Source organism: Acinonyx jubatus, chromosome B1, assembly GCF_027475565.1.
Source record: "Acinonyx jubatus isolate Ajub_Pintada_27869175 chromosome B1, VMU_Ajub_asm_v1.0, whole genome shotgun sequence".
NCBI classification, from domain to species: Eukaryota; Metazoa; Chordata; class Mammalia; order Carnivora; family Felidae; genus Acinonyx; species Acinonyx jubatus.
Window position 1 is genome coordinate 161,403,769 of NC_069382.1, and position 260,729 is coordinate 161,664,497.

Genomic DNA, 260,729 nt, shown 5'->3' on the forward strand with positions numbered 1-260,729 from the left:
TCTTAGGGTTTATTGAATGCTTGAAGGAGAGTCCCAGATAAGCATGAGCTTGTAACTATTAATGTACTTGCCTTCCCTTAGCTTCATCTTCAGGGTTGACTGCCTGTCCCCTTGTTCAGTGCCCAGCTCCACTGTCACCTTCCCAGAGGAGTCTCCAGGACGACCAGGTGGAAAGTAGCCTTCCTCTCCCCCTCACTCTCAATGCCACCACCCTGCTGTATGACTATAGTCAACACATCTCATATGTGCAGTGGTTTCATTTTGAACTTGCTTCTTGTCTTTTCTCCCATCAAACTAGAATACAAGCTCCTTTGAGGGCAGAGCCCTCCTGTTTTCCCCGGGCCTGTAACAGTTCCCTGCACACGGTGGACACTCAGATTCTGGTGTCAGGATGGCAGTGGTTTAGAGGGCAGACTCCAGAGGAGGACGATCTGGATTTAGATTCCAGCTTTTCAGCTTACTATGCTGAGCGACATGAGGTTGGTTATGTAACTTCTCTGTGCCTCACTTTCACCACATGTAAAATGGGGGATTCTGATATAGCATATACTTTATAGAAATGGTAATACACGTAAAGTACCAAAACAGAGCCTGGCACACCGTAAGTCTTACATAGGTGCTGTTTTCTACTTTTCAGTGAGTGAGGCAAGTGTTAATACATTAACAGTCAATGCACGTGACCTTGTAAGTGTATCAGATGTGCTCCGATGCCTCAGGTTTGACAGAAAAAGACTTACTCTTTTCATAAAACTCTTGCTTCGCTCTACTGCACCGTGCCATCCACCTGGCCCGCCACCGCTTAGCGGAAGGGGAGGTGCGGTTCCTAGTTCCGACAGAGTCCCCAGTCACCCACAGGTGGCACTGCTCGGGGTTCTCCCGGGGCCGGGGATGTCCCAAACCTCGCGGGGCGTTTCTCCCGGGGTAGGAAGTCTGGGCCTAGGGAAGCCCAGAGCGGCGCTGGGGACACAAGGGACGCTCCTCCGACTTACCTGAAACTCCAGCTGGGTCTCAGGAGCCAGGACGCGCGTCCAACGCACTCCCGCCTCCAGTCTCAAAACCGCCCCAGGGCTCTTGGGAACCGGTTGCTGCGGGCAGAAGCGAGCGGGGGCGGAGCGAGCGGGGCGGGGCGGGGCGGGGGTGGGGCCTGCGGGCTCCGGGCTCCGAACTCCGCGGCGCCCGCGGGACTTCACTCTGTCGGCGGCTCCGCGCACCCCGCGGGCTCCAGCCAGGTAAGGACGCCGCGCGCGCGGGTTGGCCGGGCCGGCCCCGGGACTGCGGGGATCCGGGCAGGAAAGGGTCGGGACCGGCGCGAGGCGAGAGGTGGCTTCCATGAGCCCAAAGACTGGCCTTCCTGGGATGAGGAAGATTTTATCCCTAACGCGGCGTGGTGAGCGCGGGCCCGCCACGCCAGGTGAGGGACCCGGTCCCCTTGGGTCCGGGAAGAAGGGACAGGTGCGCGCTCCCGCGGAGTCGCACCTTCCCGGCGGCCCGCGCCTCCCGGCCTCTCGAGTTCAGGCGCTGGCCTCTCCGGAGGAGCCCCCGCCCCCTTTCTTTTCGGGTCCCAGGGCTCAGGCCGCCCCGCGGCAAGTTCAGCGTTGGGTTCGCTTCCCAGCTGCGCAGCCAGGTTGGTTCGTCCTCTCTGGGTGGCAGCACAGCCTCCATTGAAAGTTGGCACCATCGACGGAGACATTCCACAGTTGTACGTGTCCGAGTGCCTCACCCCACCAAATTCACTTTTTTTTTTTTTTTAATCTGGGAAATTGTTTGAATCTTGAAAACAGGGGTTCGGTGACTACAAGTATTGGAAAAACTAGGATCTTAACCTGGGAGTGTGCGCTTTTCTTGGATCCTAAATTTCCTTTTGATCTGAAATTTTTTTTCAAGGAAGAATAATAATGTGTTTCTGTGTACCAGGTTCAGAAACAGTCTCATCTGTTGCCATTCTTTGGAAACTGGAATATTTGATTAGAAGAGTTGACCTCAGTGTCAACTGGGAACAGGATGGGCTGGTGGCTGAGTTTGAAGGTTATCCAAAATAGTTGAGCGTTTTGAGCATATACCCTGTATTTTTCCAGTGAGTGCCCATTTTCCTTTTAGGAAATTCTGAGAATTTAATCTCTTTGAGATGAGTCTCCCCTAAAGACCTGAGGTGGAAAAAACAACCTCAACAAACCAGTGGGTTTCCCAATTAAGTTTAGGATGTAACAGGTTGGTTTGTGGCCCTGGTAGTTCCTTAGTCGGCAAGAATCACATGTGGAATGGAATATCATGATTTATATGGAGAAAAGAAAGTATGTTGTAATTTTTTCATCATGTACGGGAAAGTATTTTTTAGTTCAGTTACATTTTCAGTGTTTAGGAAAGACCTATACTTTCCCCATGCCTCAATTAATCTGATCAATATATCACTATTGTTGGCAATTCATGATGCTTACTGCAGTGTATTTATGTTAGTGAGTTTGAGTCTTTTCATAAGGGTGTGTATGTTTGCTTTTTGGAACTGTCTAGGGCAAGTGTTGGAAACACATGCAAATCAGTGCTGTGCTCTAGTTGGCAAAACCTTTGCTCCACATAGGTCTTTGAACTAAAATTTTCACAACTCCCCAAATAGAAACGACTATAGAATACTCATGTATGCTCTAGCACGTTTAACCTGTTTACTTATTCTGTACTAAGCCAGTCATCATGTTATTTCAGCAGATGGTTACTCAAGGGCAGGGGCTATGTTTGATCAAATCATGGTCAAGCTCAGAGAATGGTAACCTTTGCTCTGTAAAGTTAACCCTTGACAGGGTGGTTGGAAGGGTTATGCTTGGGGAAGAATTGTTGGTCTCCCTGCCTTCCTCTGCATATCCAGAGTGCTAGGAGACTGAGCCTTGGGTCTCTAAGCACACCTCTGCTTACAGGTTCCTCCAGGTTGGCTGGGTTGGTGCCTCCTCTCCCTGCCTGGCTCTTCCGGTTTTATGCTTCCACCCCACTCCACCCCTCCCTGGATTCCTACCCTTAGGGAGAATTACCTTATTGTTCAGGGCAGAGAGACTAGGTCCACATAGTTTGCACAGGGGTGTTGACCCTCAGCCTAGTGCAGGGTCCCCCGAGGATGTTTAGTAAATATCTGTTGAGGACAACGTCACTTGTTTTAGAGTCCTTATTCTCTCTTGTTATTTAGTCTACAGAGGTGAAAAGGAGTGAGGTTGAACGCAGATCAATCATTTTAGGGGCCAGTTGCCTTGGTCAGATTAGTGTAGTAAAGGGGACATTGGAGTCTGTTAGTGAAATTAGCTCATGGTTGTTGGCAATTGTAAGATTATCCTGTACTATGTGATTATGCCATGAGAATAGCTTTGTTGAAAAGAATCCCAGAAGAGAGGGGCTTATTAGTTATCTCCACCTGGACTTGCCTTTTTGTCTCTGCCCTAGATCAACCACTCCTTCCTTGGTTGGATTATAACTGTTACCTTTCCCACCGCATTTGGTTGCTCAGAGCTCAGATGACCACAGCTATTGTGGCCTAGATGTAGAAAATTACATTTTCTATTGTTTGGGAAAAACAAGGATGGCATTTTGCCAAATTCCATGTATATATATGGAATATATATGGAATATATATATATATGTGTATGTATGTATGTATATATACATATACATACATATACATATATACATACACATATACATATACATACATATATACACACATATACATATATACATATATGTATACATGTGTACATATGTATACATATATGTATACATACGTATATATATGTATATACATTTAAGCTTTTTTAAAATGTTTATTAGTTTTGAGAGAGAGAGACAGAGAGAGCGAGCAAGCATGAGTGGGGGAGGGGCAGAGAGAATCCCAAGCAGGTGCCATGCTGTCAGTGCAGAGCCTGATGCAGGCTCGAACCACGAAGTGAGATCATGAGCTGAGCTGAAATCAAGAGTCGGATGCTTAACCGGACTGAGCCACCCAGGCACCCCAGTTTTAAACTTTTAATCTAAATTAGATTTCTCTCTTTCTAGAAACAACCACATGTAATTTTTGAGCTGGTTATTTTGGTATTTGTTGCTTATAGTTGCTACTTCTTGAGTTTTGCAGTTTGAGGCTTTATCTGTTGACTTCCCACTATGGAAGAGGATGACATGGCTCCCTTTTTTCCTCTCACCCCCCCACCCCCACCCAACCACAGCTTCCCTAATTTTCCATCATTGCAGTGGTTAAACAGTAATTTTGGTTAGATCAATGTACATAGCTAAGCAGAAAACAGCTCTTTGTTTTCTTTGGAGTTCATCATTGCTTTGTTTGTTCATTTACTTAGTTTCTTACATCTTCATCGTTAATTCTCTGGCCAAGAAATCTCTTGGCCAGATTTCTGAAACTTGCCTCAGATGCATCAGGTATTCTGCCAATTTCATTTTCCTGAAGTTGTCCCTGAGCCTCCTGGCTTGCCCTAATATGGACCAGTTCACCTCTACACATGGGACACAGTTGTCACCCTGAGGACTTCCTTTCGTCATCATCCTGGGGATCCCCATCATTTCTCTCCTCTTAACCTGTAGTGCATGTCCTCTCTGTCTTGGTAGAGTCCTTTGTTTTGATAGAGCACGTTCTCAAGGAGCTTCTTGGAAAAGATGGATGGATATGTATTTTTTTTCTTGATGGTGAATGCCTCTAAATAGCTGTTTTCTACTGACAATTGATAGTTTAGAATTTTAGGATGGAAAATTTGAAAGCATTGTTTCATTGCCTTCTAGGTTGTGGTGTTGCTATTGAGAAATTCGGAACTGTTCTGATTCCTTAATTTTTGCTGTAATTTGCTGTACAGTTTACAAACCTACTGAGTCCTTCATGGAAGTTCATAGAATTTTCTCTTGGCCTCCATAATCCTGAAATTTCATGATGCTCCTGCTTAGTATGGGTCTGCTTTCATCCCTTGTGCTGGGCTCTTTGAATCCTGAAACTTATACCCTTCAATTTGGGAAGTTTTCTTGAATTAACTCATTGATAATTTCCTCCTCTCCATTTTCTGAGATGTGTCTTTCAAAAACTCTTATTGTTTATATATTAGATATTTTGGACTAGGCCTCTAATTTTCTTTCCTAATATGTGTCTTTTAATTTCTTGGTTCTGCTTTTGGGGTGATTTTTTTTTTTTCAATTTTATCATCTCATCCTTCCACTGAGTTTTTAATAAGTATAATCATATTTTTAATATTTTAAATTAAAAGCTCTTTGTTTTCTGAGGGTGTGTGTGTGTGTGTGTGTGTGTGTGTGTGGTACATTGAAAGGAAGGAAAAATTCTTCTCTACCCTCAAGATCTTCTAGCTGGACTAAGAATTAAATTTAAATCAGACAGATTAACAAGAGAAAAAAAAACCAGTTTTATTCCATATGCACAGAGGCCCAATTATGAAATTGAGACCTGAAGAGATGATGAGGCAGGCAGGCAAGCAGGCAGGTTTTTTATATTTTTTAGACATAGAGACAATAAATCTTTGAGGAATTGACAGGACAAAGAAAATTTGGGAACTCCAATTAGTAAAGAATTCTAAACAGAATTTGGGCTGTGGTAGTAAATGAGTAAAAAGTAACCAGAGTTGTTTATAGAACCTTCTGGGCTCTAAATTTCCCATCTCTGGAATTAAGGTATTCTTTTTACCTCCTGATGCAGGGAGAGTACCTTTCACTTGGGAGATTTATTTCCCGCTTTCAAGGGACAGAGGAGGGTCTGGTGTTCTTGCTGCATAGGCTGTCTCCTAAGTAACTTTTATTTAAAATAATCAACATGCCAAAGTGGCATATTTGGAGGTGCCCTGCCCTTGGCCCCTTCCATATCTATTTCTTGCTTTTATTTTATGGTCTCAGTGTCTTATCTGTCTTATCTCTCTGCGGAGTTTACTTTTTTTGAAAGTTTTTTCCTTCCTTCACAGACTCAGTTTCCCCATGTTGCTTTTGTCTGTTGATTTGTTTAGGTCTCTGTCTTTCCTGTTAGAGACTTTCCTCATGTTCCTCATACCCTTTTGTTGTCTGCTCACATTTGAGTGGGGGATTAGGAGCTGAAGTTGTGTGTGGGCTTGTTGACCGGGAATTTCACTGTCAGGTGATCTGGCTGGGGTTTTATTTGGCGAAACTGATGTCATTACCTCTTGGGCCACTGAGAGTCCTCAGAAAAGGCTCTTCCACTCTTTTCCTGGACAGTGATGGAGAGCTTGGCTGCCAGTGATCTGGGAACTAGGTGGAGAAGAAGGCTGGAAGTCTCAGCATCCACATGTTCATATAACCCCTCCTTGGTGTTTCCAGAACATCTGAGCCATGCCTGATGCACCCCATTCCAGAGACCCCCTCCCTCTTTTACCCTCTCTGGGAGAGGAGGTGGGGAAGACACTGCAGGTGTTTTTGCAAGGGTAGGCAGGCGGAGATCACCTAACTGCTCAGAAAGGCTGAAGGGATATGGGACATCCAACTGCTTTTTAAAGTTCAGTTGTCTTTATTTTAGCCCACCTCTCTCCCCGCAGAGGGTCTAACTGCCTTGCATTATGTAGCATTTTGAAGATTCTGTCGTACATTCGGGTTGTTTCTTGACTTCCCTTCACCCCACCAAAATGTTTTATTATTTTCTCTTCTGTTCCCTCCATCTTTGTGGGTTTATGCATTAAAGAAAAAAAAAATCATTTTTTTTTTTTTTGGTCATTTTATTGAGTTTTCAGGAGGGAGAGAAGGTGGAAGGTCTTGTTCAATCTGCCATTGGTGCCTTCAGCAATCTCCACTGAGAGACTAGTGTGGTTCAGCCATGACGTTATGCTGCTGTTTTCCTGCCTTTACCAACAGTAAACGTTCCTTGACCAGTCCAGTTATATTCTTTCACTGAACCCCGTTTAGACCTCAGATTTCTTCTTCTGCCACTCTCAGCATCCACCACCAACTAATCACAGTTGTCATGGGAGGCAAAATCTCCCTCTAGACCTAGCTTGGGTGATATATAGTGTACTGGTCACAAAGCCCTTGTTTCCATTTCTCCAGTTCACTTTGTTGAGGACTCATTCTATCCCCTTGGCCTCTGATTACCTTTCAGTGAAACTCCTCTTCAGATGTTTTAATCTGAAAGGCAGGCCTGGTGTCATCGGTGGCCATGTGGCCTCGATGGAAGTTATCATCATTTCCTTCTGGAGGCCAGTTTATCACACAGTTGCCTTACTAGCAGAAGCATCCTCACTTCCTCTTTCAAAGCTCATGTCTTTCTTGGAATGTTTCTGGCTAGTTCCTGTTTCTGGCTAGGCTGATCAGAGATGACTGATCTGTCCAGTGCCTCATGGATGGTCACAACTTCCCTAACCCCCTTTTACCAACTGAGTCATTCCTTAGGCTTTAATTCAGTGTGCAGCCTTCTGTCCCAGTAGCTTGACAGCATCAGCATGACTTTATGCTTAACACAGAGGAACGATGACAAGTCAACTTCCACTAAAGGAGGAAGAGCATCGTTCCCAGACCATCTTATCTGTGCAGAAAAAGCAAAGCTCTGTACTCCCAAGATGGCGTCTCTGCACTGGGAATACAGAAAACACCAGTGCTTGCAATTGCTAATTGGAGTGGGTACAGGAGTGATTTGCTCTCTGGGGGATGACAGTAAAGGATAAGATGGTTAGAAAACACCATTCACCTGGAGCCCACCAGGTACCATTGTGAATGAAAACTTGGCCAGTGGAAATAGCTACAGTGCTCATTCTTCCATCTGTGCTTCCACAGCCATCCTTCCCTTTTCTAAGTAGAACCTTGGAAGCCATTGCAACCGCTCTTCCCGCGCAGTAGTTTTTCTCTAATGTGTTAAGTGCTTCTCTGAATTTCTTTTCGTCTTCTTAGCTAGTTTGTAAACTCTCCTAGGGAAGAGTGCAATGCCTAACAAATACTTGATGAATATACCAAATGAATTTTTTTTCCAGATAATTGTGGACACTTGGCAGTTAGGGGAGAAAAAAAGATGTTTGGTCATAATTATTCAAGTTGGACCCAATAACCTAAATTCATTAACAAAAAAAATTTTTTTTTTAATATTTATTTATTTTTGAGAGACAGAGCATGAATAGGGGAGGGGCAGAGAGGGAGACACAGAATCCAAAGCAGAATCCAAGCTCCTAGCTGTCAGCATAGAGCCCAGTGTGGGGCTGGAACCCATCAATTGTGAGATCATGACCTGGGCTGAAGTCAGACATTTAACCGACTGAGCCACTCAGACGCCCCATTAAATTCTTGATTAGACTCTCACTTCACTCTGTCTGTCTAGACTGAAACATAGAGCATTCCATTTAAGTTTCCCCAAGTGTATTGTTTTTTGTATTATTTAGAAATATTTCTCATTGGAAACATTTTTTAAAAATTTAAATGTTTATTTAATTTTGAGAGACACGTAACTACATGGCATTTGTTTTTGAAAGTTAAAGCTTTTTGTTTTTAAGTTTATTTATTTGTTTTGAGGGGGAGAGCAAGGGAGGGACAGAGAGAGAGAGAGAGAGAGAGAGAGAGGGAGAGAATCCCAAGAAGGCTCCCCACTTGTCAGTGCAGAACCTGACATGGAGCTCGAACTCACAAACCATGAGACCATGACCTGGGTCAAAATCAAGAGTCAGATGCTTAACTAACCGAACCACCCAGGTGCCCCTTGAAGGTTAAAAGCTTTTGAAATGATTAGCTATAGATTATCAAAGTGACAGACTTTAAATTGTCTTCTACTGTATGAGATACTTCTAATGAACTGTCAAATATCCTACTCCCTTTATCTTTAATTTTTGTGAAACCCTAGCCTGATTGCATAGGAAAAGATTTTAGCTTCTTCTCTTTATCCTGAATAGAGTTCCAACAATGTCTTCCTGTTACTATTTCCTTGGAAACTCTATGTCCTCATGTATCCCCCAATATTATGTTTCAACCACAACATGTGGAATCTTCACATGACTGCCCCCAAAATGAAATTGTGGCTTTTCTTTTCCCTACAAAGGAGTGATTTAAACGTTTATTTTTCTGCAGATATAATTTAAGTGTGCAGTAAAGTTAGTTTTGACCATTGGGGTTATTTTGGGTCCAAAGAAGGCAGTTGGCTTTCTTTTTATTTTCCTGCCTTGACAAAAATGCCTGATCCTTTAACCATGCAGATAAACAGAAATACAATTTAACTGAGTTATGAATGTAGTTAGGCATATAAATTTAAGTATGAATGCTTTTTAATTTTTTTAAAAGATTGTCAACTTATTTGTCACATATTTAGATCAGTTATAGGAGTCTTGCATTAAAGAATTCTTGGGGCGCCTGGGTGGCACAGTCGGTTAAGCGTCCGACTTCAGCCAGGTCACGATCTCGCGGTCCGTAAGCTCGAGCCCCGCATCAGGCTCTGGGCTGATGGCTCGGAGCCTGGAGCCTGTTTCTGATTCTGTGTCTCCCTCTCTCTCTGCCCCTCCCCCGTTCATGCTCTGTCTCTCTCTGTCCCAAAAATAAATAAACGTTGAAAAAAAAAATTAAAAAAAAAATTCTTATTCATAGGGTCTGGGGTTGTAGCTGAAAGAGCTTTTTGAGCTCAGCTGGTGATGCGTCCTCCTGCCTCACGTAGACTAAGGATAAATCTCTGGATGCCACAGGGATTCCTCAACTCCCAGTATGCTCTTTGGATTCTCCCTGCCATCATTAAACATTTTTTTTGTTTGTTTGTTTTATAGAGTTTCATATATTCATTGTTAAAAAATATAAACAATGCTGAAGCTTATAAAGAAATTAAAAATGACCCCAAACCATTCCAGACAGAATTTGGTGAACACCCCTTCGTCATCTCTATCATCATTTGACTTTTTAAAGATCTTCAGCAACTTTCTAGAAAATAATTAACTTAAGGAGCATTGTGTGCAACTGTTTATGTAACTCTAAATTCTATAATTTTTATATATGTGTGTGTATGTATATGCATATATACATACACATACATACATGTATATACACACATGTATATACATACACACATACATACAATTATTTATGAGGTTATAATTAGTTCAGGCATAAAGTTCTTTGGGTAACATTATTTCATATAGGTATTTTTGTAGGAATAATTATCATTTTTAGTAAGTAGGTGATAGTCTGTCCTATGAATATACAACGGTATTTTGAAGCACTTCCCAATTGTACAATTGGGGTTGTTTTCTTTTTTTTTTTCTAAGTAGTGTTGCTATACTATCCCCTTTTGGGGATTATTTTCTTGGGGAGTATTTCTCGAAATTTCATCTGGGATTGAGGATTTCTAGCTTCTGTTAATCATTGTCAGAAGGACACAAAATGATCATGTGAAAAAGTTCACTAGCTGTATCAAGTTATCCAAAGTTTCCGTTATCCTCTATTTTGAACTTTTAGATCAACAGTATCTACTTTGTGTGAAGACACGAGGTTTAGCTGGAGTTATTGAGGCCGTGTTATGTACTAGGTTGTAGGTCAGATAACAAAGCCAGAGTAACCCAACGGGTCCATTTGCAGAGGCTGTGTTCTGGGTGGTAATGTCTATGGCCTCCTTTGATCTTGTTGGATGTGGTAGGAAAAGTGTCTAGGGATCAGTAACAAAAGGTGGAGAGGTTGTTATGGTATCTGTGAAACAACATTTGTCCTCAGTACCTGGTCTAGGGTGCATGAACCTTTGTGTAAGCAGGGGAAGGCATCACACACCTATAAGGAGCTCCAACCCTCCCACCCATTTCCCCATTCTTGGACTGCAAGAGGAAGTAGGAGGGGCAGGGCAATGAGCAACATTAAGGAATTTTGCATTAATATCTTTCTGGGTAAAGAACTCGGGGTAGAGGACAATCCTATTCAGGTTTTTCCCTTGACATCTTCCTGTCTAATGTCTAAAGCCTGGGCTAGAATTGTAAGTCAGCTATTAACTGGCGTTATGTTCCCAGGCCTCAGGTTTTCCACCTATTAAGCAAAGCATAATGACACATAATTAACAGTCTGCTTCAGAAAGATTCATGGCCCAATGCTTATAAAGGACTTTGAGCTTTTCAGAGTGTTTTATACACATTCATGTATGATGACATGGCTTGCTCTGTGTAGCAAAGGGCATCTATATTATGCCTGTTTTAAAGATGAGAAAAGTGAGCCTCGTAGAGGATAATAGCTTGCTGAGAATCGGAGGGTAAATTTAAGGTACCTTCTACAGAATTTTTCTTGGATTTTGTGGAACTAGTGGAGTCTAAAATAAATTCTACATGAGCATGTATGTGTTGGAAAAGTGGGTATTACAATTTTTAAGCAAATACAACCTTTGTGGGGGTAGGCATAGGCTACTCCTTTGTAAGGGGGAATTGTGTTTGACATTCAGTGGAGTTCTTGAAGGGCATGAAATAATTACGGAAGCTAGGGATAAACTGTGATTTTCAAAGTAATGTGGAAAAGTCTCCACACACAGTCTGTTAAATAAATTGAGTCAGGGGGAGTTTGGGAGAAATGCTTTGTCCCCAAAACAGGTGGGGTCGGTAAAAACAGAATAAAGGCTTGGCGTAGATGAACATTTCCTAGAACGCAAATGTGAGTAAACTAGTCTAATTATTATTTTTTTTTTCAACGTTTATTTATTTTTGGGACAGAGAGAGACAGAGCATGAACGGGGGAGGGGCAGAGAGAGAGGGAGACACAGAATCAGAAACAGGCTCCAGGCTCTGAGCCATCAGCCCAGAGCCTGACACGGGGCTCGAACTCACGGACCGCGAGATGGTGACCTGGCTGAAGTCGGACGCTTAACCGACTGCGCCACCCAGGCGCCCCTAATTATTATTTTTTTAAAAAATAAATGATGTAGAAGAGGGAGTGCACAGTGTAAACTCCAAATTTACAGTCAACATGAACATATTGGGACATTAAAAGGCCGAACTGCTGGTCTCAGGTCTATGCAGTGGTGATGAGTGCATTTAGGTAAAATGAGTCCATGTGTATATGCAGATGGACATTCCAGTTTTTTTACTCAAGAAAGATTCAGAACTCAGGACCCCTGAGATCAGGAGTTGCATGCTGTTCCGACAGAGCCAGCCAGGTGCCCCTGTAAACTCTTAACTGAAGAGATTCACTAAGTGTACAACTTGGAACAAAAAAGCTAACTAAATCTTAGGTGTTGTTACAGATAATTCAGAAATGTCATTTTACCCATTTTCATGTTTCAGCATCTAAGATAGTTTCATCAGTGTACCTTAAAGACATAAGACCTAGAGAAAAGCAAATGTATCTATCGGTGGCACGGACTATTGAGTAAAATATCCCCATTGATTTCTTCGGTTGAAAAAGATAAAAGCTGAGGAGATGTGTGGACAAGGGTATGCCCTCTTATAGCTCGGTGATACAGGGAGGCCATTCATTTGCACCTTCTTTATTCCCAAATAATACCCCACCTGCTCCCAATAGTTAATGTTTTTGATCACAGATGATGTGCCAGGCTCCATGTAGAGCTCTTTACATGTCTTGGCTCATTTAACCCAGGCTACAACCCAATGAGTGGGCAAGGTCATTCCCAACATTCTTCAGATGAAGAGCCTGGAGCTCAGAGGTTCAGGGAGATGTGGTTTTAGCGGTGGAACCAGACATGAGAACAATGCAGTCTGACTCCAGAGGGTACTTTTATAGCTCTACTGAGTATAAACGCTGAGCTACGCTCCTCTCCTCTTGTTACTTTCTGTCCTGGTAAAGAGAAATGGACAACCTAGAAGAAACCATGAAGGCCTGCTTCAAACGAAATGAAAGCAACCAGTTCTTCTGGGTATCACTCCAAGCCCCTGAATCCTGAATATCCTAAGATGTCTTTATAGCAGCGCCATTGGATGGAAATATTCTGTGAGCCAGATAATTTGAAAGTTCCTGTTGGCTACATTAAACAAGTGAAACACACTAGGTGAAATTTATTTTAATAGTATATTTTATGTGGCCCAATCTATAAGAAACATTATAATTTCACCATGTAATCACATAATGATTGTTATTTATTAATAAGGTACCAGAAATAACTCAGGAGCTTGATTAAGAGCAATAACATGCAGGACGCTGCAATGCAATACAGTATCTTTTTTTTTTAATTTTTAAAAAAATATTTGTTTATTTTTGAGAGAGACGGAGACAGAGTGCAAGTGGGTTAGGGGCAGAGAGAGAAGAAGATACAGAATCCAAAGCAGGCTCCGGGCTCCGAGCTGTCAGCACAGAGCCCGACGCGGGGCTTGAACTCATGGGCCGTGAGATCATGACCTGAGCCAAAGTCGGACCCTCAACCGACTGAGCCACAGGCGCCCCGGTGCAATACAATATCTTATGTAGTGCAGTAGATAAAGTAAAATGTCCTACCAAACAATCAAGTTTTGGCTAATGGAGAAACATTTTATACTGCTTCCGTTTTACATTTTGAATTAAAATTAAATAAAATTAAAGATTTAGTTCCTCACTTGCAGTAGCCACATTTCAAGGGCTCAACGGCTATTTGTGGCAAATGGCTACCATACTGAGTGGTGCAGCAAAAGTTATTCTCTGTCTCCAAAGGCCCAGGGACTCCCGGATCCTCCATCTCCACCCCTAGATCCTGACCCCTCCCAGCCCCCAGTTCAGCTTCCTTGCCTCTGCCCAGGGCCGTCATGTACAGTTGTGCAGTTATGCACTGTACAATCTGGGATGGCATTCACATTGTAGATGTGGTGGGCTTCTTTTATTTACTGTAACAGGGTTTTGGAAGGTGGAAGTAAAGTTAAAAAAAATTTTTTTTAATGTTTATTTTTGAGAAAGAGGGCGAAAGAGGGAGAGAGAGAGAGAGAGAGAGAGAGAGAGAGAGAGAGAGCCAGCAGGGGAGTGGCAGAGAGAGAGGGAGACACAGAATCTGAAGCAGGCTCCAGGCTCCAAGCTGTCAGCACAGAGCCTGACGTGGGGCTCGAACTCCTGAACCTGCGAGATCATGACCTGAGCCGAAGTCGGATGCTTAGCTGACTGAACCACCCAGGTGCCCCTGGGTGGAAGTAAAGTTTTTAAAGGCAGAGACACTTTTTCTTTTCATGCAAAGGCATTTTTGGGGCGGTGATTATAGTTCTGTTCCTTCTTAGCGTTCTAACAGTTGGGCCCAGGCGTCGTTCTCTTGTATGCTCAGCGCCTTCCCAGTGCCCACACCCTGTGGCTGAAAGTAATGAAGCGGCTTCAGTCAACCTCTCCAGCCCCCAAATAATGCCACAAAGCTATCGTCACTCTTCATGGTAGTTTACCTTGGAGCTATATGTGCCTCATTCATGATTGTATCTGCCGTGCCTCGCTGCATGCAGCAGGTGCCCAAGACATTTATTGATTTTAACTGTTTTCTCAGTGTTCACTTAGGCCCCTGTGTTGTGTCCTGAGTTGCCCTTAATGAACCTTGACCCAGGGCTGCTTTATCCAAGTGCTGACATGGCTCTCTCTTTCACTGAGTCACAGCTCACCATTCATGTGGTCATGTTCTAAGTAATAATAATTGTCATCATTGTTATTATTACTAATAAGCTACCATTTATTGATCACTTTGTGTCAAGCTTTGTGTCTAGCCGTTTATGTGCCTTATTTCATTTACCCTTTCCACACATCTCTAGGAGGTGGGTGCTATCATTATCTCCATTTTATAAGGAGGAACTGAGGCACTGAGAAGTTAAGTAATTTACCTGAGGTCACACAGCTAGTAAGTGTCCAAGCTGAAATTTAAAACCAGTTCTGTCTGACTTCAAAGCCCTTCTATGCTGTAAGCATAGGGCTTCTCTTTTGGTACCTGGGGCCTGACAAGTGGCTACATTATAATCGGCTTACTACTTATTTGCCCAAATTTCCTTCCTTTGGGGAAGGAAGCTCGTGTGGTTTGGGTGGGATGGACACTAACCCCAGGGACGGTCATGTGACTTAGCTTTGGCCAATCTGAGAAGTGTCTCCACCTGACCAAGTGATTGGTTCAGAGCTTAACGCAGTTTGCCCTGTCAGGCTCCTTTTCTGCTCCAGGTAGGAAAGGAGGCATTCTTGTTCCCTGGGACTTGTTTGGTTTTTTTTGTTTTTTTTTTTTCCTCTGCTAGTGTAATGTAACCTGGAACTGCTGATGACCATCTTTTCCTGCTATATATGGAGGAAGCTGTTTGAAGTAGGAGAGAATGAACGAGGCCAGCATGCTGAGACATAGCATTGAGCGGTGATGGGAGCACAGACAGCACCATTTAAACCCCAGGATTCAGATGTGCCTGAAGCAGCCCAAGACTGTTTGGTTTTATGAGCCAGTCCATTCCTTTCGTTGTTGTTGTCAGCTTAAATCAAGTTATTTGCAGTTGAAAGAGCCCTGCCTGATATCCAGACTTTCCAGAAAGTGAATATTTTTGTTTTGGATTCCTCATTACCATTCTGTATCTACCCTTTGGATGAGCCCACTACTTCTTGGGCCTTGGTGCCTACTGTTACCTGCATCTTGCCTGGAAACCTTTGCTCCCTGGAGACTCTGTACATATTCAGCTTGCTTGTTCTCTTTTAGGTCTCTGAGCCCTGCCCTTAGGAAGGGAGATGCCACACCCAACCCCTCCTCCCCACTCGCCCCATCTCTTCCCCCATGGCAGAGCCCACACACAGGGATAAGTATTATGCTATGAGTACAGAATTGGAGAAATCTGTTCTTCGTAGACATTACAAAATTACTCATCAACCTACTTTTGAATGCTGATCAAAGATTGTTGAGTGGTTAACTCATCTGGCCTCTGACACTATCTGGGATCTCAGCCAGCTTAGGCTTAGGCTTTGCCTGTTATCCCCAGTTTCTTGGCTCCTAGCCTTTCTGATCAGCTCTCTCCTAAATACTCTCAACTCCCCTATGATTCTGAACCTCCATTCTTCTGCTGGCTTCCTTCCCAATCTTTCCGGCGGTCCTCTGAGGGCATTGTTCCATTGTGAATCAACACTCCCACACCCCAGCCTCCTCACATGATGAGAACATTCCCTTCTCTGTAGCTCTCTCGGCTGTAGCCTTCTGGCTTCCCTTTGCTGTTTCCTCCTCTGGAGGTAAAGCCCTCCATGCAAATACCCTGCTGGTCTCTTCTTTTGCCACCAACCTCTTGGTCATTCCCCCTGATAGATTCAGCTGGTTCACCGTCTTCTCTCCAGACTTGCCACGTCTGCATCCGTATACACAACTAACTTGATAGATCTGCGATGAGTTATCCAATTGCCTTGGGCTGGTTAAAGGGAGTAGTTAATTGTGGCAGGAGTAGAAAATAAGGGAGGCTTCATGAAAGATATGACCTGTGATTGGGACCTTAAAAAAGTTAATAGCATTTCAACAGGTGCTCTTTTAGGCAGAGAGAACAACTCAAGCCAAGGCGTGGAGATATGAAAAGGTGTATCTACTTTCTTAAGCACTGGGAAATAAACGGTAGGAAGGGAAGGAGGAACCCAGATTGGATCTTACGTGATTATATTTACTTGAGATTAGGGAATGGCTTTAAAGAGAGTCCAGTGTAGAGAGCGTAAGAGAAGGAACAGCCTTGACTATAAAAGGAAGAAGAAGTATTTTGAAAAGTGGCAGGAGTGGTATGATACTGTGAATTACCAGGCTGAGATGTTGGGCTGGTTGGAGAAAGGGAAGAGGAGTAATTAAAGCAGTTGAAGAAAGTTCATGAGAAGACTAGGCATGTAGAGAGAAGAGATAGTAGAAGAAAAACTGGAAGGATTTGCAGCGCAGACTGGTTATGAGGAGACAGGGAGCAGGGCAGAGAAACCACGCAAGACGTGTGCCGCATGACAGGACAGCGGAGGCCCTGCCTGGTGGTGCGAGATTTGAAGGTGGAGGGAAACAGACCAGATATGAATCAAATTAGTTGGCCTTTCATTACACTAATGTGTAAAGAGTAAGAGAACTTGGCTCTTTTATGACGGTGAAAATGACTGAAATTATCTAAGCTTAACATGTTTCGCAAACTGTTTTATAGACTTCTCCAACTCTGGGAGATGTTAAGGTTTAAGAGACATAGAGTGAGGTCTATGATCAAATAAGGCTGGGAAGGCCAGCGTTCTGTATGATTCACAGAGCCTGTTCGTGTAGAAAGGGCTCTGAAGAACGCACATAAGAAACCAGTTTGATATTGTGTAATACAGTCTTCCCCAAATATATTCGTTCGTTCGTTCATTCATTCATTCATTCATTCAACAAGCCTGTGGTAAGCACGTCTTAAGATAGTACGTTCTGTTTTGTTTTTGGTTTAAATACATGTATTTTTATGTTTTATTTAACTAAAGTGTAGGTGACACACAGTGTTACATTAGTTTCAGGGGTACAGTGTAGTGATTTGACAACTCTGTATGTTATGCTCTGCTCACTACAGGTATAGCTATCATCTGTCACCATATGACACTATTACCATTGACCATGTCCCCTGTGCTGTACCTTTCATCCCCGTGACTTATTCGTTCCATACCCGGAAGCCTGTACCTCCCACTCCCCTTCACCCATTTTGCCCATTTTCCCACCCCTGTCCTATCTGACAACCACTAGTTTGTTCTCTGTATTTATGGATCTGTTTCTCTTTTTTTTTTTTTTAATTTTTTTACATGTTTTATTTATTTTTGAGAGAGAGACCTGACAGAGAAAGAGAGAGACACAGAATGTGAAGCAGACTCAGATGTGGGGTTTGAACCCACAAACTGTGAGATCATGACCTGAGCCAAAGTCAGATGCTTAACCGACTGAGCCACCCAGTGCCCTATCTTCTCCTGTGTAAAAACATGATCTCAGAAAGGATCTGATCATTCATTTTTTTCTGTAAGTCAGATAGCATTCATCACATATTTAATGAGTACCTACTATGTGAAGGAATTGTCTTAGATGCTGAGGGTCCAGTAGTGAATACACAGACTAGGTTCCTGCTTGTATGGAACTTATAATCAGTGGGGAGAGCACACAATTTTAAAAAATCAAGAAAAGAATGTCATGTGGTGATGTTTTATTTATTTTTTCACTCAGTCGTTCATTTGAGCACAGTCGACATGGTAAGAATCATTTAAATCATTAAAATAGAGACCTGAGAGTGACTGGTTATCTACTTTAGATTGAGTGGTCAAGGGAAGGCCTTTCTGCAAAAAGTGACATACAGGCTGAAATTGGAGTTATAAGACGTCGTTGACTAGGGAGAGAGTAACAGAGAACAGGTGGAATGATTTTCTAGGTAGAGGGAACATCACGTGCAAAGACCCCACCACACCACGATTTTGCTGTGTTTGAGGAACAGGAACAAGGCTCGTGTGGTTGAATAATAGTGGGTCAGGGGGAAGTGGTACCAGTGCAGTTGGACAAGTAGGTGGTAAGCTAGGTTAAAGAGATGGGTTTTTCGTTTAAGGGTGGGGAAGCCATTGGAGCGTTTTAAGTAGGACTGAGGACATGAACTGATTTACGTCTTTATTTTTTAATTTAATTTTTTATTATTTTTTAAAAGTTCGTGTGGATTGGTAAATGGAGAAAGGATTATAAGAAGATATGGAAGGAAGTAGGAGGATATTGCAGCACCCTTGACAAGGGGTGGTGGTGGCTGTATCGGTTATTGCCACAGTAACGCCATGTAACAAACATCCCATACGCTCAGTGGCATACAGGAATACGGTTTTATTTTTGCTCATGAGGTGATTTGGATAGCTGGGTAGTTCTGATGTGGGTCAGGCTCAGCCGATCTGTGATCAGCTGAGTCACCTAGGCAACTCTGCAGTGTGACCTTGCTTCTCTGATGTGTTTGGAAGGGCCAGCTGACTGTCGGCTGTCTGGGATGGCCTCAGCAGAGATGGCTGGAACAACTCTGCTCTCCCCTGTGTTCATATTATGTCCCTCTACTAGGCTCGCCTGGGCTTATTCTCAGGCTGGCCCTGTCATAATCTCATAGTGGTTGCAAAGAAACGGAAGGGAGTAGAAACAAGCAAGCAGATTTTTATGCTTTAGCTTGTGCCAAGTTTGCTACTGTCCCACTGGTCAAGGCAACTTCCACGGGTACACCCACAGTTAGTCTGGGAGGACATTGCCAAAGGGCAGGGATACAGAGGGGTGTGAAAAGGTACAGAGAGGTATGAAAAATAGGGGCCATTAGTACAATAGATTGCGCCAATGAGAGAAGGATAAAGACTTGAATATTCAGATTTAGGATATTTTGGAGGTACAGTCCAAAGAACATGGTTCTGGATTAATTTTGACGTATGAGACAGAGGAATGAATCAAAGATAACTCTTAGATTTTTGACTGAGCATCTGGGGAGATGGTGAAGCCATTTTCTTAGATAGTAAAGACTATCTTACTATATTACTATTTTAGGTGGTAAAGACTAGGTAAAGAGTAAGTTTTAGGGGAGTATCTCGAGTTCTGTTTTAGTTATGTTATGTTTGAGATACCTGTTAGATATTCAAATAAGGACGTCAGGTTTGCAGTTGGCTAAGTAAGTCTGAGGTCCCTGGGGATAGGCTTGAAGATGTAGATTCTGGAGTTAGCAACATGTAGATGATCTTTCAGGTACGCAGCTGGATGAGGCCACCTCTGTTGAGAACATATGGAGGGAGAAGGAAGCAAGCTCTGGTATATACCAGTGTCTAGAAGTAAAATGGAAAAATAGAAGCCAGTAAAGGATACTGACAAGGTACAGCCTCTAAGATTGAAGAAAAAAGTCCAGGAAACTTTGGTGTTACAGAGAACCAAGAGAAACTAAGCATTTCAAGGAGAGAATGGTCAGCTGTGTTGCACACTGCTGGGAAGTAAGATAAGAAGTGAGACGTGACCACTGGGTGTGGTAGCAAGGAGGTCCTTGGTGATCTTGACAAATGCAGTCTTAGTGGAATGATGGAGACAGAAGCCCAACTACAGTGGTTTGAGGTAAGTGCACGATGTGAGAGCAACCCTAATACCATCTTTGAAGAACTTCTGCTGTAAAGGGACTTAGAAGTGATGCGGTGGTTGGAGGTGAATGTGGGTCTTGGGAATGGCTTATGTTTGGGAACATAAATGATGCCACAGGGCCGAAGGGGGTGATCCACAGAGGGGATCAGGTTGACTGCAGAGACGGGTAACTGCAGCCCAGAAATGTTGAAGATGGCAAGAGAAGATACGATTAAGAATTATAATAAACTTTAGTCCATGTGTTAAGCTTCTTCAGGGGTATTTGGGTTCTGTATTTTATTTCTGATATGGAATGGAAAGGTATATCTACTATTGGAAAAGTTTCAGCTATCAGCCAGGGTAGGGAAGTATGAGTTTTGTTGTTACCCCGGGCGGATCAAATGCTTCTGTATTAGACTCACTCAGCTACCATTGTAGAGGAGAGACCTCTTTGGAATTATTCTGTCTCTGTAGGTGGTGCTCAGTGTTTCTTATAATGATGGTGAAGCTGATCAATTCACTTCCTTAGATTTTGAGATGGGTAGCAAGTTAAGCAGGTCCTGGGCAGAGCTAAGAAGGGAATGTGACTTAATGTGTCACTTCCTCATCCAGGTTCTTCTACCAGTATGACTTGATGTTCTGATCAATATAAAGAACCATTTACACCCAGCAATATAGGTCTTACCATTTTTGCATAAACCAGCAGACTTTAGGGCGATTGGCTAATGCAGTTCAGTTGATCATAGACAAGGCATGCATCCTGGAATCTAGCTGAATGATAGAAATTTTGCTTTTTATGCTTTTTAAGCCAGTGTAGTTTCAACTTTAAAGTGTAATGTAAAGCAAATGTACTAAATAAATGGCAATTTGAAATGTATTTTGTGTAAGTGCAAGACTACGTTTGGTGGTATTTAAGCAACTATTTTCAGCAGCAACAGAGTATGTGCTCTGTGTGTAGAGGGTGAGGATGGTGGTGTGAAAAAGAGCACTGCCCTGTCTTAGAGTGCTTTAACAGCTTTGGAAGACTTTTGTTCAGTTGCTTGAAATCTGCTTTGCTATTTCACTCATTTGAAATATTAGTATCAACTTGTGAAATTCATATTGTGAACTGCAAACCACATCTGTTGCCTCTCTGCCTTTTAGAGCTTTCTGACTTGGCAGAAATACTGAAAAGGACACCTGCCAGGGTCTTAATAATTCTTATATATAGCAATCTGAGGAATGTTAGCGTTCACAGAAATATCCTGGAATCAAGAAGGAGCGCTTAAATCAGATACAGTTGGAATCTCAAAATGTAAATGAGCCCAGTGTGAAGCTATGTCTTTGGGACTGTTGGTGTTTTCTGTTATAGTGAGTCATTCGGGACGGTACATCTGAAAATACTTGGCCTATCAGCAAGATATATATTAATCTTAAAAACATTTTACAACAAATATATTGTTTCTCTTCTATTCTATTCTTGACATAATACTTGAATTCCTATCAGATAATAGAGAATAGATTTTAAACTGAACTTCATTCAACTTTTGCTAAAAATGAGCTGAAGATAATATTTAACAGATACGGACCAAGGGTCATATTACTTATTTACCTGTTTCTATACTTTATTTTTATTTCTTGAGTTAACAAGGAAGTAACCTTGTTAGCTCACCCCACAAAGAAATGTTTTTACAAGGATTTATTTACTAAGCTATTGTCAAGTGTTAATATTAGAAATGGTCAGGTGAGGAATGTTTTTATAATTTCTGTCCAAACTTCTATTGAAGATATGTCATATCTTTCATTATCCTTTATGATGCTGTAAACTAGTGTCTTTTTGGAATTGAATGACAGGAAAAGTTTTTCTTTTAGTAGATTGGTGTATCTCTTGTAAAAAATTACTCTTCCATGAGGCATTATGTTATTCTTTGCATCCTAGATTTTGAAAAGCTCCTAATTTAATGCACAATTGCATAAATGTCTCAGGGTTCTGGTTACCAGTGGTAGAAGTGTAGCATATGTGCATTTGACTTAGGAGAATTCAACTTTCTGTGAGCCAACAAAGGAAAGAGAGAAAAGAAGCAATTTGAAGAAGGTGGATGATTCTATTCTCTTCAGTGAGCTTTGCAAGATGTGTGCACTAATGGTTCTCTCCTCTGTCTTAGTTTGCAAAGGTTTTTCCATGAGTAATTTGTGGTGCTGAAGGTGATTTCAGTAATTCGAGATAAGTACTTTTTCACCCAACCTGTCCCCTTTTTCACACAAACCAGCTAATTTATCCAATGCTAAACTCCAAGCCCCCAAATCTATTTTTCTTTGTGCTAGATTGTTTGCAAAAAGGCCTCTATAACTCCCCTTCTCGTGTGTACTCCATCTTGTGTAGTCACCTGTAACACTGACTCTGGACTTGGCCATGTGACTTGCTTTGGCTGATGAGACAATAGCAAAGGCAAAGCATTCAGAGACGTGAAATGTGTTGTGTACTGGGGCTTGCTTTCTCTTACTGCTCATGGAATCCTGAGAACCGTACGAATAACCCACGTTGTCTCGTCGAAAAGCCGCATGAATGGGAAGTGAGGTGCCCTGGCTGATAGCTTGTAAGTGCCAGAAATGTGCCATCCTAGGTGGCATCCTAGGCACCTGGGTTAGAATTGCCTACCCAACCTACAGAATCATGAGAAATAATACATTTTTATTGTTTTGGTGCTACTAATTATGGAGTTGGGTTTTTGGGCTGTTGTTGTTTTTCTATAAAAAAGCAATTGATACAACTTCCAGGGCTGGTAGACATTTCTACTGATGCTGTAGGACATCTCCAGAGACAGTGGGTCAGTCTCCAGTGTGGCTATGTCTTCCGTGGAATAGTCAAGGCCAATTTTGACAATATTCAGTTATTGCCATATGTGCTTATGTGAGAATCAACACCTACATAAGCTTTGCTTCTACTCTGGTTTTTTCCTGCCTTTTGTTTTTTTTGTTTTTAAATTTTTTAATGTTTATTTATTAAGCAGAGAGAGAGAGAGAGAGGGAGCAGGGGAGGGGCAGAGAGAGAGGGAGACACAGAATCTGAAACAGGCTCCAGGCTCTGAGCTGTTAGCACAGAGCCCGATGTAGGGCTTGAACTCTTGAACTGTGAGATCATGACCTGAGCTGAAGTGGGACGCTTAACCCACTGAGCCACCCAGGCACCCCTTTTCCTGCTTTTTTGTTTCTGATTTCTCCTTTTACTTTTAATTCTTATCTGTATATAACTTGCATGTTGTACATGTGTTTCTTCTTAAATTTCTTTTGTTAAGAATAAAATTCACCACATAAACCAGTTTTAAAGAGTACAACACAGCGGTTTTTAGTATATTTACAATGTTGTGCAACCATCACCGCAAATTCCAGAAGATTTCTGTCACTCTTAAAAGAAACTCCATATACCCAGTTGTCCCCTCATCCCATCCAAACAGTTCTCTACTTTGTGTCTGTATGGATTTGCCTATTCTGCACATTTTAGGTATATGGAATTAACACTACATGTGGCCTTTTGTATCTGGCTTCTTTTACTTAGTATAAAGTTTTCGAAGTTCATCCACAGTGTAGCATGTACCAGTACCTCATTCCCTTTTATGGTGGAATAACATTCCATTGTATGGATATATGTATCCATTCATCAGTTGGTGGACATCTTGGTTATTTTCACTTTTTGGCTAGAATGAGTAATGCCACTGTGAGCATTCATGTGTGAGTTTTTGTGTGACTATGTTTTCAGGTGTCTTGGGTATATACTTAGGAGTGGAAATGCTGGGTTATATGTCAACTTTTGAGTACCTGCCAAATTATTCTTCACAGTGGCTATACATTTTATTTTATTTCATTTTAATTTTTTTTAACATTTACTCATTTTTGAAAGAGAGAGAGAGACAGAGCGCGAATGGGGGAGGGGCAGAGAGAGAGGGAGACACAGAATCTGAAGCAGGCTTCAGGCTCCGAGCTGTCAGCACAGAGCCCGAGGCGGGGCTTGAACTCACAGACCGCAAGATCATGACCCCAGCCGAAGTTGGCCGCCCAACCTACGGAGCCACCCACGCGCCCCTGGCTATGCCATTTTACATTCTCACCAGCAATATATGAGGGTTATGATTTCTCCACATTCTTGCCAATACTTATTTTCCCTTTACAAAAAAAAAAAATTCTAGCCATTCTAGTATGTGTGAAGTGGTATCTCATGTGGTTTTGATTTACATTTTCCTAATGACTAATGATATTAAGCGTCTTTTCACGTGTTTATCGGCCATTTGTACATCTTCTTTGGAGAAATGTCTATTTAAGTTCTTTCCCATTTTTAAATTGGATTATTTTTTGTTGTTCAGTTGTAAATGTTCTTTATGTATTCTGGATATTAGACCCTTACAAACATATCATTTGCAAATGTTTTCTCCCATTCTGTGGGTTATCTGTTCACTTCTTTGATAGTGTCCTTTAACATACAAAGGTTTTTAAGTTGATGGAGTCCAACTTATCTGTTTTCTTTTGTTGTTTATGCTCTTGATGCCATATGTAAGAAACCATTCCCTAATCTAAGGTCACGAAAATTTACAGCTATGTTTCCTTCTAAGGGTTTTGTAATTTTAGTTCTTACATTAGGTCTTTGATCCATTTTGAGATCATTTTTGTGTATGGTGTGAAGTAGGGGTCCAAAATCATTCATATCCAATCGTCCCAGCAGCATTTGTTGAAAGGCTATTCTTTCCTCATTGAATGGTCTTGGCACCATTATCAAAAATCAGCTGAGCATAGACATATGGGTTTATTCCTGGACTCTCAATTCTGTATTCTTGGTCTATATGTCCAGCCTTATGCAGCATCATGTAGGACTCACTGTAATATTGTAGTAAGTTTTGAAATTGGGAGTGTGAGTCCTCCAATTTTGTTCTTTTTTTTTTTTCAAGATTGATTTGGCTATTTATCATTACTGTATGAATTTTGGGATCAGCTTGTCCATTTCTACAGAAAAAAGTCAGTTGGGATTTTGATAGAGATTGTGTTGAATCTGTAGATCCATTTGGAAAAGATTGACATTTAAAAATTTTTTTTTCAACGTTTATTTATTTTTGGGACAGAGAGAGACAGAGCATGAACGGGCGAGGGGCAGAGAGAGAGGGAGACACAGAATCAGAAACAGGCTCCAGGCTCTGAGCCATCAGCCCAGAGCCCAACGCGGGGCTCGAACTCCCGGACCACGAGATCGTGACCTGGCTGAAGTCGGATGCTTAACTGACTGCACCACCCAGGCGCCCCAAGATTGACATTTTAGCAATGCTAGATCTTTCAATCCATGAACATGGATATCTTTCTGTCTGTTTAGGTCTTTAATTTCTTTCAACAATGTTTTGCAGTTTTCAATGCACAAATCTTACACTTTCTTGGGTAAATTTTGTTCATGTATTTTTTTATTTTAATATGTTTCAGTTTCTCTTTGGATGTATACAAAGTACGATTATATATTGATAAAAATAATTAAAAATTTTTTAACGTTTATTTATTTATTTTAAGAGAGAGAGAGAGAGAGAGAGCAAGCAGAGGAGGGGCAAAGAGAGGGAAAGAGAGAATCCCAAGTGGGGTCTGCACTGTCAGCATGAAGCCTAAGGCAGGGCTTGAACTTATGAACTGTGAGATCATAACCTGAGCTGAAATCAGGAGTCATATGCTTAACCAACTGAGATACCTAGGCACCCCCCAAAAATGTTTTTAATGTAATTCTTCAGGTATTTAATGTAGCCTTACTTTTATTCCAGAAGTCTGGGAGTAAGGATATTAGATTTCTAGTCTCAAATGTATTATTATTGTTATTTTGGTTACATTCTCTTTGCTTTATTTACTCATTTCTAACATGGTACCCACCAAGGGAGCATATGCTGCTTCACATTTTAATTCCTTAGTGATTAATAGAGACACTCTGGAAATTAAAATAATAAGGCTGATAGCAAATACTTACATGCACTTGTGTACCAGGTACTGTTCTGTGTGTTTTATGTTTATTAACTGATTTAGTAAAATTAAATACTGAGTGGGGCATAGTTTTAAAAGTTAAAGGATTGTGCGATTGTGTGTGTATGTGAAATCTTACCTTTTGAGTGACATTTTGGAGAAAAAACATAATTTTCTTTTCTTTTATTATTTTATTCATTTATTAAAATTTTTTTTAATGTTTATTTAATTTTGAGAGAGAGACAGAGTGTGAGCAGGGGAGGGGCAGAGAGAGAGGGAGACACAGAATCCGAAGCAGGTTCCAGGCTGTCAGCACAGAGCCCAATGTGGGGCTTGAACCCACAAACCATGAGATCATGACGTGAGCTGAAGTCGGGCACATAACCAACTGAGCCATCCAGGCACCGCCCCCCCACAAAAAAAACCCAATAATTTTAACCTATAGTTCTCAAAAAATAGCTACAGTGAACAGTTAATTTTTTAAAAGTAAGATATTGATAATAGTACTAATGAACAAAGAGAGGGAGGTAATATTTGTCAAGTCAGTTTTTTTGGGCTTTAATTTTTCCATCTCTCAACCAAGAGGTTTGGAGCCAGTGATCTCTAATTGCTAGAGTGCCCAGCCCTCATTTTCTGTAATCACATTACCCAGATTCGATACATTCCCCTGTCCTCTGTGTGGTGGATGGGAAGAAGCATGTTTCAGGGGAAGGTTCTTCAAGGCATCAGATCGAAACCCCACTGGAATGTACGCGTCATGAAGGCAGAGCCTGTGTTTTCCGTTGCACTGTTGTATCTCTGTCACAGTGCCTGGTATCGAGTAGATTATAAATAAACGACTGAAAAATGAAAGAATGAGTAAACACAAGGCTGGAACTGAAGAATTTTGGTGTCTTAATTCTTTTTAATAGTGAAAATAGCATTCTCTCTTTTCAGAGTATGTGTGTGGATTTGGGTGGGTGTGGGAAAGGGGATGGATTATTGAAGTCACGTACACTTAAATTAATAGAAGCTGTTTTTACTGTTTGTCCTCAAATTCACCTTGCATTTTGTGAATGAGCCATTGGTCTGTGATGTGCCCTTGCCCCGCCATCTTCCATGCGTGACAGCTACCTCAGCCTTTTAGCCCAACTCAGACATCATCTTCTGATTACTTTTCCATCTTCTGTCTCCAGGCAGAGTTGAAGCTTTATCCATATACGGTATAGGATTTGTCACATGGTAATGAAATTGTTAGCTTCTGTCATATCTGCCCCTTCTCCTAGACTGAGAGCACCTTCCTGGCTGCGTCTTATGCTTTATGCTGTGTCCCAGAGCCTGATAGCATATCTAGCACTTAGCAGATTCTCAGTTAACAGTTCTTGAATGCGTAAATGTGTATCAGCTCAGAACAAAGGTAGGGAACAACCAACTGACCAGCTGTTTCCTGAGTGTTTTCTATGTGTAGGAAATTTTATGTGCATTTTCTGATTTATGCCTCATGATACTCCTTTAAGGTTGCTATTATTGTCTTTATTTTACAGATAAAGAAGTAGTCTCAGGGAGTTAAGCACTTTGCATAACATTAAACAGCTAATAAATGGCAAAGCTACAGTTTAGAGCCAGGCCAGTCAGACTGTAGGTTCAGGTTCCTTCTATTAAATCATGCTGCTTAACCAGGAGTTCCAATGTTAAGTAATTGGTGAAATAAGATCGTGGAGGTTGACATAGGGAAAGAAATCTTTAGGTTAATGTTGAAAGAACCGTTATTTATGTCTTTTGCAGCTCCGTCAGGAGACAGATTACAGTTTTCGTAGTTTAATGTATCAAAAGGTATGGGCCTGCTTTCTAAATGGTTGAATTTTCTGTTTTTCAGACAGTAATATGGGGAACAAGTGGGTTTCTAGAACGTGAAGCTACTAGAATTTTAGGGTTACGGATTACGTTACAGATATCAGCTTCAGTGTATTAATCTTACAGACGAACGTTGCAGGGCCCTCAGTGTGTGAGGTTGATCACAGTTCCGTTTTTGGTTAGGGCAGAGAAACTTCCTCTATGCTATGAGGCTCACTCGTGTATTTTAACGGGATTCAGGATAGGGATGGACAAAGACCTGTCACGTGAAAGAGACGAGAGCAGGAGAGCTTGCTGGAAACACTGTCACTTCACACATGACAGATGGATGAGACTCTGGCCCGGGCCTCCATGGTGTGTGAGCTCTAAGCTGTCAGCCCCTGCAGAAAAAAAAAAAGAACCTCTTGCATTGGGACAGAATTAATCCTCACGAGCGTCTCAGAGCAAAAAAGGATCCTGTTGGTTGTATGATGATTTGTGATTCTAAGACCCTGCTGATTTAAAATGCAGATGAATGTACTTTTGATATAAGAGGTTTTTCTTTCAAGTCTATCCAGTGACAGTAAGGGCGACTAAAAACAGTGAAGGTCTGAAGTAGATCCTTTCATTGCCTTTGAGGTTTGGCTTCTGAAGTCAATACCATTAAGGCTTAAATTAAGTGAAATCATTAAGTCCTCTAATACATGTTGAATACGATACAATACGTGATTGCTGGATCTTGCCAAATATTGTATTTTCTTGTGCTTGATTTGTGTAAGAGTATTCAGAGGGGAAAAAAACTTGGAAATAGGTTTTTGAGAAATTTCTGTTAAACAGAATGATACATATGTATATACACCTTGTATGTACATACTTATACCTGCATGTTAGCTAATTGTGTTGTGGGGCTATCTAAATATCTGTATTGCTTATTGAAGAAAACTGGATTTGCAGAGTTTCATATAGCACTGGAAAAAAATCAGGCATTGATTTTTTTTTCTATATATAGGCTTGATCTCCCAAGTAATGGAATTTCCAGGCTCACTGAAATATATGATCATCTGTTGACAAAACATGATATTGAGATTAATTGCTAAGTATCACTCCTAAAGAAGTATCTAGCTTGAAAAACGTGTGGTTAGGGGTTGTTTATGAGTGAGAAACATTTCTTTGTTCTGGAGAATGTGATGGACAGTGTAGGATCATAGTGAAGTGAAATTCCTATAAAATACTAAATTTCAGTTTAAACCTCAGACAAATACTGGAGGTTCTCTGAAACCATTCCTCAATTCTCTAACACTTAGCATGGCCTGGATTCCGATATCATTCACTCTTTTCTTTCCAAAGGTTTGTACCATGTGTACTGAATACATATTTTTTTTCCCCATGGAAATGCTCTTTAATTTCGAATACAAATAGAAAAATAATTCTAGTTAAACTTTATTTTAATCTTTAAGCCATATATTTGGAATGCATCTGGTCTATGAAGTGAAGAATATGTGTAATTAAAAGAGTCATTCCTTATTCATCCATTAAAAAGGATGAGATTCTGCCATTTGAATTAACATGGATGGGCCTAGACGGTATTATACTAAGTGAAATAAGTCAGGCTGAGAAAGACAAATACCCTACGATTTCACTCATAAGTGGAGCCTAAAACAAAACAAAACAAAACACCCCCAAAAAACCAATGTGGTAGCCTGGCTGGCTCAGTTGGTGGAACATATGACTCTTGATCTCAGGTTTGTGAGTTCAAGCCCCACACTGGATATTGAAATTAGTTTAAAAAAATAAAGCAAAATCCCTAAAAAATCATGGAAAGAGCCTAAATGTCCATCTGTTGACGAATGGATAAAGAAATTGTGGTTTATATACACAATGGAATACTACGTGGCAATGAGAAAGAATGAAATATGGCCCTTTGTAGCAACATGGATGGAACTGGAGAGTGTTATGCTAAGTGAAATAAGCCATACAGAGAAAGACAGATACCATATGTTTTCACTCTTATGTGGATCCTGAGACACTTAACAGAAGACCGTGGGGGAGGGGAAGGAAAAAAAAAAAAGTTGGAGAGAGCCAAAGCATAAGAGACTCTTAAAAACTGAGAACAAACTGAGGGTTGATGGGGGTTGGGAGGGAGGGGAGGTGGTGATGGGCATTGAGGAGGGCACCTGTTGGGATGAGCACTGGATGTTGTATAGAAACCAATTTGACAATAAATTTCATATTAAAAAAATAAAAAAATAAAAAGCAGTGATAAATGTAAAAAAAAAAGCAAAATCCCTAAAAAATAAAAAAAAATTGAATAAACAAGCAAAAAAACAAATCAGACTTGTAAATACAGAGAACAATCTGATGGTTGCCAGAGGGGAGAGAAGTAGGGGGTTGGGCATACTGGGTGAAAGGGGGTGGGAGATACAGGCTTCTACTTATGGAGTGAATTAGTCACAGGAATAAAAGGCTCAGTGTAAGGAATATAATCAGTGATATTGTCATAGTGATGTATGGTGACAGATGGTAGCTATACTTATGGTGAATTTAGCATAATGTAGAAACTTGTCAAATCACTATGCTGTATATGTTGTATACCTGAAACTAATGTAACATTGTGTTCCAATTATACCCAGAAAGAAAGTCATTCTTCTATAACTAAGGCTATTTTCTGGTCTAACTTCTTTTTTACACTAATGAAATACTGAAAATTAAAACTCATGGTGGAGAGCCACTATAAAACTTGAAAATGACATATTGAACACATGCCATTTTTAACTTTTATTTTCTGTTTACAATTCTGATTAAAATCAAACAACTTAAAAAAAATTTTTTTAAAGTAATCTCTACACCCAATGTGGGGCTTGAACCTACAATCCCAAGATCGAGTCACCATGCTTTACTGACCGAGCAAGCCAGGTGCCCTTAATGTCAAGCAACTTTTAAGAAAGAATTTTCATATGCTTTATATGTGGAAGTCATTATAAATTTTGTTTTAATTTTTTTTTAGTGTTTATTTTTTAGAAAGAGAGAGACAGAGCATGAGTGTGGGAGGGGCAGAGAGAGAGGGAGACACAGAATCCGAAGCAGGCTCCAGGCTCTGAGCCGTCAGCCCAGAGCCTGACGCGGGGCTCAAACTCACGGACCGCGAGATCATGACCTGAGCCGAAGTCGGACGCTTAACCGACTGAGCCACCCAGGCGCCCCTATGTGGAAGTCATTATAAAGGCCAGAACATTAATGCCAACTTTTATAAATATGTTGGTATATCTCTAAGCCATCTGTCAAATTCCATTCATATGTCATTTCTTCACTGAAGTAGTCCACAACACTTTGAAGAGAGGTAATTATTTCCTCTTTAGTGGTCACGTATTAGCAGTTTCTAGAGGCTACTAGTGTTCCAAAACACTTTGCCCATACCACTTTTATGGCCTCTTAATAGATTATATTGTGGCTCTTTGTTTTTAAGTTACTTGTTCCCATGCCTCCCTAGAGCAAAGATCATATCCTGTTCATCTTTGTGATACATAGTTCCTCATACATTATGGCTATGTAATAAATGTCAGAGCACATTGTTACATGAATGTCTGAAGCTGATCCTGTGGGCAAATTAGCTCATGAACTGAAAATGGTGAAAAGATGGATGAGTGCAGAAGAGGAAACATTGAAGGGAAGGAAAAAGGTTGGCAGAGATTAGAGATGAATGAAATGAAAAAGGGGTGGTCAAGAATGATATAGGATATTATATGTTCCAGTTACTATTGGTATGTAACAAACCCCCTTAAATGTACAGGCATTGGGTCCTCCTTAATCTCTCTGTTTTTGTTCTTGAAGCTTTTTTTGAAGAAACTTTCTCAGTCTGTAAAAAAAAAAAAACAAAAAAAAAACCGAATGCAATGATGAATTGGATTCTTTATTCCTATTTTAAAACAATAAAAAAAAGAATATGTGGACCTAGATGAAGGCTTCATATTAAAAACAATTTAGAATACTGTAGCCTAGGAACACATATTGGTATTTGATTATTTTGTATATAATTTCCAAATTGCTTTTTAAAAAATTCTCATGTTTTCTCCTAGCAAAAGATGAGAAATTGTTTACCCACTTGAGAAGCTTGTTATTCACGTCTTGCTTTCGCTAGTTATTATTTCCCTCCGAAGGAGCAAGAAGCAGAAAGGGAAATACTTGCTGGACATCCGCACATCCCTCGTGGGAGAAGAATTACTGCCAGAATATTATCACTTAAAGTGAATCTACTTACATTTCATAGTGAGTAGTGAAAGGAAAAAAAAAAAGCAAACAACCTGATTCAGACATTTTCCTGAAAAATGAAGTGAAAACATGTTTATTCTATCTCATATATAGCACCATTTAGATTATAATTGCTAACTCTTAAAGTATGAACCAAATATTAGTTGTTTCCTTGAGATAAGTTTTCTGATGAAAATGCATGGCAAAAAAATTGACCGCCTTTACTCTATATTTGAACTTGTTAGCACAGTTCTAAAGAGGGTTCCCCCCCTCCCGCCCCCCGCCAAAGGATTAGAAAGCTTTTATCAGTTTCTACAAAGGTGTATCTGTTTGGTAGGATAAAGGCTAAACCACTACAACACAGAAACCATTATATGAAGTTTCTGAAATAAAACAGAAGTATATTCCTCTCTCATCAAGTAGGTTAGTGAGTCTAGGTTGGTGAGGCAGCTCTGTTCCATGAAGTCTTCAGGGGCCATGGTGATACCTTGAATGCATAAGGAAAGTTGAGTCTGTTGTGTGTACTTCCCAGCTGGTACAGGTGAAAAATGCCCCAAATCCAGGGAAAGTAGCTTGTCTTTAAATTGAAGACGGTCCACATATTACTTCTCCACACATCCCTTTGGCTTTAACTTAGATGGCTGCGCCTAACTACAGGGAAGGCTGGGAAACATGTCTAGCTCATATGTCCAGGAAGAAGGATAGCATGATGGGGCAGGTCAGGGGGCAGGGAGGAAGCAAAAAACAGTCAGCCACAGTGTATCTTAGCATCTTAGTTGTAAATCGTGTTTTGATACTTCTTTTGGGTTATTTTATTGTTTTTGCAAACTGCAAGGTCCTCATTTACCAGTGGCACTGAGTATGACTGAAGCAATTCTCTAACATTACTCTCGTTCCTGACTTCCTGAAGACCCTCATGTCTTGAATGTTTCATATTATTGACTGTTGCATCGCCTCGTTCAGCAATAGGGAATGACCAGCAAAGAAGCAGAACCCAGTAATGTGGAAGGAATATTTGATTGAGGCTTATGTGATCAGTGATTAAGGAATATTTGCATGTTCCAACAACTTTTGCTTCTCTCTAGAACCACTGAACTATGAATGTCCTTATGAATCTCCCGGATAGTAATTATATTTGTCAGTGCTTAGAGGTATTGCATATGGTTGGTTGCTTTTCTCAAAACTTTTCTCCATTCATTTCTCTCTCTCTCTCTCTCTCTCTCTCTCTCTCTCTCTCTCTCTTTAACCAGTGGGGAGACCCCACCCTCAATCACAGCCAAAGACCACAGGGGGTCCTGCAGTGTGATACTGAAACCTGTCTTAAAGAGTACATGTTAAATCAATGCACATGGCTGTGTTCCATGGACAAACAGAAACAAGTGTCCTTAGTGCAGCCCTGCTCAGTCTATTTCTAGGTTCCCTTGCCCCCAGTCCAGTGCCTTAATCATCCACCATATGACAGTGGGCTCGGATAGGGCGTACATGACCAGGAGAGATGAGGCAAGTCAGCTGGCCTCTGTAACTTTTGCCCTTTGACCCAGGAAGTCTTCTCTTCTTCCTTTCCCTTCCCTCTGCTCCCCTCCCCTCCCCTCCCCTCCCCTCCCCTTCCCTTCTCTTCCGATATTATTAGTAGTAAGTGACTATGGCTTTACTAGGTATCTTGATGGTTGGATTCCTCATTGGTTCAGCTTCAATAGGTCAGCAGGAAAGTACTCAAAACTTAGAGTACCATTAATCTGGTACTCAGATTTGCAACACTGGACAGAGAATGTAGCTTCTTAGTGGTTTGGGTTTCTCATTTGTGAAACAGTGACAGTTTCCGTTACCTACTTCAGAATATTGGTGTTCAAAGACTAATGTGTTAAGTTTTCCAAACTTTATTTATTTATTTAAGTTTTATTTATTTTGAGATAGAGAGAGAACACAAGTGGGAGAGAGGCAGAGAGAGCATCCCAAGCAGGCTCTGCCCTGCCAGGGTGGAGCCTGATGTGTGGCTCGAACCCGTGAACCGTGAGATCATTGAGTTACATTCTATCTTCAGCTGGAAGTCTACGTGAGGAGAATTTTCCTTTGTTTGTATCTCTGTGGAACTTTAGTAGTTTTCTTTGGCCAAGCTTTCCCATTAACCAACGAAGTATTGAAACAACAGAGAACTTTTAATTGTATGGTGTGGAATGGTGGAGGGAGCCCTTCACTAGGAGTCAGGATACTTCTTCTAGTCTTGGCTTGTGTGCCTTCGGGCAAATCATTAAACTTTTCTGAACCTCAGCTTCTTAATTTGTAAAATGAGTGAGATAGATGATGACTAGCATTTCTTTTCTTTTCTTTCTTTCTTTCTTTCTTTCTTTCTTTCTATATGAAATGTCAGATTGGTTTCCATACAACACCCAGTGCTCATCCCAACAGGTGCCCTCCTCAATGCCCATCACCCACTTTCCCTTCCCTCCCACGCCCAGCTAGCATTTATTTCAACTCAAATGGTATGTTTCTGTGTAAGGCTATTAATACCTCCCATAAATCATATAAATCTATAAAACATCTCCCTTATAAATCCTATAAAATGCATTTAACATATTTTCTACTGCCCCCCATGTTGAGACCTTTTGTGTTCAGAACTACAGGTGAGCCACACCCCATTCATCCATCCTTCTGGGCCTTCCGAAAATCTACCTTCCAGTCGGTAACTATGTTATTACTCACTAGCCTGGGAACTATACGTTTGCATATGGCCTGTTTTCCAGGGCATAGCCTGCTTTTCCCTTACAATCCATTGTTTAAGTTGTCATTTTCTTTCTTTTTTTCACGTTTGTTTATTTATTTTGAGAGAGTGCACGCGCATGTACGCTCATGACTGGGGGAAGGGCAGAGAGAGAGAGAGAGAGAATCTCAAGCAGGGTCCATGCTGTCAGTGCAGAACCCAACTTGGGGCTCAGTCTCACAAACTGTGAGGTCATGACCAGAGCCGAAATCAAGAGTTGGACACTTAACTGACTGAACCACCCAGGCACCCCTAAGTTGTCATTTTTACCCTGCATTGAAAATGTGTTGCACAACGATGAAGAGATGGTTTCTGAAGAAGTGCTATTGACATGTCAACAGTTTCTAAGGGAAAAAAACAAGAGTACTAAAATTTTACTTTAGAAGAAGGAGGACCAACTGAGATGCAAAAGGAGCGAGAGCTTTTTCTTTGACTTCTTAACTTAGAATAACTAATGGGTTAATTGGATCCATCACCCAGCTGTTTTTTGAGAGGCTGCCGTAAACACCAAGAGTGCTGTAGTTAGTGTAAGAGCCCAATCTCTTCCTTTAGGATAGTGACTCTCAAATCTACCTGCATGTTAAATCATGAAGCCCTGGGCCCTACCTCAGACCAATTGAATAAAAATATTTGGGTGTAGGGCCCAGACATTTAAAAACATCTTCCTATGCATTAAAAAAAAAAAATGTTTATTATTTATTTTGAGGAGGGAGGAGGGGCAGAGAGAGAGGGAAAGAGAGAATCCCAGGCAGGTTCCATGCTGTCAGCGCAGAGCCTGACTCAGGGCTCGAGCCCACAAACCATGAGATCATGACCTGAGCCGAAATCAAGAGTTGGACGCTTAACCAAATGAGCCATCCAGGCACCACCCCCCCAGCCCCAGGTGATTTTAATGTGTGCTTAAGGTTGAGAACTATTTCCTTAGGAGCTTGAAATCCAGGCGAAAGTTAAAAACTATACATTAATTGCTATAGAACACGGAAGTCTATGATGAGTGATACAGAGATCATGGGCGCATGAATTGGAAGGCATTTAATTAACTGGAGTCATCAGGGAGGCATTGAAGAGCTGAGCTTTGAGCCAGTGGAGTTTTCATACCAACTACTTTGACGGGGTGTGGACTATTTGAAGAGCAGTGGGAAGGACAGATTGGATGTTAGGTTGTAGCCAGGTTGTGATTGTCCGGTGTCCATATGGGGATTTTGACTTTATCCTGCAGGTGGTAGGAAGGCTTTTGAGGAGTCACTGAGGACTTCTGGTGTATAAAAAAGGCATGAGAACTTGGTGTCTTTGAAGATGGATCCGATGGCAGTGAGGGGTATGGCATTTGAACAAAGTGAGACAAGAGCCCGTGGAAAGAAAGACCAGTTGGAAAGCTGCTATCATCGTCCAGATTATAATGCTCTGAGCTAGGAAAAAGGCAGTGGAATTTAAAAAATAATGATAGTAAACATTTGTATGGAGTTTTCATAATCAGCAAGTTTGTTCTCACGTCTCATTAAAATTCACAATAACCTTGGTGTATTTTGTAAATATTTTGTAAATGAAGGAACTGGTATACAGAGGTTAAATTGTGGTAAGGTAACCTTACTGAAATGCGGGTCCTAACTGGATGACGACAGAGAAGTAATAGGGGGTTGCAAGGGCTCTTCCGGGGCATCATGTTGGATGTGGACGTAGTAGAATTCCTAGTGGCTAACTCAGTGTCAAGGCTCTGGCTGTGCTCTCAGGTACCTCCTTATGTTCTTCACATTGACTTCCGTTGCCTCTGTGGTTTGATGTGCAATGACTTTTTATAAATGTGTGGTGAAGGGAAGGGAATAAAAGGCTGTTGTCCATTCAACTTCTATCAAATAAGAATTTTAATGTATTTTCTGAGTATTTTTGGTTTTCAGATAGTTAAATTTTATTGAATTTTAGAAGGCTTAGTCTCGGTGTGGGGGATCCACATACAGGGCTGACCTTATCCAGATGTAGGTTAGCTGTGACCAGGTAGATTTCCTTTTCTCTTGTGGTTGAGATAGGAGCCATAGGGAAGAGAACTGTGGGTCCTGGTGTAAACATTGGAGAACATCCTCACGGCTGGGGTAACTAGGATGTTTAATCAGGATTACATCCTTATCAGAGCTGGAGATTGACTCCTATCCATCACTGTGGTAATTCATTTTGTTCGCAAATCCACCAGAGCTGTGTACTCATCTGTTTTGTACACCAGGATCCCGAGGCAACTTAAATACCAGCCTAAATCATCCGTGCATGTGATGAAATGCACTTTTTCATCTGAGATATTTGTTTCTCTGCAATCAGATAGCAGAAGAATGTGCCAGAAACCTATGGGATGCTGGGGAGGTACAAAAGGAATGAATCATCATCATGGCAAATCTTGATTAGATTTTCTTATGAAATGCTGGGAGGAGGCGGGGGAAGAAGAGGAGGTTGAGCTTTTGTGCCCTGGGTAGTTTCAGTCCAGGTGCATAGACTAACGTTCACCGGCTGCAGCCATGGTGAGGGTAAGTGCTATTTTGGTAATTTGGAATGAGAACATCTTTGGAAAATTAAGATGTCCCCTTTTATGTCAACTGTTTATCTTCTCATTTTAGAATCCTGGGATCTTCAATGGCAGGAGACAGAGTGATCAGAAGCCCGAGATGAATTTTAACACTATTCTAGAAGAGATTCTTATTAAAAGGTCACAGCAGAAAAAGAAGACATCGCCCTTAAACTACAAAGAGAGACTTTTTGTGCTAACGAAGTCCATGTTAACCTACTATGAGGGTCGAGCAGAGGTAGGAGACAATAAAAATTCATTCTGCTTTCTGCATTGATAATATTTTATAATATTATTTCCCCCCACCCCAAAATCGTATGGAATACATTTTAGGTTAGTGAAGTTTAAGTAATAATTTTTTATCATTTGGATCTGAATATAAAGTTTAGAATATGGTGAGAAAGTCTCTTAATTATGGTTTCGTGTATATGGATATACTTTTCATATCAGCCTACTGTATTAATCCTTTCAAGAAAACATTTCTACGATGGTTTTATATATATATATTTTTAAGTTTATTTATTTATTTTGAGACAGAGAGAGAATGCATGCAAGCACATGTGCAGGGGAAGGGCAGGGAGAGAGGAAGAGAGAGAATCCCAAGCAGGCTCTGTGCTGTCAGTGTGGAGCCTGATGCGGAGCTTGATCCCACATACTGTGAGATTGTGACCTGGAAATCAAGAGTCAGAGGCTCAACCCACTCAGCCACTCAGGCACCCCACCACATTATTCCTTATGAAATCTATTAAGTATATTGTATTCATGGATCCATCCCATAACCTACTGTATTGTGTATCAAAATCTGCTTTAGCTCGTATACACTGTGTCTTTGCCCCTTGCCTTATATGAATAGTTCTTCGTTATTAAGTGCAAATTATTTAAAGCTCGTTAGTGATTTCGTGGATCCGGCATATTGCTGAAGTTGACCTAAAGCAGAACTGCTCAACTTTTTTTTTTTTGTGATAAGCAGCTACTGCAAAGTGCCTTTCATGAGAGGAAGGAGAAGCGGCTTGCTAAAAACCTAGTCAGTGAGCATGTGGCATAGTGAGGTCTTATCAGCTGCTTTAGCCTCTGGGTTTACCACCAGATGAGGCATGTGAATGTATCGTTGCCTCTGGCCGACCATTTTTCTCCTGGCATCTTGGGAATGCGTTATCTAGTACTGCCAGTCCAGCCATGCTCCTCTAGTAGAAGCACTCTTGGATTCCAGGAAATGGATGGAGACCGTATTGCCCTTGTTGACCACATCTGTTATCTAGTTGGTTATAGTAGTTTGCTGGTGATCTTGTTTGGTTTTATTTAATTTAATTTAATTTTATTTATTTATTTATTTATTTTATTTATTTTATTTAATTTTATTTTATTTAATTCTTCTTTTTCACCTAGAGTGCCTCTCTTAGATTGATTGATTTACTGTTTTTGGTTGTTTGTCTTGTGTGTTTTTGTTTGTTTGTTTGTTTGTTTACTCCCACTGATGTCTCTGTGTTTTTGTTCCCCTAATTCAGAGAGAACGGCATTGTTTCTTACTGGTTGACCTTAACTCTGTTAATTTCTGTTGTGGCTTGTCATGGCGACTTGTGGAATTCTTCTGCAGGTTCATGTAATATAGGACTAAAGTCCTTTATCCACCTTCTTAAATCCCTGAAATGCTCAAGACCCAACTTGAAAAACTCTTTTAGTGGTAAAACTTGGCCTGAGATGAAGTTATTTTTAGTCTTTGTTTGTCCTAGTTAGTCAGTGTCATTTTTTTTTTTGCATGTGTGTGTGCAGAAATATTAATGTTTTTATTTTTGTATGGTATACGTGCTATATTTCATTTATTAAATCTGAAAAATTTAAAATTCCAAAGGGTTTCAAGTAAGACCAGAAATAAGAATTTTTATTTTATTTTATTTTATTTTTATATTTAAAGCTTATTTATTTATCTTGAGACAAAGAAAGTATGCATACATGCCCAAGCACAAGTGGGAGACGGGCAGAGAGAGAGGAAGGAAGAATCCCAAGCAGCCTCTGTGCTGTCAGAGCAGAGCCTGATGCAGGCTCAAACTCATGAACAGTGAGATCATGACCTGAGCTGAAATCAAGAATCAGTCACTTTAACTGAGCCACCCAGGTGCCCTGAAAAAAAAAAAATTAGAATCTACAATAGATTTTTTAAATATACCTTTTTTATTTTATTTATTTATTTTTTATTTAAAAAAACATTTTTTTTAACGTTTATTTATTTTTGAGACAGAGAGAGACAGAGCATGAATGGGGGAGGGGCAGAGAGAGAGGGAGACACAGAATCTGAAGCAGGCTCCAGGCTCTGAGCTTTCAGCCCAAAACCCGACGCGAGGCTCAAACTCACGGACCGCGAGATCGTGACCTGAGCTGAAGTCGGACGCTTAACTGACTGAGCCACCCAGGCGCCCCTAAATATACCTTTTTTAAAAGTTTATTTACACGGGGTGTTGTATGGAAACCAATTTGACAATAAACTTCATATATTGAAAAAAAAAAGTTTATTTATATTGAGAGAGTGAGCAGAGGAGGGGCAGAGAGAGAGGGAGAGAGAGAAATCCAAGCAGGCCCCGCACTCTCAGTGCAGAGCCTGACACGGGGCTGGAACCCACGAACTGTGAGATCATGACCTGAGCTGAAATCGAGAGTCCCACCGCTTAACCGACTGAGCCACCCAGGTGCCCCTAAAATAGATTTTAAGGGAAAACAACAAATTTTTGCTGTATAGTAATTACTTGTTATAATTTGAACGTAATGTAATAAGTCTACAAAAAGAACAGAAATAGAACTGTGAGAGTGGTAAAACATGGTAGTTTCTTAAACAAAAAAAAAAGCCTCAGAGCCAGTATTATCTGCTTAGAAATATGGACTGATACAATTGAAATATGTTGCAATTATTAAGTCACTTTGAAGATGATAAATATACAAGGTTAAAAGTGCCCTAATTATTTTAGATTAAGTGGAGTAAAGAGAAGAGTGGAACCCTTTTTATTTCAGAACCTGGCCCATGTCTTGTCTGGGAGCAGTCTCAGCCACTGTGAGAACCAGAAAGGACAGAATGAGGAGGTTGTCACAACACTTAAATACTCAGCTTTGGGCATTCAGCATCAGGGTCCACCTCCTTTCTGGCTGCTAACTGGTCCAGGGAGCCTAGTCCTGCTTTAACCTCCACTCTGATGAGCTGGGCATGTTAATCCCTCCTGGATTCTTTTTCTCAGGGACAGACGTTCACTAGCATATGTAGGACTTTCAGCTTGAAACATGGTTGCAGATTTGTTTGCCTCTCACAGTTAAAAATAAATCATTGTCCATATTAAAAAGCTGGGAATTTTAAGAGAAGAATCTGAATTTTTGTAAAAATAAAAGTCTGACAATACTGGGCTGAGTTTCTGCATGACAACTCTCTGCCTGGTTTCTAGGTAAGCCTCAGAGTGCCCCACTTTTGTGTTTCTTCCCTGTTTCGGTTAATGTGCTCAGTTCTCTGTTTTCTATGGATAAATATTCCAGTTTCCATCTCCCCAGTCCTAGAAGCACTGATCCAAAAATGTCTGTGACTTGGGTAACTCATAAGAATCAATAGGTATCAATATTATATATTTAAATATATATATATGTTTAATACCTATTGATTATATCGATATAATTATATTATAATATATATAATTTATTATATAGTAATCATATATTGATTGTATATGTATATATATACATATATATACATATACGTATATATATATATATATATATATATATATATATATATATATATATAGTCAAAATCTAAGACTAGAGGTGAATTAGAAAAACCATAGGGACCATTCAGGGGTTAGGATAAATAGCCCTAGAGATATTTATTTTAGTGATTCATAATTCTGTTTTTAAAAGAAAAACAGTGGGTAGGCTTTTGATTGACCTAGTCACTATGATTCCTAGTGTCTTCATGTCAGTTAAAGGCCATTAATGTTTTATTAAAATCATCAGTTAATCATAATGTGACTCAGATGTCCATCTTCCCCTGGGTCTGTGAACCCCAGCTCCTCCAACATGAAGGCAACAAGCTTTTCTTCCTATTAAATATAGTTTATTGTGCTTTTTGAAGTATGCTAAGAAATTCTGTTCTAGAATGATGAGAAATTCAGTCCTGCTGTTTCTTCCAAGTCTGATATTGGCAGAGTTGGATTTCAGTTTCTGCTGTGGGCTATTCCTTGGTTTGTCCTCCCTTGTTCTCATTGCCCTCAGTTAGCTCGTGTTTCTGTGCATTCTAGTGAACTGAGAAGAGATCTTCTTGGCAATTTATATTCTTTGCTCTTATTCATAATGACATAAAACATAGGTCCTTGGGGTTTTCATAAGTGATCTTGTTCTCTGGTCACGGAACCAAATGACACATGGGTTAGACTCCCTGACATGCCAGGGGAGCCTCCATGTGGAATTGAGATGGGATTCAAGGAAGAGCAGGGCTGGAGCTTGAACAGGAAATAGGTCTCTGGTGAGAAAAGGAGAGGAGAGATCTCTAGATGTTGAGATTTGGAATAACAAGAAAAATTCAAGTAGTATCTAAATCTACAGTTATCATTAGCTAAGACATCAGGAACTTGTTACAATTGGACCTTGGTACCAAGGTACTAATTTGGCTGGTTTGTTGTCTGTAATACTGTTCCAGTATGGAAACTGGTAAATAGTTTATAAAGTCAAAGAGTAGGGTCACTGGTTGTGTCAGGGATCCCCAAGGCTGTCCCCAGGTTTGGTGATTCACTAGGAGAACACAGTACTTGGCACATAGTTGTCCTTATTTAAAGATTTAAAAAAAAATTTTTTTTAATGTATGTATTTGAGAGATAGAGACAGGGTGTGAGTGGGGGAGGGGCAGAGAGAGACCTACACAGAACGTGGCACAGGCTCCAGGCTCTGAGCTGTCAGCACAGAGCCCGAGGTGGGGCTCGAACTCATGAGCTGTGAGATCATGATCTGAGTCAAAGTTGACGCTTAATTTGCTGAGCCACCCAGGCACCGCTTTATGGCTATGATTTTTGACCGTGGAAGGAGACAGAGCTAAATTATCAAAGGGAAAAGACACTTGGGGCAAATCTATAGGAAACCAGGCACAAGTTTGCAAGAGTCTTTTCTCAGTGGAGTCTTCAAAGTGTGTGCATAATTCTTCTAGCACTCACTTGTGGCCATAATGAAATGTTGTCTACCAGGGAAGCGCATTGGAGACTTAGCACCTTTTCATTGGAAGCTGGTTACATAGGCACCCTTTGTCTAGCGTGTACCAAAATTCCAGACTCTGCAAGGCAAGTAGGTGCTCAGCATTAAACCATGTTGTTTTTTCAAACAGTTTAGGCACAATGAGCTATTTTTATCAGTGCTGGGAATGGTAGGACCCTCTCAGAGTCCAGGTTCCCAGATGCCAGCCAAGGGCCAACCTGGTAAAGACGCCTTTCTCTAAGCCGCTAGGTCTCTAGGACTATTGTGTTAACTCTTTTCTGCACATTAGTAGTAATAGTGACACAAATTATTGAGTACCACATACAGACGAGGCACGGTGCTGGGTACTTTACATACATTATTTCCTTTATTCCTCAAAATAGATGTTTTATTAGTTCCCCCTACTTAAAAAATGAGTGAGGCTTAGAAAGCTTAAAAACTTGTACAAGGTCATACACTAATGAGTTGCAGGGCTGTTTTCTTTAAAGCCTATTTTTGAAAGAACCTTGATAGTCTGGGTAAAATTAGAAAAAAAATCTATTAAATCTCTCTGTAACACAGATGAAATTTTATGTTAAAGCTTTTTGACACTATTTTTGTTTACTACTTTCAGTTATGATTTTTTTTTTTAAATCATCTTTTTGGTAGAAGAAAGTCAGCACTAGTCAGGGTTTTTGTCCTGGCTCTGCCACTATCTAATTGGACTTCATGAAACAACATTCTTCAACCCATGTATCTCTTTACGCTCTCAACTCCTCTTTTGTCATCTCTATTTCAACCCAACACGCATTCGATCTTTTACCAAATGCTATGAATTCTCCTTGCCTTCATCACAACCTTATTGCAGTTCCCAACTCCATTCTCTTGGTGGATTTACTGCCCTATTTGATTCTATTCTTGGTCCTTAATCTTTTATTTATGCGGCCATCATAGGGATATTTAAAACCTGTAGCTTTGTATCTTCTTTAGGATCAAGTAAAAACTCCTGAGCTTGGAATACAAGGTCCTTGATGCCATTTTTCCTTGTCTTCCCTCTTTCCTCCTTCCACCTCCTGCTGAGTCTTCTACCTACTCTTTCACATTATGCCTTTCTTAATTTTTTTCAGTCTACTTGGAGTGATACGTTCCTCTGTCAGCCTGTGAGGATCCGTCTGTCCATCCCGCCTTCTATATTATCCATCAAAAATGTGTTGAGTGCCTAGCAAATGCTCATCTTTTCTAACTCACCCCAATGCCTACCTTCTCTGAAGTCTTCCCTGTATCCCTCCCACCAAAGGTAGAATCCCCCCCACCCCACCCCAGCCTTCTGTGCTCTGTGCATGTCTTTGTTGGTGGCACCTTGGTTACCCAGCTTTAACTGCATAAATGTGTCCCCCAGTGGACTTTAAGCTCTTTGAGGGCAGGGCTCATAGCTTTTCCATCTTTGTATTTCCAAAAGTCTAGTGCAGAGTTGAAGATTCAGTACATGTTGGATGGCTGCATGGATCAAAGGAGAGATGGGCAGACCTCAAACTTCAGAAGCAGGCAGGACAGGTTTATCTTAAACATACATCGTAAAGAACCAGAGAGGTTGTCACACTGCTCATATGTAGAAGAGTCAGGATTTGAGTCCCTCCTATAATGCCACAGGTGCTTTCCTTATTTTATTCCAACATTCTTTGTGATGAGATGTTTGATATTATAATCTTTTACCCAGGTTAATTGTCAGGATGGTGAAGCAATCAGTTCTTAAGTATAATGGCGCATGTTTCTTGAATACTCTGGGTAGCCTCCCATATTTCTCTAGGGTCTTCTGGGTCTTATAGGGTTGTTCTCTTGATCACCCCTGGGAACCTGGAGACTCTTAGTGATATAGACATAAGAGCCTATTAAGGTTCTGAGATGATGTGATGTTTGTCTTTTAGTTGTATCTTTAGACTAGGTAGACCTCCCAGTGGGAAGCATAGGTTCACAAGGCCCTGCTAATCACTACCTGAACACGTATAATTTTCAGCACTTGTTAGGATTCTGGGGAATGGATATGGACTGGAAAAAACTGTTGCTTTTACAAGTCAATTGGAAGCATTTACATCAGACTCTAGAGGTTACTGTGTAGTTCACCAGCTTGTAAAAAGTAAGATAGTGAGACAGCTCTAAATACTCCACAGACAGAACAGTGGTTAGTGTCCTAGGGGTTTTATTTGTTTGTTTTGCTCTGACAGGTCTCAACTATGTTAACCCATGAAAACTCATTTTCTAGTTGGCAGTTGAGTTTCCTTCTTTTGGAAATTAGATTGTGTCAGTTTCTTGTCTTGTGTCGCAGTTTCCTTTCTTGTGCCTCTTCTCCCACTTTTCATTCATATCTGTTTTCTTATTCTACTGTCCTGGATCTGACTTTCCTCATCATTAGACACTTTAAAGGGCCAAGATCCGGGTCTGAAGTCCTATGATCTGATTTATTCCCTTAATTTGCCAAGTTAATCTATTTTCATTTAATGATATTCATTTTTTTTTTTTCCCTAGGAAGCAGAAACCTATTTAAGACAGAAGAGGGGGAGAATACCATTCCTAAAATTTGGGGGGTAACTTTTTATTTTGGTGTAGTTTCAACTTACAGAAAAGTTGGAAGAATAGTACAAGGGACTCTCAAGTAACCTTTATTCAGATTCACAAATTGTTTCTAGTTGTCCCATTTGCTCTATAATTCTCTTGGTCGCTGTCTTTCTCTTTATTTTTTAATTTTATTTTATTTTTAATGTTTATTTATTTTTAAGGGGGGGGGGCAGAGAGAGAGGGAGACATAATATCCAAAACAGGCTCCAGGCTCTGAGCTGTCAGTAGCCCAACGAGAGGCTCGAACTCATGGACCATGAGATCATGGCCTGAGCCAAAGTTTGACGTTTAACTGACTGAGCCACCCTGGTGTCCCTCTGTCTTTCTCTTTAAATGCATGTTGTTCTCTGAACCATTTGAGAGAAAGTTGTAGACATTGCCCCTTTTACCACTTAAAAGGTCTTTGTGTATTGTCTAGGAACTAGGTCCATTCTGTTTTATAACCACAGCGTAACGATCAAAGTCCAGACATTTAACACTGATACAGTACTATCATCAAATCCAGAGTCCGTGGTCAAATTCATTCATCATGCCACGGATGACTTCATTGCTACTTCTCCACTTCCTCCTCTTGCCAAGTCCTGGATAGAATCCTGGGTTACATGTTGCATTTTGTTGGTCAAGATGTAAAGTTTTTAAGTGTCCATGGTGAGAAGAGGAGAAATGTATAGAAGAGATGCTGTTTTTTTTTTTTTTTTTTTGGTTACAGCCTATAACATGCCAGCTATCATATGAATACTCAGTGATTGTGTGTGAATGCCTACAAACGTGAAATCAGATTTAAAAACCTTTGCAGTCTATTCCCTTTCTCTCATTCTCATGGTCATCATTAGGAGTGGGGAGATCCCCCTCCTCCCAAAGAAATTATTGTAGCCTGGTCCACTAGGATGAGTAAAAATCACTTATTCCAGTTTACATGTCCTCCCACCTTCAGTTTTAACTTTTATTCTCCCATGTTAAACAGTTGCTAAGGATCTGGCTATGATAGCTGTGATTCATTCCCTTGAGTATTTGTATTACAATGAGACAAGAAGTATAAGGAAAATCAATATTTTTGTTCAGAAATGGTTACCCAGTTTATCTTATTCATAAGACTTAGCTCTCAGCAATTTTTAGTGATATCAAAAAGTCAAATTTCTCTCAAAGTTTTATTTAACAGTTTTGCCACTGAATATATTCAAAAGACTGTGCCATAGGCACTGAAAGCAATTATGAAAGGAACAATCCCCACAATGTTTGGAAATGGCATTATAGTTGAAATAAATATAGTGTTTCTCCCCACCTCTCTTTTCCCACCTGCCTATCTTGAAAGAAACTTCTCTTAATTGGAAATGTGTGTAACTTGTTGCAGTTTTTTTTTTTTTTTTTTTTTTTAAAGAACTGTGTTTGACAATCATGATTTTTGTAACATGAGTTTTATTTTTCCCCGTTGCATCATGACCTACTGGGTTGGGGATTCTTAGAAATCTTTGAAGCTACTTTTGTAATTAGTAGTTTCTAGTAAGTGTTTGTTGATGAAGATAGGTATGATAGCACTTATCCTGAGGGACTGTTAAAGAAGAGATCAAATTACATGAGCAGAGGAAGATTTGGTGGCAAAAGTATAGATTCTGTGGATTTTGGGGGGTGGTGGAGGTTGGAGGGGTTGGAGACATCCACTTGGCCAAGGGTTGGAGTAGGAGCAACGTGGGTCAGGGAGTGCCCCTTCCGTACAGAGGGGACAGCACATGCAGATACCATGGGCATGGAAGGGGGTTTGCTATATTTGTGGAACCGTTCTGTTCTAGACCTATATAGGCTTTAAAAAAAAAAATTTAATTTTGAGATGGGGGAGGGGCAGAGAGAGAAGAAGAGAGAGAGAAACCCACTCTCAGAGTGAAGCCCAACTCAGGGCTTGATCTCACGACCCTGAGATCATGACCTGAACCAGAATCAAGAGTTGGATGCTTAACCAACTAGACCTGTATAGATTTCTATAACTGATAATTACCGGTACACGTGGATAATTGATTTGTTAGTAAGAAAGAATAATTATACAATTTTAGAGCTGGGAGGCATTTTTAAAATTTTTATTTATTTATTTATTTATTTATTTATTATTTATTTGTTTGTTTATTTATTTATGAGAGCATGGGTGGGTGAGGGTGAGGTGGGCAGAGACAGAGAGGGAGAGAGAATCCCACCATGTGCAGAGAGGGAGAGGGAGAGGGAGAGAGAGTGCGGAGCCCAGAGTGGGGCTTGAGCTCACCTGAAGCAGGGCTGGAACTCATGAACCATGAGATCATGACCTGAGCCAAAGGTGGACGCTCAGCTGACTGGGCCACCCATGTGCCCCTAGAGGTGTTTTAAAAAATGACCCCCCAATTTTTCACTTGTGGGAACTGAGGGTAAGGAAATGATCTGCTTGAGTTCACCTAGTAAGCTAGTTGCTAAGCCTGGACCAAAACTCAGACCTGAATGTTCCTGTGTTAGCCTCTGATTGTATAATCTTAGTTCTGGGAAGGATGTAGTATTTGGGGTGCTCAGGTAGGTTGCTTGAGAGTACTTACGAGCTTGTACACAGAATGGGCACTATCTAGTGACTCTTAGGATACCTTTGCTTAAAAATACTAATCACTTCTCTGCCTTTGAAGTTTTGCTCTTTTTGCACCTAATAGTTCCTTTTCTTTATCTCTAGTCCTCCCCTGCCCTCAAAGGTTATAAATGCCTTGCCCTTTTAAAATTACTGTTATTATAATAATAATCAGTAGTAGTATTATAGCCTTTTCCCTCACAAACTACATAATAATCTCCTTGAGGGCAAAGAAGAAACCTATCACACAATGCCCATTAGGATCTCAAAAAAAGGTTTTGTTGACAATAATTACGATGGTGATAGTGTTTTGGGGGGAGCAGAAAGGTCTTTAGAGACATTGCGGTAATTATTTCTCTTGCAATTTTGTTTCATTTTATTTTTTTAGGAGATACATTATTTAAGTTTAGAAACAAAGCTGCATTTCTCCAAACTAAAATGTGGACATTATTTTCAACTACAGGAGTCTGAACTGTCAGAAGTCATACAGCAGTTTGAGAAAGTGAAACTCCATTTTGAGTTGTTTCTAGGTTGTTTAGGACATGCTGCATCTTAGCATGGTTGAAACTGGTCAGGCACACACAAGGAATTATCTATAAAAGGGAGCGTAGAAACACCTGTGTTGTTCAGCAATTCATTCTGTGACTCTTAGAACTCCTGCCATTAATGGCCTTTGAATTTTGTGAATATACTGTACTTCTGAGATAAAATATTAAACTTTGACGATTACTACTTCAGATAATTGAAAACGGTGTAGTCTTATTACTAAAGCTCATTTACCTTTTTAAGTTTTGAAAAAAATGTTTTATGTTTATTTATTTTGGAGAGAGAGAGAGAGAGAGAGAGAGAACCAGCGTGCGACCAAGGGAGGGACAGAGAAGGGGAGACACAGGATCTGAAGCAGGCTCCAGGCTCTGAGCTGTCAGCACAGAGTCCAACGTGGGGCTCAAACCCACAAACCACGAGATCATGACCTGAGCCGAAGTCGGACGCTTAACTGACTGAGCCACCCAGGTGCCTTTAAAATTTTTAATCATGGAGAATTGTCCATAATACTTGCACCCTTCCACATTACTGAACACCTAAAATGAAAAATTGCACCCAAAATAGTTGTTTGTTGAATAAAACTAAATGAATAAGAGACTTAAATGAAATCTCTCAGTGATTTTTAATAGATTTTGGGAAGGGAATTCCCCCTTCCCCCAATTATCCTAGTTGTATGAGAAAACTTTTTTCCATTCTATCTTTATTCCACATAATCACATAGGTGTAGCTGTTCCTTAATTTTATTTGCCACAGCAAAAAGGAACATGAAAGTTATAATTCCCTGATCGTGAGATTGTAACATGTGAATTTTTTTTCATTTTAGAGGAACACATATATTATATATAATTGTTTATTTAGAAATGGTATATATAGAATTATATATTTATAAGTTATAGAATGTGTAAATATTAAAGTATTATATATATTTACTAAATCTATATTAATATGTTAATTAATTTCCTGGCAGAAGAGAGGCCATAAGCCCGTACACTTAAAAAAAATTTTTTTTAGTGTTTATTTATTTTTGAGAGAGAGAGAGCACAAGCAGGGGAGGGGCAGAGAGAGAGGGAAACACAGAATCTGAAGCAGGCTCCAGGCTCCCAGCTGTCAGCACAGAGCCCGACGCGGGGCTAGAACCCACGGACCTCGAGGTCATGACCTGAGCCGAAGTTGGACACTCAGCCGACTGAGCTACCCAGGCGCCCCAGTCCATACACTTTTATTTGTTACACGGGCCTCACGTCATTTGTCTTACTCATTATTTGAAGGATTTCGAGTACGTACAGTGTGCTAGGGATGGAGGGATTAAAGGGTGCAGGACTCTGGCTCCGTTAAGCTTACAGGCTGCTTAAGTTATAGTTCTGCTTTCGCAGGCTCGTAGTGACAGACTTTATTCCACTGCATCCACCGGGCTGTGAAGCTGGAGTTCCCATCCTCACACCCCACTGTTTGCCCTCGCCTGTGTATTTCTGGAGTATCTGGGACTCTTACACTTCACTTGCCCTTGGGTTTCCAGGGGTGATAGGGGGTGGTTGCACAGACAGGATTTCAAGGTTTCCTTCTGTTGTTAAATTTTAGTTGGCTTAGATTTCACAAAAGTGCAAGTGTTTTGCATACATATTGCGATACTGTGTACTCGCTAGCATCTCCGTGAAGTGTATCTGCAGATAACCAACAGATTTCTGCACTGTTTACTTTTTAAGTGAAGAAACTAGGGGACAAAGCCAGGTCACCTTCTCTGAATTGACATCCCATCTGACTAGATGAACCAAGATGTCTTATCTTTCTGGCTAATGTGCTGTCTGTTAAACCACATTGTGCTAATGACCGCAAAGGGGGCCTGACTTCCTTAAATGTAACTTCACTGACCACCTGTATACATAGTTTCCTTCCTCCTTCCCTGCTTTGGCTCTGTGTATCAGACCTTCAAAAGACAGTTCTTTTAACCTTGATGGTTTGTGTTTCTTTTTTTCCTAACTGCCCCCCTGTGAGGTGGGAGTCCTATGCATACAAGTAAATTAGAGTTTGTGGAAGAGACACCTACAGAGAGAAAAGATTTCTGTGAATGGTTGTGTGAAAGAGGTTGAAAAGGGTTATGCTTAGATGGTAACCCTTAAGAACTTTAAGGTGGGTTTGGTTAAATAGTTCATTTTGTAAATACTCGATTCTTCACAGAAAAAACTCACAAGTAACTCAATTAAATGTGAATTTAATCACTCATAGTCAATCCCAACAGGAGAGAACAGTGTCACAGCTGGAAAGGACCCCCTATAAATCTACCATAATATATTAAGTTTGTTTAACATTTTTTATGAGTTAAGCAAATGGAGTTTTAGGTCGATTCAGTCCCGACTAGGATTGATTACAGTACAACATCAAAATAAATGGTACAGATTTGAATTGTCGTGGAAAAAGGTGAGTAGCTTTATGCTAAAGATCAAATATGTAATTCAGAATTTTTCTTTTTTTAAAGAAAATGTTTATTTCTGAGAGAGAGAGGATCCCAAGCAGGCACCACACTGTCAGCACAGAGCCCAATGCAGGGCTTGATCTCGTGAGCCGTGTGATCATGATCTGAGCTGCAATCAAGAGTCAGACACTTAACCGACTGAGCCACCCAGGCACCCCAGAATTTTATTTTTAAGTTTTATTTATTTAAGTAATCTCTACACCCAACATGGGGCTTGAACTCATGACCCGAGATCAAGAGACGCATGCTCTTCTGACTGAGCCAGCCAGGTGCCCCATTTTATTTTTATTTTTTATTTTTTTACTGGGTCATTTCTTTATTTTCAGATGTCCCATTTGATCACTTTTTAAAAATTTTTTTTTATTTTTAACGTTTTTTAAATTTTTTTAATTTTTTTTTTTTTTTTATTTTTGAGACAGAGAGAGACAGAGCATGAACGGGGGAGGGGCAGAGAGAGGGAGACACAGAATCGGAAGCAGGCTCCAGGCTCTGAGCCATCAGCCCAGAGCCCGACGTGGGGCTCGAACCCACAGACCGTGAGATCGTGACCTGAGCCGAAGTCGGACGCCCAACCGACTGAGCCACCCAGGCGCCCCATTATTTGATCACTTTTTAAGCACGGATGTGATGACTGAAACATCTGTAGGAAACAAAACCCAAATCCACTGGATGAGATAGTGTATTTCATGAGGTTCTCGAATCAATTTATCAGCAGTTGTCTGCTCTCCCTTAATTATAGGGAACTGCAGTTGTGGTCTAAGGCTCATTTCTAAATTAATAGGGTTTCTGTGCATTAGAGCGTGAGAGATTAACACTGTGGACTCTGGAGCCAGATTACCTGGGTTCAGATCCTAAATTTGTTACTTTTTGCTGTGTGACCTTGGACAAGCTACTTAATCTCTACACCTCATTTTTTCATCTTCAAACTGGGGAGAAAGCAGGACTACCCTTCTAGATTCTGGTAAGGAGTAAATGGGTCGCTGTATGTGAAGGGACCAGGGCAGTTCCTGGCATAGAGCAGGTACCATATAAGCACCGGCAGTTTCTGTTCTAGCTCTACACATGAGATATGTTGCACTCTCACCCACTTTTGTCTTTGTTATATATGTATTTCAAGGTTTTTGCTCTTGAGTCTGGCTTTTCTCAGATCTAGGCGTTTTTGCGCTAAGCATAACTGGGTCATTCTCCTAGGATCGCAGGGGATCACTCTTTGAATTCATCTCTGTTGCTTGCAGTCAGCTGCATTTGGGGGTTCTGGTAACCGGTGGAAATGCATGCCTCAGAGTAAGGCTAGTTCACATCCCGGCATCTCTGAGCCTGTGTTGGTAGAGCTCTCACTGGGACTGTCTGCTCTGAATGTTTTCCTCTGGATGTTTGTGAGTGGAGAGCGTGATGGGATCCTGGCTGTGATAAATGTGCTGCTTCAGTGTGACACTTTCATACACCAGAGGTGGGTCTGCCCTGAAGTTAAAGAAAAGCAAGCATTAGAGACTTTTCATTCCAGAGCCCTTTCTAAGGTTCCGGGAGGCACCCTAGCAGTTTTGTATTCATAATTTTGCACTTAAAAAAAAAAGTCTTCTTCTTAAAGCGTATAAGCTTCAGGCCACTCAAAACCTTGATCTGTTTCTACAGAGCGTAAAGACTTTATTTGTCCTAATACCTGACACTATCTATAAATTCTGCCAGTGAAATACTCCCAAGCACCTCCATTGTAAACCATCGCATCTATAATTGGTTTCTGTCCTTAGAAGTCTTCCTTTCAAGAACAAAGTGTTATATGTCTACTTTAATCTGTTAAATTTATCATTAATGCTTTCAGAGTTGTTTTTTAAAGTACCATACATTCTTTTTAAGTTTGTTTATTTATTTTGAGAGAGAGAGAGAGAAAATGTGCTAGTGGGGGAGGGGCAGAGGGAGAGAGAGAATCCCAAGTAGGCTCCTTGCTGTCAGTACAGAGCCTGACACGGGGCTCAAACTCACGAACCGTGGGATCATCACCTGAGCCAAAATCAAGAGTCAGATGCTTAACTGACTGAGCCATCCAGGTGCCCCGAAGTACCATACTTTTCTTGTTAAATGAATTCCTGAGCGTGTTATGGTTATAGTTCCTCTTGTGAATAAGTTATTTTTCATTGTATGTTTGTTGTAATTAGGTGCTGTTAATATATAATCAAGCTCTTGATCATTATAAATCTATTTTGTAACTTACCAGTATACCATGCTATTTCTAAATATTACATGGAGGCACAATTTTCTATACCAGCTTTGCTATAAAAAGGATTATTTTCTATTAAATTTAATCCAAATAATGGATAAATTTGCTAATTTTTTAAGTTAGCAAAAATAAAAGCATTTTCAGTTCTAAGTAGGAATACTCAAAAGGGTAGGATTAAATATTTCTTTGCTGAGCAAATTTTAAACTGTGTGCTGGAGGGAAGTATTGATGGTGGCGGAATGTACATAACTAATAACAGCAAACTTTCTGAATTGACTGAAATATAAAATTTAAAAGCAGGGAAGTCTGAGTTTGTAATTCATAATCACTACCAATTGGTGAAGTAAGGAGATTCAAATGTAGGCCATTTGACTTAGAAGTTCCCCAGACATCTCTACCTTAATTTTCTAGCCAAATAAGCAAACAAACAAACAAAAACAAACAAAAAAACCATGCCTCTTTTTACCTGAATCAATTACAGAATTACTACAAATTATTTTGTGGTGGATAATGTTCCAAGCTCTGAGGACACAAAAACATATACAAAGCAAATGTCCTGCTGTCATGGAACTTACATTCTAGAGGAGAAAGGCAGCATACAGATAAACCAATAAATATCTCCCACCTTGAAAAAAAGCAAAGCAGGATGGGAGGGGTGGGGACTTGCATGCTTGTGGGTTTTCTTTCTTTTCTTTTCTTTTCTTTTCTTTTCTTTTCTTTTCTTTTCTTTTCTTTCTTTCTTTCTTTGGTCAGTGGTCAGGGAATAGAGATCTTAAGAAAAGACAGGCGGGGGGAGGGGAAGTCCTTGGGGAGGGGAACCGGGACTGCAAGGCGTCAGGAAAGGCAGGTGGTGCTTCCGTGCTCAGGGAACAGCAGAGAGGCTAAGGGGCTGAAATGGAATGGAGTGGGGTGTAGTGGTGGGGGAGGCCAGAGATCTTTGGGGGCCATGGAGAAGACTTTGGATTTTTTGTTTTTTAATGTGATGGGAGATTTTGGAGGGTTATGAGTGGGGAGTGACAAAATTTGGCCCTTCTGTTCGTGTACTTCAAGGCACTGGGGCACAGTGGAACATGAATTGGCAGAGAGAATTGGCTGTGCCAGCCAGTTTGACCCTGGGGAGGTCATTTACCCAGTCAGTGCCCCAGTTTCTACTCTAAAATGAAGAAACTGGATTATATGAGTAATTCACTAGAATCGTTTTCATGGCCAATTATGATTCTCAGATCTTAAAATAGTTATTAAACATCCACATGTATTGGCAGCAGTTGTTGACTATGGGGAAGAGGAGACCCTCCCCTTCCCACTTTCTGCTCAGACTTTGGAACTTCCCTGTCTCCGCCCTGAGCCTTTCCCCTGAGCCTCACCCCTGCCTCTGAGTAGGTGTGTGTATAGTGGTGTTTCACTGTCTTTTCAACCTGCATTTCTCGGGTTACTACAGTAGATGAGCAAGTCTGTGTATTTACATTGTCCATTGGCATTTACTCTCTGTTGAAGTGCCTGTTTGGATATTTTTCCTTCTTTTCTCAATTAGAAAAATTTCTTACTTATTTTTAAAAGATACATATATTCTGAATCAAACTCATTGTCCCTGTATGCTTTGCAGATACTTGTTTGTACTTGGTGGCTTGTCTTTTTTTTTTTTTTTTTTTTTATGGTGGTGGTAAAATACACATAAAATTTACCATTGTAACCATTTTAAATTGTATGGATCAGTGGCAGTAAGTACATTCGTCATGTTGTGCAACAATTACCACTGTCTGGTTCCAAAGCTTTTCATCACCCCTAACAGGAACCTTGAGAAAGTTCTGTGTGCACTTAGGAAGAATGTGTATCCTGGTGCTTTTGGATGGAATGTTCTGTAAATATCTGTTAAGTTTATTTGGTCTATTTAAGGCTGATGTTCTCTTATTGATTTTCTGTCTGGATGCAAGTAGGGTATTAAAGACCCCTATTATTATTGTATATTTCTATCTTTAGGTCTGTTAATATTTGCCTTCTATATTTAGGTGCTTCTATGTTGGGTGCATGAATATTTACAAATGTTATATCCTTTTGTTGGAATGACCCCTTTGTCATGATGTAATGCCCTTTTTTGATTCTTATTACAGTTTTTGTTTTAAACTCTGTTTTTTCTGGGGCACCTGGGTGGCTCCATCGATTGAACGACTGACTTTGGCTCAAGTCATGATGTCACAGTTCTCGATTTCAGGCCCCACATCGGGCTCGCTGCTATCAACACAGAGCCTGCTTTGGATCCTCTGTCCCCATCTCCCTGCCCTGCCCTGCTTGCACTCTCTCTCTCAAAAATAAATAAACATTTTTAAAAAGTCCATTTTTTCTGATGTGTGTATAGCTACCCCAACATTCTTTTGGTTTCCATTTGCATGGAAGATCTTTTTCTATTCCTTCACTTTTAGTCTGTTTGTGCCTTTTACATCTAAAGGAGTCTCAGGGCACCTGGGTAGTTGAGCATCTGACTCTTGATTTCTGTTCAGGTCATGGTCTCATGGTTTGTGGGATCGAGCCCTAAATTGGGCTCTGCACTGACAGCAAGGAGCCTGCTTGGGATTCTCTCTCTCCCTCTCTCTCTGCCCCTCCCCTGTTCTCTCTCTCTTTCTCTCAAAATAAATAAGTAAACAACAAAAAAATGAATCTTTTGGCCTTAGTCACTGACCCACCTCTGAGGACTCAGCAGCACCACCCTTGAGCCCCCTTGCTTCCCAGTGCTCTGTCCCGCATGCCAACCTTCTCTCACCACCACCTTCCGTGGGCCGTTTCCACCAAGGGAAAGGGATTGTATCTTATGTCTGCTATCTGGAATCTCCACTCTTTTGGCCCCTTTGCTGATGCAAGTAAGGGTGATAATCTGTTTCCTGCTAAAGATTATATCCATAAGCATTCATCGGAGAATAGCAGCAGAAAAATCCAGGGGATTGCTGATGCTTATGATAAAAAGAAACTAGTGAAGGTCTTTAAGAAGAAATTTGCCTGTAACAGTACTATAATTGAGCATCCAGAACATGGAGAAGTAATTCAGCTACAGGGTGACCAGCACGAGGACGTATGCCAATTCATAGAGATTGGACTGGCTGAGGACGACCAGCTGAAGGTTCATGGCTGTAAGTGCTTTTGGCTCACTGAAGCTTTAGTGAGGATTTCCTCACAATGAGTAGAATTTGCCTTCTGTCCCTTGTCACCAGTTTAAAAATCTCACAGCTTATGTAATGTACCCATTTTGGATCCACTTTTAACTTGGACTAGTGTTACTCCTTCATGCAATGAACTGAAAAGAGCCAAAAAGAAAAAAAAAAAAAAGACTGTATCTCTTATAGGCAGCATATAAATGGGTCTTTTTTTTTTTTTTTTTCCTTATCCATATAGCCACTCTGGGTCTTTTGATTGGAGAGTTTAGTTCATTTATACGTAAAGTAATCATTGATAGATACATGAGTTTAGTTCATTTATACGTAAAGTAATCATTGATAGATACATACTTACTGCCATTTTGTTAATTGTTTTCTGGCTGTTTTTGTAGTTCCTTTCTGTTCCTTCTTTCTTCTCTTGCTCTTTGTGATTTGATGACTTTAATGGCATATTTACATTCTTTTCTCTTTATCTTTTATGTATTTACTATAGGTTTTTGCATTGTGATTATCATGAAGCTTACATGTTACAGCTTATAACAGCCTGTTTGAAGTTGATAACAACTTAAGTTTGATCACATTCTAAAACTCTGCATTTTTACTCTCCCCCCATGCTTTATGTTTTTGATGTCACATTTTACTCTTAATCTTGTATATCCTCTACTAATAATTGTAATCATAGTCACTTTCACTACTCTTGTCTTTTAATCTATACACCACCTTTGTTAAGTGATAAACCCACTTTATGGGAAAACCCCATATTTTCCTTTCCAGTGAGATTTATTCTTTCATATGTTTTCTTGTTCCTAATTAGTGTCCTTTCTTTTCAGCTTAAAGAAGATCGTTTAACATTTCTAGGGCCAGTTAGTGGTGGTGAAATCCTTTGGCTTTTGCTTATCTGGAAAACTCTCTCTCTCCTTTAATTGTAAATGATAACTTTGTTGGCTAGAATATTCTTGGTTGGAAATTTTTTTTTCTTTCAGCTCTTTGATTTTATTGTGCCACTTCCTTATGGCCTGTAAAGTTTCTGCTGAAACAAAAAAAATTTTTTTGCTGCTTTTAAGATTCTTTCCCTGTCTTTAACTTTTGATATTTTAATTATAGTATGTCTTGGTGTTAGTCTCTTTGGATTCATCTTATTAAACTCTGGTCTTCCTGGCTCTGGATTTCTGTTTCACTTCCCATATTAGGGAAGTTTTCAGTTGTTATTTCTTTAAGTAAGATTTCTGCCCCTTTTTCCCTTTCTTTTCCTTCTGGGATTCCTATAATGTGAATGATAGTCCGTTTGATGTTGTCCCATAAGTCCCTTGAGCTATCTTCACTTTTTTAAGATTCTTTTTTCTTTTAGCTGCTCTGATAGGGTGACTTCCACTTTTTTGTCTTTGAATTCACTGATCTTTTCTTCTGCTTCATCTAGTCTGCTGTTGAACCCCTCCAGTGTATTTCTCAGTTCAGTTATTGTATTCTTCAACTCTGTGACTTCCAGCTTCTTATTTCTTTGTTGAGGTTCTCACTGGGTTCATCCATTCTGTTCCCAGTTCAGTGAGCATCTTTATGACCATTACTCTGAACTCTTTATCAGGTAAATTACTTATCTCCATTTCATTAAGGCTTTTTTCTTAGGTTTTATCTTGTTCTTCAATTGGGAACAAATTCCTCTGTTTCTTCATTTTTTTGCGGTCTCTGTTTTGGTTTCTATGCAGTAGGTGAACCCCTCTGCCCCCAATTCTGAAGGAGTGGCCTCACATAGGACATGAACCTTGTCATTCAACTCTGCCCCAAATCTTGTTTGTGCTTCTCCAAGCAGCCTATTATATTTTTCATAGCTCCCAGTAGTTGAGATTATGCCAAGACCTGTCAGTATCTCAAAGGGGGAGAAGATCTTAGCACCTAGATTCAGGCTGATTGGAAGCCAGACCCATAGACAACAACTTTTAAAAGTATGCAAATATATACAGTTCTTTTGGACCACAAGCATAAACCCCACTGGCCACCAGAGCCAGGCTATCTGGAGGCTTCCTTTGGGCAGAAGTTGCAAAAATTGGGGCTCCAGATGAGTATATAAGCTATTTTCTTGGAGGAGTTTTCTTCTGGGATAGATCATATGGTAGAAACAAGTCTGAATAAATTTAAGAGAATTAAAATTGTATCAAGCACCTTTTCTGACCACAGTGGTATGAAAGTAGTAATCAGTTATGTGAAGAAAATGGGAAAATTCACAAATATAAGGAGATTAAACAACATGCTACTGGACATCCAATGGGTCAAAAGAGAAATTAAAAAACACCTTTAGACAAGTGAAAATAAAAATACAACAAATTCCAAAATCTGTGGAATGCAGCAAAAACAGTTCTGAGAGGGAATACATAGTGATAAATGCATACTTCAAGAAACAAGAAAGGTCTGAAATAAACAACCTGACTTTATACCTCAAAGAACTAGAAAAAGAAGAACAAATGAAGCCCAAAGTTAGAAGAAGGAAGGAAGTAGCAAAGATTAAACCAGAAGTAAAAGAAATAGAAACTAAAAAACAATAGAAAAGATCAATGAAGTTAAGAGCTGTTTCTTTGAAAACATAAATGAAATCAGCAAAGCTTTAACTAAACTCATTAAGAAAAAAGAAGACTCAAATAAAATCAGAAATAAAAGGGCTGTTAAAACTGAGATCACAGAAATACAGGGGGTCATAAGAAATTACTATGAACAATTATACACTAACAAATTGAGCAACTTAGAAGAAATTAATAAATTCTTAGAAGCATACAACCTACCAGGACTGAATCATGATGAAATAAAAAATCTGAACAGACCGATTACTAGCAAGAAGATTGAATTGGAACCAAAAACCTGCCAACAGGGGCGCCTGGTGGCTCAGTCGGTCGAGTGTCCAACTTCAGCTCAGGTCACGGTCTCTCAGTTCGTGAGTTTGAGCCCCACATCGGGCTCTGTGCTAACAAACAGCTCAGAGCCTGGAGCCTGCTTCGGATTCTGTGTCTCCTCCCCACCCCCTTCCTCTGCTCATGCTCTGTCTCTCTCTGTCTCTCAAAAGTAAATAAATGTTAAAAAAAAAAATTAAAAACAAAAACAAAAAAACAAACAAACAAAAAACCCTGCCAACAAACAAAAACCCAGGACCAGATGCCTTTAATGGTGAATTCTACCAGATGCTCAAAGAAGAATTAATACCAATCCTTCTCAAACTCTTACAAATATAGAAGAGGAAGGAATTCTTCCAAACTCATTTTGTGAGACCAGCATTACCCTGATACCAAAACCAGACAAGAATGTCACAAGAAAAGAAAATTACAGGGCAATATCCCTATGAAAATAGATGCAAAAATCCTAAACAAAATAGCAGTACACTAAATTTAATAATACATTAAATTTTTATACACCATGATCAAGTGGAATGTATTCTAGGGATTCAGAGATGGTTCAACATTTGAGAAGCAGTTGATGTGATACACTACATTAGCAAAATGATGGATAAAAATCATATGATCATCTCAATATATACAGAAAAAGCATTTGAAAGAATTCAACATCCATTTATGATAAAAACTTCTCAACAAAGCAAATATATGGGGAATGTACCTAACATAATAAAAGCTATATATGACAAGCCCACAGCTAACATCATACTCAGTAGTGAAAAGCTGAAAGCTTTCCATCTAAGATCAGGAACAAGGGAAGGATGTCCACTCTCACCACTATTACATAGTATTGGAATTCCTAGCCTGATCAGTTAAGCAAGAAAAAGAAATAAAAGGCATGCAAATTGGAAAGGAAGAAATAAAACTCACTATTTGCAGATGACATGACATTATATGTCGAAAACTCTAAAGAGACCATGAAAAAACTGTTAGAACTAATAAATGAATTCGGTAAAATTGTAGGACACAAAATCACACACACACACACACACACACACACACAAAATCTGTTATATTTCTACAGACTAATAGCAAACTGTCAGAGACATTAAGAAAACAATCTCATTTAAATTACATCAAAAAGAATAAACATTCCTAGGAATCAATGTCACCAAGGAGGTAAAGGATCTGTAAAGGTAAAGACCTTTACTAAAAACTACAAGACATTAATGAAAGAAATTGAGGAAGACACAAATGGAAAGATATCCCATGCTCATGAATTGGAGGAATTGATATTGTTAAAATGTCTGTTCTACCCAAAATGATCTACAGATTCAGTGCAATTCCTATAAAAATTCTGATGACATTCTTCACAGAAATGGACCAATCCTAAAATTTGTGTGGAAACCCAAAAGACTCCAAATAGCCAAAGCAATCTTGAGAAAGAACAAAGTTGGAGACATCACACTCCCTGATTCCAAACTTATTACAAAGCTATAGTAATCAAAACAGTATGGTATTAGTATAAAAACAGACATATAGATTGATAGAGCAGAATAGGAGCCCCAAAATAAACCTATGCTTCTATGGCCAATTAATTTATGAAAAGGAACCAAGAATGCACAATGGGGAAAGGACAGTCTCTTTAATGGTGTTTGGAAAACTGGACAGCCACATGCAAAAGAATGAAATTGGACCACTATCTTACACCGTACACAAAAATTAACTCAAAATGGACGAAAGACTTGAACATAAGACCTGAAACTATAAAAATCCTAGAAGGAAACGTAGGCAGCAATCTCCTTGATATAGGGTTGGTGACGATTTTTTGGATATGACACCACGAGTGAATGCAACAAAAGCAAAAATAAAGGAGACTACATCAAACTAAAGAACTTTTGTTCATCAAAGGGAGCCATCAACAAAATGAAAAGGCAAGCTACTGAATGGGAGAAAATATTTGCAAATCATATATTTAATGAGGGGTTAATATCCAAAAATATATAAATAATTCATACAAGTCAATAGCAAAAAAACAATCTGATTAAAAAAGGACAGGATACAAATTATGGAAAGAGTCCAAATGTCCACTGACTGGTGAATGGATAAAGAAGATGTCATATATATATATATATATATATATATATATATATATATATATATATATAAATTGAATACTACTTGGTGATCAAAAAAGAATGGAATCTTGCCATTTACACCAATGTAGATGTAACTAGAGTGTATTATGCTAAGTGAAATAAGTCAGTTGGAGAAAGACAAATATATGATTTCACTCATATGTGGAATTTAAGAAACACAGCAGATGAACATAGAGGAAGGGAAGGAAAAAGAAGATAAAAACAGAGAGGGAGGCAAACCATAAGAGACTCTTAAATGCAGAGACCAAACTGAGGGTTGCTGGAAGGGAGTTGGTTAGGGGTTGGGCTAAATCGGTGATGGGCATTAAGATAGGCACTTGTTGGGATGAGCACTGGGTGTTATATGTAAGTGATGAATCACTGGGTTTTACTCCTGAAACCAATGTTACACTGTATGTTAACTAACTTGGATTTAAATAAATAAATTAAAAAAAAAAGGACAGAATATCTGAATAGACATTTTTCCAAAGAAGACATACAGATGGCCAACAGGTAAATGAAAAGATGCTCAACATCACTAATATTCAGGGAGATGCAAACCAAAATCACAATGAGATACTGCTTCACACCTGTTAGAATGGCTGTTATCAAAGAGACAAGAAGAACAGGCATTGCTGAGGATGTGGGGTGCTTTGTTGGTGGGAATGTCAATTGGTACAAACACTACGGAAAATAATATGGAGGTTCCTTACAACATTAAAAGTAGAACTACCATATGATCCAGCAATTCCAGGGTATTTATCTCAAGGAAACAAAAACACTAACTCAAAGAGGTATATGCGTCCCTATGTTTGTTGCAGCATTATTAACAATAGTTAAGATAAGGAAACAACCTAAGTATTCATCAATGGATGAATGAATAAAGAGGACTGTATGTATGTACAGTGAAATATTATTGAGCCATAAAAAAAGAATGAAATCTTGCCATTTGTGACAGCATGGATGGACCTCAAGGGCATTATGCTAAGTGAAATAAATCAGTCACAGCAAGACAAATACTGCTTGAGCTCTCTTCTATGTGGAATGTAAAGAGCAAACAAAAACAACAGAAACAAAACAAACCTCCCCCCGCCCCAACAACAACAATACAAGAACACCAAGCTTATGGACATAGAGAACAGATTAGTGGTTGCCAGAATTGGGGTGGGAGAAAAGGTGAAGGGAGGCAGAGGCTAAAATATTTAAAATAGTTTAAAACTAAAGTAATCAGCAAAAAAAAAAAAAAATCACAACAAAACTTAGACTTCATAGTTTCCCGTATTTTACATAAAAAACTCTTTAAAGCATCTTTTGAAAGTAAAAATGAGCTGCTTCCTATACATTCTGAGATAATCCATTGGTTCCTAAATTGCAATCACATTTTCTCAGCATTAAGGTTCAAAACATTACATGCAAGTAAATGAGGCTTCCTTAGCATGTCAACACGTAGTTTTCTTGGACACCTAAACATCGATAGAAATATTGTTTTGTTTGTTTTTATTTAGAAAGAAGTTCAATTAGATTCTTTGTTAATAGTTTCTAGTCCATAAATTTAAATTACTAAACTCTACACATTAACATTCTGCACTTCTGTCTTTCGCTTTTGATGGTCTCTATTGATGTGGGAAACAAAGGCAAAAGAAAAAATTAAATTTCCTTACAACTTAACAGCCCATAGATAAGTCCAGAGGGACCTTCCCCTAGGAGCTCGGCTGCCTCTGTGATGACACTTTGCTAAGGGCAAAAGACAATCTTAGCCCAATCCCTCCAGGCTACCGAAAATTCCTTTGGAAACTTCCTTTATCTCTACTCCCCCAAGATATATGTTGGCAATCATACTCCAAGCATATGGCCCACTGATATACATCTGAAGGGTCTCAGGACTGAGCCTTTACTAAACAGTAATAAATGACCTTTTCCTGACAGCAGCTAGCCCCCTCAAGGTCTTGGAAACCTTGCTTCCAAAATTCCTTAGAGACTTACATGGCTTTAAGCTATCCCTAACCCCCTCCCAATGTGAAGGTATTTTAATCAGTCACTTGTTACAACCTCAGTGCAGATTTTTCTGCCCTTAGGCCCGTCCCAAGGTTTTAATAAAACCACCTTTTTGCATCAGAGATGTCACAGGAATTCTTTCTTGGCTATCGGCTGTGAACCCCAACATTTTCTACACCATCTATGACTATCGAATGTAGGAATAAGGAGTCGGCAAACCTAGGGTCTAGTGCTGGTTTGGTCTTTGGGACCAGGGAGTCATGTAATTACTCTGAACCTTACCAATCTTGTGCCTAAAGGGCAGGGGCAGGGGGTGGGTGGGGGTGGGGAGTAGTATCTGCCTTACCTATTTCATACAGTTGTGAAAATCTTATTAAAAAATGGTAGTGAAAACATTCTGCATCTTAAAAAAAATAGTTATTGTTATTACTTAATGCTCATTTGATTGCCTTTATCGATCATCTGAAAAGTCAGAAAGTATTAGATCATATAAATCCAGATGGCACTGAAGCACCTGGGTGGCTCAGTCGGTTAAGCATCTGGCTCTTGGTTTTGGCTCAGGTCATGATCTCACGGTTTTTGAGTTCAAGCCCCGCATCAGGTTCTCTGCCGACAGCTTGGAGCCTGCTTGGCATTCTATCTCCCTCTCTCTCTGCCCCTCCCCTGCTTGTTGTCTATCTCTCTCTCCAAATAAATAAAAACAAATTAAAAAAAAATAAATCCAGATGGCACAAAACTACATAATTAACACTTGAAAAACTGTATATAGCTTTGATCATTCCTCAAAACAAAAAGAAGGGGAAAAAAGCAGCTGGAAGGTATCAAAAGGGTCACTAAAATATTCAAAGGGAAGGGCTGTCAGTGTAAACAACTAGACTAAACATAGAACCCTAAAGACTGATACAAGGAAGGCCATGAGAGGAAAGCAATGGATCTTAAGGAAGGAAGGAAGGAAGGAAGGAAGGAAGGAAGGAAGGAAGGAAGGAAGGAAGGAAGGAAGAAAAAGAAAAAAGAAAGAAAGAAAGAAAGAAAGAAAGAAAGAAAGAAAGAAAGAAAGATAGATCATACCCATTAAGCAGTCAATCCCGATTCCTCCCTCCCAGCCCCACCTTCCCACCCCCACCCCTAGCCCCTGGCAACCAGTAACCTGCCTTCTGTCTCTATGGATTTACCTATTCTGGGTATTTCATATAAATAGAATCATATGTTACTTTTTGTGTCTGGCTTCTTTCACTTAGCGTAATGTTTTCTAGGTTCATTCATATCGCAGCACGTATCAGTACCTCATTCGTTTTTATATCTAAATAATATTCTATTATATGGATATACCACATTTTGTTTATTCATTCATCTGGTCATGGATATTTAGGTTGTTTTCACCTTTTGGCTACTGTGAATAGAGCTGCTCTGCATATTCACGTACAAGTTTTTGTGTAGACCTACATTTTCATTTCTCTTGCTGGGTCATAGGGTAACTCTGTTTAACATTTTTAGGAACTGCTAGCTGATTTTCCAAAGGGGCTGCAATTTTTTTGTATCACCTCCCCCCCCCAGGCATGTATGGGGATTCTAATTTCTCTACATCCTCACTAAGCCACTTGTTATTATCTGTGTTGTTGATTCTAGCCATCCTGCTTAGTGTGAAGAGGTAACTCATTGTGGTTTTGATTTGCATTTCCTTTATGGCTAATAGTGTCGAACATCTTTTCATGTAGCCTATTTCTTTTTAAAATGCAGATGTGCTTGCTGTTTTTGGTTAGGCAGAAAAACCTGTTTGACAGGAACTCCATCTTTTTTTTGTCTTTTTTTTTTTTTTTGGTCTTTTTTTTTTTATGAAGTAGACACTGGGGTCCTAGTAAATGTTTAGCAATTGGGAGGCGAGGGAGAAGCCCTGCTTTTCAGCACTTGCCAGTTTCTGTCATGTAAGTACTCCCACCAAGGCAGATTTCCAGCCACCAAGGTGCCGCTGAAAGTGGAGCAGGGAAACGGTGTGCACAGTAGGCTCTCTTGAACTGCCATGGGCTGACTCTGTGGCATCAATGGAAGGAGAGAGTGGGCAAAGGGAGCCTCATTTAGGGCTGCCTGGCATCGTGCAACGTGGCTGCTGTACGGCTGGAGGGCTGCCGTTCACCTGTTAGCCTGAGGAGGAAAGAATATAATGTTATTGAGGGTCTAGCACCTATCGAATGTTCACCACAGTCTTCTGAGGCAGGTGTTACTATCTTATTTTCAGAGAAATCCAAGGTTTAGAGAACATAGGAAGGAACTCAGTGATTCACAGCTAATGAATGTCAAAGTGTTGACATTTGAGTACAAAGCATATTACTGTACTCATTACTATCATTTGTCACAGCAAAAGGGTACAAAGCAAAATCAGCAGAAGGAAAAGGCACATGGGGTAAAGTCCAGAGGAGACCAGGCACAAGCTTGCAAGACCCCTTTTCTCAGTGGAGTCCCACAGGACCTGCTTAAAAACTCCCATCAGTGAGTTGTCTACCAGGAAGCTCATTAGAGACCCAGTGCCCAAGCTTTTTTTGTTTTTTTTTTGTTTTTGTTTTTTTTTTTTTATTGGGGACTGGTTGGGGATATAGGCACCCTCTGTCTAGCATGCACCACATTGCAGACTCCAGAAGGCAAAGCAGGTGCTCAGCATAAACCATATTGTTTGTACCAATAGTTCAGGCACAAAGAGCTATTCTTACCAGTGCTGGGAATGGTGGGATCTTCCCAAAGTCCAAGTTCCCAGAAGTCAGCCAGTGGCCGACTGTAGAAAGGCAAGTAGACCTTTCTAAGAATAGCAATCTCGAGGGGCGCCTGGGTAGCTCAGTTGGTTAAGGGTCCGACTTCAGCTCAGGTCACGATCTCGCGGTCCGTGAGTTTGAGCCCCGCGTTGGGCTCTGGGCTGATGGCTCAGAGCCTGGAGCCTGCTTCCAGTTCTGTGTCTCCCTCTCTCTCTGCCCCTCCCCCGTTCATGCTCTGTCCCTCTCTGTCTCAAAAATAAATACACATTAAAAAAAATTAAAAAAAAAAAAAAAGAATAGCAGTCTCGAGCCTGCTCTGTTAACTCTTTTCCACACACTAACTAAATGCAAAAATAGGAGAGAAAATTGAGAAAGTCCAGAGACTATGCTTGCTTGTATCTTATTATATCTGCCTTTGCCTCCTAGCGCTTGTATAGAATTGATATATGGTAGGTTTCTAATAATGGCTCACTGAGTTGTGCACATCCTCATTTTGATACGCGGCTTCTGTGTGTGTGTGTGTGTGCGTGTGCGTGTGTGCTGTCTGTAAAGCCTCGGTGCTTAAAAGGTTCTGCGTTGACCTAAATCATGATTAATTATGACCGCTTAGCCCAGACATCTCACTGTAGCTCATCACCCTACTCTGAATTCTCGGTGGCTTTTCTCTCCTGAAAGACCTTCATTTGAAATACCGAGGTTTGCCATTCGTGTCTCGAGTGGAAATATTGTTTCTTTTGTTCCAGTGGCCCCAGACTTCAGACTCACTTTTACATCAGTGAACTTTGACTAAAAATGGAACAGTTTCCTCCACCTGATCTCCTCTGTGTCTGGGTCCTGTGTTGGGGTCACACCTTGCTTTGTTCTCACGAGCAGGGGCTGACTGAATTTTCTGCGTGCTATCCAGTTGTATCAAGCACATTAAAAGGGGCTTTGCCGAAGAGGAACAGTTCTGGGAAAGAGCTGGGCAGGATACCGTGAGCTGACTAAAACCCAGGTTCCTTTTTTTCTGGGTTACCAGACAGACCAGTTAAAGAAAAGAAAGCTTACCTTCTCTTTGGCCTGCTCTCTCAGTTTTCAAGTGAAGTTGAAATTATTTTCCTGCCCATGGTTTTGCATAATTATTTTTCCACTAATTATGTTAATGTCATGACTGGAAATGTTCTTTATTTAGAGTTAAGAAAAGCAAATTTTCTGAATAAAACAAGAAGCATTGGTTATGATGTTAGACGGCTAGTGTCCAAATCCCAGATTCTGTTACTCACCAGTTTATATGGTGCTAGATTAAAGTGAACCTACCCACTTCGCACCTCAGTTTTGTCATCTGTAAAACGGGGACGATAGTAGTTACTACCTCATAGGCTTGTAGTGAGACTCAATTGAGATATGCATCTAAAACTTGCACTAAACGAATTTAAAGCAAAGTCTGCCATATAGTGAGCCTTGAAGAAAAGTTCGTAATATTGCCCTTACTGTTAAACCCTCAGTGTATGTAAAACTCTGTTCTCTCTTTTTGACTGTTTATGCTGCTTTGAGTAAATTAAATTCCTTACCCTCTACCCCGTACTCCTTTAAAACTTTATTTAATTAACAATGGAAATTTTAAGATAACTGTTTGAAACAAGTTCCAGTATGGAGAATAAAAGCCTGTTCACCATAAAACAAGCCTGGAATATGCTGGAATCAGATAACCCAGGAATGCGCCTGTGACTCTGACTTTGAGAGCTGACAAACCACTGACTGGGCTCTTGGTTTTTCTGGGGGGAAAGGAGACTACTTCTCTTCTTCCCTTGGAATGTAGCCCCGTCCAAGTCTCGAGTCTCACAGCCTCCTTCTGCCAGGCCGGATTCTGAGAACATTCTGGTTCCCCTGTTCCTTTCTCCTCTTTCCTTTTCCTTCTTGTGGCCTGCTTGTGTCTCTTAGATCCTGCTGACTTGTTCTTACATCACCAGCTAGAAATGACCTCCCTGCCCCTGTGATAACCTCCAAGCCCTTCTTGTTCATGCAGTGAATAATTGGCATTTATTTCCTCATGTGAACTTCCTTTCTGGCTGCTCGTTCTTGTCCCCTTCAAGAGTTGGTACTCCTTGAGGTTCTATTCTAGGGCCTTTTTTCCCATTCTGTACTTGCCCTAAAAGGCATTGTCCATTCCAGTGGCTTCAGTTAGCATCTGTGTGCTTCCTGATGACTTATCCAATCTATATTTCCCAGCCTGATGTCTATCTTGTGGTCTAAGAGTTTCCTCAGGCATCTCAACTCCAAAATGTATGAAAAGATGTTCAGGATGTCCCCATCACTCTAACTCAGTAATTGCACCATGGTCTACCCAGTTGCTGGTGCCAGAAACCTGGGAGTTGGTCTGAAGTTACCCCTCTCCCTCACCCTCTCTCATGTCTGGACTCCCAACAGGGTTTGCTAATTCTGCTTTCTAAATATATCTCAGTCTTGCCCTTTTCCCTCTCTCTATACCACCAGGATCCAAGCTGTCACTGCCTCTTCTTGGACAAATACAGTAGCCCTTGTATCAGCTAGAATTAACTTAGGCCATATATCACATAGGACACCTAAGTAATAGTAGCTTAAACAAAACAGAACTTTTTTTTTCAATGTGGGGGTGGAAGCAGGCTGTCCTGAATGGGTGTGGTGGATCCAACCCAGGCACGTTGGATCCTGGCTTTCCCTTCCATTGTCTTAGCTTATATCTTTCATTTTGGCCCAAGATGACTGCTGGAGTTCCAGCCATCTTGACTGCATTGCAGGCTGGAAGAAGGAAGAAAGACAGAGAAGCAAGAAAGGACTTTTCCTATCCGAGTTAAGTCCCTTTAACAGTTTTCCCTTATGCTCCACATAGGATTTCCACCTAGATCTCATTGACTAGAATGCAGCCGCATGGCCATACCTGGCTGCAGAGGGTGCTGAGAAATAGTCTTTTAGACTCAGTATCAATGTACCCAAGTAAAAGTCAGGGTTCTGTTACTGATGAGAAATGGATACGGTGGGCAGACAACTAGGGATCTCTGCCATGTTCTACTATACTCCTCTTTTCGTGTTGTGCCCTCTCCAGTCTGTTGTACCTGAAGGCCATAGTGGTCTTTAAAAACACAAATATAGCCATGTCCCTCTCCTGCTTCAAGCCCTTCAGGAGCTTCTTGTTTCCCCAATTCAAATCTTAAAAATCCTCAGTATGGCCTATGGTCCAGCAGCCTGCCTGCCTGTCTACACTAATCTGCAATTCCTTCTGTTCCTCACTCTAGCATTCCAGCTCACCAGTCTTTCTGTTCCTTGAAGGCACCCAGCTCCTTTCCACCTTTACAGCTTATACGTTTGCTGTGTCCTCTGTCTAGAATCCATATTTTCCCTCCCTTAACTGGCTAACATCTCCTTCAGCTTTCAGCTTAAATATCACTTACTCAGTACAAACTCTCTGATCCCCCAGGTTAGATTAATTTTCCCTGTATAATATCATCTTTCACTTTTACCTTTTTTAAAGTTTATTTATTTATTTTGAGTCAGAGAGAGAGAGAGAGAGAGAGGAAGAGGAGGGGCAGAGAGAGAGGGAGAGAGAATCCCAAGCAGGCCCACACTATTAGCACGAAGCCAGACTTGGGACTCGAACCCATGAACTTCAAGATCGTGACCTGAACCTTAGCCAAGAGTCAGATGCTTAACGGACTGAGCCACCCAAGTGCCCCTTTCACTTTTACTTTGTATCTCCTATCTCTATGTAATAAATTATTGGTGCAATTATTTTTTCAGTCTTTCTCTAATCTCTAAACTTCACAAGGCAGGTGAAGGCATTGCTTAGCGACCTGTGGCAAATAATAAATGATTAGTAAATGAGTGAATGGGATCCAGGTTCAAGGATGTATATGATGGATTTATTCCAAATCATGTTAAAGAGAGATATAAAAGAAAGACATAAAGACAGGTATCTCGCTATGTAGTCAGATACTCAGGATCAGGTGTGAGTAAGAAGTTGGGATTAGTAAGAAGTAAATCTGAAATCATCAGATGTAGTCCAGTTAGGACTGTTTATCTTCTAGGGAGGCGGCTTCCTAAGGGACCGTGTAGTGGGCTTTGAAGCCAGATAGATCTGCTCTGAATCCTGATCTGTCATTTACCAGCTGTGACATCAGGCAATTAATAAAACTCTGAGTCACATTTTCTTTCTCTGGAAATGGAGGAAATACCTACCCTGCCAGGCTATTTGTTTATGAGTATCTGGCAAATGGAATATTACAAATTATTGTATCTGATGGGTCAAAAAACACCTTAAGAAGGAAGCTAATTTCTACTTTAAAAGCAGAGACAATGGAGAACATTCTTCTTGTCACTTCCAGGTCATTCTGGGTACACATCTTTTTGCATAATGAAAATAAAGATTGCTTTTTGGTCTCGGGAACAGAAGGGCTTTGGAACCTTTTGTAAGCCTTCCCCCCCCCCCCCGATTATTTATTTAAAATGTTTATTTTTGAGAGAGACAGAGCACGAGTGGGCGAGGGACAGAGAGGGGGACACAGAATCTGAAGCAGGCTCCAGGCTCCAAGCTGTCAGCACAGAGCTTGACGTGGGGCTTGAACCCACAAACCGCATGATTATGACCTGAGCTGAAGTAGGACGCTTAACTGACTGAACCACTCAGGTGCCCCCCCCCTTTTTTAAATTTACTAAACTTCCATAGTGCTTACCTTATATTATGCAAAGTCTTACATGCTTCATAATCATTAACTTTAATCCTCTTAACTTTGTAAGGAAGATACCGTGTTTTCATTCCCGTTTTACAGCTTGCTCAAGGTTACAGAGCCAGCCATGGCAAAGCCAGGATCCCAGCCCAGACTGTCTGATTCTCAAGCTCTGAACCATTACGCTGCACTGCTTCTGGGTAATTTTGTGAGACTTTCTGGCTGGCTAAATGGTGTGTTAACCTAAGGATCAGACCCCTATTTGATCTTTGTATTAACCAGACCATGAATTAGCCTTTAAGAAAGCCTGACAGACTGGTAAAAGTGTGTTCTTTGTAACATTTCTCTTCTGCCCTGAAAGAAAAGAGACTTTGACCAAATTTTGACCAAGTGTGCTCTCTGCTACTGTGTGTGAAGGCTGTGAGTTGCCAGAGATTAACTGTTTCTAACGTAAAAAGGAAGTGCTAATATAGTTGCTTGCTGATTCAGTATTGGTTTCATACTATAAGACAGAACTAAAATAACAGCCTCAAAGAATAAAAATAGTACAGTCACATGAAGCGTCAACCGTCCTTTTTAAAAACAGAATTTAAAAACATGGGTTGTAAAACCCATGAAGTAAAGGTTAATCTCTTTTTTTTCTGGTTGGAGAGAGTAGATATGGGTAGACACTCGTCTGTTCTATTGTGTCCCTCTGTAATTTTAGGGTATTGATGCTGTTAAGACCCAAGGAAGAATCTCATTCATGCCAGTTTATTTTATAAGTCAAATTTGGCATCATTCTCTGGAGTCTAGAAGGTAGGTAGGAGGGACTTTTCTTAAAAAGAGCTAGTGGCTTTTGCTTTTATTTTCCCTAAGGGGTAATATGGTTTTGAAAAAGAACATTAATAGCTAAACTTATTGAGCACTTACCACTTGTCAGTTTTATTCCAAGAGCTTCATATGATTTGACTTTTTTTTTTTTTTAACGTTTATTTATTATTGAGAGACAGAGAGAGACAGAGCATGGGCATTGGAGGGGCAGAGAGAGAGAGGGAGACACAGAATCCGAAGCAGGCTCCAGGCTCCAAGCTGCCAGCACAGAGCCCGACGTGGGGCTCGAGCTCACGAACTGTGAGCCGAAGTTGGAGGCTTAACCGACCGAGCCACCCAGGCGGCCCAATATGACTTGACTTTTTAAGTTTACAGCAACCGTATGAAGTCGTTTGCTAGTACTCATCCCGTTGTATACCTAGAGAAACTGAAGCACAGAGAAGTTAAGTGACTTGTTCAAGGGGATACAGCAAGTAAGTGGCAGAGCCGGGATCCAAACTCAGGCAGTCTGGCTGCAGCATCTTTGCTCTTGAGCAGTAAGAACTTTGTTGTGGAATTCTGCTGGCTCTTAGTCTAAGGGGATAAAGCAAAGGATAGTGGCTCATCCTTTTATTTGTCAAAAAGCTACCCACTTTTTCTTTCCCCGAAGAACAGTCCCACCAAGTGACAGAACCAGGCTCAGCTTTCTGTCTTCAGCGGCGGGGACCCTTGCATGTTAAAATATAATCCCTTGAGGCCACAGTTCCTCCTTGCCTGGAAGATTAATGACGCAACTCCTCAGCACTCCATGCAGAGCCATTCATAACCTGATCCTGACTCACCTTCCCAATCTCGTCTCCTGCCTCTTCCGCCCGTCCCTCCATTCGTTGGAAAATACTACACACAACCAGGCTTGCCCTGCCATGTTCTTTTGTAGTGACCGACCTTCGCTTGTGAGGTTTCCTATGTAAAATCATCTCTCCTTTCTTTGCTGGGAAAGCTCTCATTCGCGATTCAAGGCTCTGCTCGAAGAGGCAGCTCATCTGTGCAGCCTTCTCAGACTCTTTTTCTGGAAGAATTAACCTCTTCTTCCTTTATGTCCCACTGCGTTTTGCTCAGTGAAGAACTTTCCGTATTGCCTTATGAGTAATCATTTCTTGCCACTCAGGTGGAAATTCCTGGGGAGGAGAGCAGACACTGCAGAAATATTGACTAAAAGAGTGAAGGGCTGAGGTGGCGTGAGAGAGATGATAGAAAGGCGTGAGGATATTTCAGTTAATTCCTAGCCTTGTCTGTTATCTTGTCTGTGGACTCTATAAGACTTTTTGATTTGGGGACGTAAACTATTCAGTGTGACCTGCTTTCTTTCATAACCAGGAATGAAAAATTTCCAAATTGTGACGTTCACAAGGAAACCTCTGTCAACAAGAAAACAGCTATCAGGTTAGCGATCAAAATAGTGTATGATTTAAAAGAGCTGCTGTTATTCTAGATTAACTGTCTGATTTTTTTTTTTTTTTTTTTTTTTTTTGAGAGAGAGAGAGTGCAAGCAGGGGAGGGGCAAAGGGAGATAGAGAGAGAATCCCACGGAGGCTCCATGCTTTGCATGGGGCTCGATCTCACAACTATGAGATCATGACCTGAGCTGAAAGGAAGAGTCAGACACTTAACCCGACTGAGCCACCCACGTGTCCCAACTGTCAGATTTTTAAAATTTGGTTAAGTTAAATACAAATTCCAACAGTTTCTGGGTCGTCAATACCATTCGTTGACTGGGTTCTGACCATGCTGGGTGCTGTTGGTAATCACACCAGAGAATGGGCACCGTTCCCATTCTCACGCAATGTTCAGTCTGTTTCAGGCATCGGCTATGTAACAAGAGCCTCACAAATCATAACTGTGGTTATAATTAAGCAGAAGTTAGGAAAAGTACAAATGGTTTGTATTTCAGAGTATGAAGTGTGTGAGTAGGATGAAAGTGCACTAAATATACAAAATGTATTGAGTTGATCAGAAATCACCAATATTTGATCATTTTGGACTTACAATTTCTTATGGTTTGACATGATATTACCTTAGTGATTGATGAAAAAAGCCACCTCTCTTTCGGAATCCAGTTTAAAGCCTGTGCATGGTAATATGGAGGTTTCAGATGTAGTCACTGTACTTACTACAATAACTCCTACATGTTCCTCGAAAGCCTTCCAAGGCTGGTTGCTGTCTAGGTGGAGTGAAGCATCACAGCCTCCAGAAGGGAGGTGAGGGAATGAGGAAGAGAAAACCAAACAGACCTTGTCCCCATTGCAAGTGCTGGTGGGCTCACAGGGAGTGGCCTTGCTCTCTGGGCCATGGGGATTTTGTATTTGGCATTGGGGGCATCTCTTAGAATGTATTCTGCAACACGGATTAACTTTTGCCAGAGTATTAAAAAGTTAATTGCATTAGTGATCGTAAACTAAGAGGGGATGAATAGTTTCACTATGGCCCTCAGCTGTGATAGCCAATAAAGAGCATAGCAGTACAGCCTGGACTTCTGTATCTTCGTTTACCCTTGGTCAGTTGTTTGACCTCAGTGCTCCATTTACTCAATTATAAAATGCAGATGCTAAATAACTCATTACTTCAACAGGGTCAGCGGTTCTGTAATTAATTACTGAGCACTTTGAGATTGACGGATGCAAGAAGCTGTGTGAATGTGACCACTAAGAGCAGTTGTGTTAACATCTGGGATCGTTTCTTCTTCTGAATCTGGTGGAGACATTACCACAAGTATAACCAAAGCTTTATTAGTGGCAATTAAATAAAGTGATCAAATCTACTTTTTTTCCAATTTGTAATGGACACTTCTTATATTCTCACAAAAATTTTTTTATAAGTAGATCCTATAACTTTGATCAAGATTTTGAAAAATGTGATGGAGAGGGGCACCTGGTTGGCTCATTCAGTTAAGCATCTGACTTCAGCTCAGATCATGATCTCATGGTTTGTGACTTCGAGCTCCACATTGGGCTCTCTGCTGTCAGTGTGGAGCCTGCTTCAGATCCTCTGTCCCTGTCTCTCTCTGCCCCTCCCCTGTAGTTCTCTCTCTCTCTCTCTCTCTCTCTCTCTCTCTCTCTCTCTCTCTCTCCCCTCCCCCTCTCAAAAATATATAGACATTAGGGGCGCCTGGGTGACTCAGTTAGTTGAGCATCCGACTCTTGGTGTTGGCTCAGGTCATGATCTTAGGGTTTCGTGAGTTCGAGCCCTGTGTGGGGCTCTGCACTGGTAACGTGGAACCTGCTTAGGACTCTCTTCCTCTGCCCCTTCCACACTTGGCTGTCTCTGTCTCTCTCAAAATAAATAAACTTAAAAAAAAAATAAACAAACATTAAAAAAATGTGATGGAGAGAAGTATTTTTTAGCCTTTATTACAGAAAGTTCAAACATACTCAAGAGTAGACAGGGTAGTCAGGTGACCTCCATGTACCCAGCACCCAGCTACCTAACCCTGACTCACGCTTCCCTCCACCTCCGTGGTCATGTAGCAAATCCCTCCCACTCCCGTTACCCAGTAGAAGTCCTGTCCTTTCCTCTACAGTTGCTTTAGTGTCCATCTGCAGAAGACAGGGAGTACTCATCTTACGTAGAGCCTTAATGCTCTCACCCCTAAACATATCAAGAGAGCTTCCATGATGTCATCAAGCATCCAGTCAGTAGAAGAAATTGTTTTGTTTTGTTGTAATATTTATTTATTTATTTTGAGAGAGAGAGAGAGAAAGAACAAACAGGGGAGAGGCAGAGAGAGAGAGAGAGAGAGAGAGAGAGAGAAAGAGAAAGAGAAAGAGAGGGAGAGAGAGAATTCCAAGCAGGCTCCATGCTCTGCACAGAGCCTGATGTGGGGCTTGATCTCACAAACCATGAGATCATGACCTGAGCTGAAATCAAGAGTCAGAGGCTTAACCGACTGAGCCACCCAGGCACACTTGGAAGAAATTGTTTTGTTTTTTTAAAAATTAAAAAAATATATATTTATTTATTTTTGAGAGAGACAGAAAGAGAGAGAGACAGAATCTGAAGCAGGCTCCAGGCTCTGAGCTATCAGCACAGAGCCCAACGCGGGGCTGGAACCCATGAACCGTGAGATCGTGACCTGAGCCGAAGTCGGACCTTAACCAACTGAGCTACCCAGGTGCCCCAGAAGAAATTGTTTTTAAAATCATTTTATCTATAGAAGTTTCCCAGTTGACAGGTTTTATTACAAAAGTTTTCTGTTGATTATTTGCAACACAAAGTGGCTATTCCCATAGAAACCATAGTAAAGGAATGATTAGTACCCATCAGACCCACAGAAACCCATGGAACACATATGAGGCCATCTGTGTGTTTTTCTTTGAATATCTTTCTGAGGGGAGAGTTCCTCTTTTGAAGGGTGATTCCTCTTCTCTTACTAGACATCTTGCGTTAAGACTCACATTTTGTCTTTCTTGCCAGTGTTCTCGCGGTGATTCCTTCTCCCTCCCCCTTCCCCATCTTCCTTGATCTCTTCACCCTCTCTCACTCCCTTTCCCACCCCCAGGCTTGAACAGAAGCAAAAGGAAGGCATTGTTCCCAGCACTGCTGGCTGATTGTCTTCACTGGGGAAGAAGAAAAAGGAGGGGATGTTGCTTCCCTAGAGGCAGCATGCTGGTCTGGAGAAGCTTACATTATTTGCAGCTTAATATTTTGGAGGTATTGAGAAAACAGACTGCAGTGTGATCCTCTTAACACTAGAGAGAACTGGAGAAATATATAGGGGTCCTGCAGACAGTTATGTAAAGACCAAGTGAATGTTCGCTTTTGCAGTATCCTAGCGAAGCTCCATTCATTGTTAGAAAATACAGATTTACAGTTTATACTTGCACGCATGCATCTTTGCCCTCCACTCACGTCACATAAGCAGAGAGAGGGGTTTTTCTTAGTGGAGGAACTGGTCAGGTGTGGGCTAGGTGGAGGTAAGGTTCTTGAGGGCCCGTGAGCCCCGCAACTTTTCGCCTGTCCAGAAACTCGGTCCTGCCTCCAGGTCACAGGCTGGCCTCCTGGGGGAGCCTGTGGGGTGGTGGCCACAGGGGCTTCCCTCTCCCAGGGCTGCTGTTTTTCTACAATACCACTTCATCAGTCCATTTGGCCATGGTGGCGTTCCTGGGGGTGGGGTGGGAATTGTACCCCCAGTGCTGAAGTTGTAGGTCCCTTGCGCAGGCCACTGTGTGCTCACCCATGACACTGCCCCCCACCACCCATCCTGGAAATTGCACTTTCTGTCCTGCTCTGTTAGCTGTCTGTAACTCTCACCCACCCCGAAACTCACAAAGTTTATGTCTCCCAAGTTCCTCTTGTTTGTGTGATTCTAGGTATTTCAGCTTTCTTGAAGATAAAGTGGCACTAAAAAAAACCCTGCACACATGACGTGTCCACTGGAGAGCCTCGGACATACATGCACGCACACACACGTACACGTGGCTGTCAGAATCCCTGGTACCGTAGCAGAGCGCTACTAGTCGGTGTTAACCATAGAGATGCAAGAACTGAAACCTTGGTCAGAGGGCCTTCCTTCTCTTTGGCTGCTTAAAAAAACCAGAAGGTAAACAGATTTGCAGGGTCAGACCCAATGATTCCCATCTGTGGTTGAGGAGGGATCCCCTGGCAGTAGTTCAGAGTATCTCGGAGGCTCGTAACATGACCATTACTCTGTGAGTTGGGTGTTCACATGTGGCAGGACACTTCAGTTGAACAGGGGACCGAGGAAGCAGGGCCTCTTGGATCCGGAGAGTTCCTCTTGGATCCTGGCAGTTCTTGGCATGCCTGGACCCACCGTTGTGGCAGGTATCTGAGAGACCAATGGCAAAAATGAAAGCAGCCAACTTCTTCTCTGAAATAGTCACATGGTGGCTCTGACTGGATAATGTGAAATTAAACCTAAGGAAGGCCTCCTGTCCACTTAGCCGAAGCCCCTCCTATTCACGCATGTCCTCATCCATTCATTGACTTACTCAACCAAGTCATTGAGCACCTGCCCTGTGCCAGGCTATGACATGCCAGCACTGTTGTAGGTGCTGGAGAGGCAGTACGTCTGTGCTCACTGAGCTTCCAGTAGGTGGCCTTCATCATGCTTGCCTTGAGAAAGGGAGTAATGAGACCGGAAGAAAGAAGAGGGTAGGAGCAGGTACCAACTTTAGGGGAAGGTGTAAAATTAATTTTATTTCTCTACCAGAAATTAATTTAATGCTGGATGAATTGGATGGATGGATGAGTTGTTTCTAAATTGGGACAAATACTAAGGTATAACCTTCACTGAAATGAGAGCTGATTGATTACCTACTTCCGGCCCTTTGTAAAGTGAAGTTGTTTTGCTTAATTTAAATATCTATCTATCTATCTATCTATCTATCTATCTATCTATCAGAGAGGGCATAAGAGCGCATGTGCATGCCAGCATGGGAAAGGGGCAGAGAGAGAGGGAGACAGAATCCCAAGGAGGCTCCGTGCTGTCAGCGCAGAGCCAGATGCAGGACTCAGACTCACAAACTGTGAGATCATGACCTGAGCCAAAATCAAGAGTCAGATGCTTAACCAACTGAACCACTCAGGTGCCATTTTGCTTAATCTTTACACCTATTTTTCTCTTTTGTTGGATTTGTTGGTTTTTCTTTTTTAAGTCTATGATTTAGAACACAAAATTATTAGCAAAGAATTTCATAGTTTCCAAGTCTAATCAATTTCAAGTTCCATGAGGGCAGGGGCCATATTTTCTTTAGTTTTATTGAGGTATAATCAATACACAATAAACTGCATACATTTAAATTGTATTATTTGATGAGTTTTGATATATGTACACACCAGTGAAACCATCACTACGATAAAATGAACACATCCATCACCCCCAAAATCTTCCTCGTGCCCTTTTGTAATTCATACCTCCCTTTTCATTCCCACCATCCCTAGTTATCACTGATCTGATTTTTGACACTATAGATTAGTTTGCATGTTTACTAGTATTCTAGAATAAACTCATATAGCATGTCTTTTTTTTAAACTAGCTTCTTTCACTTAGCATATTATTTTTAAATACATCTATTTGGTTGTATCAATATTGTATTTTTTTATTACTGAATAGTATTCCACTGTATGGATATATCACTATTTGTGTATCCATTCACCTGTTGATGGACATTTGGGTTGTTTCCAGTTTTCAGCTATTAGAAAGAAGCTGCTATGAATATTCTTGTACATGTCTTTGTATGATCAAATACCTTTCATTTATCTTGGGTAAATACAATGACGTATTTTTAAATCTCCGTATCTCTTGTGCTTCGCACATTATCTAGCATGTAGTAAGTAAATGCTCAGCAAATATTATCCTAAGTAGTTGCTGGACTTTTTCTACATTTTTATAGTAATTGATTTGTAAGACTAACTTACTTTTTTTGAATATTTACTTTTTAATTTTGAGAAAATGCAAGTGGAGGAGGGGCAGGGAGGGGGGATAGAGGATCTCAGCAGGCTCTGCACTGACAGGCTGACAGCAGTGAGCCCGATGTGGGGCTCGAACTCATGAACCGTGAGATCATGACCCGAGCTGAGAAGTCAAGACAGTCAACCTACTGAGCCACCCAGGTGCCCCCAAGACTAACTTACTTTTAAAATTACTTAAAATATTATTTTGCTTAAGGCAAAAAAGTATTTCTGCTATTATCCTCTTTTCCTAGTGTGCTTTGTGATATTTTATGCACTGTGGTCAAGCTTAATTGCATACTCCTCTATTTTTTGAGTTCTTGGAATATTTATGGATTCCTCAACGGAGAAAGTGAAGAAATACTGGTATGTTACCTAAAGAAATAATATAAAATATTCAAAAGATTTCTGTTAAGTCTTTTTTCTTATTGAATTCTATAACAAAATTAGAGACTATATGTGGGGGAGAAAATTTTAAATGTTGAAAAATTGTAGAAATCTTATTCTTAATGGCAAAAATAATTATGCTAAAATAACATATTGGTGATGGCGATGGGCCAGATATTGTGCTGAGTGCTTTATGAGCATATCAAAATTAATCCTCATGATAATCTAGGTTAGGTTATTTTAATATCCCCATTTTACAGATGAGGAAATGGAGACTAAAAGAGGTCAGTTAATTTGCACAGGACCATGGATCTGGCATTTAAACACAGGCCTGCCTGACACTGAAACTGTCTGTGCTCTCCACTGTTATGATGCATCGACTGTGCTATGTTAAAACATTAAAACAGGACTCAAAATATTGTGGCATGTTCAGTAAGTTAATAAAGAGATTCTAGCAATATTGTTAATTGTTGCACGTATAATTCACATATATTTTTCTGGAAGTTGATCAACTTGCAAGTTTCTTCCCTAAAAATTTCTGACTTTATATTTAAAGTCACTTTAAAAAAGTGTTTATTTTTGAGAGAGAGAGAGAGAGAGAGAGAGAGAGAGAGAGAGAGATCGCAAACGGGGGAGGGGCAGAGAGAAGGGGATTCAGAGGATCCGAAGTGGGCTCCTTGCTGACCGCAGACAGCCCAATAGAGGGCTTGAACTCACAAACCACTAGATCATTACCTGACCTGAAGTCAGATGCTTAACCAGTTGAGCCACCCACGTACTCCTATATTTAAAGTCAGTTTTTAGCCTCTTCTCATCACTGTCATTGGTCAGTCTGTTTCTGATCTCACCTTCTTTTAGGCAGAGTTCTCAGGTAGACAGAAATATCCAGCCCTTTTCTCTAGCAGTGGATCCGCCACATTGTCTCTGGACTTGTGACTGCTTGGCACCCTGGAGACCCAGCAGACCCAAGATAATGCTTTCTCTGTGATTACTCTTCTATTTCTTGCCCCAAATTTAAAATAAGTATTGGCTGGGAACCCTCGTTAGTCCTGTTAGGCAACAAAGGGTGTGTGTGTGTGTGTGTGTGTGTGTGTGTGTGTGTGTGTGTGTGTCTTATTTACTCCCTAGATTATAGGTCTCAGCAGGTAGGAAGTATAGCCCATATTTCTAAATTCTTGCTAAAGAGGCATCTGACATCACTCTAGCTGGAAATCCTGGAGTTACAGAGAAATTTGTCTCCCAGTAAGATTTCACGTGAACCTGGGAAGACTGTAGTAAATGTGTGAGGATTAAGACAGCTTTGTTAAACCTGGGATTGGGGTGCCTGAGTGGCTCAGTCAGTTGGGTGTCCAACTTCAGCTCAGGTCATGATCTTGCAGTTTGTGAGTTCAAGCCCCACATGGGGCCCTGTGCTGATAGCTCAGAGCCTGGAGCCTGCTTTGGATTCTATGTCTCCCTCTCTCTCTGTCCCCCCGTCCCCCATGCTCTGTCTTTCTCTCTCTCTCTCTCTCTCTCTCTCAAATAAATAAATAAATAAATATAAAAAAAATATAAAAACCTGGGGTGATAAAGTTACAAAGTTAATCAGAATCTAGTGTAGAAGGTGATTTTGTGGGCTTCTGTCTCTTTCAAAGGAGGCTCCATGAAAGATGAATGTTTAGGTATAGCAATTAATAGAATTAATTTATGTTTTAAGAACTCTATAATTTGTGCTTACAATCTGATAAACACCTGTTGTTTTAGATGATACAAACCAAGCTCCAGGTATCAACATACATACTCAAATTGTAATAGTCAAGAGAAATGAAGTATTTCCACGATATTGAGCTTATAAACATAAATATTAAGGAAGAGTGATTGTGACCACCCAGAAACCGATGATATCTAACTCAGCATGCTGAGCATGTGGCATTACCTATACTACATCCTGGCCATGGGCTGTCCTCCCTGACAGATCTGCCACGTGAGGGCCCTTTCTGCCACTGAGACCCCGTTGCAGATTTTCCAGTGTTTTTGCTCTTGACATTTTTGGAGAGATGGAGTCATATAATGGTTATTAGAAGGCTTAAGTGAGTCAGTTTATGTAAACTCATGGGATAGTACCCGGCACATGGTGCTGTGTAAGTGTTAACCTATTATTGTGTTTATTATTCAAATATGGACTAAATCAGATGCTCTGATTTAGTATATTTAAATTCACCCAGGGAGTCTCATCATTTTGTACCTACGCCGCCAGATTCAGAGCCCAAATCCGAACACCAAGTTTCATATAACTACTTATTTTTCAGTAAAACATTTACCTATACGGCGCCTTCAGCAGGAAATGTGTCCAAGTGAAAGTCAGGCCCAGAATTCAAATGTTGCTTTAAAAACCCATTCTCTGTTTGTGCATCTTCTGTAGCTTATCAGTAAGGAATATTGAAACTTGGTGAACTAGGAACAAGTAGGCATTTGGGAATAGTGCAGGAATGCATGTCTCTGAGGAGAGAGGTAGCCGAGAATTATGGTGTGTCACATTCATGGTGTTTTAGCCGAATGTACACCTGTGGATTGAATCTTGTCACACGCATGTCAGTAACCCCAGTGTACTCTTAACTCATGGAATGGGAGGTATACCGGGCAGGCCAGGTATTGGAGGAATACAGTGACAAGTACAAAATAACAAAAATCGAGGAACGTTAACATTGGACATGAAGAGGTCATTTAACCCAGTGTTGCCCAAACTTCAGCCATTGTGCCTGCTACTTACGTGATTTTGGCATATATATGTGACATCTGTATAGTGCTGTTATTGACTTAATGTTTCCTCTAAATACTTCCGTGTTCTTTTTCCTTAAATACACTTAACTCTGAAAGGCAGCTGTATCACTCAGTAAACGGAAAACCATTAATAAATGGTAACCATGAAACTAAAAACAATAAAAACAAATGTTTGTCCAAGTTCTACCTAAAACCACCTCAGTTACCAACATACCATACTTTGGGAAACACTGACTTGGTTCACTTGTTTCCTTTATAGATGCGGAATCTGAAGTATTAAGTAGCTGAGATGTGAGATCTTCTTATTCTAGAAAGTACTGTAAAAGGTAGCTAACTGCTATAACACGCAGTCCCCCAAAACCCAATGCCTAGGCACAACAGAAATTTTATTTCTTTCTTACATTATAACAACTACCCTCCACTTGGTGATTCAGGGATTCATGTGTCTTCCATGTAGTGACTCCATTGTGTCTTTTTTGTTCATTTTGGAGAACAGCTTTATTGAGATATAATGCACATACCATATAGTTCACCCACTTAAATTGTGTAATTCAGTGATTTTTAATATGTTCACAGAGTTGTTAAACTATCACTGCAATCAATTATAGAACATATTCATCACCCCACAAAAGAAACCTTATACCCATTACACTCCATTGTCTTGTGGTCCTTAGAATCTTCCACTGGATTTTCTCATCTTACGGGGGCACAAAGGAGGAGATGGAACATGGAGGATGGTATGAAAGGTTTTAGAGGGCAGGAAGTGGTCTTACATCACTGCTGCCTACACTGTCTTAGCCAGAGCTCAGTCCTATGCCCTCATCTAAATGCATGAAGATGAGACAATGCAGTTTAGTTGGGCACCCAGGAAGAAGAAGAAAATGTGGCAATCTGAGATCACTGGCATCTTCTCTGCTCCAGGGGATTTTCACCATTTGGATTGAATTTATTAGGTTTGGAATTGCTTGAATTTGGAAGTCTGTTTACATGAAATTTATGAAGTAAAGGATCCGATACATTTATCTCTACCTCACTCATTCTAATTTTTACCAATTTTAAGAATTAAACTAAGTAAATCACTTTTAGACTTATTTGAAAACACATGTTAGTAAGTTTTGCTTTCAACTATAATAAAAATACTTGGTCACAGTTTTTAGAAGTGCTCTTGGACCACAAAGAGGATTTGGGGAGAAAATTGCCAGAAGTATAGAAAAGTTCTAAGAGGGAATGACTACTCAAGAAAGAAACCTTTTTAAATACAGTGAAAAAGTACCTCTAGAAACCTTATAATTGCCTACATCAGCATTATCTTATATGAAGATTACTCTGTATTCAGAAATGGAACTTTCTGCCTTCAAATCCCTTATAATTTATAGCAGTCTTTCACCATCTTGTTTTTATGCTGGATGTTATGTTCAAAACCATAATTAAACCATGCTTATGTATGTAATGACTGGCTGCTTTAGGTAAAAGTGCTGGGGTGTTGTTGTTGTTGTTGTTGATGATGGCTCTTTTTGTGTGTAAAATCACTCTATAAAATGTAAAGCACCTACGTCAGTTATTACTATAAGTTGGTTAAAAGGGAGGAAAGAATGTTAAGATGCCAAGTTTTTGTTTTTACTTCCTTTCATTTTTCACTAGAATTCAGTCTGTGGTAAAGAGGGGACATTTTATCATAGGATTATAAAATGGGAAATGACTTTAAAATTCTATTTGTTCTACTTCTGATGCCAGAATGGTCTACATCAGTATTGCTCTCGGTATCCATCCTGATGTTTTTCTTGTTTCTTGTGAATAACATGGCCTGCTGCACTTAGGCCCATTCTTTGAACTCTGTCCTGAGTGGAAAGGGGAAGGAACTATCCACATGAATAGAACAGGCCTTTTGACTCATTGGAGATTTTTAGTAGAATGCGTCATTTTCTCTTTCCTTTTCAAGAGTTGACTGCAACTCTTTAGCTGTGTAGTATTGACCCATCTGAACTTTCGTTATAAACAATTACTGTTCTTCTCCTTAACCTTAGCAAATGTCTGGTTGTAAACTGCTTAAGACTAAGAAATTTCGTACTTGCTTATCTCCATCATGGTGTTTCTTTGGTATCTGTGTCTTGTCGGTGGTAGGAGGAAGCTGGAGTCCATCTTTAATGACTGGCTGAATGAAGGAATCATCCTGATGGAATGCAGTGAATATGAACAGTAAATTTTGATGTGACCCGTCTGCCAAGGACTGTGTGTTCTAGGAATTTTAAATGTGTTCTTAATTCCATGGCAATATTTTATACAACTCTCCCAGCAATATAACATGTGTGCACATACATGTATATGATATTACACGCATACATATATGTATATAAAATATACTTTTTGTCTGCATGTTTTGGGTGGTTCCCTTGTCAATTGAACGTGCCTTGCCAGCAGCCCATCTTTGAGTTTATATCTATGATGATGTTTTAATTGTTGTGGCCTATTGAGAAAGAACAGTGGCTGATCAAACACTAAGCAATTTAGTAGTGCCCAATGGAGGCCTAATGCTAGGATGGCAGCGAGCGTACATGCAGAGGTTCCCTGTAGTTGGAATTGAGAGAAAAGCTGGAACTGGTTGTCATAAGGCCCAAAGGAATGCAAGCCTGTGATGCTGAAAGAACTGGCTTTGGGAGAGACATCCAACTCCAGTGAACACCCATCCATCACATTCAAGTAGTATTAATTTAAATTGTACTTTTGGTATAGTTTTGTTTCTATTTAATTTGTGAACTAGCTTTGGTCTCAGAGGGGTTATGAGCTATAAGCATAAGAAATTTCCACTTATTTCATGTTTGGGCTTAGTCAAACGATATCAAGTTAGTCAGGTATGTGTAGCACTTAAGAAGTCAAGATTGGAATTAGACAAGGGTTCAGATCCTGGTTTATTGTGTGACGTGTGGCAATTAATTATACCCTTTAAGCCTTGATTTCTTCATCTGTTATATGGGATGACAACAGTTCTCATATAATGCTGTGAAGAGTCATTGAGTCATCCATGTGAAGAGGTTAACACGGTTCCTGATTCATAGTGAGTGCTCTACAGTTGTTCAATTTTGATAATTTTATTTTTTATAATAAGACTGTAAAAATATCCAGTTTGAGAGACCTGGAGTCAGGTAAACGCTTTAGTGTTTTTGACAACTCTGGGTTCAATTGTGGCTCAGCCTCTTAGCCAATCTTGTAACCGCTCAGATGCTCAGTTTCATAACAACTTCCCAGTGTTGTTGTGAAAACTAATTGATGGGAAATGCTGTGTTTAGGGAGTGACTTTGTATGCCAGACCCTGTGCTAGGCCCCTATGTGCATTATCTTTATTCCTGCTAAAAGCCTATTCCTATAGATAAGGGAACTGAGAGGGGGCAGAGCTAACCCTAGGCCATACGACTTCTAAGTGGCAAAGCAGAGGGGTGACTCAGGGTCTCCCGGTCTCCACAGCACATACCCTCTACCTGAGATCCTATTGCAATGCAAGGGTGATTCATCCAGCAAATTTCTTTTGCAGCATGCTGCTGGGAATAGCCACATTAGGAATAAAAGCCGTGATGGGGGAAAAGGAAGGGATCATTTGTGATATTGGAGGAAAATTCTGCCAGATCTTTCACAGTGCTTAATGGAGACTCAGGATGCCTGGGAAGTAGGGTCAGAAGGAGGAGATAGTCTCCTGAAGATAAATGGCTGACTTTCCAAATTTACCTGTGGCCGGCCTGGATGCTTGTATACGTTAAAATTTTTTTTTTATTTCGTTAATTTATGATTGATATTGATATTTTTAAAATACTGAGTATTCTGGAAATTAAAGGAAAACAGGGTAGCTTGTAAGACTTGCTGGGGGACAGGATCTCTTGCGTCTACCTCCCAGTTCTGCCATTCAGTTGATGTGTGGTTTTAAGCAAGTATCATTCATCTCTAGGTCTAGTTTCCCCATTTATGCTGGTTTGAAAATGTGTAAAATGGCTTTTGCCTAACTCATTTTCAAGTTCAGTAAAGTATATAGACGATGTGCAAGAGAAGAGATATATATATCCTGTGTATACATACACATACACACACACACCGTGTCACACATACTTCTTTGCAGACCGGCTCAGCACACTGTTTAATAAACGTCTGCTAAGTGCCAGGCAGATTTTTCAGCTTGGATGATTCAAAATTGTCTCAGCTTTTTCGTGATTTTCAGTCTGGTGGGCAGGGTGAAGGCCATATAAATAAAAGGGCAGCTTCACATGAGAAATGGAATGACCTTGGATATTTCTTCTTGGGCCACAATAGTAACAATAATGGATAGCATACTTCAGTAGTCATGAAGTAATTTTTTTATTGAAGAAATGATAAGTAGTCTGAATGGAGAAAAAAACTGTATGTGCCTTCTCTGTGTTGACTCTGTTCACCAGAGTGCAAAGACCAGGTGTTAGGAGGGCACATGGCTCTTTCAGTAACTCTTAGGGATCCCTATAGCAAGTCTTTTAATCCTTCCAAACCTTTTCTTCCTCAACCTTGCCTAATCTCCTGGGGTGTGTTTAGAATAAGGTTCTACTATATATCCCATATACGTGTTGAGAAAAGCAGAATTCTCTTTACTATAAAGAAAGCGATAAGCATTGATGAGTACGAGCCTCGTATTTTCTTTTTTTAAATGTTCATTTATTTTTGAGAGAGAGAGAGAGAGAGAGGCAGAATGAGAGCAGGGGAGGGCAGAGAGAGGAAGACACAAAATCTGAAGCAGGCTCTAGGCTCCCAGCTGATGGCACAGAGCCCAACGCAGGGCTTGAACTCACAAACCGCGAGATCATGACCTGAGCCGAAGTTGGACGCTTAACCGACTGAGCCACCCAGGTGCTGCTGAGCCTCATATTTTCAATTCCCTCTAAACATTTCCAGTGGGTTGTTCAATAGTCAACTCAAACAACATTTCCCAACATTGCCTTTTCAACCCTGATTCTCCTGTGTTCCTTATGGCAGTTCATGCTATTGGTGTCTACTCGTCACTCAGACTCAAAACTGCTGAGGCTTCCTAACTCCTTCCTCTCTCTTAATCCCCACATCTAATTGATGCCAGCGTTACGTGGACTTTATCTTCTAATGCTCCAGTGTCCCTGCTTTCCTCACATGATGTACTGCCATTGACTGGTTCATGACCTTGCCATCCCTCACCTGAACTACCGTAACAGGCTCCTGGCTAGCCTCCCTGTGTCTATCCATTTGTCACCCTGCCGTTAATAATCAGTATTTCAAAAACAAACCTCAACATAACACTCTTCATTCCAAACTCTTAAGCCTGGCATATAGGCATCTTCCTAATTTGGTCCCAAATAACCTTTTTGATGTCATTTCCTGTACTTCCCCTGAACCACTCTGAGCCACAGTGAATTTCTTTCTGTTCCCTAAATGAGTACTTTGCTGCTTGGAACTTTTTTCTCTACTTTCTCTATAGGAAAACTCCTACTTATCCTTTAGAAACCAAATCAAAGCCGTACTTCCTGCCTGAAACTTCCTCACTCCTCCTGGCCCAGTCACTGCCCCATTCCATAATACACCATGCGTTCACTTGACTTCTTCATTATTTGATTATGAATCACCCTCCTCTTCTCTTTTCACCCAAGATAGTATTGTGAACTCCTCTCGGGGAGACCCTTACCCCCCTCCATAACTTTGCAGCTGCAGCACACAATGTGTGCTTGGTGTCTGATCCATGTTTTCTGGTGGGATAGATAAAATCATGTGTGAGCAACTTAAATTCGAACCTTTATCTGCAAACCCAAATATTAATATGGTACGTGAGTAGATTGTAGATCGCAAATATATATAATCTATATAATCTATATATTATTATGTATCACAGAGTATGAGTTGAGGGGGTATAAGTCAACCCAGTATACAAGCCATCCTAAATTTTCCTGCATAGATTGACCTGCATTTAATAGCTGTATTTAGTAGCAGGGGCAGGTGGTGGGTGGAGATGGGTGTCTTGGAAACAGACCACATATAGCCTATCGCTCAAGGGCTGAGAGAGCTGGCAGGTGATAAATGACCCCTGTGAGCAATGTCAGTGATTTTTCTGCAGCGTTGGGAGATTAAGGGTCATTTGACTCTCTCTGTGCTATTAGCATTTACTACAGTTTCTACATTGAGCATGTGTGACTTATTAAAAGGAGGCTGATACCGTGGCAATTTCTTCCTCCTATCGACTGGCCCAGGCCCCAGGAGGAGGATGGGTGGCTGTGTCTGACCAGACCTCTTGACACTTGTGCACTGGGTTCTATATACAAGCTGGCCCCCGCTCACCTTTCTCTCCTGTCTCAAGCACCCTGTGCTTCTGCCGCATTGATCTTTTTTTGTTACTTATTTATTTTATGTAGCAGACACTTCCAGATATCATATCATAGGCCAGACACTATTCTAAGCACTTTGAAATACCTACTCCTTTGATTCTCACAGCCGTTATTTTTCCCATTTCACATGTGAAACGACTGAGCCCATTCTGGATTATGTTTTTCTTTGTGGGTGCTGTTTACTCCTTCCCTATCATGTATCAGAATTTCTCTTCCAGAATTGTCATTGAATTTAAGCCTCAGCTCCTGTGTGTCCCTGAGCATCTTTTTTATTACAAAAGATAATCTTTTGTAATAATTATTACAGCATTGTATAATAAATACCGTGTCTGTCTCTCCTACAGGCAAACTTGGGCAAGTCACGTAATTTTAGTTTCCTCCCTCCGTAAAATGTGTCTAGTAAGATTTACCGCACAGAGTAGCTGTGAGGATTAAATGGCACAGGGTTTGAGCTATCTGCTCAGGGAGTGAGCTTCGCTGATCTTGACTGTGTACTTCTTGACATAGTTGCTGACACAGGACAGGTGTTGTTTTGGAGGATGCTGAAGGGCAGGGAGAGAAGGAAAAACCAGGACGGCCCAAAGTCAAGGCTGCTCAGAGAGAAGAGAGTGTTGGCACTTGCAAATGCCTTACGAAGGGCTGAGTGGATGGCAGTTGAGCACGGACTGTTGGGTTTGGTGATGTTTTTGAGACCTGCTGAGCAGGCTGTGGTGAGGTGGGAGGTAGACTGCAAGTGGCTAAGCAGGAGGAGTGGGTGGGAAGGAAATGGGGGCCGAGGGGGTAGTCATCATCTCTTTCAGGAAGGGAAAAGTGAGGTCAGTAGCAGGGGCCAGAAAAGGGTTCTTGGTGTGGATGGGAGAGGTCCGAATGTGTCTATCTGTAGAAGTAAGACCCTCAGAAAAGCACGACCGAGGAGAATGTCCTCTCTCTACCCTGGCGAAAGCTCAGTCCATGCTCAGAATCCTTGTTGCCCCCCCTGGGGACTTGGCTTCATCAACGCTGTTACTTGTTTGCAACTGTGGGGTATCCCAGGGTCTAGTGGGCTTTGGGGTCTTTGGGTAATTGATATATTTAACTTGTCTGAGCTGTACTTTCCTCATCGTCTCCCAGAGACGGAAGAAAAGAGAAGAAAAAAGGACAAATCTTAGAGTGCCTTTGATCTACAAAGGGAGGAAGTTGGAAGGTATACTCATGGGATAGCTGCTGTCTTCTCCATAAAGCAGTCTCCCAGGACCAAGGGAGTGGGAAGGGTTTGTAGTTCTGATAGGACCGGTGGTCATCATGGAGCCCACCAGGTTCTCTCCATTAGAGACACAGAGGAATGAAGGAGCAGCAGTGAAGGCCTGGGCAGGCATGGAGAGGAAAATCAGGATTATTGTTAACCTTCTGCAGCCAGGTAGAAAGGAATAGGGAGGGTGTGGATAGAACTGGGGGCTGATAAAAATGCCAAAGGATATATGGCATGTGTGCGGGGGTTGGGGGAGAGAGGAAAGAGAGAAAGAGGCTACTATGATGAAATGACCTCCACAAGAGTCTAGTCATCTATCAGATGGGAGCTGGTGGTCTGGGACAGTGGGTAGGTCTTAAAAGTCTTATGGTGACAGTAAAAATGCAGAGCAGATTCCTTGGAGGAGGATAGAGGGCCCAAAGGTTGTGACCAGAGGGCAATTCCAGAATATTGAATGAAGCAGTTTAGAATGACCAGTGCCAGGGAGTGGTGAGGTCGCCCCAAATATTACAGCGTTCTTCATTTCTCTACTTTTTCTTCTATTCCTCATCATACGAATATCTACCCTCCTCTTCCCAAAGGTAACTTTTAGTCTTTATACAGCTTTTTCTATGGAGTATATCAATTATTAATATCATTCAGGAAGCATTTTTTTATTTCTACATTGAGTTTGTAGTGGTTTTTCATGGGTGTATTGTATCAACTTATGTTCGCATACACTACTTTGTACTCTTTCTTTTTTCCCCCTTTGACAAATTCTCAGGTGTGAGGTTACTAAACATAAGGGTGGAGGGAGGTCTTGAAATGTCCTTACCTGATTGCTGCAGCCAGAATTGCAGTGAGCAGAGAGAGGGCAGTAGAGAAGCTAAATAGCCCATCCAACAATAGAATGAGAATGGAAGCTTTTGTGAATACCTTAAATCCACCTCCCACCCTCCTGGTTCTGTGTGCTGCCCCGGAAAATGGAACTGGCTGGAGTTTTGCATCTGTGATCAGCTCCCTGGAGTTTTGCTTGATTTGGTCTTTGATGCTATTCTGGCAGGGTGAGGGTGTGGGGGTGGAGTGCTGACCTCAAGATGCTGAAGAAATTGAAAAGATCTAAGTCTGAGAGGGGAGGGTGACAAAAAAAAAAAAAGGTGGGGGGAGTCCATTTATGTGTTCTAGAGTGTTGGGGGCAAGGATAAGAAAACTTCATCTTTAGAAGTAAATGGAAATAATTACCTTTTATTACAATTCTCACAGTGTTAGTAGTTTGAAATGTTTTGACAATAAATGGAAACCTGATTTAGGTTAATTATTAAGGAAGTAGTAATATTTTGAATCCGTGATTTCATTAACAGATATTACTATTAACCTCTTGTCTTGTGTCTTATAATTGTAATGGTTCTCCCCCCCCCACCCTCCTTTTTATCTTTCAACAGAAAAAATACAGAAAGGGATTTATTGATGTTTCAAAAATCAAGTGTGTGGAAATAGTGAAGAATGATGATGATGTTGTTCCCTGCCAAAACAAATATCCATTCCAGGTGAGTTGCCATGTGTTTGCCAAAGTGTAATTCTGGGTTTTTAGTCATGCTTACTACTACAGTTTCCTGGCATTGCTGTGGTCGTTGATTAAAAAAATTTTTTTCAGCTTTTTTAAGGGACAATTGACACATAGGAGTTGTGTATATTTAAGGGGTACAACTTGATGTTTTGGTGTCTGTGTACATTGTGAAATGATCACAAACTAATTAACATCCATCATTTGACATAGTTAGCATTTTCTTCCTTTCCTTTCCTTTCCTTTCCTTTCCTTTCCTTTCCTTTCCTTTCCTTTCCTTTCCTTTCCTTTCCTTTCCTTTCCTTTCCTTTCCTTTCCTTTCCTTTCCTTTCCTTTCCTTTCCTTTCCTTTCCTTTCCTTTCACTTCCCTCCCCCTCCTCCCCTCCCCTCCACTTCCCTTCTCTCCCCTTTGTTTCCCTCCATTTCCCTTCCTTTCTTTACCTTCCCTCTCTTCCCTTCCCTCTCTTTTCTCTTTTCTTTTCTCTTTTTTTTTCTTTTGTATGTGAGCACTTAAGACCTGCCCTCTTAGCAAACTTCAGGTAAACCATCCAGTAGTATTAACTGTAATTACCATGCTGTATGTTAGATTTCCAGAACATTCATCTTGCTTAACTGAAACTTTGTACCCTTTGACCAACATCTCCCCATGTCCCCCTCCTCCCTGTCCCTGGCAACTACTCCTCTACTCTCTGCTTCTATGAATTTGACTATTTTAGATTTTGCATAGAGTGAGATCATGTGGCATTTGTCTTTGTGTGTCGGAAGGGAGATTTCTAGCCTTGTATTTATTTGTAGCCCATCAAGATGTTTTTGCCTTGTGACTGTGATCAAGGGTAAAGTGACAACAGACCAAAGACAAAATTCTTGGGTTAGTTTCCCAGGCTGAATTTTATTACTATATTAAAAATATTAAGAATAAGACTTTTAATTGCTCACCAGGAGTTACCTGTAAAAGAGGCACTGTGGTTCAAGGTTTGGACTCTGAAGTCAGATCCTGATTTTCTGGATGATTAGCCAAATGGCAATGGGTAGGTTAAGGAGCACAACACTGGGGGGACACCATGTGCAGCATGTTCTATATGAATGGTGCTTCCTGGAGTTACATAGGAATGGAGGGTCTGGAGATCAGCCCTTTAGTCTCCTCCTCTATAAAATGTAAATACTGATGCCTTGATGGTCAGATTAATTGAGTTAATGTCTGTAAAGCACATAGTATAGAGTTGGGGTAGTATTTAATAAAGTTAGCTACTGCTGTTATTCATAGTGGCAAAAGGAAGGTATAGGAGTGAAGCTGAGAGAGTAGTCCATTCATGTAAAATATTATTCAGAAAAATACTAGATTAGAATAATCCCCGAGACACCAAATTTACTTCAGGATCTTCAGTTAATTAGATTGTGAGAAATAAGATTAGTGAAGCATCTTGGCCTCCGTATATTTTTTCTTCTATGAAAACACAGTCCTTTGCAAAATATGTGTCCCACTTGATGTCGACATGAAGAAATAGATATGCTTTTGTAAGAAAGGAATGTGGGTTCTTTGGATCCGAAGTGATTGACTTTTATTTGATCATTTCAGAATCATTCATTGGCGCCTGTGGTACCAAAGGCTCTGTGCTAGGCAGAAGTGCTGTGCCTAAGTATTTCTCACCTCATCCACATTTTGTTTTATTTTAGGTTGTTCATGATGCTAACACACTTTACATTTTTGCACCTAGTGCACAAAGCAGGGACCGGTGGGTGAAGAAGTTAAAAGAAGGTAAAACTCATGTCATATTAGCTCTAAATAATTTTAGGATGTTATCACTAAAAAAGAAATACAGCTAATGTATCTTGCATTTATAATCTTTTAAGCTACAGTAAGTGTTTCTCCAAGGACATTCTGTTACTGTGATTCATGCTGAAGAGAGCTTCCTTTTTTATAATCTGATTCCTTCTAGTGGTGTATACATAGTGTGTGTGTGTGTATATACACACACTTTCATTTAATGCCTAATGCATTTAAAGATGATAAAGCATCTGGGCTTTTAGGATAACAGGATTTGATTTGCTAAGAAATTGCCTATTTAGTCAACATTTGGTATGGATGAACTGACTTGTGAATAAGTATTTAAATGGGTGATTTACACTGGACAGTCCTCATCCCTTCTTTTGGTTGTGGGCTGACTTTTGTGTTTATCCATCATGGTGTAGCAGAGGTCACTTCTGCTAACAAGGGTGCTTCACCAAAAAAAAGGTGAAAGAGAACCATATGGATTTTCTGAATGCTGGGTTGTATGATGCTGTGAAGGTGTTTTTATAGTAAACATAGTATCTGAGAAATAAAGAATGATCAACAGTGTTATTTACAAAACATTCTATCATCTCTGCTTTATTTCACTGATCATTTAATGTGTCTATGAATTACAGAAATAAAGAACAACAATAATATTATGATTAAATATCATCCTAAATTTTGGGCAGATGGAAGTTACCAGTGTTGTAGACAAACTGAAAAACTAGCACCCGGATGTGAAAAATACAATCTTTTTGAGAGTAGTAAGTATTTATTTTATTTTATAATTATATTGTATGTAGGATGTACATGCTATTGGGATAGTGAAACAGTGACTTGATTTTGATTTTTGATTTTGATTTTGGAAAGGCCATCTTGAATGGCCTTTACATTTTCTAGCACAGTGTATTTTGTAAGAATAATTATATTTAGTTAGCAGGGAGGCCATATCATGGAATCAAAAGGTCTATTTTTGAGAACTTTTATCATAATAAGGAAGCCTACTTAAAATGACTCTATTAAAAGCATAAGCCTAATGTGGCACCATCAGCAGCTTTTCTTTCTTTTTTTTTTTTTTTTAATGTTTATTTATTTTTGAGAGACGGACAGAATGTGAGTGGGTTAGGGGCAGAGAGAGAGGGAGACACAGAATCCGAAGCAGGCTCCAGGCTTCGAGCTGTCAGCACAGAGCCCGATGTGGGGCTCAAACTCATGAGCTATGAGATCATGACTTGAGCCAAAGTCGGTCGCTCAACCGACTGAGCCACCCAGGCGCCCCTCTTGTTTCTTTTTTCTTTCCTTTTCTTTCCTCTTTTCTTTTCTTTTCTTTTCTTTTCTTTTCTTTTGGGAGAGAAAGAGAACATGATCAGGGGTGGGGCAGAGGGAGAAGGAGAGAGAGAATCTTAAGCAGGCTCCACACCCAGCATGGAATTTGTCCAGGGGCTATGGTCTGAGCTGAAATCAAGGGTCAGAAGCTTAACTGACTGAACCACCCAGGTGCCCCAAGTTTTTTTCCTTCAACTTTATTGAGGTATAATTGGCAAATAAAATTGTAAGATATTCAAAGCATACAGTGTGATGATTTGATGTACTTCTGCATTATGAATAGATCCTTCCCATCGAGTTAATTAAGACATTTATTACCTTACATGTATACCTTTTTATGTGTATGTGTGAGAGTATTTAAGTTGCACATACTCTCAGTACATTTCAGTTCTACATTACGGTGTTATCAGGTGTAGTCCCTATGTTATATATTAGACACTCAGACCTTATTTATCTTCTAAGTGAAAATATGTGCCCTCTACCAATATCTCTATCTCCTTCCCCCCAACCCTCATCCCCTGGCAACCACTTTTTCTACTCTCTGTTACCACGAGTTTGACTTTTTTTTAAAAAATTTTGCATATAAGTGATACCACATGATATTTGTCTTTTTTTCCTGTCTGGACTTACTTCACTTAGTATAACGCCCTCCAGGTTCATCTATGTTGTCGCAAAAGGCAAGATTCCCTTCTTTGTAAAAGCTGAATAAGATTCCATTGTGTACGTACATACATACACAGCACATTTTTTTTTTAAAATCCATTCATCTGTTGCTGGACATTTAGGTTGTTTTCATACCTTGGCTACTGTGAATAACACTGCTATGAATATGGGAATGCAGCTATCTCTTCAAGGTACTGATTTCCTTCCCTTTGTGTATGTACCCAGAAGTGGGATTGCTGGGTCATATGCTAGTTCTGTTTTTAATTTCTTGAGGAACCTCCATGCTGTTTTCCAGAGTGGCTGTGCCAGTTTGCATTCCCACCGACAGTGCACGAGGGTTTCCTTTTCTCTACACCCTCACCAGCATTTGTTCTCTCTTGTGTTTTTGATAATAGTCGTTCTAACAGATGTGAGATGTACCTGTTGGCCTGTATGTCTTCTGTATGTCTTCTTTAGACAAATGTTTATTCAGGTCCTTTGTAGCGTCTTTAATTGAATTTTTTCGCTATGGCGTTCTAGGAGCTCCTTGTATATTTTAGATATTAACCCTTTATCTGATATGTGGTTTGCAAACATTGTCTCCCCTTCTGTAGGCTGCCTTTCATTCTGTTGATGGTCTCCCTTGCTGAGCAGAAGCTTCTTAACTTGTCATATTCCTACTTGTTTACAAAGAATAAGTCATGGCCCCGATCCCTACGGCATGTCTGTAGTTTGTTCAGGAAGGCAAAAAAACAAACCAGCTTTGATAGCATTTTAAGGTCTTTTCGGAAATAGTGATACAAGCCGCATGCACCAGAGTGAGAGAGTCCAGGTAGATTTCTGGTCTCTGTTCATCTTTTTGTTAAAACTATCAATCGTTGGTAAATGGCATTTGGACCTATTTTTGTTGTTGTCATTTGCAGGTATAAAAAAAGCACTACCTCCAGCACCAGAAACAAAGAAGGTAGGTGGACTTTGCCTTTTGGAAGCATGTGCAGTTTGTTAAGTAAGTTTATATTCATTCACGTGATTCTGCCCCTTTGCCCCCCCTCCCCCACCACCCAGTATGATATCACAAACAGATATACTATGGATTTTTGAATTTTTTTGGTGTCAAATAACATTAATTTAATTATATCAGATATTATCATTAATTTAATTATATCAGATATTATCACCGGGGACCCTTCCTCATGTGGCATTTTGCTTTTATTTTGGCCTGAAGATTTGTATAAGGGCTGTGGGACGTTAAAGGACTATTTCAGTCTTAAGACCACAGTACTATGCCGAGGAAGTGACTTCAGTGATTTAATGATATGCTTTTGAAGAGTGGGTGAGGTGATTTAATGATATGCTTTTGAAGAGTGGGTGAGGTGGAAAACACCATACAGGATACTTTGGACCCAGATGGTACCTGACCCAATGTGAATCTGGTATGAGTGACTTTGGGTGGATTCCTTAAACCATGTTTCCTCAGTTGTAAAATGGGAGTTTTATACTCTTATTTCATGGGATCAGTATTAAGAATAAAGGAGAAAAAGTGTGTTAGGTACTAAGTGCGTGCTTTGCACATAGTAGGGACGAAGAAGTGCAAATTCCTCTGACTGAGAGGATACCTGGTAAAAGACTCGCTCCCTAGTGTGCCTTTTCCCCATTGCAGCCCATTTGAATGGTGAGTCCACCGTTAGTCCTTTGGTTTCTACTCCCATATTATCCTTAGCTCTCCCTGGAAGGCCAGCCTTGACACCGAGCAGAGGCTGTTTGATGTTTAAAGAGGGGTTTTGCTCGTGTCCTATATTCTGAAACTCATGAGAGGTCCAGTAGCATCAATACCACTAAACTCACGGGAAGGTTCCCCGGGTTGTATTATGTAGACTTGAGGTTTCTGCTTTATCCTCTGGTGCTGTGTGGATCACTTAGTGTTTGATTTCGTACCCAGTTTCAAGCAGAATGATTAAATTTTCAGATGTTGTCTCCTCTTCTTAGCGAAGGCCTCCCCCACCAATTCCACCTGAGGAAGAAGATAATAGTGAAGAAATCGTTGTAGCCATGTATGATTTCCAAGCGACAGAAGCACATGATCTCAGATTAGAGAGAGGCCAAGAGTATATTATATTAGAAAAGAATGATGTTCATTGGTGGAGAGCAAGAGATAAATACGGGTAAGTGCTTCCTCTCTGTGCATGACACACAGAGCGGGGGGTCGGGGTGGGGGTGTGAAGTGCTGAGCAAGAAGAGAATCGTCTATAACAATCATGTAATGAGACTGGTTCAGCCAGCAAGTAATGGAAGTACACATCATTACTTTGCAGTAACAAAATGTAGTCTCAGTAATGACTCAATAAATGTAAATGGATCAACCACTTCTTTCCAGAAATTAGAATGTATCACATTGGTCTCTTTCTCATTCATTAGATGTTTAATTAGATAACTTTTATCTTGGGGGAATGATATTTTAGGCTTTTCTCCCCTGAGGTAAGTAATCTTACATTTTTCTAAGAGGGAGAATGTGTGTGTGTGCTTGTGCGTGCGTGCATGTGTGTATGTATAAAATACATGTATACACATATATGCAAGAAATTTAAAAACAAGCATTATTTATACAAGATAATTTTGGATTTAAAGGAACCGTCCTTTCAACTTTATTATTGGTAAGTAATGAATAGATCTGGATAAATGTAGAGGATGAGCATCCTTTAGGCTTCATTAAGGAAACTCTATCCTTTGCTTGCCTCTGAAATATAATCCTGTTTATATTCTGAGTTCTTGTGGATAAAAAGAGGAGGACTTTTTGCCCTGGACAGAGCATACCCTCCCTCCAAATCTACTTTCTCACCTCCTTGCCCCATTCTCAATTCCAGTTCTCTATTCCTCTCTTCACTTGTGGACTGATTTACCGATCTTCCCAGTTGTTTTTTACCAGAGTATTTAAAAGTAAATTCAAGGGGCGCCTGGGTGGCGCAGTCGGTTAAGCGTCTGACTTCAGCCAGGTCACGATCTCGCGGTCCGGGAGTTCGAGCCCCGCGTCAGGCTCTGGGCTGATGGCTCAGAGCCTGGAGCCTGTTTCCGATTCTGTGTCTCCCTCTCTCTCTGCCCCTCCCCCGTTCATGCTCTGTCTCTCTCTGTCCCAAAAATAAATAAACGTTGAAAAAAAAAAATTAAAAAAAAAAAAAGTAAATTCAAATCATTTTGTCAATTTCATCCCTAAGTCTAACTGCTAAAGATGTTTTTGAACAACTACCATGTCGTTATCATACTTCATGATAATTTAAAAAAATACCATCTGTAGACTTTCCCCTAGCATTTTCAGGACTGAAAGAAGAGTACAAATGAAAGCCCATATATCATGTATCTAAGTATTTTGAAGTTATAAGTCAAGCCGACAAACTGGTCAATAAAATATCATTTATCCTCTAACCTGACAAACGTACCTTCAAAATGGCAAGGAGGCAAGGTTTGAATTAAGAGTCCCATGCCAGAAGGTGACAGTGCATGGAGGGCTGACTCCCTGGGGTACCTTCCTTTCCTCTTCCCTTCTACCTCAGTTCTGTCTCACGTGTACCATATGGATCTCCCAGCCATACGTCTAAGCTCTGTCCACATAGTTTACAAGAGCCACTCCCCAACTTGGCCACCCTTGGACCTGGGCTGAAGGAGTTGCACATAACTAGCATAATTTACTTTTCAGAGTCTGCAAGGTGAAAGGTCTGTGTTGGCCTTAGCAATGGACAGAGAGTTTGGGGGTCCTAGTTACCCAGATGATGGTCTAGAGGAGGACTGAGGGAACATGGACTTTAGCATGCTCTTAGAAGTGTGAGACCACGACAGGGACCTCTCAGATCAAGGTCTAAGGATAGTACCCATTATGTAATTCCATTTTTCCCTGAGTAGCTCTAATATGTATTTATACAGTTTAAGTAAGACTAAAACAAGCTCCACATACTGCATTTGGGCTGATAGGTCTCTCTTTTGTTCTACAACAGCCCCCATCCTTTTTTTTTTTTTTTTTTTTTGATTTATTGATGAAACCAGGTCATTTACCCTATGAAATGAGCCACAATCTAGGTTAAACTAAATGCTTTCACATGGCATCATCTAATATATCTCTGTGTCCTGTATTTCCTGCAAATTGTAATCTAGAGGCTTGATCACATTAGAAGTTGATATCTGGTTGTCCCACTTCTAATGATGTGAAGATTACTCAGTGGTTCAGGTGATGAAAAAACTCATCACGATTGCACCTAATGATTTTGGCATTCATTAGTGATTACTGCTTAGATCCATTATTTCATTAGGGATTGTAAAATGATAATTTTCTGACTCTTCATTCCGTCTACATTTATTAATTCTCTAAAGAAGAACTGCCTCATCAGCCAGTTCATTTAGTTTGTGCAGCAAAGGCAAGAGAAATGTTTGATTCTTTCCTTTTACCAATTTTAGTGCGTTGATAACTGAGCTTCCTCTAGTGATAACAATGGTACCCAATTATTTTTTTTAAGTATTATTATGGATGCATATTGCAACCATTGCAGTCATTATTCTTTTTGCTTGAATTGTCCCATCATAGGTGAGTGGTAGCTGTTTTTGGTTGGGATCACTTAAAAAAATTTTTTTTATGTTTTTTTTTATATTTGAGAGAGAGGGGGGGGAGGGGCAGAGAGAGAGGGAGACACAGAATCCTAAGCAGGCTCCAGGCTCTGAGCTGTCAGCACAGAGCCCGACATGGGGCTCAAACTACTGAACTGTGAGATCATGACCTGAGCCGAAGTCGGATTCTCAACCGACTGAGCCACCCAGGTGCTCCTGGTTGGGATCACTTTAATCTTTCTTAGATTCCTTGCTTTCTGGGTAAAATAAAACAGCTCAAGTTCATCTTGTATTTTTCCTGGCCAAACCTGCAATTTGTCATTTTCCCGAGGAATGCTGCCTCTTAGGGAGTTAATCTTTGGACAATAATCAGAATGCTAGGATTCTAATTACTACTTGATTGTCATTGTTTCTAGGCCTTTTCAGTGCAACAGAGCTACGTGTGTGTGTGTGTGTGTGTGTGTGTGTGTGTGTGTGTATTATGAGTTCTTACTAATAGTTCAAATTCAAAAAAAAATTTTTTTTTTTTAACGTTTATTTATTTTGAGACAGAACAGAGCATGAACAGGGGAGGGGCATAGAGAGAGGGAGACATAGAATCTGAAACAGGCTCCGGGCTCTGAGCTGTCAGCACAGAGTCCGACTCAGGGCTCGAACTCATGGACCGTGAGATCATGACCTGAGCCGAAGTCGGACGCTTAACCGACCGAGCCACCCAGGCACCCCCAAATTCAAATTTAAGATTACTAGGGTTTTACTCAATTTTTAAAATTGTATACATGTATGCCTTTTATCTTACACTGATAATCTGGGCTCCTACCAAGAGTGTACCTATTATGAGTGGGTTTTTTTTGGCTAAAAATTTTTTTAATTAAATTTTTTAAATTAAAAAAAATTTTCCCAGTTTTATTGAAGTATGATTGATAAGTGAAAATTACATATATTTAAGGTGTACAACACAATGTTGTAATATATGTATGCATTGTGAAGTGATTTCCACAATCAAATTAGAAGACCCATCATCTCACATAGTTACCTCTTCGTGAGCATTTGAGATTTTCTCTAACAGATTTCAGGTGTGAGGTCTTCTTCAGCTGTAATGTGTGAGAGTTATGAGGGGTAAAACTGAAATTTCCTTGGCCTCACATAGGCCTTCTCATTCAGTTCCCTTGGGGTATGACCCAAGAATTTGCCTTTGTAACAAGTGGCCCAGGTGATGTTGATATAGAGGTCAGGGACTACTGTGAAACAATGCTCTCCACAGATGTTTGGGACTATTGACAAGATGGGTGTTTTTATCCAACATTTTCACTTTTCTCAAATAGAGATTTCTTTAAAACATCCCAAGAATTCAAGGGAAGTATCGTGAAATGTTAGGAAGGGCTCTGAACCTAGTCACAAGTTCAGATTTTAAGTTCTGACCCTGTTACTGACTAGCTTTGGGACCTGAAGAAAATCCCTTAATCTTTCTAAGCTTCATTTTCTCCACCAGGAAGTGGGTATAGTAGTGCCTGCTTACCTCACAATTTTAGGGAAGGCCAAACGAGGAAGTACTTTGTAAAGCATCAAATGCTATAGGTATATTGAATTATTGGGGGTTAGCTAGTTTTTCTTGAAGCTTTAGGCAATATAATGCTTTAATGATTTCATAAAGGCAATAATCTTTCTTTTAATAACTTCTCAGTAAAATAATTTCAGTTTACTTAAAAGTATTTTCCTTCCTTCCAGGAGTGAAGGATACATCCCAAGTAATTATGTAACGGGAAAGAAATCGAACAACTTAGACCAATATGAGTAAGTAAATGGTTTTTTTGTGAATGTGGAGAACCAGAAAATGTTTTCATTTTCCTAGTTATGTAAGGCATTTTGGAGATGAATAGATATCTTTCCTGAAGTCAGTTGTACAGAGTGGATGTTGTGAGAATTAGTTTCTCTAAATAGGCTTTACCCGAAGGTACTATGTATGAATGCAGTTACACGGGCAAATATAATTGAATTTATTTTGAACAAATCACAGCTTAGCTGACTTTGAAATACAGATCATTGTTCATTCATTCAGGAAATCAGAATACAGTTTCCAAGAGTGGCCTTAAAAAAAAAAAAAACATGTTTGTTTCTTTTCTCTTGCTATGATAGCAATATGATCATAGCAATATGATAGCAATATGTTTAAAATACGAAAAATGTTAATAAAAATTACTCATAAATCAACTAGAGTTGGCCCGTGTTAACATTAGCATATTTCCGTTCAGTTTTTTTTTTTTAACTGTTATTTAAGGAGCAGAATCATGCTGTGTATGTTTTGTATCCTTTTTGTTCTACTTCACAGTATATTATGAATTGAATTTTCCTCATGCCATTGGGTATTCTTCAAAAACATTTTCATAACTGCATTATGTTTCATTCAGTCACAAATTCATCAGATATTTACTGAGATCCTAGCATGTATGAGGCACTGTGCTAGGCCTTAGCGCATACAACGAGGCACATGCCACATAGATGTGTGATATTTTATATAACCATTGCCTTATTTGTAAGGCACTGTGCTGTGTAGCATCTTTGCTCCGTAACGTTAACTGGGATAACCTCTTTTTGCTTGTTGTCTTCAACGAGGTCTCTAAAAATTTACATACTGGTCTAAAGGGTAGTGATGAACTTGTTAGGACTCCTAATGCATGCTGTCAAACTGCTTTCCAGAGAAGGCAATGGGCATACTATTTATAAGCCCACTAGCAGTGCGTGGCCAGGTTTTAATGAGAAGCTCATATATACCAGATACTCTTCTGTGGTCATTCTGAGGGGGTCATTCTGATGCTTCATTCACTTATTTAAAAACACCACCATCACCACCACCAACAAAAAGCTGTCTCCTCTGTCCGTATCAGTGCCCGTAAGGTGGATGTACCTTAAAATCTAGAAAAGGATTAATAGCCCTCGGTGGTGTGATCCCCCAAAGTTGTTTTAGAAGTAGATAAGGTATAAAAAATATGTAAAATAAATAGTGTTTCTGTTCTTAAATAAATTCTAGGAAAAAATACCAAAATCTTTAGAATTAGGGAAGGTACTAAACAGTGAAAACTTGGACCTTATTTTCTTTTCTTTTTTTTTAAATTTATTTATTTATTTTGATAGAACATACGCACAAGTGGGGGAGGGGCAGAGAGAGAGGGAGAACGAGAATCCCAAGCAGGCTCTGCGCTAACAATGCAGAGCCCAATGCAGGACCTCATCCCACCAATTGTGAGATCATGACTTGAGCCGAAATCAATAGTTGGCTGCTTAACCGACTGAGCCACCCAGGCGCCCTTGGACCCTACTGTAAAGTGATCTGACTGACAGTCAGCGAAAGACAGATAACATATGTTTTCCCTCATATGTGGAACTCGAGAAACTTAACAGAAGACCATGGGGGAAGGGAAAGGGAAAAATAGTTACAAGCAGAGAGGGAGGGAGGCAAACCAAAAGAGACTCTTAAATACAGAGAACAAACTGAGGGCTGATAGAGGGTGGGGGAGAGGGGAAAGTGGGTGATGGGCATTGAGGAGGGCACTGGGTGTGATATGTAAGCGATGCACCACAGGAATCTACCCCCGAAACCAAGAGCACACTGTATATAGTTGACAATAAATTATATTTAGAAAAATGAATAAACAAAGTGATCTGACTGAGACATAACTGATGATTTGAAGAGGGTTATGCTTGGAAGCCAGATAGTCCTTGTCTAATTGTGAGAACTCCCCTGATTCTTGGGATTACAAATAAGGATTTTATGAAGGTTGTGATTCATTGCCATGAATATTTTGGATTTATCTTAGTTTGGAAATGCCCTCTCTTCTAAGGGACTCTCCTCCTACTCTGTGTGACTAAATGAATTTGCCATGTACGGTCTCTGGTGTGGGAATCCCCTCAGCCCTCTGCCCAGGGTCAAGGATTCCACATGGCATGTGCCATGCCTCGCTCAACAAGAACAAAACCTGTTTTCAGTGTAGACAATCAGAGATCCCCCCTCTTCTCCCTTTATTTTCCCATGCCAAGATTTGTGTTGTTCTCTGCTACAGCCCATGCTGTAACACATCTCAAATGTTCCCAGGGTTTAAAAAAGCCTTTTGCCAGCTATTGAATCAAGAGTTCTTCTGCTGTTTTTTGGGGCCCAGGAGTCCCAGGCAACAGACAGTCCATGGGGCTGGACTCAGGATTGCCAGGCCCGAGGCTCCCAGGGCCAGCAGAACCTAGTTCTGACCTCCACATCCAGGTAACAGTTTGAAGAGGAGAGAGTCAAAGGAGCTGCTGCAGGAAAGAAAGTGGGTTCATGGTGATGGTCATGACAAGTTCTTGGTGGAAGGATGTTAAAGGAAGAAGGTGATAGAAATGAAAGGGCCCTTCGAATAGGGCAAAGTCTAGGATAAAAGGCTTTGAGTGGGTGGCTCAGGGGAAAGGGGTCAAATTACAGAACCAGCAAAGAATCATAGCTGGTTGTTTGGTTTGTTTCTGGTTTTCCATCATTTATACTGGTTGTCTTTTTTCTTTTTGTTAAGTTTGTTTATTTACTTTTTGAGAGAGAGAGGGAGAGAGAGAAACCACAAGTGGGAGAGCAGCAGAAAGAGACGGAGAGAGAGAAGCCCGAGCAGGCTCCATGCTGACATGGGGCTCCATCTCACAAACCGTGAAATCTTGACCTGAGCTGAAATCGAGAGTTGGATGCTTAACCAGCTGAGCCAACTAGGCACCTCCCTTTCACAGAGACATTTGTGTGACCGGCTAGGACAGATGTACGTGGGCCAGCATCTGCCCCAGCACTTTTGCTCACCATGTGGGCTCCTTCACGTTTACCCGTGTGCAGAGTTCCTCTTGCCAGGATGAGTTCAGCAGAGCCATCAGTGGCCTTCCTGTCTCGCCTGGTGATAAGCATCATAGAAGAGAGAGAGAAGCTACAATGGGCCATTGGGAAATACCACTAATTGATTCATCAGTTTGTTCCTCACTCCTTCCTCCTTTCCTTCCTTCAACATATTCTTAAAGGTCTGAGTTTACATCCTAGGGAGGAGAAATGTCCTTTCTGGGGAATCCGCAAATGCCAGAAAAAGCACTGCTTAGGGCAGGATTCCAAAAAGCCTGCCTGCCCTTTGTACCATGGATTCCTTTTCTTTCTTATTTCCTTTTTCCCTTCCCAGGAGTTGAATGTGCTAGATGAAGAAAGGACTCTTTCTTTCTCTGTTTCCTCCTGAGAGCCACAAGTTAGCCTTAACTGTTTTCTTGCATCTGAACGTGAGACTAACTCTCCATTGCTTACTCTTGCTGTGAAGATGTGGGTTTGAATCTTTGTTATTTACAAAGAAATTTTTTTTTCCAATCTTTCAGGTTCTGCTCGTTTATAATATATGCCATGAGAACTCCAGTTGCCTTTCCTTAATTAATTTTTGACTTTTTTGGCATTCTGATGAATGTTTCTTGTATCAGTGGAAAAGCTCAGGGACAGAATCCATTATGTTCTCCTCATTTATTGTATCTCTCTATTGCTTTACGGAAGTTGATTGATTACAACTGCAATTTCGTTAAACTTGGTCTCAGTTCATAAAATGGGGTCCACGGCAATGAGATCTTAATGCCCATAATTCTGGTTAATCACCCCAGGCTCCAAATAAAATCAGAGCCATCAGCTTGTACTGAGATTGTAGTTAGGCTGCTACGAGTGCATAAAAGCATCCAGACCAAAAAAAGGATCTTGTATTATATTTTGGTCTCTGTATTTTTCCCTTTATGTTCACTTGTCTCAGGGTACTTCCTGCGTCAAAAGCAGGTGCTGGTTCTTTTATAATCAAGCTGAACCAGCGGTAGAAAATCCAGATGTCCAGAGGGGCCTGTCTGGTTTCATAACATTAGAAGCCTCAGGAAATAAGACTGTGGTGGAGGGTTCTCTGCTCACTGAAGGGCATCTAAAACAAACAGATCAAAACAAACAACAGAAGTTTAAAAACGAACGCCAAAGGAAATGGTCTGAGTTCATGTTCTTTGGCCTCTCTCATGGAGAGATTGGGCTGGGGGAAGCAGGGAGAGGAGAGAGTATCTCAGAGGATGAGATGGGAGATGGCAGTTTCCATCTTTCCTTGGGAAAGATTCCCCAGGGGTTAAGAAGGGGCACTGATCTGCAGGGGTTTGGGGTCATTGCACAGAGTGGTGACAGAACCTGGTGGGAGGGCTGGCGTCGCTGCTTGGCAATAGCAGTATTCCTACGGCAGAGACTTAGGTGACCGCCAGGGTGTGGGGCTGTGCTACAACTAGTAAGTCTAGAAAACTCAGGAAGCCTATTCTTCTGTTTTGCTGTCTTTCTTTTGACACTTGGGGCCTTTGTGAAATTCAGTGGGAGAGCCTCCATTATGACTTGCAATGAAATCTACTACCTATTGGTGGGATAGGGGCTTGGGGTAACTTTTAATTTGAATTAAATACAGTAGTGAAAGTAGGATGATGTTCCCTGCATGTTTGAATCTGTGGAGTAAAATTCATTCTTGTAATTATTACAGAAAAATTGGAAATGATTTTTATGTTAAATAATGAAGAATAGTTTAAATAAATTACGGCATAGCCATACCACGGTGCCTAGAACTATATTGCTTTGCAAAGATGTCTGTCCATACACTATTATATAAAAAGTTCTGGTTATGATATAGCAAGTATAGCTTGATCCCACTTTAATAACAAAATGTGAATGTTGGCATATGTACATATCGTCGTAATAACATGAGTAGGGAAAGTCTGAAGGTATATATACCCAAATGTTATTAGTGATTGTCTGTATCATTGAGATTATGAGTAATGTCTTGTTGTCACTTATTGTATTTATTATTGATGAGCAGTGTTACCTGGTTAAGCCTAGAGAGAACAATCCTAGAGAATTGTAAAAACCTGAGGCCCTAAATGTACTTTCTTTTCTGTTCAGATGGTATTGCAGAAATACGAATAGAAGCAAAGCAGAGCAACTCCTTAGAAGTGAAGTAAGTTTTTGTACTTGTTTTGTGAGTTCGGTTTCAGCGCAAATTAATTGTAACAAATCTCTGAGAAGTGATTTCACGTATCTGTTTCTAAAGGCTAAAAAATACTGTGATGTAAGTAGTCCTTTTTAATCATTTAAAATTGAGTATTTGTGTACTGTTAGTTTCTTGGGGCCACCAAAACAAGGTACCACAGACTGAGCGGTTTAAACAACAGAAATGCATTGTTGCATGATTCTAGAGGTTAGATGGAAGTCTGGAATCCAGAGGCCAGCAGGGTTGGCTCCTTCTGAGGGCTGTGAGGGAGGGATCTGTTTCAGGCCTTCCACCTTTTTTCCCCTCTGTTCCATCCTTCATGCATATCCGTCTCTGTGTCCAAATTTCCCTTTCTTTTTCTTTTTTTTTTTTTTTTAACATTTATTTATTTTTGACAGAGAGAGAGATTGAGTGGGAGAGAGGCAGAGAGAGGGGGAGACGCAGAATTCGAAGCAGGCTCCAGGCTCTGAGCTGTCAGCACAGAGCCTGACGTGGGGCTCAAACTCCTAAGCCATGAGATCATGACCTGAGCCAAAGTCAGACACGTAACCAACTAAGCCACCCAGGTGCCCCCCAGATTTCCCTTTCATATAAAGACTCCATCATATTGTATTAGGGCCCAGTCTATTGATCTCATTTCAATTCAGTTCCCTCTGTAAATCTCTAAATATGGTTAGGACTCCAACGTATCTTTTTTGAGTAGGAGACAATTAAATCCATACCAATAGGTAACAACTAGTACATGGGTAACATTTTCTTTACTTCCTTTCTCACTAATTTATTATTTGCTACCTTGATTTTAGTACTTAAATGTGTTTTTCCTTTTTGCTTGAAGTTATTTGTTTTAAAATAATTTATATCAGTATTACATGATATCTATTATAAATGAAGTTTTTATTTATTTATTTTTATTTTTTTTAATGTTTATTTTTGAGAGAGAGAGAGAGAGGTGGGGGGAGGGCAGAGAGAGAGAGGGAGACACAGAATCTGAAGCAGCCTCCAGGCTCTGAGCTGTCAGCACAGAGCCCGATGCGGGGCTGGAACCCATGAACCACGAGATCATGACCTGAGCTGAAGTCGGATGCTTAACCGACTGAGCCACCCAGGCACCCCATAAATGAAGTTTGATTAAGTATTTAGTTGCCTTTAGAAATAAATAAGCCAAATAATAGTAAGTAATAAGTGTGCTAAAATTCTTACACTTTAAAAAGCAATAAAACAAAAGGGTAAAATGTAGTATAGAGGGAACTGCAGTAGACCAAGTAAGGAGACCTGAGTCTAGCTGTAACTTCTCTCGTCTGTTTTGCACATCTGTAAGATAAGAAGGTTGGATTAGAAGATGATCTGTACAATTCTCCACATTTATGATCCAGTTATTCTATTTTGTAATGGTTCTCCATTTTTTTAAAGTTGTATTTATTTTTGAAAGAAAGAGACAGCGTGTGTGCATGCGGGGGTAGGGGCAGAGAGAAAAGGAGAGAGAGAATCCCAAGCAGGCTCTGTGCTAATATCACAGAGCCTGTTTTTTGACTATTAAACACACTCTCATCTTAAAGCTAGAGACTGGGGGGTTATCGGCGGAGAGGTATTTGACATTCCTAGCTTCTGTTTCTTGCTGTTCCACTGAAAACTTGAGAACTTATTTTTTAGTCATTCTGTATTGTTTTGCTTTTTGGTTTTCTCTGCCTGATTTACTTGTGCTTGCAGCTCTCCTTTTGTGAACAGTGATATTTTTTTTTAATTTTTTTTTTTAACATTTATTTATTTTTGAGACAGAGAGAGACAGAGCATGAACGGGGGGAGGGCCAGAGAGAGAGGGAGACACAGAATCGGAAGCAGGCTCCAGGCTCTGAGCTGTCAGCGCAGAGCCTGATGCGTGGCTCGAACTCACGGACTGCGAGATCGTGACCTGAGCGAAGTCGGACGCTCAACCGACTGAGCCACCCAGGCACCCCTGTGAACAGTGATATTTAACATCAATTTCCCGGGGAATTAGGGATCTTAAAGAATGTTCTTATAAAGAGCACTGAGATATTTACAGGAAAAATGCTGTGTGGATAGAAGATGATATTGAGTCAGGATTCAAAGCTTCTAGCAAATATGAGAAGTGTATGCTATGAAACCCAATTAGTAAGAAACACGTTTTTCAGTAACTGTTTCCCCACATGTCTAGCACTTCTAGAAATTGCGAAACCTTGTGTATCGGTTCTGAAAGGACACTTCGAGATATCTTGTGGAAATATCTCATGCTGTTGTGTGTGGTGATTTGTGATTGAGGGAATTGTAAGTGTACTTTCTTCAACTAATCTCATAGCCCAGTAATGTGAAGGGGAAAGTCATGTAGTTACACCCTGATTTTTTAAGTTGTGCTTCTCCAAAGCAGATTTTCTAAGCAAAGGATAACAAACATGAAATTACAAGATGGGTTTCTTGATTCTTCTCTATGGCATTGATACTTGCTATTAGATTGGAAACATTTTCTTAACTTGGATTTTAGGATAAAGAAGGTGGTTTTATGGTAAGAGATTCCAGTCAGCCAGGCATGTACACGGTCTCCCTTTATACAAAGTTTGGAGGGTAAGTAATCAATCGATCAAGCTCTCTCTCTCTTTAAGAGTTTTGATATGAAGTTCCTGTGTAGTTTTTATGGATTCCTAATGTTCAAACAATATGCTGCATTTCAGCATGAAACAAGAAAATCTGCACTTGATTTCTAAAATCTATCCTATTTTTTGTGTTCATATTTCTTTATATCCATATTTCCTGTACTTGGTAATCTTCCTTATGGTTTTCCATATATATCCACTGAGAATGTCTATGGAAACGTTAGCAACATTCAAGAAATGAGTACCGTGCACTGCACTAAGCACTAAGGCTGGCACAGCGAACAAAGTAGACACAGACCCTGCCTTCCTATAGCTTAGTGGGGGATTCAGACAAGCAACCAGGCAGTTGTGGTAGCATGTGAGTAAGTATTATGCTCGGAGAGCAATGTGTGTATGTGTGGGGGGGTAGTACATGTCCCAGACACATCCAAGTTAGTCACCAGTGTTTTCTAGGGACATCTAGACAGACCTGGTGGGTAATGCAGGCAGAAGGTGGGGGGAAGGGAAAGAGTGTTTCTGACTTAGGAAACTGGACCCAGAATTGAGGGAGGATATGATGAATTCCAGGAACTGACAAAAGAGTATTTTAGCCAGAATGGAAGGGGGCGGTGAAGGGAGGAAAGAGAACCCTAAGAGATAAAAGTAGAGGTCAGGTCACGCCAGTGTCAAGGAGCTTTATTTTAAGAGCAGAGGGAATTCTCTTGAAAGAATTTTTAGCAAGACATGACTCAAGAAGATCTGTGTTCTAGAAAGATATCTAAAATAGAATTTATACATTTTTTAGAAGTGGGTTGGTTCACTTTTAGAAGTATAAGTCTTGTAGACATTTGCACATTTACATTAATAGCAGGGACAAAAAACAGTAGCCAGCTAAGAGGTATTTTAAGACTTTTACGTGTTGGTAAATGGAGTTGGTAAATTTTCTCTTTCACAATCTCATGCAAGGGCCAAGTACATTACCAGTGACCACTTTAAAAACTTCCACCTGTTAATGTGACAGGTGAAGCTAAGAAGAACGTGGGGAAAAAATAAAAGTTGTGCAGAGACTAGAAGGGGCCATATGTAGGGACCTGTGGTTTCTTGGTGGAAAACATCTTAAGAGTGATGTTACGTTATTACAATTTGGTGCTAACACAATTTGATTTTTGTTTCAGAGAAGGCTCGTCGGGTTTCAGGCATTATCATATAAAGGAAACAACAACATCCCCAAAGAAGTATTATCTCGCAGAAAAACATGCATTTGGTTCAATTCCTGAGATTATTGAATATCATAAGCACAATGCAGCAGGTAAATGATCTGTTAAAACATTTTTCAAATATAGGGTAGGGATTACGGTGGTCAGACATTGTCAGGCGAACGTGATAACCACTCCACTACGGAGACCCCACGGCTACATGGTCAGACATTGTGATGAATTCTTCCTTGAACAGTTTCAGTTTGTAGTTAATTGTAGAGTGTGATTGATTTAAAATTATTGCAGGGGGCGCCTGGGTGGCGCAGTCAATTAAGTGTCCGACTTCAGCCAGGTCACGATCTCGCGGTCCGTGAGTTCGAGCCCCGCGTCAGGCTCTGGGCTGATGGCTCAGAGCCTGGAGCCTGTTTCCGATTCTGTGTCTCCCTCTCTCTCTGCCCCTACCCCGTTCATGCTCTGTCTCTCTCTGTCCCAAAAATAAATAAACGTTGAAAAAAAAATAAAATTATTGCATATTAAGGATGTGATATATACAAAGAAAAATGGGAAATAATATTAAGTCTCATAAAAGGCTGTCTTGGGGCGTCTGGGTGGCTCAGTTGGTTCAGTATCTGACTGTTGGTTCCGCTTAGGTCATGATCTCACAGTTCATGGGATCGAGCCCCATGTTGGGCTCTGCACTGAAAGCCTGGAGCCTGCTTGGGATTCTCTCTCTCCTCTCTCTGCCCCTCCCCTGCTCTCCCACTCTCTCTCTCTTAGAATAAATAAACCTTAAGTTTTTTTAAAAAAAAGCTGATTTGACCTCAGCTCATGAGTTACTCTTATTGTATATGATGAATGTTCACATTTCTGTCGCTTATACCCTTGGTATTAACAAAGACTCCTTGCTTGACTAAGCATTAGTCAGGCTCCTAAACCATCTTTTAGACCCATTTATTTATGCACTTTCTTGTAAGATCCAGTTTTAGCAAGAACCCTGCTAAGTCAGTTTTACCGGAACTCCCACGCTTGATATCCACTCGCACTCAGTATCTGATCAGGTTCCTTATTTCCCACCGGGTGATGTTCGGTCACCCTGGCTTATATTCAGCAAGATCCTGTTAGATTGGCGTATCCCAACCCCCTCCCTGCCTAGAGTTCCTCTTAGTAATTTTCCATCCACTGACTGCCCCCCTGATCCTTGGCTGTAAATTCCCGCTTGTCCATGCTATATTTGGAGTTGAACCCAGTCTCTGTCGAACTCTAAAATCATATTGCGGTGGTTCCTATACCCATCACAATGGTCCTGAATAAAGTCTACCTTAGCACCTTTAGAAGTGTCATTGGATAGTTTCTTTTTTAACAGTATTAAACTAAATCCTAAGATATGTCTATGTCAGGGCTGTCACAGAAGCCGTCAGACAAGCCCAGGGTTTAGGGCTATGCTAGGGGCTTCTAAAGACTAGAGTAGTTGTGTCCTGAATGAGTTTTCCATCTTGCTGAATCTCTGCTATACTTACCACCGGAGTGGGAACAAACCAAACACCAGAACCAGAAACTACATTGATGCCCGTTTTCTCAGATAATGATAGGAACAGTTATTGAGAGATAATTTAAATAGCATAAAATTCGCCCATTTAAGTATACAGGTGAGTGGTCATTAGTGTGTTTTGAGCGGTGCCGACTATCACTGTAATCTAACAACATTTCATCATCCTCAGAAGAAATATTGTGCCCATCACCTGTCTCTCCCCCCAGTTCCCCTGCCCCTCTTTTACCAGTCCAGCCCTTGGCAACCACTAATCTACTTTCTGTCTCCACAGATTGCCTATTCTGGACATTTTATATAAATGGAATCATACAATAGGTGGTCAGTTATGACTGGCTTCTTTGACTTAGCATAATGTGTTTGACATGTGTCCATGTTGTAGCCTGTATAAGTGTCCCGTTCCTTTTTATTGACAAATCATAATCCACTGTGTTAATTTGGTTTGTCCATTTTGTTGTCATTCATCAGGGGTGGACATCTGGCTTGTTTCCACATTTTGGCTTTTACGAATAATGCTGCTGTGAACATTTGTATACAAGTTTTTGCACGGAAATAAGTTTCATTTCTCTTGGTTACTTACCTAGGAGTGAATTTGCTGGGTTGTATGTTAAGTCTGTGTCTAACACGTGAGGAGCTATTTTCATTATCGATTTATCCCCCAAGAACTTTTTCGTATCTCTTATTCTGTTACTTTCTTTTTCAGGGATCACATTCCCTATTTCTTTCATCTCCTTGTATAACAACCGTTACCTCAATTCAGTCAGTTAGCAAACATGTATTAAGTGTCTGTTACGTGCCAGGCATTGTGCCTGGTTCTAGGGAGTCTGTGGTGGACTAGAGATAGTCATTGACCCTGTGTCTCTCCGAACTTACTGTCTGGTGGGGGAGACAGAGAAGTATGTAACACTTTAAAGTTACTATGAGATACACTGTAACTGAAGAAATACAGAGGAAAATGGGTGCTTATAGGAGAGATACCTGTGCCATTTCTTCTCATTTAGTGCTGGAAGCAACTTACGTTAAAGGGTTTACCCCACCTCACTGACTTCCAGTAGTTTCTCTTCCAGTTGTTGATATTTTAGAGCCTCTATTTATGCTAAGGTTACTTGTATTGAGTTAGCAAGGTGAATCACTTTAATTTTTAATAGACTACCTTAAATCCCTTTCATAGTTCAGATCTCATTGGAAAACAACATGAAATAATAAGCGATAGTAACTGTTAGAAACCTTTTAACATTTTCAAAAATGTTTGAGAAGCAAATATGCTAGCAGAGAGCTTGATAAACCCTGTAATATTTATTTATTTATTTATTTATTTATTTATTTATTTATTTATTTATTTAAATTTATTTATTTATTTCTGAGAGAAAGTAAGGCAGGGAGGGGCAGAGAGAGAGGAAGAGAGATAGAATCCCAAGCAGGCTCCATACTGTCAGCACAGAGCCCGACCCGGTACTCGAACTCATGAACCGTGAGATCATGACCTGAGCCAAAATCAAGAGTTGGACACTTAACCAACTGAGCCACCCAGGTGCCCCAGAACACGGTAATATTTAAAAGGCAGTGTTTGTTGAGTGAATAAAAGCATTTCTATCTTTAAAAGTTTTTTTATGTTCTGTAAAAATATGAAATGGTCAACTCAAAGTATAGGATTATCTTCTTCCTGCCTGCCTTCCTCTGGTTTTATTTTTCGCTAGCATATAGCAGGGTACTGTATGTACCCACAGAGGATGAGCACTTAGTGGAAAATGAATGGACTTTGTACAGGAGTTTCTAAGGTTTGTGCTTTACCATGCGGAGTGATTAAGAATGAATTCAACTGCACTGCTCTCTCTGACCTCCAGGACTCGTCACAAGGCTGCGGTACCCAGTTAACGTGAGGGAGAAGAATGCACCGACCACTGCAGGATTCAGCTATGGTAACTCATTTCATAGTTGCACTGGCTAACTTTCCTTGAAAAAAATCCATCACCCCAAGACCAGTTTAGATGTTTAGGATTCCACATAGTAGAACTGTTTTTATAGTTTTATAGTATGGGTTTTTAGATGATTGTACTCATAGCTATGGTAACCCTCGATTTTCTGCTTTCATCATTATTCATAATTCAGAAAACTTCCTGTTGGTGAAAAATAAGCACTGCCATGTTATTTCTAAAATAAACCAAATCCTTTCCTGGTTCTCACTAGCCTTGTTGGTTACTCACAGGAAGTTAAGGATGGGGGTAATAAAGAAGGCATCCACTTGAGGTCTTTGTTGCTTCCAGCAAAAGCCTTTTAAACAGAAGATTAAATTCTTTCCAACCTGATGTAATTGGGGAAAAAAAACAAAAAACGAAACTGAGGGGGAAGAATGCTAAAGGAGGAAGCGTTTGATTTTGTTTCTTTTTTTTTTTCCTAAGCACTTTTAAGCTCTATTATTATTAGCATATTGTTCATCATCTTCTTGCTTTCTGCAGTTCACGTTGCTTGTATTGTGACGGCTCGGAAGGCAGTCCATCATCCCCCAGAGGGGGGAAAGCCACCTTTTGTAGTTCAGATGCACATTGCAAGTCTGCTGTATGTTTTACTGGCAGTTGTACGAGCCTGTAACTTTGACATTGACCTTGGTTGTAGTTTCTTTGTTTCCCGCGGATTCATGCTGTGTTCTCCTTATTAAATGTTATCACTTTCTCCCTCTGTCTCACAGAAAAATGGGAGATCAACCCTTCAGAGCTGACCTTTATGAGGGAACTGGGGAGCGGACTGTTTGGAGTCGTGAGGCTTGGCAAGTGGAGAGCTCAATACAAAGTTGCAATCAAAGCTATTAGGGAAGGTGCCATGTGTGAGGAAGACTTTATAGAAGAAGCTAAAGTGATGATGTAAGTTACTCTGTTCTTTCCCATTGCTCTTTTAGCCTGACTCCAGCTAATAGCCCTGCTGGTTCCTTTTCCTATAGTAACCATATGTATGCATGACTTCCCTCCCAGGAAGCTCACACACCCGAAGCTGGTACAGCTTTATGGCGTATGCACCCAGCAGAAACCAATTTACATTGTTACGGAGTTCATGGAAAGGGGCTGTCTTCTGAATTTCCTCCGGCAGAGACAAGGTCATTTTAGTAGAGATATGCTGCTGAGCATGTGTCAAGATGTGTGTGAAGGGATGGAGTACCTGGAGAGAAACAGCTTCATCCACAGAGATCTGGTAATCAGAAACCACCTGTGTTCCCATTCGGTGGCCCAGTTCCTTTGTGACACTGGGGCAGCACATGAGCAATGATGTATTAATACCCACTTTCTGTTCTCAACAGTGTCCCATCATTATCTTTAAACTTGGTCAGTTTGACTTGCCTCATAATTTTAACAGAAAGATCTTTACTAAATCTAATACATCTAATACATAATTACGTGGACAATTGTATAAATAATATGTAATTACATAGGTAATTATTTCTAAGCAACTTACTTACTCAAGTATTAAGTACTTGAGCCCCGTTAAGAACCTCAGGTGACAGCTAGTCTTTCTGATCGTCATTGATACGTAACAAAATTAGCTTGAGAGACAGGAAATGACTTGCATAAGGTGATAACGCGGGGAAGTTAAGGGCTGACTGTCACTAAATCCCCAGCTCTTTCCCACTGCATACACTGTAAGCTAGAACAGAAGCTACAACAGAAACCCTTGGCTTATTTTCCTTATTTCTCAAATCACTGGGAAAAGATGGAAGCCCATGTTAACTCCTCAAAATACTAGAAAAAGGAATCTATTACTGGTTCTAAATTATTGTGATGGAGATACTTCTTAATTTCTCCTCTCTCTCTCCCTACCTCCTCCATTTTTTCTTTCGTTTTTTCTTGTCTGCCTATTCTTCTCAAATGTATCTATTTTCAGCTTGTTGATGGACCTATCAGTTCCTGTGAAACCTTAAAGGTGATTCTTTCATCAAAAAGAATGTGATTTTCCACCTGGGACTTTTTTCCATATTTTAGTTGTTGTTGTTTTTAAGTAGTGCTGGCTTCATGCCCAGCACAGAGCCCAATGTGGGGTTTGAACTCAATACCCTGAGATCAGGACTTGAACTGAGATCAGGAGTTGGAAACTTAACCAACTGAGCCAGTCAAGGGCCCCTTCACATATTAGTTTTAACTTTTTTGTCATAAAGCATGGATGCATTTCTTCCAGAGTAACAGTAAAGCGTTTACAAAAATTTAACAATCACCTTAAACAGGCATTGCTGTAATAGGTATTTAACACATGTTGACTCATTTAATCATTATAACAACTCTAAGAAGTAGGTACTATTATTATTCTCACTTTACAGATGAGGAAACTGAGGCGCAAATAGGATAAAGTAACTTACCAATGATCAAGGAAACTGTGCAGTTGGGATTTGAACCCGGGGAGTTTGGCTCTGGAGTCCATACTGTGGCCACTGTGCAATGCCATCTGTAGTCTTAGGATATAATAAAGAGCTGAAGATTTGTATATGGAAGACTTAGATTCTGTTTCTACATCTGTAAATTGTGGGTGGGTTAGAATACTGGTTTGCTCACAAGACTGCTTCCACCCCCACCCCAGCTTTACTGAAGTATAATTGACAAAATTGTATAAATTTAAAGTATAGAGCATAATGACTTGATATGTGTACACATTGTGAAATGATTATCACAGTCAAGTTAATTATATCCATATCGCACATGTGGTTAAGAATGCTTAATATTTATTCTTTTAGTAAATTGCGATTAAATAATACAGTGTTATTAATTATAGTTATTGTGCTATACATGAGATCCTCGGAACATAATGAGTTTCACATTTTTTCTTAAGATTCCTTACATAAATAATGTCATACAGTATTTGTCTTTCTGTCTGGCTCATTTCACTTCGGATAATGCCCTCTATGTTCATCTCTGTTGCCACAATAACAAGATCTTTTTTTATGGCATATTCCTCTGTGTGTGTGTGTGTATGTGTGTGCATACACCCCACATCAACTTTATTCACTCGCCATTGATGAACAGTTAGATTGTTTCATATCTTAGCTATTGTAATGCTCCTGTGCATATGGGGGTACAGACATCTCTTTGAAGTACTGATTTCATTTCCTTTTGTATATATTTAGAAATGGAATTCCTGGATCATATGGTAGTTCTACTTATAATTTTTTGAGTAGACTCCAATACTGTTTTCCATAATGGCCGTACCAATTTACATTCCCACGAATCATATACAGGGGTTCCACTTTCTCCTCTGTTTCCTCCTTGCCAACTTTTGTTATCTCTCGTGTTTTTGATACTAGCCATCCTGATAGATGTGGAATGATATCTTACTGTGCTTTTGATTTGCATTTCCCTGATGATTGATGATGTTGAGCCCCCTTTCATATACCTGTTGGCCGTTTGTATGGGTTTTTTTTTTTTTTTTGAAAAAAATGTGTATTCAGGTTCTTTGCCCCTTTAAAAAATTGGATTATTTCCTTTTATTTGGTACTGAGTTGTATGATTTCTTTATATATTTTATATAAACCTCTATTGGTTATATGGTTTTGCAAATACTTTCTCCCAGTCTGTAGTTTTCCTTTCTATTTTGTTGACTATTTCCCTTGCTATGCAAAGGTTTTTAGTTTGATGTAGCCTAGTTATTTATTTCTGCTTTTGTTGCTTGTGCTTTTGGTGCCATATCCAAACATTCATTGCCAAGATCATGTCAAGGGGCTTTCCCCTGTTTTCTTCTAGACCTGGATTCAGGACTTACATTTAAGTCTTTAATCTATTTCAGGTCAGTTTTTGTGTATGGTGTAAGATAGAGGTCCAATTTCATTATTTTGCATATAGATACCCAATTTTGCCAGCACCATTTATTAAAGAGACTGTGTTTTCCCCACTGTGTGTTCTTGGCCCCTTTGCCAAAGATTAGTTGACCATATATGTATGGATTTATTTCTGGACTCTATATCCTTTTCTGTTGGTCTATATATTTGTTTTTGTGCTAGTATCATACTGTTTTGATTACTATAGCTTTGTAATATAGCTTTAAATCAGAACATGTGGTGCCTCTAGTTTTGTTCTTCTTTCTCAAGGGTGTTTTGGCTATTTTATGTCTTTTGTAGTTACATATGAATTTTAGGATTGTTTTTCTATTTCTGTGAATTGTACCAACAGAATTTTGAAAGGGATTACATCAAATGTAGATTGCTTTGGGTAGTATGGACTTTTAAACAATATTAATTCTTGCAACCCATGGACGGGGGTAGCATTCCATTTGTTTGTATTTTTTTTTTTCATCAAAAGTTTATGAGTTTTTGGGTTTTTGCCTTTTTGGTTAAATTTATTTATTTATTCCTAACTATGTTATTGTATTTGGTGTTATTATAAATGCATTTGTTTTCTTAATTTCTTTCAGATGTTTCATTGTTAGTGTATAGAAATGCAACTGATTTTTGTGTATTGATTTTGTATGATACAACTTTATTGAAATTATTTATTAGTGCTAATATGTTTTTGTTTTTTTTAGAATTTTCTACATATAAGATCATGTCAACCGCAAACAAAGACAATTTTAATTTTGCTTTCCAATTTGAATGCCTTTTCTTTTTCTTGCTTAATTACCCTGGCTAGGTCTTTTAGTACTATGTTGAATAGATGTGGTGAGTGGACATCATTGTCTGTTCCTGATTGTAGAGGAAAAGCTTTTAGCTTTTCATTGTTGAGTATGATATTAGCTGTGGGTTGGTCATATATGACCTTTATTATGTTGAGGTATATTCCTTTTATACTAACTTGTTGAGAGTTTTTATCATAAAACTCTTTATGATAAATGGATATTAACTTTTGACAAATGCTTTTTCTGCATCTGTTGAGATAGTCATATGATTTTTATCCTTCATTCTGATAATGTGATATGTACATATACATATACCACATTTATTGATTTGCATATGTTGAACCATCCCTGCATCCTGGGGATGAATCCCTTTTGATCATGGCGTATGATCCTTTTAATGTATTGTTGAGTTCTGTTTGCTAATATTTTGTTGATGATCTTTTAAATATCTGTGTTCATCAGGGATATTGACCTATAATTTTCTCTTCTTATAGTGTCCTTGTCTGGCTCTGGTGTCAGGGAAATGCTTACGTCATAAAATGAGTTTGGAAGTATTCTCTCCTCTTCAATATTTTGGAAGAGTTTGAGAAGGATATGTGTTAGTTTTTCTTCACATGTTTTGTAAAATTCGGGGCGCCTGGGTGGCTCAGTCGGCTGAGCGTCCGACTTCAGCTCAGGTCATGATCTCGCGGTCTGTGAGTTCGAGCCCCGCGTGCTGACAGCTCAGAGCCTGGAGCCTGCTTCCCATTCTGTGTCTCCCTCTCTCTCTCTAGCCCTCTCCCGCTCATGCTCTGTCTCTCTCTGTCTCTCAAAAAGAAATAAACATTAAAAAAAATGTTTTGTAAAATTCACCAGTGAAGCCTTCTGGTCCTGGGCTTTTCTTTTACAAGACTGTTTTCAAGATTACAACATATGATTGGGGCAAAGGACTCCGTAAAATAGAAGATGTGATATGTATATATAGATATAGATATAGATGTTATATATATCTATATATATAAAACATTCCTTGTTCGGGGCGCCTGGGTGGCTCAGTCAGTTAAGCATCCGACTTCAGCTCAGGTCACGATCTTGCAATCTCACGGTCTGTGAGTTCGAGCCCCGCGTCGGGCTCTGGGCTGATGGCTCAGAGCCTGGAGCCTGCTTCCGATTCTGTGTCTCCCTCTCTCTCTGCTCCTCCCCCGTTCATGCTCTCTCTCTCTCTGTCTCAAAAATAAATAAACGTTAAAAAAAAATTAAAAAAAAAACATTCCTTGTTCTTATTATGCTTAGCAATGATAAAGAACTTCTCTTTGTCATATTGAAAGTTGTGAATTAAGCACCTTCCTCTTTTTTTGTACTTTCAAAACTGATGAAAATTGAATGCCTACAGGAGTATGGCAGACTACATCTGTCCACACAGGCCATATCTTGATGAAAGCAATTTTGATAATTTTGTGCTTATGATATTGACATCACTGTGGTAGTTTTGTGTCACCCCTGAAGGGAAGATTCTGATGCTCCTGTCTTTTGAGCAAAGAATGCTGTTGACCATGAAGTGAAGGCATTAGAAGGCATCTCCGTAGGAAAAGGGGGAAATCTGGGGAACTTTAGAAGAGACTCTTAAAATGCATTCAGCAGGAATAATTTCATATAAGTGGCTGCCACATACAGAGAATAAAATGCTAGAAGTATCAGGAATAAAAATGCACCTGGGCGCACCTGGGTGGCTCAATCAGTTAAGGATTGGACTTTGGCTCAGGTCATGATTTCATGGTTTGCTCACCATCAGGTGAGCTCAAGCCCCACATAGGTGAGCTTGAGCCCCGCGTCTCTCTCTCTCTCCCTCTCTCTGTCTCTGCTCTCATGGGATTCTGTCTCTCTCCCTCTCTCTCTGCCCCTCGCTCACTTGTCCCCTTTCTCTCAAAAAAGAAAATGCATCTTAGCCCACAGGTTATGGCATTAAAAATATTGTTACCATGTTTTCCTTCGGAGAAGTACTATCTTTTTACAAAACTGTTTTCTTGAAATTTAAAGAATGGGCAAGAGAATACAAATTAAATAATCCAGAATTGTTTTTGACCAATTTCATGTATCATACTACAATATACTGGAAACATTATGAATGACAAGGCAAACTATGTTGCACATGGCTGGGGTTTTTTTGTTTTTGTTTTTTGACTGAGAACAGGACAACCAGTCATTGAGCAAAACTATTGGGTAAAAGGTTAATTACCTATCAGTTACCTTTGTTGTTTGTCATTAAGCTCACCTAGTGAGAACCTAGATTAAGGACTTCGAGAGATGTCATTATCAGGGCACCTGGGTGGCTCAGTCGGTTAGGTGTCTGACTCTTAGTTTCGGCTCAGGTCATGATCTCACGGTTCATGAGATGGAGCCCCGCCTAGGGTGCTGACAGTGCAGAGCCTGCTTAGGTTTCTCACTCTCTGTCCCTCCCCCATTCATGTGCGTGTGCACGCTTGCGCTCTCTCAATGTCTCTCTCTCTCTCTCAAAATAAATAAACTTAAAAAAAGAGAGATGTTATCAGTAAGAAAATCTCACAGTTTAATAAAAATAGGAATGGGAGGGGGGGAAGTAGGTTGATCTGGTTGGTCCTCATTTGGGTCTGACAGTTGGTGACGTCATGTAATAATGCCCTATTGCACATATGACCTGCTGACCTGTCTTTCTACCCATTTTTTCAAATATATGTTGGAGACAATTCCACGGGGATAAAAACAATTTGTAAAGAGACATTTCCACCTTCTGTAAATGTTGACTGGGCTATATTAAGTTTAATATAAACAGAATTTATATTTTTTTACTTTGTAGAACTTTGTAACTATTATACCATTGAAATGTTATTTTCTAGGCTGCCAGAAATTGTCTAGTAAATGAGGCGGGAGTTGTGAAAGTATCTGATTTTGGAATGGCCAGGTAAGGCTGAGTCTATGTGAACGTTTTCTATCAGTTTTGGATTAAATTAATATGAGACGGTGACCTTTGAAGGTACAGAAAGCCTGGCTTTTTCTTTGCAGTTTGACTGTGTCAGCTTCTTTCTCTGAGGCCTATTTAAGAGCTGTTTTTAAACCACATCTTTTGTTCTATTAGCAAAATATCTGTGGTACTCATCATTTTCATAGGCAGACTAATTGTTTTTTATGCTTTTTAGTGCGTTTTGATATAAGGAAATAAAATAAATTGGATTATCTGTATTTTGAAAAATTTCTTTGCTGAATGTATCCATTTTACTGCTACCTTGGGCTTTTTCTCAGGTCAACAAATTGTTGAGAAATTATGACTTCTTCATGCTTTATTATGTGGCTTCAGGTGATAGTCACATTAGCTTGTAGAAGTAATAAGCATGGGAATAATCTGCACTGACGAAGGAGAAAGGAAATCTTGTTCACTGTTCTGTGATAAATGAATTCATTGAAAAAGTGTACATTGCAATGTTAATAATTCTCTCCACTAGGTGGTAGTATAGCATGTTAAATATGTTACTTTCATTTTTTCCTTGGTTTGGGTTAGTTTCTAGAATCTTTTGTTTTCACAGAAAATGTATTTAGGGGTCAAGTTCTTAGAATACCCAAATCTGTTGTGTTTTTATTCTCATAATTTTTGTAACTTTAATGGTGTGTTAGAAAAGATCTTGAAAACATACTGTTTGTCCTTTTCCTCCTCTCTGTCCATTCACTCATCCGTACATCCATCCGTAAAGAAATTAGGTGCCTACTGTGTACCAGGGTGTTAGGCTGAACCAGAGCAGAGAATAAGGCATATGGGTCCTTGCCCGCATGCGGCTTATATTCAGGAGGAGAGAGAGACATAGACCTGAGACAATCATGAAGAAGGGAAAACACAGTGGTGTGACAGAGCAGGGATCAGCACACCATGGCCTCTGGCCCAGATGTGACCCAACACCTCTTTATTCAGCTTGTGAGCCAACAGTGGTTTTCCAATTTTAAATGATTGGCAAAACTTAAAAGAAGTTCGTGACACGTGAAAATTATCTGAAATTCAAATGTCAGTGTGCGTAAATACTTACGTGTTGTCTGTGGCTGCTTTCACACTACAAAGGCAGAGTTGGATAGTGGTGGCAGAGGCTGTATCACCTGAAAAATCTGAAATATTTATCACGTGACCCATTACAGAAGAAGTTTGCTCATCCCTAAGATAGAGGTCACTTGGGGCTAGTGGGGGGAGTGATGGTGTGGGGCGGGGTCATAGTAGCTGTGGTGCTTTGGAAGACAGACCTCTTTGTGTTTTTTTCTTTTTGTTTTTTGTTTGTTTTCTTCTCACATTTGTATTTCCATTCTGGTTAACATACAGCACAATATTAGTTTCAGGAACAGAATTCAGTGATTCATCATTTACATACAATACCCAGCGCTCTTCACAAGTATCCTCCTTAATCCCCATCACGTATCTAGCCCATCTCCCACCCACCTCCCTCTATCAACCCTGTTTGTTCTCTGTCATTAAGAGTGTCTTATGGTTTGTTTCCCTGTCTCCACCTCCCCCATATGTTCATCCGTTTTGTTTCTTAAGCCATATGAGTGAGATCATATGGTATTTGTCTTTTTCTGACCGACTTACTTTGCTTAGCATAATATACTCCAGCTCCATCCACATCATTGCAAATGGCAAGATTTCATTCTTTTTGATGCCCGAGTAATGTTCCATTGTATATATGTACCACGTCTTCTTTATCCATTTATCAGTCAATGGACGCTTGGGCTGTCTCCTTAGTTGGGCTATTGTTGATAGTTCTGCTATGCTGGGGTGCACGTACCCCTTTGAATCTGTATTTTTGTATCCTTTACTAAATACCTAGCAGTGCAACTGCTGGATCATAGGGTAGTTCTGTTTTCAGTTTTTTGAGGAACCTCCACCCTGTTTCCCAGAGCAGCTACACCAGTTTGCATTGCCACCAACAGTGCAAGAGGGTTGCCCCTTCTCTGCATCCTCACCAACACCTGTTGTTTCTTGTGTTGTTGTTTTTTGTGTTGTTGATTTCAGCCATTCTGATGTGAGGTGTGAGGTTGTATCTCAGTGTGGTTTTGATTTGCATTTCCCTGATGATGAGCGATGTTGAGCATCTTTTCATGTGTCTGTTAGCCCTCTGAATGTCTTCTTTGGAAAATGCCTACTCATGTCGCAAGACCTCTTTGAGACCAGGATATTTGAACTGAGACCAAACAGGCAGAAATAGCCAATTAGGTGGAAATCTGAGGATAAAATATTCCAGGTGGAAGAAACAGCAAATATAAAAGCTTGAAATCTGGGACAAGCTTGGCCTGCTGAAGGAATCAAAACAGGGCCAGGGTGGTTAGCCCAGGGCCAGCACAAGGAACAGGTATAAAGCCACAGAAGGAACAGGTCATACAGGCCATGTTTAGTTCCTAATGAGAACAGGACTGCTGCCTGCCAGGGCAGTACTTACCCCTGCTCTTTATATGCTTTTTATGAAGATTTTCTCTGAGGGGCAGTCCTCCAGTTTCACATGCTTGATTTTCACAGGTTTGGCTTTCAGAAAATGTGTGCTTTCGCATCAGCCCCTCTAAAACCCTCATTAAACACTGAATTCAGACTCCCCTGATTGACAATTTGATCCAGCCCATGGTGGCATTACCATCTTTGTCCATGCAGCAAAAGAATTTTGTGCAATTATGTGAATGTTTTCTCATGGAGCTTTTAGAAATTAACTTGATATGTTCATGTGATACATAAATGCATTCCTTGTGTAAATACATACAGAACACATAACAGAAAGGGCTGAAGTCCCCATATTCACCTCCCCGATCAAAGGTCCTCCCCCCAGGTAGCCAGAGTTACCAGTTTGTGTGTGTCTATCCAGAAGAACATAAGTAAGCTTGCATAGCAAAAATTACATAGTATTGTTTTGAGTGTGTAATTGTGTGTGTGTGGGGGGGACAGATGTCATGGCATATAAATATATACTCCACCATTTACATATGTCATTTTGCAATTTGCTGTTTTCATTTGCTGGAGGTTTAAATTGCACTCTGTGGAATTGTAGGGGCTAAAAGCACATGCGTCTCCAAATGCTCTGCACCACTTCCTTTAGAGCAGCTCTGCTTTAGATGTTTTACATGTGGGCCCTTCGGGTTAAATATTGTTTAAAGAACAAAGTTGCTAACCCCCCAAAAAAGTTTGCTAACTCTTTTATTGTGTTCTGCCTCTATTATAAAAAACAAACACAACACAGAAACACAAACGGGCAGGTACTAATGTTACAACGTGCCCATCTCAAGCACATAAATGAAGCTCAGAGGAAGATGGAAATCACCAGGCGTGGCCACTGAGGCAAACATTTAGCTTCAACCGGATGCTTGTTGGACTTCAGTCAACTGTGTTTTTGATTCTAAGAGGAAAGAAAAAAAAAATTGAAGAGCATGTACAAAATGTAGATCATAGCTCAGAGGCGTAAACCTATGGCGTGTCTTACTTTAGGTATGTTTTGGATGATCAGTACACAAGTTCTTCTGGTGCAAAATTTCCAGTGAAGTGGTGTCCACCGGAGGTGTTTAATTACAGCCGCTTTAGCAGCAAATCAGACGTCTGGTCATTTGGTAAGAACATGGTCTGTTTTTCCTCGGCTCTGCTCTGAAGAGGAAGTGGGCGCATCCGTGGGTGATCCTTCTCTTTCTTTTTCCAGGTGTTTTAATGTGGGAAATATTCACCGAAGGCAGAATGCCGTTTGAGAAAAACACCAACTATGAAGTGGTAACCATGGTTACCCGTGGCCACCGACTCTATAGGCCAAAGTTGGCATCCAAATACGTGTACGAGATGATGCTGAGGTGTTGGCAGGAGGTAACGATTTTTTGTGTGCTTTCTTCCTGAATCCTGAAAACATGTAGGGATCTGGGCTTGGTAGATTAGTAACATATAGTCTTCACAGCCTAGTGAGTCAGTGCACGTTTTGTATGATTCCAAACTCTAGGTGGAAAGCCAGCCCTCTCAAATCAGGTCTGAGTAACGGGAAGAAGAATGTGAAGACATGGAAGATGAAAATAAGATAATAAATGCAGGCTGCTACCCCACTCCCAAGTAGAAATCCTGTCCCAGTTGCCTGAGTTAGGGACTCAGGGAATAATCCTGGAGAAGTAGCTCTTCTTTCTGCGGACTTCTTGTACTGTTGAACTATTACTCTTTCACAAGAGAGGGTTTCTTTCTCCAAACCTCGACTTCCCCAGATCTCTTTACTCATAGTCTTTGGAAGTGTTCCTTCCCCATGTATTAAAATGTCACCTCATAGAAGAGATTAGGCACTAAAATGACTTTTGAAAGATAATATTAACTCACATATATTGTGTGCTAGGCACGGTACCAAGTGTTTTAGATTTAGTTCTCAAAATAACCTTTTGAGGTACATAGACTTTTACTGTGACCACTTTGTGGATGAGAAGACCAGGGCCCATGAAGTTGACACTTGTCCAAGGCCACTTTGCTACAGAGAGGCGGAACCTATGCTCGTGGTCACTTACTATGATGCCTCCAAAGAGCACTGATTGGCATGGGAGTGCCTGGGCAGGAAGGGCTGCTGGGGGTGGGAGAGGACAGCATGAGCAAAGGTAAGGTGGTGGTAATGAGTGTGGTGTGTGTACCTGAGGATAGAGATTGGTCTGATAGAGTAGAAAGCCCATGTGAGAGTTTTTGTGGGAAATGAAACTGGGTAGCAAGAGGGTGGGGGAGGGGAAGGGTATAGAGGGCACTGCGAATTAGCAGGACTTGATTTTGCAGGCAATAAAGAGCTCTTTTAGCTTCTTGAGTGGAAACACAAAAGCAGTGTAGGAGAAAGGTTTGTCTAGCAATAGTATATGTAGACTAGAGAAGTCCCATTTGGAGATGCCTGCATGTTCTAGTACCAGACGATCAGTATCTTGCAGTTATGTGAGTTTGAGCAGTGAGAAATTAGTTTTGGAATGGATTCTGGAACCCACAGCTTCTCTTTGATTTTTCATTGTAGAAACCAGAGGGAAGGCCTTCCTTTGAAGATTTGCTGCGCACGATAGATGAACTAGTCGAATGTGAAGAAACTTTTGGAAGATAAGTGATGGTGTGATCTGTGACTTCCAGATTCCAAAGCATGAGGAAGAAATGGCACTTTGTGGCTAACTTTTAATTTATTTAGCACTCGGATGTGTAGATTGTTTTACTTATAAAGTGGAAACACCTAAAGCATTTGCTTCTAGACCAGCCTGAGCTCTGGCACTGAACCTTTCAGATTATGGAAATGCTGCCTTAGAGATGGCGATGGAAAGCACTCACTTTTATCCATTCCACAGGTACTTGAGTGCCTACCATGTGCGAGGTACCATGCCCAGACCCCAAGGTTTGCCCTTTTTAGGGGTGTATATGGGGCCATGTTAGCTGGTGCCAGTGAAGGTCAGGATATCTGGGAAGAGATAGGGAAATAGAGCCTTGTTCCAGCAACCCTTCTCTTTCCTTTGACGTCTATGGAAATCTGGGCCTGAGGCATTGTCTGGAATGTGGGTTCTGGAAGAATCAGGAACCCATCTTGGATAAGTACCCTTCTTTTGTTTTGAAAACCTCTGTTTTCAAGACTGTGATTAGTATTACATTAAAAATATTTGTATGCTGTATATATTGTAAATATATAATATATAAAGATATATATTTATAAGAAACATGAGTTGTCTTTTAATTAGCACGTTCAATTCTGTAACACATGAGCTTTCCTTTTTAGGACTAGGGACTGTGCCTTGTAGCTGTCAATTTCTTTTCCCCCAGGGATCAAATATTCCTTGTCGAAGAGAAAAAAGTCTGGACCCTTCTGCCATTAATATTCCCTCTCCATTTAGGCAGACATGTTTGGGGGTGCCTGTCTAATTTAAGCCCCTAACCAGGCCCATGTTTGGGCTGATTGACCCTGCCCATGGTATCTATCACTAAAAGGGGTTAGGTAAAAGTTGAACTAGGGGTAATCAATCACTTTTTATGGCTTAAGAATCTGCCCCAGGACATAGATGCTGTAAGTGGAGGTGCTGGGCTCTGGGGGAGAATGATGAGAATGTGATGTTCACAACAAAGCCTGCCCCCACCGCAAGCAAGACCCAGGAGCAAGTTCAGCTTCTGGCGGAGAAACCAGGAAAAATGGAGAGAATGGTGTATTGAGCCATCTCCCAGATGGTTTTCAGGAGACCTGGTTGGACTTGGATTCCTGGATCAGTGAGATTGTCTCAGTGAGACAATTATCTCAGTGAGATAGCCTCATGGTAGACCCTGTGATCAAGTTTGAGTGGGTTTTTGACTGTTAACAATGTCTGACTAAGACACCAGCTGAGGTGGAAACTTCATTTTCGCTCATGAGCCCAGGGAAGAGAAACAGTTTCTTATCAGTAGCAGAGGCCATGTATTGCCCCATACATTTTTCTTGGTTTTATGGGGGTAGAAAGCTGAGAAACACCCAATACACAGGGCCTTTCTTTAAGGAGTTCTGATCACTCTGGGGACTGCCATGGCGTCCCCTGTGCCACAGGTGTTGTGTGAACACAGAACTGTTGCTGGCTGTCTTGAGTAGTGCCTCCCTAAGACCCTGGGGGGCCATCTCTTTCCCTTTGGGTCTGTCCATCCACTGAGAGCTGTCCTTCCGTACCCTCCTTATAATGGAAAAAAAATGATCTTAAGTCTTGTCACTGTCTGTTTGCCACCTTCCTCCTCATCTTCCTGTTTACCTGTACCCCCATCACAAACACATATGTACCTTTTAACTGAATTGTAGCTCATTCAAGGAGTTGACCATATTCGTTATACTCGGGTTTGAGTATGGTTTTTCTGTCTTTCTCCTTCCTTTCTCCTTCACCTTGACCCCTCCCACCCCTCCCTGTCCCTTCCCACACTTCCCTGTTCACCTGGAGGAGCTATGTTCAAAGTGCTGGATGGTGTTGAAGAAAGTGAGGACAGAGTATAATCCTTGTGCTAATCGTTACGTATACTGTTGATGTGGAAAACAAGAGGGGTAACACCTGACAACATTTGGGAACCTTTTCTTCAACAATCTTCAAAATTTTCACCGGAACTTAAAAGAAGTTTTTGTATAAAAGCATAAGTAAAGCAAAAAGTGAAGTAAAAATAGAAGAATCCACCCAGAATGCTTAACGAGATCTTAATCTATAAAGCAGGAAATAGGAAAGGCAATGTGAATATGCTGTGCCTTCATTAGAATCGTTCCTTTTAGTTTTAATTCTTGGTTATATTTTCCAAGGGGATGAAGTAGAATTCCTAAGTGCATTTCTTAGTGACATCATTTTTATATTTCTCAGCCATGGCTCAGTCACCTTTTAGGTACCTTATTGAATTGGCTTTCCATCCCCACAAAAAAATGAAGTTTCGTAATATGGGCCTTGAGGTGTCAGTACTGAGTGGGAGGACAGAACATTCTAGACTTTATACTTCGATACCTAGAATCTAATTCTCTTTCTACCACTGTGTCCCTTGTCCTATCTGTGCATCCATCTCCTTCTGTGTCCAGAGAAGGCAGCTTGATTTGATGCTTTTTAAGGTCTCTTTTACAAAAATGTTGTTGACTTCTTGAAAATGTTGTTTTCTGGAATCGCCCACACAGTTGGGAATGAGGAACCCATTGCAGCTACCCTCAGAGATCTGGATGCAGATTATTGAACTTTCGTATATAGGCCATTCGGTTGTCATTCACACACTTTTCTCTGAGGTTTTTAGAACAGGAAAATAGGTGGGGTTAACTTTGCTCGTGAGAAACCTCTTGGGTGAGCTATGATTTCAGTTAAAAGATGTGTTTTTGTGACCGAACCACCGCTGAAGAACTGAATGCTGCTTTGTATACTCCCTGCAGAAGTACAACCATGATTCTTTCCACCTGTAAGTACGATGGCTTTGCAGTCATCAGCAGGGCTTGTACTGGGCGTGTTACTTATTCTCGAACTCTGGTAGACGGCATAAAGCTTGTGAAATTTGGAGGATCGTGTCCCCAGATGTTGTGATGGGGTTTTGTGCGTTATTTAAATAACCATCGTAGTGATGTAACTTCAGTAAAGGTCGCTCATTGAGACTGCAAAGGGAAACCGACTACTGGCCTTGAATCTACATGCATATATGGAAATGCAGTTTGAAAAGTGGTTTTTTTTTCTTTAAGTTTTTCCAATGTTTATTTATTTTTGAGACAGAGCGAGAGACAGAGAGCATGAGCAGGGGAAGGGCAAAGAGTAGAGAGGGAGACGCAGAATCTGAAGCAGGCTCCAGACTCCGAGCTGACAGCACAGCGCCCAAAGCAGGGCTCAAACCCACAAACCATGAGGTCGTGACCCGCGCCGAAGCCGGACGCTTAACTGATTGAGCCACCCAGGCGCCCCTGAAAAGTGTTTGCTTTTAGAGTGATGTGTCGTGTCAAGAACTCAGAGCTGAAGACCAGGAGACCAAGTTGTAGCGTCCGGATTTGCTGCAGCTTTGCTGGGTCATCCTTGGCAACTTCTTAGGTTGGGTCCCTGTCTGTAAAATGGTACCCTCCTTCTGCCCACCTCGCCACAAGATTTCATAAACAGCAGCTAAAAATAACAGGGCCTTCGTGATCTTAATTTTGGGGTTGCTTTGGAAGACTGTGGTGCATTTTGAAAATGCTTATGAATTTAGCTCCACAAGGGCCTTCTCATGCAAATAATTTAAAAAGTAAGGAAGGCAAATACTATCTTTGATTTTCATTCGGAATGACTATAGAACCTAGTCTTAACAAAGCTCAGTCCTACCAGAGGAAAGCAATCAAAGAGCAGCTAACGAAGTTTTGACATCTCTGATTCTTAAGTGGCACTGGGAAAAATTGATTGATTGCAGTTTTTACATGTCATCTGTTGCAACCAGATCACCTCATAGGACCCAACACCTTTGGGGAGAATTTGTAAAAAGCAAACGAGGCTATTCCAGTTGGGCTGACCCCAATATAACTTACCATCTTGATCCACTCCTAGACAAAACGGGGCTTGCTTGTTATCAGAAATGCACATGAACCGGAGCGAAGCAGAAAGAGCTGAGAGGCAACGATTTATGTCCCCGCCTCCCCCAACGGTAGGACAAAGATGAGCAGTGACTTAACCTTTTTATTAAAAGCTATGTGAGCATCTGTTGTTCATTTCTCCTGAGGTCAGAACTAGCGAAAAGGCTATAAATGATAACAGGAAAGATTTAGTGACATATAAAATAAATAATGCTGAGGGTTGAGACAGGATTAGGTGTTGGTGGTGCTATTTTGTGGATCATCCTGGCTGGCCTGGAAGGGCATGGATTTGACGAACGTTCACCGTCTCTTCCAGCTTCTGGTGATTTGTTTGATGGTAAAAATCGCCTATTTATTTCTGCCACAAACCACGTGTAGACATGGCTGTATGTGCTTCTGGGTAAAACAAGCGTTTTCTGTTGATAAGAGGAAGCCAAGAGATGCCTCCAGGTGTGTTACTGCTAATCAAAAAATATGCGTATGTGTTTGCGAGGCCAGAAGCATTTGCCAAATACGTTTGTTGTCTTAAGAGCTGTCTTAGAAGTCTGGCCTGATAGGCTGCTGTAGGGCAGGAGGAAATAATTGTAGAAGGTGAGATATTGGTCATACTGAATGGTGGGGAGAGGCTGAGTGGGGTATCAGGGCACTGCTGGAGTGCAACTCATTTGGTGAAACATAACTGGGTATTGCTGAGGTTTCTACCCACAAGCAGTGGCTCCGAGGACAGACCCAGCCTAGTAAAGTCACTTAGAGGACAAAGCCCAGGGAGAAGAGCCAAGGAAGGGTTTGAAAAAGTCAACTCTTCCCTTCCCCTCCACCTCACTTTAACCTAATTTCTCTGGCTTTCTTTCTTCCCAACTTCGACAGTAGAAGGGAAAAATATAATGACGTATACGAGTGATTCTTAAGTCTTAGTGGGCCTGAAGTATGCACGGGATACTGTTAAAATGTCGATTTCCAGACTTACCTCCATAGTTAGATCTGGGGGTGAGTTAAGGACACTTGATTACATTGCCTTTCTGGGGCTTCTATTTTTTTTTTTTAATTTAAAAACCAGTTTATTTATTTTGAGAGAGAGAGAGAGAGAGAAAGTGTGAGTGGGGGAAGGGCAGAGAGAGGGAGAGAGAGAATCCCAAGCAGGTTCTATGCCGTCAACACAGAGCCCGGCGCGGGGCTCCATCCCATGACCATGAGATCATGACGTGAGCCAAAACCAAGAGTAGGATGCTTAACTGACTGAGCCACCCAGGCGTAGGGCCTCTATTTTTAAAGCCCTCTCTCAAACCTTGTTGTTTTCGATTTCCACACCAAACCCTATCAAGTTAATATCTTCTATCATTACTGTTATTATTAATATAAAGATAAAGTGGGTAGCTGCATAGCCACCTCTCAGATGGCCCCCAATGGCCTCCACCTCCTGACATTCACACCCTTGTGCAATCTCTCTCCTTGAGTCTGAATTGGACCCAGTAACTCACTTCTCATGAGCAGAATATGATAAAAGCAGTAGTGTTATCTCTGAGATTAGGTTGTAAAAAGACTGGGGCTTCTGACTTAGGGCACTTGGGTTCTTTGTCTCTTGGATTACCGGCTGTGATGCCGTGAGCATTCTCAGGTGGCCCATGGAGAATCCCTATCATGAGGCACTAACGCACCAAGGCCTGCCGACAGCCGTGGAAGTGAACGTGGAAGTGGATCAACGCAACCTGACAACATTTTCATGAGCTTCGCGAACTTGTTGACCTCTAGCTGCAGGCACCCAGCTGAGCTGTGCCTGGACTCCCGCCCCACAGAAGCTGTGAGATGCTAAAGTTTTTAAGCTTCCAGGCATGGAGATGATTTGTTTCCAACAACACATAATGAATTCAGTGGCAGAAGGCACTGGGAGAACCATGGACCAAAATCAAACTTGGCCACTTCCGCCATTAGTTTGCCTCAGGCTGGAGTTGGTCCTCTTTATCAAAAATAGAGTATTTCTTAATATGGACACTAGGAGATGCGTCTTTGGTTTTTACGTCAGTTCACTTTGCTCCCCCTCTGACTTCCCAGACTCTGTCACAATAATGATGACTGCAACTGCCATTTGTAGCGCTGCCCAGGAGGCTTGTTGTTCCTCAGTGAAGCCCACCTGGCCGGCACCACCTGTGCACTTCCTGCCCACCGAGGGCCAGTGGACGCGGCTTCCAGCACACCGTCAGCCCTGCCAGCAGGTCTTGTGGCCACACACTTCGCGTCACAGGCTGGCTCAATGTCTTGGGTGTGATCTTTGTGAGCTCATCATGAATTTTGAGGTCACAGACCTCAGTCTTCTCGGAAACACTGCTCTGAGACCTGGCGGCAGAGAGGAATGGTGTGCAAGGTGACTGCCCTGTCCAACTCACCAAAGCTCATTACTGGGAAGAAATCAGCATTCCTGCGTAGAGCAAACAATGGCTTCAGGAATGTCTGGTGCCTGGGGGTGCGCCCTGGCCAGGGCTGTGATGGGCAGTCTTCAGGGAGCCTGTGTTCCCTCACAGCATCCTTTACTCCCCGGACACTATCTCCCCTGGTGCCCAGCACCCCATCCAGCTACTCAGGCTTCTAGAACCTCTTCACTCCTTCCCCACAGCTGGCATCCCTTCAGGCTCCAGCCAGGCCAAGCGCCATTTTTGTCCTCCACCAAATTTATCAGTTTCCTGTCACATGAGCTAGATACCTGTTAGTATCTATTAGTTAGATATCTGTTAGTGGCCAACGCATCCCCTAAAGTTGTTAATTCACTTAGTTTAAGGTAAGACCAAGATGATGTCAAGAAACCAGTTTGGGATTTATCACGGTTGTTTATGTCTTTTGTCAATCCATTCAAAAAGACTGACCTCTCTGGTGGCTACCATTTCTTAGATGCATGGACATTTTACCATCAAGAGGAAACACACACTGGAGTGTTCTCGTAGCATTCCTCTCAGAAGGAGTGTCTTTTTAATATCAAAAGAAGGCCTATACACAAAACGGTAAGTTAACACCTCAAATACATAAAGAGCATAAACTCAGAATAAAGGAGAGCTTTCTAAATTGAATACACATCTCTGTGAAAAATCAGTGCGTTACTTCTTCCCTCCCTCTCTGCCTCCCTTCCTCATTCGGGTCTGCCCCTACCTCCCTCTTTCCCTCTGTACCCCCTTCCTTCTCCTTCTCTTACCCTCATTGGTGAGAGCCTTTTCTGATGCCTGATCAGAGGTCGAATTTCATGCTAAAGTAAAGCTAGCTATGTGTCGCACCTCCCAGATAACATCCGTTAAGTCAGTTACAACGTGCCTGTCTTCAAAAGGCCCTTAAGAAATAGATCTAGTGGCAGGAATTTATGATAGTCATTTGGCCTTTCTGGGAATTTCTGGAAAAAATTAGGCATATCTTGTAGTGAATGCAGAGACTCACTAATCAATCCAGCACCCAGGTTTTCAGGGTTTGCCTCCACACCCTTCAGCTGCACATGCAGCTGGCACCAGAATTCCTTGCCTTAAAACCACAACCTGGAAAGGGTGAGTTGGGAGATCAGCCTGGTCTTTGGTTCAAGGCAGCTCTTGAAACGGAGCCAGTTACTCATGTTTTCAAGTACACATCAGCAAGCCCTCTGCCAGTTATTATGACCAAATTCAGGAGGAATGAATTTCACCTGAGGCTCTGATTCAAAATGAAACACTGATATCAGAAATGTCAGGGGATGATTGCGAGGTTATGCTGATGTAAACCTCAAAACAGGAGAAAAGGAGGGAAGGGCACCAGCTTTGCTTCCCAGACAGCTGGGGCCACCGCTTTTCACCTGACAAGTGTTTGTGTGCAGGAAGGTGGCCTCGGAGGTGCTCCGAGAAGTGGTGCTTCTTACATTCACTCCCTTCCAGTGCCCCCTGGGGAAACCTGTTCCCCCGCAGCCCTGCTGTGGCCACCCACACGCGTCTGGGGGCTCCAGGCGCCTTGCGCGGGTGACAGAAAGGGGAGAAGGCGTTCCCAGGGAAGAACATGAACACCAAATAAAAATGAGAGGTTCAACCTTCCCCCTGAGAGACGTGCCATGGCTAAAGGTCATGGAGATGACGCTGGGATACGGTGCCTTTTTCCTGATTTGCTGGTGCCTGATATATAATTAAAAATACTTGCTGGGGAATAGGAAGCAGGTGAAAAGATCAGCCTGGGAGAGGAAGCTCCTTCCTGAGATAATCCTCAACCCTGCCAGCAGGCAAATAGTCATGGCCCATCTCTGGGGCATTTTAAGTCTCTCTGGCAAAGGCCTTTGATATGCACGAGCTTCTGCCTAAGCTGGGAATTTTCCAAAGGCACAGGAGAACTTTCTCTCTGCAGGTTAATCAGCGAATATATAGTTTCTATAATCACAGAATGCAGGTGGGAGCGACTCTCCATCTGTTCATTCGCTGGAAGTCCTGTAATGCTGTAAATTGAAAATGACCACAAATCTCATCATCATTGATATCTGCTTTGGAGGGAATCAGTATTTCAGTCTATAAATAAAGATGCCTGGTGTCTGGGGAAGTCATGCCAAACAAGGGAACACCAGCGGACTGCTGCTCGGCGATCACAAGTTGTTTTTCATTTGCTCAACAATTATTTCTCGGGCAGCGGCACCAGGCAGAAGGGATGGAACCATAAACAAGCCGGAAACGGGCCTGCCTGCCCGTGGCTTCTCTTCAGGGGAGAAGAAAAACTTTATTACACTTGAGGCAGTGGTGGCATAGGTCGTACCTTTTTTTGAAGGCAATTGTCTTTGCTATTGACTCAGGGAAAATAAGTATCTTTGAAAATACTTCCTCCTAAATCCCAGTCTTCAGGAGACATCAAAGGTAACCCAGGGGGTATTGCCAGGTTTATAATCCACTGTGCTGGCATGTAGTCCTTCAAGTGAGTAGCAGAAGGCCTTTTCCTAGTGTCCAGATATCTTTCCCGCCTGCTGATACCGGAATTCCTCTGGAAAAGGTATTTGAATTTAAGGTATTATGATAGGTACTTTTATGGGTCAACTTGGCTGGGTCATGTAGCCCAGATGTTTGGTTAAATATTATTCTGGATATTTCTGTGAAGGTATTTGGGGGATGAGGATTTAAATCAAGATTTAAATCGGTGGTCTTTGGGGTACCTGGATGGCTCAGTCGGTTAAGCCACCAACTGTGTCCTACTAAGTCTGACTTTGGCTCGGGTCATGATCTCGCAGTTCGTGAGTTCAAGCCCCATGTCGGGCTCTGTGCTGACAGCCCAGAACACGGAACCTGCTTTGGAGATTCTGTGTCTCCCTCTCCCTCTGCCCCTCCCCTGCTCATGCTCTCTCTCTCTCTCTCTCTTAAAAGGAAATAAATGTTTTAAAAAAAATTTAAACACAATAAATCAGTGATCTTTGAGTAAAACAGATGACTGTCCACAATGCAGGTGGGCTTTATCTAATCAGTTGAAGTCCATTCTGCCAGCAGACTGCCTTTGGACTTGAACACAGCTCTTCTCTGAGTTTCCAGCCTGCCAGCCCACCCCATTAGATTTTGGACATGCCAGTCCCCACAGTCATGTGAACCAATTCCTTAAAAATTAATCTGTCTGTTCACCTTAATATAGGTGGAATGCTTACAAATAAGGAAATGCCTTTGAAAGAAGCATTGCAAAAAAAAAAGGGGGGGGGAGTGCCTGGGTGGCTCAGTTGGTTAAGTGTCTGACTTCAGCTCAGGTCATGATCCCATGAACCCCACGTCGGGCTCTGTGCTGACAGCTCGGAGCCTGGAGCCTGCTTTGGATTCTGTATCTCCCTCTCCCTCTGCCCCTCCCCCACTCACACTCTGTCTCTCTCAAAAATAAATAAACATTAAAAAAAAAAAAGCACTGCAGTACTACATGTTTACTATTATATCTGTTTATTACACCATTTATACCAAAAATAAGTTTCAGAGCCTCTCCCGAGAGCTGTTTTGATAATAGGGAGAGAACCCCTTAGAGTCCGGAATGGAGGGAACATTTGCCTTTGAGTCAGGAGCAGAGAATGGGCTCAGGACAAGGGACTTGGGGGACTGAAGATCAGGTTTGCTTGCTTGGCTTTATTCCCCTGTTTTGTCTTCAGAGGGAGAATCACATCTGCTTACATCTGTTTACCTTAGACATAGTCTGTGAGTACCTAGAAAATACTTGCTGAGTTAGTTCTAGGGAACTGGGTGAGGGAGAAAGTTGGGAATACAAATGAGTAATTGTTTTATGTTCTCGGTGCTTCACCTCTGCTATTGTATTTAATCTTATCCGTAACGATAGTCTTGTTTTGCTCCTGGACTCTGAGCCAAACTCTCTAGGCTCAAATGCTGACTCAGTGGCTTTTTAATTCTGTGGCTTTGGACAAATGACTGAACCTCTCTGTTAGTGTTTTTACTCTGTAAAATGGGGTACTGACAGGACCTATTTCAATGTTTAGGGAGTAAGTTAATATAGTAAGATGTTAGTAGAGTGTCTGTTACCAGTAAGGGCTGTGTCAGTAGGAGGGGGGAACTGCCTTTCCTAGAAGATAGGTTTCATTTCTGTATTTTCCAGATAAGGCTGCTGAATGTCCAGAATCTCATTGTCGCCACAAGAAAACGGAGCCGTGGTTTGACTGCAGGCTGGTCTGACACTAAAACCTTCCCAACCCCCATATGCCGTCCTAATATGGATAAAACATTTGAACACCAGAGAGATTTTAACTATTTCATTTAGCATCTCATGCATTTATGCTTGATTTTGGACACGTGACTTCTTTTTTTTTAATGTATCTGGAACAGAAGGTTAGACTTACGACCTACAAATACTAGCCGAAGGTCCGGAAGCTATTTTCTTCAACTTTGCTGTTCTACTTATGCAAAAGGTTGTGGTCAACCTAGCTTTCTGTGCAGCCAACATTGAGGTGTGAGATATCACGCAGTAGAACAAATTACAGAAAAGTAGAGCCCAGGTGTATTGTGAGGGTGTAGGTATGGGTGAGGCCCATTTATTGAGTTCTCGCTGTGTGCCAGGCACCGACACTGGGTGCTCTGAAGAAGACAACAAGTTGCAAAACACAGTCCCTGAAATTGAAGAGTTTACAACGTAGCTCAGTGGTTCTCAAAACCAAGCGATTTTGTGTCTCCCGGTGGCGCGTGGGTGGGCAGGGAGGGATATTTGACAACGCCTGGAAGGTTTTTTGGTTTTCCTGACCCAGAAGGGGAGATGTATGTGAGGGGTGAGGGGTTTCTGCTGACACCTAGTGCACAGACATGCTGCTAAAAATGTCCTACAATGCACAGGACAGTGCCCCCATCCCCCCAAGAATCACCCGATCTAAAATGTCAATTGTGGTATGACAGAGAAGCCCTTTGAGAGATGGAACCTACACAAAGGTTGTCATGCACACGGCCATCTAACATGGTGCCCAGTTACGAGCCATGAGGCAGGACAGATCCCTTGTGCTCTGGGAGCCCGGAGGACCACCGGATGGGGGTGGATTGCAGTGGAAGTCCTTCTCAGGCTGGAGGCAGAAATGTTCAGGATGTTTGTGACATCAGAGCAAGTGGAGGAAGCTGGTGTAATACGAGTGGTGAACCTGGAGAGTTGGCATGGAGTTGGCCAGGTTATGGAAGGCAATGAACAGAGGGAGGGTATAATCTTGATGCCATCTGTGGCTGAGAGTCTTTTTAGGAGCTGAGGATGGAGAGCAGTTGGCTGAGATGGACTTTTAGGGAAATAAACTTTGAGGATGGATTGAAGGAGAGAACAGAGGCAGGGACGTGGGCCAGTTCATTCAATCACTGAGCGAACACGGTCCCCAGAGGTTGAGAGCAGAGACTCTGGAGTCGCTCTGCCCGTGTTCTAATCCTGGCTCTCAACTTAAAGGCCCTCTGACTCTCAGCAGGGAGGACCCCCTCTATGGTTCAGATTCTTCACCTGTGAAGTGGCACCTACTTCATAGGGTGGTTGTGAGGAATACAGGAGTTATTGTAGGCATATAGGTGTGGGCTGATGAGGGCTTGGACTATATTGGTAGCAAGGGAAATAAGAAGTAAAAAGCTAAACAATTTGAACAGATTAATGGCAGATTGGATACAAAGGACAGGGCTCAGGAAGAATCCAAGATGTCTGTGGTGGAATCATCCACAGACAAGGAAAAATTAGAGAGGGGAACCGATAGGATAGTTTTTCTTTCTTTCTTTCTTTCTTTCTTTCTTTCTTTCTTTCTTTCTTTCTTTCTTTCTTTCTTTCTTTCTTCCTTCCTTCCTTCCTTCCTTCCTTCCTTCCTTCCTTCCTTCCTTTCTTTCTTTCTTTCTTTCTTTCTCTTTCTTTCTTTCTTATTAATACAGTATTTATTTGTCTTCCTTCTGTCAAACCCTGAGCCAACCACTTTCCTCAGGCTGCCTGGGGAGGTATGGGAAAAAGAACATACAGGACAGGCGAGACATGGGAGAAAGACCCGTGGGACGTCGAGACGGTTCTGTCACCTGGTGAAGAGGATGAGAAAGGCCGCCATCAGGCAAAAGAGCCCCATGGCCTCCAAGAGGGCAAAGGCCAGAATGGCACAGGCGAAGAGCTGTTGCTTCGTTGGCCTAGCCAATGTTGAGGCTCCCAGACACAGTCCCAATTCCAGCCCCAGGGCCAGCCACCCCTACCATGGCAGTCCCAGCCCCACAGTGACCTTGGCTGCTGCGTTGGATGTCCTTTGAAATGACACCGGTTTGGAAGCTGCAGCTAAAAATAAGCGAGGTCAGGGGACATGGGGCTGCCCAGCTGCTGAGGCTCTCATCTGTCAGTGTCTCCGGTTGTTTTAGTGACACTGCAGACCGTGATCTGCTCAACAGCTGAGCGGTGCTCCTGACCAGGAAGGGGGTGGAGATGAGCTTTGCACAGGCATAAATTTTCAGGGGGTGAGGGCCTGTGGCAGAAGATCTGCACCCAGTGCAGAGAAGACAGGTTGGGGCTCGTGAGGAAGACGAAAATTCTGGTTAGGCAAAAGGGAAGTCAGAGGCTGAATCAGAGAAATAAAAAGCCTTTTGCAACTCTCACTAAAAATCAGGTACATGTAAAAAGTTGTCAGTCCGAGAATAGGCACTTAACTAGCTAACCACAGGTCTACCTGATTTTCTGGGGGTTTCCTTTTTTTTAATCTATAACTTCTAGTTTTGATGTGTTTCCAGCATTTGGAAAAATATAGAGAATAATATAACATGCTAGTGATCATTCAAGGAGTAAAGAGACCATTATAGACACTTCTTGGCCTCGACAATATTAAATGGTTTTAGTTTATATTAAAACATGAGGCCGGGGGCGCCTGGGTGGCTCAGTAGGTTAAGCGTCCGACTTCGGCTCAGGTCATGATCTCGCGGTCCGTGAGTTCGAGCCCTGCGTCAGGCTCTGTGCTGACAGCTCAGAGCCTGGAGCCTGTTTCCGATTCTGTGTCTCCCTCTCTCTCTGACCCTCCCCCGTTCATGCTCTGTCTCTCTCTGTCTCAAAAATAAATAAACGTTAAAATAAAAATTAAAAAACAAACAAACATGAGGCCATAGATGGTCATTGCTCACCTTGCTGGACCATCTTACAAAGGTTTGTAGACTAAGTACAGAGTTTGCTCTGGCCTGTGACCAAATTGTTCTCATCTTTGGTATCTAATAAGACCTCCTACTACATAGACACTCAAGGTCTTATCTTCCTTTATTTCAAGGACTTTCATAATCTATTCCTATGTCACCACTCTCATTGTTCACTGCTTCCTATTGTACCTGCTTATTCTGTCCTCAAATACAGCTTTTGTTTTCCCATTAGGACTGAATAAAGACAGGTGGGTGTTCTGGAAAGGTTTATAATTTGATGCTTCTTCAAACTAATTTATTCATGTACCATCCACTCAACAAATATTTACTGAGTGGATATTATATGTCAACAACTGTTCTAGCCTCTTGAGATATAACTGAACAGAAAAGACAAAGATCCCTGTTTACATTCGAGTAGAGGAGACAGACATTAAAAAATAATAATAAAATCAGTCAATCACATAGTATGTTAGAGGGTGAGACATGCCATAAAAAAAAAAAAGAAAGAAAGAAAGAAAAGAAAAGAAAAAAATAAAGTAAGAAATACCCAAGTCAGGGAGTGCAGGTGGCAGCAATAATTAGTCAAGCTACTCTTCATTGGGAGGGTTAAGATTTTGAACAAAGACTTTAAGGATTGGGGACAGTTAAGAAGGTTGGATGTTAATTTCATTTTTTAAATTTTTTGAGAAGCCTCCATACTGTTTTCCACAACAGCTGCACGAATTCACATTCCCACCAACAGGGCACAAGCGGTCCCTTTTCTCAACATCCTCGCCAACACTTGTTATTTCTTGTCTTTTTTGATATTAACCATTCTGACAGGTGTGATATGATATGTCATTGTAGTTTTGATTTGCATTTCCATGGTGATTAGTGATGCTGAGCAACTTTCCATGTGTCTTTGGAAAAATGCCTATCCATGTCCTCTGCCAATTTTTAAATTGGATTATGTGGGGTTTTTTTTTTTTTATATTGAGTATATGAATTCTTAGTATATTTTGGATATTAACCCCTTATCCAATATATTATTAACAAATAATCTTCTCTCAAAAGGTAGATCGCCTTTTCATTTTGTTAATGGTTTCCTTTGCTGTGAAAAAACTTTTTAGTTTGATACAGTTCCAGTGATCTACTTTTTTTTCTTTTTTTGGTCATTTCCTTAGACCATATGACCCAGTAATTCCACTTCTGGGTACTTACCTGATAGAAAACAAAACCACTGATTTGAAAAGATATATGCACCCCTATGTTTACTGCAGCATTATTTACAACAGCCAAGATATGGAAGCAACCTAAGTGTCCATTGATAGGTGACTGGATAAAGAAGATGTGGTGTGTGTGTGTGTGTGTGTGTGTGTGTGTGTGTGTGTGTGTATTATATATATTATATATAATATATTTCTATATTATATATAATATATATATATATATAATACACACAAAATGGAATATTGCTCAGCCATGAGAAAGAATGAAATCTTTGTGTTCACAATAACATGGGTGACCTAGAAGGTGGACCTAAGTGATATAAGTCAGACAGAAAAGACAAATACCATCTGATTTCACTTACAGGTAGAATCTAAAAAACAAATGAACAAACAAAAACAGAAACAGACTCATAAATACAGAGAACAAACTACTAGTTGCCAGAAGGGAGGGAGATTGGGGGGGGGGGGGATGGGCAAAGCAGGTGAACGGGATTAAGAGGTATAAACTTCCAGTTATAAAAGAAATATAAGTCACAGGGATGAAAAGTACACCATAGGGAATATAGTCAATAATATTGTAATAATTTTGTATGGTGATGGATGGTAACTACACTTATTGTGGTGAACATTACATAATGCGTGTCATTGTGGAATCACTATGTTGTATACCCGAAACTAATATAATATTTTATGTCAACTATACTTCAATTTTAAAATTATTTGAAAAAAGAATGTTGACACCTGGAGGGGAGAGTGAAACAAAAGCATAGAAGCTACGGAGAGAGCAGGCCTGGTGCGCTTCAGAAACAGTGAGGAGGGCAATGTGGCTGGGTGACATGAGTAAAAGCATATTGGACAGAAGTGAGAGGCAATAAGGAGGCCAGATCTTGGAGGGTTTTATAGGCTAGTGTGAGAAATTTGGCTATCACTGTTGGTGAAATGGGGAGCCATTGTGGGGTTTGGAGACAAGGAGCAAAATGATCCAACTCAGGTTTTATTTTATTTATTAAAAATGTTTTTGGGGCGCCTGGGTGGCTCAGTCGGACAAGCGTCCAACTTCAGCTCAGGTCATGATCTCACGGTTTGTGAGTTCAAGCCCCGTGTCAGGCTCTGTGCTGACAGCTCAGAGCCTGGAGCCTGCTTCGGATTCTGTGTCTCCCTCTCTCTCCGCCCCTCCCCTGCTCGTGCTCTATCTCTGTCTCTCAAAAATGAATAAACATTAAAAAAAATTTTTTTTAATTTTTTAATGTTTACTTATTTTTGAGAGAGAGGGAGAGACAGCATGCAAGTGGGGAAAGGGCAAAGAAAGAGGGAGACACAGAATCTGAAGCAGGCTCCAGGCTCTGGGCTGTCAACACAGAGCCTGATGTGGGGCTCAAACTCACCAACCGTGAGATCAGGACTTGAGTTGAAGTTGGATGCTTAACTGACTGAGCCACCCAAGTGCCCCCAACTCAGGTTTTAAATTAATTACTCTGGCTGCTATGCTGAGAAGAAACTATAGGGAGTTTAGGGTAGAAGCAGGAAGAAGTCAGAAGGCTGTTGATATAATCCAGATGAATGCTGGTGGCTTAGTCCATGGTAGGAACAGAAGGGTGGGGGAAAGCAATAAGATTCTGTGTGTGTGTGTGTGTGTGTGTGTGTGTGTGTGTGTGTCTGAGTGAGTTTTTAACCATCGTGAAATATACATAAGATAAAATTTACCAGTTTAACTGTAAGTGTACAGTCCAGTGGCATTAAGTGCATTTGAATTCTCGTACAACCATCCCTCCCCACTGTCCATCTCCAGCACATTTTCATCATCCCAAACTGAAACTCTTGGATACATGTTTAAGGCAGAGTCAGAATGCTTTCTGACAAATTGGACTGGGATGTGAGAGAAAGAGAAGAATCAAAGACAACTCCAAGATCATTGACCTGAGCAGCTGGAAAAATGGAATTGCTATTGACAAGATGGAGAGGATGAGTGTAGCACGTCTGGGGAGGAAGGAAGAGAAGGAGGTCAGATTTCCTCATGTGAATTGGAAGTGTCCACTAGGCATCCAAATGGAGAATTTGAGAATGCATTTGGGTATGCAAGTCTGGAATTCTCACTGGAACTGGGTGGAGGTATACATTTGGATGTCATCAGCAGATAGATGGTTTTTAAGACACAGAAAGGAATGAGACAATCAATCAAATGATTGGATGAGACCGAGAAAAGAAGAGATCAAACGCTTTGGGGTAGGCTATACTTGGCCCCAGGCTAAGAGGTTGGAGAGGGAGAGAAGAAAACTGTGAAATAGAGAAGAAAGAAAAGCCAGAGAAGAGTATTGAATGCTGTGGAGAGGCCAAGTAAGAGGATATAGAATTAACCATGGGATACAGGGGTGTGCACCTGTATCCCATGACCCTAACAAGAGAAGGTTTGGGGAGGTGGTGGGGACAAAAGCTTGGTTGGAATGGTTAAGAGAAAATGAGAGGAGAAGAATTGAGAGCAGTAAGTAAAGACTACTCATGTCTAGATTATACTGTAAATGGGGAGCAAAGCTGGTCAAGGAAAGAAGATCAAGGGTAATTTCTTTTGTTTTTAATGGGGAAAATAATGGTATATTTGTATGCTAATGGCAGTGATCCAGTGGAGAGGGGAAACAGGTGATGCAGGTGAGGGAAGGAGCATTTTAAAAATTTTGAAAACGAATACCTCTACGTGGGACCACAGTTTTTGCCACTTTCTAAACCATACTCCGACCTATTCACCCATTTGTATAACCTACATTTGACTTTTCATCTCTTGGCCTGGATAGATATAGACCTACGTGGGGCTCTAAAACAACACTGGAATCAATTGGCAAGGATGTAAATTAGACCTAGTCCTGCCAGCAGACAGATAGATAGCCCCCACGTGCTAAAGTAAGTACCTTCTTTCTCAGGAGTGTTTTTGGCCATTTGTTCATGCAGACACTGACAGAAAATTGACAGTCAGAAGCAGTTGAAATGCAAAATCCTATTAATACACAATATAATGCAGATTTGGGGGACTCACTAATTTATTTTATTGTAGTGTCTAGAAGTGAACATTGGAATGGCCCCTTGGAAAATGGATGGTTTCTGGGTGCAGGCAAAGGAAGAGAGAAAGTTATTAAGTTGGGAGTGAGTGATAAAATAGCAGTGGGAGCAAAGATGAGTTTTTGCCTGGGCTTGGACTGGAACTATGTCACCATGGTGAAATGAAATGGTTACCACTGGACCACAAAGTGTCAGGAGCCCAAAGACTGAGTAATGGTAATGTCCAAATCAGAGAAAGGCGAACAACTAATGCATGAATCTAGGTTTGGAAGGTCAAATTCTGTGAAAGGAAAGGGACTAATATATACCTATTACTGTACTGAATATCTTTATTCTTATCTACCTTATTACCCTGGAAGGATGATCTCTAGGGATTAAATATGGTGGCCAGCCTTTATGATGGCTCAGGGAGCCCAACTTCTTGGTATTCATTCTTCACCTTGCACTTTATCCTGGAAACGTATTCTGTAGAGGTTGGATCAATATGCTTCCAAGCCCCAGTTTCTGGTTGCATTACACTAATGGAAGGAAGTTGTGGTGAGGTTGCTTTGAGCTGGATATGTTCCTCAACAGCAGATCATTGTCCCAGTCAAAGAGGTCTCTGTTGTACTTAAATCTCTCTCACTTTTCCTGGTCCTTTTGCACCTAGGGTTGGTGACAGTTCCAGTACTGTTGGACCCAGTTTCCTGTACATCCTTTATAGTTCCCTTACTCCCATCCACACCTTTGTAATTAGTGACTTTGTGAATGAACACTTCTAAAATTATTCTAATTTAAATATGTCATGTTTCATATTGGAACCCTGACTAATACAGTAATAGATATGAGAAGTGGCTCCAGGAAAGAGTCAAAATTGGATCTGAGATTTATTTGGTCATATGTTTAGAGGTCCACGGATAGCCTTATAGCTGGGGGAAATAACTCAATTATCAGCTACTTGAATTATCATTGGCAGTAGCCTGGAATGCAGTGCAAAATGCTAGCTATATGGAGCTTCTGTAAAGTCTCAGGATGAAAATCAGCAATCCCCCAGGGGTTTGGAGCAATGCCTTGACACTGTGCTGATTTTTAATTTGAAAATAGCTGCTGACTAGGGGCGCCTGGGTGCCTCAGTCGGTTAAGCTTCCGACTTCAGCTCTGGTCATGATCTCGTGGTCTGTGGGTTCAAGCCCCATGTCGGGCTCTGTGCTGACAGCTCAAAGCCTGGAGCCTGCTTCAGATTCTGTGTCTCCCTCTTTCTCTGCACCTCCCCCTTGCACTCTGTCTCTCTTTCTCTCAAAAATAAATAAACATAAAAAATTTTTGTTAAAAAAGAGAGAAAATAGCTGCTGGCTTGCTCCTGGTGAAGACTGAACAGTCAACCATGGATCATGAGATATTTAGGTGATTCAAACTGCCTATCATGAGCTTAGTGTTACCTGATTCATTGAACCATAAAGTTAGGCATCAATAGCCTAACATTCCATCATAATATGGAAGTGATATATTGCAAGTGGGCCCCAGTAGATCCAGAAGGCTCAAGATAGCTTCATGAGCAGATGACTTATATTTACATAGTACCTGTTCTTTCTGCTTCTCCTTCAATCACATGAGAGGCCCCTAGAGGAGGTAGTCATCAAGACTTACTTCTAGATACATCTGCATCCTAAGCATATATGAAAGGGGAAATAAACAGCCGTTGTGCTCTACCCACGTTCAGAGGACTCCTGAAAGATAGTGCTGAAATAAAATCCTCCCAGCACTTCAAAAAGTACATCCATTTGTTTACTTCATTAGGAAGAGATCGTATGAGACACTGATCTGCAATAACTAATGGGCAATGGCAGAAAACTAGTCAGGAACATGGAAAGAACAAGGTCAGGAGATTTGTGACAAGATCTGGGGGAGAGGATTATGGCTGAAACTCTTGGAATGAGGACAGAATGGAAAGATAAAATCAGAGGTCCAGAAAATGATCCATGTCTAACATACTCTGCTGCCTTTTGTCAGTTTCGTTTGCATTTGTTCAGTGGTGCTCTGCATACTCTTAAGCGTCATGTCCCATGATTCAGAAGCAGCTGGCTTATGGGACAGAGGAATGGCCTACTAAAGGGCCAGTTACTCTGACATCTGGAAGATAACATCTTACAGTGTTGGAGTGGTATCCTATAGGGTGCAATAAATGTCTTAAATCACAACAAATGTGTAGCCAGGATGCATGAGTCAGGGAAGTAAGGAGGGGGGTATGAGTGGCCCTTTTCACCATTTTACCTAATAACCCACTGGAATATTGTTCTCTTTATCTGTGATCTTGAGTTGGTGGGTTTGGAGATTTCAGTGCCCAAGAGAAGCATCTCTTTCTTAGGGAACCCTGAAAGTTGAGACTGCTCTCTGGCACTTTTGGATTCCTCGTGTCACGGAATTGATAGGCACAGAAAGGGGTCAATGTAGCTGAGATGAATATCCTGACTACCAGGAAGAAATTGGGTTGGTGCTTCACAGAGAAGACAGAGGACTTCAAAACTCAAGGAATTTACTAGTGTCATTTCTCAATATTCATAGTCATTGGACTATATTCCTGGTCATTAGAGAATTATAACAGCCCATAAAGACAAGACCAACTAAGGACCCAAGTCCCACAGGAATGAACATTTGGGTTATTCCATCAGATAAAGTACCTATTTCAGCCAAAGTGTTGACTGAGGCAAAGGGAAACATGGAATGGATGGTGATAGGGGGTATCTACGATCAACTTAGGACAGCACAACTATGGATGTGGGAATTGTAGCAGCTGTGTTTTATGTTACTCTTCTTCTCTCCTTATTTTGTTCCCTACCTCACTTAAAGAGTCCTAATGGTTGAGGCACCTGGGTAGCTCAGTTGGTTAAGTGTCCAACTTTAGCTCAGGTCATGATCTCATGGTTTATGGGTTTGAGCCCCCTGTCGTGCTGTGTGCTGACAGCTCGGAGCTTGGAGCCTTCTTCAGATACTGTGTCTCCCTCTCTCTGCCCCTCCCCCACCCATGTTCTCTGTCTCTCTCTCAAAAATAAACATTAAAAAAAATTAAAAAAGAAAAAGAATCCTAATGGTTAGCATGCTAAGTTTCGGGTGGAAATATGACCACGCTGACATCACCTGGTGATAACATGATGACTTATGGGACCCCATTGCATCCCCTGTTCTGGGGGCACAGAGCAGATGCTGGGGGGTAGACTATACTGGGTGTCTTCTGTTTGTACCCCTTGTCTATTTTCCCAGGATGATGGCTACTTTAATCTTCTCAACAACCCTAAGTAATAATAGATCTTCTCGATTACCCTCTTCCTATATACCTGGCATTGTTCCAGGTGCTTTCCATGAATTGATCCAATTCAATCAATTCAATTAATGGATTCAATTAATCCTCACAGTAGGTTTTTCATGCTGAGTATCCTATTACTCCCATCTTGCAGATGAGGAAACTTAAGCAAAGAACGGTTCAGTAACTTCCCCAAACCCACAGTTAGAGATTAACCTCTGTCTTGTAAGCTTTCTCAAAGGGGTTAGATATGATTATCTTGCTTTTGCAGACAGGAAAGCAAAGACTTAGAAGAGTAAACAAAGGGACTCATCCAGATATAATCAGCCCCACAGTGAGGGTTCAAACCCAGGTCTGTCTAACCCCAAAACTCATGTCTAACATATTCTGCTCTTTAATACTTCATTTTAAGGTGTCACTATGAGAAGGAGATGACTGGGAAATTTAGGTTCCATGGACATAAGATATTAAATAATAAACTATTAAAAACTATTTTTAAAAGAAACGTGATGGATCTGATTGAAAAATCCCTGCTAATATTTTCTAGGAGAACACTGCTTTTTGAATCATTCTTTTTTACACTTATTAGCTGTCATTAGCCTGATCAAGTAGAATACAGTGGTCACTTATCATTCACAGACTGAGGAAATGCATAAACCAGAACGGGGAGAAGAGCCTGAGAAGGGAAACCACACTGGCCAGGGTGCCACTAACTTCTTTTTTGCTTTAGTGACAGTTTCTCACCCTTCCACTAGTAAAGGAGGGCATAGTCAAGACTTAGCACATGCTTTATAAGAATTCATATCCCTCCTGCCCTTGGGAATTTCCTCCACCTGACTCATCTAATCAATATCATGGACTAAGGGCTCTCTCACAATGATCTGCTTTTCAGATAATACCATCCAGTCGATTTTCTGTTGCTGTTGCTGCTGTTCCGTGCAGAAGCGGTAAGTCTACTTCTGGGAGCAACTTCTTGGAAATTAACTCATTCTGTTTCTTTATTGTCTATTAAGCATCCTTGTCTCTTTGTATCTGCTGTTCCCTTTGCCTGGGAAACCCCTCTCCCATTTCCTCCCCGTTGAGTGCCCACCAATTTAAAGGCACAACTCCAATTTTGGGTCTTCCATGATCTGTCCTGGATCCCTTTGACTTTAGTGGCTCCTTCCCTTGCGTTCCCACAGCATGCCTTGGTTCCATACTGAATATTTATTTCGTGTATGCTGTTTACATACCTGTGTTCCACTCTGTAATTTTTACACATTAAGGACAAGAATCTTGTCTTATTTATTTGACTATCTCCCCAAAATGATCAGGGTGTCTTACGCTTTGATGCCCAGCAAATGATTGTATAGAATAAACCTAAGGTAGCTTAATAATAGTAATAGCTAGCATTTAACGGGAGGTCCTCTATGTGAGACTGTGCTAAGAGGTTTGCATTTATTAGCTCAAGTAACTCTCCAAAACACCTATAGTTTTTACAATCTCCGTTTTACAGATGAGGGAATTGAGGCTTAGAGAGATTCTGTTGCTTCCCCAAGGCCACACTATGAAATGGTAAAGCTGGGATCCAAACTCCTGTTCTTAATCATAGCACCGTGTCCATTTAGAACAATGCATACCATTAAATGAGGTAATGCGTGTAAAATGATAAACACTGTGCCTGATGCGGAGTAAGTTTTTCATTATCACGATTATCTTTTTATGTCCTTAATATGCACCAGACTCTGCTTTCTTCAGTTTTATTCTATAGCAACTCTTTTTGCTTTTAGCGTCTCTAGCTCAATAAGGAAAATGCGGTTCTGAGAGGTAGTCACTCGCCCATGGAAATGGAGCTGGGAAGTCTCCTAAGTAAGAAAAAAGTTGCAAAAAGACCTGGAGTTTCCTACTAATTTTGAGAAAAATCTAGTGAATATCACCTGAATGCAAACAATCATTTGTAACTTGGTTGTTTCTCAATCTCAGACAAGTAAGAACACAAATAAGCCTAAGCAAAGATGAAGAGTTTTCGGAAAGATACACTCCGCGTCGCAGGCTGTGGTTCAGCGAATTGCCAAGTAAGAAGCGAGTGAGTATCATCTTGTTGAGGGAGAAAGAAGAGAGGAAGCTTGCGTTTCGGGGTCCATGGTCCTCAAGACACTGTTTGCTGCCATGCCCAGAATCTAGTATAGTGCTCAGCACATAACAAGTGCTTCATGAGTGAATGTCTTAGAAGAAAGCCAAAGGAAAAAAGACCAGTTAAAATAGCCTACGCAGCTATGTTTCGGCAGGGCTTGAAACTGGACGGTGAATGGGGAAAAACATGTTCTGGCTATTGCCGTTTGTGAACCCAGGATTAATTTTTCGTTCGGTGTTGGGGGAAATAGCGTTCTTGTGCAGTGTGACAAATCCAAACACAAGGTTATAGCATGTGAAAGGGAAGGGCTGTTTTTCTTGTTTTCAAGAGAGAAAAACCCATAAACAAAGTGGAACTATTGGGGTGGAATTCAAATTTTAAGAATTGTGGCTTAAAAAATGTCCAGGGGTGCCTGGCTGGTTCGGTCCACAGGGCACACGACTCTTGATTTCAGGGTCGTGAATTCGAGCCCCATGTTGAGCATAGGAGGTAATTTTTTAAAAAAGAAAAATATCCAATGCAATTCTGGCAAGAGAACTTATGATCTTGAACATTTACAAAAGGGTGAGTGTGTTGCCGGATTTAAAGGTTGTCTTATAATCATTTCCTATGTTTACCCCACCCCGGTTTTTGCTTTGATGCAACCGGATGGGAGAATTGGGGCAGCACACAAAAGTATTATAGCCCTATTCTTTTTTAGTACACATGACTAAAACAAGAGTACAACAAATCACTCCTTGGTTTTTGCAGGCCAACAGAGGCCACATGCAACCATCAAAACGCAAGCCACTGCCTCCCCTCCCGCCCTCTGAGGTTACTGAAGAGAAGATCCAAGTAAAAGCCCTGTATGATTTTGTGCCCAGAGAGCCATGTGATTTAGCCTTAAAGAGAGCAGAGGAGTACGTGATACTGGAGAAGTATAATCCTCACTGGTGGAAGGCAAGAGACCGTTTGGGGTAAGACTGATGCCATGGTCCTTACCAAATTCTTCTTTTATCCTCTGAAGACTCCTGAAACATAAAAACTGTTTTGTGGCTCATTTTCTTTAGGTTTATTTCCTTCTGCATGAAGTAGAACATGTCCCCACACCTCTTATCTGTATGAGAGAGCATTACAGCACTGGGATTTCAGGCAGTCACAGCGCTTCATACGCCTGGCTTCACATCCCGACGCTGTCACTTACTATTGTGTGTCCTTTGGCAATCACTTACTCTCTCTGAGTTTCCCTCTCTGAGTTTTCCTTCCTTCCTTCCTTCCTTCCTTCCTTCCTTCCTTCCTTCCTTCCTTCCTTCCTTCCTTACTTTTTAAATTAAGGTATCACTGACATATAACATTATATTGGTTTTAGGTGTACAGCATAATTCAACATTTATTTGTGGAATGATCACAATATGTGTAGTTAACATCTGTCATCATATATAGTGACAAATTTTTTTTTCTGGTGGTGAGAACTTTTAAGATTTACTCTCTTAGCGACTTTCAAATATGCAATATAGTATTATTAACTATAGTCACTATGTGGTTTAATACATCCCTATGGCTTATTTATCTTATAACTGAAACTTTGTATCTTTTGACCCCCTTCACCTACTTCACCCACCTGCCTCTGGCAACCACCAATCTGTTCTCTGTATCTATGAGGTTTTTTTTTTTTAACTAAATTTTTTTTTTAGATTCCACATATAAGTGAGACTATACAGTATTTGCCTTTTTTCCATCTGATTTATTCTACTTAGCATAATGCTCTTGAGGTCCATCATGTTGTTGCAAATAGCAAGATTTTCTCCTATTTTATGACTGAATAATATTTTCTTTTATCCATTCATCCGTCATTGGACACTTAGGTTGTTTCCATATCTTGACTATGATACATAATGCTGCAGTGAACATGGGGGGTTCATAGATTGCTCATGCCTGACTGGAGCCTGAGGTACACAATTCTGAGGGGTATCTGGGCTGCCTGGGAGAGAGTGCTGGCTTTGAATTCTATTCTTTGTCATGATTTGGAGACCATAAGTATATAAGTATTAGAAATATCTATATTATATACCTCTGCTCTAATTGTATTTTCCTGATGATTTGGCTCTTACCAGTTTTTAGTTTAGACTCAACATGTGATGGAGACTTTTCAGTGGGAAAAAAGGTATGAGTAGGTTCAGGACAGTGTAGTTAGCCCTCCAGCAGGTGGACATTGGCATGACTCACTCATATGTGGATCTTGAGAAACTTAACAGAAGACCATAGGGGAGGGGAGGGGGGAAAAAGTTACAGAGAGGGAGGGAGGCAAACCATAAGAGACTCTTAAGGACTGAAAACAAACTAAGGGTAGATGGGGGTGGGGGAGAGGGGAAAGTGGGTGATGGGCAGGGAGGAGGGCACTTGTTGGGATGAGCACTGGGTGTTGTATGAAAACCAATGTGACAATGAATTATATTAAAAAAATAAATAAAAATAAAAATGAACTAATTAATTTTTAATTTCAAACTTAATAAGTGAATATTGTTTTTTATAATATGCATCCATGATAAATAATGGCAAATTCCTGCTTTGCCACACCTCCAAACCCAAGCACCATTATTAACTCAGTGAGTGCCCTTCCAGATGATTGCAGGGCACTTTCATGCCCATATTGAAACATATGTTATTATTTGCAGACTTAGTTTACCTAATTCCTTACCCTGCTTTATTCGTTGTTCTACACATTGCTTGTGTTTCTCAATAATGTCACGGAGATCTTTTTGTAATTTTATAATTTCAAATTTTTTTGGTGAAGGTATAGAAAAAGAGAAACCCGTGCCCTCCTGATGGGTGTGTAAATTGGTATATTTTCTTTCAACAGCAGTTTGCTGTATCTACTGGGAGATGCACGTACATGGTGACTCAGCAGTTTCCCTGCTTGGTATCTGTCTTAGACAAATACTTTTAGGGGTGCACAAGAAGTCATGTGTATGTGTTTCTGTACAGCATTGTTGTGATACAGACATGGCTAAACTGGAATATCCATTCTATCTATTCTGCAGCAATTAAAAAGAATTAAGTTGATATCTTTGTAATTGCTGTGTTTTATTTATTTTAAAAAAATTTTTTTTAACATTTATTTATTTCTGAGACAGAGAGAGACAGAGAATGAACAGGGAAGGGGCAGAGAGAGAGAGAGACACAGAATCTGAAACAGGCTCCAGGCTCTGAGCTGTCAGCCCAGAGCCCGACGCAGGGCTCAAACTCACGGACCGTGAGATCATGACCTGAGCTGAAGTCGGACGCTTAACCAACCAAGCCACCCAGGCGCCCCTGTAATTGCTGTGTTTTAAATCGAGTCATATGACATCCCAGTGGTCGCATAAGTGCCGCTTTTCCTCTTTGAAGAATTTTTGTGTCATAAAACACCTGACTACTTACATTGTAAGTCAGAATCCTCGTATTTATCATACAGAGATTTTGGTTGAATGTGGAAATGAAAACCCCTTTTTTTTTCTGTTAGCAATTTAATCAGTAAAACAAGTTTGATTTCCCCCTATGTCCTTGAGGTTTTGAAAGGATTGTCGTCACATAATGCCACACACGTGCCAAGCATTTTGATGGTTGCCTTGTCTTTTGTTGTAGGAATGAAGGCTTAATCCCAAGCAACTATGTGACTGAAAACAAACCAACCAATTTAGAAATATATGAGTAAGTCTCCTCCAAAATGTGCGCTATGGTTAATCTACGAAAATCAGGTACATTTGGGCAGTTTACGAGTATCGATGCTGATTTTGGTCTACAAAAGTTAAAGAACACATCTGGCTGCTTTTAGCTTGAGAGATCTTTGATGCTTTTTTTTTTTTTTTTTTTTTTAGTTTTTTTCATGTTTATTCATTTTTTGAGAGAGACAGAGTGTGAGTGGGGGGAGGGGCAGAGAGACTGAGACACAGAATCCAAAGCAGGCTCCAAGCTCTGAGCTGTCAGCACAGAGCCGGATGCAACTGCAAGATCATGACCTGAGCTGAAGTCGGTCACTTAACGGATTGAGCCACCCAGTTGCATGATGTTCGATCCTTTTAATGGTTGATTCAGAAACTTATTTTGCCTAAATTTCTTTTTCAGTTTTGTTTTGTATGACCACTTTTTTTGGTTTGTTTTAACAGTGACAGCATGGAAAGCAAGCACTCATCTCGTTCTTATTATATGTCCTAAATGGAAAAATAATGATCTCAAAAATGACATTCATTGTTTAATGAGTGGTAAATTGAACCTAACTTAGAGACACATAACTACATTTTGGCTCATGTTGGGAAACATTTTAGAAATAGCTGAAGACGAGAAGTAGGCTAATGCTGTAGTTTGGGGGGAAGCTTTTGGCGTGTTCGCTAGGGTTCTGCTTAGAAATCTATTTTTGTTGCAATGATAGATTTGGAAGATGGAGATCTTAGGAATCACTTTTCTAGCCCCTCATTCTGCAGATCAGAAACTGAGGTTGCAAAAGTAATTTACAGGTAGAGAGTGGTGGGCTTAGTAGTAGTGTTGGTCTTTTATAAATTCAGGTTTGCATTTTACCCTTGACTGCCCTCCCCACAACCGAGATACTCGCTTTATAATTAGCACATGCTTCCAGCAGGTGGCGGTAGGGGATGTGAGTTGAGACATTGAGGCTGGTGCTTCTCCAAGAATGGGGCAGCAAATATAAATTGAACGACAGCCCCCACCCCAGCTCCTAGGGTGTCTGCCTTGCTACTAATTTAAACCCACCTGGAGGCCCGACCCAGCATCTCTCTCTCCCCTAAAGCAAATCCAACTCTAAAAACATTGGTGAACAACGTAGACTTCATTAGAGGGAGAAAGGGATGACTACAGGACACATGACTCATCCATGTGACTTGACCAGGCCTCTCTATTAGCTACTTCTATTCTCTCTCGCAAGTCAGCCTCCTTACTGCCATCACAGATCTCTCTTCTCCGTCCTTCACTCAGCTTGTCATGCCCCCTCTCTTGACCTGAGTCATGTAGCTCTGCACAGAAATTCTAGTCTCCACTCGGTAGGACAGAGCCCTCAGGTGGCTGAACACCTGTCCTAGGAAAACAGTTCCACAGCAGTCTACTGTGAGTCCAGCCTACCCCTCAGGGGGCAGCGTCCCAACACATTAGGTCTCTTGAAAGGCCAGGTCAGGGGAAGTTCTGTTTGTAAATGTCCTGTCAAGAAAAATTAGAAAAAATAAGATTTTCTTTCCATATTGTAAACTCAGTTCAGACCTTCCAGGAGATTAAAGGAGTTATGTGTGGAGGTACTTAACACAGTGACGGATAGTTAGTGAATGGACAGTCAGTAACCAACAATGTGACTTTCCTTCCTTTTATGATTAACAAATGTGCTTGCTGCTTCCTTAGTTTACACAAGGCTTGGAGTCTGCAGCTTGTTTATGCTATAGATATTGGGTAATTTGAATTAAACCACTCTGAACTTAGAATAGTCATCTCATTTTCTTGGCTTTGATTCATGTGTCTTTAAAAGTCTTGTTCTCTACTCCAATTGTGAGAAAATTAATTTTATTTGTTTCTTTTTTTTTTAATTTTTTTTAATGTTTATTTATTTTTGAGACAGAGAGAGACAGAGCATGAACAGGGGAGGGGCAGAGAGAGAGGGAGACACAGAATCTGAAACAGGCTCCAGGCTCTGAGCTGTCAGCACAGAGCCCGATGCGGGGCTCGAACGCACAGACCGCGAGATCATGACCTGAGCCGAAGTCGGACGCTTAACCAACTGAGCCACCCAGGCGCCCCTATTTGTTTCTTTTTAAAGGAGTTTATTAAAATGTAGATATAATAATTATCAACATAAGTCATTAAAATATATCAACTACTTACTAAGGGCCAAGCACTGTTCTAATAACTGTGTAGAAATTACTGCTTTAGTTTGAAATAATGTAGTGTGGGTTTAGAAATTGGAGAAATCTATGGGGCACCTGGGTGGCTCAGTCTGTTGAGTGTCCAACTTCAGCTCAGGTCATGATCTCATGGTTCGTGGGTTTGAGCCTGGTGTTGGGCTGGGCTCTGTGCAGACAGCTCAGAGCCTGGAGCCTGCTTCAGAGTTTGTGTCTCCCTCTCTCTCTGCCCCTCCCCTGCTTGCTTGCAAAAATGAAATGTTAAAAGAAATTAAATTGGGGAAATTCCGGCTCAAATACTGACATCACCACTAACTAGTGCTTGGCCTCTGGGCAAAGTTACTGAACATCTATAAACCTCTACATGATATGAAAACTGGGGACCATAATGCCTATCTCATATAGGAATAGTAAATATTTGAAACATTCTAGAACTGTGAAGCCAACAGGAAGTGAATTTTCAGGTTGCCGGCTATCACAGATGTACTACATTTTGTAGTTACTTTAGGCCCTGAATCACTTCACCCTATTCAATCTTTCCTGATTGTACACTTCTGATGTACCAGATGTTAGCTGTTCTAGGCCCAGGGAAGACGGAGAAGCAGTCCATGTGTTCACAGAACGTACAGCTTTATGGGGGAAATAGACATTAACCAATCTCAGATTCACAAATAAGTATAAAATTTTAAATTGTGGCCTTAGTAAGGAACAGTATGGACACTGGGAGAAATCAGTGGTAAAGGGGATATAATTTAGATGAGAGTGTGGGGTTGGAAAAACCTTATAAGGAAGTGACTTGAGGTCCAAAGGTAGTAGGAGGTACTTAGGGGTGGAGGGGAGAAGGAATGCTCATGTTAGTGTGGGTTTTTGACATCTCAGGAATCTTTATACTTTGAAATATTTATGGCTGCTTTGTTTTTAACTTAATATCCAAATTATCAACATTACAATGTGAAAACCTGGTTTTCAGTAAGCCCTCGAATTTAACTTGCAGGTCTTGATAGACTGTTTACAGATCTAAAACAATAAGAACAATCACTTTAATTCAAACTCAACACACAGTGTCCTTAAACAATCAGCCCTTTTATAAGTTCAGTTAATGAAATTTCCCGAAACATTTCACTTGCATTAATAGACTAAAATTTTCTGATTAAATATTTTACATGCCAGACAGGGCAAATTTGCAATTTTTAATAGCCCTTTGTAAGTCCATATACGACCCTGGAAATCTAATAAATTAAACTTAAATGTGGTAAGCCAAGTTCTCTTAACCATACAAACATCATTTAAAAAGTCAAATTCCCATAAATTTCAAATTGTAAGTTTAAAATTAATTATGCTTTTAAAACTAGAGGCAAAAACCTAATAATGTCAGATTCTCTTAAAATTATAGATACTTTAAATTTTTTTAATGTTTATTTATTTACTTTGAGAGAGGCAGAGTCGTGTGTGTGTGTGTGTATGTGCGAGTGGGGGAGGTGCAGACAGACAGAGGGAGAGAGAGAATTCCAAGAAGGCTTCGGGCTATCAGTGTGAAGCCTGACAAAGTGGGGCTCGAACTCATGAACTGTGAGATCATGACCTGGGCTGAAATCAAGTGTTGGATGCTTAACCAACTGAGCCACCCCAGGTGCCCCTTAAAATTATAGGTACTTTAAATACCAAACATATTGCTTATCCTGAATTTTACAGAAGTATGAGTCTGATTTATCTCATCATCTCTAACCTGAATGTTTACTCTCCTCAGGGTTAAAAAATCACTAAAGAGAAGCAGGTTTCCCTTCTTAGGTCTAATAGGGTTTCTAGGTTGAAAACTCAAGACTACAACACTGTTACTTGTTGATTCAGAGATTGGAATGGGGTACATGAGGCTTACATGTATACAAGATGTTTGTAATCAGCAACAGTTGGACATGCTGGATGGCTTTTATTTTTTTATTTTTGGATGGGTTTTGTATGTTGGTAGAAGCCCCACCCCAAGCTCTCTGTCCACATCATTCAGTATGAGTTTTACAATCAGTGTCGTCTTGGTATATGAGTTGCAAACTTACCTATTAAAAACACTCCACAAAACTCTTGTTTCACTGTCTGATTTAACCAGATGAAATTCTGAAATACCATGCCCCTGCTTCTCCTATGTCACATCCATCTAATCTCTTTTCTGACAGATAAAATTCTGCATTATTTTAAAGGATCTTAAATTCATCATATACTTCTATCTGGCTCTTCTATTACTACTTCGAAGTCATTCTTTTTTTTTTAATTAAAATTTAATGTTTATTTTATTATTGAGAGAGAGAGAGAGCGTGAGTAGGGGAGGGACAAAGAGAGAGGGAGACACAGAATCTGCGCTGTCAGCGCAGAGCCTGATGCAGGGCTTTAACTCATGAACCACAAGATCATGACCTGAGCTGAAGTCAGATGCTTAACCAACTGAGCCACCCATGTGCCCCTCTTTGAAGTCATTCTTTTTTTTTTTTTTAATTTTTATTGGGTTTATTTATTTTTGATAGAGACAGAGCACAAGCGGGGGAGGGTCAGAGAGAGGGAGACACAGAATCTGAAGCAGGCTCCAGGCTCCGAGCTGTCAGCACAGAGCCCGACGCAGGGCTGGAACTCACAAACCACAAGATCATGACCTGAGCTGAAGTTGTACGCTCAATCGACTGAGCCACCCAGGCACCCTGAAGTCATTCTAATGACATCCACACATGGATGGATTTTTAATTTATATTTAAGCAAAATTAACATATTTGCTTATATTTCTCACTATAATGAATAAGTATGAAACAACAAAATTAACACCAATGTGATAGCAGGTGAGAAACATGTAGAAAAAAATAATTTCTATAAAATTTTCCCTTTTGGAGTGTCATTACACAGTCTTGGCTTTTCATAGCCTCAATGTATTTTAGTGAGCGATAATCATTATTTTCCGTTTAGCACCCAAACTTCATGAATTAGCAAATGGGAGCACCTTTAAACTAGTCCCCTGTGTCTTTAACTCTGTCTCATTTATTTTGAGAGAATTTCTTCTTTCTACAAAAAGAGGGCTGAGACTCATCCTGAAATTCCCTCCCCTAATATGAATATTCATTGAAAAGTACTGAATGATATTCACAGTTTAACATCACAATTACCTTTTGTTCCCACTGGTGATAAGTAGCCCAATTACTTTGTCTAGAATCACCTGTAATCATCCTCTATTCTCTATGCTTCATCTTTTTTAAAGTTCATTTTCAACTTAAGGCTGTTAGTATTTTTAATGCCTGACCATTCTAATTTAGTGGCAGCTTTTTATTACTGCAGGTTAGGGGAAGTCCCACGATATGGTAGGTTCCATCCTCAAAGTCAGATATAGGAGTTTCATGTGGCCACCATTTGGCCTAGCCACTGTGACTCAATGTATACTCTTACTTAATTATGTTCCTGTGAGTGGTTCTTATATATTTAGTGGTAGTGTTTCATACAGAGGAAACAGCAAGACAGGAGGCAGAAAGGGGCTTGGTGAGGAAGGCAAGAATCCCAGTGTGGCCGAATCTTTGTATGAGAGGGGAACAAGAGGGTGTGTGAAATAGGGCAACATACTAGTTGTTCTGTTTACGTTATTAAACCACTAACTTCACTACGAGTTAACATACAGTTAACATAACAACTGGGTCAGAGTTAGTTTTAATTTGGGAAAGGGAACACAGCACATATAAAAGCGTGCAAATAGGAAGTTCCTGAGAACAAAGAAAGAAATGGGTATTTTTTAGTTTGTCTATCAAAGCTCAGTAAATGTTTATTGAAGATGATGCCTTCTTAATCACACACTTTTCATGGAAGTTTTCAGGAGATTAAATCACTCAAAACCATACACCCCTCAGAAAGTGGAATTAAGATGTGATAGAAGAAATTAGATTTTGGCTTACAATTAGTAGAACTATATTACCTTAAATCAATGACACATAACAGTACATTGTTGTTTATTGGAATTAACTCTCTAAAACCAGTTCTGGAGTAAAGTTCTTAGTAATGAAGGAAATGAAGGGATTTTTTTTTTCGGTAAAAAAAATGGAATATAAAAATTTTAAAGTATTTTTATCGCTTTTACAGGTGGTACCATAGAAACATCACCAGAAATCAGGCAGAACGTATTTTGAGACAAGAGGTAACTCAATTTATTAACAAATAACTTGTGAATATTTTCAGAATTTCTGAGAGATGGGCATTATGAAGACGTGACCCAACTAGAAAGTTTTTTCTTCCTGTTCTTTATAGCTCTAAAATATTATTACAACTTTATGTCTACTGCACATTTTCTGATAAGTTGTAAAGCAGATGTATTTGTATCAGATCATGTTTTTCATGGACTTTCACTGTCATTTGAGAAATGTTTTTTTCCTGAAATGATTTCAATTCCACCGTACTGAAACTGCTCATTCACTTCAAAGTGCATTCTGCGAGAAGAGTCTATATTTGAATTGCCTATATGCCTCTGCATATCAGGCAGTAAAATATACACTGTCTTTATGAGCTTAGCTAAGGCTTCTTAAAAACACAAATATAGAAAAATACACAGTGCTGCACTTTCTTTGTTCTTTGGGAACAAAAGGAAGAGTGGGGGAACCAAAATATCAAACTCAGATCAAAACTGCACTTTTAGGTCAAAACAAAACAGAACTGCATGCAGTTTCCAACGGACGGTAAGTGTGAACTGTGGGTAAAAGTAGTCAAACCTAGAAACTAGGGAAGATGTGTGTGTCGTTTTATACTGCTGTCGGATGTTGAGGAAATCTAGAAATGTGAGTGAGAAAGAATCAGTTCTGTAACTAAAAAGTCAATGCCAGGAATGGCTCAGGACACAGAGAAGGTCCAATTACTAGCAGGGGGATAGAGTTTGCGGGACACAGACCCAGTCTCAGCTGGTGATGGGGACAGAGGTTGGAGGTCAGGCCTGGCTTCTCTAGCTAGGAGGAAGTGGGGTGTGGCAGCAAATGTAGTATTTATCCGGCATGGTGACAGCAGGTGGACTTCTGTAAAGAGATGTTAGTAGGTCTGGAATAGACACGTAGGCAGAACTGGAGCAGGCAAGGTCTCAAACAGGCCCATGGCAAGCAAGTTAGTCACAGGCGATATGGCCACAAGATCACATGGGCTGTGCAGGGTCAGCCTGAGAGGTTCTGCAGCTGAGAGGAAGTCACAACAGAGCCAGGGGCTCACCGCCCTACGAAGACTAGAAGAGCAAATTGCACAAACCCCCCTGTACCTAAAACCCAGATATCACAAATAGCAACATTTGGCAGGAACATTCTTTAACAAAATAAAACACAGCAGATACAATTGAAACCTATCCCTTCTCTCATCTGTTTCATGCCGCCCATTCTCCAGAGGCAATCACAATAGAAGGGTGTGATCCCATTGTGTCCATGTGCTTATATTTTTATCATATATATGTGCATATATATGTGCACATTATATTTTATCATATATATGTGCATTTTATGTGTTTTAACATTTCACATATGGAGATCATGTGTATGTTGATTAAAACAATTTTTTTAACGTTTATTTATTTGTTTTTTTGAGAGACAGAGACAGAGCATGAGTGGGGGAGGGGCAGAGAGAGAGGAGACAGAATCTGAAGCAGGCTCCAGGCTCTGAGCTGTCAGCACAGTGCCTGATGTGGGGCTTGAACTCACAAACTGAGGTCATGACCTGAGCTGAAGTCAGATGCTTAACCCACTGAGCCACCCAGGAGCCCCATATTTTTAAGGAAACATTGTATTTCAGTTTTATTCACATGGGTACATAAAGATCAAGCACATTCCTTTAACTGCTGTATACTATTTCATTATGAGTATACCAAAATGTATTGATAAACATTCAAATTGTTTCTAACTTCTTAGTATTACCAACAGCCTGCCAAGAACTTTCTTGTACGGGTCATCTTGTACCCAAGGGCAAGGATTTTTCTTGTTATGCCCAGAAATGACCTGATTAGGATCTACGTGTGGATTTAACATTAAATATATTTTGGAATCATGATTCAAAGTGCTTGTCCTAAGTTACGCTCTCACAACAAATGAGAAAACTGGCCCCTTACATTCTTGCCAACAGTTGGTAACTTCATACTTTTTTTCAATTCATTGAGAAATTGTGTATATGTTTTATTTTCCTAATACAATTTTTTAAAAAGTCTGTTTATTTTTGAGAGAGAGAGAGACAGACAGAGACAGAGAGACAGAGTGCAAATGGGAGAGGAGCAGAGAGAGAGGGGGAGACACAGAATCTGAAGCAGGCTCCAGCTGTGCTGACAGCTCAGAGCCAGACGTGGGGCTCGAACTCACAAGCTGTGCGCGATCATGACCCGAGCTGAAGTTGGACGCTTAACCGACTGAGCCACCCAGGGGCCCCCTGTGCATGTATTTTAAAATGTGCATTTCCTTGATCAACAGTTCAATTGAATGACTTTTTATGTGTGTGTTGGCGAGTTGGGCTTCCTCTGCTGTTACGTGACTGCTAATATCCATTGCTCATTTTTCTATATTGCCGTGCTGTTTGCCTTTTTAACTGATTAATATGTATTTTAAAAGTATATTCTGAAAACCTGTCTTTTAGGTTACCACCATCTTCTTCTAATTTCTGGCTTAAAATTTTTTCATGCTCTTATTTTTACACTTTAAAAGATGTTAATGTCAAATTTTTCAGTTTTTATGATCTCTCTCCTTTTTTTCCTTTTTTAGTATAATAAATCCTTCTCTCTTCTGAAGTAATAAAGGAAGTTTATATTTTCTTTTAAATGCTTTAAAGATTTGCTGTTCGTTCTTAGGTCTTAATCTAAAATGTGTGTGTATGTGTGCTATGTGTGTAGATATTTTAAAATATATACACGTTTTTCCATGTATCTTAAAATATTTTTGTAATTTACATATTTTCTATGAAAAAATTTTTTTTAACATTTATTTATTTTTGAGACACAGAGAGAGACAGAGAATGAGCAGGGGAAGGACAGAGAGAGAGGGGGATACAGAATCTGAAGCAGGCTCCAGGCTCTAAGCTGTCAGCACCGAGCCCCGTGAGATCATGACCTCAGCAAAAGTCAGTTGCCTAACCAACTGAGCCACCCAGGCGCCCCTTTATTTTCTGTTTTTTTAAAGTACCTGGATTAAAACCTAACGGTCATGAGGCATTTAAATTTTTTTATGTTTATTTATTTTGAGAGAGACAGAGCCAGGGTGAGCAGGGGAGGGGCAGAGATAGAGGCAGAGAGAGAGAGAGAGAGATAGAGAGAGAGGGAGGGAGAGAGAGAATCCCAAGTAGTCTTTGCACCATCAGCACGCGGCCTAACATGGAGCTCAAAGTCGCGAAGCGAGAGACGGATGCTTGATTGAGCCACCGAGGTGCTCCGGTCACGAGGCATTTAAAAAATATATATGTGGCAGGATTCTCACACAGAGAGTCGTGACACTGAGGCTTTTCTTTCCTGGAAACAACTTTATTCCTGCCGGCACCGCTCCGTTGGGTTCGTACCGGAAGAACTGAGCCCCGAGCACCACGTGGCGTAGTTTTTTAATGAATTTTTAAAAATTCTTTGTCTCCTACATATGGCAACATAGAAACATGCAGTCTGATCAAGTGGCCTCATGATACAAGGTCGTGAGGGATGTTGACATGTATGCATATAGCCAGGTTGAGGTTTTTTTTCCTTTCCTTAGGAAGGGGACCCTACCACATTTATATTTCTGGTTTGGGTTTCCTAATACTTTATTTAGCATTTGTCCTGTTATGTTCACAAGGGAGCCTGGCTTCCAATTTCCCACTCTCTTTGCCTAGTTTCAGTATAAAGGCTATGCTAGCATCATAAAATGAAGTAGGACATGAGGTTTTTGTCTCTTTTTCCAGTCTTGAAAATAGTGTATATTGAATGCAGGTTATTTGTTCTTGAAGTTGCATATATCTCTCATGAAATAGTTTGGACATGCTGCTTTTTCAGATATTCGACTACTGATTTAATTTCCTTTTCTTTTTTGAGATGTTTGATAATTTATAGTTATGTGGAGAATTGCCTATTTTATATTTATTTTCAAATTTATTGCATACATTTTTATAGAGGTATCTTATAATTTTATTTATGTCATATTTCAATAGTCGGTATGTTCATATGGTTTAAAAATCAAAAGACTCTAAAGTTTTCTTCCATCCTGTCCCCAGGCCACCAATTCCCTTCTCCATAGACAAACTTCTATTATTAGTTTATTCTGTGCTTTTTCAGAAATATTTAATACATACACAAATAGAAACATGTTTTCTTATAGTGTTATTTTTACACAAATAGTAATATATATACTCTTGTGTACATTACTTGTTTCATTTAACAATATATATTGGGAAGGAATCTTTTCACATCAGCACACAAAAAGTGTCCTCATTCATTCTACACATGCATAGTATTTCTTACTTTGGATGTATCACAAGTTATTTAAAATTTTTAACGGAAATCTAAGTACTATACTACTTTTATGAGTATATATGTAGGATAAATCACCCAAGATAGAAATTCTGGGTCAAAGGGAATGTACATTTCTAATTTTGGTAGACATTAAATTACCCTCTATAGTTGTACAATTAATATTTCTACTAGAAATGTAAGAGAGTGCTTATTTGCCCCACAACCTTCCCAGCAAGTGTTTAATGAAACATAGGGATCTTTGCTCTCTGACATCTCATATCAGTGTAGGTTTCAGCTACATTTCTCTTTTTAAAAACTTATTTTTATTAAAAAACTATTTTTAACATCTATTTATTTTTGAGAGAGAGACAGAGCATGAGCAGGGGAAGGGCAGAGAGAGAGAGGGAGACACAGAATTGGAAGCAGGCTCTGGGCCCTGAGCTGTCAGCACAGAGCCGGACGACATGGGGCTCAAACCCGTCAACCATGGGATCATGACCTGAGTGAAAGTCAGACGCTTGACTGATTGAGCCACTCAGGAGCCCCTCAGCTACATTTCTCTTATCCTGGGAATGTTAAGCATCTCTGTATATATGAAATTTATATATTTGTCTCTCCTTTTCTGGAAGCTGTCTGTTCATGCTGTCTCCTTTGCAAAATTTTCAGTTGGCTTTTTAAAAAATGCTTTCCTTACAATTTGTAGGACCTCTGCAGCTATATTAAGGAAATTAGCTCTTTGTGATATGTGGCAATACTCTTCCCAATTTTTCAGTTCTAATACTACCTTTTTCCATGAATGGTACTTGAATTTTTTGTGTTTGAGTTTATCAGACGATTTTTTGCGAAGCTTTAGTGTCAAGTTAGAATTGTCTTATAAAAAATATTATAAAAATATTGTAAAAATTTTCCCCATGTTTCTTGATTGCCTTAGTGGTCTTATTTTTAATGTATGCATGTTTGAATAATTTGTGTTATTCCTGACACAGAGTGAGGTATGGATCCGATTTTATTGTTTTTCTAGATGGTTACCAAGTGTCTATCTTTTCTGCATTGATTTGAGATGCCACTTTCCTTAGAAACACAACTCCTATGTTGCAGTACATCTGGACTTACTACTTGCTTTCGTTGATCCTCTTGTCTATTTATGTGATGCCTTTATCTGTTTTAAATACTGAGGCTTTCTTTAGTGTGGCTCACCTCCCTTATTATTCTTTTTCAGAAATATTCTGAAGATACATTTTATACGTATGAACTTCACAATTACTTTGCCCAGTTTATAAAAGCTTCCTACTGGTGCACTAAATTTACAGAGTAATTTAGGGAAAATTGTTTGGGCATTACAAATCAGTGCAGTTTGGGGACCAATTTGTTCTGGGACCCACATATTAATTATTCATATAGAAAAAATTTAAAACTAGGTCCCTACTTAAGCAAAAATAAATCTTGGATGGATTGAAAACCTAATGAGAGGAGGAAACATCTTTGTATTCTTTAGGAGCATTTAAAATTTTTCTTCATTGGGGTGCCTGGGTGGCTCAGTCGGTTGGGCATCCGACTTCAGCGCAGGTCATGATCTCACACTCTGTGGGTTCGAGCCCCGCGTCGGACTCCGTGCTGATAGCTCAGAGCCTGGAGCCTACTTCGGATTCTGCGTCTCCCTCTCTCTCTGACCCTCCCCTGCTCATGCTCTGTCTCTCTCTGTCTTAAAAATAAATAAAAATATTTAAAAAATTAAATAAAATACAATTTTTCTTCATTTAGCTCTTGCAAATTTTTAAGTTTATTTTAAGGTATTTTTTGTTGTTGTTGCTACTGTAAATGGGTGTATTTTTTTTTTTTTACCTGTGAAAAAACTTGAGTTTTGTGTTAATTTTGTAACTGATGACTTTGGTGAATTCAAAAAAAAGGTTTGTAGTAGTTTTTTAGTTGATTCTCCCGGGTTTCAGGTAGAGAATCTTATCAACAGCAAACAGTGATAATTTCAAACCCTCTTGTACAATTTACTTTAATTAAAACAATTTTTTTGAGAGAGAGAGAGAGAGAAAGCATGTGTGAGCGAGCAGGGGAGGGGAAGAAGGAGAGAGAGAGGATCTTAAGCAGGCTACACGCTCGGGTCCGAGCCTGACACAAGGCTTGATCCCATGATTCTGGGATTACGACCTGAGCTGAAATCAAGAGGCGGACGCTCAACCAAATGAGCCACCTATGTGCCCTTCCTCTTTTACAATTTAATCCAGTATATCTTGTCTGGTTTGGTTTTTTTTGTTTTTGTTTTTGTTTTTTGTCTCTCATTTAATCGCATTAGCTGGTATCTCAGAGCAACATTAAACACCAGTGCTGACAGTGGGGTGTTTCTTTTTCCTGATTTTAGTTGGAATGATTTGCACAGAAAGCTTAATGCTGGACTTGGGACTAATGTAAATAAGGGCTATGGTAAGGAAGTACATATATATTACTATTTTACTGAGAATTTAAAGACAGCTGAGGGGCGCCTGGGTGGCTCAGTCGGTTGGGGGGCCGACTTCGGCTCAGGTCATGATCTCGCGGTCCGTGAGTTCGAGCCCCGCGTCGGGCTCTGTGCTGACAGCTCAGAGCCTGGAGCCTGTTTCGGATTCTGTGTCTCCCTCTCTCTGACCCTCCCCCATTCATGCTCTGTCTCTCTCTATCTCAAAAATAAATAAACGTTAAAAAAAATTAAAAATAAAATAAAATAAAATAAAGACAGCTGATACTAGAAATGGAAATTTTTCAAATGCCCTTTCAACATCTACGGTGATGTTTATGGGATTTTTATCCTCAGATCTATTAATAGCCTGAATTATATGAATAAAATCCCTGATATTCAAGTACTCTTGTATTCCTGTATGCAATCCCTCTTGGTCATGGTATGTTATTCTTTCCCCGTGTGATTGGATTCAGTTTCTTAGTATTCGGCTAGGATTTTTGTGTGGACACGAGTGAGACTTGTTAGTAATTTTCCCTTTTTGTGCACAGTCTTTGCTGTGTTGTTGGTGTTGATAGTAAACCCACTTTATATAAAAATTTAGAAGTCTTTCTTTCCACGTGCTCTGGGATCGTGTAATATTACAATGTGTCACTGTGATGTTTTTAATATTGCAGCTCTTTTAAAACCTCATCTGTTTTCCCGTTCAGTACGTCTATTAACATTTCTAGATAGTCTGAAATCAATTTTGATAAATTTTATGTTTTGCTACTTAATTACTCATTTCGTTCAAGTTCAAATGTGTGGAGTCAAGATGATTCTTTTCTTTTTTTTTCTGGATCCTTGTGGCTTAGTTTTTGATAGATTTTCCCCATTATTTATTGGTTGGGTTGGTTAACAATTTATGTATTTCATTGTTTTCTCCTATATAACCAGATTTTGTATTTAATTACTATCTTAATTACACTGTTGCCTTTATAATTTGTTCCTTTCTGCTCTTGTCTTTATTCACTTTCTTCTTTTACTTTACTTGGTTCTTATCCTAAATTCTTAAATTAAATTAATTTTTGTATTTCCTTCATTTATTGATATAAATAATTAGACTGAGTACTGTTTGAATAGCAGAGGTTCCGATATGTGGCGTTCCCTTATTATTTTTCCCTTATCTATTTTCTAGATGTTTTCATTTTTATTTGGATTTCGTTGAGTTATATCAAAGAGAACTTTACCTAGTAGTAGCTTTCTCCTTTGGAGCTTGTTATGAATTCCTACTTTTATTGCTTTGTTGCCATGGTTGCTGTTTGTTCTCTTTCCACTTTGAAGAAGAGGTCACTACATATACAACTTTATTATATGCGTGTTATATATGTATATATATGCTGTACATACAACTTTGCTTTTTACCTCTTAGTCTTTTCCATTTGTGTCCCCTATGGTATGGAACACAATCCTTGGACATGGTAGGAATTCAATAAAAGCTAGATTTTTATTATTTAAAAACTTTTTAAATGTTTATTTATTTTTGAGAGAGAGAGAGAGAGAGAGACAGAGCATGAGTGCCCAGAGAGAGAAGGAGACACAGAATCTGAAGCAGGCTCCAGGCTCTGAGCTGTCAGCCCAGAGCCCGACGCGGGCCTCAAACTCACAAACCATAAGATCATGACTTGAGCTGAAGTTGGACACTTAACTGACTGAGCCACCCAGGCGCCCCTAGATTTTGATTATTTTAAATGGTTATGAGAGTTTTTGGTTTGAAACTTTTGGCCAGAAAATGAGCCTTGTTCCTTGGTAAGCATCTGGAAGGAAGAGGAGACTCTGTTTGATGTATTGTGTTCACCTTGGGGGTCACACCATTGTGTTTGGTTTGGGCAGGTCTCAAGCAACATATTGACACTTCATAAGTGTAAACTTTCACAGGTTTGGCAAGCTTCTGAGATATTTCCCCCTCCGCCAGGGTAACACTCGGTAAAGGTGAAAACTCTTTACGATATCAAACAAACAGCCCAAACCAAACAGTGCAACATTCAAAGTCACTGAAAACCAATTTACAGCTGTATTGGAGTTTCCCCGAGGATGTCTGTCAGGTGGAATCCAATTCATAACCTAACATCAACCTTACGATAGTCTTCTCTCCTGCTGATTCTCTTCTCGTCTCTCCCATGAGAGTTGCTTCTCTCTGGCAGCAACTAAAATGGCTCCCCTGCCCTTCTTTCCAGACTCCCTCAAAGTTTATTCTCTTTCCGTCCCTATCATGAATTCTGCTCGCTTTGCCCATTCCCTGCCTTTCCAGATGTATTTCTCCCTGCTTCCTTCACCCCATCAGCCATGGTGTTCTTTTTCTTCCAAAATACCACCTGTCAATCTGTCTTTGAGTGCTTCCTATTCATCAGCTATTTTTATCTATTATCTTGACCAATATAACAAAAAATAACTAAATGGTGGGGTACAAGGTTGTCAAATGCAGAATTTTTCTCAGAGCAATCAGGAGCAAACTTGTATAAATACTCATACTTTACAAATTCTTGTCCCAATTATATAGGGGTGATGTATTTGTATACAATATAAATTATTTTATAGGTGTGACTTCTTCACATATAAGGGAGATAAGATTGCATATATTTGTGAAAACAATCTCATCCACTTATAGTAAGTCGGTACAGTTTGGATTTTGTTCCTGAGATGTACATTTGTCTTTCTTCTTAGTGAGGAATAAATTTGTACACACAATGTCTTGTTTTGCAGTCTAAAGAAGGTGCATTTATTGTCAGAGATTCGAGACATTTGGGATCCTACACGATTTCTGTGTTTATAAGAGACAGAAGGTAAGCAATTTTTGTTTGATGTTGAATTATTTATTTTGAGAGAGAGGGGGGAGAGTGCATACACATGCATGTGTGCGGGGGATGGGGCAGAGAGAGAGGGAGAGAGAGAATGCCAAGAAGGTTCCGTGCTATCAATACAGAGCCTGATGTGGGGCTCAAACTTACAAACTCTGATATCATGATCTGAGCCAAAATCAAGAGTCAGATGCTTAACCAACTGAGCCACCCAGGCGCCCTAGAGCTGGAAGGGAAGCAAGTGTGCTTTTGTTCACTTTAGAGATAACAGTCCTTGGGACACTCTGTCTTATGGAGACACTGTCACATGGAGAAGGTGAAATCTTGGTATAGAAGCTTGCTGGCTTGGAAGTTAGTACAACCAATCTATTCAAGTTGCATCCCTAACCAGCTCTGTGTATGACATTGGATAAGTTATGTGACTTCTCCCATCTCTTTTTCTCAACTGTGAGGGAGTTGGCTTAGTTGTAGCAGACACTGGTGATGCTTTCCTCATATCCACTGGTTTACCTTGCGTTTACCTGTAGAGGGTTCTGCACTCAGCTCGCCTCCCATGCCTTTCTGCCTGAAGATGTTCTCTGGCTGTGGGAACTCGTAGTCCCCATGGGTACACAGGAAGTGCCTGAGAGTTAGCATCCTAAGAGTGCCCCTCTATCAATGAGGAATGGAAGATTAGCTCCTCAGCTGCTTTGCACTTTAGTGGGGCAACTCTCAGATGTGTTCCACAGTCTCTCATAGCTTTCCAGAGCCCTAGGAGCTCATCGTAAACTTGCTCATCAATACACCCTCTATCGGCTTTCCCCCTTTCTTTGTTTCCTATATCCTTGCATCCCTCACAGTGTGTTCATTCATTTATTGAACTGATACTTGATATTCAGCAAATGCGTATAAGTGTCCCTAGTGGGCTCTACTTTTTCGGACATTGGAGTTGTCAGTCAGACAACTTTGGCTGAAGTTATGTTCGAATTTAAGGCCCCAATAAGATAGCTAAGGCATTTACCCAGGGGTAGTGAGGCATCTGTTGAATCCAACCCACTCTGCAGCGTATAGTGTTTGTAAGATAAAAGTTTTACAGGCGGAGTCCCTGTTGCTTACTGAACTGACTTCGTTCCAAAAGGATCTTTTGCTTATTTACTAATTCACATTTTATTGATTGTAGAAATATGGAGGCTACCATCAAACATTATCAGATTAAAAAGAACGACTCAGGACAGTGGTACGTGGCTGAAAGACACCTCTTTCAGTCAATCCCCGAGTTGATCTGGTATCACCAACACAATGCAGCAGGTAAGTCGGGGGCAACAGGCTGGGAGAGTCAGCGAGCCAGGCCCCAGACAGGCAATGCATCTGTGGTCTCAGACACTTAACAGGAGCAAATGCCCCTGCAGAAATATGTGAGAGCCTGAAATACAACCGGTATTCTGAACACTTCTCCTTATTGATGCTTCTTTGTTTTTATAGTCAGGCGACAAGAGGTAAGTTGATTCTTTACATTTTTGCCAGGTTAGAAAAATGATAGATGGCAGAGAAGCAAAAGGCAATTTAATTATCAGTGCATTTGTTTCTGAAATTTACACACGGCTAAATGTAATAGAATTTCAAATATCCTAAATAATCATGCTTCCTTCTCTTTGCTCCCATAAGTTTGCTCTCTACTTCAGTTGTATAGACAATTACCCTTAAATATCTCATTCTCTGTTCTTTCTTATTTGGAGAACAGAAAAAATTATATAGGATGCAGCCTTTAAGTTACAACGTGGCTTAAATAGGCAGAAGCATCATGGAACCCCCGTCCCCAGGTGTTCTTTGCAGTAGTTGCTATTTTTGCAAATGTATCATCAATGGAAAGATACAGGATTCCAGTAAGTTCCACCACAATTTCAATCACAGCTCTGGCCTTCAGCCCTCACTCAACCTGTATTGGACCACTTTGAACTCATAGGGGAATCTTCTTACCTCAACGTTATGGAATATGGAACCCACTGTAACTTTTCATGTTTTTTTGACTTCTGGTCATACAATACTTCTTAAGATTTCTCTCATGAAAAGTTGTGTTGACAAAAAAAAAAAAATCCCTTTTGGAAAGTGGCCACTTTTCCTTGACACTAGTTCTAAATATCAAGAATAAGTCCAAGGAAATTTTTATCCACTTATGAGATGAGTCTGCATGGATATTCCAGATGGTCATTGGGGGTTTGGTTAGAGAGGAAGTAGCAGTGAGTCTGAGTGGGGCGAGGGAGGACATATTTGTGTCTAGAGATGGAAACCCTTAGAATAAGGAGATCAGTTCTGAGTTTTTTTCTTCATACCCCTCTTTCCCTTCCCTTCAAAGACAAAATTTGAGAAACAGAGTGGTTATGGTGGTGAGGTTAAAAGAAAGATACTAAGGTAGCTCAGGATGTGCTGACATGAGAAGATGTTAGTGATAAGTTGTTTAGTAAAGAGAAAAAAAAGTGCAAAGCAGTATATGAGAATATAGTGCCGCTTTTGTAACAGAAGATTTAAAAATATGTATGCATAGAAAAATTCTGTTAAATTTTATGTAATAATTTTCAAACTAACAAGATTTTAACAGACTACAAACTTAATGCTTACCTCTGGGGAATGACACTGGGGGTAAGGGAAGCTTTGATTTTCTGCCATATAGATTGCTTTAAGGTTTGGTATTTTCGTTTGAATGGACATAAATTATTCTTATAATGTATCAAATACCACACAGATCATGTTTAAAAGATCAAGCGAAACATCAAGAAAAGCAAAACTTACAACTATGGCTGCTGCTTATTAGAGAGAAAAGAAAGCAAAAAAGATATAAGAAAACAAGAAAAGAAGGATGATAAGAGGAGAGCCCTGGGAACGCAGAAATAGCTGGCATTTACTGAAGACTTAATTTGGACCCGACCCTGTTCCGAGTGCTTTCATGTGTATTTATTTATTTAATCTTCAGAACAACCCTATGAAGTAGGTTCTGTTAGTATCTCGATCTTACAGATGAGGAAACGGAGGGATGAGTTGTACTCAAGATTGCATAGTTAATAATTGTGCTGAGATTTGAACTCAAAAAAAAATCTTTGAAACAGTTGGAACCATCGAACCCCCTGGCTCCACAGTCTGCACTAAATGACTGCTGTATCCTCCAGAAAGAGACGAACCATACCATTGGAGGGTACTTTGGAGGGCCAGTTTCAGAAAAGGCTGTGAATCAGAGCCCATGACTATCCTGTCTACTTGTTGACTTCTGGTCAATTTGGTTCGTGACAATCCGTCTCTTTGCCAGAAGCAGGGACAATGCCACGGGAGTGACAGACTTCTTGCTGTCAAAGAGAGAGACTATCATTAAACCACTGGTAGTAAATCACAGAATAAAAATGTTTAGCAAATAAGAATCTTGAAATTAGAGGGAAGTGTTAGGATCGCAAAGAAATTCCTCATTATGTTCCTTATTTGGACAATGTGTTATAGAGTCCCAGCTTGATGAGGGCTCTGACCTAACTTCTCCCTTTAGCCTGGAAACGTGCTTAAGGCTTTATTATTCAAAAGGCAAAAAACCCAAAGCCCTCCCTTGGTCCTTTCTTCTTCTTTTAGACATTACTCTTCTAAGTCATGTTTTTTGGAAAAATATGTCCACATCTACCGTCTCCACTTGCTCATTTCCATTTGCTTTTTTTTTTTTTTTTTTTTTTTTGAGAGAGAGAGATTGAGAAAGAGAGCGAGTGCAAGAGTGTGAGCAGGGGAGGGGCCGAAGGCAGAGGGAGAGAGAGAATGTGAAGTGGGCTCCACACCCAGGGTGGAGTCCCACGTGGGGCTCAATCTCATGAGCAGAGATCATGACCTGAACCGAAATCAAGAGTTGGACGCTCAACAGACTGAGCCACCCAGGTGCCCCTCCATTTGCTTTTTAAACACGTGTAATGTAGCTTCTGCTTCCGTTGCCCTATGTTTTACCAGTGATCCCCATATTGACCTATAGGGTGATGCTTTTTAGTTCTTGTATTTTCAAGCCCTCTCTGCTATATTTGGCAGTGTCACCCCTTGAAACTCCCTACTTACCAGATACTTTGACCCTGCGCTTTCTTTTCTTGAACTCAGATATTCCTTATAGGTCTTCCCAATGAGTCTTAATTCTACTCTTCTTTAAACATTGGTGTCTGCAGGGATCTGTCCCCAATCACTTCTCTTCTCACCCTAGACATTTCCCTTGGCAGAATTCTTCTGCCTGGTAGTCCTAGGTACTTGCAATCCCACAGGCCCTGAACTTCAGTGATGAGATGGAACTCGTCATCTTAATCACTGCTTTCCCTCCAAACCTGCTCCCCTTCCTGTTGTCTGTCTCAGATGATGCTGTCATCATTCTGTCCGTTACAGAGGCTGGAAACATAGGAGTCTCAAGAGATGCTTGCATTCTCCTTGATAGATAGCTCTTTCTCCTCCTCCTCCTCCTCCCCTTCCTCCTCCTTCTCCTCCTTCTCTTTCTTCTCAGTCATTAGAAAGCTTGTTTTATTGAAGTGTGGTTGCCATACAATAGTATATTTGATTATGTAACATAGTGATTGAACATTTGTATAAATAACAAAGTGATCACCACAATAAATCTAGCTACCATCTGTCTTTGAGATCGACCTAGAAGAGTGTCTTGCACACAGTAGGCACTGAGTGATGCTTCTTTCTGTTCTTATACTGGCCAAGTTCGTTTCTTTTAGCTTTTGCACGTGCTGTTCCATCTGCCTGGAATGCTTTTCCTCCTAATCTTTGTAAGATGGTTCCTTGTCAATGAATGTCAGCATAGCTGCCATCTTGTCGGAAGGGCCTTCCCTGAGCACCCATTCGATAGAAGCTCTGTTGCAGGTACTCTGCGTGTACTCATCTTGTGCTTTCTCTTGTGCGTGCATGCATTTGTTTATTTTCTCTTCCCCCACTACAATGTAGGCTCTGTGGGAGCAAAGAACATCACTGTCTTAGTCACTGCTGTCTCCTACCAGTTAGTTAATGCTTGGTGCAAAGCAGGCCCCAAAGAAATATTAGTTAAAGAAGTAAATAATTAATGCTTGTTGAACTAAATGAAATTGATGATACAGAATACTACATATGGACCCAATCAAAAGAAGTCTCATTTACTCTACCATTTTTTTTTTTTTTTTAGAAAAAAACAATTCTTGAAAAGTAGGGTTGGGAAATGGGTCCACTTCAATACTACTGGTAGTTGAATGAATTAGTGCATTTTTTTTTATACATGCTTTGATCAAGAAGTCACATTTTCAGGAATTTATTCTAAGACGATAATTTGAGAGGTACATAAAAATTTATGTTCAAAACATACAGCGTCTTTTACAATAGTGAAATTTTAGAAATAACTTTAAGCTCTGTTTATCGTTATTAATATATATCAACGACATATTGAGTGTAAAAAGCTTATAGCAAAACATTCACTTTTCTGTGAAACATTGGGTGCATATATGCTTTCAAATACAAATTTGGAGGTTTTTGCAAAGGTGTTCACCAGAATGATAATGATGTAGCTCTGGTATATCATGTATAATGTGTGTCCAAATATTATTTTATGAAAATGGGGAAAATAAACAAATAGATCGATGTAAAATACTGTTTTTTTTTTATTTTGGCCTAATTTATTTGAAGAATGGCACTGTCTTCTACTATATTTGCTTTCTTTTTTACTTTTATATTAGTAACTAGACTTGAAATACTAATTCCTCTTCCTCCCCAGGTCTCATGACCCGTCTCCGCTACCCGGTTGGACTGATGGGCAGCTGTTTGCCAGCCACAGCGGGTTTCAGCTATGGTAACGTATGCACGTGGACTCAAGTGCAGCCTCAAATCTGGGAAAGAATCTCCCCCAAGTTCCCTCGGCGTTCTTTAAATTCTTAGCTTTTCTGAGATACCTAGATAGGTTTCTTCTCAAAGTTGGAATCCTCCTTCTGAGATAGTGAAGTATATGCATCTCCTAAGAGCAACTTGAACTTTGGCAAGAACCATTTCGATTTTACTTCAAATTTCACTGTACATTAGCAGGCGCTCTTTTGGTACATTAGAATTCTTTTTATTTGGGTGTTCGAGTTATAGCTCTCTGGGTACAAGCGTGGCTGGGAAATGACTGCTCCCCAAGAGAACCTGCTAAAAAGACCTGCTAAATGTCTCCTCTTCCCCTTTTAAAAATAGAACTTGTAGAAAGTTTGATTCGAACCATTTTCTAGCAAATGAGTATTTGCAAATCTGTTGAGAATAAATAAGAGCCAAAGAATTCTGTTTTGTAATTTGGTGACCCTTTGTTCCCTTACATTCCTCTCATTAGTGTGAATCAGAATGTACTGAGAAGCCGGTAAGATAATTATATCACGTAACGGGTAACCAGGACACAGGGTCTCTATTTTAATTGGGATGGGAGAGTGATTTCAGGGTATTAGGGATGCCTAGGTTATTCTCTGTCCCTAAATGCAATGTACATAATAAAAGTTCTGTGCCATTAGCAATTTATTTAAGTTAAGCATTAAGTTAAGTTTTAATTTTTAAAAAATAAACTTCTCAAATTTTTTTTAACATATAGAACAGTGCACAACTCATAACTCTATAGCTCACTTAGCTTTGCCTGTTTTGATTACTTTATCTAAATGGAATAAGACACCATACACAGTAATACACAATACCGTGTATTGTGTCTGGTTTCTTCCTCTTCACCCATGGTGTTGGGTGTGGTTGGCTCATCTCCGTGGTGGTGTGGTATGACATTGAGTGACTATACCACAGTGGATTTACCCATCCTTCTTTAGATGACCATTTGGCTTGTAACCAATTTTTACCACATAAATAATATCATTATGAACATTCTTTTGATGAGGTTCAGTAGTCATGTAAGCTCCACCAATGTTGGATATATACTTAAGAGTGGAATTACTGGGTCATAGAGCGTGTACCCATTCAGATTTAGTTAGTTTTCCAAACAGCTTATACCAAACTACACTTCAATCAATAGCGTATGGGAGTTCCAGGTGCTCCACACCTTTGCCCTTGCTAATGTTTAGTCATTCCTGTGGATTGTTTTCTTTGGTTTTCACGTTACCCAATCTGGCATGTGTAGTAATCGTATCTCATTGTGGCTTAAATTTGCATTTCCCTGAGGACTAATTATTTTGATCAATTTAGTGGCCATTTGGGTATACCCTTTTGTGAAAGAATACTCTATTCAAGTTTTTTAACTGTTAGAAATATAATTATCTGCCTTTTTCTGATTTTTTTTCATATTCTGAATACGAATTCCTTACTGGTTACACATTTTAGAAATATCTTCTCCCAGTATGTGGCTTTCCTTTTCACTCTCTTTTTGAAAAATTTTTAAAATACTTATTTATTTTTAAGAGAGAGAGGGGCAGGGGCAGGGGCAGAGAGAGAGAGGGAGACACAGAATCCGAAGTCGGCTCCAGGCTCTGAGCTGTCAGCACAGAGCCCGATGAGGGGCTTGAGCTCAGGAACTGAGAGATCATGACCTGAGCTGAAGTTGGATGCTCAACCGACTGAGCCACCCAGGTGCCCCATTCCTTTTCACTCTCTTAATGGGGTGTATTTGATAGAATTTTTATGAAGTGTAATTTGTCAATATTTTCCTTTATGGTTATATTATGTTGAATAAATTCTTGCCAATATCAAGGTCATAAATATATTCTCCAATGTTGCTTTTATTTATTTATTAAAAAAATTTTTTTTTCTCATGTTACTTTTAAAACACCTGCTATCCGGAGGGAGAGCACTTTGCAAAGTTGGCCTTTACAACTCTTTAAACTGCATTATTCTAAAGTTCCAGCAGATGGCGGTGTTGCAATATAAAAGGAGATACTAAAACAGATTGTCAAGAGGGTTATTTTATTTTTATTTTTTGTTAATTGATAACGAAATTTGTGTGTGTGTGTGTGTGTGTGTGTGTGTTTTCTTCACTTTATTTTTTTATTTTTTTGAGATTATTTTTATTTTTATTTATTTTTTTAAGTATAATTTATTGTCAAATTGGCTTACATACAACACCCAGTGCTCATCCCAACAAGTGCCCTCCTCAATGCCCATCACCCATAAGTGGGTTAATTTAAAAACAGTTCTTTTTTCTTCATTTACTTCTATGGAAGTCAAATATACCATACCACAAATTTCACTTCAAACATAGATACATGTGAGTTAGAATCCTAAACATTGGCCTTATTTATTAGATGAATTTGTTAGACTTTTTCCTAAGGAGAAAACACCAAGGCAGAAAAGCCCTTTGGGGGTGGGAGTGGGCAGAGGAACAACAGAATGAGGTGAAATGGGGGGGACTGGGGGGGACCAAATGTTATGTGCCTCACAAGTTTACTCAGCAGGACAAAACCAGATGGGGACATACATATTTTAGGGCCCAGGTGTAGTTTTGGTAGGTTTGTTTTAGAAAGGCAAAGTGTTGCATTTCATCCTGTGTCCCTCTGGAAAGAGAACGTATGTTTTGATATCCATAATTCCTCTTTAAGTAAGTCAAGTTTATATCTTTAAGCTTGAATTCTGGAATTACACATGAAAACCACAGTGAGGGTATTAAAAATGGTTACTGTTCTGTTCCACTCATTTATAACATTTTTAACCTCTTTGTAAAAGAATAGAATAGGTCTAGATAATTCCTAAATCTTTTCCAGCTCTAAAAATTTCCCCTACTTGTAACATGGATGTTTTACTTTTCTAGAAAAGTGGGAGATAGATCCCGCTGAGTTGGCGTTTGTGAAGGAGATTGGAAGCGGTCAGTTTGGGGTAGTCCATTTAGGGCAATGGCGAGCACACATCCAGGTAGCTATCAAGGCCATCAGCGAAGGCTCCATGTCTGAAGAAGACTTCATTGAAGAGGCTAAAGTGATGACGTAAGTACAAGCAACACCCAGATCAATTTCATGCAACATTCCGGTGTTATGGAAACAACACGGAGTTTGGAGCAGTTACACCTGGATTTGTGTCACAACTCTGCCCAAGCTAGTTGTGTGACCTCAGCAAATTATTTGATCTCTGTGTGACCTGAGTGAGTTATTTCACCTTTCCGAGCCTCAGTTTCTTCACCTGTAAAATGGGGATAACAATACCTTCGTTACTGCATCAACATGTGAATTAAGTGAGATAATCCATGAAAGTGACAAGTCTTTACAGGACTTTCTTTTTTGCTTTTCCTGGAAGCAAAAATGTTGATTTTGTCTAAATGGTAATATAAGGGTAAAGTATTTGCTTTCAGAGAATTTAAGAATCCTGAGCTCTAACAGAAGTGACTCTTTGTGGCCCCCTGGACACTGTTCCTGACTTCTGTGATTTCTCAGATCAGCATTTTGACTTAGTTGAATATGTGTCTTACATCTGTAATCTGGGTTGGATCAGGACAAGCCGATAATTTGGTATAAAGAAAGTATTTGTTCAACAATGGGGAGTAGCATTGTGGTGAAAAATGAAAACCCCAGATGGTGTCACCTCGATTCTGTTCTCCAAAGCAATTACGTTCTGTTCTAAACTTGCAGACCTCAATGGAAAGCAAGCAAACAAACAAAGAAACCAGAATCGATAACTGGACCCATTCTCCTTTAAAGACAGAGCAATGCTGCCTCTTGGAGCTCTCAACCCATACCCCAAGTGTCCTATCGAAATATTCTTCCCATCCACTTATAGTAAAATTAATTTCAGGAGAAGTTATATTAAACACATTTTCCAGTCATAGCAGCTTCCCAAAGATGATTTCGTGCCCCTAGACTACCCCAGGCAGCTATCTGTCTGGAATGTGTTCCCTGATACCATTGGCATCAGACCCTCGTTTTCCTGTATCTAAAGGAGAGACAAAACATTATATTCCTCTGTGTTGATTAGATAGGTGTGATAAGAAAAGAAAGACTGGGAGACATGTGGTTCAGGGGAAGTCGAAGCCTATACTGGAATTCCTAGGAAATGTAAGAATTAGAGATGTCCAATGTCACGTTGAGAGGATTCTTGAAAGGTTCAAGCCCTACTGGGCATTTGGGGTTAAGGTTGTTGGGGAAGATGTTTTGAAGACAGTGGAAGATCCATGGAGTGGGGGAAATAACGATAGCTCCAGGAAGTTTACAGAGGCAGGAATGAAGCTAAGGGCTTATTTTTAAGTCAGTTCAGGTGAACATAATGTACTGTTGGGTTTGAACAGTCTGTTTTTTCCTGATGTTTTTAAAGTGAGGCAGAAAAATTTCCTTCTAACATCCTGTTGCAAATACAGTCATCTTTAAAAACGTATATACTGACACGCATTGAACTCTATCTGTGAAGCATACACATCTTGGTAATATAGTAGTACCTCCTTTTTGTAAGTGTGTAGTTTAAATGTCACCTCCTCCACGATGTCTCCTCTGCCATGTTTGATTGGCTTTCTACTATATCACCTGTGTTAGTTCATCAATGTATTTGTTGCTGCTCCAGTGATCTTGCTAAACAAACATAGCGAAATGTTTCAATTCTCAGATGTTTGTATGTGGGTATCAGTGTGGTGGTTTTCTCATGGCAAGTCAATATTCCATTTTAAGAACGACTTTCCCCCCATTATTCTGCATACATGTAAATTGCATCCCTTAACTGAAAGTACGCTTTATGAATTAGAAAGATAAATCAGACAAAATATACGTATTTAAGATACATATCTACAGATGAAAATCATGTATAGATTTTCTGAATGCCTTTTTTCTACTGACTGGAAGTGTTTTTGCATGCTACTTATATGGTAAGATGTCAATTAATCACTCACATACATTATTTTAAGGTAAATAATCCTCCCGAGTCATTGATTTTATTTTACCTTTATAAATGAAAAGAGGTAACATTTCAAGTTACTTCTGAGTGACAGAGAAATTGGCTTGTTACACATCTTCTAAAATTATAAACATTAACTTGAACATTATTTTCCATGATTGAATGCTACATACTCCAGAAGAAACAGTAAACTTTTGAAGTTTAGATAACTAAAGAATTCTGTATTTTATTTTATCTGTATGTATTTTAATAGGTAACTTTCAAGGGTGTGTGTGTGTGTGTGTGTGTGGTGATTGGATTGCTGAATACAGAGAAGGGTTTCATGTTGGTAGGTATTTTTCAGTCTCAACTTTGTTTGAAATTTTCTTTTTTTTTAAATGCCTTTATTCTTTATCATTTAATTTTCTCTTTTTTCCTTTCTTTCCCTTCTTCCTTTTCTTTCTTTCCTTCTTTCTTTCCTTCCTTCCTTCCTTCCTTCTTTCCTTCTTTCCTCCCCTTTCTTTTCTTTCTTTCTTTCTTTTCTTTCTTCCTTTCTTCCTTTCTTTCTTTCTTTCTTAGGCATCAATCACTGTTTCCTCCCTTCTGTCTATATGGAAATTTTGCCTGAGCAGCCGCAGTTAGAAAAGTTGAAACCTCAGGAACAGGAACTCTTGCGAAGACCTGAGCAAGGAAAAGTAGCAACGAGGAGGCAAGGGACTTACAGGATGGAAAGCAGAAAAAAAAAGATATGGGAGCACGTAATATTCTGTAGGGACTTGGGAAGTACCGCTTGAACTCTTGACCCCACTTAGCCAGCGCGCACGGTGGAAAGGAAACTTCCACGTTCTCTGGGGCTGGGTTTTTCGCGTATCTCGTTGTTGACAATAATGCAGAGTTGGTACATTTCACTAACGGAGTCTAAGCGCTTCGAATCGCCGACACGAATCCGCTCACGGGCGCGTGTGTGCTCTTCCTCATCAGGAAATTATCGCACTCAAGGCTGGTCCAGCTGTACGGAGTGTGCGTTCAGCAGAAGCCCCTCTACATCGTGACAGAGTTCATGGAGAACGGCTGCCTGCTGAGCTATCTCCGAGAGAGGAGGGGAGAGCTGCGGAAGGAAATGCTGCTGAGCATGTGCCAGGATGTCTGTGAGGGAATGGAGTATCTGGAGAGGAGCCGCTTTATTCATCGGGATTTAGTAAGTACCCCGCAAACTCGCTGATGTTTTACGTGTTGCCTTTCGGAAGATCAGGACACTTGAGGACTTTCAATATTTAATTTTACTTATTTATCTTTAAATATGTATTTATTTATTTTGAGAGAGAGAGAGAGAGAGAGAACATTGGGGGGGGGGCAGAGAGAGAGAGGGAGACAGAGAATCCCAAGTAGCCCCCGCACTGTCAGCACAGAGAGCCCCTGCGGGGCTTGAGCCCATGAACCCTGAGATCATGACCTGAGCCCGAAATCAAAAGTTGGATGCTTAAACAACTGAGCCACCCAGGCGCCCCAAGGACTTTGAATATTTTCAGTAAAATACCTTTGGCTTCATTTCTAAACGCTTTCCTATTCATGTAATTCTCTGGGACATGTGGCTTTCTTTTTAATTACTCATTAATGCTGCAGCCAAGTAAGGTGTTACTCTAAATATGCCTGGAACTGATGAACTCCCACACTGACCAACCAACCAAAGCGAATTTACTTTTCTTTCCTGTCGCCTTCCCTGTCTTCTTCCATTGCTTCCACTTTTCTTCCTTTCAACCAATGATCAAATACGGATTGAATGGCAGTATATGCCAGGCCCGCGGCCGGGCACTGGAGAATAGCCAGGGATGAAACTGCCTCCATGTGGAGGTGCTTTGGTTGTCACAGTATCGCAGTGGCATTGCCGGCACGACTGAGGAGGATGAGAAATGCCAAATCATTCTGTTCTGTGATACTCGGAACATTATGTCCTAAAAAAACAAACAAACAAAAAATTAAAACTTGTCTTGCCCCAAATGCTAATGGCTCTGCTTTCCTGCCTTGCTACCTTGCCTGGAAAAACATTTTGTATCCACTCCATATTTATTCATGATGTTCACACTATTCCTTCTCTGCCTTTCCATGTCTCATTTCTAAGTCCAAAAATTAACCCCAACGAGAACTTGAGAATCTGTGAGATGTCACTGGTATCATCACCGAGGGGGTCATCCTGTACTTCCTCCCGTGACCAAGGGGACTTTATTATCTCTCATTCAGGCTAGAGCATTCTGGGGAGAGAAAGGACGCATAATTTCATTGGCCTTAGCACACTTATTGCTGGACGTACAGGTGACAAAGAATTCTCATGGCATTTATTATTTACCACTTCCTATAATAGTTAATTGTTCACATTGTTTATACAACTATTAGACTCTAACTTCCCTGATATCAATGCCTAGACTTCTGAGCTGTGATGAGAACACAGATTACAGAGCAATTTTCTCAGATTTAGCTGTGCCTTAGAATCACCTGGGAACTTCTAAAACATCACGATACTCAGGCCATGCCCCAGACCAATTAAATCAGACCCTCTGGGGGTAGAATCTAGCCATAAATATTTTTTGAAAATTTCCCTGGTGAGCTCAGTGCGTAGCCAAGATTCACAACCAGTGCTCTAGAGCTAGACTGCCTGGGTTAATATCTCACCTTTGTTTCTTACTAGCTGTGTGAGGTTGGGCAAACTCGTTAACTAGTACAGTGGTATTAATTATAGCAGCTTCCTCCTATGGGCTTGTTGGGGGAATTACATGCATTAATATGTGTAGGCCCTTACACCTGCTCCTGGCATAGAGCAAGCTCAGCAATGCTAACTATTGCTATTCCAGAGCTACATTATCATTCTGTATCCCTCATGGCGCATTTCCCCATCTTCAGTACGTAGTAGCTATCGAGCAAATTTTGGAATGGATGGATATGGCATGAATTCCACCTAGCTTACTTTCCTAGTCTCTGCAGGTTGGTCTTTTCTGACAGGGATTAGAATTCAAAACTCAGTCACTCTGTTCCAAAGTGGCTTCTCTCAGGTCCTCCTATCCTTGGTTTCTTCCTGGATTGCTTTCTTTTGTGTTCTATTCCACTTACCTTCATGCCAGTTAAAATGGATCAGTTAACCAGGAGTCTTTTCCCTGTCAAGGGCTTGCCTTGTGGTTTGGCTTTGAGATCCTTGCTGGTATTTGTGAAACTCTTCCAAATTGACTCCTCCTAGCTTGCCATTTTTAGTTCCTTGCCTTTGTTTTTGGACTAGCTGACCCACATATGAGCTTAGAAGAGGAAAAAAAAAAGATCAAACAGTGATTGATTTACATGAGGCTAAATACCAAATCAGTGATTTTCTTCGACCAAGCTCTCTGAAAATGGATTATTTTGGCATCAAATACATTGTCTCTGCATTATTTAAAAATACACATTAATTTTAATGCCAGGATTCATAGTTTAACATCTCTTTGATTTAGTCTTCCCATTTATCAAAGATACTTCTTGCGAATAATTAAAACCTTTTAGAAGAAAAAGTATTAAAATTTCTTTTTCTTTTTCTTTTTGTTATTTCTTTGAAGCATCATTAAAATCCATCACGTAAGGGCAGATATATTGAGTCATATGTGGCATTGACAGGTGTCACCATAAAAATAAAATGGCTGCTCATACAGGAAAGTAGTGTGGGGGTCCAAATAAACTAAGAAAAAGGAGAGTAGAAACTCTTGAAAGAAAAAACTATCTTCAAACTTGGATTCCTTTCTTCTTTTTATAGGCAGCAAGGAATTGTTTGGTCAGTGCTGCAAGTATAGTAAAAATATCAGACTTTGGAATGACGAGGTACGTGATATATATATATTTTTTGTTTGTGTGTTTACTCATAAGAGGGAATCTTATATCTGTCTACTGACAAACGAAAATGTTAATAGCATTTTTTTTTTCCTGTGAGGAAAGTATTGATGTGGTTGTTAGGCCTGTTGCCCTGCTTTGAATTTTAGGACATAAACCAATTTTAGCTGTGAGTTAAATGGATATTTTGGACTATTTTTATATTTTTTCAGGTCATTTTCAGGCATATCTTAAAATTTATAATATTTCTCAATCTACTCATCATCATAAAAAGGTTAAAAAAAAAGCTTTTCTGGGGCGCCTGGGTGGCTCAGTCGGTTGAGTGGCCGACTTCAGCTCAGGTCATGATCTTGCGGTCCGTGGGTTCGAGCCCCGCGTCGGGCTCTGGGCTGATGGCTCAGAGCCTGGAGCCTGCTTCCGATTCTGTGTCTCCCTCTCTCTCTGCCCCTCCCCCATTCATGCTCTGTCTCTCTCTGTCTCAAAAATAAATAAAACGTTAAAAAAAATTAAAAAAAAAAGCTTTTCTGATATATGTATATTTCTGAAAGAAAAAAAGAATAAATTTGTTTAGCTCTGATTTTTCTGTGTCATCATCATGCATTTCTTTTTGTTGTTGTTGTTAGTTTATTTATTTTTCCAGAGAGACAGCAGGCGAGGGACAGAGAGAGAGAGGAAGAGAGAGAGAGACAGAGGGAGAGAGAGAATCCCAAGCAGGCTCTGCACTGTCAGCACAGAGCCTGATGTGGGGCTTGAACTCATGAACTCTGAGATCATGACCTGCGCCGAAATCAAGAGCCAGGCGCTTAACTCATTGAGCCACCCAGGCACCCCCATCATGTATTTCTATTATCCAATGTAGTAGCTGACTTTAAGACTGCGACTCAAGTGTAGAAAATCTAACCTTATTTTCTACAACTCAATGCAACTTATATTTTGAGCCCCCTTTCCTTCAGGTTGCTAAAAACTTAATTCCTGTGAATTCAGGATTTCTCTCTGATTCCAAGGTCAAATTCAAATTCTGTATGTTTCATGGGGCCACATATTGGAGAGGACATGTCTGCTCCTTGTTATCCATTGGCAATGGCGTCCTTGCAGCCACTGTCCTCCTGCTTTGTCCTTGGCTGAACATCTGCACAGGTGGCTGTCGATTCATCCCAAATTTCTGTCTGCAAGATGCTGTCATACTGGAATTCGCCCTGGAGCTATCTATCCAAGGCCCTATTTACCTAAGCACATCCACAGCTCTTTATTTTCTGGAATCTTTTTGCTTTTCCTGGGGCTTGACCTGGGGAAGAGGCCCAGGCTCTGTTTTGCTCTTGAATCCCACCAACCTATTGTGGGAAGTGGGGCCTTTTTCTCATGCAGTGTGATCCAGGAAGCCCTTGTAGGGTGCAGGGTACAGGACCCTGTCTCTGCCGCCCCCTAATGTCTAATACGCCTTCCCTTTCCCTTTATTCTCTCCCACCTCCCAGCTGCAGGTGTCTTTTTCTGGAGGGATGGGTGGTGGTGGTGAGATATCACTCTTATTTATGGGCCATTCTGCCAAATATTTTGTCAACAACTCAGTCCTTCTCCTTCTCCAGAATGCTTAGAACTTTGAAACTCCAAAGCTATGAAAAATGGCTCTTTCCCTTTTGTTTTCTGTTACCCACTCTTTCCCTTAGTGGAATGACCTTTGGCTCAAGAAAGCACTTAAAGGTGGGCTGAAGTAGGGTATGTGGGGAAAAAAAAGAGAGTGCAAGGACGCAGTAATAAATAATTCAAAAATACTATGCTGTCCACTCCAGGGGCTACACAGCACGACTTAGTTATCATCTCTTCTCTCCACGTTCCCATACTTGGATGCTCCTGCCTACAATTCTCAAAAAAGAGAGAAGTTTAATATTTTTGTAGTTTTTAAAAGGAGGTGGTAGTTATTATTGATTTCATATAGGGCCATTTTAACGCACTGGCAATTTTTTACAACAAATGTATTATATTCCATATTTTTATTTTCCCCCTCCTCTGCCTCACAAAACATCTATGCATGAGGAAAGAAAATAAGGCACCTAACCTTGAATTTGTTCTTTGCCATATATATATATTTATTTATTATTTTTTTAACGTTTATTTGCTTTTTGAGAGAGAGAGCGTGAGCAGAGGAGGGGCAGAGAGAGAGAGGGAGACACAGAATCTGAAGCAGGCTTCAGGCTCTGAGCTGTCAGCACAGAGCCGGATGCAGGGCTCAAACCCAGAAACCATGAGATCATGACCTGAGCTGAAGTCGGACACTTAGCCAACTGAGTCACCCAGGTGGCCCTATTTGTTACTTTTCGTTTTATAACTTTGGTTATTAGAGCATCAGCATGCTCCTTTGCAGAATTAAGAGTTTGTCGTAACTAAGGTGGTCAGTGGGTTACCAATTCCAATCGATTTTGAAGAATTGCTCTGGTTTTCTGAAACCCAAATAAAATAAACAGAATTGAGGCTTGGTTTGGGGAGGAATCACTGTATAGGATACTTTCCCACTTTGGTAAACAAGAGAAGGTTTGCGGAACATTTCTGGGGTAAAATGCTTTCTCTTTTAGAACTCGAAGTAGACTAAGGGGGGTTGAATTAAACTGAACTTGGAGGTATTTAGCACAAGGTGTTTTGGATCTAATAACGTTTTGATTAGGTACGTTTTGGATGATGAGTATATCAGTTCTTCTGGGGCCAAGTTCCCCGTCAAGTGGTCCCCTCCTGAAGTTTTCCACTTCAACAAGTACAGCAGCAAATCTGACGTCTGGTCGTTTGGTGAGTAAATTTGATATTCATTTGATGGTGGCTGATTTAATACAAGGCCAGTCTTTTTTAAGGTTTGAGTTTTTAATATGATGTGGCATTTGAAAAAGGTCTTTTTGCACCTGTGCTTCTATCTTAGGTGTTCTAAACACATCCAGGCTGTCTTTGGCAACTTGTGTTCATGCACCTTCTTACAGAAGTCTACTTTTGGATCTTTTCCTTTCCCATTGAGCACTTGCTGTAAAACTATAACAAAGAGTCTACTGATCTAGAAAACAAACTCAGCCAACTTTTCTACACCACAGAGACTTGCAAGGAAAAGGAATCTTAAGGTGTCACTGAATTTTGAGTGTAATTCATACAATTCATTGTCTGACTACGAAGCAACTCCACCTCATTTATTCCATTACCTTCAAACTTGGTGGAATTTAGATGTTGGCCTCCTTGGGAACTGTCAACTGGAGTTTATATTGTGTAACGTTCTTCACTGAGGAGGAGACACCGTAGACCGTGTCCAGTAGAGTTTGTGCTTCAAGCTGGTTTTCAAGAAGTGGCAATAAATGTGCAATAAGCTATTCTCTTTAGCCCAGACCTCTCCCGATAGCTTCTTGGGTTTGGAAAGACATCTGAACCCTCAGAAGGGTGTGAATGTTATTGTCCACATAAGGTTAAGCTTGTATCATTGATCTCTTTAGCTGTCGACTGACTTGTGGTCGTCTTGGCAGGTGACATTTTAAGTTCTACGGGAGAGCAGTTAAGTTGTGAGATTCATGGATAGAAACACAAGGACCTCATCAAGTGGCTGCAGAACAGAATTTCTGAGCTTTACCTGACCACTTGTCTCTACTTCCCACTGGACAGTGAGCTTCTTGAGCACACGGACTGGTCTCGTTCTTAGAATCTTCTGGCTCTAGCAGACTCCTGGCCCCTAATCAATGCATAATACATATTCTTAGAATAAGTGAATAATTAAATGAAGTCCAGATGAGAGCATTGAAGGAGTTTCACTGATCAAGCAATCAATCAGTGATTATAGAATATCTGCTTAGGTACCAAGCCCCTGCTAGATATTCCACCCTACCCAGCAGCCTCATCTTTTAGTGGGAAGAGGGGAACATGTGCCATCTACTGGTCGGGAAACTCTTGGCCTTAGCAGGCAGCAGAGGCTCCCACAATTCTGTCATTTTCCATGGAATGGCAGAGGGAATGGCAGAATGTTGATTTCAGGGTGTGAAGACATGAGCATACTTAGAAACAAAAGTGCTGGCAGCACTTGGCTTTCACTAGGGAGGCAAGTCAAGACCAACGGAAAGAAAGGCATTGTTTTTACTTGGAATGTTTTCAGATGAGAGGCCTGTTCGAAAACTCCAGTACACATAGTCTGATTCTTAGACAGAACCGTTCTCATTCTGGATGATTATAATTCAGAGGCTGGAAGAGGGAAAGGAGGCCTTGTGGTTGGAAACAGTTCTTGCCGTTTCAAGTAACCTCTTGTTTACGTGCATTTTATGTGTAGGAGTTTTGATGTGGGAAGTTTTTACAGAAGGAAAAATGCCTTTTGAAAATAAGTCAAATTTGCAAGTTGTGGAAGCCATTTCTAAAGGCTTCAGGCTGTACCGTCCTCAACTGGCACCAATGTCCATATATGAAGTCATGTACAGCTGCTGGCATGAGGTGAGTGTCCCTGCTTTCCTACGAAGTTGGCATTCCCGGCATCTGAGAACAGACCTGAGTGTCACAAGCGTTACCTGAGGACTCCAGCACGGCAGGAAGAGGGGTTGTTTCCTGATAATGATCCTTAAGAGCCAGAAGTACTATTTCTTTTTTTTTAAATTAAAAAAATTTTTAACGTTTCTGTACTTTTTGAGAGAGAGAGCAATAGAGAGCACACGAGCAGGAGAGGGGCAGAGAGACAGAGGGAGACACAGAACCCGAACTGTCAGCACAGAGCCCGATGCGGGGCCACGAGACCATGACCTGAGCTGAAGTCGGACGCTTAACCGACTGAGCCACCCAGGCGCCCCCGGGAGTACTATTTCTATGTGAAGCTGCCACCATAAGGTCGTTAGTCCATTTTGTTTTTATTTATTATTATTATTTTTTTATTATTTTTAATGTTTCTTTTTGAGAGAGAGAGACAGAGCATGAGTGAGGGAAGGGCAGAGAGAGGGAGACACAGAACTTGGAGCAGGCTCCAGGCTCTGAGCTGTCAGTACAGAGCCCGACACAGGGCTCGAACCCACGAACTGCAAGATCATGACCTGAGCTGAAGTCAGACGCTTAACCAACTAAGCCACCCAGGGGCCCCAAGTCCATTTTGTTTTTAGCAACAGCCTTTCCTCTGGAGAATTCAGTGCATTTTTCAAGCCTTATTTTTCTCAGATTGGCTCCTGCAGAAACTCTCGATGCTGCTAGAACTTAAGCGATGAGGTGTTTTACTCCTTTAAGAACTGGTGGGTGGAAACTGAGAGTAGAATCAGGTTTGGTAAATTTCCACATTGAAAGAGAAGGAGGGTGTTTTTATTTACTTCAGTCTCCTGCAATTTGTCTTCTTTTCCCCAGGCTAATGGGTTTCAGCTCTTTTTTGGGCACTCAAGACTCCTGATAGATTAAGCCAGAATAGGAATCAAGACAGAAAGTGTGTCAGAAACTTCGAGTCAGGAAATTCTCTCTGGGGGCGTGGGGGTCCAGGTTTTCTTTTTCTTGAAATGCTGAGCTTAAAAATAAAGCCAGGCGTATCCTATCTTTTCTGGGCACAGACTCAACACACCTCTCTCCTTCACATCAGACTCCTCTGTGATTTTTGACAGCTTTCTGTCTCCAGCTGACAGTGTTAGTCAAGAAAAACCGCAGCTAAATGAGGAGTTTTCTCCTGGCTGAGAAACCATGATGACTGAAAAACTCAGTATGTCAAGAGTGATGTTGTTCACATTCCAGAGATGTATTAGTTTTATAAAGATCCTTGATGTATGAAAATATTATGCCTATGATGAGCTGCTCTGCAAGGAATCTTGAAAAACATCGGAAAATGTTAAATGAGCTATTAATAGCCAATGGCTGTCTTAAGAGCTTCTCTGCAATAACAATGTAAATAGCTCAGAAACCTGTATCGTATGTGGAACAATATACAGGTACATGGCATAAAATATAACTCTTATTGAGATTTTATTTATCGATGGAGAGGAAAAAGGAGAGTAAATCCGAGGCTGGCAGGAGGACCCCGTAAGTGATGTCAGTTTCAAATTGTAGTCAGAACATTGATTAAAACAACGTTTTTAGTTATGCTGATTTACTTGTTTGCAAAAGGTGATTTACCCACAACTCTTTAAGGTGGTCTAAATACGACCTTAGGTCCCTTTAAATTCAAATATGATTATGTTAGTACTGATACACACACACTGATACACACATAACTGTTTCATAGGCTCTACTACCTGCAGAACGTCAGCCTCCTCAAAAAACTCCACAAATTATTCCTGGAATCTCCAGGAGGACTTGAACATGTGCTTACGTATCCTTCTGCTTGATCCTTTTTATCGATGCCATGTGTTTATAAACCACTAAGAGCGGGGGCTCCCCATGAACCCAGTTGCCAGCGATCTTTGTGAGAATGTGGCTACCGTGAGTAGTTCTGTTTCCCATGGATTTCAAAGATGCCAACAGTGTCATCTTTTCTACCCTCGTGGAGCCAAAGCCAAACCACATCCCCTGGTGAAATAGGAAAAATGTTCCAGACCTTGTCTCCATGACCGTGGATTTTGTTGACTGAGCCTTAAGACTGCACAGTCTATGCCCCAGGACCTGCAAAGTCCTTTATGAAAACATGGCTTGTGCTTTCTGACTGAAATCTTTCCTTCTACAGGGGACCAAATGTAGTAAATAACCGGGGCAGAGTGCGATAGCCTGGTACTCTGGATGCCCATTCTCTCCCAGCCCTTTTTTTTTTTTTTTACCCCGTGCACATCATGTCACCCAAAAAGATCTCTAGGGCAGTGCTGTCCAGTGGGACTTTCTGTGATGGTGGAAATGTGTTATGTCTGCCCTCTCCAATATGGTACCCATGCCTGGCTCTTGAAAAATTGGAAAGTGGCTAGTGTGACTGAGAATTGAATTCCAAAATATATTTAATTTTAATTAATTTAAATTTAAATAGCCACCTGTGGCTGGTGTTGGCAGCTCAGGCTATTTTATTTTTGCAGCCCTCTACTCTTATATTTTCAGACTCATGCTTCATTCAACTACCAGTCTTGTCCTTTGCGTCAGCCAAGGTGTCATTCTCTTCCATTCGTGGAGAACCAGCCTAGATGCAGGTCCCTGCCAGCCCGTTCCAGAGCCGGTATCTGAGTGAATTCTAGGCTGAGCTGACCATCTTTATTTCCCTTTTCCAGAAACCCAAAGGCCGCCCGACGTTCACTGAGTTGCTGCAGGTTCTCACAGAGATTGCGGAGACCTGGTGACACAAATGGGAGGCCAACCCAGAGGATCATCTTGCAAAATTATCACAAAAGGAAATCCTGTTCGGGGTCACTGATGATGAACACCTTCCTTTAGAGTTGCTGACTTTTGGAAACAGTGCAAAGATCACAGGCTTTTCAAACTTTAAAATTTAAAAATACTCTGACAGTCATATTTTCTACAGGGATGTCTTTGAAAGGGACTTTCCGACTCTCATTTTTCTGTGTTGTTCTCCGTGTCCCATGTGAAGAGGGGGAAAATGCTCCATAGCGGTCTTCATAGTGGCTGCTCTTCCTGAGAAGAGCCCTGGGAGCCCCTGAGAGTGAAAAACTCTGCCAACTCACGGAATAAAGGAGCCTCCCCTGCAGAATTCAACCCTTTTGAGCTGGACGGACCTTTGTGGAAGATGCACCTTTACAAGACACATGAATGTGAACATTCTTAAACTGTCTTTTATAATCTCCCCTATGTTATTTAAGGACTTGGTTTTGCACATACCTGATTATTTTGGAGACAGTTTCTTGTATTCCAGTTTTAAACACTGTAAAGGCAAAGTTCTTTGAACAGGTCCCGGTGGAATTTCTGTTTCCAGTAATATCCATTGTCAGGGTCAGTTGAGAACTTGAATTTGAATTCTGCAGTTTCACGCTTTGTCCATGTGAAATTGGACGACTTAAGAAGCCTCCTTTTAAAACGGGTAATGGATCTATTTTCTTTTCTTTTCCCTACAGTGTCAAAGAATGCTCATTGCACAGTTGGGTAAAGAAAAGTGACACATTTTGAAGATTTCACATCTTTTCTGAGTTAAATTCTCAATTTTTTTTTGTGTATAGTTGACACATAACATTATATTCGTTTCAGGTAGACAGCATAGTGATTCAATGTCTCTGTATGTTATGCTGTGCTCAGCACAAGTGCGGCTGCCATCTGTCCCCATACATTGTTATTACTATATCACTGACAATATTTCATATGCTCCGCCTTTTATTCCTGTGACTTATTGATTCTACAACTGGAAGCCTGTGTCTCCCACCCCCACCCCCTCTCTCCAGCAACCGTTTGTTCTCTGTATTTATAGGGCTTCTATAAGAAGCCTCATTTTGTCATAGGAAATTCCTCCAGTACCTCTCTAGAAGACGGCTTGCTTTTCTCATAAGAACAAGAGGAGGCAAACACAAGAGAGCCAAACGTCACCTCCAACTCCATTATTTCTGAAGCCCGGGGTTTTGGATTCAAGATAGAAATAACCGTGGTCATAATTAAATCTTAATTCCTCAGGCGCTGTTTGTAGGAATGATTGGAAATGTGTCTTGATCATTGCGAGCATTTCAGAATTAGCGTAGGAAGAAGGGTGTGGCAGAAGGCACACGTGTTGTCATCGTGAGGTTTCGTGCTGGGAGTCTGTCGTCTGATACCGCCCTACCCTGCGTCGTGGTTCTGCGTTAGGATTCCCAGTAGATTGTAAGTTGCCGTGTGGCAGCAGCTGTGACTTTTAAGTCCTATTTCCCTGTTCCAAGAATGATGTATTTGAGTATCAGTGGTACTTGGTCAGTGCACTGAAATGCTGAGCATCCGACGCGAGAATGGCCAACTTTGATAATTCAAGTGGTGGTCTTGGAAATACTTGTATGAGATCCCGTGGTGTTTCTGAGACTATCAGACCCTTTTTCCTCATGATATGGGAGGCGAGACAGGGTTCCCACTACTGAGATCTTAGGTCAAATAAGATAACGCAGAAGTTACATGCAAGAGGGCATGAGACTATCAAACCAGCAAAAGCCAAGGCCGGGGAGAAGGTTAATGTTATGGCAACAGAACAGGACATCCAAATGCTGAAGAGTTAGGATTGACCACAGGGCATCCCGCCGTCACGATCACTGCGATGCAGGGAGACGGAGTTCAGAGCGGGAGTGAGTCCAGAGAGGAGTCCTTCCTGGAGGTGTGATGGCAGCCGCCAGCTCTCCTATGAGCAATCATTGGGTGGTGGTAGGCAAGCTCTATTCCTTTTGTTTTAACACTTCATCAGAGCGTGAGATACTAAGAAACAGAAGTAACTGGAGATAATATGTATGTAACTGAGGTGCCAGATAATGGGTGAATTTGGAATGTCTTTTTGTTTTTAATGTTTATTCACTTTTGAGAAAGAGAGAGACAGTGGGTGAGCAGGGGAGGGGCAGGCAGAGAGGGAGACACAGAATCCGAAGCAGGCTCCAGGCTCCGAGCTGGCAGCACAGAGCCCGATGTGGGCCTGGAACTCGCCAACCAGGAGATCATGACCTGAGCCAAAGTTGGAGGCTTAACCAACTGAGCCACCCAGCTGCCCTGAATTTGGAATGTTTTTAGACAGAGATTCATCGTTCTTTGTCTAGCAAAAGAAAAAATTTCTTAAAAAAAAAAAAGAAAGAAAAAATTTCTTTAAAGAAGTCACAGAACTTCTCTTAGAAGGGAACCCCATTTTGTAAACAATGCTAGTATTTGTTCTTATGAGGAGTTCTCTGTGGATAGCTTAAATAGTTTGGGGTGAGACAGCGCAATAAACAACTCTGCATAACAAATGAACAGGCAGGTTAGGGCTTGGTCACCGATGAGAGCCCTAAACAAGAAAACACAGGAGCTCAAAGGAGCGAGGGAAGCTCTGAAACAGACGGAATCTGCAGGCCAAGCACAAAATATGTTCAGTGTAAATACTCATTGGGCAAGAGTAGCCAAAGGGCTTTTTTTTTTTCTTTAGTAAACTTTTTACTGAAGTACAATACATGGTTGTACTATTGTGTGGGTAACATGCTCCACCCACAATCAAACTCACACGACCCGATAGCATTTCATTCAGCACTATGTTTGCTCAGTTTTTAAGCTGGATTAAGGGCAGGGAAGAGCATGCACAGCCCTTCTGTGTCTTTTGTTCTTTTTTTAAGCTTATTTATTTTTGAGAGAGAGAGAGAGAGAGAGAGAGACACTCGGAGCATGAGCAGGGAGGGGCAGAGAGAGAGGGAGACACAGAATCTGAAGCAGGCTCCAGGCTCTGAGCTGTCAGCACAGAGCCCGACGTGGGGCTTGAACTCCTGAACAGTGAGATCATGATGCTTAACCGACTGAGCCACCCAGGTGCCCCACAGCCCTTCTGTTTCAAGGGGGGGCCTATCAACTGCCTGTGTGCATAGATGCTTGGGTCCCTCCTCACCCACCTAGAGAGTGTGTACGATTGCTGGTGATAAGGCCATGGTGTGTGGAGTTTGTCCTTAGGCAAAGAAGGTTCTATCTCGGTTTCCCATCTGTCATGTAGGCCTACAATTCTCAGGTTTCCCAGCCCACGTGCTTTCTCACAGAGATTTTCGCAGCATACCAAACATATGTCTGGCCCTGGGACCCAACATTCCAAATGTATCTTGGGACATATTGAAGGCACTGTGCCATTCATTTACCATCCAAGTGCTGGGAGAACGCAACCCTAAAATCCAGACAGATCTAGGTCCGGGATAAAAAGAGTACAGGTCTGCTGTTAACACCTTGTTCACGTACATAAGGTACACAAGTCATGTGTACATAGCTTAGTTTTCATAAAGTGAATATATCTGTGTAACTAGCACTCAGATGAAGAAATGGTACATTCCAGAATTTCAGAATCCATTCTCATTCCCTATTCGAGTCATTCATCCAACAGTAATCAATATCCTGATTTCCAACACCGTGGATTGGTATGGGCTTTTCGGAATTTTATGTAAATGGAATCCTATGATATGTACTCTCTTGTGCCTGGCTTCTTCCACTCGATATGTTCATTTGGCCCATCCATGTTGTGTGTAGTTGTGTTTCATCAATTCGTATTTCTGTATAGTCCCCCACTGTATAATTATACTGCTGATTATTTGTTCTACTCTTGATGGACTTTTGGGTTGTTTCCAGTTTGGCTCTTAGGGTCGGTGCTGCTATGAACATTATCCTACATGTCTTACGGTGAAAATATGTATGTGTATCTATTCTGTGGATGCCTAAGGGTGGAGTTGCAGGACCAACAAGTATGTGTACGTTCAGCTTTTGGAAATAGTGCCAAGCAGCGTTCTAAATGGACATTACCAAGGACACAACCAGCCACTGTGTATGAACGTTCTAGTCGCTTCACACCCTCAATGGTATTTGGAGTTGTCTTTCTCATTACAACGGTGAAAGGATTTGTATGGGCAAGGACGTCTCCTCTTAACTTTTGTTTGTTGAGCTGCAGTAATCTCAGCCCCCTACTCTTTGTGGTCAGCATAGCAGGATGCCCCGTGCACAGCCGAAAGTAAATAGTATTTGAGAGGCTGGAAGTGATTTGGGGTGATACAAAAGGATAATATTAGAGATGAAATGCAGAGAAGCAAGAACTTGTATCTGGAGATATTTTGAAAGATATATATTTTGATATATATATATATATATATATATTGAAAGATCTGGGTGTCTCACCATGTGTGGGATGAATACGTACACACACACACACACACACACACACACACACACACACATTTCTTTCCAGGGAGTGGGGGTCTTATTAAATGGAAGTCCATGATTTGGTGAGAACTTTGATAGGTTTGTCTAAATAAGTTTGGGTGTAGGCATCAGAGCCAGATGCATTGCTTGACCTGGAGAGAAACTGGAGAAAGGAAGGGGAGGAGAGAAGCAGATCAAAGAGCTAGAGGGAGGAGGACATTGCCTGATGGCAGTAAGAGACTTGGGGGAGCAGGAACATTTGTTTTCTTATGTTTGTCCCACCCCTATCCCTATAACCCCAGCTATTCCTTAAAGTCAATTGGTCTCATGAAGGCTGTTTGGATTTGTGTGTGTGTGTGTGTGTGTGTGTGTGTGTGTGTGTATTTCGCATGGTGCAGGGCAGGGACCATATGGAACATGCCTGGGAAGAAGAAACTGGGAGGCAGAAGAAACTCTAAGCATATAAGCCTGCAGAGAATTTGTCTAAATCTTGGGAAAGACTTTGGTTGTGTACAGTTGTACAACAGCTACACTGAGGATTTAACTTGGTTTTGAAGATAAAAAGAACCTCCCCTAACATCTGGGCTACGGACATGTGACTTCATCGCAATCTGGATAACTGGCAGAATCAAGGAGTTCTTCTCTGGTTGATAGCTGCGTTAGCGGAAAAATCCAATATAAATGGTATGGGAAACAGAAGGGAATGTGTAACAGAAGAGTATCAGCCAGTGACACAATGGAAGAAGGAAAGTATGGACCAGGGTGGAGCCATGTCCCTGAGCCACGCCCAGAGAAGAACTGGATGTTAAACAGAGGACCTCATAACACACACACATGTTCACACATAGCCACTGTAAATACACTGCCCAACACTCAGTGTAAGAAGCATAACATTATTTTTCTGAATCAAATTAAGCCTGATTTGGGGTCTCTCCCTTGCTGTGGTTGGTGAGAAATGTCTTATGTGAGAAGACACTGTGCCTGACTCCCCAAGGCAGTATGGGAACCGTGGAAGCTTATGTACTACATGGAAAATAGAGATGAGGGGTGGGCATGGAGGGAGGGCTGTCCTGAGCCCTACGTGTTCAGTGGTTCCTCTTTCAAGTTGTAGCTGTCCCTGGTCCTCTGCTTCTGTCAGGCATACAGAGTCCCCTTGTAGGAGTCCTCCCTGCTCACATGGGCTCGGCCACAGAGAACCTCAGCCCCGCTCTCTATGGGGGCCATTTTCATTAGTGCTCAGCTCCCTCCATATCGTGTGGCCACTCCCCCATTCTCAGCACTGCAGAGCTTGGGCCTTGACTATTAGAGAAAAAATATTTTAACATGTGTCAAAACAGTAAGGAAGACTTTATTCAAGACTATTGCGATAGGGAAGAGAGACGGAATTCAACTCCAAATACAGCAAAGACAGTTGGGACGTACAGCCAGAGTGAAGGGCTCAGTAGATGGACAGTTACCAAATGGAGATATCAGGGGTAGGGGGATTCTTGCTAAAGTGACTTGACAGGATTCTTACTAAGGGTAGACCATGGATGGGCCCGATGATGAGGCCTAGACAAGAAGAGGGCTCAGAGGAGATGGACTGAAGTTTGGTCAAGGAGGAACTCTGTTGCCACCTATCACATTAGCCCCAGTGTTGGGAATTCAGCCTCTCAGTCCCAGAACAGCGCATTTCCATACCTCATCTCTAGGCGCCAGCTTCTCCTTCCTCTTCTTTTGTTCCATCTGGCGTAATGGCCCTCATTGGATCTAAGCCTCAAATGCTATTTACTTTCATCCCAGGAAGTCTGGGTGTCCTATGGAGCACATGCCTTTAGAATCACAATCCTGTCTCTTTCTCCTGGGATGAGAGTCAGGGAGCAAGAACTTTCCTATAGGAAACCAACCAAAACAAAATCAGAGCATGAATGCCTTACACCAGTCGGTTGCCTTTCCCACCTTGCTCCCTTGCCCATATTGCCCTGCTCTTTCTTTGTGTCTGCCCTGAATTGTGTTTCCTGAGAAGCTTCTTTTTTTTTTTACTTTTTTTTTTTTTAACGTTTATGTATTTTTGAGACAGAGAGAGACAGAGCATGAATAGGGGAGGGTCAGAGAGAGAGGGAGACACAGAATCTGAAACAGACTCCAGGCTCTGAGCAGTCAGCACAGAGCCCGACGCGGGGCTCGAACTCACATACCGCGAGATCGTGACCTGAGCCGAAGTCAGATGCTCAACCGACTGAGCCACCCAGGCGCCCCATGGGAAGCTTCTTCTAAACACGACAGAACTTAGGATAAAGTTGGGGGATGATATACTTTCCAGGCTTCCTAAGGACTATGTGGTTTGGGCAAGGGGCAGACTTCCCAGCTGCATCTACAAAGTCTTCTTCATCCTGACCATAGTTTTTCTAGGCCTAGTATTCTTCCACTAGTTTAGCGTTTCTCAGTCTCAGTGCTACTGACATGTTGGGCTGGATAATTCTTTTTTTTTTTTTAAGTTTATTTATTGAGGGGCAGGAAGGGCAGAGAGAGAAGGGGACAGAGAACCCCAAGCAGGGCTCAAACCCATGAATTATGAGATCATGACCCGAGCCAAAATCAAGAGTCAGACACTTAACTGCCTGAGCCACTCAGGTGCCCCAGGGCTGGATAATTCTTTATTGTAGAAAGATGTGTTGGGGCGCCTGGGTGGCTCAGTCGGTTAAGCGCCCGACTTCACCCGGGTCACGATCTCGTGGTCCGTGAGTTCGAGCCCCACGTCGGGCTCTGGGCTGATGGCTCAAAGCCTGGAGCCTGCTTCCGATTCTGTGTCTCCCTCTTTCCCTGACCTTCCCCCGTTCATGCTCTCTCTCTGTCTCAAAAATAAATAAACGTTAAAAAAAAAAAAATTGAAAAAAAAAAAAAGAAAGATGTGTTGTGTCTTGGTAGGGTATGCAGTGGCATCCTTGCCCTCTACTCACTAAGCCAGCAGCACACCCCAGCCCCAATAGTATGACAACAAAAAAAGGTCTCAGGAACTTTGCCAAATGACCCCTGGGGGGCAGAATCACCCTTGGTTGAGAACCACGGATCTAGTTACAAAAGCTTCTTGACCTGGGATTAAAGAGATCCATAAACTTGAGCAACAACAACAACAAATCACATATCTATTTTTATGGATCTTTAAGTGAAATTCAGTGTATTCTGTAATTCCAAATACAGGTAAAACAAAACAACAACAGAATCCAGTATTTTATATTAGCAGTTTCTGTGACTTTGTTGCATTGTGAAAAACTGTTATTTTCATATCATGTGACAGTTGTTTCAGCTTTTGGGGGGAGCAAAATCTACATTTATCACTACTTCAAAGACATGAAACTTTTAGAACTGCCACTAGATCTTTTCATTTTACTAAATAAAAAAAAAAAGACGTATTACTTAAGGCGCACGTGTCTTTAAAATATTTTGATAACCTTTTTCAAGATGATTGCTTACCTTATTCTGTGTATTTTGTTTTATGCATTTAAGGGCCTTATTCTGAGAAGGGGTATATAAAGGCTTCGCCAGATTTCCAAAGTGATCTGTAGCATGAAAAAAATTAAGAACCTCCATGTTGAACAGAACTTCTGAATCTGGAAAGGTCTTTGTTGGACTACACCAATGAACAGCTGCTTATTGTGATATTAACAGAAACCCCTTGAGGATTTAGTGTGGCCAGTGCTGCAGGCAGATTCTCCAATGGAAGATCCATCCAGGCCCTTTCCATCCTCAGAGCCATCTCTGTGGCTGGTCCCCATTGCCGGGGATGGTCCTCAGTTCTGGTTTGCACGGCCTCTCTCTCACCCACCTTCTGCCCCCATAGTGAGTGTGATGCGGGTGCAATGAGTCTGACCCCACGTGTGGCAGCAGAGAGGGAGGCTGGATGATAATCAGACCCTCCAACCTGCATGGAGTCCAACCCCAGATGGGTATTCCTGGCTCTCTTCTCCTCCGGAGCTCCCACACCTAGCTAGCTGGAGGGAGAGAAGGGGATGAGTCAAGTCTCGCGGGATTCCAGGGTGGCTCCATTCCACTTCCAAAACAAGAAGGCAGAAAAAAAAAAAGCCAAATTCAGATAAACATTTTTGACCATCACCCTCGGTAGGGAGGTGCTACAGGCATCTAGTGACTAGGGACCAATGATGTTGGTAAACATCCTATAATACACAGCACATTCCCTCACAAGGGAAGAATTATCCAGCCCCAGGTCAATAGTGCTGAGGTTGAATCAGGTATTATTGGACCATATGACTGTTAAGTTGAGGGGTGCAGAAATTCACCCTGTGATTATAGTTCCAGCTCCTTTTCTTGGTCCTTAGGCTGCCTCCTCTTCCTCCCCACTTCATCCTCGGATGAAAAGTGGCTGCTGTAGCCACATACCTCACCTTGACACTTCATATCATCCAAAGGGAGAAGACATCTTTTTCCCAGCATTCGTACCAGAGTCCTGATATTCTCTCTTACTGGATCAGAGCCACATACTTCCTTGAACAAATCTCAGCAGGCTCGGGTATGGAATGGTTTGATTGGCTTAGCCTTGGTCACATGTTCTCACAGGAGCCAGGGATGGAACCCATTTACCCACAACCACTTGGAAATAGAAATGGTGAGCTCTAGAGAGGCAGGGAAGGGAGGGTAGTAACTGATGCTGGAATGATAATCAACAAATATGCACTGCTCTACTCTTCCTAATTCCTCTTGCTTTCTGGCCCTTTAGCATGTGATCTACTATCTTTTCTAGTAACCAGTTGGAGGCGTTCAGCTATGATCCATGCTTCTTTAATGCAGATTAGCTCAAACATAATTAGTAAATTGGGGAATTTTTCTGTATTAAGTGACAGTTGGCTAGGTCCAGTTTTCTCCAGCACCTGAACGTTTTGGAAGTGATCTGGAGTAAGCTTTCTCACAATTAAAGAGAGAGCTTTAGCAATATATGAGGCTCTTAAGTAGAAGCTGAGGGGAACCTGGGTGGCTCAGTCAGTTAAGCATCAGACTCTTAATTTTGGCTCAGGTCATGATCTCACAGTTCACGAGATTGAGCCCCATATGGGGCTCTGCGCTGGGCTGGAGCCTGCTTAAGATTCTCATTTTCTCTCTCTCAAAAGAAGGAGAAGGAGAAGGAGGAAGAGGGGGAAGGGAGGCAAGGGGGAAGAGGAGGGGGAAAGGGGAAGTAGAAAGGGAAAGGGGGGGAGGGAGAGTGTGTACATAATCAAGAAATGACACAGACCACTGTACTCCCTTAACTGATTAAACCCCTTTAAACATTTCTGGGCCAGGCAGAAACCTTGGAGTTGGCTTTTGGACAAGACTCCACCTCCTCCCCAGGTGGCCAGCCTCCTGAGTAAAGCTCATATTCCTTTCTAATCAAAAACCTGTCTCTTGAGTATTGCCCTTTCCAGCTGTGGGCCTCTGAACCTGGGTTTCAGTAACATTTCCACACAATGGTGGATTGTTTTTCTTCTGGTTGTATTGTCTAACCTCAGGTAGTTACCAGTTCTTTTTGGTAGAGATCTCACCTTTTCCAGAAAAATTTGACGTACACATGATTTTCTATATCTCCCTTTCCCTACTTACGTAGAGAAAAATACATCACGTTAAAGACTGACACCATATTAATAGAAGAAAAGATGCCTGAATAAGTCCATAGAAAAAATATAAATTCACATAGATAGATAAATGTTTAATAGAGGAAGTAGAGTATCCTTGCGTCTATAGCAAGGATGGAAATTTCGCCACTCCACTGCCAGATGCAGGCAACCTGTAGCTAATTTACTTCATCTGTAACTATCCTATTTTCCTCATGTTTTCCCACTTGCCAATGCTGGGAAAATCCAATTTAGCTTAATCTCGTAACTTCTGCCCAGGACAAAAAAATGAAAACATTCTTCATAAGTCAATAGGGTAGTCATTCAGATTTTGCCTTTCCATCCCTCTGTTTCTGCCAAGGTAGTATCTGGGTATAGAAGGGAGAGGGGTGACTTTATCCAGAGGTGATATTCAAAATATTTAACAACTGATTTGGCACAGGCACAGACCAATCAGAAGCTGACTGGCAGTAATCAGTCCAGCCCTTCCAATGCAGGCTGTGACCATCAGCCCCTGCAAGGTGACCTTGAAGTGGTGACGTGACTGGGAGGGCTGCTTGGATTGGAACAGGGTCCCCTGGCACCTCTGGTCTCAACAATATTTCTTATCAACCTACTTGGCTGGCTCACCCTGCTGGCATTTGCAGACTAAGTTGGTGGCTGTGTGGGTTGGTCTCTCCTGACTTGATCAGGGCACAGAAGCCCTTCCTGGCTCGACCTCACCCCAGGGCTTGCTGGCACTGTAGGCTCCACCATAGCTTCCACTTGCCCTTGGGCTGGGCTGCTGGTGCAGCTGGTCATCCAGCTTCTCATATGGCGGGCGCCATGACAGCATTTCCAGTGCTTGATTCAGCTTCTTCCTGCTCCCAACTTGAGCACATATGGAAACTTCTGAGTCCCAGCCGTATCACAAGGGGACTGAGCATAGCTCAGAAAATGTTCTTCACTTCTTCAGTGTTCTTCTATCTCCGTTCTTCTCAAACTTTAATGTACATACAATCGCCTGCAGACTTTGTTAAAATGCAGATTCTGATTCAGTAGGTCCTAAGTGGGACCTTACATTCTGCATTTTTAAAGCTCCCAGCTGATGTCAAAGGTGCAGGTCCTTGGAGATGTCCTTCCTCCCAGGTGACTTTTGCATCCCCATACCCAGCAGGCTAACAGGATTCAGAGAGAAGGAAATGGACTTGTGGGTAAGTACAGGTATTTTGAAAATATCCCCATTACATGTGGCAACAGACAACTTCATAGTTGATGCTGTGGGTTAATCTTCCAAAAGGCAGCTACAATCCTTTGTTCTTCTTTTTATGCAAAGTTGAAATACTCAGCTTTCAAGGCTCGCTTGCAGCAAGCGTGCGCGTACCCAGCAAATTCCACATAATGAAATGCAGCCAGAAGCACCTGAGGGGAGCTTCCTTTCCCAAATAAAAAGCTGAGACTCACCAGAAAGAGAACTCTTTTGCCTCTTCCCTGTTGGAGCATGGCTTTGAGACCTGAGGGAAACAGACACGAAGAGGAGGGCCCATAGATAGGGTTGCTGGATAAAATATAGGCTGTCCGGTTAAGTTTAAATTTCCGATAAACAACAAATAAGTTTTTAGAGTTAAGTGCTGTGGTCACCGCTCCTGTGGTGGTCAGCCCCAGAAGTGGGTGGAGACCCATCCCAAATTTGGTTCAGAGGTTGAGACTTGACACCAAATACATAGCAAGAAGGTACGAGAGGTTTATGACTCACAAAATGAGGGTTTCTGCAGACATCTGCTGGGCACATCCCCAGGGGATCCAGATGGGGCGACTGCCTTGGAGTTTCGTGGTGATGAGGGGGTAGGGCTGAGATGAGGGGGCTGCGGGTGCGGAGTTTGAACTCCCAGCTGGTACCAGGGAGGGAGCAGACAGCCTTTCTTATCAGCTTGCTCAGGTGTGGGGCAGAAAGGACCTTGAAAGCTGTTGGCAAGCATCAAACTTGGAGTTAGATTGTTGCAGTGAGTATTTCCAAGTATTGCATGTGACGTACTTCTACTAAATGCGTTTGTCAGAAATTCAAATTTAACTGCTTGTCTTGTATTTTTGTTGTTGCTGTTAAATCTGGCGGGCCTCTCCGAGGAGCAGAAAGAATGGCCTGGGTCCCTCCTAGGATTGTGGGGCTACTACTGCTCCAACTCGGAACGGCCCACTTCCAGACTGCTTGTTATATGACACGAATGAGCCCCCATTTATTTAAGCCACTATTAGCTATTCAATGACTTGAAGCCGAGCCCAGTCCTAAATGATGCTGACTCTTCTGTTGGCAGCTATTGAACTATGTACTTCTCCTTAGGTACGGATTATGTAACTTATTGCAAAGATTGTTGAAACCTGTCTAAGGAATTGAAAACAACCATAGAATATGCAGATGTTATATTTCAGCACTCAAAAAAAAAAAAAACACAACAAAACAACTGTGAAATTGGGCTGTGACTTCTAATAGGTGGGGCCTTAGATTTAGATCTAGGTGGTGCTCAGCCCTGGCTGCATATTAAAGTCATCTGAGGAGCTTTTAACAAACGCTGCTGCCTCTATCCACCCTCAGAAGTTTTATTTAATTGGTCTGGGGCTGCGCCCAGGCATGATAATTTTAAAAAGCTCCCTCAGTGAATGTAATGTGCAACCAGGGCCAAAAATCATTGCACCGGATAAAATACTTCATGTATGTGTAGACATGTTCAGTCTGCATCAAGGCTTCTTATGAAGTTTTTTAGAAGTTGGAACAAAGAAAGATGTCCCCTCAATGCCTGATGACTAAGCTGTCCCCTTGCTAACTTGACAAATGCTTTAGCTAACCTGCCCGCCAGCCGTCAGAATAGCTATGCTATTCATAGCTAAGGAGAGTGGAGGAAACACAGTGCCTTTTTACAAGGAGCCAGAAACCCAAGGCAGGGAGCTTGGTAGCATCTCCTCACTTGATTTCAACCCTAGCGGGTCACTGGAGAAGAATTTAAAGGTGCCAGAAACGGGTGGGATGCTCCTCTGTACATCTCACTGAAGGGGGCCACCCTACATGCTGAATTCCATGAAACCCCAGGAAAGAGCCAGAGGTTCGAATGTTTTAAAAAGGAGTTTGTTGTTTGTTGTGGAGCCTGCTCCTTAAATGGCGGAGATGAAAGTCAACTGAGCTTACCTCTGACTTTGAAGCAAGCCTCGCTTTCTTGTCTGCTTGGTAACAAAATTGAACGTGTTTCTGCGTGGCTACAGATATTAGATCTCATCCTTGATGTCTCATTCACCATTCTGGAGTTATGGCCTTTCAGAGACATTGGACTCTAGTTAATCTCATTCTGCTGGACTGTAAATTGTCCCAATGTTATGAAAATAGATCATGTGCTCATATTGTGGGTACCTGCTTCAGCCAGCCCCAGCTACTCCGCGCACTGTGCGGGCAAAACAAGCATAACACTTGATCCTGTTTGACCAGTTCCTCCAGGCTTTTTATTTTTCCTTTTGCTTCGGGCTAATCTTCAATCAGCAGGCACCTCCCCATAAGGGGACCTGTGCTGTGTGACTTAAATTGCATTGAATTCCTTAAGTCTGTCTGATTCTAAACCAGTTTGGTTCTCACAGTAAGACATCATGGTGCCGTTGATGTTGACTCTCCTTTCTGCCTGTGTAAACTTAATCCGGCAGCTTCCCTTTGCTGAGTCTGTCTCAGCTTTCTGGAAAGATTGAATCGCCGCATTACAAAGTCTCCACACTATGATCCTGAAAGCAGTCTCTCCAAACTGGTGGACAGACTTGCCCTTTTTTTCTGTGCATGCAAGACTACTCAGAAGGAATTAAGTTCAAGTAAGGTGACAGGGGTAAATAAAACCCAATTCTACCAATGGGAATTTTTCTGTCTCCTCTAAGGCTTGCCCATTATAACCCAGCCTTATAGTTTCATGAGTTAAGGAGAAGAGTAATCTCTTTTATTCCAATGTCTTTTATTTAAAACTCTTGCAGTGATACGATGAGATGTTAGTGGTAAAAACAAAGGCAAAAGTTAACTGATAGAGGGAGAGACTTTCTAAGTCAGAGGGCTATTTTGCCCATTCCTGGTCTAGGAAACAATCTGTTTTATTGAGCTTAGACTGTGGATGTCTTTGAGTGTACTATCCGGACGTTTGTTAAGTACACTTAACTCTAGGAGGAGCCGCATGTCATTGCCCCGAATCTATTCTAGGGGAGATCCAGAGGCTTTCTCCATTGGGACGAATTTGCTTTCTATGGTCTGTGAGTCCCTGGAGAAGGCATTTGCAAAGCAGCCCACGAGCTTTTGGGCTGGGATGAGTTGATGGCTGTTTAGTGGCAGCCAGGAATTACGGACTGGATCACGGAAGGCAGAAGATGGAAGGGGATTCTGGGAACAGGGTATTCAGAGCATGGCTCCTTTATCTACACTACCAACTCTATCTGCTTCCTCGCCCCCTCCCCCAAGTAGTTCCTGGGGCTTATTCAGGACTGAGTGGGAGGGAGGTCCACATGGTCTTATGAGTGTCCCAGTACAGGAAACTGGTGTCAGGACTCGTCTTCTGAGGGCCAGAAAAGCTCTTGAGGCTGGTAGAGCTTGGCCTGCAAAAATTCTACTCTCTTCTCAGCCACAGGGGAGGCTCTACATAAAAAGAAACTAAAATGCCTTCCAACTCAAAGATTTTCTCCTGTACCGATGGCATTTATAGAGATTCAGTTTTCCCTCCAGAAGAAGGGTTTGTCATGATTTGTAACTGAAGGGGTGAAAGGGTGGCTTGGGCAGTCAGCTCCCTCAAAAGGCTTTTTTGGTGTTTTTTTGCTTTTTGTTTTTTTTGCAACCAATCAAAGCTTTCAGTTGGGAAAAATATGTTGCTCATTGTTATAAATTAAATTTAATCCTCTTTGTAACGTATGCTTACCTCTTAGAGGCTTCCTACATACGGCAGCCAGGAGGCTGAAATGTTTAAGCACAGACACAGCTTGCTGTGAAAAATGTGTTCTAATTGCTTCTATACATGATGTACTTCACCAAGCCCTCCTTAGGATCTCTTACAGTCAGTGGATTGAGTACTTTGAGGTGTTGGTAACCACGTGATTTAAGGAATTGCGTATTGTTTCTTTGTTTATACAATGGCGGGAAGGGGGGCGGGCAGGGGATACTGTAAAAAGAGGCCTTTTGTATCCTAGACAATTCATTTCCATAGAAACAACGAGAGAGTTGTCCTCAAACATGAGTTCAAATCCAAACAGGGCAAATTGATAAAGTCATAGTGATGTGGTCAATGCATGTAAAAATATTTTTGTAAATAAACTCTATCCCAAACCTGGGGCTCAAACTCATGGTGCAGGGATCAAGAGTTACTTGCTCTTTGGACTGAGCCAGCCAGACACCCCCGTGAAGCGAAGATTTAGTCCTACAGGGGCCAGAAGGAAATTTGCTCAGGGTTTGTAAATGCAACTTGTAGTGTAACGCAATGGTACCAAATATTTTTATAATGCTTTCTCCCTCTTCCTCTGTTTCTTTAATTTGCTGAGTTTGCAAATGTGAACTTAATATAATGCAATGCTACTAAGTATTTTTAAAATGCTTTCTCCTTCTAAATTGCTGACCTGAGCAATTTCATTATACTGACTGCTTTGTACTCCTATCTTGTTCAATACAGTTATTGAAAGATAAGACAGTTTCTCCTACCTTTGGTTCAGGTGTCAAATCAATTATACAGGAAATGGTTTTATGGAGAGCCTTCTTCTAAAAAACAGACTTCAATTTCACGGAAAATGACAAAGCAAAGTTAACCTAAGTGCAGATTTTTCTTTTAACCTCAAAACTTGGAAAAAAAAAAGTCTCAAATCTAAATGGGGGTTATTTTTGCCATTAACATACACTTAACTTCAATTAACTACAAACTGAAGTCTAACAAACATAATTAAAATGCATTTTATTTCAAATGAAAAATATACAGAAACATTAACATTTGTAAACTTTCTGAAATGAACAGTACGTATAAACATTTGAAAAATAGAAAATTTCAGGGCTATAGAGTTTATTCAAAATATTTCAGAACATTTCATATATATTCAGGCAAATTACTTTCCCACAAAATTTTGTTAGAATGTGAGCAGTGTACTTAGTTCAGTTTTAGTGGCTCTAAGAAAAAATATTTTTGTTGGAATAATTTTGTATTGGTGTTGAGATAGTATAATGATGGAATTCATTTTCATTTGGATTATGTAACACAAGATAATGTGACACAAATTAAGAAAAGTTGAAGAATGTATGAGAATTGGCAATGAATGGTACTTACCTATCTGGTAATACGACTCCAACAATCAAAATGTTGATTCAGAGAGAACTAAATTCTATTAAATGCCTCATACATCAGGCACAATGCAGAGTGCGTTCCAAGTATTTCATTTAATACTCTTAAAAAACAAAGGCATTAATTTAATTTTATGCTGCTAAATCTAAAGGGTCTTATGAACATTCTGCAATCTGAACTAAAAATTCACTAACCATTGCCTAAGAATAAAATTAGGAGTCAAAAAATAAAATGAAACTATTACATTTTCAGAATTATGGAAAGCTTTCAATTTGGCTGCATGAAGACAGCTCTGTAATCCTTAATGACCCATGTGCCGATAGTTATATAATTAACCTTAAGATATCTATGTGAGATAAAGTATAAATATGAAGATATATACATACATGAAACTACCAGTCAAGACTAACATAGTCTGAATATAGGCTTCCAGCATTTTATTCCTTCTTAGACAATATCTTCCTATTTGGGAAAAATTATTCTTAGTTTTAGATTGGCCATAACATTTTAGTTTTTTTTTTTTTTTCAACGTTTATTTATTTTTGGGACAGAGAGAGACAGAGCATGAACGGGGGAGGGGCAGAGAGAGAGGGAGACACAGAATCGGAAACAGGCTCCAGGCTCTGAGCCATCAGCCCAGAGCCTGACGCGGGGCTCGAACTCACAGACCGCGAGATCGTGACCTGGCTGAAGTCGGCCGCTTAACCGACTGCGCCACCCAGGCGCCCCAACATTTTAGTTTTTTGATGCAAGTGCCCACCAGGGATTATTTAAGAGTTTTTAAAATATTTCAATGGTTCTCAACACACTTCAACTTATTAAATCTTTCTCAGCCTTTCTCCTGGGTGTATGTGCAATACCAGTTCATTTTCCAATCCAAGATCCACGTGGGTTCTTGCGTTCCAAAAATCTTTAGCCTGGGCACAATACACGAAGGGCAAAGCTTTGCAACAGGTGGCATTAAGAAATACCTGACACAATTTCACTAGAGCAGAGAACCACCGTAGCCTCGGGTGGATGTCTTTCATTTCCTCACTAAGAAAGTGTCCTAGAGAAACCAATACAGTTTTTCAACGGGGGGGGGGGGGGGGGGGGGGGAACACTTTAAAAGAATTTTTACAATTTTTAAACACGACCTTTTCAGAAAATACTTTTCCTGCGAACTTCTGTTCATAGCTTATACATCTGATCTACAGTTAAAGTGAAACAGCAATCAACAGAGTAAACACGTACTTGACCTGAGGTATCAACCCATGTGTCTTCCATGGATTATCAGTTTTCAAAAATCAGAACGCACTGTGTTGCACTCAACACTGAGAAGTGCTGAAGAGAAGGTGACAGCCCTTTAAAACTTTGCAGTCCTCTCTGGACATCCCTGGGAACATCAGTCATAGCTAATAGAACTGGGAAATGCTGAAGTCCGTTTAATAGAATTCTAAATAATAGAACTTATCATTATGACCCAGAGCGGACTTGAGCTAGATTACGAACAAATGAAACATTCTGTTGGAACAGAAAAATCCAATCAACCTGAAAGGTTTTTGTTCTTTTTTTTCCCTCTAATATCGTAACTTTTTAGTTAGGATTTTTGTTTTGTTTTGGATGGAAATAAATTTAGTCTAGAAATAGGTAATTTCTTTCCCATGAAATCAATGAGTGATAAGATACCTGTCCATACACATTAAAGGCTACCAAAAATTTTATTCCTGCTGTGTGCTTAGAGACAGGAAAATTGTGTGTAAGTTTTAATAAGCAAAAGGTATTTTCCTGTAGTAGTCCCTGAGGTCTTAATATTTTGTTTTCTAGGAAGTTAACCTCCTTTCCCAGTCTCCCAAAACACTTGTCAACAAAATGTACGGAAAACATGGTCAGGATGAAATTCAACAGAAAAAGACAGTCTGCCACTTATTGTGATAGGATGTGCATATTTTTGTAAAGATTAGTAACTAATTATAATTTTCTTGATAAGCATGAAAGTGCCAAATTTCAAGGGAATAATTACGATAACTCATTCAGGTTTTTACAAAGATTTTTCTAGTTGTTTCCAAACAGCCTACCCTTTGGGAATCAGACAGTTGAGAAAAACCTAAGTATACAATATAATATTAAAATAATGTGCCAATTTACATTTACAGACTTTACAAAAGTCTCTATGTCAACAGGGAAAATGACCTTTGGGATAATAGTAAGAGAAAGGGACAACATGAATATAAGGAACTCCAAAGCTTAAATCATTTGGTCTTCTCCAGAAACTCAATTTTGTCTCACGTTGTTCAGGTTTGAGTTAAAAGAACCCTTGAAACGAATCGTTTGCATTTGTTTTTGTGAAAAGAGAAAATACTGTTTCACTTAAGTATTTCTCTCCTTCCTCTATTCTCCCCTTTTGAATTGGTAGTAAGTTTTTATGATCTGCTAATAAATTACAATTCATAAGCTCTTCATGGACTGTGTCTTGTGCATTCTAACCCACCAAGGAGCGGATTTCCAAAGCAGGCCTATTTTTTCTTCCGCATTCCCCTCTTCAGCCATCTAGTTTATTAAGAAAGAAGTTATGGAAGGGGCGGGGGGAGCATCAGTGATCTCGCGTCTCAGTTTTAATAATTTGAAACGATGACTCATCAGAGAATGATGGCTGATGTTCTGCTTATCAGCACATAGCTAAGTTTATCTATGAATTACTACGAACAGCAGCCAAAGAAGTGAAGAGCCACCTGGCACAGCCAAATATATTGTGACCAGAAGAGTAACTCAGAGACCCATGTAACTCTTGAACTTCTTTTGTGCTCAGGGAATGTTTCAAGTTTGTAGAAATGAAAAACACTGGAAGTCCTCTGGAGGAGGATCCAAACCTTGGTTTTCAAATTTGATGGCTAAAATCGAGGCTTTTTTGAGGGGAGTGGGGGGAAGCTCACATCTAAACTATTAGTTAGAACTTTAAAAATGTCAGCTTTCCTAATAGTTCTTCTAAGAATTAGGTATTTCTTGTCCTCTCCAAGTGTCTTCCATTGGCTAAAGTTTGGGGTTTCTAGAGACTTTGATCGTCAATCCTGCTAAACAAAGTAATGTCATCATTGTATCCTGGGGTTGAATATTCTGTGTGCTCCAGTAAGACATATTTGTCTTCACTGCCATTCAGCGAGAGGACTTCTTTCTGTGTGGTGGATGTCAGGTCATTCCAGGTAATGTCAGTGTTTTTAAAAGCATGTAGAAGAAAGATGCCATTGATGATGGTGAAGAACCCACTCAGGGTCCCGATGATATCTCCAGCTTTCATGCCATACCATTCTTGGAATAAGATGGCGGAGCAAGTTACTACCATGGACGTGAAGAACACATAATAAATGGGAGTCACAAGAGATGTGTTAAAGGTGTCCAGTGCCTTGTTGAGATAGTTAATCTGTGTCGTCACCGAAAGCACGAGTACACCTAACAAAACAAAGACCAGTGGGTGCTTATAAACTGGCTTCCATTCCAATAGTTCCTTAATGGCAATTCCCAGGCCCTTGACAGAAGAAACTGAAAATGCTCCAATTAATGAACAGATTGAAATGTAGACCAATATATTGGTCTGTCCCTTCCTGGGAGCCACGATCAAAATCAGCACCAACGAGATCACAGTTATGATCACAGCAAAGGAAATAAATCCTGTTTGGAAGAAAAAAAGAATTAGAATTCAGAAATTGCTGATAGGATCATATCTTTATGAAAGCTTGTTAGGAGTGTAGGAGCATAGGTGTTTTAGAAAGGGAAGTGAGATTAAAATAACAAAACCAAAACAACATTTTACTGCATGGCTCTCAATATTTTACAATGGACTATGACAAACATATCTTTTGAATTTCATAGCTAACACTATGGGGCATGGCAGCTATTGTCTGACTGACTTTTTATTTTCAGAGAGGGAAAGTAGCCAAAATTGGGGTTGGAATATATGCCTTTTGCCTCTCCTATCCCCATCTCCTCCTTTCAGGTATAGAGAGGAAGCATGGACAGAACAATAAGTTGTGTCACCTTTACAGAAGACTTGTAATACAGTCAAACCTTACTGTATCTCACAACCCACCATGAGGCTTGCAGCCTTTTACAGTATTATCCCAAATTCACTTGATGAGGAGAGAAAATGGAACCAAATATTGAGTAAGAGTTTCTTTTGGTTGAATCACAGACCTGGGTCTCTCAATTTCATTTCCATTTCATGCAAAGAAGTGACTTCCTCTTCTTGTGGGGCATGGATAACCATCACAGTAGACCCCAATATACTTAATATGCAGCCTATTTTGCCATGAATGTTCAGTTGCTCATTTAAAAAATAGGAAGACAATATTGCACTGTTAGGAGAAGAAAAACAAAATCACTCGTTCAATTAGCTTTTGATCCCATAGCAGCTCAGAAGTCACACTGTGGTATGTTGCACCCTGTATCCCAGTCACCAATCAACTGATCTGAATATGCTACATGACGCTGAAAAACCTGATTAATTTTAAAACTCAGAAATGATGGTCAATCAAATCTGCTTAATTGCTTTTGTACCTAAAGAGTTTTCAGGGACATTCTATATCCGTGTAATCTTCCTATGAGAAGTCATTTTCAATTTCCCCATCTTCTCCTATAATGCCAAACAACATACAAGATCTTTTACATCATACTGGCTTGATACATTTAGGAGATCTGTGCTCACGAAAGCTTCAAAGACAGATACATGCCTAAAGAAGAATCACTCTGCTCAGGGCTGATGTTTGGCTAGTATGCACAAGTATAACCATATGGGTTGTCAAAATATTGAAATATTTCCTTACCAACTGCTACCGCCCTGATACTTCCACTTATCCAATAGTCCCACTGCTTTGGTTGTCATGGCCTCTGGAAGTCCTGTCGGCCTCACCACAGACACCAGACAGTGGATCCTGATGCTCCACCAGCAGGTCTGTTGTGATTCCTGCACACCAGCCTTCCCTTGATGCCCTGGCAATCCCATCAGGGTTGTATCTGTACCAATTTGCACGCAAGACCGTGGCACCGTTACTCGGTGCCTTCTTAGAGTCGTGGTCATGTGGCCACTTGTGAGGACCGCAGCCTCAGCCAAAACACTGCTGCTACTACTGATTACCGCTCCTTGCACAGACAGTGTTCTAGTGCTCTCTGTGTACTGACTCATATACTTCTCACAACAGTCCTACAAAGAAGGTGAAAAGAAATGGGTAGGCCTAGCCGTAAGCTTTCTACCAGAAGTGGATAGATAAAAGGAACAGACAAGTGCAACAAAACTGTGGCTTAACTGTAAGAGTTCACGTGCCCGTTGAGCACATTCATCTGGGATCATGATAAAGACCAACTCAGAAAAATGAGATGGACATTCTAGGAACATGAAAATTACCCGTTTCCATTACTAAAAGAAACTCAGAGGTCTCCAAATATAACTATCCTACAAATGATGTAAGACTTTAAGTGAGAGTTGAAGTTTAACCCAAACACTCTGCTTTTAAACCCTCTGATAACTGTGGTCATTAACCACTATGACAACAGAAAGGACTAAAAGGGCTGTCCGTGGCAATGTGTTCAGGTAAGAGAGAGAAAAAAAATCCCCTAGGCTTCACTGAATAAACGCAAACATAACACGTGATTATTTTATGTTAGCAGGAAATTAGGCCCCCCCTCATATTTTTCTAAATAACAACAATAACAATTTATTTCTCATTTCTGTTGCGCTTGATTGTGTCTTCTCAAATTAGTTGTGTGATATTTTGTTTTGAGATATGCCTAGCAATATATTTCTTGTGGTTTAAGCTCATCATGCTATTGACATCTCTACAGAAGCCAAGCTCATTTCTCACATACCTTACGAGCACACTCAGAGCACCCAGCGGGGTGACCAAGGTGGCCGGTGCAAAAGCATAAGCTGCAAAATTCGCCGCTTCTCCGGCTCCCACTGGAAAGCAAGCCGTAGTAGTCATATGAGAGATGGACTTGTCAGAAGAGACAAACCAAGGACACAAACAAAATGGTAGACTTCTATGCCAAGGGTACTGACAGATCTAGCTAAAAGGAACAATTTAACTTTTTTAATGGAGGTTGGGGGGAGGATTGGTATTAAGGAATGCAGATAAACTAAATACCTGGTGATATGAACTCAATGCAAAAAGTGGTAACAGATGATTACACATTTTAAGTGACTTCCAATAGGGATTTTAGTTACGTCACTGCCAAGAACATATTTGGTCACTCTGATAAAATCTAATTAGAGGTAGCTTTAACCTAAGGAAAGAATTTTTCTATTTGTTTAACAATACCTACTGTTACGCAAATGAACAAAAAGCAATGTGGCAAATTAGAGTGCTTTGCAGAGATTTACTGACTGGGCAGGGGATAGCCAGAAATACCTACCACAGGCCCAGGTAGCCAGGGGTGTCTGAGTTGCACAAGATCCAAAAACACTTTAACAGGATCTTAGAAGCTCGAGGAGATCCAGAGGGCTGTTTTAAAGTCATAAGGATGTGCTCCTGCAATCTTTCTCTCATCTGAGGAACTCTAGATCTCTGTGAAATGATTTCTATAGTGAGGGGAAATCCCTCTAAGAACTACACTCTTGTCTGGGAGCCAAATTATTCTTATGGGTCACATGTGAACATTTGCCAACAGAAACCAGTATTTCACAAGGGCAAACTAAGCCAAGAAAACACTTATGTTGTAGACAGAGCTTCTGGAACAGATAAAAGACACCAGAATACTTTTTATTTTTCCATCTGGCTGCTATGTCCCCGGCCTTCCCCCTCTACACCCCAGCCAAAACTTCAGGAGTACTCAGCTTTAGGGAAACTATCATAAAACACATAGAAAATTCCAGAACAGATAAATTAGGAGACTGCTCTTCTAGGAAAAGGCATGGCAGTTTTCTTCAAAAATTAAGTTTTCTTGAATATTTGATATTATTTATATTTGTATTTCTTATAGACAGCTTTCCAGGAAACTATTAATTTCATAATTGAAGTGCTGTATGTTTGTCAATAGATAAAAGCTCTAATGTTGTAGACATCTGCTTTTCTCTCTTCAAAACTAGCATGAACTTTGTACATGATGAGAATAAAATTGTAAATGTAGCCACATAACATTCTCCTTATATTTTCATCCTACTGTGTGGGTAGAGGGGTGGGGAGACACAAGTAGGAGAGAGAGAGAGAAGGAGAAAAAAAGAATCCAAATCTCTGAAATCTCCCCAGTACGTCCTGGTCAACTTTTGTTCAAAAGTAAGAAAACAGAACTGAAAGGGCTATAGACACATTTAAATGATTTTTATTTATCATGTTTTTAGATTCTAACACTAAAGGAAAGTTATCCAATTCCTTTGCATAGGAGGCCCACACAAGTACTGAAATGTGTTGGTTGGTATTGGAAAATAAATGGAAGTTTTTTTGTTTTTTTGTTTTTAATATGAAATTTATTGTCAAATTGGATTCCATACAACACCCAGTGCTCATCCCAACAGGTACTCTCCTCAATACCCATCAGTTTATTCTCAGTTTTTAAGACTCTCTTATTTTTTGGCTCCCTCCCTCTCTAACCTCTTTTTTTTTTTTCTTCCCCTCCCCCATGGTCTTCTGTTAAGTTTTTCAGGATCCACATAAGAGTGAAAACATATGGTATCTGTCTCTCTTTGTATGACTTATTTCACTTAGCATAACACTCTCCAGTTCCATCCACATTGCTACAAAAGGCCACATTTCATTCTTTCTCATTGCCACCTAGTACTCCATTGTGTATATAAACCACAATTTCTTTATCCATTCATCAGTTGATGGACATTTAGGCTCTTTCCATAATTTGGCTATTGTTGAGAGTGCTGCTATAAACATTGGGGTACAAGTGCCCCTATGCATCAGCACTCCTGTATCCCTTGGGTAAATTCCTAGCAGTGCTATTCCTGGGTCATAGGGTAGATCTATTTTTAATTTTTTGAGGAACCTCCACACTGTTTTCCAGAGTGGCTGCACCAGTTTGCATTCCCACCAACAGTGCAAGAGGGTTCCCATTTCTCCACATCCTTGCCAGCATCTATAGTCTCCTGATTTGTTCATTTTAGCCACTCTGACTACCGTGAGGTGGTATCTGAGTGTGGTTTTGATTTGTATTTCCCTGATGAGGAGCAACGTTGAGCATCTTTTCATGTGCCTGTTGGCTATCCGGATGTCTTCTTTAGAGAAGTGTCTATTCATGTTTTCTGCCCATTTCTTCACTGGGTTATTTGTTTTTCGGGTGTGGAGTTTGGTGAGCTCTTTATAGATTTTGGATACTAGCCCTTTGTCCAATATGTCATTTGCAAATATCTTTTCCCATTCCGTTGGTTGCCTTCTGGTTTTGTTGATTGTTTCCTTTGCAGTGCAGAAGCTTTTTATCTTGATGAGGTCCCAGTAGTTCATTTTTGCTTTTAATCCCCTTGCCTTTGTGTATGTGTCAAGTAAGAAATTGCTGCGGCTGAGGTCAGAGAGGGTTTTGATGGTTTTCCTGCTTTCTCCTCTAGGGTTTTGATGGTTTCCTGTCTCACGTTCAGGTCCTTTATCCATTTTGAGTTTATTTTTGTAAATGGTATAAGAAAGTGGTCTAGTTTCATTCTTCTGCATGTTGCTGTCCAGCTCTCCCAGCACCATTTGTTAGAGACTCTTTTTTCCATTGGATGTTCTTTCCTGCTTTGTCAAAGATTAGTTGGCCATACATTTGTGGGTCTAGTTCTGGGGTTTCTATTCTATTCCATTGGTCTATGTGTCTGTTTTTGTGCCAATTCCATGCTGTCTTGATGATTATAGCTATGTAGTAGAGGCTAATGACTGGGATTGTGATGCCTCCCACTTTGGTCGTCTTCAAAATTACTTTCGCTATTTGGGGCCTTTTGTGGTTCCATACAAATTTTAGGATTGCTTGTTCTAGCTTTGAGAAGAATGCTGCAATTTTGATTGGGATTTCATTGAATGTGTAGATTTCCTTGGGTAGTATTGACATTTTAACAATATTTATTCTTGAATCCATGAGCATGGAATGCTTTTCCATTTCGTTGTGTTGTCTTCAATTTCCTTCATAAGCTTTCTATAGTTTTCAGCATACAGATCTTTTACATCTTTGGTTAGGTTTATTCCTAGGTATTTTATGCTTCTTGGTGTAATTGTGAATGGGATCAGTTTCTTTATTTGTCTTTCTGTTGCTTAATTGTTTGTGTATAAGAATGCAACTGATTTCTGTACATTGATTTTGTATCCTGCAACTTTGCTGAATTCATGTATCAGTTCTAGCAGACTTTTGGTGGAGTCTATCGGATTTTCCATGTATAATATCATGTCACCTGCATAAAGTGAAAGCGTGATTTCATCGCTGCCAATTTTGATGCCTTGATTTCCTTTTGTTGTCTGACTGCTGATGCTAGAACTTCCAACACTACGTTAAACAACAGCGGTGAGAGTGGACATCTGTGTTGTGTTCCTGATCTCAGGGAGAAAGCTCTCAGTTTTTCCCCATTGAGGATGATATTAGCTGTGGGCTTTTCATAAATGGCTTTTATGATGTTTAAGTATGTTCCTTCTATTCTGACTTTCTCGAGGGTTTTTTATTAAGAAAGGATGCTGAATTTTGTCAAATGCTTTTTCTGCATCAATTGACAGGATCATATCGTTCTTATCTTTTCTTTTATTAATGTGATGTATCACATTGATTGATTTGCCAATGTTGAACCAGCCCTGCAGCCCAGGAATGAATCCCATTTGATCATGGTGAATAATTCTTTTTATATGCTGTTGAATTCGATTTGCTATTGAGAAGTTTTGCATCTATATTCATCAGGGATATGGGCCTGTAGTTTTCTTTTTTTGTGCTGGATCTCTGTCTGGTTTAGGAATCAAAGAAATGCTGGCTTCATAGAATGAGTCTGGAAGTTTTCCTTCCCATTCTATTTTCTTGGAACAGCTTGAGAAGGATAGGTATTATCTCTGCTTTAAATGTCTGGTAGAATTCCCCTGGGAAGCTATCTGATCCTGGACTCTTATTTGTTGGGAGATTTTTGATGACTGATTCAATTTCTTTGCTGGTTATGGGTCTGTTCAAGTTTTCTATTTCTTCCTGTTTGAGTTTTGGAAGCATGTGGGTGTTTAGGAATTTGTCCATTTCTTCCAGGTTGTCCAGTTTGTTGGCATATAATTTTTCATAGTATTCCCTGATAATTGCTTATATTTCTGAGGGATTGGTTTCAATAATTCCATTTTCATTCATGATTTTATCTACTTGGGTCATCTCCCTTTTCTTTTTGAGAAGTCTGGCTAGAGGTTTATCAATTTTGTTTATTTTTTCAAAAAACCAACTCTTGGTTTCGTTGATCTGCTCTACAGTTTTTTTTAGATTCTATGTTCTTTTTTTTTTTTTTTTAATTTTTTCCCTTAATGTTTTTATTTATTTTTGAGACAGAAAGAGACAGAGCATGAGCAGGGAAGGGGCAGAGAGAGAGAGAGACACAGAATCGGAAGTAGGCTCCAGGCTCTGAGCCATCAGCACAGAGCCCGATGTGGGGCTCGAACTCACAGACTGTGAGATCATGACCTGAGCCGAAGTCTGACGCTCAACCGACTGAGCCACCCAGGCGCCCCTATATTCTTTATTTCTGCTCTGATCTTTATTAGTTCTCTTCTTCTGCTGGGTTTAGGCTGTCTTTGCTGTTCTGCTTCTATTTACTTTAGGTGTGCTGCTAGATTTTGTATTTGGGATTTTTCTTGTTTCTTGAGATAGGCCTGGATTGTGATGTATTTTCCTCTCAGGACTGCCTTCGCTGCATCCCAAAGCATTTGGATTGTTGTATTTTCATTTTCATTTGTTTCCATATATTTTTTAATTTCTTCTCCAATTGCCTGGTTGACCCACTCATTCTTTAGTAGGGTGTTCTTTAACCTCCATGCTTTTGGAGGTTTTCCAGACTTTTTCCTGTGGTTGATTTCAAGCTTCATAGCATTGTGGTCTGAAAGTGTGCATGGTATGATCTCAATTCTTTTATACTTATTAAGGGCTGTTTTGTGACCCAGTATGTGATCTATCTTGGAGAATGTTTCATGTGCATTCGAGAAGAAAGTATATTCTGTTGTTTTGGGATGCAGAGTTCTAAATATATCTGTCAAGTCCATCTGATCCAATGTATCATTCAGGGCCCTTGTTTCTTTATTGATCCTGTGTCTAGATGATCTATCCATTTCTGTAAGTGGAGTATTAAAGCCCCTGCAATTACCACATTCTTATCAATAAGGTTGCTTATGTTTGTGACTAATTGTTTTATATATTTGGGGGCTCCTGTATTCAGCACATAGACATTTATAATTGTTAGCTCTTCCTGATGGATAGACCCTGTGATTATTATATAATGCCCTTCTTAATCTCTTGTTACAGCCTTTAAAGTCTAGCTTGTCTGATATAAGTATGGCTATTCCAGCTTTCTTTTGACTTCCAGTAGCATGATAGATAGTTCTCCTTCTCCTCACTTTCAATCTGAAGGTGTCCTCAGGTCTAAAATGAGTCTCTTGTAGACAGCAAATATATGGGTCTTGCTTTTTATTCCTTCTGATACTCTGTCTTTTGGTTGGAGCATTTAGTCCATTTACATTCAGTGTTATTACAGAAAGATATGTGTTTGGAGTCATTGGATGTCTGTGAGTTTCATGCTTGTAGTGGTGTCTATGGTACTTTGTGGTCCTTGGAACATTTCACTCTCAGAGTCCCCCTTAGGATCTCTTGTAGGACTGGTTTAGTGGTGATGAATTCCTTCAGTTTTTGTTTGTTTGGGAAGACCTTTATCTCTCCTATGCTGAATGACAGACTTGCTGGGTAAAGGATTCTCGGCTGCATATTTTTTTTGTTCATCACATTGAAGATTTCCTGCCATTCCTTTCTGGCCTGCCAAGTTTCAGTAGATAGATCCATCACTAGTCTTATCGGTCTCCCTTTATATGTTAGAGCATGTTTATCCCTAGCTGCTTTCAGAATTCTCTCTTTATCCTTGTATTTTGCCAGTTTCACTATGATATGTCGTACAGAAGATCGATTCAAGGTACATCTGAATTGAGTTCTCTGTGCCTCTTGGATTTCAATGCCTTTCTCCTTCCCCAGATCAGGGAAGTTCTCAGCTATGATTTGTTCAAGTACACCTTCAGCCCCTTTTTCTCTCTCTTCAGCTCTTCTGGAATTTCTATTATATGGATGTTGTTCCGTTTGATTACATCACTTAGTTCTCTAATTCTCCCCTCATACTCCCGGATTTTTTTATCTCTCTTTTTCTCAGCTTCCTTTTTTTCCATAATTTTATCTTCTAATTCACCTATTCTTTCCTCTGCCTCTTCAATCTGAGCTGTGGTCGCCTCCATTTTATTTTGCACCTCATTTATAGCATTTTTTAGCTCCTCCTATTTCTTAGTCCCTTGATCTCTGTAGCAATATATTCTCTGCTGTCCTCTATACTTTTTTCAAGCCCAGCGATTAATTTTATGACTATTATTCTAAATTCTTGTTCCGTTATATTGCTTAAATCGTTTTTGATTGATTCATTAGCTGTTGCTACTTCCTGGAGTTTCTTTTGGGAATTCTTTCGTTTCATCATTTTGGATAGTCCTTTGGGTGGTGCAGAACTGCAGGGCACTTTCCCTGTGCTGTCTGGAGTAACTTGTGTTGGTGGGCGGGGCTGCAGTCAGACCTGATGTCTGCCCCCCGCCCACTGCTGGGGCCACAGTCAGACTGGTGTGTACCTTATTTTCCCCTCTCCCAGGGGCAGGACTCACTGTGGATGGTGTGGCCCCCGTCTGGGCTACTTGCACACTGCCAGGCTTGTGGTGATGCTTTGATGGGATCTGGTGTATTAACTGGGATGGATCCGCAAGGTGCACAGGGGCGGGAGGGGCAGGCTTAGCTCTCTTTGCTGTCGGTGGTCCCCTGCAGGAGGGGTCCTGCAGCACCACGAGGGAGGCAGACCTGTCGGAGGGATGGATCCACAGAAGCACAGCGTTGGGTGTTTGCACAGTGCAAGCAAGTTCAGTGACAGAAACTGGTTCCCTTTGGGATTTCGGCTGGGGGATGGGAGAGAGAGAGATGGCGCTTGCCAGTGCCTTTGTTCTCCACTGAGCTGAGCTCTGTCTTCCGGGGCTCAATAACTCTCTTTCCCGATGTCCTCTCGCCCTCGCTGCTCTCTGAGGGCAGAGCTGTTCACTTTTAACATTCCACATGTTAAGTCCTGCTGGCTGTCAGAACTCATGGAGTCCGGCCCTTCCGCCTTTGCAAGCCAGACTTTGGGGGCTCTGCCTTGCCGGGCGGGCCGCCCCTCTGTGCCCGCCCCCCCCGCCTCCCTCCCACCAGTCCGTGTAGCATGCACTGCCTCTCCACCCTTCCTACCCTCTCCCGTGGGCCTCTTGTCTACGCTTGGCTCTGGAGAGTCCGTTCTGCTAGTCTGGTGGTTTTCTGGGTTATTTAGGCAGATGTGGGTGGAATCTAAATGATCAGCAGGACGCAGTGAGCCCACCATCCTCCTACACCACCATCTTCTCGGTCCAGGTCTAATAAATGGAAGTTTAAGGCTTCTTTCTGCAGAGGGAGATGACGAGCAGGAGGTATGAAACTACAGTTTATGAGCTCCTATCTTTGGAAGTTTTAGGGTTGGGATTTCAGAGGAGTTAGGGGAGGAGATAGAAATCTGCAAACGTGCCTGTGAGCATCAACACTGCCTTCTATTTGCACAGCATATGAGCATCTACAAGGTGCTCTCCCATCCAACAGTCTCATGTAGTCCTCAGAGCAAGTCTGGAGGGAGGGGAGTGCTGACAGCCTTCATCTTCTTTCCATTCCTTCCATGCTTAGCACCCAGAGGGGACTTTAATTTGCCCATATTTTGGGCCTGACCAGGAAAATGCAGCCATTCGTTAGTCAACATGCAGCTAGAACAGTCACAGATTTGAATTAGGAGCAGGGAAATGTGGGAAGAAGGCATTTTCCTCAATTGTTCTGGGGAATAAAATATAACAGAAGGGGAAGCTTGTGATAAAATATAGTAGTTCAGATGTTAACTTTTTTCTATGACAGTACTGAGAACATGGGGGTGCTGGGAGAGAAGAGGAAAAATTAATTCTAAATATATATGACTTACTTTGTATGTAAGACAACATATACCCACACGAAAATTTCTAGACTTTTATGCCATCCTTACCAAGAAGATAAACTAATCATTTTTGAGCAATCCCATGTAATTTATTTATCATTTTACAAGCATGCACTATTCTCAGCAGTAAGGACTTACTTGAGAGTAATCCTGCCCACCAGAGCCATTCCTTGAGGTAAGAATGTCCACCTTGTCCTAAGAAAATAAGAACAATTAAAATTTAGTTCGGAACTGGAGGAAGAAGTTTGAAAGAACTGACTGCTGGGAAAAGTAATGGAAAACGGTTGGAAGAGGCAAGATGTAAGGCCAACTCAGCATAGCTAGTCTTTAGCTTATTTACTTGGTCACTTCTAAAGATCTTCTATTGCTTTTGATTATGTCACTTTTGATTTTTATAGAAAGTAAGTTTTTACATTTGCAAGAAAATCTTATTTAATCATTATGTTTAGTGTATTTATGCCTGCCAGAGATGTGGACATAGACTCTAAATACTTTGCTTCACCCACAGTTAAAATTAAAGATAGAAACTGTATATTGTAAATTACATCAGTACCTAATGAGGACCTAGAAGGGAAGAAGATGGTTAACATACAGGCTTTTGAGATTTTGGATAGTCAATCAGAGAACAACAAGTATTAGCCAGTAGGACTCTCCTTATTCTTTACCTTGGCATCATGAAACTAAGTTTCTCTCTAGTTTACTGAAAAGGATAAAAAGCTTTCCTGAGATATTCAAAGGGTTATCTTTTCTTTACTGTAATCTGTGACCTAAAGTCATTGCTATGTTTGCTATAGAAAATGGAATTTTCTCACCAATTCAACATACTTAATCCTGTGTCTCTGACCTGATTTTGTTACAATTAAATGAAACAGAGTATATTAGCTGTGAAGACTATCTTGCAAGGTAGTTTATTTATTTAGGATTTTCTTCTTATAAAATGTGCAAGTAATTAAACTGGAATATTACAATATGATTTCATAATCTATCTTTAAAAAACTTAATAATATATTGCAAATATTTTTCTCATGTCCTTATTTAATGGCTTAATATTACTTCAAAATCTGGCATATCATTATTTACTTAATCTGTGTGCAACTACACACACACACACACACACCGAGTTTCTAGTTTTGTTCTCATTACATAAAACCTTTAAATAAATATCCTGTTATGTAACTATAGGTGTCATTCTTGTTCACTTCTTAGGATACATTTCCAGAAGTGAAATTATTAGGTTTTAAGACATTAACATTTTTAAGCTTTACCAAATTTCTCTTAGGAAAGTTTGTACCCATATATGCTGCCTCCAGCAATGTTTGGGAGGGCTATTTATTTTCCAAATTCCCTTACCAGCATAAGGCCTTTTAACGAAAAAACGAAATCTTGTTAAAATGGTAGACAACAGGGGCGCCTGGGTGGCACAGTCGGTTAAGCGTCCGACTTCAGCCAGGTCACGATCTCGCGGTCCGTGAGTTCGAGCCCTGCGTCAGGCTCTGGGCTAATGGCTCGGAGCCTGAGGCCTGTTTCCGACTCTGTGTCTCCCTCTCTCTCTGCCCCTCCCCCGTTCATGCTCTGTCTCTCTCTGTCCCAAAAATAAATAAAAAACGTTGAAAAAAAAATTAAAAAAAAAAAATTAAAAAAAAAAAAAAAAAGGTAGACAACAACCCAGGAGCTCATTGTTATAGAGTTGGTGTCTCTTTGGGTAATAGTGAAATAATATTTACTTCTATGTGTTTATTGACCACTTGCATTTCTTGCTTTGTGAGTTTCTTATTTATGTACTTTGCCTATTTTACCTTAGGGTACTAATCTTTTTCTTATCACCTATAGTCACTCTTTATATATTATGGATCTTAATAGCCTTTGTCTGTCATATATTTTGGAAACATGCCCCCCCCCCCCCATGTCATTTGGTTTTTAGTTTCAGTTAAGGTGTTTCCATGTAGGATTTTTTAAAAAATCAATTTAGGTAATTTCTTCTTTCATATAGAATAGCTTCTTCATTTATCTGTATGGTTAGAAACACCTTCTTTTAGGTTTTTTGAAAAAAATCATTTCATTTTAAATTGCTGAATAGTATGAAGTAAAACTCTTACATTTTTCTCCTCTAATTTTTGCCGATTGTCTCAACACTTTAAAAAAAAATGTTTATTTATTTTGAGAGAGAGGGAGAGAGTGCAGGCACCCACTCTCATGCAAGCCGGGGTAGGGCAAAAAGAGAGGGAGAGAGAGAATCCCAAGCAGGCTCTGCATGCTGTCAGTGCAGCGCCTGATGCGGGGCTCAGTCTCACTAACCGTGAGATCATGACGTCGTCATGAGTCGTGAGTCATATGCTTAATCTACTGAGCCACCCAGGTGCCCCATTAACACTTTTGATTGAATAAGCCATCCTTTCTCCAGTGAATTGAAATGCCACTTTAAAAAATCATGTATTAAATTGTTATACGTACTTGGGTCCCTTTATAAGTTTTCAATTATCTCTCATTTTTTTGTCTATCTTTTTTAGTGCTAGTATCAAACTGTTTTAATTACTATAGCATTATAGTATGTTTTATTTCTGATAGTGCAAATCTCCAATAGTACTTTTATGAACTTATTTGTGCAATTTGTAGTCATTTTTCCATATGAACCTTAGAATATTATTTAGCTCTTCTATGATATTCTTGATAAGAAAGAATAGAAATTCATGGTTAATGGAGGGTAGTCAAGCTAAGTTACTTAGCATGTGAAATATCACTATAGTAACAGCAACCTAATTCTGCTATCCATTTACTGATTTAACAAATACTTATTGGGTGTCAAACACTATGCTAGGGAAGGTTCCTGCTCTTGTGAATCTACTATCAATAAACAAGTAAATAAACATTAAATGTACAGTGACAGATTTTTTAGGTACAATGAAGGAAACCCTTAGGGCAATGATAGAGAGTAACAGGGCGGGATGAAGGCGGTAAGGGACATCTCCCAGAGAGGAAGACCAGGGAAGGTGATGATATTTAAGCTGAAGTCCAAAGGATGAGTCAGCCAAATGAAAAGCAGGGAGAAGAGCGTTCCATGCAAAAGGAAAAGACCTTGAGGTGGCAAAGAACTTGGTCTATTCCAGGAACCAGAGAAAAAGTAAGGGATAGGGACAGTAGCAGAAGATAAAGCTGCAGAGTCTGCAAGGGCCAGTTTACGCAGGAGGTCAAAGACTGTGGAAAGGTGTCTGGATTTTATTCTGAGTGCAAAGAAAAGCCACTGACATGTGTTAAGCAGGAAAGCAGCATCTGACCTTGAACACTGAAATCACACACAACAGCTATGAAAGAAGAATTCATTCCACACTCTAAACCTCTGGAAACAAGAATTTTAGTTTTACCCTGAAGGAGACACAGCAGGTTCAATCCTAGACACCACAGAGGAGATTTGCTAAGCATAGAGACAGGGAATAAGATAGAGACAGTAAAATATCACTGCTGTAGCACCAAGGTCTTACAATAGGATTATTTCTGCAGAAACTTGAATTCTCTAGTTGCATCCGTTTCTTACCAGCTCTGGTAATGCCCTTCTTTGCCAGTTGCAAGAGGCCCTTCTTTTTCAGTATGAAGCTGGAACCAATAAAAATACTGGAACTTACTGCCAGCATTAGGCCTACATACAGACTGTATCTGTTTTCTACATTTGCAGAAATGATCAAGTTGCTTATGCTGGAATTCAGGTCCCTGTAGCTGGAATTCAGGTCCCTGTAGAGGACAGGAGAAGCCAGCAGTCGTGACACATTTGTGATCTCACACCAGGCCTGGGAGGAGTTTGCACAGACTAGAGATAGCATGTAGCCTGGAAAAAAGGAAAGAAGGAAATGTCAACAAACACAAAAGGGAGATACATTAATGTTTACCCCTTTTCTGTAAAAAGAAAGAGAAACCCAAGTGGATGGTACTGAAACTCTGTTTCTTACTGCATGAAGGGAAGTCTCCGGGAGGTGGTTCCCAGTCCTGTGGACACGTTCCGTTTGACTCACACAGGTTCTTAAAAATGTTTTGAAATTGCTTAGTTGTCATCATTTAAAAATGAGAGATTTCACCTGAAAGTCTGACTTCATCTTATAAATTGGAGAATCTGGACAACACTTGCTTGGTTCTTCGTTCTAGCAAAACAGCAACATGACTTGTGCTCATTAATCCATCACTGTCCCCCACACGCACCTCAGTCCTCATGATCAGCATGGCTCCTGGAGAGCAGTGTTTGTGATGCCTGGGCATAGGGACGGGCAGGGCAATCCATCGGTCAGAATGTTATAGGAAATGCAGCTAACCCATTCTGTGGGGCGTGAACTGTGCCTTTCAGAAAAGGTATTTAAAAGTGGGTTTAGGGTTCTGTACTACTTTCCCTGAAGAGAATGATTTTTCAGGTCTACTCCTCTCCCTTCTCCTAAATTAAATAGAATCTAATAAAAAAATGAATTAAACCTCAGTAAGCTTTTCTTAGAATGGAATTCAAATAAACATGTAAATCTACTGAACCAGACCCGGTATTAGAAGTGCCTTGGAATTTGAAAGCTAAATGCAAAAACACAAATGAACCCACGATAGACAATGTAAGAAACTTTTATTTATTTTTTATTTATTTTTAAATGATTGTTTTTGAGAGAGAGAGACAGAAAGCACCTGCACGTGAGTGAGGGTGGGGTGGAGAGACAGGGGACAGAGGACCCCAAGCAGGCTCCAGGCTGACAGCAGAGGGCCCAATGTAGGGATCCAACTCATGAGCCAAAGTCGGACAGCCAACCGTCTGAGCCACCCAGCTGCCCCTGTAAAAAACTTTTAAATCTGTTCTCCACTTGAAAAGCTAGCTGCGAACAAAGTGACATTGTGACTAGATTTTCTGACTCTCTTCTAACTTTTTTCCTTTTATTTTATTTTAAGTATTGTTAACATACAGTATTATGTTAGTTTCATTTTTGTCTTTAAAAAGCATATTTTTTCCATTCTAACAAAGGAGGCAAAGCTAAATGAATCAACTACAATATTAGAGTTCAATGAAAAAAATTAGTTTTACATCTCAATTTTTTTTTTTTTTTTACATCTCAGAAATCTTAAGAAGGCAAAACAGTTTGACCAAATGATGTCTTAGGGATAAAACTTTGGTAACTGTATTAATGCCTCTCTGACATTATGCAGTTATCTGAATTTACCACTTACAAAGTTAGGAAACAACTATAAAATCCAGGCCTTAAAAAGGTAAAATAATTGAATTCAAGACTTTCATGATTATTATTTCACTTATTTCTTATCATTTGAAAATGAATAAACTGTTTCAAAGATACTGCATAAATTCTAAGTCAAAATTGCTAAATATTCCAAGAAGAATTCTATGGCTATAGGTATAGTCTATAACATTGAGGAATTTTCAGGTAGGTTGTTTTAATAAGAATTGCTACAAATTTTCAAACAAGCTAGCCATAGCAATCTTGTTCCAGTCACTGTTCATCTCGTCTAAACCTCAAGAATGGAAAATGATTTTCATAGTAAGAGTTTCCATTCCATTAATTCCTGAGAGAGGAAACATCTGACTTGACTTTCCAGTGAATTCCATGGCTGCAGTGGTGTTACTTACTATGTAATTAACATAACCATTCCAAAACTTCATCTGGGAAAACAGTGTGGGCAGGTCTCATTCCAGTGAAACAATATTCTTTCTAAGCTGTTGACACAGCAAAATGTTTCCGACATTTTAGGGGGGTGTGGGGGCAGAGGGCAATAAGGGAAAGCAAATAATCTTTGTTGTATTTTGTAAGTTCTTATTGTGAACAGTAGATATTAATGTGCAAGTTTTATGGCAGGAACAATAATAAAAATCTTGTCTAGTTTCTGACCTTCGAGAAATGGCTTTATGTTTTGGGTGCATGTTGATCAGAGGAGCCTACAGCAGATGTGACTGAAGCAGGAAGTGGGGGGTGAAGGGTGGGTTGGTGGGTGTGGAGTGGTGTAGGGCAGGAGACAGATGGGTGAAGTACAGTGTGTGGGCAGAGAGTCTGTGGAGTATTTCAGAGGGATCAGATATCTGAGTTGGCTTCTGAAGATTCCAGTAAACAAAGTAAGTTTAATCTAAACTTTATTCAACACAGAGAAAATCTATTACATTCATTATATTTTATTTTTTAAATGTTTATTTTTGAGAGTGAGAGAGAGTGAGAGAGCGAGAGAGAGAGCACACGTGTGCAAGCGGGGGAGGGACAGAAAGAGAGGGAGACACAGAATCTGAAGCAGACTCCAGGCTCTGAGCTGTCAGCACAGAGCAGCAACATCGGGCTGGAACCCACAAACCGAACTGAGGAATCATGACCTGAGCCAAAGTCAGATGCTTAATCAACTGAGCCACCCAGGCACCCATCGTTATATTTTATTTTAATAGACACTATAATACCCTCTAAAATGATGGAACCAACTCATACTCCTACAAGCAGGGAGCATGCATTAATTCTTTGGTACTGTTATTAATTTGTGTAAATATTGAGTAATTAATATTTAGAAAATATGTGTCAGTTATAAAGAAAAATAATTCAATATGCATCAATGTGTCAACCACCCAATTTAAGAAATAAAACATTATCTCTATCATTATCCCTGACTTCCTGCAAAAGATCCCTATTCTTTACCAAAAAAAAAGATTTCCCTTATATGACTATATCTTTAAAAAATAAATTATTTAGTTTTACCTCTTGCACCTTATAAAATATAGTTATACAGTAGGTTCTTTGGAGATTTGCTTGTTTTTGAGATTTATCAGTGTTGATGCACCTGGCTTTAGGGTTTGTTTTTGCCTAGTTCTACCGAATTTCACCGTATGATTATCTCACAGTTTTTCTATTTTACAGTTGGTGGACATTTGGGTAATGTACAACATTTTTGCTCTCCAAACAGTACTGCTAACATTCTTAGTTATGTTGAAACATATAATTAATGATATCTGACAATTTTTGACCCCATGAAAATAGCAGTTTCATATTGTTGAACTTGATATGTATGTTCTATACACAAGTGTGTAAGTTCACTTATACACATACAACTTAAAAATTTAAAAACAAAGTTAAATTGTCTGTAGGATTGTATACCTTTCCTCACCTTGAGCTCTGTTGCTATCTATAAACATGGACAAGTATTCACTCTTGACTTCAATTTCCTCATCTCTAAAATGAGGGAGTTTGACTCAATGATTCTGAAGATGCCTTCTATAATTTGTGATTTGATCATAAGCTATCTTTGTTCCCAGAGTGATTTACTTACAATCCCCGTGGCTCATAAATGTTGCTGATACACCAGCTTTAAATTCACAGGCACTTGGAGTTGAAAGACATTTTAAAGAAACCGATGCCAAGATTATTAAGTGACTTGCCAAAGCCATGTAATTGCCTAAATCAGCCAAGTATTTGGCTGACCAATTTCCAGGCCAGTATTCTTATTTCAGAAAAGTAAAACATAAAGTAAAAATAAAGCCAGTTGAAAGTTATTAATGTTTATACAAAGATGAAATACTTTGAATAATTTTTTTCAGGTACAATTTGCCTATGGAGAGTAATAATTAAAATTGTCCAGTTTATTACATACAGTAGGAAGTTGGTTCCTAAGAAGTCAATGATTGCGTAAAACTGCATTTTTAATCACTACAAGATATTTCCAGTTTGAGGAAATCATTGTCTCACCATCTATATTATGTGTTAGTTTGGCTTATTATTCAGCAAATATTTACTCCCTCATACCTCCTGATGTGGGCAGAGCATTCTTCCCCTGAGGTCAGGCTGAAAGTGAGTTGGTGGTCAATGGGACAACAGCAGAGGTGATATGAAGACAGGCTTCAAATGCACTTATGTGCTTAGGTTTACTCTCTTTTACCTCTGTATTGGTCAGGAATAGAGCTTCCCTAAGGAGCTGCTGCCCCTTCAGCCTGAGCCCCAGAATGAAAATACATGGAGCAAATCTAAGTTTATCCCACAGGAAGGAGCCAAGCCTGCACGGACATGTAGCCTGATGCAGAGACACCCAAGTGAACACAGGTTAGTTCAATCAACCATCAGCTGATCTACAGACACATTGGCAAGAGTATATGATTGTTGTTTTCAGCCGTTGAGTTTGGGGCTATATATTACATAGCAATAGCTGACTGATACACTTGTCTATTCCTATTAGCATACAAAAAATAAATAAATAAATGAATCTCTTTATATTCCCTACAATTTATTCTCCAAATATCAGCCAGTGTGAATCAGATTATGTCATTCCTCTGCTTAATTTCCCTCTCCCACCCCATGACTTTTCATTGTTATTATAACAAAATCTAAACTTCTCATCCTGGACTCTTTAAAAGCTTTACATGCTCTGACATTATATTGCATCTCTCTCTCTCATTCATTCTCTGAAATAACACTAGCTGTCTTTTCAATCATTAATTCAACAGTTATTGAGTATCTACTGTCCGTGAGGCATTTTCTAGAAGCTGGGGATACAATGATGAATAACATAGAATTCCTGCTCTCATGTTTATTCTAATGAGGGGAAACAAACAAGTAAACTAATAACTACATATCTTGAGTTCCATGGAAAGCAGTAAAATTAGCATAAAGGAATTTTTTTTTTAATGTAGTGGACAAACCTTTCTGCTATGTATAAATGCAACAATCTTGAGGCAGTGATGTGCTTGAGGCTGACTGGGATGATGGAAGGGAGATGGCAAGAGATGAGGGGAAAGTGTGGTAGGGGGCAACATCAGGTGAAATGAGTCTTTAGATTAGTAGGTCCAAACTTGTCATTCTCCCTGTAAAATTCTACAATGGCTTCCTTTCTCCAAAATCCCCACCATAGTCTATCAGGGCTAACAGGATGCTGCCTCCTGTTATCTCTCTAACCACATTCCCTACAATTTTTTTTGGTCCTGTTTCTTTCATAAACTAAATTCCTTCTCACCTTAAAGCTTTGTGACGTGTGCCTTAGCCTGGGTAGTGGCTGGCAAGCTAACTACTCCTCATTGAGCTCTTACTTGAAAATGGTACTTCCTTAGAAAGGCCTTCCTGCCTACCCACTCTAAAGAAACTTCTCACTTTCCATCATATCACCTTACTGCCCATGAAACAAACTTCTTCTCACAGCTTCATTATGGCTTTATAACAGCCTTGTAAATTCATATATCTATTTCTTTTTTAAAAATTCTTTTTTTGTTTAATGTTATTTATTTTTGAGAGAGCGAGTGAGCAAGCAGGGGAGGGGCAGAAAGAGAGGGAGACAGAGAATCACAAGCAGACTCCACACTGTTGGTGTAGAGATTGATGCAGGGCTCAAACTCATGAACCATGAAATCATGACCTGAATAAAAAATCAAGAGTTGGATGCTCAACCAACTGAGCCATCCAGGCACCGCTTTTTATTTACTCAACAAAATAATTGTTGAACACCTACCATGCAAGGCATTATGTTAGGTATTCATTTATTCAACACTTTGCAAATTCTTATTAAGCAATTCCTGTGTTCCAGGCCCTGCTCTAAGAACAGGTGAGATAGTGATCAACAAAACAGGTGAACAGGTCTCTGTTTCCCTGAAGCTGACTGACAACTTTAGTGAGAGAGAACTATCAGACAGGAACAAGGGGAGCAGAATAGGAATGAGAAATAATTTAGAGAAAATTTGGCACAGAATAAGAATGAGAAATTATTTTGAGCAGATATGGAAAGCAAGTCATAGTAATATATCTACATATAAACTCCGTTAAGGCTGGGTAAGAAGACCATGATTTCAATTAACCAAAGTAAAATTGAGAAGACACTCTTGATGAAAGAAAAAAAATTAACCGAGATCTTACCACCATCGGTGTGTTTGGAAGCCAAGTACTGTAGGCGGACTGTTGTCCACCAAATCTCCTACATAACCCGCTGCTCTTTTCACACCTTACAATCTGTATATTACTAAAGTTACTAAAGCACTAAAGATAAAATCCTCCAGAAATTAAAAAAAGGCTTAAATAATGAAGATGTAGGAAAGGAACTTAAAGGACAATATTGCAATAAGGTACATTTATATCAGACAACAAAAGGAAACAAAAGGCATCCAAATTGGTAAGGAAGAAGTAAAACTTTCACTATTTGCAGATGACATGATACTGTATATAGAAAGCTCCAAAGACTCTACCAAAGAAACTACTAGAACTGATAATCAAATTCATTCAGTGAGGTCGTAGGTTAGAAAATCAACATACAGAAATCTGTTGTATTTCTACACACCAATAATGAAGCAGCAAAAAGAAAAATCAAGAAAAGAATCCCATTTACAATTGTACCAAAATAGTAAGATGCCAGGAATAAACCTAAGCAAAGAGGGGAAAGAACTGTACTCTGAAAACTGTAAAACACTGATGAAAGAAATTTAAAAGGACACGAAGAAATGGAAAGACATTGCATGCTCGTGGATTAGAAGAACAAAGATTGTTAAAATGTCAATCCTACCCAAAGCACTCTACACATTTAATGCAATCTCTATCAAAATACCAACACCATTTTTTAAGAACTAGAACAATCCTAAAATGTGTATGGAACCACAAAAGACCCCAAATAGCCAAAGTAACCTTGAAAAAGCAAAGCAAAGCAAAGCTAGAGGTATCACAGTTCTGGACTTCAAGTTATACTGCAAAGTTATAGTGATCAAAACAGTATGGTGCTGGCACAAAAACAGACACATAGTCAATAGAACAGAATAGAAACCCAGAAATAAATGCACAATTATATAGTTAATCAGTTTTTGACAAACCCAGAAAAATATGCAATGGGAAAAAGACTGTCCCTTCAACAAATAGTGTTGGGAAAACTGGATCACTTTCTTACCCATACACAAAAATAAATTCAAAATGGATTAAAACCCCAAATGTGAGCTGTGAAACCATAAAAATCTTAGAAAAGAACACAAGTAGTAACTTCTTTGACATTGGTCATAGAAAGTTCTTTCTAGATATGTCTTCTGAGGCAAGGGAAAGAAAAGCAAAAATAAACTATTGGGACTTCATTAAAATAAAAATCTGCACAGCAAAATAAACAGTCAAAAAAACTAAAAGATAACCTACAGAAGGGCACCTGGATGGCTCAGTCAGTGAAGCAACTGACTCTTGATTTAGGCTCAGGTCATGATCTCATGCTCCTGAGATGGAGCCCCACATTGAGTTCCACACTGAGCATGGAGCCTGCTTGGGATTCTTTCTCTCTCTTTCCCTCTCTCCCTCCCTCTCACTATCCCTCCCTCACTCAGCATGAGCATGCACACTCTCTCTTTCAGAATAAATAAATAACCATTAAAAAAGAACAACCTACAGAATGAGGGATGATATTTGCAATGACATATCTGATAAAGGGCTAGTATCCAAAATATATAAAGAACTTATAAAACTCAACACTCCCCAAACAAATAATCCAATTAAAAAACAGGCAGAAGACATGAACAGATACTTCTCCAAAGAAGATACACAGATCATCAACAGATACATGAAAAGATGTTCATTATCACTTACCATCAGGGAAATGCAAATTAAAACTACAATGAGATATCAGAACTGTCAGAATGGCTAAAATCAACAACATAAGCGACAACAGGTGTTGGTGAGGATGGGGAGAAAAAGAAACCCTTATGTACTGTTGGTGGGAATGCAAACAGGTGCAGCCACTGTGAAACACAGTATGGAAGTTCTTCAGAAAGTTAAAAATAGAATTACCCTACCATCCAGAATGCAAAAACACTAGTTCAAAGGGATACATGCACCCCTATGTTTATAGAAGCATTATTTACAATAGCCAAATTGTGGAAGCAGCCCAATTGTCAATCGATTGATGCATGGATAAAGAAGATGTGGTGTGTGTGTGTATAATATTACTCAGCCATAAAAACAAATGAAATCTTGCCAACTGCAATGACATGGATGGAGCTAGGGAGTATAATGCTAAGTGAAATAAGTCAGAGAAAGACAAATACCATATGACTTCACTCATGTGGAACTTAAGAAACAAACAAGCAAAGGGGGCAAAAAAGAGGGACAAATCAAGAAACAGACTCTTAAGTATAGAAAACAAACTGATGGTTATCAGAGGGGAGAGGAGTGGGCAGATGGATGAAATAGGTGATGGGGATTAAGGAGTGTACCTGTGATGAGTACTAAGCGATACATGGAAGTGTTGAATCACTATATTGTAAACCTGAAACTAATATTACACTGTATGTTTACTAACTGGAATTAAAATAAAAACTTACAAAAATAAAAACAATTATGTATAGCCCATATTAAATATTAGACTAAACAATTTTGAGCATACTGTTTCCTGGAAAACGTTTAGTTGAGAATTTTAACTACCTTTAAGCACTCTTGAATTTCAGCACTTGGGAAATCTATGGAAGGCTGGAAAAACAACCTGTAAAAATCTGGAGGCAATCTTTTTTATTGCAGTAGAAAAGCAGCCATCTATTACACAAAAAATAATTTTCCTGATAATAAACGTTGTGTTCACTTGGTGAAATTTTTAAAAAATTTTTAAATGTTTATTTATTTTTGAGAGAGAGACAGAGAGAGACAGAGACAGCGTGTGAGTGGGGGAGGGTCAGAGAGAGGGAGACACAGAATCTGAATCAGGCTCCAGGCTCCCAGCTGTCAGCACAAAGCCCGATGTGGGGCTTGAATTCATGGACCATGAGATCATGACCTGAACCAGCTGGATGCTTAACCAACTGACACACCCAGGCGCCCCCACTTGGTGAAATTTTGAGAAATGTTTATAACAAAGAATTTTTTTAGAGTAAGATTTCAGAATCATTAAAATGAATACCACTGCATCCAACAGAGCCAGAAAATGGGGTCGGGCACCTACAGAAAAACAAAGGCCCAAATAATTTTGTGCCCGGTTTGATCACTAATTATGAAACATTATTCAATTGGCTGGGCCTTGGTTTCTGTATCTGTAAAAAGGAGAAAATGACTACGTAATAAAATTCATAGAATTTAATTATGCGTGAAGATAAACTGATACATCTTTATGCAAACCTGTTTTGAAAATTTGAGATTATATACACGAATACGGGACATATCCTAATCAGTACAAAAGAGATACAGCCAGTCCTCAAAGAATACAATTCCTTAATTTCTTCTTCTCAGAACCATGACAAACTGAATTAGCCCTAAAAACCATCTATGTCATTTTTTATTCTGCTAGCTGGCTGCACCCTGGAAAAGTGGTCCACTTGGTTAAAACTTTGAAAACCATTGGGTCCTCTCTATCTCCAGCTTATTGTCCCTACTGCCAAACCAGCTCAGAATTCTCAAGCAGAGGCCCTGGAATATATGGTTTGTCCTCCTTACAGCCCAGTCTTTCTGTCCTTTGTTTCCTTTATCACCTTCTACAGTCCCATGGTACACAATCTTCATGCAGTTAGTGCTTCATAGGTGACAGGTATATTTCTTACATTCTATTTTCATGGTGTCATATTTTCATAGTAATAAGCTCCTATTGGCTGTTGGACTGAAATTGAGATCTGTGGAATATGTGACATAATATCAAAAACCTAAATAAAAAAAAACCCTTCATATGTATTATTTATTTACTTATGTACTTACTTACTTATTATTTATAGAAAATTTTGGCTTAGAAGGTTTTTTGAAGCGTCTATGGTTTTAAGAGTCAAAACCAAGACATGGGGTCAACTTTTTCTTCATGGAAGTCCAAATGGAATATTCTAACCTCAGATCTCATGACGGACTCTTTGTCATTCAGGCCTCAGCTCAAATACAACTTTTTCTAAGGGGTGTTCCTGAGTACCCAATCTAAACACCCCCTACTCTCTCAAGACATTATCCATAACACTTACCACTCTTGTAATGTCCTTTTTTATTCATTTGCTTCTTGCATAGTATCAGCCTTGTACACAGTAAGCTGCATGCAAGGCTTTAACTAGAGTCTAGGCTTAAAAACTGAGAACAAACTGAAGGCTGATGCGGGGTGGGAGGGAGGGTAGGGTAGGTGATGGGTATTGAAGAGGGCATCTTTTGGGATGAGCACTGGGTGTTGTATGGAAACTAATTTGACAATAAATTTCATATAATAAAAATAAATAAATAAATACATAAAAACAAAACAAAAAAAAAAAACTAGAGTCTAGGACTAGACTGTCTTGTGAATCCCTTCATACCAGCACCTAGGTCAGTGCCTGGCACATGGGATTCTTGTGGATGACTGACTGAATGAATGAATGAATGAAACATCGAGACTCTACTCCATTTCAGGCCCTGAACTGTGTGTTTCCTATGTAATCTCACAACTGTAAACTGTATGAATTATTCCCAATTTATTGATGAAGACTCAAGGAGGTTAAGTCATAGCGCAGAAGACTCATGCCAGAGCCCAATCTTTTCCCACCATTGACAAGGATTCTGATTTCTCTTGTCTTTCCCACACAAATAGAATTCATCACAGGTATTAAGCATTGAGCTTGAGTATTTCTTGTTGGAACTAAAGGCATGAGCAAAGCAGGAAAAACACCTGTTCCTAGAGCAAGTGTAATTCACATACCCTTCTTACTTACAGATCCTTGGGTAAACAAGGGTGGATGTGTTATTAACAGTCTGACTTACTGGTTTAGGAATTATTCAGACAAAGGTCACACAACCTGACTATCTAGGAAATAATTCCAGATCCGGCTGCTTTAGTAACCACTTCCAAAATCTCACCTTTTGAGTAATTCCTGAATTGTTCAGGCGTTTTCTCTTTGTGTCCCTTCTCTCTCTTGCCGGGCATAGTTTTGATTAGCTCAGTGTCTCCCCCTCCAATTCCCCCCACCCAACGTCTTTTTAGTTCAAACTTCCCACATCAAAGATACTCACGCCGGAGGAGCGCAGAGGAGAGAAAAACCGGGAAATGCTCAGCAACTTTGGGAAGGTATTCTTACCACGCCCTTCAATCCTCCCCCTTCCTGTCCATACCAGGTAATTTAGAAATCAGCGTTCCCCTAGACACCTTGAAAGCTGTCACGTCGGTTGAGGCACACCCTTCCTGTCCTGTGGCATGCCCTCAGGTATTCCGGTCCCTACTTCTGTCCCAGCTCACACGCGCCTTCTGTACTGAGAGTTCAGAAAGCCTGCCAGTGTTGTAAACAGCTGGCAAAGGGCAAGTGGCGTCCTCGCCCAGCGATTTTTCAGGATTCGAGTGGGGGCCGAAACCCCAGCAGTAACAAGCCTACAAATCACTGCGCCAGGTTCCCGGTCTCCTCTTCTGTTGGGCTCTCGCCTTAGGCAGCCAAGAGGTGGCTGCACAGCGAGCCAGACGCGAGGCTAGCAGGGTTGCAGAAGTGTTCATCTCGAAGACAGAGGAGAGAGGTGGACAGCCCAGGCGGGTCCGGCGCCCTCCCCCGAGGTCCAGGGCGCCTGACCTTCCACCGTGTGTGACCCTCTCGAGCCAGCGCAGGGTGCCACACCAGACTCCCGTCCCGTCCCCGGGCACGCCCTCTGCCCACCGGGTGACTTCGACCGCGGACTCTGGAAGAGTCTTTCTCAGACGAGACTCGAGAATCTTCCCACAGCACCCTGAATTTCCCCGTCCCGACACTCGGCACGCTGTAATTTACGTGGGTCTGCCTCCTGGACCAGAGGGAGAGCCAAGTTTATGTCTTTGTCGACTCAGGCTTTCCCAGAGCCTGGCTTATTATAGGCACCAATAAATATTTATTGACTGGCTGACTGGCTGAAAGACCGAATGCGTAAACTCAAGAATGAATGCATTACGAGCGGGTGTATTCGTGTCTCTTCCCCACAAGCACCCGGGACCGCCCACCCGGTCTCATCGCTACCCAGATGCCAGATCCCTCGGCTCGGGGACAGACACTCACCTTCCCGGCAGGGCTCTCCAGGCGGCAGCCTCACCTGTGCCCCCATGGCCCCCAGACGGGGCTTCCCGGAGCAGGCGTCGCTCCTCCTCCACCTGGGCCTCTCCTCCTCCTCCTGGACCCGCGATGGGGCGGAGCTGCAGGGTCTGGAACTGGCGCCCACTGACTCCGCCCCCGGCCAGCCTTAGCCAATGTGACTGGAGCCTCCTCGCGAGCCACGCCCCCGAGGTATGAGGCTGGGAGCCGGCTCCTAGCTTGCGGATCCTGGTCCCTGTGGCTGGCGGGAACGCCACCTGCCGCTGTGGTCGGAGGCTGGAGCCGCGCAGCCGGGAAGCACAGACACACCTCACAGGGTAAAGACGTCTCTGGGAGCGTGGAGGCCGCCGAGCCAACTCTCCCGGAATTTAGTGGAGAAAAGGCTGTGCGGAGGGCCCCTTCTGGCCGCCTAGGCGATACAAATGTCTTTTTGAGGGCCCTGCTTCGGACGTTAGAGGCTTTGTAAGGAAGTTGCTGGCCACTGGGATTCTGCTCTAATCACCATGCTAAAGTTGATTCTAGTAGATTTTGTCCTTGTGGTGCTATCAAATTCTCCCTGCGGTCCCTCGGCTACAAACTCCTGGTCCCCCCAACACCGTTTTCTAAGTCGTGTAGTTATTTGCAGTAAACGCTAAAGAAGAAGCAATGTTCCAACTGAAAAGACTTATTCCCACAAAATAGTAATAGCTAACATTTATGATATTCTTGTTTTACCATGCATGTGTATACATTAACTCATTATATCTCACAACCTAGTCTATTAATGCCTAGTTTTTACTGATGAGGGATCAGATGCAAAGAGAGAAGTAACTTAACCAACTAGTTACTGGAAGGCTTGGTAGCAGGTCATTATGCAACACCAAATGGATATAATTCCTGCTAGAGCCCTCACCACAGAAATGGGGTGCCTCTGTGCTCAGGGACTTCAGCAATGAAGAAAAGTCCTTTTTGTGTGCTCACCTTGCCTTTGCCCTAGCTAGTGTAAACAGCACTATTATTTTTATTGACTCAGAGTTTTATAGTAGCGGCCTCAATCTTGCTTTTCTTGTTCTTAGGCTGATGAACGAAGAGTTAAGAACAATCAGTTTATCAATACAAGGCCCACACTTTCACATGTGGATGCTTAGTGGAGAAGGAATAGCATAGGGAGGGGAATAGGGGAAAGTTGGAAGGGAAGGACATTTATGCCAAATTTGGAGAACAAGCCTTAAAGCTTAGATTTCTATTTAAACGTATTGTTTTATATGTATTGGGGGTGCCTGGGTGGCTCAGTCAGTTAAGCTTTTGACTTCAGCTCAAGTCATGATCTCCAGGTCTGTGAGTTTGAGCCCCACCTTGGGCTCTGTGCTACCTAACAGCTCAGAGCCTGACGCCTGCTTCGAATTCTGTCTCCGTCTCTCTGCCCCTCCCCCACTCATGCTCTGGCCCTCAAAAATGAATAAATGTTACAAAAATTTTTTTTTAATTTAAACATTTTGTTTGAACATAAGATTGAAAAACTTGCCTTTATTGATGATAATAGTAACTGTTATCTGGAGTATTGCTTATTATTTATTTAACTAGCACCAATATAGCATTTATGTGAACAAGCACTATTTTAAGCATTTATAAATATTTGCTTTTTAAATGATCACAATGCATAGATACTATTATGAATCCCTACATTATAGATAAGGAAAGGGAGGCACATAGAAATTAAATAACTTGCTTATGGATATGTAACTGATAAGTGGTAGAGATGAGATGCTAACTAATGAAGTCTGGCTTTAGAACCTATGCTCTTAACCCATTTGCTCATTGGATATTTTTTGAAAAAAAAAAAACACTGAAAAATGTACCATTGAGATTTCTTTTTTTTTTTTCTTTGAGAGAGAGAGAGAGAGAGAGAGAGAGAAAGCATGTGAGGGAGGGAGAGGGGCAGAGGGGGAGACAGAGAGAGAAACAGAGAGAGAGACAGAGAGAATCCTAAGTAGGCTCCATGCTCAGCGTGAAGCTGGACATGGGTATCGATCCCATGACCCTGGGATCATGACCTGAGGTGAAATCAAGTCGGTCCCTCAGCTGACTGAGCCACCCAAGTGTGCCCAAGATGATTTCTTATGAAAATCAAATCCAGTTTCTTATTTAAAAAAAAAATGTTTATTTATTTATTTATTTTAAGAAAGAGAGTGAACAGGAAAGGGGCAGAGAGAGAGGGAAAGAGAATCCCAAGCAGGCTCTGTGCGGTCAGTGCAGAGCCCCACCCCGGGTTCAATCTCCAGAACTGTGAGATTATGACTTGAGCTGAAATCAAGAGTTGGATGCCTAGCCAACTCAACCACCCAGGCGCCCCTCTCGTTTCTTATTAAGGTCTATTTTAGATAGGAGGCACTTTGCTGTACTTCTCGCTTTTCAGTTCTGAAAATAAGGAGAAAAACACTGAGAAAAAAAAATTAACCTTATTAAAGATCCTTGTTTTCTCAGCTTAATTGTTGCCTAGCAGAACTTTATATTTTGCTTCACTGCCTGTTTCCAGATGATTTTGGATTTATGCAGTTACAGCACCATGGACTGTCCTGAGTGACATTAACTTTGGGGATTTTTATTCTCAACAAAAAACATGGTGTTTATGTAACCAAAAGAAGAACATCAAAAAAATCTCCAACTGGCCCACTGTACAACTCTGGGAAAATTCCTTTTCTGACTCAAAACTTAAGATAAGAAAATGAGATCCTCTAAAATGTCAGCTCCTGTGTTATTGGTTTTTGTTTTAATTTGAAAAAAACCCCACTATTTTTAAATGTTTATTTATTTTTGAAAGAGACAGAGAAAGACAGAGTCAGAGGGTGAGCAGGGGAGGGGCAGAGAGGGAGGCACAGAATCTGAAGCAGGCTCCAGGCCCCCAGCTGTCAGCGTGGGCTGATCGGGGATCGATATGAGGCTCAAACCCACAAACCAGGAGATCATGACCTGAGTAGAATTTGGACGCTCAACTGACTGAGCCACCCAGGCACCCCTATGTTACTGACCTTTGTGCTAAGTTGCTTAGACTCAGTAGTGGTGGTCAAAATAATGAGTCATCAGTAGAGCCTCAAGGCTTCCAGAGACAAGGACACAGGTTCTGTGAGCAGCAGGGGCTGAGAGGGTTCCTATCCTGTGAAGCTTTAACCTCTCAGCTGCTACATTGTGGAGAGATCTGAGGTTCCTGGAGCAGGGAAGGCATGACAGGCTGGAAGAATGGTGTCCCTGCAGGGGGCTTGCAACTATCTGCAGTAATGTTATGTCTTGCCTAGCACTGTGCCAAGCCTAAAGTTGAGAATTCGTGGTCCCTTATTTTTTTTCTCAATTAGTCTATCTAGGAGGTTTTCAATTTATTAATCATTCTAAGAACCTAGCAGAATGCTGCTTTTATTGGTTTTCTTTACTGATTTTTAAAATTTCATTGGCGGGGCGCCTGGGTGGCTCAGTTGGTTAAGCAGCCGACTTCCGCTCAGGTCATGATCTCACGGTCCGTGAGTTCGAGCCCCGCGTCGGGCTCTGTGCTGACAGCTCAGAGCCTGGAGCCTGTTTCAGATTCTGCGTCTCCCTCTCTCTGACCCTCCCCTGTTCATGCTCTGTCTCTCCCTGTCTCAAAAATAAACAAAACGTTAAAAAAAATTAAAAAAAAATAAAATTTCATTGGCTTCTGCTTTTATTATTATTATGTATTCATATTGTATTTATTATATATATTTATTATTTTTAGTTCTTTCCTTCGACACTGACTTTAATCTGCTGTTCTTCCCCTAGTTTCTGGGGTGGAAACATAGATCATTTATTTTAAACCTTTATTCCTTCTAATTTAAGCATTTAAAACTAATTTGCCTCCAAATACTGGTTTAGCTGCATGCAGCAAACTTTGGTATGTTGTGTTTTTATCATTTAGTTCAAAGTATTATGTATGTATGTATTTAATGTTTATTTTATTTTTGAGAGAGAGAAGAGAGAGCAGGGAAGAGGCAGAGAGAGACGGAAACAGAGAATCTCAAGCAGGCTCTGAGCCATCATATCAAAGCCTAATGTGCGGCTCAAACCCACAAACCTTGAGATCATGACCTGAGCTGAAATCAGGAGTCAGAGGCTCAACCAACTGAACCACCCAGGTGCCCCTTTAGTTCAAAGTATTTTAAAACTTTGCTAGTGATTTCTTCTTTGACCATGGGGTATTTAAGAGTGTGTTGCTTGATTTCCAAATATTTGGAGATTTTCCAGACATCCTTCTATTATTGATTTCTGATTTAGTTCTGTTTTGGACACAGAATATATTCAGTATACTTACAGTCCTCTGAAATTTATTAAGATTTGGTTTATGGCTCAGCATACAGCCTATGTTGGTAAATGTTCCAAGTAAGATTAAAAAAGATTTTGTATTCTGCAGTTGTTGGGTATAGTGTTACATAAATGTCAATTAGGTTAAATTGGTTGCTCAAAATCTAGTTTATTATGGCTTTTTACATTTGTTCTATCAATTACTGAGAAAGAAGTGTTAAAACCACCTGTAATTGTGAACTTGGCTATAAATTTAGTGATGTCACTTTTTGTTTTATGAATTTTTGAAGTATTGTCATTAGGTGCACATATAGGATTATTATGCTTTCTTAATAAATTGACACTTTTATCATTATTAAGTGTTCTTGTTTATTTCTAGTAATACTTTTTTAAAATTTTATTTTTAATTTTTTAAAATTTACATCCAAATTAGCATATAGTGAAACAATGATTTCAGGAGTAGATTCCTTAATGCCCCTTACCCATTTAGCCCATCCCCCCTCCCACAACCCCTCCAGCAACCCTCAGTTTGTTTTCCATATTTATGAGTCTCTTCTGTTTTGTTGCCCTCCCTGTTTTTATATTATTTTTGTTTCCCTTCCCTTATGTTCATCTGTTTTGTCTCTTAAAGTCCTCATATGAGTGAAGTCATATGATTTTTGTCTTTCTCTGACTAATCTCACTTAGCATAATACTCTCCAGTCCCATCCACGTAGTTGCAAATGGCAAGATTTCATTCTTTTTGATTGCCAGGTAATACTCCATTGTATATATAAACCACATCTTCTTTATCCATTCATCCATTGATGGACATTGGGCTCTTTCCATGCTTTGGCTATTGTTGATAGTGCTGCTATAAACATGGGGGTGCATGTGTCCCTTCGAAACAGCACACCTGTATCCCGTGGATAAATGCCTAGTAGTGCAATTGCTGGGTCATAGGGTAGTTCTATTTTTAGTTTTTTGAGGAACCTCCATACTCTTTCCAGAGTGGCTGTACCAGCTTGCATTCCCACCAACAATGCAAAAGAGATCCTCTTTCTCTGCATCCTTGCCAACATCTATTGTTGCCTGAGTTGTTAATGTGAGCCATTCTGACAGGTGTAAGGTGGTATCTCATGGTGGTTTTGATTTGTATTTCCCTGATGATGAGTGACGTTGAGCACTTTTTCATGTGTCAGTTGGTCATCTGGATGTCTTCTTTGGAGAAGTGTCTATTCATGTCTTTTGCCTATTTCTTCACTGGATTATTTGTTTTTTGGGTGTTGAGTTTGATAAGTTCTTTATAGATTTTGGATACTAACCCTTCATCTGATATGTCATTTGCAAATATCTTCTCCCATTCTGTCAGTTGCCTTTTAGTTTTACTGATTGTTTCCTTCCCTGTGCAGAAGCTTTTTATTTTGATGAGGTCCCAGTAGTTCATTGTTGCTTTTGTTTCCCTTGCCTCCAGAGACGTGTTGAGTAAGAAGTTGCTGTGGCCAAGATCAAAGAGGTTTTTGCCTGCTTTCTGATCGAGGATTTTGATGGCTTCCTGTCTTGCATTGAGGTCTTTCATCCATTTTGAGTTTATTTTTGTGTATGGTGTAATAAAGTGGTCCAGGTTAATTTTTCTGCATGTCACTGTCCAGTTTTCCCAGCACCACTTGTTGAAGAGACTGTCTTTATTCTATTGGATTCTTAACTGCTTTGTGTCAAAGATTATTTGGCCATATGTTTGTGGGTCCATTTCTGGGTTCTCTATTCTGTTCCATTGATCTGAGTGTGTGCTCTTGTGCCCATACCATACTGTCTTCATGATTAAAGCTTTGTAGTATAGCTTGAAGTCCAGGATTGTGATGCCTCCTGCTTTGGTTTTCTTTTTCAAGATTGCTTTGGCTCTTCGGGGTCTTTTCTGGTTCCATACAAATTTTAGGATTGCTTGTTCTTGCTCTGTGAAGAATGCTGGTGTTATTTTGATAGGGATTGCATTGAATACGTAGACTGTTTTGGGTAGTATCGACATTTTAACAATATTTGTTCTTCCCATCCAGGAGCATGGAATATTTTTCCATTTTTTTGTGTCTTCTTCAATTTCTTTCATAAGCTTTTGATAGTTTTCAGTGTATAGATTTTTCACCTCTTTGGTTAGATTTATTCCTAGTTGTTTTATGGTTTTTTGTGCAACTGTAAATGGGATTGATCCCTTGATTTCTCTTTCTGTCACTTCACTGTTCGTGTACAAGAATGCAACCAATTTCTGTGCATTAATTTTATGTCCTGCAACTTTGCTGAATTCATGAATCAATTCTAGCAGTATTTTCTAGTAATATTTTTGATTTGAATTTACTTTGATATTAATATAGCTAAACTATCTGTTTTATTACTAGAATTTACATGTTATATATTTTTCTGCCTCATTATCTGTAACTTATTGTTAAATTATTTTTTAACTTTTTTTTCAATATATGAAATTTATTGTCAAATTGGTTTCCATTCAACATCCAGTGCTCATCACAAAAGGTGCCCTCCTCAAAACCCATCACCCACCCTCCCCTCCCTCCCACCCCCTATCAACCCTCAGTTTGTTCTCAGTTTTTAACAGTCTCTTATGCTTTCGCTCTCTCCCACTCTAACCTCTTTTTTTTTTCCTTCCCCTCCCCCATGGGTTTCTGTTAAGTTTCTCAGGGTCCACATAAGAGTGAAACCATATGGTATCTGTCTTTCTCTGTATGGCTTATTTCACTTAGCGTCACACTCTCCAGTTCCATCCACGTTGCTACAAAGGGCCATATTTCATTCTTTCTCATTGCCACGTAGTATTCCATTGTGTATATAAACCACAATTTCTTTATCCATTCATCAGTTGATGGACATTTAGGCTCTTTCCATAGTTTGGCTATTGTTGAGAGTGCTGCTATAAACATTGGGGTACAAGTGCCCCTATGCATCAGTACTCCTGTAACCCTGGGGTAAATTCCTAGCAGTGCTATTGCTGGGTCATAGGGTAGGTCTATTTTTAATTTTCTGAGGAACCTCCACACTGCTTTCCAGAGCAGCTGCACCAATTTGCATTCCCACCAACAGTGCAAGAGGGTTCCCGTTTCTCCACATCCTCTCCAGCATCTATAGTCTCCTGATTTGTTCATTTTGGCCATTCTGACTGGCGTGAGGTGATATCTGAGTGTGGTTTTGATTTGTATTTCCCTGATAAGGAGCGACCTTGAACATCTTTTCATGTGCCTGTTGGCCATCCAGATGTCTTCTTTAGAGAAGTGTCTATTCATCTTTTCTGCCCATTTCTTCACTGGGTTATTTGTTTTTGGGGTGTGGAGTTTGGTGAGCTCTTTATAGATTTTGGATACTAGCCCTTTGTCCGATATGTCATTTGCAAATATCTTTTCCCATTCCGTTGGTTGCCTTTTAGTTTTGTTGGTTGTTTCCTTTGCTGTGCAGAAGATTTTTATCTTCATAAGGTCCCAGTAATTCACTTTTGCTTTTAATTCCCTTGCCTTTGGGGATGTGTCGAGTAAGAGATTGCTATGGCTGAGGTCAGAGAGGTCTTTTCCTGCTTTCTCCTCTAGGGTTTTGATGGTTTCTTGTCTCACATTCAGGTCCTTTATCCATTTTGAGTTTATTTTTGTGAATGGTGTGAGAAAGTGGTCTAGTTTCAACCTTCTGCATGTTGCTGTCCAGTTCTCCCAGCACCATTTGTTAAAGAGACTGTCTTTTTTCCATTGGATATTCTTTCCTGCTTTGTCAAAGATTAGTTGGCCATACGTCTGTGGGTCTAGTTCTGGGGTCTCTATTCTATTCCATTGGTCTATGTGTCTGTTTTTGTGCCAATACCATGCTGTCTTGATGATGACAGCTTTGTAGTAGAGGCTAAAGTCTGGGATTGTGATGTCTCCTGCTTTGGTCTTCTTCTTCAAAATTACTTTGGCTATTCGGGCCCTTTTGTGGTTCCATATGAATTTTAGGATGGCTTGTTCTAGTTTCGAGAAGAATGCTGGTGCAATTTTGATTGGGATTGCATTGAATGTGTAGATAGCTTTGGGTAGTATTGACATTTTAACAATATTTATTCTTCCAATTCAAGAGCATGGCATGTTTTTCCATTTCTTTATATCTTCTTCAATTTCCTTCATAAGCTTTCTATAGTTTTCAGCATACAGATCTTTTACATCTTTGGTTAGATTTATTCCTAGGTATTTTATGGTTCTTGGTGCAATTGTGAATGGGATCAGTTTCTTTATTTGTCTTTCTGTTGCTTCGTTGTTAGTGTATAAGAATGCAACTGATTTCTGTACATTGATTTTGTATCCTGCAACTTTGCTGAATTCATGTATCAGTTCTAGCAGACTTTTGGTGGAGTCTATCGGATTTTCCATGTATAATATCATGTCATCTGCAAAAAGCAAAAGCTTGACTTCATCTTTGCCAATTTTGATGCCTTTGATTTCCTTTTGTTGTCTGATTGCAGATGCTAGAACTTCCAACACTATGTTAAACAACAGCGGTGAGAGTGGGCATCCCTGTCGTGTTCCTGATCTCAGGGAAAAAGCTCTCAGTTTTTCCCCATTGAGTATGATGTTAGCTGTGGGCTTTTCATAAATGGCTTTTATGATCTTTAAGTATGTTCCTTCTATCCCGACTTTCTCAAGGATTTTTATTAAGAAAGGGTGCTGGATTTTGTCAAAGGCCTTTTCTGCATCGATTGACAGGATCATATGGTTCTTCTCTTTTTTTTTTTTATTAATGTGATGTATCACGTTGATTGATTTGTGAATGTTGAACCAGCCCTGAATCCCAGGAATGAATCCCATTTGATCATGGTGAATAATTCTTTTTATATGCTGTTGAATTCGATTTGCTAGTATCTTATTGAGAATTTTTGCATCCATATTCATCAGGGATATTGGCCTGTAGTTCTCTTTTTTTACTGAGTCTCTGTCTGGTTTAGGAATCAAAGTAATACTGGCTTCATAGAATGAGTCGGGAAGTTTTCCTTCCCTTTCTATTTCGTGGAATAACTTGAGAAGGATAGGTATTATCTCTGCTTTAAACGTCTGGTAGAACTCCCCTGGGAAGCCATCTGGTCCTGGACTCTGATTTGTTGGGAGATTTTTGATAACCAATTCAATTTCTTCGCTGGTTATGGGTCTGTTCAAGCTTTCTCTTTCCTCCTGATTGAGTTTTGGAAGAGTGTGGGTGTTTAGGAATTTGTCCATTTCTTCCAGGTTGTCCAATTTGTTGGCATATAATTTTTCATAGTATTCCCTGATAATTGCTTGTTTCTCTGAGGGACTGGTTTTAATAATTCCATTTTCATTCATGATGTTATCTATTTGGGTCATCTCCCTTTTCTTTTTGAGAAGCCTGGCTAGAGGTTTGTCAATTTTGTTTATTTTTTCAAAAAACCAACTCTTGGTTTCGTTGATCTGCTCTACAGTTTTTTTAGATTCTATATTGTTTATTTCTGCTCTGATCTTTATTATTTCTCTTCTTCTGCTGGGTTTAGGCTGCCTTTGCTGTTCTGCTTCTATTTCCTTTAGGTGTGCTGTTAGATTTTGTATTTGGGATTTTTCTTGTTTCTTGAGATAGGCCTGGATTGCAATGTATTTTCCTCTCAGGACTGCCTTCGTTGCATCCCAAAGCGTTTGGATTGTTGTATTTTCATTTTTGTTTGTTTCCATATATTTTTTAATTTCTTCTCTAATTGCCTGGTTGACCCACTCATTCTTTAGTAGGGTGTTCTTTAACCTCCATGCTGTTGGAGGTTTTCCAGACTTTTTCCTGTGGTTGATTTCAAGCTTCATAGCATTGTGGTCTGAAAGTATGCATGGTATGATTTCAATTCTTGTAGACTTATGAAGGGCTGTTTTGTGACCCAGTGTGTGATCTATCTTGGAGAATGTTCCATGTGCACTCGAGAAGAAAGTATATTCTGTTGCTTTGGGATGCAGAGTTCTAAATATATCTGTCAAGTCCATCTGATCCAATGTCTCATTCAGGGCCCTTGTTTCTTTATTGACCGTGTTTCTAGATGATCTATCCATTTCTGTAAGTGGAGTGTTAAAGTCCCTTGCAATTACCACATTCTTATCAATAAGGTTGCTTATGTTTATGAGTAATTGTTTTATATATTTTGGGGCTCTGGTATTCGGCGCACAGACATTTATAATTGTTAGCTCTTCCTGATGGATAGACCCTGTAATTATTATATAATGCCCTTCTTCATCTCTTGTTACAGCCTTTAATTTAAAGTCTAGTTTGTCTGATATAAGTATGGCTACTCCAGCTTTCTTTTGGCTTCCAGTAGCGTGATAAATAGTTTTCCATCCCCTCACTCTCAATCTAAAGGTGTCCTCAGGTCTAAAATGAGTCTCTTGTAGACAGCAAATAGATGGGTCTTGTTTTTTTATCCATTCTGATACCCTATGTCTTTTGGTTGGCGCATTTAATCCATTTACATTCAGTGTTATTATAGAAAGATACGGGTTTAGAGTCATTGTGATGTCTGTATGATTTATGCTTGTAGCAATGTCTCTGGTACTTTGTCTCACAGGATCCCCCTTAGGACCTCTTTTAGGGCTGGTTTAGTGGTGACGAATTCCTTCAGTTTTTGTTTGTTTGGGAGGACCTTTATCTCTCCTTCTATTCTCAATGACAGACTTGCTGGATAAAGGATTCTCGGCTGCATATTTTTTCTGTTCAGCACATTGAAGATCTCGTGGCCAATCCTTTCTGGCCTGCCAAGTTTCAAAAGAGAGATCAGTCACGAGTCTTATAGGTCTCCCTTGATATGTTAGGACACGTTTATACCTTGCTGCTTTCAGAATTTTCTCTTTATCCTTGTATTTTGCCAGTTTCACTATGATATGTCGTGCAGAAGATCGATTCAAGTTACGTCTGAAGGGAGTTCTCTGTGCCTCTTGGATTTCAATGCCTTTTTCCTTCCCCAGTTCAGAGAAGTTCTCAGCTATTATTTCTTCAAGTACCCCTTCAGCACCTTTCCCTCTCTCTTCCTCCTCTGGGATACCAATTATGTGTATATTATTTCTTTTTAGTGTATCACTTAGTTCTCTAATTTTCCCCTCATACTCCTGGATTTTTATCTCTCTTTCTCTCAGCTTCCTCTTTTTCCATAACTTTATCTTCTAGTTCACCTTCTCTCTTGTGCCTCTTCAATCCGTTGTTTCCATTTTGTTTTGCATTTCGTTTAAAGCGTTTTTCAGCTCCTGGTGACTGTTCCTTAGTCCCTTGATCTCTGTAGCAAGAGATTCTCTGCTGTCCTCTATACTGTTTTCAAGCCCAGCGATTAATTTTATGACTATTATTCTAAATTCACTTTCTGTTATATTATTTAAATCCTTTTTGATCAGTTCATTAGTTGTTATTTCCTGGAGATTCTTCTGAGGGGAATTCTTCCGTTTGGTCATTTGGATAGTCCCTGGAGTGGTGAGGACCTGCAGGGCACTTCCCCTGTGCTGTGATGTATAACTGGAGTTGGTGGGCGGGGCCGCAGTCCGACCTGATGTCTGCCCCCAGCCCACCGCTGGGGCCACAGTCAGACTGGTGTGTGCCTTCTTTTCCCCTCTCCTAGGGGCGGGATTCACTGTGGGGTGGCATGGCCCGTCTGGGCTACTTGCACACTGACAGGCTTGTGGTGCTGGGGATGTGGCGTATTGGCTGGGGTGGGTAGGCAAGGTGCACGGGGGCAGGAGGGGCAGGCCTAGCTCGCTTCTCCTTAGGTGATCCACTTCAGGAGGGGCCCTGTGGCAGCGGGAGGGAGTCAGATCCACTGCAGGAGGTTTGGCTCCGCAGAAGCACAGAGTTGAGTGTTTGCGTGGAGTGAGCAAGTTCCCTGGCAGGAACTGGTTCCCTTTGGGATTTTGGCTGGGGGATGGGCGGGGGAGATGGCGCTGGTGAGCGCCTTTGTTCCCCACCAAACTGAGCTCTGTCGTCTGGGGGCTCAGCAACTCTCCCTCCCTTTGTCCTCCAGCCTTCCCGCTTTCTGAGCAGAGCTGTTAACTTTTGACCTCCCAGACACTAAGTCGTGCTTGCTATCGGAACACACTCCTTCCAGCCCCTCCGCTTTTGCCAGCCAGACTCAGGGGCTTTGCTTCGCCGGCAGGCTGCCCCTCCGCCCCGGCTCCCTCCCATCAGTCCGTGGAGCGCGCACTGCCTCACGCCCTTCGTACCCTCTTCCGTGGGCCTCTCGTCTGCGCTTGGCTCCGGAGACTCTGTTCTGCTAATCCTCTGGTGGTTTTCTGGGTTATTTAGGCAGGTGTAGGTGGAATCTAAGTGATCAGCAGGACGTGAGGTGAGCCCAGCGTCCTCCTACGCCGCCATCTTCCTCTCCTTCCTTTTTTTTTTTAACTTTTAAGAGAGAGAGAGAGAGCGCACATGTACGAGTGGGAGAGAGGAACCGGGGGCGGGGAGAGAGAGAGAGAGAGAAGCTCAAGCAGGTTCCACACTAAGCTCAGAGGAGGTATGTAGGTATGCATGTATGTATGTACGCATGTATGTATTTAGAGAAAGAGAGCATGCGGGTGGGGTGAGGGGGCAGAGGGAGAAAGAGAATCTCAAGCAGGCTCCACGTTGTCAGCGTGGAATCCCTCTCGGGGCTCAATCTCATGACCCTGGGATCATGGCCCCAGCCAAAATCAAGGCTTCGGCACTTAACCCACTGAGCCACCCAGGTGCCCGAAGAAATGTTTTAAATATAAAGATAAGTTAGAGGGTGCCTGGGTGGCTCAGTGGGTTAAGTGATATTGAGCCCCACTGACAACGTGCCTGCTTGAGATTCTGCTTGAGAGCCTGCTTGAGATTCTCTCTCTCCCCCTGTCCCTTCACCAGCTTGCATGTGCTCTTTCTCAAAGTAAATAAATCAACTTAAAAAAAAAAAACATTGTTTATAAATGACATAAAGATGCATTTTATTTTATTCTACCAAAGACTTGAGAAGACCCCTTTGCAAATTTCTGGAGCTTTTTCTCTGCACAACTTCCTTCTCACTGGTACTCTGTTTTGCATATTCTAGACACTTTGGTCTCCAAGATCGTAATTCAGACTCCTCAATTAAGCAAGAGCATTGGGCTGTGCCTGATTTCCTTTTTCTCATGTCACAATTCTGAAATTGCCTCTGGGCAGGTTTCAACTCATCCCCCCCCCCCCCGCACCCCCCCTGCTTCTCTCAAGTATCACACTCTTGTGCTGCCTGTTGTCCAGTATTTTGAAGATAGTTGTTTCATATCTTTTGTCCAGTTTGGAGTCAAGCTACTTTTTCATGAGCAAAAACTAAGATCTATAGTATAGGTGATTTGTAGGAGCCAAATGCAATGTTTGAACATGATATTTAAATTTATTATTTCTTTCGAATCTAAGTATCATATTATGAGTTGTGTTGACAAACAGTACGAAGATTGCTCACATAAGAAATTAACAAAATGATCTAAACTCTACCATGACTCAAAAAGTATTATCTAACTTAAGTGCATTACTTACCTCGACTCTTAGCTTGTTGGGGGCTGTAACTGGGACCTGGTATCTGCTCTTGTCGCCTGAACCTGCTAACCCGTAGCCACTATGCATGACTAGATTTCCATCGACATTGGTCAGGCTGGTGTCCAGATTGGTAATGCCTGCTGGTAGCTCTATTGCCTGGAACAGAGCATCCAACTCAATGGCCAGATGCTAAGTGACAAGACCATTGTGGGGAGGAGGAGATGACTCCTTTAACATTTCTTCAGTGAGACAGGTGCTGGAAAGCACGTGCCCAGGGCAGTGTTTGTAGACCTGGAACCCACAGTCATTGATGAAGTTTGCACTGGCACCTCCCACCAGGTTTTCCACCCAAAGTAGCTCATCACAGGTAAGGATAATGCTGCCTATAGCTACACCCAAGGGAACTACACCACTGACAAGGAGAACATTGACCTTGTCTTGGACCGAATTGGGAAATTAGCTGGCCAGTGCCCAGGTCTCCAAGGCTTCTTGGTTTTCCACAGCTTTGGAGGGGGAACTGGCTCTGGGTTCATCTCCCTGATAATGGAACATCTGTTTGTCAATTATGGAAAGAAATTCAAGCTGGATTTCTCCATTTACCCAGGCCCTGAATTTTCCATAGCTGTAGTTGAGCCCTATAACTCCATTCTCACTACTCATACCACCCTGGAGTACTCTGATTGTGCCTTCATGGTAGACAATGAGGCCGTGTATGACATCTGCCATAGAAAGTGCAATATTGAACACCCAACCTACACTAACTTCATTGCCTTATTAGCCAGAGTGTGTTTACATCACTGCTTCCCTCAGATTAGATGGAGCCCTGAATGTTGATCTGACAACATTCCAGACCAACCTGGTGCCCTATCCTCGCATCCACTTCCCCTACCCACAAATACTCCTGTCATCTCTGCTGAGAAAGCCTACAATGAACAGTTTTCTGTAGAAGAGATCAACAATGCATGCTTCAAACCAGCCAACCAGGTGAAATGTGCCCTTTGGCATGGTAACTACATGGCTTTCTGCCTGTTGTACCATGGCAATGTGTTCCCAAAGGTGTCAATGCTGCCATTGCCACCATCAAGACCAAGCATTCCATCCAGTTTGTGGGCTGGTGCAGCACTGGCTTCCAAGTTGGCATTAATTACCAGCCTGTGGTACCTGGTGGACACCTGGCCAAAGTACAGAGAGCTGTGTGCACGCTGAGCAACACCAGAGCCATTCCTGAGGTCTGATCTTGTCCAGACCACAAGTTTGACCTGATGTATGCCAAGCGTGCTTTTGTTCAGTGGTATACAGGTGAGAGTATGAAGGAAGGAGAGTTTTCTGAGACCTGTGAGGACACTGCTGCCCCTGAGAAGGATTATGAAGTGGGTGTGGATTTTGTTGAAGGAGAGAGTGAAGAAGAAGGGGAGGAACATTAATTACCATTCCTTTCAGCCCTTAAGCATGTCCCACTCAGAACTTCAGCTTCCACATTAGCTGAAAGCTTTCTGGTTAGATTGTCTTCACTTTTCACTGCGATCATGTCTTACTTTTCCTTGTGTACCTGTAAGATTTGTCCATCATACCTCAAAGTAAGAAAGAAAGAAAAAAAAAGTGTGTTATTTCATTTGGCCATACTGTCAATAGAACACAAATAATGTAAAATCTTGATTGTTATAAGGCACTTAGTAATTTTTCTGAAAAGGCAGGAAAATAAATTATGTGTAATATATAATAACTTATCGTTTAGGTGTATCTTTATTTTATTACTGATATGAATATCCCTGGCCCATCAATGGACCAACCCAGACACGTGCAATAATTAAATCTAGTTGTCTTTGAAATTTTGCCAAGTTTCAATAACATTATAACCATCATTTTATAGATTTGATTTTTTTTTTTAATTAAAAAAATTGTTTTTACATTTATTTATTTTTTTGAGGGAGTGGGACAGAGTGCGAGCTGGGGAGGGGCAGAGAGAGAAGGACACACAGAATCTGAAGCAGGCTCCAGGCTCTGAGCAAGCGTTCAGCACAGAACCCGATGCAGGGCTCGAACCCATGAACCATGAGACCATGCATGACCTGAGCTGAGGTCAGATGCTCAACCGACTGAGCTACCCAGGCGCCCCTATGGATTTGATTTTTGTTACAAAGGTATATGTTTCAAGGTGAAGACAAAACACATTTTATTTAAAACTTCATGAACTTGATGTTTAGGCATGTGGTATGTAGGCCTCTATTCTCTTTCCTCAGTCCTGCTGATGGTAGTGGTGGGCCTGTGGGAGAAGCAACCAAATTAAAAAAGTTAGGTATCAGGGGCGCCTGGGTGGCTTAAGCCAGATGGTTAAGCATCTGACCTGGGCTCGGGTCGGCTCAGGTCGGCTCAGGTCACCTCAGGTCATGGTCTCATGGTTTGTGGGCTCGAGCCCCACATCGGGCTCTGGGCTCGGGTCGGCTCAGGTCGGCTCTGGTCACCTCAGGTCGGCTCAGGTCACCTCAGGTCATGGTCTCATGGTTTGTGGGCTCGAGCCCCACATCGGGCTCTTTGCTGTCAGTGCAGAGCCAGCTTCGGATCCTGTTTCTTTTTCTCTCTGCCCCTCCCCTGCTCACACTCTCCCTCTCTCTCTCTCAAAAATAAAATAAGCAAAAAAGTCTTTAAAAAGAAAGTTAGGTGTCATATAGATGATTTGGTTTATCTGAGAAAGCTGAATCCAAGGCCAGTTGTGGGAAGGGCAATAAGCAACCATATTTCCACTGTAGCGTCTGCAAAAATCCCGACGTATTTAAAGCACAAAGTTAGAAAATATGAAATGTTTTCATATTTACCTAAAAGACTTAAAATCCTCTGGGACAACCATACACTTTTCCAGGATAGATTCATTCCTCCTCTGAATTCTTTGAGCCTTTCTATATCTAATTATGTCGTTTACCTAGAAATTTGACACTCTGACAGTACTAATTAACAGTGAGCATCAGGAGCTATTTCTCAGTAAAATAATAACAATCTTAATAATTATATAATTGAGGACCTTATTTATGCCAGACATTGTGGGAAGTCTTAATGTGATTACCTCAAATTAGCATAACCTGGTAAAAAGAATCCCTCCCATTCCGCTGATAAAACACAACATAAAGAAAATAAACATTTTCTTTATTTTAAATCGCATAATTATTTACGAGGGGATTTTGTAATTTCAGTTACTATAGAAGGAGGGTAGACAGTAGACACACAGTAATGAAAAGCACAGACAGTGCCTGCCACCATGGAATTTGCAGTTCTTGGAAGACACACATTAAACAATGAATTACATGACATTTAATGTATAGGGTTATAAACGTTGAAGAGACATCACTGACCACTCTGGCTGAAAGTCTTGGTGTGCTGGAAGACAGACTATGAAATATTTAATAATTTGGGGTCAAGAGCCAGAATCCCTCAAATCACATGATTTTTGAGATGAAAATACCAGAGTCAATGTCATGCAAATGAGCAGCTGTGGTTAGAGGCAGTTTAAATAGGATTATAAAGATTAGAGGGAGCTGACAAAGCAAGACTGGGAACCAAACTAAAAGTAGCCTACTAAAACAGATAATCCAATGTGGCTATGTTCTTTCTACCAGTCAAGGTTACTGCGGGTCCCAGGAAGAGAAATCCATTGATAGACTAGGTCAAGCTAATCACATTGGAGGGGGAAACAAAACAAAATAAAATCAAACACACTCTTACCCTTTTTAGCCTGAGTAAATTGGAAAAATATCCTAGTATGTATGTTTTATATATGAAAACAACATTCCTACTTACCTTCCATTTCAGCAGAGATAATTTTCCCCTGGCAGCCTTCCAGTCTAGCTCCTTTTCTCCCCAAATCTTAGGGCTCCTTGTAAGTGCTTCCTCAGCTCCAGAGTACCTTGTGTTATAAGCATCTCTTCTTTTGCCTGTCTCTCTCCTGTGTACTGTCTCCAGGAAAAAGACTTGTTTATTATGCTCCCAAACCTTAGAACAGTGCCCAGCACAGTGTGGTGCTTAAAAATTACATGTTCAATGAACGAATAAACACTTGGACAAATTCTATGCCTTTATGAAGGATTATTATTTCACATTGTTAAGTGCTCTACACATAAAATACAGTTTTTTATTAAAAACAAAAATGAATGGGGCGCCTGGGTGGCTCAGTCAGTTAAGCGTTCGACTTTTGGTTTTGGCTCAGATCATGATCTCACAGTTTGTGAGTTCAAGTCCCGCATCAGTGTTGAGCCTGCTTGGGATTCTCTGTCTCCCTCTCTCTCTCTGCCCCTCCCCTGCTCACCCTCTATCTCTCTTTCAAAACAAGTAAATAAATAAGCTTAAAAAAAATGAATTACTTATTTGGTCACACTTGCTAGAATTATATAATAAATTATTTAGAGAGAAGGTATAAATAATAGCTCTACAGCTTTCAATAAGGCAGTTATTTAATGGCTGCGTGTACCTTGCTATCGAAGTCCCATTACAACATATGGAGGACAGGTGAGGCTTAAGCAAAATGCTTCAAAGCTCCCGCTTAGGTGCAGTCCGAGGGCTTAGAGGAAAGGGAAAGAGCGGGAGCACACATTTATTGCGTATACCAAATGGGTGTATGCTCTATAACCATGCTCCATTTATCTTCACAAAAACCTAATGGAGTAGGCATTACACTTTCATTTTACAGATAAGGGAATTGAAGCTCAGAAAGATAAAGTCATTTTCTCTACACAGCTACTACGCATTATCCCAAGAATCAGTAACATTCATTTCATCCTTAATTATAGTTTTGGAATGGAAAGGTACAAGAAGGAAGTGTAAGAGCTGGTGAAAAGAAAGGTGCATTGAAGATGAAACAAATGAATCATTCCAAAGAGTAAAGAATTTTGTGTGGGGGGAGGGGGAGGGAGAGAGGAGAAAGAAGGAGAAGGAGAGGGACAGGGAGAGAGAGAGACATTTGAGGAGGACAGAAGCAGGAAAATGTTTACCCTTTGCCCAGAAGGCTGACCTAAAGCCTGCATAGTTCGGATGAGGATCAAATATGTTCTGTTTGCTACATTCTTTAAGGGTCTCACCACTGCCTCACCAATAGTTAATATTGAACTGAGTGATAAGCGCCAGAGGAATCTTACAAAAGTAGTTTTAGGAGTAGAAATGCAAAGAAATTTGAAGACATTTTTGCAATCTGATACTCTCTGCATGCCTCCTCCCCTTTGGTTACTAAGTAAGTATATAACCACCAACCTCACACAGCAAAAAGTCCTGTCCCTGTACTACTTAAATAAACTTACTAAGTTGAGCCATAAATGTCTCAAGAATTGTTTGTGATTGTTGCCCTCAATGACCTCACGTTAAGATTCATTGGGGCAAGAGCTATTTTATAATTATCCAAATTCTATGAAGTTTCATGATGTCAACCAGGAGTTAAGCTGGCAGGAGGAAGAAAGGTTTGTTAGAATGATTGTTCCAACTATTTAGTTCATTAAGTCATTTGATAAAGTTTCAAGTAAGAAACAATCCATAAGAAAATGAATATTCTGTGGAGATATATGAGAACAAATTCCCAATCTGGTCATCTTGTTTTATTTTTAGGTATATTTATTTTAGTTATGTCTTTCACATGTGAGATAGGATTAGAAAAAGATTGCTCTAATTAAACCTAGTATATTTCTAAACCAAAACATGCATTTTTAACTTTTAAAAGAAACCAGGCAGGGGCGCCTGGGTGGCTCAGTCGGTTGAGTGTCTGACTTTTGATTTTGGCTCGAGTCACGATCCCAGGGCCTTGGGATCAAGCCCCCCGTCAGGCTCAGTGCTGAGTGTGGATCTTGCTTGAGTTTCTCTCTCTCTCTCCTCCTGCTCCTCTCCCCCACTTGCTCTCTCTCTCAAAAAAAATTTTTTTAATTAAACAATTACGAAACCAGGCAAATTTATTTCATTATAAATGAAGCTTAATTCTGCTATTTGTCTTTTAAAAATTAGAATACTAGCCACTGTCAAGAGTTTACTATGCTTTTGGGACTGTAAAACAAATTCTTCATATTAATATAGTTCCTTTTAATCCTTATAACAAATCTATCAGATATTATCATGTCCATTCCATGAATACTGAAACTGGGGCCCAGAAGGTTCACTTACCATGCTCCAAGTCCCAGAACTAGTGAACCATGGAGCTGAGATGCAAACTCAGGCCTGGGACTCTAATCCTCTGCATTTAAATCTAGCACAGTGTCATAGAAACCACCTTCCCCCCAAACGGGGGAACAATAATTGGCATAAGACAGGCAGAGGCAAAATCAACACTAGCGTTAAGACTGAAAGAGTCTTGGGGCGCCTGGGTGGCTCAGTCAGTTAAGCGTCCGACTTCCGCTCAGGTCATGATCTCCCCATCCATGAGTTCGGGCCCCTGGGCAGGCTCTGTGCTGACAGTTCAGAGCCTGGAGCCTGTTTCAGATTCTGTGTCTCCCTCTCTCTCTGCCCTTCCCCCACTCACTCTCTGTCTCTGAAAAATGAATAAACCTTAAAAAATTTTTTAAAAAAGGCTGAAAGAGTCTTCTGTATTAGACAACAAGTAGCAATTTTCTGAAAACCCTTAGTCCCAAGAAGTAAGATCTAGCTGAGAATATGAAGAAAGTCCACAAAGGGTCTGACTCCTTTCTTGAATGATAGATCCAAACTGGCTGATTAAGACATTTAAAATATTTCAAGGAGAAAATTCCTTAGATGTGAAGAGCAGACTGATAATACAAAAACTGATAGTTAAAAACTATAATTTTTGAGCACTTACCTGCAGATAAAATGCTAAGGGGTTTACAGGTGCATGCAAATAATAGTGTTTTCTCATATACAATGCTTTTCGCTGTTGCTGTTAGAGACACATTGCTGATATGGGTGACCTGGTTTGATTTTTAGTGCTCATACCCTCCAGATATTAGGGCAGTGTGGTGCTCTGGAGTCAGATAGGACTTGCTGCAGGCTTGACAGATAAAACACAACACCCAGTTAAATTCTAATTTCCGACAAACATCAAATAATTTTTTAGTATAAGTCTGTCTCAATAATATGTGGGATATACTTATATTGTATTTTTATTTGCTGAATCTGGGAACCCTATCAGGGTGTAAATTCCAGCTAACTCTGACACAATACTAGCTATTTTGTCCCTGAGCACATTACTTCACCTCCCAGCCTTCCTTTCTTCCTCTGTAAAATGAAGTTGATACAGTACCTACCCCACAGGATTGTTAAGTTTTAAAACATTTATTTACCACTGAGAAAAGTTAAATTCCTTTCTGTCTTGAGAATTTCCCTTTGTGGGTCTCTTCATTACTTACTATCCTTTATATGGGTGATTTTAACATTTATTACCATTTCATGCTTTTTGAAATGTTTACAATTAATTTCACTGAGATGGGTTTGAGATACTGCCTTATTATTCAAAGAAGGGGCTTATTTTCCTAAGGAGATTATAGACTATAGATTATATAGTCTACTTAAAGAGACTGACACAATAACATTTTAGCATAAAACTAAATTGTGACCAAAGTGGCTACATTGATTAGTTTGGAGGAAGTTTATAACAGAGTGGATTTATCAAACACACCCATTCTAGCAGTTTAAAGGGTATGTTTTTAACTACAAGATGGCAAACACGTAAGTTAAAATAGTATATTTGGTAACACATTGAAAAATTGAAGGAAGTCAACAAATTACAAATGATAATCTTTTACTTAATGTTGTGAGGTCAAACAGGTAAACAGATTTTCTGGAAATTATACTGGCAATACAAATTGGAAGTAATAAGAATGGTAATACACTTTAATCTAGTAGTCTCGTTTCTAAGAAAATAGTAATCACAGGTATATATAATGATTTAAAAATAAAAACATTCACTCAAAATGGATGAAAGACCTAACTGTGAGACAGGAAACCATAAAAATACTAGAGGAGACGGGGTGCCTGGGTAGCTCAGTAGGTTGAACATCCGACTTCGGCTCAGGTCATGGTCTTGTGGTTTGTGAGTTCAAGCCCTGTGTCGGGCTCTGTGCTGACAGCTCAGAGCCTGGAGCCTGCTTTGGATTCTGTGTCTCTTCTGCTCTCTGCCCCTCCCCTGCTCATGCTCTGTCTCTTTGTCTCTCAATTATAAAGAAATGTTAAAAAAAATTTTTTTAAAAATGCTAGAGGAGAAAGCAGGCAAAAACCTCTTTGACCTGGCCCACAGCAACTTCTTACTCAACACCTCTCCAGAGGCAAGGGAAACAAAAGCAAAAATGAACTATTGGGATCTAATCAAGATAAAAAGCTTCTGCACAGCAAAGGAAACAATCAGCAAAACTAAAAGCAACCAACAGAATGGTAGAAGATATTTGCAAATGACATATCAGATAAAAGGCTAGTATCCAAAATCTATAAAGAACTTATCAAATTCAACACCAAGAAATATAAACAATCCAGTGAAGAAATGGGCGAAAGACACAAATGGACACTTTTCCAAAGAAGACATCCAGATGGCTAACAGACACATGAAGAAATGCTCCACATCACTCATCAGATAAATACAAATCAAAACCACAATGAGATACCACCTCACACCAGTAAGAATGGCTAACATTAACAACTCAGGCAACGACAGATGCTGGCGAGGGTGCAGAGAAAGAGGGATTCTTTTTCATTGCTGGTAGGAATGCAAACTGGTGCAGGCACTCTGGAAAGCAGTATGGAGGTTCCTCAAAAATTAAAAATAGAACTACCCTACTACCTACCAATTGCACTACTAGGTATTTATCCAAAGGATACAAGTGTGCTGTTTCAAAGGGACACATGCACCCCAATGTTTATAGCAGCACTATTGACAATAGCCAAAGTATGGAAAGAGCCCAAATATCCATCAACAGATGAATGGATAAAGAATATGTGGTATATATACGTATACACACACACACACACACACACACACACACACACACACACACAATGGAGTACTACTTGGCAATGAAAAAGAATGGAATCTTGCCATTTGCAACTATGTGGATGGGATTAGAGGGTGTTATGCCATGCGAAATTAGTCAGAGAAAGACAAATGTCATATGACTTCACTCATATATGGAATTTAAGATACAAAACAAATGAACATAAGGGAAGGGAAGCAAAAATAATGTAAAAACAGGGTGGGGGACAAAACATAAAAGACTCCTAAATATAGAGAACAAACTGAGGGTTTTTGGAGGGGTTGTGGTTGGAGGGCTGGGCTAAATGGGCAAGGGACATTAAGGAAGACACTTTTTGGGGTGGGTGTTATATGTAGGGGATGAATTACTGGATTCTATTCCTGAAATCATTATTGCACTATATGCTAACTAACTTGGATGTAAATTAAAAAAATAAAATAAAATAAAAATAAAATAAAATAAAATAAAATAAAAAAATAAAATAAATAAAATAAAAATAAAATAAAATAAAATAAATATAAAAATAAAATACAATAAAAATAAAAATAAAATAAAAATAAAATAAAATAAATAAATGAAATAAAATAAAATAAAAATAAAGACATTCACTTTGAAAAATTTAGACTAGAGGAAATATGCCCAATGAAAGGGAAATCAGTCAATAAATTATGGAATAATGGAAGATAAAATATTATGCAGTCTTCTAAAGGATGCTGTATGACATACTTAGTAATATAAAAATGACAATAATATAATATTAAAGAAAACCAGAATGATTTTATATAAAAACTATCTATATGAATGTCTAAACGAAAATGTTAATATTGATTATGATAACAATAGGAGTAGGGTAAGAATATATTTCAGTATTTT

General features: G+C 40.7%; 4 protein-coding genes, 1 long non-coding RNA gene and 2 pseudogenes across 5 annotated transcripts; 5 read left to right on the forward strand and 2 right to left on the reverse strand.

Moving 5' to 3' along the window:
- Positions 1 to 1,104: 1,104 nt before the first annotated feature.
- TEC (tec protein tyrosine kinase) lies at positions 1,105 to 126,826 on the forward strand. Its single transcript, XM_027056367.2, has 18 exons — positions 1,105 to 1,229; positions 37,256 to 37,441; positions 90,787 to 90,891; positions 92,583 to 92,664; positions 93,315 to 93,443; positions 95,571 to 95,611; positions 96,634 to 96,809; positions 100,963 to 101,028; positions 106,172 to 106,226; positions 108,757 to 108,836; positions 110,020 to 110,153; positions 113,431 to 113,505; positions 114,273 to 114,444; positions 114,553 to 114,769; positions 121,021 to 121,085; positions 124,626 to 124,744; positions 124,831 to 124,988; positions 126,145 to 126,826. Exons 2-18 carry the CDS (start codon positions 37,304 to 37,306, stop codon positions 126,226 to 126,228), a joined length of 1,896 nt encoding a protein of 631 aa, XP_026912168.1. The 5' UTR covers positions 1,105 to 1,229; positions 37,256 to 37,303; the 3' UTR covers positions 126,229 to 126,826.
- LOC128314551 (uncharacterized) lies at positions 39,619 to 40,517 on the forward strand. Its single transcript, XR_008296331.1, has 2 exons — positions 39,619 to 39,658; positions 39,724 to 40,517. It is a non-coding gene; the product is annotated as an uncharacterized LOC128314551 (long non-coding RNA).
- On the forward strand, positions 53,525 to 56,211 carry LOC128314550 (eukaryotic translation initiation factor 1-like). Its single transcript, XM_053217389.1, has one exon. It carries the CDS (start codon positions 55,547 to 55,549, stop codon positions 55,976 to 55,978), a length of 432 nt encoding a protein of 143 aa, XP_053073364.1. The 5' UTR covers positions 53,525 to 55,546; the 3' UTR covers positions 55,979 to 56,211.
- Positions 126,827 to 138,471: 11,645 nt separating the features above from the next.
- On the reverse strand, positions 138,472 to 139,713 carry LOC106974973 (ATP synthase F(0) complex subunit C2, mitochondrial-like; annotated as a pseudogene).
- Positions 139,714 to 142,373: 2,660 nt separating this feature from the next.
- Positions 142,374 to 193,702, forward strand: TXK (TXK tyrosine kinase). Its single transcript, XM_015072287.3, has 14 exons — positions 142,374 to 148,189; positions 149,205 to 149,307; positions 150,106 to 150,311; positions 152,959 to 153,024; positions 159,309 to 159,363; positions 168,830 to 168,909; positions 170,084 to 170,211; positions 174,647 to 174,721; positions 177,635 to 177,806; positions 180,655 to 180,871; positions 183,443 to 183,507; positions 186,173 to 186,291; positions 187,796 to 187,953; positions 190,668 to 193,702. Exons 1-14 carry the CDS (start codon positions 148,119 to 148,121, stop codon positions 190,734 to 190,736), a joined length of 1,584 nt encoding a protein of 527 aa, XP_014927773.1. The 5' UTR covers positions 142,374 to 148,118; the 3' UTR covers positions 190,737 to 193,702.
- Positions 193,703 to 207,820: 14,118 nt separating this feature from the next.
- NIPAL1 (NIPA like domain containing 1) lies at positions 207,821 to 237,260 on the reverse strand. Its single transcript, XM_015072310.3, has 6 exons — positions 237,112 to 237,260; positions 224,767 to 225,054; positions 221,376 to 221,432; positions 212,921 to 213,011; positions 211,253 to 211,413; positions 207,821 to 210,730 (listed from the first exon to the last, which is right to left on the reverse strand). The coding sequence occupies exons 1-6, from the start codon at positions 237,155 to 237,157 to the stop codon at positions 210,111 to 210,113; spliced, it is 1,263 nt and encodes a 420-aa protein (XP_014927796.3). The 5' UTR covers positions 237,158 to 237,260; the 3' UTR covers positions 207,821 to 210,110.
- Positions 237,261 to 251,001: 13,741 nt separating this feature from the next.
- On the forward strand, positions 251,002 to 252,604 carry LOC106975010 (tubulin alpha chain-like; annotated as a pseudogene).
- The last annotated feature ends 8,125 nt before the right edge of the window (positions 252,605 to 260,729 follow it).

What these genes read in the sequence shown, in the direction of transcription:
- TEC (XM_027056367.2), top strand. Translation starts at nt 37,304, where the DNA reads ATGAATTTTAACACTATTCTAGAAGAGATTCTTATTAAAAGGTCACAG. An exon ending in GGTGAAGAAGTTAAAAGAAG is followed by an intron (nt 92,665 to 93,314) that starts GTAAAACTCATG and finishes TATGAATTACAG; the next exon opens with AAATAAAGAACAACAATAAT. An exon ending in GCTTCATCCACAGAGATCTG is followed by an intron (nt 114,770 to 121,020) that starts GTAATCAGAAAC and finishes GTTATTTTCTAG; the next exon opens with GCTGCCAGAAATTGTCTAGT.
- LOC128314550 (XM_053217389.1), top strand. Translation starts at nt 55,547, where the DNA reads ATGCCAACCTTCTCTCACCACCACCTTCCGTGGGCCGTTTCCACCAAG.
- TXK (XM_015072287.3), top strand. Translation starts at nt 148,119, where the DNA reads ATGATCTGCTTTTCAGATAATACCATCCAGTCGATTTTCTGTTGCTGT. An exon ending in TGCTGTTCCGTGCAGAAGCG is followed by an intron (nt 148,190 to 149,204) that starts GTAAGTCTACTT and finishes TCTCAATCTCAG; the next exon opens with ACAAGTAAGAACACAAATAA. An exon ending in GTGTTTATAAGAGACAGAAG is followed by an intron (nt 168,910 to 170,083) that starts GTAAGCAATTTT and finishes TATTGATTGTAG; the next exon opens with AAATATGGAGGCTACCATCA.
- NIPAL1 (XM_015072310.3), bottom strand. Translation starts at nt 237,157, where the DNA reads ATGGGGGCACAGGTGAGGCTGCCGCCTGGAGAGCCCTGCCGGGAAG. An exon ending in TGGAGAGCCCTGCCGGGAAG is followed by an intron (nt 225,055 to 237,111) that starts GTGAGTGTCTGT and finishes CCTTTTTTCCAG; the next exon opens with GCTACATGCTATCTCTAGTC. An exon ending in GCTCTGAGTGTGCTCGTAAG is followed by an intron (nt 211,414 to 212,920) that starts GTATGTGAGAAA and finishes TTCTCCTAACAG; the next exon opens with TGCAATATTGTCTTCCTATT.